At 43.2% G+C, this 287,357-nt stretch overlaps 5 protein-coding genes across 15 annotated transcripts; 3 read left to right on the forward strand and 2 right to left on the reverse strand.

Annotated features, from left to right (window-relative positions):
* Positions 1-16,460: 16,460 nt before the first annotated feature.
* Positions 16,461-17,855, reverse strand: FOXD1 (forkhead box D1). Its single transcript, XM_087742238.1, has one exon. The coding sequence runs from the start codon at positions 17,853-17,855 to the stop codon at positions 16,566-16,568; it is 1,290 nt and encodes a 429-aa protein (XP_087598364.1). The 3' UTR covers positions 16,461-16,565.
* A 10,126-nt stretch (positions 17,856-27,981) lies between these two features.
* On the forward strand, positions 27,982-35,161 carry BTF3 (basic transcription factor 3). 3 transcript variants are annotated; one of them, XM_087742090.1, is made up of 6 exons: positions 27,982-28,145; positions 28,468-28,536; positions 31,457-31,570; positions 31,761-31,962; positions 34,468-34,524; positions 35,071-35,161. In XM_087742090.1, the coding sequence occupies exons 1-6, from the start codon at positions 28,011-28,013 to the stop codon at positions 35,115-35,117; spliced, it is 624 nt and encodes a 207-aa protein (XP_087598216.1). In that variant the 5' UTR covers positions 27,982-28,010; the 3' UTR covers positions 35,118-35,161. The 3 variants fall into 3 exon arrangements, with proteins under 3 accessions (XP_087598216.1, XP_087598215.1, XP_087598214.1); XM_087742089.1 differs by having other exon boundaries at positions 27,999-28,156; XM_087742088.1 differs by lacking the exon at positions 35,071-35,161 and having other exon boundaries at positions 27,999-28,156; positions 34,468-34,592.
* Positions 35,162-43,843: 8,682 nt separating this feature from the next.
* Positions 43,844-57,825, reverse strand: ANKRA2 (ankyrin repeat family A member 2). Of its 5 annotated transcripts, none has more exons than XM_087742251.1 (9): positions 57,775-57,825; positions 56,596-56,993; positions 54,390-54,548; positions 52,907-52,972; positions 51,445-51,542; positions 51,141-51,266; positions 50,681-50,747; positions 50,509-50,589; positions 43,844-44,829 (listed from the first exon to the last, which is right to left on the reverse strand). In XM_087742251.1, the coding sequence occupies exons 2-9, from the start codon at positions 56,894-56,896 to the stop codon at positions 44,714-44,716; spliced, it is 1,014 nt and encodes a 337-aa protein (XP_087598377.1). In that variant the 5' UTR covers positions 56,897-56,993; positions 57,775-57,825; the 3' UTR covers positions 43,844-44,713. The 5 variants fall into 5 exon arrangements, with proteins under 5 accessions (XP_087598377.1, XP_087598379.1, XP_087598378.1 ...); XM_087742253.1 differs by lacking the exon at positions 57,775-57,825 and adding an exon at positions 57,464-57,766; XM_087742252.1 differs by lacking the exon at positions 57,775-57,825 and adding an exon at positions 57,460-57,766.
* A 92-nt stretch (positions 57,826-57,917) lies between these two features.
* UTP15 (UTP15 small subunit processome component) lies at positions 57,918-68,235 on the forward strand. Of its 2 annotated transcripts, none has more exons than XR_015700957.1 (12): positions 57,918-58,253; positions 58,789-58,881; positions 58,966-59,150; positions 60,297-60,475; positions 61,281-61,406; positions 62,027-62,162; positions 63,326-63,410; positions 65,712-65,861; positions 66,047-66,148; positions 66,352-66,485; positions 66,979-67,057; positions 67,569-67,658. XR_015700957.1 is itself a non-coding variant. In XM_087741692.1 (12 exons), exons 1-12 carry the CDS (start codon positions 58,164-58,166, stop codon positions 67,790-67,792), a joined length of 1,563 nt encoding a protein of 520 aa, XP_087597818.1. In that variant the 5' UTR covers positions 57,918-58,163; the 3' UTR covers positions 67,793-68,235. The 2 variants fall into 2 exon arrangements, 1 of the variants encoding a protein (XP_087597818.1); XM_087741692.1 differs by having other exon boundaries at positions 66,999-67,057; positions 67,569-68,235.
* A 6,406-nt stretch (positions 68,236-74,641) lies between these two features.
* On the forward strand, positions 74,642-203,527 carry ARHGEF28 (Rho guanine nucleotide exchange factor 28). Of its 4 annotated transcripts, none has more exons than XM_087742245.1 (37): positions 74,660-74,725; positions 81,944-82,023; positions 82,662-82,705; positions 105,035-105,182; positions 107,076-107,369; positions 118,307-118,490; positions 119,780-119,960; positions 123,337-123,409; positions 127,413-127,459; positions 128,995-129,055; positions 149,388-149,518; positions 151,965-152,266; positions 154,751-154,895; positions 156,221-156,332; positions 159,659-159,698; positions 160,284-160,407; positions 161,795-161,921; positions 162,301-162,356; positions 163,881-163,932; positions 164,500-164,647; positions 164,751-164,872; positions 165,786-165,926; positions 166,394-166,644; positions 167,566-167,688; positions 168,081-168,198; positions 169,082-169,336; positions 170,306-170,382; positions 171,124-171,302; positions 171,985-172,079; positions 172,939-173,121; positions 175,788-175,919; positions 176,648-176,733; positions 180,294-180,332; positions 180,417-180,464; positions 182,284-182,763; positions 185,767-186,061; positions 202,443-203,527. In XM_087742245.1, exons 3-37 carry the CDS (start codon positions 82,673-82,675, stop codon positions 202,601-202,603), a joined length of 5,043 nt encoding a protein of 1,680 aa, XP_087598371.1. In that variant the 5' UTR covers positions 74,660-74,725; positions 81,944-82,023; positions 82,662-82,672; the 3' UTR covers positions 202,604-203,527. The 4 variants fall into 4 exon arrangements, with proteins under 4 accessions (XP_087598372.1, XP_087598371.1, XP_087598373.1 ...); XM_087742247.1 differs by having other exon boundaries at positions 107,076-107,366; XM_087742246.1 differs by lacking the exon at positions 81,944-82,023 and having other exon boundaries at positions 74,642-74,725.
* The last annotated feature ends 83,830 nt before the right edge of the window (positions 203,528-287,357 follow it).

Below are 287,357 nucleotides of genomic sequence, written 5' to 3' on the forward strand. Positions count from 1 at the left end.
GCGGCACCCGCCCCCGCCGAGCCCCCCAGCACCCCGGGGGCACCCCGAATCCCCCGTGGCCCCGCACGCAAAGGCATCTTCACCGCTTTGGGCGGGTGTTTGCGGGACTTCGGTTTTAAGCTTCGCCCTTCCCGATGCAGAGCCTCGAACCCAACTGGAGGCTTGGAGCGTCGTGCGAGCCGCTAACCGAGGTAACAGCAAATAAAACTTTATGAGCCTATTCCTATAGCCCCACACAATGCAGGCTAATCAACGTCTCGTCTCTCGCTCGGGGATGAGCTGCGAGGCATGTGGCGCTCGGGCGAACTCTCCGCTGTTCTCTCATCATTTTTTTTCACGTTCTTTTGAAATGCTAGACACTTATTAAAGCATTTTTAAATAATCAAAATATTTGCTGATGAGTATTTATTTTGACAAGGGTTTTGGTTTGGCTTTCGACTTCCCGTTCAACTATATAGACTGCAGTATTAATTTACTATAAAACCGAATGTGGTTGAGATTAATTCTGCCTCGGCTCTGGGTTTCAGTCATTCGGGAGAAGCTTCTCTGGTAGATGAAATGAACGGTCACAAGCACATCTCTTTCCATTTTCCGGCGTGCTTCGCCATGTGTTCCTCAGCGCCAAAGGAAGCTGAGCTTCGCTCGAGAGGAGAAATGTCCCGCGAACAGATACATCCCCTCGTCGCGTCCAGAAAACGGGGACATCGGCGCGGTCCCGTGGTGTCCCCGTCCTTGCCATATTTAAAGCGCAGTGGCCAAGCGGGCGCTGGACGTCGAGGACCGGGAAAAGCCCTGGGCTGGGACGGGGGGTCCCGGCGGGCGCCCCTTCGCTCCCCGGGCACTCGGACCCCGGCGCGGGGAACGATCCCCCGCCTTGGGCAGTCACCGCCCAGCGAGTCTTTTGCTTTCCTCCAGGCCTGGGCGCTCGTTTCTGTTCTTTAAAGGGCTGTCGGCGGTAAGACCGCGAAGAAGGGGCCGGGGCCAGGAGAAGCCGCGATGGAACCGCAGCTGCCTGGGGAAACCTCTGCCCGCGTTCCCGCTGCCGGCCGGACCGGCTCCCGGCCGTCCTTCCAGGAATAAACAGATGCACTGCTTCCCGTGTTTCTTCTTCGCTAGCAGGAGGCAGTGGCAGTGGCCACCCTCATGGGTCTGCTGGCACCGGCTCACCGCCGGGCTGGGGCCGGGCTTCTCCCGGGGATGCCAGCGCCCTCCGAGCGAGCGAGCTCAGCACCGAAACAGCCTGCTTTGGGGTTTACTGCCCTTTCCTGACATCTGCAGTAGGTCACTTTCCCCTACAAAGCTTTTTTTTTAATATAACATTTTGACCATTTGGTTGGTTATTCGGGGGGGGTGGTGTGTTTGTTTGTTTGTTTGCTTGCTTTACAGCCTTGCACGTATTTTTCTCAGCGCACTTCTTTATTAATGATGAAGGAATTGGGCGGGACCTAAACGGTGCGCTAGCCTATATGCTGGCACTCCTTGCCGCTCACGCTGACCTGTATGATGGCAGATATTTTCCATCATCTTGAGAAGGGCGGTGGCTCATGCCTTAAGCTCACTGCTGACCACAGCCTTACCCGCCGGTACAACACGGTGACGCTCAACATCGAGTGTTTGTAGGCCGAGGTGTGAGGAGGGACGGTGTCAACTATTTCAGAACAGGATTTCCCTCCCAGTTTACTCTTGCGGGGCCAACACACAGATATTTAAAGGTTTTACTGGAAAAATAAATGTGTGTACGATGTAAAAAGTTTCCGGTACCGAACTGCGCCCCACTCTACTTTCCCCGTTGAAACCTTCCACAAAGTGTTATTTCCTTGGGGAGCGTCACGGGGCGCTATCCCTGGATTAGCACCGTCCCTTAGCGTGAGAAGCCCTTTTCCACCTCGGGCGTTTAATGCTCCGAGTTACCCTCGGAAAACAGTCCTGCTCTCCTCCAGGGGGAGAGGTGGTCTCCCCTCCACCACGCCATTGCTCCTGCCCCGAGCAGGCCGGCTCTGTCCCCACCAGCCGGGCACGGCGCCCCGGGGCGGGGGGACACCCGGTCGGTTCAAGCCATCAAAACCCTCTTTATCGCTTTAATGACCTACAGCCTATTTTCTTTCCCTGAAAGATCCAGCCAGAGCTATTGCGTTTGAAGCAGTCGCTGTACAGCCTGACCTCAGGCCAAGTGAGAGTCCTGCCAGAGGAAATTTAACAATGAGTTTCGAGGAAATGTGGATATTCTTCGCTGGAAATGTGCTCCTGGTCCGAAAGTCGGGCACCCCTCACCCGGCAGCTCTGCTCCCGGGCATCTCTGCTTCTTTTGGAGCCAGGCACTATCACTTTCACTTCGGTCAGCAATGCCAAATCCGGAAAATGAGGTGGCGCCTGCACCGGCTCATGCATAATCGCGATAGTTTAATGACGTCTGACTAGCAGACCCGTTGTTTCCGACAGCCCGGTCTTTTCGGAGACCAGAAGCGTGGCAGAGTTGCGTGAAGATACCAGGCCGGCTTTCCCGCGATTAAGGAAGCTCAGCCTCCTTCGAGCAGCCTGAGCCCCCGCCTGCCCGGGCGCCGCCGCAGCGGCGGCCGAGGGGGCTGCGTGGGCGGGAAAGGTCCCCGTCGCCCCAACCCGCACGGAGGGGACCAACACCCGGAGACGACGGCTTCTTCGTGCCGGGTGCCGGCTCGGGGGGACTCCCCGGAGGAGGGGGGGGGCCTGGCGCACCCCTCACGCCAGGGCGAGGGCGCTGTGGGCACGGCCGCCCCCGCGGGAAGGGCGAGGGGGAAGGGGCGCGAAGCTGCTCAGCACTGAGAGCAAGAATTCCGCGGTGGTGTCGGGAGGCTCCCTGCGAGGTTTGCGGGGAGCACCGATGTATTTCAGAGGGGAACTGGGGCGCCAGTGCCGGGCTGTCCCTCGCCGCCGTGCAGAGGGGCGAGGAGGGGGCCCCGGCGCCCGCGGAGAGGCGGTGGCGGCAGGGGTACCCGCACCCCTGGGCTTTTCTGCAGCCCGGCAGTAGCGAAACTTCGACTGGGAGCACCCGCGGGGTGACCGTCCCGCCGGGGCGCCCCGCTCCCTGGCGAGAGCGCCTGTTTGGAAAGCGGTGCGGGGGGGGGGGGGGGGCGGGGGGAAACAACAAAAAAACAAACCAACCCAAAACCCACCCGCAAGATCAGGATGTGAAACTAGGACTTCGCAAGAGGCAGGGCAGGCGGACATCACCGCCTGCCGCGCAGAGGCTGCGAGCCCACGCACCAGCCGGGGCCGCTGCCGTCCTCCCGGGCCTCCCCGCAGCCATCGTCCGCGGGGCTCCTACCTGCCGCCGGCTCCGCGGGCTCCCCACGGACGCTGCAGGCGGCCTCCGCCGCCCTCGGCATTGCCCGCCTCGGGCAGAGGGCCTCCGTGGGCCTCGCTCACTCGGCCGCCGTGGGGCAGGGCGGGCACGCGTGGCAGCAGGCGCTGCCGGCACCAGGCCCAGGAGCACTTGCCGCGGTTTCTGCATGTCTCGTAGGGCAAACGGCGTTAGAAAATAAAATTCCCCGGGCCAATAAATTCCCCCAGTGTGACACGGAGTAGGCTTCCCACTTTAGAAGCTCTCCCCGTGTAAAGAGGTATTTGGGTTGCCTCCGAAATAATAAATCCCAACAGCAGACAATAAAATTTACTATCACAGGAGTAACAGAAGCCTAAAATATTCCGAACATGTTCCTTGAACAAATAACATAATCCCTGGCACACTGGAACACATGGTTTGCTTCAAACATGTTTCATTTTGTCATCGCATTGAGTGTACAGTATTTCTCTTTGGGTGCAAGAGTGATTGATATCTTTGGAAGAATTGTTTGCAAGAACATGAAAGTTGCCAAAGCAAACACGTTGGAGGGAAGTGTGCAGAAGGGGGAGCAGAAGTATTTGGAGTAGATCTGGGTTTGGGGAGTTCATACAGAGGTGAGACAGCTAGAAGTAGAACAAATAAAAACATTCTGCACACTTCATCTAAATAAATTATATACAAAAATTGCCCTTTTGTAGCCGGCAACAGCACAGTTACCACGCTTCCCTCATGCCCCTATAGAATGTGGGCTGGAAGCCAACTTTCTTCAGCTAATGATTTGTAACTTTTGCTCCACTTGAATGAATCTATTAATATTTAGATCTCTCCAATTCTCCTCCATACGAGCTGTCAGCATTGTTAAACAAAATAATCTATTTACCTTCTGTTGTACGTGTCCAGCAGTGGCTTGCGTGGCTCGATGATGTACGTTAATAGGTTTTTCTTACGCTCCACTGCACCGGCCAAAGACAAAACTTCACATATTTTGATCTTACTTTTTAAAAAATAATGTTTGACAAAACTCATTAGATCGCGCAAACTTTGGGGTGTTAATTTAATAACTTCCATTCCTGAAGGACAAATATTTATTTTAATTCCCCTTTTATCTCTTTCTGCCATCAACATCTGGGGAAAGCCGTTGCTCTGGCTGGTTGAGATGGCCAGATCACAAGGGTACTTCGGCAGGAGACGGCGAGGAGTGCGTGTTTTTAGACACGTATTTCCGAGGCAAAAACCCTCGCTTGGGCAGATCTCCGTCCCTCCGAAACTCCCCTTAGTAAAGCCCCTGACCCCCCGCGCCCCGCTTTCACCCGCGGCAGCGGCCCCCGGGGCCCGGGAAGGGCCGTCCCCCAGCGGGGCGGGGGGGCGGGGGGCCCCTGCATCAACCCCCTGCCCAGTCACCTTCTGGCCTGCTTCAATCCCGAGCACCCGGTGGGAGGAAAAAAAAAAAAACCAAAAAACCAAAACCAAACACAGCTCCCTACATCCCGGGGAGAGCTGCTGCTTCCCCGGGGATGAAATTTCCCCGGCCACGGGGCGGCTGTGACTCTGCGCCCCCCCCGCGCGGGATTTTCACCGAGGACTGGATTTCAGAGAGGCTTAACCCATCTTTTCCTCCCGCTCTCAGCCTCCCCCGCCCCCAAAACATCCAACCCCCCTCCTCTTGCCTTCACGCCCAGCCCGGAGTGGAGATGGCACGACTGCACAAGGGACCCCCGGGGCAAGGCCACGGCCACGACTCGCAGAAGTAGAGGAGCAGATGGGTGCCGGGGCACAGGTTTCATCTAAACCTCTCAACCCGGAGCTCTGACCCTATGTTCATGCTGCTTGTAGAAATTCCCCATCTGGATTAAAAAAAAAAAAAAAAAAAAAAAAAAAAAAGAAAAATTCCCAGTGCTAACAAGGAAACTTGCCGTATAACGCCCACGAGGGAAACAATGTGAAACATGTAAAATGTAGACAAACAGCTCAGCCACCTGCTGATTGCGACGCACTACCAGGCACACAGCTGCAGCTGCCCCTGGGTCTGGACAGGGACCATCCTCAGCCCTCACTACTTGTTTTCCGAAAGAAAGAGGTCACCAGCACCAGGGCTTCCCCTGGGGCTCCAGAAATGCAGATACAAGCCCTGGGAATATCCTGCACTCTCTACATTTAAGAAAACTCTAAAACTGAGTAAAACTCGGCAAGCTCTCAAGTACCCCTCACGCTGTCCTTTGATCCTTGCAGGCCGGGCACCCTCTCCTCTCGGGCACCTCCGGAGCCGCGTTTCGTGGTGAAGGGCCCCAGAACCCGTCCGTGCTGGAGGGGTGCGAGCAAGGCACAGCCAATGAGCAGGGACAAGCGACAAGCCCGCCTTTTGGGAGGGGGTGGCCTCCCTCCTTACATCCTCAGCGGCCCGGCCCGGTAGCCGGGACAAAGTCTCCTGCTTGTCCCCCGGGGCCAACCCCCATCCCTGGCGCAGGGTGAGATCCTCCGGGAGCATTTAGTGGAGAGATGCGCTCTCTGCAGCCGAGCAGATCTGTCCTCTGAGCTGGGCTCGCTTTTGAAGGCGGAGGAGGGGGGGGGGAGAAGAAAGTAGATTCTCTGTCCCTAAGGGAAATATTTGATCGGTTTTATCCCTTGGACTCGTCCTGTTGAGTTCACTGGGATTAGGCGTGATACAGCGCGAGCAGCTCCCCGCCTGGCCGAGGGCAGAGGACAGCGTGCCCGGACGAGGGCGGCGGAGCCGGGACAGGCGGGGGCTGCCCCGCTTCCCACCTGCCTGCTCACCCGGGGCTGAGAGCCCGTCCTTCCCCCGCCGGCAACGCCACCTCATCGCCGGGGCAAAGAGTAGCACACCGAGCAGACCCTCCCAATTCTCTCCCGTTCCCTCCCCGGCCAGAGGGTCTCTGGAGAAAGCGACTCTGGAGCCTTGGAAGAAAAGGAAAGATGCCGCTTGGTTTTCCGTGCTTGCCGCTCCCGTAGGTCTTTCTCCCACGAGATCCCACCCGCCAGCGGCTCAGAGGGGCCTTTCTTGGGGGAAGGCCGGGAGAACGGGACGCAGATACTTTCCCCGGGCAGATACGACTGTTTCTCCGGAAGGGCCCATCGGGTCGTTCTGTAAAAAAAACAAATTAAAAAAACCAAAAATCCCACCCCGACTTTACCCCACTCTGTTGGCACGTGATGCGCTGCATTCACCAAAGACCCCGGTGAAATCCGCACCCTCAGCCCCCCCGCATCCCCCGACGGCACCGCAGCCCCCCCCCCCGCGCCGGCACAAGGCGGGTGCGGCCCCCCCGGGCGAGCACCGTCTTCGGCACCGGCTGTCGGGGGCTCGTCGCCTGCCAAGTCATGAGTGCGAGCTCTTTTCAAGCACTTTTGGTCATATCGAGCCCGTAAATTAAAGCATCTGGGTGTAGCAGGCTGGTGTTAATGAAGAGAACATTTTCCTCCTCCCTTGCCCCGTCAGCACCAGTCTTTTATTCGCGTTTACGAGGACAAAAATCCCTCTATCGTACGCGGCAGAAGCGGCGCCGCAGATTTACGAGGTGCTCAGACACGGCAGTGCCCCGCCGGGGCCGGCCCCCCCCGGAGCGGGGCGCCCCGAGGGCTGCCCGCGCCCCCGCCCGCACCCTGGGGGCCGTCCGGCGGGAAACGCGGGTCCGGACTGCTCCGGGGGATGCAAACGCATGTTTGGGTGTGCGGGGGTCTTCCCAGCTCTGAGCTGAAGGCAGAGGGCACCCCGGGGAGAGATTTCCAGCCGTCCTTCCCTCACCCCGCCCAGCGGCCCGTTGGAAACTGCCGCCCCTCCTGGGCTTCCCGCAGACAGCGTTTTGGGGGCAGGAGCCGCTCCCCCGCGGGTGACCTTTCCCCACCCGCCCTCCGCCCCTTTTTTACCCCGCCGGTGCTTTCCGACCCAGTCCGGCGCGGCAGAGCGCAGCGGGGCGGGCGGCGAGGCAAGGCGGAGCGCCGGGCTCCGCACCTGCGCACGCACCGCGGCCGCGGGGCCACTGGGCCGGGGGAGGAGGGCGACGGCCTTTTCCCCTTCCCCGAGCTCCCTCCTCGCTGGCAGCAGCCAGCGGAGAAGGAGCTGGGGAGCCCAATCCAGACACCCCACCCCCCCATCTCTTCCCCGGGGTCGGGAGCATCCTGGCCGCTGAGAAACCCCGAGGACGGAGAGCCTGGGCCTGAGCGGAAAAGCCGGGGCCCAAAATAACTTAACGCTTGGGGAGGAAGACTTCGGCCTAGCGCCATTTTTCTGCCCTCCGTTTTTATAGCTGCGTTATCTCTTTCTGTCTTTTTTTTTTTTTTTTTTTTTTTTTCCCTTTTCGAGGTGGGGGCGGGGTGGTGGTGGAGAGAAGTAATTCTGCTGAACAGAAAAGCCAGGCCCAGGAAGGAGTTTCTTTTGACTGATCAGGGTGATCTATCCAGGCCCTCTAATTAGAGAGGGATCCAGGGTGGCATTAGTTTCCAAACATTTTAATCGAGCTTTAAGCAGAGCTCTTTTCAATGGCAGGAGATAAATGTAGCAACTGTTACCGTCCCCCTGAATGGCCACCTCCCATGGCGGGCATTCAGCCTTCCTTTCACAAGCCCTAAGCAGTTTAGTCTATGGACCCAGCAACACTCCACATATCTTCTAATTAGTCTAATTAGAAAGGTGGATTGATAGATGCAAGGAAGACAGAGTTAAGTTAGGAAGATGCTCAATGCTGCCAATCTGCACCGGGGAGCAGCTTATTCTCTGTGGGAGGAAAAAGAAATAAAGGAAAAGAAAAAGAAAAAGAAAAAGAAAAAAAAAGATAAAGGAAAAAAAAAAAAGATAAAAGAGAGAAAGAAGGAGAATCCCGGAGCCTGACATGAAGGACAAGTCCCGAGGAGTCCGAGGTCTCTTAATTGAGAGGGATACACGACTGAGGTGCCTTTCCCGGCCGGGTTTTTCCCCGGTGGGTTTGGCTGTTTGCCGTCCCGGCCTGGAAGCGCTCCCCGCCGCACGGCACAGCCCCGGGATGGGCCGTGCCGTCGGGGCACCGCTCCGGGCACCGCTCCGGCCCCCGCCGGCTCGCCGCTGGGGCGCGGGGCCCCGCGATCACACACGCGTGGAGGGGAAGGAAAAGAAAGGGGAAGGCGCTGAGAAGCGGCTTGCTTCCCGGGTCCCCACCTCGGACCGCCGCGCCTCCCAGGCTGTCGTCAGGGAGCGGGGAGCCGGGACCCGCGGAGGCCCCAGCGAGGCCGCGTTTGTGCAAGGATGGGTGACAGGGGTCTGGTCGGGGCACAGGGGCAGGCGGGGGGCTGAGGAGGGTCTCCTCCCTACATTCTAGTCCACCGCCGCCTCCTCGCAGGGAGGAAAGTGCGGTGGGAAAAAGCGCGGGTGGCTTGAGGAAGGCTGAACCTTTAATTGGGCGATAAATGAGGGAGAGGAGCATGGGGCAGTGCGCGCAGGTGTAAAAACAGAGGAAAAGTCCGCCGGCCAGCACGGCAGGGCAGGGAACCCTCACCCCCTCCCCCGCTAATGTCACCCCTGGTAAGTCTGCTGCCCGCAGAGGGGACGGGGGGGGACCGGGGGGGGGGGTCAAGGCAGGGCCGGCGGATGGTGAGTCTCTCTGGGCCACGGGGAGGAACCGGGCCGCGCGTGGGGTCCCCTCCCCGCCACGGTGGTGCCAGTGTGTCCAGCGGTGGGCTTTCCCCTTCTCCCTCTTCCGCCAGGCCGGCACAAGAGCCCACAGGAGAAGCACGGTGGAGGGAAAGGCCCCCATCTCTCATTTCGGCACCCTGCGGCAACTGAGCCGCCACTCCTCTCCCCGCCCGGTCTCCTTGTTCCTTCCCCCCCTACCTGCCTTTCCCCGCACTTGCTCGCTCTCTGGCAGATTGGGATTACAGACCAAATTGTGAGCGATTTCAAATGCAATGCTTCCCTCGGGAAAAGCGGGGGGGGGGGGGGGGGCTGGAAATTAAGACCCAGCCTGTCAAAGTCCCTAGTCAAACTGCTGGCGAAAGGGGATTCGCAGACAAAAGGAAACAATGGAAGTCTCGTTAGATCATTTTTCTGGACATTGTTTATGGTCTGGAAGGGATCAATCGTTTCAAAATGTTACCAGTAAAAATGATCCTGTGTGGAATGCAGCTAATCCTTTTAGGTTCCTGTCAACTGTTTCCACTCAAGGAATCCGATTTTTCAAATCAAAGGTGCAGAACTCAATTGCCGAGGGTTTTATAGCACCGGCACCGGGCTCCCCGCCCCCCTCCCAGCGCCCCACGGTGTCTCCAAACACCCTGCGTGGGTGCCGAAGGCCGGGCGGGCCCTGGGCCACGGGCTGGCCGTGTCGGGGCGGGTTATCAGCCCAGGGCGCTTCCTCGACGGCAGCTCTGGTCTGCTCTGCCGGCGGGCGGCCGGCTGCCCAGCGCGGCAGAGGTAGGGCGGCAGCGTACCTGGGGCCGGGAGGAGGCACGGAGCGGCCGGGCTCCTCCAGCCGGGCTCCCCGCAGCGTCCCCGGCTCTGGCCCGGCGCGGCGGCGGCGATTTGCGCGGCTCCCCGGGCGAACCGCGCCGTCTCGCAGCCGCAGGCGCAGCAGCAGCTCCGGGGCTGGGTTCAAAAGCTCTTGTGGGAGCGCTGGGTTTGGCTTGCCCGTGTGTTAGCAAGTTGTTGCGGGCTTCCTCTGGGTGGGGAATGAGGCTGGAGGGGAAGGGAAGTCGGTTTAAAAGCAGAGACATCCACGTCGCTTGCCGGTAGCTCCGCGCCGGTGCGCGGGCCGGGGATCTGCCTCACGGGCGAACGGGCGGCAGCGGGGTCTCCCCCGAAAAAGGCGTCCCGATCGCGGAAAGGCAGATGTCTGAACACCCGGGGAAGAGCCATCGCGAGGGGAGTCGTGCTGAAAGCGATCTAAAGAGGTTAATTTCCAGAGAAGGGCCTCCCTTCGGCTTCTCGTACGGAAGCGGGAGGCAGCGGGGAGGAGGTCTGCGGTTTGGTGCTAGCGGGGCCGCCGGGCGCTTGCGGGACAGTACGGGGACACGCACTCGTGCGGGCTGCCCCACAGGCAGCGCCGTCTGCACGCAGAAAGAGAAGTCAAGGACTTCCAGGATGTTTGACAGAACCCACCGAGCTGCCCCAGGAGGGATTTTGTGCAATCAGAGGCAGGCTGGAATGAATAGTATAAATTATTTTCCACGGTCCGTAATTTCCGACCGCATCCACTTTTGGGCAAGGCAGTCACCTGACATACCTGTCCCTCCTCGCTCTGCGCTGGACAATTTTTTTTTTTTTTTTCACCAATAGTTCCTTTAATCGTGAACTATTGATCCAAAGAGACTGCCTTCCTTTATCCCTCCCATCGTGCGGCCGACAGGTGGAATTTCACTGTATACACGTATATTAGAAAACGATCAGTTTTGTCTAGTGGTTGCTGAATAAGCAGACGTGACAGTGTTTATTTTACAAAAAGAAAACCCGAGGAAGTCACCTCATTTATCTTGATTGTGTGTATTTAATGTTTTTCGTGTATACAGGTGTGCATGTGCTCTCCCGTAAGAAAAGCTGAGAAACAGACCTACGTCCACGGCGGTAGGAAGAGCCGTATTCCCGGGATTTACAAGGACTTTCCAAAGGGTGGTGGGCATTTGCCGGAGCGACCACCGCCATGCTAGAGCTGCGCGGCCACGGATCAGTGGCAGCGGTGGGTCCCGGGCACACAGGCCTGGACCTACACATGAGTTTCGATGCACGCAGATGGCTTTCTGTTGCACGGAGGGGAGAGAAATACCTTCGGATTAACCGTGGATAAGGCTTTCCCAGACTCCAACAACGAATTAATGCAACAACTGAAATCTCTATTTATCCTTTTGCTTCCAACATAAATTGTATAATTTATCATCTAAATATGGGGCCCCGCAGACTTCTGCATGCCGTTTTGCTCCATCAACGAAAGGGAAACTTAGAATCAATTCAACAGGTCTCTTGTGGTCTGGAGAAAGGACAAGTTTAATTATTTTGATTAAAAAAACCAACACAACTTTCCCTCTGAATTGAGCTCAGCGATATAATTTCTGAAATTGGCTAGACACTGCATTTAAAAAAAAAAAATTAAAAAGTCTTCTGTACAGTCCAGTCCATATTTTTTTCTACTTTCTGGGCACTCCGAGGCCTAGCCGGCAGGTCTCTCCTGGCCTCCCAGGCGCAGCCCGCAGCGGAGCCCCACTGCCCCTGGCCGCGGCAGCCCACCGAGCCGGAGACCTGCACTGAAGGCACATCTTCGTACGAAGCTCATCTTCCGCGGGGTTCCCGCGGTGATTCCCGCCGGGTGCTTCCCGCTCCTACGGGCGGGCTGGGCGCGGAGCACCGCCGCGGCCGCGGAGGCTCTGCCCCGCTGCGTGGCTGCACACAGCCCGCGGTGCCACCCACGCTGCTGCAGCCGGGCCGGCCGCGATTTTTCCCTCGGGGCTCCCTGCGGCCCCCCCAGACCCGCAGCCTTCGCCTCTCCTCTTTTGGGCCGCGCCGGGCACTGCGCGGCGAGGCGGGCCGGGCGGCGCGGAGGGGGCCGGAGGGGCCGCGGGGCCGGCAGCCCGCAGCACCCCCCCGGGCCGGGACCGACGGCGGGGCACGGCGCTCTTCTGCAGGAGAAAAAGAGGAACAAGGGGTTTACCGATTCGGGGCTCGCCTGCAGGTCACCGCGTCCCCCCCAAACCGATGGGCACCCATCTGCGCAGAGAGGCACGTTTGGTGTCGCGGCACAGATCCGAAAGCAGCTTGTTACCGTCGGGAGTGCCGTTTTCCTGCAGGCACGTAAACGCTTATGCAGGAATCGTTCCTCCGCGCCTCAGTCGTGCTTTGCAGCGCAGGAAGGGGCGGCGAGCGGAGAGCCCACGGCGGCCGCTCGACCTGGCTCTCACGGTGGGGATGCGGCGGGGAGTGGACTTGCGGAGAAGGGCGGAGAAGCCCTGCAGTCACCTGCGGCAGGTCACCGCGGGGTGCGGGCGAGGGCCGGCGGAGGCGGAGGGCGAGCGGACACCTACCTGCCCGGGAGGCGCCCGGCTGCGGCGGGCACACTGCGGCCGGTCCCCGCCGGTCCCCGGGTCCTGCCGGTGCCTGCGGCCCGGCGCGGCGCCGAGAGGGGAGCGGGCGACACTTCGCTGCGGAAGGGATGGGGGAGCCGCTGGTAACGAGCTGAAAAACGGATCTGCTTTGGTTAGCGAGTCCCAGCGCAGGGAGCCTTTGGCCATGATCATAATTTCCATGATTTCTGTCAAATACAATATTATCAGAGACTACTGAAATACTTACTGTAAGTAATGAGGGAAAGTATTACATACGGAGCGGAGCCTCCGGGCCGTGCCAAGGGACTATTAAGCCAGACCCGCTTTCCAACAGATCCCCCGCACAGGCCTCAGCCTCGGCGGGGGCGACCGTGCGCTCTGCCCTCGCCACCAGCGCCGCAAGAAAGGCAGCAGCTGGGAGCAGGTGAGGCCCTCGCCCCCCCCTTCACCCTCCGGACTCGGGGACGGGGCTGGCCCTGGGTACTTGAAACCAGGCTGCAAGGACGGGGAAGGGGGTGCACCAGCCGACACACCGCTGCCCCCAGGGGTGCCTCTCGCTGCACCAGAAGCATAAGCGGGGGCGAATGCACGGCCCGAAGGAGCTGCGGACGGGGAAGGTTTGGGAGGAGACCAGCTTCAGGGCCGGGGAGCCGCGCAGGGGCGCCCCGCGGCTCGGCCGGACCCCCGGGCGGCGCTGGCCGCCGCAGCCCAGGCCGGTGCCCGCAGGGCCGGCGCGGCGCCGGGCCCCTCTGCGCAAGGCGGGGGGAGCGCTGCGGCGGGAAGGGCGCAGTGTGCGGACGTGCGAACTAATCAGCTTGGAAACGGGGGAGGGAAGGGGGAACTTCTTTTATAGGGGATGTGGGAAGGGACCTAACACAGTCCTGCTTGAGAGAAACGTTATACAAGATGCTTGAAAAGAAATAATTAAAAGAAAAACTAATTAAAAATATATAAATCACCCAACAGAAACAAAGAAATATGTGGAAGGAAACGTTTCTGGATAGAGACACTGTGTGTGGCATAAAGAGCGATTGAATACATAAGGGCTTCATTAAATTCCCAATAGATAACATTTGGCTAAATCTATCCCTAGATTAAAACTCTGCATAATAGCACCATAAACTAAAAAGTTTCTTTTTGTGTGGTCCTTCTGGAGAAACCGATTGAAACGTTAGCCCCCTCATAGAGCAATCCCCTCCCAATTCAGCTCCAGTAATTCGTCTCTCGGCCCTACGGGGATATGATGAGAAAAGGAGACGGGTTAATGAATCCGCACTTCGTAGCTGGGAGGAGGAGAAGGAGGTGACACCATCCTGTTTGTCCCACCAGCTTGGTGTCTTTTAGGGCCCAGCCCATTTTGGAGGCATTTTTCGTCCGGGCTCCATCCTTGCGAGGACTACACGTCCCCTCTGTTCGCCTTGAAAGCCGGGGCGGGGGGTGGGGGGGCACGGCGGGACATTTGCATGCGAATGGGGCGCTGGGGCCCGGCGGTGCTGCGAGCCCATGGAAGGGCTGCGGGGCCGGCGCCTTTTCTGGCGGCACCTGCTCCGCCGCCGCCGCCGCCGCCGCCATCCACCGCGCAGCGCAGCGGCGCGGGGAACCGGGACCGCCGGGACCCGGGGCCGGGCGACGTCCCCGCGGACTCGGAGAAAACAAGCGAAGGGGTCTTCCCCCAGCACCACAGGCCCCTTCCCCAGCGCGTGAAAAAAAAAACCACAATAAAGCTGCACCACAGATTGCAATTTGCTCCTGCCAGCTTCCCTGCCAACTCCCAGGTGAAGGCCCTGTCCGCACAGGATGCAGACGACCGGCATAAAGTGAGGAAGGAGCAAGTGTCCGAGTAGTTTCCTTGCCACACACCTTTGAGCACAGCTTTCCTCCGAAGGGACCCGAGGCGGGGTCCGAGGGCGCCCGCCGCCCGCCGGGCCGGGCCGGCCTCCACGCAGGGGAGGTCGTCGGGCTCCCCAGGGTTTGCTGCGGGGAAGCCAAGAGAAACAAACACCGGGTCGCCAGAACCTGCTCTTCCCATCCAACCGCACGGGGACGGTGCCAGGACGCCCATGGCCTCAGGCCGCGGGCTGCTGCCCCAGCAGGCAGAAGCCGGACCGGCGGCCAGCAGCACCCCGCCCCGGGGAGCCTGCTACCGCCGTGCTCACGGCTACGGACGCCTTCTCCCCCGCAAAACCTTTCCCTGCTTGATTTCAGCCGCATCTCCGAGGGGCACCTAAGCCGAGCTCGGTACCCCACGCTGGAGCGGCCCGGCGGCCCGGCGTATCCTTCGGCCGGGCCCGGGGAAGGGGAGTTAATCGGTCCCCCATGAAAAGGATGCGCTCTCCCCGAAGCACACGTACGCAGTGCCTCTGGGATCTTTTCCCTTTAGTTTTGGAAATTAAATGGGACTCCACGTCCTTGTCCTCTAAGGGATCCGGGACACCCAAGGAGGCCCTCCAGTTGCGGACTGCAATTTGAGGCCAGCAGAGACCTTACGTCCAGTCTTTCTACTTATTGAAAACCATTATTTTAACCCTGCATTGCTACAAACAAACCAGAAAAGCATCCCTTTTCTATCCGCGAGAATACTTAAAGCCAAGGCGACGAGGTACTTCGATATGTAAAAGCACGTAACCACACAACTTTCCCTTCCTCACTCCAAAGAGCACTAAAAGGCATCCCTCCTTTTTTTTTTTTTTGTTTTTCTATTTTTTACAAAAATTCACACAATTTGTCCCTGAATCTACCACATTGTTATAAATACAGCCGTACTTGAAAAGCGCCTCCCTGATTTGAAAAAACGCGTGTTCCTAGCCCACAACAAGCAACCACACGCCTACTCTTAAAACCTGCGATTCTCTTTTCATGCCTAAGCTCCGAATATTCGAGGCGGGCTTTTTGGTTAAAAAATAATTCTAGTGTACGAAATAGATACCTATCGGCCTTGTGCGGGTTAAGACGAGAGATCAGAAAAGCTGCTTTCACAGTTTGTTTCGTACACTTACATATCCTTACTTCAATAGCTCGTGCACTTAATCAGCTCATCACACGAGGATATTCCAATGCTTATTTTATATTATACGTATTGAAAAGTAGAAACATATGTCCCTATTATCGTCACAGAAACTTAAGAGTCTAGGACAAATCTCTGAAGTTCAGTACGTGCCCCTTATTAGTAGTATTTTCCTTTGGGCCTCTTGGAAACCAAACTGTGATGCAGTTATGATTTAGAACACACCCAAAAGTACAAAAATAGTTTAAAACCAGCTTTTTAATCAATCCCCTTATTGGTGCCTTACAGAACTGGGCTTTCGTCCCGCGAGAGAGACCTATTTCTATTTATTCCCTCTTTTGTCCTTGCACTTTTTTTTTTTTTTTCTTTTCTTTCACTGTCTGCTAGGGTTAACAATGGTTTGACTGCAAAGATCATATTTTGATCTTCTTCTTCGTGGTCAAATCCAGACACAATAAATTTCAAGCTGTAAAATTCCTTGGCTATTGTGCTATTAATCCCGAAGAAAAAAATATCAATGTCCCAAAGAAGGGAGAAGTATTAAGGAGGGAAGGGTCCGAAGCCAATTGTTTGGCTGGGCTCCTTTGGTCTTTGGTTTTGCCTTTTTTTTTTTTTTTGAAAATTAAAAATTTTATTTTTGAAAATGTGTAAAAATTTTACATTAAAATGGTACAATAATACTTGCCAGTAATTTTTAACAATATTCCTTGTAAAGAATACGCATAAAGTACAAAATAAAAAACTCCGTAAGTCTATTATAATACAAAACACAGGTTAAAATAAGAAATGATAATCTTGACTTTCTTCTGTGTAAACATGTTAATCTTTTCTTTTCTTTTATAAAAGTACATGAGACAAGTGTACTAAAATGAAAAAGTATTGCTTTGCTGTCCTCCCTCAAGCCTTTTTTCTTTTCCTGTACATTACTGTTTTCAAGCTCCTAGACCTGAGAATCTCTGAACTTTAGCGGTTTAGAGACGTTATTTATCACCATTATTAATTTTTTTTTTTCTTTTTAGGGAGTAGCGAGTAACTTTCCCGTAGCGTGAACGCCTGCCCATGCAGCATCTAGGCCCGGCTTTGCGTAAACGCGGGTCCCGGGCGGCCCCCGAGCCCCAGCGCGCAATCCCCGTGCAAAGCCCGCAGCCCCTCCGGGCGGCGTCCGCCGGGCATCCGAGCGGCTGAGAAAGCAGATACCCGGGTCCTACCTTCGGAAAGACTCCCAAACCCTTAACAGTTAGAGATCCGGGCCGCGAAGCCGGGGGCGGCGGGCAGGGCGGCGGCGGGGGGCAGGCCGCCCCCGGCGCTCCCCAGCGAGCGGGCCAGCCCCGGCGCCGCGGCCGACTGCGAGGCGCAGCTGCTGCCCGCGCCGGGGCCGGGGCCGGGGCCCGGGCCCCCCCCGATGATGCTCTCGATGGAGAAGGGCGAGCGGGCCAGCGCCGCGCCGCTGCCGGGCTTGGCGGCGTGCAGCGAGGCCGCCAGCGCCGGGCCCAGCGGGTGCGCGTAGCCGAAGGGCGTCCGTGCCAGCTCCGCCGCCGGCAGCAAGGGGCCCGGCGGCGCGGCGGCGGCGGCGGGGGGCAGCGCCGCGCCGGGGGCGCCGCCGGGGGCGGCGGGGGGCTGGCGGGGCGGCGGGGAGGGGTGGTGGAAGGCGAAGAGGGCGGAGTGGGGGTGGTAGGGCTGGAGCTGGAGGCCGTAGCCGCAGCCGTAGGGTCCGTAGGCGCAGGGCGGCTGCTGCGGGGGCTGGGGCGGGGGCTGCGGGAGGAAGGCGGCGGGGTCCACGGCGCGCAGCAGCAGCTCGGGCGCCGGCAGCTGCTGCCGCTTGAAGCGCTTTCGGCGGCGCAGGAAGCTCCCGTTATCGAACATGTCGGCGGACTCGGGGTCCAGCGTCCAGTAGTTGCCCTTGCCCGGGTTGCCGGGCTCCCGGGGAATCTTGACGAAGCAGTCGTTGAGGGAGAGGTTGTGGCGGATGCTGTTCTGCCAGGCGGGGAACTTCTCCCGGTAGTAGGGGAAGCGCCCGCTGATGAACTCGCAGATCTCGCTCAGCGTCAGCCGCTTCTTGGGGCTCTGCAGGATGGCCATGGTGATGAGGGCGATGTAGGAGTAGGGCGGCTTCACCAGGCTGTTCTTGCCGCCGCCGCCCGCCCCGCCGCCGCCACCGCCGCCGCCGCCGCCGCCCGCCCCGCCGCCGCCCGCCGCCGCCTTCTGCGGGCCGCCCCGCGAGGGGGGCCGGGAGCCGCCGGCACCGTCCCCGCCGCCCGCCCCGCCGCCGCCGCCGCCGCCGCCGCCGCCGCCGCGCACGGGCGACCGCGGCAGCAGGGCGTCGTCGTGGAGGTCGCCCACATCCTCCTCGTCCTCTTCCTCCTCCTCCTCCTCCTCCTCGTCCTCGGCGTAGGAGCGGCGGCGGCGGCGGCGGGGCTGCGGCTCCTCGTCGTCCTCCTCGTCGTCCTCCTCGCCCACCACATCGATGTCGGTCTCCTCAGCCAGCGCCGACGCCCCGGACATCTCCGAGCTCAGGGTCATGGCGCGGCGGCGGGGCAGCGCATCGGTGGCGGCCGGCGCGGCGCGGCGGGCGGGCGGGCGCCCTCCCCGCCGCCGCCAGGCCCCCGCGCCGCTCCGCGGAGAGCCGCCCCGCCGCCGCCGCCGCCGCCGCCGCCGCCGCCGCCGCGGGCAGGCGGGCCGCTCCGAGCCGCGCCGGCCCCCAGCGCCGCGGGAGCGCTCCCGCCGCCCGCTCGGAGGCGGCGGCTGGTTTGGGTTTTGTTTCGGGGTATTTTTTGCTGCTTTTTGGGCTTCTCTCTCCCTCTCTCCTTTTTTCCCCCTCCCCCTGTTTTGGGGTCTTTTGGGGTTTTTTTTTTTGGTTGGGGTCGGGGTTTGGGGGGCGGGGGGGCTGTGCCGCCGCGCCGGGAAGTCGATTCCCCCTTCTTTCTCCTCACCTCAGCCCCCAGACATTAATGGATGCGGGGCAGGAGGGAGCGCGCCTAGTCCTGGGAGGAGAGGGGAGGAGGCTGGCGAGGAGGGAGGGCGGAGGGGGCGGCTTGCCAGGCCTTCGGAAAGACCGTGAAAAGGCTGGGGCCGAGTCCCAGAGAGGGCGGCCTTCTTCCCCGCCTTATAGCGAGGGGGCCATCACATGGCTCCCGGCGTCAGAGCGCGGCGGGGCGAGCGGCGGCCCCGGGCGGCGCCGTGCCGCCCCCCACCCCCGCGGGGCGCCCGGCCGCCCGCCCCGGCCCCCCGCCTTCGCCCCGCCAGGAGGGGCTCTGGGGGGCCGCGGAGCGACCGGGGCCGTCTTCAGTGGAAAAGGGGGGAAATAAAGACGCACCTCCCCCCCGCCGGGGGGAAAAAAAAAAGTGCAAGACTGTCCCAAAGTGCTGGAGCATCTTCCCAGGAGCCGTCCGGAGGGTGCCGGGAGCTCCGCGTCTGCCTGGGCTGCCCCCAGGGACGGGGTCCTGCTTCCCGTGGGAAGAAGGGAAAAAAAAAAATCAGGCCGGAGAGGGAGGTGGTGAGTTAATAAACTTCAGACTTCTGTCCGCGGGATGGTTTAGAAACATCTCTCCCCGCTCCTGCCCCTTCCCCCTCCAGAGTTTAATTTATTTAAGACTGAAATCAAATATCTCTCGATGTCGACCTCGCTAGCTCTCAAAGAACAGCCTCCAAAGCACTCCGCTAATCTCACAGTTTATTTGTAGGGCTATTGTTTTTAACGGGAGAGAGAAAGCTCCCTCCATTATGGGAAACACTAACAGACAATTAGCGTTACCTCTTTCGTATGCAAAGGAAAAAAATCACCGGCCTTTAAAATGCGAATTCTGCTCTCAGCGTAGGAGCAACACCCCCGAGAAAGCGACACAAAGGATTGCTTCCTAACTAAGTCCCACCGTTCCCAGTTTCAGGTGATACACGCGAGGACAGCAGAAGAGCGGGGACCCCCTTTATGCGAGGGCTGGCAAGGGAGGGAAAAAACAAACTTGGACATAAATGCAAACACCGTGTTCTTAAAAAGAAAAGCTTTGAAAATTCCTATTGCTCCCAGTTCTGGCAGAATAACCCACGATCAAGATCCGATTGGGATGGGAGGAGTGGGAGAGCATTTCGTGCTCCGGCAGAAATCGTCGTGAGAAGGGCGGACTGATGCCTAGCGTCCTTGCTGCTCAAATCTCGCTTCTCAAACAACTCAGACACACCATTTTCTTGAAATGCGTTTGCGGTATATTGTCCTAATCCAAGGCTTCAAGCCACCCAGTTCCATGGATTTACAGCACAATCCTTTCTACTATTTACAAATAATCCTATTTACACTTTGTTCACTACTAAGGTGCCTGCAGGAGAATACCACCAAAAGTTACAAAGGAGAAAAAAAAAAAAGAAGAAAAAAGAACACCCAAACACAGTAATTGACTACTATTTTTTCCTGTATAAAGATCGATAATGTCACTCGAGATTTACAGTTCGTAGGAAGTAAAATGCCTCTTTAAATTAGTTTTGGGGTCTTAGGGCACGTTACTAAACGGAGGGCAGGAAGAGGACTTTCCTTTACTCAGAGGTTGCTCCTCTTTACAAAGAGTTATTATTTTTTTACTTTCTACTCCCTTTTTGTTCCTTTTATTCTTGCTTTTCTCCTGGTACGTTTAAAACCGTCTTAAAAACAAAACCCATGCTCTTAAATAGGAAGAACGGTGGAGTTTAAAAATTTGGGGGGGGGAGAATGGCTGTAGCAGCAAAGCAGAACCAGAAGAGCCGGATCTGCTCGCGATCTTCTGCTAACACCCACGCAGGACGCACCGGTGTTTCACCGAGCGTGTGACACCGGTGGCTCCTCGGCAGCACCGGGTCCCCGGGAGCATCGCGGCCCCGGTGTGGCGGGAGGGCCCGGCCTGGGGCGCGGGTCCTCCGGGACGTGGCTGGTCGGGGTGGCCTCGGGGGGGGGTGGGGGCGGGACGGGACGGGACACACGACCCCCCCTGGCAGACCTGGGCAATACTGCAAGCACAAGTGGAGCTGGGGGGGGCGAGGGGCTTGCTTTCTGGGGGGCTACCGAGGCAGCCCCCAGCGCGGGCAGTTACGACCTGGCGTTACTGCAGCCCCTGGAGATCGCGGCTTGCCTTTGTGCATCTCCCGCCCCAGCCCGGCAGGTGCCTTCTCAAAAGGGCGAGAAAGGGAAGGAGGAAGGCGAGCAGCGGCGGCGCAGCCACGAGCGGCGTTTCCCCGGGTAGGACCCGCCGCCCCCGGGGCCGCGGGGTTGCCCCGTCCCCCGCCCCGCGGCCGGCCCCGCTCCGCGCCGCTCCGCTGCCGGCGGTGCTCTGCGCGGGCGGGGGATGCCACCTACCGGCGAGGAGCGCCGGGCCGAGGCGGGTCGGCCGGCTCCGGGACGCCGTGTGCCGCGGCAGGGTGCCCGGCATGGCCCCCCGCCCAAAGCAGCCTCCGGGAAGGGCAAGGGCAGGGGCAGGGGCAGGGCAGGACCCCCCCCCCCCCAGCCCGGGCCGGACTCCGGGAGCCTAAGGAAAAACAGCGTTTTGCGGGGACCGGAGGAACTCCCCCTCCATGGAAAGGCTGGAACCTCTCCGACCACCTTCCCACCGCCGCCCCCGGGCTCTGCCCCCGTCATGGGCCACACACCCGCCCGCGAAACGACCACCCCGGGCCCGGGACCTCGTGGTTTGTGGCTGTCGTCCGTGGTTTCCTGCCGGTTGTGAATGATGTAACACAACATGTAGCTAAAACATGAGCGGCACAGAAGTGAGATGTGAACTACAGGTATGCAGGTAGGGTTTACTTTTTTATTGCTCGGGCTTATTAATATTCATTAGGAATTTCAATTATACGTGCAATTACTGCATGCATATACAGAACACCCCGCATTTTATCGGTGTGGTGCACGTATCGATCAAAGCACTCTGGTAATCCATACAAACACTCCTGCTTTTCACCTGAGCCCATGGCCCTCCCCGGCAGCAAGGGTGGGCCCCTGGTGTCTACGGCTCTGCTCTGGCAGGGCAGCGGATGACAGGAGCTTCCCCCTGAGCCTCATCCCTCAGATCCAAACCTAAGAAGTGACTGAGTATTTTGGCAGCTCTCCGTGTCTGGAGCTGGCTGGAGAGCCCTAGAGAGCCAGGGGATCCTGGCTCAGATGGTGCCTCCAGGGACACCGGGCAGAAGCCAGACTGGGTGGACCCACCATCACCTCTTCTTGACAGGTTCTGTGGGACAGTGCTTCTCGGGAACCCCCCAGTGTCCCAGGCCTCACACCCATCCTACAGCTAGGGAGCCTGTGCCCCAGAACAGCACCCAGGAGCCCACGTTGGGACAGGGGATAGATGAGCCTACAGACCTTTCCTGGCCCTTCGTTCAAAATCAAAGAGCACCCTAGGCACAGTTTGGGACATTTTCATGCAGCCACACTGGCTGAGGTGCTCTGGGTTTTCCAGAGCTGACCCTGACCATGCAGAAGGATGCCAGAGCCTTCTCCAGCCCCACACAGGTCAGCTGCCTGGTGGCAGTGTGCATGCCTGGGTGATTGCTGAGTGTTTGACTAGGCGCAGCTTGTGGAAAGTGGGTAGGGCCTGGCCACCAGCTACACATGCTGGAGCTGAAGAGCCTGCCCTAGGCTTGCTGCACCTTGCAAGACTCCAACATCGAAGGCTGCACTTCTTTTGGCGTGGCCTTGTACATCTTCACACCCAGATCTGGGTGTTACCAGCAGAACCAGATGTTCTGTTATTGAAATAAAACCATTTCCTGAATACTTTACACTTTCTGTCAATGCAGTTCCTTTGGCCAAAAACTGGTCTGGATTCTGAGCTGCTTGTGTAATAGAAAGAAAAAATCCTCCAGCAATGACTGTGCAACAGGATGGTGGTGTCCATTGCACCAACAGCTGTGGCCTCCATTGCCCAATATCAGAGTGACCATTTTACCTCCACTTTTTTGTGGGTCTGTGTGACCAGGCCAAAAAGCAGTGCATTGGTGAGGGGTTGCAGCAGTCACCTGAGAAGCTGAAGAAGGCTGAAGGAAAATCTGTGGCTTCCTGCCATGGCTACTGCTGAAAAAGTTTGTCACCTTTGGAGATGACCCTACCCCCCACCCCCCATTGTCAAACTTTGTTTTTTTCTTCTTGACCAAGTTCATGGTTGTTTTTTTTCTTCTTTTTGTCTTTTTCCCCTTTGTTCTATAACTTTTGCAGGGCAGATAACATTTGCTGTGACAGGTGAAAGTCACTTCATTTAAGGCCCTTTTGGGCCTTTAATTTCTGTAAAATGTTCTTAGGACCCTTCTGCACTTCTCATCTAACAGAACCCAAGGAGAGTTTATACCAGGTTAGACCAAGACTTGTCTAGCAGCATAAGCTGACTTCAACATCAGCCAGTACCAGATGTTTAGGGAAGAATACAAGAACAGGACAAGTATGTAAAATTGATGCCTAGCTGCCAGAAATCTATGTTTCAGATTTTTTTTTTTTTTAAGCCAGAGATAACATCTGAATTTAGTAGCTTGTGATGGGATTTCTTCTGTGAATTTGCCCAGTCACTTTTTGAAATCATGTACCCTTACACCACTGAACATGTTCTGTGGTGAAACGTTCCCCAGCTCTAATCACGCATGGTGTGAAGCGCCTCTTTTTGTTTGCTTTAAGCCAGTCACCCGCTCATTTAATCTGATGCGCTCTCATTTTTGTACTAGAAGAGGCAAGCAATAACTGTTGTTAACCACACTCTCCCTGCTGTTCATGACTTTGTAGATTTTGTCACAATTTTTTTCATCGGTCAGCTCTTTTTCAGGCTGAGGCGTTCTGCTTCAGAATCACTGGATTAGCACAGAAGTAATTCTGTACCCCTGACAATCCTTGCCGTCCTCTCCACCTTTTCTCGTTCAGCTCAGGCTGATTATTATTGTAATAATCCTCCAGAACAGCACGAGATGCCTAAATTTGCTTTTCCAGTTTTCATTTCAACTTATTATTTCTACTCCTTTAAGCCAGTGCCTCTTCCCGATGCTAGTGGAGGGGAAGCTGATTGTCAAAATGGAGCACTGGCCGTCAGAGCTGATACAGCAGGGTACTCGTCACATGAACAAATCGTGTTTGTTCAGGTTACATTTGATTTCATGACTCCACTGACTACTGAAAACCTTTCTAATATTCTCCGCATAAGCCCCGAATTCTTCGTTGTAGACAAGCTCTGACAAATTAGGAGGGAGATCCTGTAATTAATGTCTCAGATATTTGAGATATTTTCTGTTTAATTCTCTGGTGATGCAAGTAAGCCCTGAAGGAATGAACCCGTTCATAAATGCAGTGAATATTGGCAGGTACGCTCTTTGTTCACTTAGAAATCCTTGGGGATAAGCTATACTGTGATCAAAGACAGAGAAGATTGATTTTTTTCCATCTAAAACTAAGTGGGTGGTGGGTTCTTGCCAGGGCTTGAGCAGAAATAACAGCTAGCTGCTGCAGGAGGAGGAAGGAGGAAGATCCTTGCCCTGTCCAGCCTCCCCACCTCTGGCCACCTGCGCTCACCACTTACCTCCTGCCTAGCACCAAGCTGGACCAGGAGGCCTAGAAAGCCAAGGGCAAAACCCAGAATGAATCGGACCTTCACAGCTGCCAAGGCATTAGTCAAAGGTGGCACATTGACAGCTACACACCTAAAGTCTGTCAAATTTAGTCCTGATTCATCCTGGGCTTAGTGTGCCATCCTCGGGTGGGCCTACGCTGATTATGGGTCATGTCTTAACAACATTTCTGACTTGTAACGAATTGTCTTAGCAGGGGTCAAAACATTTCTGTGATCATGGCTTAAATGATCCAGTTCTCTTGAATTCTGTGTATAGGATATCTACAGGAATAATCTGTTTGTTTAATCTCTTGACACCTCTGCATAAATTTAAGGTACCACCTTTTTCACACACAGCCAGGGAGGAATATGGTAACTTCTGACTTTTACCCATTCTCTCGCAAGATCTTCATTGTTAATGAAGACTAACACAAAAGCCTTTCTAGGCGAGCCTTTACCAGTCCAAGTAACATGAACTCCCAAGTATTTGGCAAAGCCTGTTTGAACCATGTTCAGTGAAGGCAGGGGATTCTTCATGTAGCACTTCTCCAACTACTCTCTGGCCGGCCTCTGTGGGGTGTTACAGAGAGAGGCATCCCACAGCTCATGAAAGGCTTGTGATGTGGCTTGAAGCCCAGCTATTTTGGGTTGCTGAGTTTAAGAGTTACAGGCATGGTGAGAAAAGGACACCGTTTGCTGAGGAGCGCTCTCTCTTACTTGACACTGAAGTCTATTATGGATTACTCCATACAACTCACCGGCACGTGCTACAACGTCGTAATATATGAGATGAAAACAGTACTGCACTTAAGTTCAATCTTCCTGGGCTCCCATTCAATGTTTACGTATTTAGTATCTCTTCAGAAGTTAAGAACTCTTCTGTGAGTCTTATGTCTAGACTTCCAGAGATGGTTTCTTTTCTATTCATATCTCTCACAGCACTTTTGCTCCTGTACCCTATAATGCCGCTACTTTCCTCCATTAAATTACTAACATATACGCATATTTTTCCAAATAACTTAGCGCTTTTCCTGTTATGTCCTGGAGCATTTACATTAGGAATGATAACGTTATTGTTCCCTGTGGTGCCCTGCTGATCTGCCATACACTTCTGCTTTCTTGAGTGCTGAATACGTCATTCTTTTAACAAACCTTTCCTGATGAGATTTTGAGTATCAGACAGATTTCCTTCACTGCCTGAAAATACATTGAATATGTGTTCTTTGTGGTCACTGGCAATCAAGACAAATATTACTTCACTTTAACCTGATCGCTTATGTTTATGACCTGTGATTCATTTCCTGAATACGATACTATCTTAACACCTCTTCTCAACATACTCTGGTATTACTTATGCAGCACTGACCATGTCTTTCAGGACAGCTTTTCCACTGGCGTTTTGACAGCAAACAGCATTCTTTTGCCTTTAAACTTCCGCATAATTTAGGAGACAATTTTCCCAAGTAACCATTTTAATGGTCTTTTTCCACTCCTATGATGCTTCTGTGCAGCTAATGAACTTCGCTTTAGCAATGTATACTCTTTGATGGTTTTGAGATCCTAACTTTCACTGTTTTCAGAACTGAAAAGATGTTTACTGAGCTCAGGCTCCATTTCAGTGCTTTGGATCTGTTTCATTTCTCAACAGAAGTTCTTCAGCTACAACTAAATCCAGGTTTAGGCTTATGTTTCCTATTATGCAATTACACAAAAAAGACTGGAGAAAGCAAGCCAATACTATTTTAGCATTCTAAAATACTTTTTCTCTGATGCAAAGTTTGTTTTTTGAAGATTTGCTGTTTGATCCAGGAAATGTAACTAAATCTTAGAGAGTCCCTTGAACTGCAGTTTTTGAACTGCTTCAGTTGATTCCTGATACAACTCAGTGATGTGGTTTTCAGCATAATTTGCCTTCGAAATCTCACATGAGGGAATATGATGAGATCATACCTCCAGCCCAGTTGATCCTAGGCTGACAGCTGGGATGGCGGCACTTTCTACAGCTTCTATCTTGGAATAATCTTTCTGTGACTCATTTTCACTTCAGTATTTCAGCTTATTAAAACATTTTGCACGTTTGTAATCATCAGTTGGCCTAGTAATTCTGAAATCTTTCTTACATATTGATGTCAGACTGTGATAAATATGAAGCAGAAGTATTTATTGCTTTTACTTTCAATAGCCCCCAGTGATTCAGTTTTTGGTTTTGTTTTTGTTTGTTTTTTTTTTCCATCTTGCCTCTATTCCCATTTGCTGCAGGTACATTGACAATTTCATCTTAGAATAAATTATAAGCTTTCTTTTTAGTTTAGAACAAACTCTGTCCTCCCCGAATTCCTCCCCAGATGCCCCCTTCCCCTGAACCTGTTCTGTTCCCTTCCTTCTAAGTTAGATACTGGGTTTGGTAGTTCAGATACAGTATACAGGCTTTTTTTTTTTTTTCCTTTTTCATTCTTTTCTGAGCAAACTGATTCACTGTTCCAATTTTACAGATAGGCTGGACCAAATTTCTGCAGGTCCCTCCGCCATCCTTTATAGCTGTTTGATCATCCTCTAATTTTCGACTGTGATGTTAGTCTGCTGGGAGGCACCGGCTGCTCTTCAGCAGCAGCTTTTGAATCTTCACCTCCCCGAGACCTTCTGTCACCACCAGATGGAGTAATTTCGGGTTTATAATTCATTTTCACTAATTACAAAAGTCTCAATTTTCACAGCGATCAAATTCGTCTGTACAAATTAACACTCAGCCAGAGTATAGTGAAAAGATATCATAAGGGCAAATAAAATTTACACACACACATGAAAAGTACTGCCTTGGCAAAGTCTTGGCTCCGGGAATTACTAATATGGGAGCGTTAACAATAATCAATAATGAAGCATAAATTAATAATTAACATAGCCTTACAGAAACAAGAACAAAGGGAATGGTTTATTGAGGATATTCCAGAGAAGAACAGGTTTAAAAGGCGTTAAAATACAGGATGAGATGCTAAGGTCAGTAGTATTTCTAGTGACGCCAGGAGGCCCATTGGGTTTGGTTGTGGTGATGATGGGGCAGGACCATGGAGCAACGTGGCTTCTCCTCTCCTGCGTCACTTGGGGAGCATGTGTGGCACTGATGGGAACGCCTGGCTTCTTCCCCCATAAATCTGCTCCTGCACCGTGCTGTGCAACACAGGTGCGGACCCTGCAAAGACTGGTTACCTTTCCGCGTGGTGAGAACGGCTGTTGGAGCCAGACGCGCCAGTTCCTGGTAACCGTGAGATCAGTCCTGCCAGGCTCCGCAGGGAGGGCAAGCGGAAACTCGTTAGTAAACCTGCAGAGGACTGAAATTGTAGACCATGAATCTAGAGATCTCTGCCCTGAGGAACACAGGCTGAGGAACGGGGTTCACAAATACTCAAATGCAGCGGCAACTGCTTGAGTTAGGGCCTTGGAGGTGTGCATTTGGTTCTCGGAACAGGATTCAGGTAACACAAAGACAGCCAGTATGGGAAAGGGGCACGTTAAGACCTCAGTGATGGAGGACACCGCTGCCTGCCGGGCTGTTCAGCCCTGGGAGAAGCAGGGCGCGCGGGCAGGGCGTGTTCCACGGCCGGCCGAAAGCAGCTGCGCCGGGCAGCCTGGTCACGTAAGGGAGGACGCAAAACCAACGCACAGAACACCCGAGATGGAAGGGCAGTAAAAGGAGGCAAGAACTGCCGCGCGGGTGGAGGTGACAGGCAGCCCCGCGGAGAAGAAAAAAGCCTCAGCGGCTGGGCCCTGCCAAGGGCGGCCGGGGGCAGGGGAGCTTCACCCCACAGCCACCCCGCGGGGCGGGCGGCGGGGGCAAGGGGGAGAGGCGCGGGGGGGGCCAGCTGGGAGAAGAAAAATCACGGCACGGGGAGGAGGAGGAGGCTTGCGGCACACGAGCAAGAACACACAACGCTGACGCGTGCTCGAGGAAGAAGAAAATGACACAGGTAGTGCCAGATAATCGGGGACGGGCCCGTCCGCGGCAGGGGACTGCGAGCGGCGGGGATGCGGGGAGGGAGGGGAAGGAGGCCGCGCCCCGCCCCGCCCCGCCCCGCCCCGCCCCGCCCCGCCCCGCCCCGCCGCGGCGGAGGGGCGCCCCTGCCGGCCCGGGCAGCGGCGCATGCGCTGTGCGGCGCGCGCTGCCTTCCTTCCGGCCGCCATCTCGCTCGCCTCCGCGTGCTGCTGCCGGTTGGGCGCCCCGCCCGCGGCCCTCGCCTTGCCCCCGCTTCGCTCCCGTTCCGGCGCCGCCGCTCCCGCCCCGGGAAGGTACGGACGGGGCGGCGGGGGGCGCTGGGAGGAGGTTCTTGCGCGGCTGGGGGCTGTGGATCGGTGGTGGTTGGGGGAAGGGAAGGCGGTTACGGGCTGGGCCTGAGGGGAGCCCGGCCTCGCCTCGCTTCCGCGGCCCTGCGCGCCCGCAGACCCCTTCCCGCCCCGGCGGCGGGGCTGGGGAGCTCCCATGCGGCGAAGGGCGTGCGGAGGTGTGCAGCGAGGGCCTTGCGCCCACCCGCTCTGCTGCCCGTCCCGCCGGCGGCTGCCGCCTGACCCGCCTTCCATGGGCGCTCTTGTTGCCTCCGCAGATGAAAGAAACAATCATGAACCAAGAAAAGCTCGCCAAGCTGCAGGCCCAAGTGCGCATCGGTGGCAAGGTAGGAGCCGCCTCCCCACCCTGCCCTGGGGACTGCGTGTGCTTCTGCACGCACACCAAACCTAGCACCAGGGGTCCCGAAAACTGGGATGGGGAGCAGCCCGAAGGACTCTCGGCTTGATTTGTCGTCAGGGGAGGCTGTGCTGCTGCAGGGATCTCTAGAGTCAGTTCGATAGAAGCAGTACATAGTAGCTGAACCTCCAGCATTTTCTGTTTGGATTTGTTATTATATTTTACTGCAGACCTGCAGCCTGTAGTCTTGTATCGGCTGTTTTAGAATGCACGTAGGATTTGATGTGAGTAGACCTTCCAGCAAGTGAGCTCGGGTATAGTTTTCGTAACAGATTGTAGAGGGTTACGTTCCAGACTCTTGTCACAAATCTTTAAGATGCCCATGGCTGTGTGTTTGCCTTTTAGGACAAAGCTGGAAATTCTGTACTTGTCATACTCTTGTAATTGTAGAGTAACATGCTCAGAAGACCTTCTTATTTTATTGCAACATCTGAATATATGTAGCTATGCGAGTACTTATAATCTAAAAATAAAAAAGTATGTTGAATATAGTCATATGCTAGTAGACATCTTAATTACAGTGTCAGTTTTCAGGCAAGAATTTGTTAGTGATTTTTTTATACCTGGGGATGCGTCCACACAATATTTTAGCATACAAACTATTCAACAGAACTCTTGCTGGCAGCGTTTCCAGGAGCTTTCATTTCTGTGTTGATTTTTTTTTTCCTTTAGGTGGAGATTTAGGTAGCCTTAACTCGGGGTTAATGTAGTAATGAACTGGCTTGGTGATTTTGCGTATTCTTTGCATGGGTTACTAGTTAAGCAGAGAACTGCTGTATTAGATTGATGATTGTGTGCATGTTAACAGCGCGTGTGTATTGACTATAGAGGCTTTTAATGTTTGTCACATGAGATCGTGCATTCAGATAACAGCTCTTGCAGCTCTCTGGTTCATACAGCTCTTTTCAAGACATTAAGCAAAGCTTAAAATATGCTCGTGATGCTGTCATTCAGTTTCAAAATTGGCTTGTGAAATACTCTGAATGCCTGAACTTGACGTTTTGAATTTGTTAGCTAACTGGAAATTATTACTGGGATTCTTTATGGCATTGCCGCCATATAAATTGAGATGGGTGTGGAGGGGGCAAAGGGGGAAGAGTCACTTCTCTTTGTGAGAAAAAGTTGCACATTGCCTCTGCTGGAAGATTTTTCGTGATGTTGCAATGCTGCAGATCTTACAAATAAGCTAAATATTATGCTTAGGTGGAGGACTACTGTAGTACTTTGTTAGGTGAAATTTGAGATTTTTGTGTAGAATATCGCTGCAGGTAAATGTCATGGCTCTTCTTCCAAACCTTTTAGAGGAGTGGCAGATGAGTCTGTAGTATTCCATTGGTGGCCTGCTTTACCCACTCCTCTTTAATATAGAGGTAAAGGGGTGTGAACAGCATGTCTCAGCATGATCACAATAGAATTTCATTAGTAAAAACCTGTAATCTTTAGAAGCTTAAATCTGTGGAGATGAAAGCAACAGCTGTTCGTTTAAATTAAACTCAAATTATCTGAAGCTGGATATCTATGTTTAATATGGGTAAAAAGGAAGTACATGTTCCTACATAGCCTTTGATTCAAAACATTATTTTTTGAAATTTATTGAGAGGTCTTTTGTCCAGAGAGACTTCATGTGTACCTTATGTAGCTCAATTTCTGAGTAGTCAGGGTACTAAAATAAAGCCAGTTCTATTATATTAGTAGTTTTCAAATTGCTCTGTGTGCTGACCTGACCGTAGCAGGGAATGAATATCAAGCTTTCGAGACAAATGACTAAACTTTTGAGCTGTAGTCTTCCAAGTGTTAGTTTCATGTGAATTTGTCATTAACATTCCTCATTGTTTGTAACTAGATTATATTAGACATGATTACTTGTTAGTGTCCAGCCAGTTTTCTAACTTCTACCAGTTAACTCAAAAGGTATGGCAGCCATTTATACAGCTGGGCAGCAACACATTCTTATTGCTAGCATGTGGCAGATGGGCAACTGGAGTAGGAGGACTTAGATTAGTAGTTACAGTGTGTCAAAAAGGAGCTTAGTTTCACCTGTTCCTGGACATTTTATGTCAGATTTCACTGAAGCCTTATGATTGTGCAAGGGAGTATAGAATGACACTTTCTGCTTTTTCGTAGGTATAGATATCTTCTAATATGGGACAACTATTTCCCTGGAGAAATCTAGAGCTCTGTGTCTGTAGGGGAACTTAACCTTTGCTTATTTTGCTTTCTAAACAGGGGGGGTCTGGAATAATACGTAGAAGTATTTTTTAAAAAACATGTTTATAAAATATTTTGGGAAAATAAGTGTTCTTCAAATATGTATGTGTAAGTCCATCAGATGTGAGATGTCTGTTTGGAATAAAAATTGAGCATTTAGAGTTTTCTCATATTCATTTGTTACTGTGTTGATAACTTTATGGCCTCTGACTATTATAAAAATTTGGCTGCAATTTAAGAGAGGTGATCTAAGGAAAAATGCATAAGCTTCAGAAATTACCTAAAACTCTGCTCATTCTTCAGTTTTATGCCTATGATAACAGATAAGGGTAAACTTGAAAATCTTCTTTTCTAAGATGCTGCAGGATCCCTATAAGAATTGTAGAATAAGTGTTCTCTGGTGCATTGCTTCCTGAAACCTTACACTTCTCACAGACATGCAAGCTTGCCTTGTAGCAATGGAAAGACTGCTGCAGTGCAGTTGGAGGGGTGGGGTTGTGTGCACTGTGACACAGAAGCAGAACTTTGTATGTTAAGTTGATTTGTAGATGGCTGCAGAGTAGTTATACGGCCCTCAGGATTAGAGTTTGTGAAGAACTACTTAAGTATTAATTTGTAACCATTTTTTTCCCCCCCTAAAGGGTACGGCCCGCAGAAAGAAGAAGGTTGTCCACAGAACAGCTACAGCAGATGACAAAAAACTTCAGTTTTCTTTGAAGAAACTGGGAGTCAACAATATTTCTGGAATTGAAGAGGTAATTGCTTCAAAGGGAAAAAATACTTTTCTATATAGAAATTTAAAATGTATCAAAATCAGTTTCTTGGTGAGTAACACCCTAAACTTGTCTGTAAATTATCAGTAGGTCTTTCTTTAAGAACTTCAGTTTCCTGTTAAATTGAAAAATTTTGCTTAACTGCTTCAAATACTGAATTTTTTTCTTGCAGGTAAATATGTTTACCAACCAAGGAACAGTCATTCACTTCAATAACCCTAAAGTTCAGGCATCTTTGGCTGCTAACACTTTCACTGTCACCGGCCATGCTGAGACAAAGCAGCTGACAGAAATGCTTCCTAGCATCTTAAATCAGCTCGGAGCTGACAGTCTGACCAGCCTGAGGAGATTGGCAGAAGCTCTACCCAAGCAACGTAAGTTGAAACTTGAATGCATTTCATGCTGGCAGCTGACATGAGACTTATTTGTATAGCAGCAGGGAAATTCAGTGCACTCTTGCTGTCTGCAAGCATATTATAAAATGCTTGTAAAGAAATGGAACTCTTAGATCTTATTTATAGCTCAAATCCAATGACGAGTATAACCAAATAAAGCAGAGGCACCTGTCAGTATATCCTGCAGCTGGTCTAGGACTGGAAAGCTGTAGCCAAACTTGATTTCATGGTAGTTTACTTGATGTGGCTACCGTATTTTTACATACCTCATTCATTAAAGCTAGGTAGATGAGTTACTCTTGAAGAGCTAGGTTTTAAAGATAAACTTTGAGTATGTCTGTTTTGACACTTTGAATGGAAAAATAAATAATGGGGAAAGAGACTTGAGGACAGACGTCTTGCAACTGCTTTTGTGCCTCACAGGTGTGGTGTAGGTATTTCTTGCACGGGCTTTTTGATAGTTAGGAGGGAATTACACAGGATTTGTAAGGAAGTATGTTATAGTTTCTGTGTGTGTAGAACAGTGTAGAGAACAGGACTGGCATGAGCATTGAGCTAGACACACCAACTTCCTATTCCATCCTTAAATTAGTAGAAGAACACGAACACTTGTTCTTCCTAAAACTGTGTGGGAAAAGTAGAGGAGGGACTTAAGTGTGTGATGTTTGGAAAAGGTTCTGCCGCTACAGGGTGAGAATTGGGAGTGAAAGATAGGCTTGTTGATGCTCGGAACATTCCTCATGTCCTGTATGTACGGTCTTCCGACTTCTCTGAAGTATCTTAAGCCCATTCCTTCCAAGGTACGGAACATCCTAAATACAGAGAAAATGGAACAAGCATATCATTGTGTCCAGTTTCTGGTAGTTCGGAACTTGATTGTTACTTTTTTTTTTCTTCCTGTGCTTTGCTACCAACAAGACAGCCTCTATTTCCATTCGTAAAGTTGATGATACTTCCCTCCTGTCAACTTCCTGCTGAAAAAAATCTTGCTAGAAGTAGTCTGCAGGAGGTGGGGTAAACTGCTTCTTTCCCCATGGAGCTCAGGTCCTTCCTTTCTAATGTCACCTCTGTGGTTTCCTTGTGGTAGTAGTAGGGCCTGAAAGAAAAAAAAACTTGCAGGATTTAAAATGATCCTCTAAGATCTCTCTTCTCATAACAAGGTGCGTATATTCTGGATAAGCTAAATTGTGCCGTTTTAATATTAGGGAAGCTTGTTTAAACTGCTTGCTTTGTATGACCTAGTAAATGGCTATTCCTTTCCACTTTGGGCGGATGCCAGAGTAGTTGCACAAAACTTTCCATTCAGCTTTGTCTGCTGGATTTGGAAGCCTGACATCGAAGAGTGAAGTGTCTGTGATGATTGCATTTGCAGGTGCTAAAGTAAACTTAGTCTGGTCTGGAGGATGAGAGAGAATGCAGACAATTTAGGAAGAAATAACATGGTTTGCTTTTAAAATGTCATATTTGACACTACAATGCACTTAAGCTGTAACAGCTTTCTGCTGTTAAAAAACAAAAGGAGGGTTAGCAGTGACCTTGTCCTAAGCCCTTTCAGACCAAAGTTTATGCGTTCATCTGTTTTGGTTCTCTATAAATCAGGGCACAGGTCTAGTATGAACCCATCTTTCCTCATGCTTTTCTTGAAATCTGAGAAGGATTAATTAGGATAAAACTGAGGTGATAGAGAGTACGAGACAGCTTATCCTTGGTAGTGCAGCCAAGAATAGCAGTAAAAGTAGTGACACAGGCATCCAGGGACCTGAGATATCTATTCTTAGCATTATACTGCCGCAGTTTTAGAGATGCTCATTGGTCTGCTACAGTGGAGATGGTTAAGTCTCACTAGCTCTAGCAAATACAATGGGAATGGTTAAGAAATTACTGAGTCAGGAGGGATGTGGACCAGAACACATGGTTACCTCAACGACCTAAGTGTAAAATTGTACATCCAGTTCCATATTCTTCTGACTTTGCCAGGGAACAATAGCATCTTTAAGCATCTCTAGTCATGTGTGTGCCTCCAGCCTCACAATTACACCTTAGTTTTCATTGAAGGCCCAGGATCATAAAAACCTTTCTTTTCCTTAGAACTTGCTGATGTAAAATACGAAAATCTCGAGAAACGCTGAGTAGTCAATAAACCACGCTGCTTTTAAGGGAAATTGGTAAAATCAGTCTCTGCACTTGTAGCTGAAAATGATTACTGTGCAAGGCACTCAATATACCTAGATACAAGATGGTGACTAGTAAACTGGTTTAGCATGCATCTTCTCATTTCCCAGCTGAGCTGTTTGAGCATTATCAGTAACAAAGGGAATGTGAACTTCCTTGGTTAGTTGAAGATTTTTATTCAGCAGAGGAACTGGATAACACATTGCAGTTTAGCTCAGACTGATAATGTTTTCAAAAAACACAAAGCAAAAGAACTAGTCAAGATGCCTATGGTGAACTTGACTGATGCTTTTGAACTACTTGCTCTTGCAGCTGTGGATGGAAAAGCACCACTTGCTACCGGTGAAGATGACGACGATGAAGTTCCAGGTAAGAACAAGCATGCAGTGGAGGAAAAGGAAGTGAATTTTGCTGAGAGATAACATGTGTAGCATAAGATTAGGCCAAGGATGGTAAGAGTTTTAACTCACTGTCACAGAATTTCTGTGGGCAGGTTATTTCGTTATTTTTGGACACCATGAGAGGCTTAGATGGACTGTTGGTTTGAGTTAGCATTTTTGTCCTGTGTAGAAGTAATAGCTATGGCTAAGATAGTTATTTAATATTCAGTAAGAAGGGTGGGAAGAAACTACTTTCTCACTTTGTCCAGTTGTGGGTATAGTGAAGTTAAATGCTCTTAGAATTGTGCTTTATAATGAACCATCTAAAACTTACTTGGTTGAGCAAGAAGAATTAACCATGAAGCTCTTATTTGGTCTGTATTTTATAAGCTGAAAGTTTTTTATGTTATAAGCACTTGATAAGAACTTTGGAAAAAAAAAAAATCAAAAAACCCAAAAAAACCAAACAAAAACCAAAACGTTTGGCAAAGCGAAAGTGGGTCAAACTTTAATTTCAACATTCTTCTTTTTCTAGATCTTGTTGAAAACTTCGATGAAGCTTCAAAGAATGAGGCAAACTGAACTAAGTGTCACTTTCTGAATAAAGTTAAAACTTGAAAAAGCTACATGGAGCTGCTATTTTATATTGTGACTGCTTTGATTTTATTTTTATTTCCTGATGAGATCTCAAGATCTGTGATATTTGGAAACTCCTTGAACCTGCAGCTCTTTAGTTACTGCTTGTACACAATATTATTTTTGTGGCCTGATTGAACAAACCTATGCTTTGAAATAAGTCAGATTGCTAATGAATCTCTGCCTAGACACAATTTTTGAGTAACTTGTATACAAGCAAAACCTCATCTTTGATGAACTTTGGCATACAATAAAAACATAAAATAAACTTTTTGGTGTGGCTTCTTGTCAGAAAAGCAGGGAAGAAAAAATGGCCATAAATATTAAACAATCATAAAAGGTCTTGCTTTTCTGCAGAGCATCTTCCTTTTGCTATGGTAGAAAACTGGCTTCTAAAAATTTTTTTCTGTGCATAATGGAGCATTTTAGACTTAATTAGTGAATTCCCAGTGTTTGCAGGTCAGAGCTACATAGGCTCTAAGTCACTTTGTAATCTGAACTTAAGAAATAGATCTGTGTTCTAGAAATAATTATTGGTGGTTTAATACAACATAAAATGTGCAGCTTGAGAGAGAACTTTGCTTGGCCTTGAAAAACAGTTGCAAGCTGTTGGCATCTTGAGGGAAATAGATACTAACGTTAAATTTTTATCTTCAGGGAGTGTTTAGTAGATATTTCCAGGGTGTACCTATTTAATGAGTCAAATAATACTTTCCCAGTATTTTGATTTTTACTTACCTGAAAATGTCAATTATGTGGGGGAATGAAGTATAGGAAGGGGAAAAATCCTTAATAGACTTGCTAATGGCTTTTAATGAAGTCTGTATTTAGCATCTTCAGCTCTATTAACTAATAATTATATTTGAATGTTTCAGGAATATGTTCTTTCTATTGCTTTTGTGTGTTCCAGAGAAAAAGTGAACTTGTTTTTTGGGCACAAGGAAGACTTTTCAAATTCTGGTCTGACCTTTGCATAGCTGGAGCTTCCAGGGGTGGGGGCTAAACTTCATGTTTGGGAGTCTTTGGTGTTAATGATAGATCAGATTGCTTCCATAACAGAAGCTAGGCTAGGATAGAAGAGCACTCAACTACCAGCCTTCTAAGGTTGTATCTAGAGCAAATACTTCTGGAAGTGGAAATTCATCCTGACTTGTGCAGGATAAAATTCAGGGTAAAACTTTGCTACAGCCATAACATAAAGTTCTCCTTGTGCCTGGGAAAAGGTGGGGCTGCGTCTGACTTGCCAAGCATGTTTGTCATGGTGTAACTCACTGCTGTTGGGAAACACCGGAGGAACTTGTTCAAGCTGCGCAGCTCCTGTGGTTTGAGGTAAGGCAGCAGCCTGATGTGAGCATGACATGGCTGAAGTCAGGTGCAAGAACTCATAGTAACAGTTTCAGTTTACTTGTCTCAGTTTGCAAGTACTTTATTAGTAAATTACACTTTTAGCATTGAATTAATTCAAATAAAAAAGCGCTTTCACTGAATTGCAGCAATAAAGTAGAAAAACTAAACTATGCAAACTTGGGTTTTGAAATGAGGGTGGTGACTTTAAGCTAATTGTCCTGTAAAAGGTGAAAACCAAATTCTACACAGTTGTTTACCATGCTTCCTGTGACTTGTCAAGTCAATAAATGCATGCTGATTTTTTTGAGAAATCAATAAATGTGTTGCCCGTTCTGTGATTCAAATATCTAAGTCCTCAGAAATACTTCCTTTAAGCCACAGTAGCCCTTGCTTGTGAAATGTTTCCTGCTGGTTTCTGTCTCATGAAGTGACTTAGTGTCTTGCTTAGATGATCTAGGCAGTGTTAGCCTTTTCCCCATGAACAGACTTACCCAGCGCTTAAAAAATAAGATCCTTGCTAAAACAGTATCTTTGAAATGCAAAATAATGCTAATCCTGCTTATCAGCAGCCATGTGACGTGTCTGTGGAAGTCTACTTGCTAGGTGTGCTCCCAATCAGGAAATACTGGCATATCTCTGCATCCCCAGACTGTGACTGAGGACCAAGATACGATCAAAATGTGTTCTTAATTACAGCAGATTCTAAATGGAAGTAGTTCTCTTGTTGGAATTTTATAGTAGTCTTCATGTCTAACACTTAAATGCTCAATCCTGGACTCAACGCTGTGATTATTTTCCCTTAGTAGTGAGCTTGGTTATGGTCTTCCTAGTCTGTCATTAACTGCTAGAAACTGAAAATACTTCTGTCGATGTTTCTCATTAGCTTGAACTTCTATGTTACCATACTGTAATTATGCCATTACGGATTCACATCTGTGGTCTTGCTTAAGGAAAATGGCTTCGTATCTCCATTCCAAATATCTTGGACAATGGAGAAACGAAACCAGATGCCTGCATTTCTATTGAAACAAAGGTTTGTTTGAGCTTTTTATTTTTAAAAAGCTAAGGGAATGTTCTGGTTCTGTCACATCAAGCTTTGTAACAGCTTGACTCCAATAAAGTAGTGGGTACTAGTGAGATTTTTTTTCATCGTTTTTGCAACAGATTTTTAGAAATATCTTCATAATTGTTGATCTCATGCTTTAAGGGCTTGCTCTGGTTTAAAACTAGTATATTCTAATAAAAAAATTAAAATCCTTTTGGAAGATGGTGAAACTATATTTTATTAAGCTCATGTGTGTGCATATATAAAAATAAAAAGCTCCCTACTATGGTTGTAAAAGAACATTGTTTTTAAAGCTCTAGAAGGCGTCTTAAGTTTATTACAGATTGGATTTTTTTTTTTAAAGTGTTGTGAGTTTGAGGTTGTGTCTCTTAGGAAATGTTCCCAGTGAGAATTTCTCATAATTAGTAGTGCCTATTTAACATACGTCCCCAAGGAAGATCACTTACTTGAGTTTGTTTAAAATGTTCACAGCTTAGTACCTCAGATACCAAATCAATATTCATGTATCTTATTTCGTTGATTTGCTGGGGGTATGAGGGAAGCTCATGTAGTTCCAACTTATTTCTGTGAAGTTTTATGCTAATGATGTGTTTTGTGTGTGGAAAATCATATAGACATTTCACCTTCCCTAACCTGCTGGAAATTTAAATGTCAGATTATGGTTCAGATAAAGTAACAAAAGACATTTCAGATTAAGAGAATAGCTTGTATTTGTTGTCAGAGGCAGTGGAAGACTTGAACCAAGATGTGACCCAGACAGTGGCTAGGAAAGAAGCTCGTGTGCGTGAGTGTTACAGGTGGTGGGAGGTGAGTGGGGGAGGCTAGCGTTTTTTTCAGGGGAGGTGGGGGGAATGCTTGAGAAGCCAGAACATGGAAGCTGGTTGATCATCCTGTTTGTGAGAATGGATTCGAACAAGTTATGAAGCTAGAGATTTAATATTCAGCACAGAAAGGAAGGCCTACAGGGAAGTGTGTGTTGATTACTAGATTACAGCTTGAAGTGACTGGCAAGATGGTGGTATATGTAAAGAAGAGAGACTTTAGGTATTTTAAAATATTAAGAAGTACTCAACATGTCTTGGGTTTACATAAATAATGTGCAATGTGGCTCCTGATTTTTATAAGCTATTCTTTGTTCCTTTTCAGATCTATAGTTTCAGCCACATCTAGCAATCTGTGAGAGCTGCTGAAAATGTTTTCCATTGGATGTGGTAGTTGAAAGATCCTGACCTATAACAGAGATCAGACACTGGGAGGAAGTCTTTTTTACAGAAAAGGAGCTGACAATGCAGCTGAGCCAACCTTCTGTAGCTAAGGGGAACAACAGTCTGTAGCATGAGGGAGTATCATGATTAGTTTGACTGTGAGTCAAACTCAATATCTTTAAAGATGGATAAAAAGTGGATGCATCAAGAAGCTCTGAGAACCAGGAGTATAACTATTTCTGTGTATTCTAATCCACTTCAAGCTGGGGTTTCCTGGTAGCATAAGCTACTTGCAGTCTCATAATGAAAGTCTTTCATTGCTCTGTTAATATTCTGCCTTCACTTCATGCATGGATTATTGTTAGAGAATAACGTTACTGAATAGAAGGAAGACAGCTTATGTAATACTGTTACTGTACTGTCTTGCTATAATCTGAGTTTTTTTGTGAGAAATAGATTTAACAGATGCAGCTTGTGTATTGCCTTTATATTGCAGTGAAGGTATCCTGGCAATGAAAAAGCCATTGTAACAACATTTGTGTAGTGCTGGGATTAATAATACTTTTACGGATGAGTTACAGCCCAACCTTTTCCATTACTAATGAATCTGAACAAATCATAGGTTAATTAATGTTGTAATGGTATAAGCACTAACCATTATTTTTATAGTGTATGTCTATTATTTCTTATGTAGGTGGAAGGCAGAATTCTAGGCCATCTTACTGCTATTGAGATCCTGGGCTGGTTGAAGGTCAGTTTGATCATGCAACACAGTGCTTTTGCTTTTGATATCCAATAACCAACATTTGCAACACTTTTCTCACACAGTCAGGGATTTGGTGTGCTATGCAGGATATTGGCAGGTAATGGTGGAAGTATCTGCTGCACTTGAAATCCCTATTCTACATTTCTGTTGTGTAGTGGTTTTTGGTTTGGTGTTTTTTTTTTGGGGGGTACTGGAAAAATGTAGATGTGGGTTGTGCCCTACTCTCCCAGTTTTTAGAAGACACCTGGAGTTGAGTTAAACAGCTCTTATTTTCTTTGGTTGGAGACTTTTACAGTTGTTTATGGAGCTGCAACTGAGTTAATAATGTCTAGTGGGCTTGTGCTGGAATCTCAGAAATTTCAGCCTTGTATACCTGAGCAGTCTCCTGCTTCACAACCACCTTATAACTTGGGACATATGTTTGCATGTCCTTATTATTGCTGGGTTTAAAATGTTGCAATAAGATTAAGCAAAATTTGAAGGTGTTGGAAGTATCTATTGAAACAGGAGGAACTCTGGGTTTAAGCCACAGTTCCAGGAACTGCGACCAGTCCTGCTGTACTTCCCTGTTATTTCCAGCAACCGCATCAGCCAATGGCAGAGGTGAGTGAGTATGGCTTGAGGGTCAGATCTTCTCTCATCAGTAGCATTTTGTGGGCTGCTGTTTTGCAATGAGTTCCTAATAAATAGGCACAAGTAAGACTGCCACCTTTAAGGACCCAGCCGAGATCCAGGAGGGCTTCTTGCACTTTTGTGACTGTGCAGAACAAAGATAATGTAAAGATGGTTGTGTGGGCCACAATCTATGCTAGATCTGTGACATTAGTATTTGACATTATCTGTGGCATTACACACCAGTTGAGTGTAACTGGCAGTCACAGTAGAATGATGTTAGTAATGCATGTGGTGATTAAGATCTTCCTTGTCTCTTCAGTATTGTTGCCTCTGCAAGACTAGCAGGGGTTAAAAGTGGCAATGCCTCATTACAGCCACTTACATGACCACTGTGGCTGTGATACATAGTGAGCAGACTTGAGTAGGTAGGAACCATTTTTACAATATTTATTATGATCAACTATGTTTTAAGGACTTCTGCATTTATGCTGATTTCTAACATTGCTTGGCTTCACCTATACAGGTCAGTCAGTCCACGTTTTGTTGTACTATGGTTGGGGGATTCATCTGCCTCTAGCAGGCATGAGTCTTATGTAAACATATGGTGAGAGACAGCTAAGCTACTGCCTCAAGGCTCCTGATCCTGTAAAAGTAATGTGAACATGAGTGCTTGTAGGATTCATACCTAAACTGAAAGTGAGATGAAGTGAAAAAATTGAACAGTTGTGGCAGCAGAGTGTCAGGCTTATTGACTTGAGGTGTCTGTTACAAGTTTTCGTCCCTAGGACAGTTGGCGTCCAAAGCAGCAGGGAGGAGTTAATGTGAAAATTTTTTTATTTCCCTTCTGGCTGCTTTGCACTACTTAGCGTTAGGAATCAGGAGATGGTGCAGTTCTTTCTGGTTTAGGGAAGTTCCTAAACAACGTGAAACCAGCATAGCCAGCTTATGCAGCTGGGCTTTGCCTTTCGCATAGGTTGGGGGCAGCATTTGGATAAACAATCCCCATGTACATCTGCAGAATTTCATGCTCCAGTAATTCCTACCCAGCAGTGATGATCCTTAAGATTTTTTTGGTGTGTTTTTTACTGTTTGTAGAAGCTGGAGTGGCCTACAGGTCTCAGGATTCACTGAGTCATCTTCTTCCACCAGCATATAAAATTCAGATTTGGTTTAGATGTGACCTCGTGCACGTATGCACTGGTGTCTAGGCTGACCTCTGTCAGGAACTGTAGACTAGATGGGTTGTCATTCTGCTGTAGTGTGTCAGCCCTCTCGCATTTGTAGAATAGACCCTCTACTCCCATTATGTTTGTTCCTCATATTTTAGCATTGTCCTATCTTAATTATTTGTACCTTGAAAATGAAGTGCTATTATTCTTTCAAAACCTGGAATTGTTTTTACTTTTGCTTTTTCAATTATGTACCATCTCTGTAGCTCTCAGGTTTCATCAGGAAATACAGTATATTTGACAGACAAACTATGTCAGCAGGCTGTAGGTTAAGTTCCAAGGCAGACTTGAGCCTTGAAGGATGCACCAGTATATTTTCTGGGAGGCTGTGGATCTTCTTGAAACCTTCACATTTGATGTGAGCAGAAAAGCCTAACGCTTCTAAACAAAGGCCTTTTTGGAGACAATGGCAATGTTGTTATGCCTGTGATCTTACCCTGTACTTGTGACAGACGTTATACCACAGATGCAGAATAGCTAGGCAAGCTGGTTTTGTAATTCATTTTCAGAAGCAACTGCATTTTGAGTCCTTTAGGTTATAACATCTAAGATTATCTAAGTGTAGCTGAATGGCTACAAATGGAGGGTGCAGGGATTTATAGGGTTTAGCCAGACCGTGCCCATTTTTCAACTGTGCTAGAAGCCTGGCTAAGTGCTGGCACATCAAGTGTGCCTGCAGATTGCACATCGCCCAGTGTCCTCTAGCTGACAATAATATAGAAAGGTTGAGTCAAGCCATTGGATGGTATGATAGGTCCTCCTGAAATACTTGCAAGTGATATATACTAGAATTTGTGTGAAAATTGTACTGTCCTGTAAGCTGTATTTTCTGTTTATGAAATAGAAATGCTGATGTCCTAGAAAAACTTGTAGGCTATGAAAAGCATGTCATGTGGCTGTATTTGCCATGTTTTGATTTCGGTGCTAAAAAAGGAGCACGTGCAGTTGGTTTACCTAATGGATCAAAACAATATTCCCCACAATGCAGGTCAGGATTTTTTTGCAGGGTGTTATTCAGAGATTACTTAGGTTTCTCCTTTCAGGAAAAGGATGAGCTGTACAGCACAGTCCCACAGCTGTAATCCACCTTCTTGCTGTGCCCAGTTTACATCTCCCTTTCTGGTGAGCTCTGTAACCCTCCCCACTGATTTCTGTGTGCATGGTTGGCTTCATCACTGCTCATCTGCTGAAGACTGACCATCATGCTTTACAGTCCTGTATGCCTGGAGAGTTGCTAGCTTAATTTGGTGACAAATCAACCTCAACAGAAAGATCTATTCAGACGTCATTCCTAGGACTAACCCCTAACAATATCTTTGATCTTTAAAGTTCCAAGTGACTGGATGCCTGATTCACCCAGTTATACATCCATTGTCAGACAGAGCAGTGTACTTCCTCGAAGTGTTGTGTGCTGCACAGCAGGAGGTGCATGCAAATGGAACTGCTATAACAATACTAATGATGATCATTCTAGTGACGGGCTGTGTCTGCACTCCAGTGATTTATACTGTTGTTGTAAAGGAGAAAAAGCCTGGTCCACAATGTTCAGGAAAAGCTCTGCTGGAATGCCCCTAACAATCAGCTTCCTAGCGAAAAATGCAGAACATATTTTCGTCTATCATCCCAGTAAATACACTTTCTCTTTTTTTCCTATACCTTCTCCTTTACGGTTTCATGAGAATATGGAGTTGCATCTGATCCATGCTAGGGATTACCTAGAGCTGTGAATGTGAACTGCTTAGGTGGAACAAGTTACCTAGAATTAGGATAAACTTTCATGGTTGCTCTACTTCTGATGCATTTTGTTCCAAGTACTGTTACAAAACAGTTGTGGAAAATTAGTAGTTCTGGCCTTAGTTTACAGCTGTCTCTTCAGGCTGTAAGTTAAGTAGCATCATCAGCGTTTAAAGAAGTGAGCTTCAAGGTTGCTTAAAGGTTACTGGAAGAACGTAGGACCAAGGCACAGTAAAACAAGGCTTTGGAAATCCAAAATCGGTGCATGCTGTAAGTAGAAGTTTGTCTATGTTGTTTCTCAGCCAAGTAAAAATAAGGTTCAGTGGCTGATTTCCATCTCCTTGGAGTTGAGTAATAGTATTTCTTTCTGCAGGAATACTGTTGGGATACAACTGCTGAATTCTCTGAAAAAAAGTGCCGCGGCAGAAACCTTGCATCATGGCCCTGGGAGAGATTTTGCTTCTGGTGCTACAGTGGGGAGCTGTGATTACCCTGCATGGATCTTGGAAAAGGCAGAGGGCAGAAGCCCTGTCTTCGATCCCTTGGCTCTGTGCTGTGGGCACCAGCTCCCAGTGTAGCATGAGTAGGATACTGATAAATATATTTTATATATATATTATAATATATATAATATTTATATTATTATATTTTTTTATATATTTTTTCTTTTATATATATATACACCAAGGAAAAACCCTCAGGAGGCTGAAGGGAGATGAGGCTCTACCGTGGGAAGTTCTGGGAGGAGGTTGCTGCTTTCTGTAACTGTCTCTGAAATACAAGTGGGGAATTGAAAGTCCAAGACAGATGAACAAAGAAGGTAACAGAGTGGAACTAGTAACAGCTCCAGGGAAAACCAGAACAGACAGGGAAGAGTGTTACAAAGTGCTCATCAAATTTACATGCAAATAGTAATTCTAGCATGGTACATGATTAACCCCTCACTTGACCGAATCCTGTCTGGATGAAAATGTATAGATTTAAAATTATGTTTCTGTCACCCAACACTGAGGGGACAGACAAGTTCTTTTAGGGATCCTTGGCAGAATGGTGATGGCGCTGAATTGTAATTACAATTTAAGCGTTATTTTCTTAATGGGAAATTATGATTAGTATAGTACAGAATTTATGATTAGAATGGCAGAGGATTTCTCCAAGCAGAATCAATGTAGTACAGTTAATAAGTAGCATAATACAGAATTTATGATACAACTTAACTTACAATTTCTAATCACCTAGATACTAACTAATGATTTTTAATCACCTGGACCCTCTGCAGATTGGGTTGGATCTTAACGCGTGGTTTGCTGTAACAAGATAACAATCATAATCTAGGCTCAAAATGATATAAAAGAATACAAGTCACTCCCTCAGTCCTCGGAGGAAGCAGACGATGGTGGAGGTGTCCCTGGCCACTGGGGGGGGTCCCGGTCTCACTGCCCAGCAGCAGCTCCGGTCCAAGTTCATCCTTGGGGCTTGTAACTGCTTGGTTTTCCAGACAGTGCTCTGGGTGCTGTTCCGCTTCCCTGTTCGGTGGCAGGGTCACCGACAGCTCCGGGCTGGCCGGGGGCCTGCGACCTTCAAGGCTGGCAAGGAAGGGAGTAATTGGCCTGGTGCCCAGGAACCTTGAGGCCAGTAGGGAAGGAAAGAAGAAATCTGTTCGGTTTGTCTGCTTGGTGCACAGGACCTTCAGGGCCTGAAAAGGAGGGGAAAGGGAACGAATGTGTGACCCGCTCGGTCCCAGAGAACAGCTGCTTGCCTTATAAAACAGTGCTAGTTATGCTAACCACGTCACCAGGGGTCAGGAGCAGGGGGTACTGGTCACAGTTCCTTTATGAACAGCTTTACAGACAGCATCTTAACTTCTTTTAATCAAATATTAATGACCTATTTATGGTTATTCTTCACTGTCTTCATTGGTTCAGTTTCTATCCCAGCCATTGCCTAACTGTGAGAAAGTAGAATTCCTTTGAGCAATTACAAAGTGAATGTGTAGAATTTTGTTTTCTCCTTGGTAGAATTATTTCACATCTAAGTTATTGCCCTCTATGAACAGAGCTGCTTGGTTCTTAAGCTTTGTTTTACCTTCCTGCCAGATAGATAAAGCCTGTCTGTCTTGCACTGTAAGGTTTCTAAGCTGTTTCAGCCAGTAGTAGCTGTAAGTGAATATTAGTTCTGACAAATGTACCCACTGCATTGCAGGCTAGGGTTCATTTGTTGTGTACTCCCTCTGTTAAATAGACCAGAACACCCTGCAAAGTCAAACATGAATGAATGAGACAAAGACTTTGTGCAGCTCTGAAGCATTTGACTGTTATTACTACATGAAACTCTGCTAGGCAATCTGCTTTGTGAGGCAGAGTTCATGATGTCTGTGATTACGTGCTGCACATTGAATTTGGCAAAAATAGTTTAGTTAATCAGGAAAAGCAACTTGTTTGCTAAAGCTCTGGAATACAGTATGATGTCATTCAAGTTCAAATGTAAAATATTTTCTTAACATTTCCATAAGAAATTAAATTGGCAAGAGCTTTTGGTAAAAGGTTTGGGAGTTAAGATTTTGACTGCAGAATTTTCAAACTCCTCTGGTCTTGGTGCATGCCATGGCAAGGAAACACTGCTGCCTTCAGACCCGTGGGTGTCATTCAAAGGTAACTCCTAGTGTCTTCTCCCCTGCCGTCAGAGGCTACAGAAATTGTTCACCAAAACAAAACCAGCAGGCTGACATTCCAAAACGCTTATCAATGCTGAATTGGGGGCTTTACAATTTTTACCACTATAAACAAAGAAAACTAAATACTGAGAAGTATTTACACCAAGAGAAACAAAAATTCATCGTTGTGCCTCAGAGAAACACAAAGTATGCAGAGTGAAGCATGCTGTTAATATTGCATAATCAACAGTTGTCTGTGCTTTCTTGACAGTGATTTTTTCCAGTGAGTAAAGCTTTTTCTTTGCATAGATTTCCGCCCCCCCCAGTTGCTAACTCTAAGTTTTCCTCGGGGTATCTGAATGATACCTTATGAAATACTGCTGGCTGTTCCCTGCAGGGCTGTCGCAAGAGCCACAGCAAACTTGAATTCCATGTTCATTGCTTTAGCAGCATAGTGTTATGCTATAGAAAGGGCTCCTAATGCAGGAAACAGCTTCTGAAAGATGACCATCTTCACCCTTGTACGCACTTTTGTGGGATGCATGGTGATGACTCTCTGACAATTGCTTGAAATTCTACAGCAAAAAGATGGAAGAAATTTTACATTTTGCTGTCTTTATCTACATTCTTCTATTTTTCTATCTTCCCGTATAATTCAAAAATGCATTTTCTAGTATACATTTCCAGGAAATAGTTAAGAATTAGTCAGTTTATTTCCTGTGTATTAACTCAATGCTGACTGAAGTTCAAGACAATACAAAGCAGCTACTGAATGTTCATCATTTAGAACGAGTACTTTCTTGTAACAGAAATAATACAGAAAAAGGAATTCTGTTCCTATGCATACTTATATAGCATGTCTATACACAAGATGTCTTAAAAATGAATCAGAAATGGCTCAGGTTATGATATTTCAAGCAAACACAGTTTGCATTTAGTTGCATTGTTTTTCAACAAACATGGAAGATCAACATTTGTTTTTACGAAGGCCATTAAATCTCAGTATTTCTAATATGCAACTTTACAGTAATTGCCACTTCATATAATTTTATTTTAAAATTACTTACAATAAGACATATTTTTCTAGATTTTGATTATGAAACAATTTCCTTCCCTTGCTTCCAAGGCTTGTCAGGTTTACTGTTTCTTTCATCTGATTTAATTGTGCATGATACAGTACAACTGGTGTAAACCCTACATAAATGTACAAGTGTCGGAGCCTGGGAGACAGATAATACTTAAATGCAGCAAGGATTTCACCAACACCTGCAAGATCAGTTACATTTTCTTGCTCCACCTCTCTTAAAGTTCATTCCATTTCAGATTGCAGCTTCATGAAAGAAATGGATCTCCAGACTGGCTCTCACATAAACAACCTGTCAGAGGTTAATTCTGACCTGATTTACACCTTTTATACCTCACAGATGTTTCAGTACAGAGTCAGAGAGAAATTTGGCCACAGATTCAAGTTTAATCCATGTAGGTTTGGATTTTTTTTTCATTTTCCCCTGTTGTATATTCAGTTACTTCGAAATAACAAAGTTAGCATTTTGAATTCATTATTTCTCTGGCTCTGACCCAAAGCACTCGGCTGGATTATTCCCTAGCCTTCCAGTACCTTTGGTCAGGATCACAGTGCATGGACTTTAGATAGTATTGATTTCCTTTGTGCGTGGAATGATTTTCAAATAGAAAAATGAAACATGGTAGACACTATAGTGGGAATACAGTAATTTACCTGGGTCCGCTCACGTCTTGCGAACTCTAGGTGGATAGTAAATTGGAGACTGGCCTCACTACCGGAGTACTGGGGAAAAAAACTGTGGATTAGGAGTGTATGTTTGTGAATAGATGCCAGACCTCTAGTGGACACAAAGGAGAAATGCTTATGGAAACACCTCAGCACCACACGGAGGATCCATATGTACTGTCAGGGGAAAAGCTTCTGAAAAGTCTCTTTCAAAAGCTTACCTATTATTTGTGTAAAGCCATCATATGTCTCATCACTCAGCGTAGTTTTGATTAAGTGCAGGGGCCCCAGAAAATCAGTTAACATTGTCTGATTTTTCAACTAATTTCAAAAGCGTAATTGCTCTTCTAACTAAACAGCTAAGCTGGGACATCCCTCGAAACTGGGGGACGAGAGGCTGGAGAGCAGCCTCACAGGAAGAGATCTGGGGGTTTGGGTTGAGGGCAAGTTGAATATGAGCCAAGGGTGTGCCAAAAGGGCCAACCATTGTCCTGGGGTGCCTCAAGCACAGCACAGCTGGCTGGTCGAGGGAGGTGACTGTCCCACTCTACACTGCACTGGTGCAGCCCCACCTCGAGTACTGTGTGCAGTTTTGGGCACCTCAATATAAGAAGGACATCAAACTATTAGAGTGTCCAGAGGAGGGTGACCAAGATGGTGAAAGGCCTCAAGGGCAACACTTAAGAGGAGCAGCTGAGGTCACTTGGTTTGCTCAGCTTGGGGAACAGAAGGCTGAGGGGTGACCTCATCACAGCCTACAACTTCCTCATGGGGGGCAGTGGAGGGGGAGGTGCTGATCTTTCTCTGGTGACAAGCAACAGGACACGAGGAGATGGGATGAAGCCATCAAGGGAAGTTCAGACTGGGCATTAGGAAAAGGTTCTTCACTGAGAGGGTGGTCGGTCACTGCAACAGGCTCCTCAGGGAAGTGGTCATGGCACCAAGCCTGTCAGAGTTCAAGGAGCACCTGGATGACAGTCTTAGTCATATGGTTTAGTTTTAGGTAGTCCTGTGAGGAGCAGGGAGTTGGACTTGATGATCCTTGTGGGACCCTTCCAACTTGAGATATTGTATGATCCTATTATCCAAAGGACCACAGTTCGGCTGAAGAAGGCTGGAATGCGGTAGGCTCTGGCTCCTCTTCCCGTATGGCTGATGTCTGCTTTCAGCCACTGCAGGGAGGATATTTAAGAGCTAGGAATTCTGCACAACTACGCTTTCTTATACCAGAGAAACTTCTACCTAGGACACTGGCCGAAATGTTTCAGGACTACAACAGGAAAGCAAAGGCAGGTGGAAAGAAATTGGGTAGGAATTAAACTGCCATCATCAAAGTCCTTGAGTTTATTACCAACTTAAAAATTGGACAAAACCAAAAACTGACACAGTAATATTAACCAGGGATCTTGAAAACAATCACACATGGTGCACATTTTGGTATTATTAACAGTAAAGACATCTATCTTCTATGGAGATACACCTCAATATCAAAACAAATTTCTTCCTGTGAATACATATCAATGATGTGATCAAGTAGGACACTTGGCACAGTACCACCCACTGCACTCAGTGTGAACATTTAGATGGTCAAAACTGGTTTTATTTACAAAGTTTTTCATGCACAACTGACTTTTTCTTCTAAAATTATATAAAATGTATTTAAGAAAAGGATGACATTGCATATTTCTATGAACAACAATGAAACCAGAAGGAGCATATTAAAAAGCCTAACTAAAAACAGCAAATAGTTGAACTGAGGTAAAGTTACAAAACAACCAACCCTTGTCACCAATTACAGGGCTAAAAAGCAGTTCAAATCTCCAAGCCAAGAACTGACACCCACAGACGAGACAACCATTATTCCTTGATATTTTGAAGTAGCCTTAATAAGTGAGACTCAATAACCTGTTGAACTAAAGCAGAGAAAAAAATCAGGTTAATCAGTGTTCAGTGTTTTTTCACATCTTTAGGGTTGTACTATTTTGTCCTGGCAGATGCTGGCTTGTCCTGTACAATCATTTAATAAAAACCAGACAGGAGTAAATTCACCCTGGGAAGAGAGTTTGCATCCCTTTAGAAAAGAAAAGCCTCACATAATGCAAAAACAATACATGCAGTAAGGCAGATGATGGTTTTTGGAGGTGATGATCTGTTTTCTGGTTTGACTAGCCAGATAGCATATGGAAGGAAATTTTTAAGCCTATAAATGGGAAGTAGGCAAAAATGTGTATTAGAAACTACTTCTGTGAACATCTGAAGAGATTGAACTCTTGAAGTAGTCCTACATCTAGACATCTGTGAAGTTACTGGCCCCCTGTAAGCACAGGACTCTGCCTGGAGAAGCTCCATGTGCAGTGCTGGGCTTATTTTTGGATTCAGTTCATTTCTGTAACAGCAGACATTTCACAGCTTTCAAAATGAAGGCAGCATGAGAGAAAGACAATGAAGAGTCCCTTCTTTGCCTCTGTTTTCTGGAACCGAGTAAGGTAGCCTAATTGACTGATCCTGGCACTATTACTGTCTGCCTCCAAGATAAACTAGAGCTAGAGCGAGTCTGACAGGCGAAGAAGGTTTTGCAAACTACATCACATGAATGGAGTACCAAGGTGAGGGGTTCAGGAAGGCTGCAGGCCTCTTATTGTCAAGAGCAATACACGCTCCTTTTTACAGGGTGGGGGAGCAGCTCAGCTTCCCTCGTCTGGATCATGGCTGCATCAGCCCTACACTCCATTATCTGTGTCCACAGATGCAGATCCAGGTCAGTGACATTTTCTTAACTAGGTACCTGGCTTTCTGAGACAGGGATGGAAGCTCCTACCCATTTTGGGCTGATACATTTAGGTGTATTAAAACTTTTAGGGCAGGGATCTTAGAGCTGCAAAACCTCTACTAGGCCATTGCAGCAGCCACATGAAAAAGGAGCAGTAAAAAAAAAAAAACAAACCCAAAGAATTTCCATTTGCAATACGCACCACTCCGATAGCCCAAGGCTACAGCCAAATCCATGGAATTATAGCCAGCATCTGTTTCGGTAGTTGGATCAGCACCGCTTTCTATGTAAAACAGGAAAAGAAACTCCTATTTCTGACAAGGAGAACTGATAGTACATTATTAATGATAATTCAGTTTGGACAGTCTGCTTACCGAGGAGAATTTTTACACATTTCACATGGTTCCCATGTACTGCATATAGTAGAGGTGTGCCTCCATTCTGCAAAAGCAGGAAAAAGCCTTAGACACTTAATGATTGAGCAGTCTGCAACTGTAATTCCTTAACACACCAGTATACTTCAATGTACCAGTAAGAGACTTCACAGGTTTTATAAAAATAAGGTTCTGTTTTGGTTCTTCACAGCTTCCATCTTTTTTTGTCTACTGTTTGGACTGTAAGCTCACACTTTTACAAGGACTCAGCCTTAGCCTTATTCTCTTTTTACCAAGAAGTCAGAACTAGTAGGGCAAACTTCTCTTATCCTATGAAGTTTTGAAACTCTCAGATGTTTCAGAAGTAGAAGAACAATTTTCAAACCCAAGCCAGGGCTGTGCCCTCTTTCAAATTTCTGACCAAAGCACCCTCTCACATAAATTCAAGCTAGAGTCTTACCCAGTCATATTCATTAACATCAACTCCACAGTCAAGCAGCATTTTGACAATATCTGTGTATCCTTTACTGCAAGCCAATGAGAGGGCACTTTCTCGCCCTTTCCCCAAAATCTGAGGATCTGCACCCTGAAATGATAATTATTAAAAAAAAAAAATCAAATTAACCACGCTTTTTTAAAATGTGAGGTTTTACACAGAACTCAACTTTAAAACATTTAAGTCTATAGCAGCGGTGACGAACTTAGAAAGGCAAATTGAACTAAAAAGTAAATAAATTTAAAATGAAGTGTGGTTTTTTCCTTACATTTTGGAGGAGAAATTCCACTACTGCTATCTGCCCATGAGCTGCAGCCCACATCAGAGGGGTAAATCCTTCTTCATCCTTATGATTGATTACATTTTCTGTTTAAAGAAAAATATGCAGCTTAGTAATCCCTTTCACTAATGCACTGTATGAGCTGGTGAAATATATTGACATATCCATGGTGAATGGACTGAGGTGTCCTACAAGTCATTCTCATATTAACTTTAAAAACAAAATTCTATCCCAAAGGTGGTGCAAATACCTTTGTCCAAGAAAGAAAAAAACATCCAACTGTCTACAGTAAAATTTAAGATTTGGGTTTATTTATTTTTTTAAGCTCTATAAATCAAGCTCTGTTTTTACTCAGAAATGTTACAACTTGTCTGTTATCTGGGCTTTATGTTTGGAAAGAAGAAAAGGGATGCTTGAATAATAAAGAGGTACATTCTATATTATTATTATACTGTAGAAAGTGTTTTTTTCAATAAAGTAAGCTACACAATCTTGTAAAGAATTAGCTTATAAAGCAATACAGATAGTATAACTCCATTCTCCCCAAAGTTCATGTAATTAATAGGGTGTTTTGTGGAAACAATTAAGGTCTACTTTAGTGCAGCTGGAAGAAGGAAAAAGAACTTTTTTTAACAATTGGCTGACTGAAATAGTTGAGTTGGAATTATTTTTTCAGATGTAAGTACTTAAAAAAATCCCATGCTTATCATAGCACCATAATTGCATTTTTAACTGTTACTGACACTCCAGAATCAATTTGCTTTCCATATATATGGCTCATTACAAAGTATATAGACTCAGCGACTCATTACCTACTTTCCAGTAAACATTTCAACAAAGATGCACTGAAAGCATGGCTGATTACTAATAATACAGTAAGAATATACTATTAACAGTACTCCATTCAATACGTTATGTAGAGTTGAAATTTTGCATATTATGGACACACAAATGTCACACTGAAGACTATCACACAACTCAGAAGGAGCAGTGCAATTATATTGCAGGTGTGAGCCGTGGCTTAAATTACTAACATATAGCTCTATATGTTGATTGCTTAAATAGAATTGGAAAGCCACCATTAATAGAAATGTGTTTTAAATTACAAAGATAATTTAAAAAAAATTAACTCTTCTGATAGGACTAACAGATTCTCCCTTCTCATTTCCATGAATTACCTATATAGCTGGGGAACAGGGGGAGGAAGGGATTTACCTACAACTCTGTTAATGCTAATGTTTAATTTAAAATCCAAATCATAGCAATGAGCGAATAGAAGACTGATGTGAAACAAAAGTCCACATCTGCAAAGAACAGTTACCTCAAATATCCTTCAATTTGTACCAGAATTGAGGATTTTTTTTTAAAATACAGCTTTGGGGAAAAAGTCAAGCACAACAGGGTATAAATGCCTCAAAGAAAAAAGGTAGGCATTTAATCTCCGTCTCACCTTGTTCAATACGCGTGGCCAGATACAACATTTCTCCCTGAGCAGCCAGCTGATGAACTGATAAAGCTGCAAAAAGGGAAGCAGAAGCATGTCTTACACACACCAGTTCTCATTCTGCTCTATTTGGAGCTAGGCATAACATGTCCATTGGCTTGAGCAGTACAGAACTTGGATTTGAGAGTGTAGATAGGTTTCATCTTATACTCTGAACTGGAATCACTGTCTTAAAAACGGAAAAGTTTCCAAAGAGTTTCATAGGCTTAGGTAATTTTTTTAACCAATGTATAAATCATACTACAAAGCAAAGATACTTCCTACACTGACTCTTCACAAGGCAACATGCTCTCTTCCGGCGGCTTGGTCAGCAACTCAAGATCACATTAAGAACATTCCTCAAATGAAAATAAGCATCTTTCGATAAATTAAGGCTGTGTAGTTTAAAAATGACATCTAAGAGATCACATGCTATCAGGAGACCTGTCATGCTGCTCAATAAAGCCTGTAGCATGACTCTCACTCACTACAATGTGGAATAGATCAGACATTAACTAAAACTATACACAACATGACATCTCCAGGGGAAGAAAAGGATTGTCTGGGGTTTTAAAAATCATTTTTAATAAAAAGTACCGAGCATTAAAAGCAGAATAATTCTTAAGAGATTATGATGAAAAAATCTCTGATCCCACAGTAAACTCTGCACAGGTGCATGGTTTTGATAATTACAACTTGGGAGCAGGTCTCAAAGGTGCTCAGGAGGGAATATATAATACATTACCCACATTATATAATAACAAAATTAGCTAATGGTTACATAATATGCAAATGTTAACTCTCCTCTTCCTATTCACTACATGAAAGTTTGATTTTTTTCCAGAAAGACTGCATGTTTTGTTCAGAGGCCTACGTTGCAGCTCCAGATTAATTTTTCCCATGCAAGCAGCCTTTTTTTTTTTTTTTAAACATTGGACTTATAATTTATAGAAGAAATAATTTATAGGCGAAGTAAATCACAGAGAATTAATTTATAAAGAAAATGCTTGACAATTAAGAATAACAAAACCCCATAAATAACACTGCCTTTCTTGACTTTCAAGATCCATGACAATCCTGAAGTTTGCTGTAGTCTGTAGCACTTACCAATCATCTAATTTTAATAGATTTTACAAGACGCACAAGTTCTGAAAGCAGATATATGAAGCACATTAACTTAAAGCTTAGAAAGGATCAGAAAAATATTTACCTATATTTTTTAAATCAAGGATTGGATCCTTTCTGGAAAATACGCTTCAGTCATGAATTCAGTACAGCAGATGGATTACTATTTTGTGGTTGGAACCACGTGAAATTAGACAAGACTATCTCAATGTTTTCTTCCTGTATTAAAGTTCATTACAACAGCAAGGAAAAAATTGGAAAAATCTGTCAAGCATCTAACATACAGTTCACAAAATCATCAACAGTAAGACAGAAAGATACTTACAGTTTACAAGCAGAGGCGTTGTAGAGACTTCGTTTCCCCTGTGTTTGTTAGTTAGGGTAGTTGATTGTTTTATTGGTGAGAAATGCTTAGTAGTTGATGGAGTATAAACGTGCCTTACTTGGATACCAGGGGAAGGAGAAGTGTGGATGTTGCATTCAGCTACATTGAACAGAGAAAACAGGATTTTAGTACTAGTAAGAGCATTAAAAGAAAGCCACAGATTCTAAGTCAAACCAGAAAGCACCAGTATCACAAGAGCTTTAAAACACAAGTTAAGGAAGCTTTGTGACATGTGCTTTTTCCACAGTGTATTGTGAGAGTTGAATAAAGGGCTGTATTAATTTCTGGCATAAAACAATGCTGCTACCCCACAGGTTCAGTATGGCGTAACATCACCCAGAGACAGGCTGGTGCCTAAATGAGGTAAGCCTTTGTCTGAACGTTCAACATGCCTGGGATGGATTTATCAGGTAGGATGGCTCCATTTAGCCCTTCATACCCTCACCAACACTCTCCAGTGCAATAATATGATGCAGCTCTGGTCAGCCACGTAGTCAGGTAACTGCTCAGCTCATCCCTTTGCCCACTCTCTAACCAGTCCACTGCATGAGTGGAGACGACCTTCACTCATTTTCTTCACCAGGACTTTTTCCACTCCTGCTGGATAAAATTCTAACTGCATTATGAATGCCTTACGAATACTCATCCAGCAGAAGAGAGATATTCCACACTAACTTACGTAAAATGCAACTGCAGGTGACCACCTGGAATTCAAGAAGTCACTCCGTGCTGTTGTGTTCATTTGTACTAACTTTTCTAGCTTTCTATTAGAATCTAGCACCATTTTATTACAAAATATGTATGTTATCTTGCCTTCTAACTCTCAAAGGTAAGTTTTGAGAAGCAGCTGAGAAGCCAAATAATTTTTAAGAAGCCAGCTGACTAAATACTGGAAAAACATATTGAACAATTAAACTCCATTATTGGCTAAATTGATTTGACACCAGTGTGCACTAATAATTAATGACTATAAGCTAATTAAGATGCACACTGAATTCACACCATAGAGAACTTCATGATCATAAACCCAAGCACAAATCTGGGGAGAGAACCAATTAAAAGTATAGGGTAACAGGATGAAAATGAAATTATGTTTTGTTTGCCAATCAAATAGCTACAGCTGACATGATCAAATTAATAGACCTACCAGGGATTTTTGACCTGCGGTCCTTGGATCCGCAGGACTACTTCTAAGGGTTCACAATGTTACCTAAGAAAAACCACCCTATCACTGATGGGTCTAAATTTGCCGTTCAGGTCTGCAGCTCCACTAGTAAGCACTTAGGGCCTGCAAATCAAAAAAGTTTGAAAATTACAATGGCTGAACTGCAGCCAAACAATACAAATCAGAAAAATCATCAAAATCCGCAATAGGTCTGTATTTGTTATAGGAAATGGGTCAAATTCAACTTCATGAAAAGATACATTATAACAGTCTGAAATATTACAGCGAGCGCTGGAAGCCACAATTGTTAAAGGGAAATAGATAGAAGTCCTAATTCTGTTGTCCATCGATATGTTCGGTCATGAAAAAGCATGGATCAGTTCTGATGAAGCTACCCAGCAATGGCTGGAGGTTAGCTGCAGGGATCCAGAATTGCAGCAACATTTCATTTCAAATACTGTGAAGCTGGAGCCAATCGCTACAACTACAGGCTTTGCACAGCTGTATTGATAAAACAAAGTCAACCGCATGACCTATGTTATTTTGCCATTGTGTTAGTGAAGATAAAACGTGCTGCAGAAAGCTACCGAAGTTGAAATGATCATATAGTGCTTTCAGTAGTGTTCTGTAAAGACACATACATTCAACAATGTGTAGAATGTTGTAGGACATGCTACAAAAAAAGAAGTAAGCTTGTTTTCATAATCAGCATCAGCTCTTATTAAATTACACTAGAAGCTTTTTGTGCCACTACTTTTTCAATTTAAAAAAAAAATTAAAATGTGATTTAAAAAATAATCTTAGGGGAAATTAATTTTACATTAATAATCCGTTAAGCACATAATAAAAATGTTAGGGGAACGAATCTTAGAAAACTATTACTGATTAAAAGGCAGAAGCTTTTTTTTTTTTAAAAAAAAACATAACAGCTTAACAGGATGACACAGTCCATACATAACAATTTGCACCAAAAAGTTCAACCTTTAAATAAGACAGATGCCACTTCAAGGTCAGAATTAACTTGGTCTTGGATGTTTTTACTGTCCTCCTCATTCAAAGATTTCACAAATCGCGAGCAGACGTTCATATCAAATCTATTGGGCAAAATGAATTTCATTCCCATGGCGACACTCTGAGCTGGGCCTTCCTCTGTGCTAGAGTCAAGCTGATGCTCCACTTTAATGTCTGGCATGGGTGGAAGGCTGTAGCTGGTGGGACATTCTTCTACAATTAACTGGGCCCCAGTATCTAAGTTTGTTGAAGATGCCATGGCCTCAGTCATGTAGAAGTCTTATGCAAACTGTTTCTTCATAGCTTCTAGCCAAGAGCAGTTCCGGCCAACCAGGCTGTATCTGAAGAGATCCGGATGTTTGATCAACCTGCAAGTGAACACATGTAACATAGGTTAACAACATTCTGGTGAAGTAATGCATAAAATACACCAAACTTGGCTTCATTTAAGCTTATGGCATTTGGTTTTGACAGTCAAAATCTTGGTGAAATATCAATCTTGTTGCTGCCACAAGTTATTGACCAAATCCTCCATTTAAATTTTATCACGTGGATATTTAAGCCAAATTCCATCATGATGCCAGTAGGAGTTTCATCTAAGTGATATTTTAGAATATCAGTGGGGTTGCAATAAAAAAACCGCCACAACCAACCACATTTACAGCAAGAGAGGAACCAGCTGTGAGGAGAAGATGACCTTATTGCCTAAAAGCATTAGGCTTGAAGGAAGAGTTAAAGTGACTTTATGTCCCTTCATGACTCTAAGTCTTTCCATAACCCAAGTGAAATAAACGCCTTCTACCGTACGCGTAGGGAAATGATAAATCCCCTTACAGACCGACGACAGCAAAACATCCCCGGGGCTCTCTGGCAGCCTAACGTCAGGCCAGGCCAGGCCAGGCCAGGCCAAGCCCGGCCCGGCCCGGCGGGCAGAACGGCCCGGCAGGCAGAGCGGCCTGGCGGCCCGCCAACCCCGGGCGCTCCTGGCGCTCTCCCCCCGCGCTGCCAGGCCGCCGGCCCCGGGACGAAAGGCCCGACGGCGAGCTGCGGCAGCGGCGGGCTCTCCGCGGGCGCTGCGGAGCAGCCGCCGCCCGGGAACCCCTCCCTCAGAGCGGGCCCGCGGCTCCGCTCCCGGCAGCCCCGCCTCACCTCGGCGCCGCCGTTTTGGCCGCTGACGGAAAGGCGGAAGTGACGCCCTACCACCCCGCCGGCGGTAGGGCGGAAGTGACGCTTGTCGCCGCGGTGGCGATTGGCTAGGATGAGTCGCCTGGTGATGACGTACTGCCCACACGTGCGCGTTGGCTCTCCTCGCGGCAGGCGCGGGGCTCGCCGTAGCGGCCGGGTCGGCGGGGCGCAGCGCGGCCCTCGCCCCTGAGGCGGTGCGGATCGGTGCGGCCCTCCCGGAGCTCCTCCCGCGGCGCCACCCGCCGGGCCGGGCACGCAGGCGGGAGCGCGACTCGGCGGCGGCGGCCGCCGCTCCGTGAGGAGGCGCCGCGCAGGCCTTCGCCTGGCCCGGCGGCCCCCGCTCCCGGTCAGCCATGGCCACCTACAAACCGGTGGTGGTTCAGGCGATCCCCAGGCTCGGGGAGAGGGTGACGCAGGACACGGTGTACTGGCGCGGCTACAAGGTAGGGGGCGGCCCCCTGCGGCGCGGGGGGCTGGGGGCAGCCGGCCGGCCCCTGCGGCCCCGTGGCTGGCGCCGGGCTGCGCTCCCGGCCGTGCTTTTTCTGCCGGCCCTTGCGGCTCTCGGTTAGAAGCGGTTCTTTAATATCGCCCTGGAACCTATTAAACGGCTTCCCAGGAATCGAGGCTGACTTGTGCCCCACATGGGCCCAGCAGACGTAGTTATTGCCCTAGAATACTTTTTTATACCTTTCGTGCGAGTAATCGAGGTATTTTTAAACTTGTGTGAGCGAATAAGTTTGTTTTTTCATCAGAACACATAATTAATGGGTCAGTTGTAACCCGTGAATTGGAAAAAATTGATAAGAGCAGAAGTAGCCTGGCAGAAGGGAAACTCAGTAGGATTGTATTTAAAAAAAAAAAACTTGGCTCTAAACGGAGTTTTGAGCTCTCTGTAGGAATAATAGGTTTTGTTTTGCTGTTTTCATTTTTGATGGTGTTCTTATGTGCATTTAATGATCTTTATTGTAATTGTTTTAGACGCCTGTCCAGATAAAGGAATTTGGTGCTGTAAATAAAATCGACTTCTCCCCGGTTCCTCCATATAACTATGCTGTCACAGCCTCCTCAAGGGTAAGTGGCTTTTCTGAGGTTTTTATGTTCTTGTCCTTCAGTTGGTATCATATGAGTGAACTTAACCTCTTCTTGTTTTGCTAGATCCACATTTATGGTCGTTACTCTCAGGAACCAATCAAAACGTTTTCTCGCTTCAAAGATGCTGCTTATTGTGCCACATACAGAGATGATGGCAATCTGCTTGTTGCTGGCAGCGAGGAAGGTAGCATTCGCCTCTTTGACATTAGTGGAAGAGCACCGCTGAGACAGTTTGATGGTCATACTAAGTAAGACAGTGTTGGCTTTTTTTTTCTTTGTGTGCATAAGCTTGTTTGGTGTATTTACATTTGTCTGCTTTGAATGTTGCTGAACATCTGAATGATACTGATCTATGTTGCTTACAAACGTAGGTTTTACTGAAAAGTAGATTTTAAAATTTAGTTCAGAATTGGAGTGACTTTTTTAAAAATTCTAAGTATGCATTGAGTACATGGAAGAATAAATACAGTTTCTAATTCAGGTAGGTGTCTGTTAATATGTTCTGTAGACGTAGTCTTGTGACTGCATATTGCTGATAAGCATGTTTTATTTGATGCTGGCAGGAAAAGAGTTCTAAAAAGTGGCTAAACAAAAACAGTGAAGAAATACACAGGGAAGAGCAGGAATCCCTTACAAAAAAACAAAACAGAAAAAGTGTGTGATGGTGGGGTGGGGTTGGGATGGGGAAGGAGTTCGAAGAGGAGTTCTGATGGACCGGTGAGGAGAAGACAATGGTAATACTTGGATTAAACAGATTGCTGTGCTATGGCAGACCAATGCGTGTTTTGTCTATCTAGAACAACAACAACAGACCCCCTTTCACAGGAAAGCACACAGGCAGACCTTGAGAGTGTTTCTATTTGAGGTCTGTAGTTGTATATTGGGTATTATCTTATGTCCTAACCACAGGATAGGTTAACGTAGGTTAACTGTAATAACATTTAGGGTATCTGTGTTTTCTGTCAAAGTAATTCTCTGTTGCGATGTTACAAGGATAATGCAGATTTAAATAGTGATTTTAAAGGACAAGAATAGTGTCCAAACCAGTCATACTTAAAACTCACTATTATACATTTTCTCTGAAGGACAGTGCTAGTACACAGACCTTTAAGTAACAAATGCAGAATTTACAGCTTTTGAATGAGCATCTAGTTGACCTGTAAAACCTTTAAGGCAAATCATGTCAGTGCTTAGGTAAGCATCTGTCAGCATGACCCTTTTCTGGCTGGAAATAGGAAAACTAAAGTGTTTTTAACCTCTAAAGTGGGGCTTTCTAATTTCCAACAGTAAATACTTTGCACTTTTAAGTTAGAGAGAATAATAAACTCTTCATACAGACGAACTGTTCTAGAAACAAGTATATATTTTAACTTTGGATATTCTTTGATTTCTAGAGCTGTTCATGTAGTGGGCTTCCTGTCTGATAAATACCGAATATTTTCTGGTGGTGATGATTATTCATCAAATCTGTGGGATATTCCGAGTGCTACAGAAATCGTCTCCTACAGTGAACATACTGACTATGTGAGATGTGGCTGTGCAAGTAAAGTGAATGCAGATGTCTTTATAACAGGTTTGATTTTCTTTTTTATATATGTTTCTTTCAGATTAAATGGAGGAAAAATGCAGGAAGATAGGTTTTGGTACAGTAGGATCTTGTTTATTATGTTTTAAACATGGAGGATCCGTCTTCCCACTCACTGCCTCCTTTGTTGTTTCCTTTTTAAGCTTGACACTGATGTTTGTAGGGAAACTCTGAGTGAACTAATTTTTAACATCTTTTTTCTTTAGCCTCTTAGGATTAATGGGACTGTTCTGACTGGCCTCTGAAAGTTTTAAGAAAATCTTGTGAATGTATCCTTTAGTTGGGATTGACTGAAGTGTTTTATCAGGTTTCCAGAGGACACAAGTTTCATTGTAGTTTGTACAGCCCCAAACTGGCAGACTCAAAAATGAAAGGTTGTGAGAGGAGTTATTTGAAACCGGTTGCTTTCGGTTTTCCAAGCACTAGCTTTCTATTAATCTGTGATAAATTGCTAGTGAAAAAAATAGTATTCCTTACTTCAGGTGGCACAAGAGACTAGGTTTCATCAGGTTGCCTGATACTTATTGTTATAAATACACTTGATTAATGGATGGGAAATAAAATTAAGACTTAAATTACTTTTAAGGCCTGACATGTTGCTAGGGCTAGAATTAGAAGACTTAAGTTGCCCGAAGGCTGTAAATTAACCAGGTTAAACCACAAGGTGTTCTAATGTATGGTTTAAAACTGTTGCCGTTTCGCAGGAGTTCCTTTAGATTGTAGGACATGGCTCTTTTAGTTCCTGAAATAATTGAAATGATGAAACTGAAGCTATTTATGGTGTTGTTTGCAGGTTCTTATGATCACACGGTGAAACTATTTGATGCACGAACAAAAAGTAGCGTCATGACAATAGAACATGGCCAGCCTGTGGAGAGTGTGCTTCTATTCCCTTCTGGTGGGCTTCTGGTATCTGCAGGTACTTCAATAAAATCAAATTTCTTTTCTGTGGCCCTAATTTGAGAAATATTCCGGCTGCTTCTTTCTTGCGTGGTGTTTTCATCTGGTAATGAAGTGGTAAGTGATGTAATGGTTGGACTTCTCAAAGATCTTTAGGAATCTGTGTTGATTTGGAGGGTGAAGGTAGGGGTCTTTTTGTCTCTGATTTGATTTTCTTGTAGTTGGTCCAAAAGAAAAAGATATTTTTTTAATGACAAGATACAGACTTTAATTAGCCCAGTGCTAAAGTGAAGGAGTGAACATACTTAAGAAGTTTTGAAAAGATGGGACTGTATCTTTCTTTTAGTGATGATGAGGCTTTTTAGTCTCTTCTTGCCATTGCATCAGAAGTGCTGTAACCCAGTGGTATCTAGATTATTTTACGTGAGGAGTATGTTGAATCATTCAGCTGTTCCTGCAGAATGGCCTGAAAAAGAGCAGGCTTGTAGTGTGTCTTGTCCCAGGAGATAGTCATAATGGATGGGGAGGGTGAGTAGGTGCAGAAAGCTGTGTTACGAAGGAGGCACTGTCTGAAAACTTCTCCAGAGAAGCATAAATGTGTATGTATGTCAAACTGTTTTGTGTGCTTCCTTCTCACAGGAGGTCGATACGTCAAAGTTTGGGATGTACTAAAAGGCGGACAATTGCTAGTTTCACTTAAAAATCACCATAAAACTGTAACTTGTTTATGCCTGAACAGCTCTGGACAAAGGTTATTGTCAGGATCCTTGGACAGGTTAGTATATTTTGTGGCTTTGTTGTTATTTAAATTCTTTAGGGCTTTTTTCCTTTGAAAATTGTTATACATCAGTGTGAATCTGTGCATGGTTTTTGGGCTTAAACACTTTTTAACTGTTAGAGATACAACTTGTTTGAAACATGTCTTGGGGCCAAGGTACATACTGTGATATACAATAACCTTTTCCTCTTATTAGCCTGAAAGTCAGTAAGGATTGCATGTGCCATTTGGGAATGCATGTGAGGAACTTCTGAATAAACATTCGTTTTTCTGAATCTCTAAATTGACATTTGCAGTCTCCGTCAAGTAATTATTCTTAACTTTAATACAGTTTAAATGACTGAAAGTGTATTAGTATTCACCTTTAGAGAGCCTGGTTTTTGTGTCTCTGTGCTGTTGCTTTTTGTACTCAAGGTGCACAGGTGAAATATGTCCTCCTTCCTTTTTTGTTTGCTTGTTTGGGTTGAGTTGATGAGTACTGGTACCCAATCTGTTGTCTCTGAGACATTAGGAATATGAAGTGGTCTAAAATGACAGTGGTCTGTTCTCTCCCTCCCTCCCTCCCTCCCTCCCTCCTGTACTTCATAGGCTTCTTCAGGCTTTATGATTACAAAGCATAAGCTGAAGGATCACACTAGCTGTGCAGCTATTTCTCATTCAGTGCTCACAACACTGAAGTTCATACTTGTTGTAAGATAATGTTTTGTTTTCCCATTTGTTAAATATTTCCTACCTTCAACCAAATAATTAAAAAGCAGCCGGATACAAGAATATCTATGGATTTATTTCCAGAAATTGTCAATAGATCTTGTATTTAAAATTTAAGAAGAAATTTGAAGAAACACTGTCTTAGTGTGTCCTAATAAGCATTGCTGAAGTCAGTCACTTCATCTGCCTTCAATTTCTTCTTCTGTCCTTGTCCCACTTTCATCTTTTTTGGGTAAGGGTAATCCTTTCTTGACTTTTGCATATCTTTTAACAGAACCTTTGTGTTGCAGCAGAGGTAATAACTAAGAAGCTCAGTGGTAGTCTGAAGAATGTTTTGTATAAATACTCGGTTTCCTTAAATGATCTATAGAAGTTGAGAGTGATGAAATTCCTGCAAGGTGTCTACAATAAGGCATTACTAACGAGGTTTTAATCATTACTCTTCTGTATAGGCATGTGAAGATTTACAGTACTACTTCCTACAAAGTAGTCCACAGCTTTAACTATGCAACATCCATCCTCAGTCTTGCGTTGTCGGTAAGTACATTAGAAGTCTTTCTAGGCAACGCAATTACTGATACCTTTTAAGTCACTGAAGTAATTAATTTTTGCTTTCATTGCTATTGGGTGTTTCAGAAGAATGCTCTACATGCAAAGTAGGATGAGTGTATTCCTCCTGAGTAAAAAATGAATTAAGAGGTTTTAAACAATACACTCAGGTACTAGATGTTACCTGATTAGGTCTGTACAAAATTGTGTGTTTATCAAGGACAGTATGTATCATAGGGAAAGTATTCAGTTTAGAAGGAAAGTCCTTTGACTTTAAAAAGATTGTGCTCATCTTTTGCCCTTCAGGAACCTAGTGAGTCCTCTTGTATGGCAGTGATAAAAGAAAAAAAGTACTTCATTTGTTGAAAAATTTAGAATAGGGTGAGCTTGTCTTAAAATTTGTTGGTGTCAGGTTGGTCTGAGGAAGAAGAGGAGGTGGCATGAGGTATGAGCATAAACAAACTTGTTTGCCAAGGCATGTGTCTTGTTGTCTTGGAAACAAAACAAAGAGTCTCATTTCTCTGAAACGTTTGAATTCCAATGGATAAGTGACCAGCTGGCCAGAAATTTGGAGGCTAGCACCACATTTTAAAACAATGCTGTTGTCATGTAGTCACTGTTTTATGCAGCTTTTGAAGGACATGTAAAAGGAGCTGTGAGGGATCTTTACTACCTTTGCTACTTTACTATTGTCCTGCTCTTCTGGAACCTAGGGAAAGATGTGTGTGGAGGGGGTGTCTTCCTTTCTTCATTTCCTGCCTTGTTGCCTAGGGAACTAGAGCTAAATAAATTTTGAATTATTTTGGCTGAGGTGAAGAGTTCAGAGCCAAAAAAACCTCATACCCTTTAAGCCGCTACAGCAGCCTGCAAAACATGCAATACCTGTAGTTTGCCATCTCTAGAGCTGCTTTTGAAACATCATCTTTTGTTTTCTATTGACTAAAACCCTTGAGTTTTAAATGGTCATGTGAGAACATAAGACTGGCTCTACTGGGTCAGACCAAAGGCTGGTCTAATGCCAGATGCTGCTTCCAACTATAGCTGTAAGTACATGTGTATGGAAAACTAAAAACAGGGCAAGTGTGTATGATAAGTTTCCTGATATTCTCCCAAACTCCAAACTCATTTTCAGATGAGAAATTAGCTCATCAGTGTAATTTTTCTGTAATTCAAAGAATTTCTCTTACATAAACCTGCTCACTTCCTCCTTGAGCTTGGACAAACTTTTAACCTTCACTAGATTCCTTTACAAGGAGCTCCACATTTCTGCTACTTGTGAAGAATTGACTCCTTGTGTTCCCATTTGAACCTTCATTAGCTTCACTTGATGCCCCTAAAGGAGACATTGACCAGCTGATACCCATCCATACCTGTCATAATTCTGTAGGCTTTTACCATATCCCTCCTCAATTGTCTTTTTTTTCCCATGCTGAAGAGCTCTGTCTCAAAGCAAGCCAATCTTTGATTTTCCTTGAGGGTTTTTGACTTTTTTATTCTGAATCTGCTACTGTTTTTTGAGACTGACTCACACAGGATTTAAGATGTGGGTGAACAACGGATTTATTCAGTGGCATAATGACTTTCTAGTTTTTATTTCTTCTGTAGTAACTCCTAAGGTTTTTTATTTGTTTGTTTTTTGGTTTTTGTTTTTCCTTAGCAGCAGTTGAGCATTCAGCTAATGTTTAATGTTTTCATAGAATTATCTGTTAATAGTAACAGGTCAGAACTCACTATCGTATATGTGAAGTCAGTGTTTTTCTCCAGTGCATCATTTAAAGTTAAAACCTTTAGCATCAAATACATGCAACCTTTGTTATGTAGGTGAAATTTATACCAGTGACTGGTATTTTGAACAACTTTCACTTGTTTCTCAAAATCCTGCTGTTCAATGATAGCTTTCTCATAGGTGGGTGTTCGTGTCTGCTGTATGGCATGTAATAGCCAAGGGCAGTTGTCCACCACTGAAAAAAAAAAAAAAAGTCATAGATTATACTTACAGAAGGATGTTAATTTGAGCTTTCTTCACTAGTCAGCCTGTAGTCTCTCTAGGTATTCGTTAAAGGTTTATTAGATGGATAATGTTGCTTACCATCATAGCCTTGAAGCTGTCCCTGTTTTGAACGAGGTATTTGACCATGGGACCTCATGGAGGTGCCTTCCAACTTAAGTTATTCTATGATACTGTGATTAGAGCCTTATCATGAAGCATAAAAATTTAAAAATCTGTACGGTAGAGCATGCTTCATCAAATAAAACACTAGGTTCCTAACTCCAATTTCTTCATTTTAGCCTGAAGATGAAACCATAGTCGTAGGCATGACCAATGGGGTGCTAAATGTTAAACACAGAAAACCTGAAGAAAGGAAAGAAAAGTCTCAAAAGAAGAGACAACCAGCATATAGAACCTATATGAAAGGAAGAACTTACATGCCAAAACAGGTATAGAGGGGTGAGAAAATGTATACTGAAGCACTCTTAAAATTTTTTTTTTTTTTTTTTGTGTCTGCTAAGTTGAAGAAAGGGAAGGGAGGGAAGATACAAAGACATATAAGCTTGTTCATGGTAATACGTCTAAGCCACTGTGTGTATGTCTGTCTTATTCTGAACTTGTCTTTCAATTCTAGGAAGATTTCTGTGTCAGTAAACCTGTAAAACGTGTTTTGAGGAAATACGACAAGCTGCTGAAGAGCTTTCAGTCTTCCAAGGCCCTTGATGCAGTACTGGAGGTAAGGGATTGGGTTTTGTCTCATCAGAGTTGTGTGCTGTGATCTGACGTGGATTTTTTCTACATGTCAAACTAATTTTATTTCAGTGTGTAACTAGGAAGGAATCAAACTTGGGTGGGTTCTGTTTTGGTTTTGCTGATATCAGCCCTGTTTTGTGTGTAGAGTTGTTGCTTTGGTACTAAACTTTTCTTATATATGTTCAGCCACCCATCAGGCTTTATACTCCTGAAGTTACGGTTGCAGTCATGCAGGAGCTGCATCGCAGAGGAACACTGAGGAGTGCACTTGCAGGCCGAGACGAGAAGCAAATTAATCTCCTTCTTACCTTTGTGGCAAGGTATTACTTTAACCTGAGTTCTTTCTGACTGTTTTGAGACCTGTATTTCTTAATAGCTTTTGCCACAGAGTCTGAACAGATCACGGGTGGAACACTGGTACTCTTGAAATCTCACATGCCTTCTGCTTTCTGATATCAAGGTCTGGGATTTCACTCATAGTACTGAGCTAGTTTACCTGTTAGTACAAAAAAATTTTGCTGATAGTGTGAGAGAGTATATTTTACTTTGCCAGACATTCTACCCTTAGTCTATTATTTTCTGTCTCCTCGATGAAACTAATGTTTACATGTACCTGAGGCTTTTGCCAGTCCTCCAACCCCCACTGCCTTCCCGAAAGGAGGAGGGTAAATACCAAATGTAGCTTTTTTTGAGTTGCATCTCTGACTGCTGTTCTGTGATGTCTCTTCATGAAAAAAAAAATTCTCTGTATGCCTGTATGAGAAAGTTGTTTGTTGGTGGGAGGAGTGCAGTTGGCAAAACCAATAAAATTAGGATGTGTTTTAATTTTGCAGGCGTGTGATTGAGCCTAGGTTTACTCCTGTACTGGTGACTGTTGCAGATATGATCACTGGTAAGTAGAACACAAAAAAGATTCTCAAAGCCATATAGCTAGCTTGGAAATACGGTTAAAAGTGCTGCATTTTTAAGAAACCAAACCGTTGTGGGTTTGTTTATAAGTATGAACTCAGTGTCAACAGGATGCTTCAGAAAGAGATATTGCCAGATAACTTTGACCACAGTCAGTGTCTGGTTTGCACCAGCTGCAGGAAGCTCCTCATGGTCTCTAAGTATCTCTGATACCTCATGTTTCTATAGTTACTTAGCACAAGTGACTTCCACTTCTCCAATGAGGTAAAAATAGTATTTGGGGTCATAAAAACTTCTGTTTCTGTTAGTTTGACTTACTGTTACTGTGAGTACGTACCAATGATTAACACTGTTTTCAGAACGCCGTTAAAGTTGTCATATTTGTCCACAATGTTGGACTAGTGCCAGACTCCTTAAATGCATCTTTAACTAGATAATATAATTTTCACATTTTTATAAATATGTGGATTCTTAAGTGACTTTTTTCTTTACAGACATTTATCAGCCTGTGGTTGGGCAGTCAGCGATTGTTGATAGACAATTCTTGAGACTTCAGGAAGCCATAGGAAAAGAGATTGACTATCAAGAGGAACTACTAGAAGTTTTGGGAATGATGGATACGCTCTTTGCTACTTTTACTAAGAAGAAAGCTACTTACCTAGAAGAGAACAAAAGTAATGGTCTTACAGAGACCATTGAAACAAGTACGAATAACTGACTGACAACCATCACAACAAATTGTCACAAAAATCATGTGGACTTGAAATATATGACCTGTTCTCCTGGTAACTTTTTATAATAGTGACTTCCAAAATAAGCCCCTCTATGCTGAAGTTCTGTCTTCCAAACTGTGTTTTTGAATAGGCTGAATTACTGAAGACAGAAAAAGAAGGACGTTTCCAGGATTTCCCATGAAATATTTTTCAAACAATTGAATTTTAAAGTTTTATTCCAAAGTTATGTAACTTTTAAAGAGTATTTTGTGCATCCAGTACTAAGTCATTATTTGATTTAGAGAGTCAACAATTTTGTTTTTATTTATCAGAAAATAATTGAGGTTTGTCTAATTTTAATGTGTCATTGTCCTTATTTAAGGTTAATATCCCATCTCACATACTTGGACACACGAATAAAACCACACATGCATTTGATAAAACTTGACGACATTGTGTTTTCTCTCCCTGCTTCATCTCCATTTCGGACTTCTGTGAATTCATAGGAAACAGCAAAATGACTCAAGAAAATAAGCATGTTATTTTTTTGTTTTGCTTTAGTTGTTTGTTTTGTTTAGTGCAATAGGAGAAATATGCTTACGTATATTGAAAAATTTGTTCATTTCATGCTTCTAAAGGGGAATCAAATTAAATTAATGTAGTGAGTAAGTAAACTGCACAGCAGTGCGAAAATCCTCAGTTAAGTGAAAGAACTCAATTTTTGTGCAATTCTATCACTTCCAATGTACAGTAGATGCAATTTGAGTCTACATTGTTATCAGTATGTAAGTACTGGGGTAATGGTTTATTTTAACTTCAAGCAGTGCTGGAGAAGGATCGTGTACTTTGGAAAGGTGGATGTGCCAAAGGCTGCTCAATGCATGTAGGATGACAGTAGGGTAGAACTTCGTCTTTAACCTGTTCTCTGTGACTTGCATTTTCCTCCAGGCCTGGAATTTATTTGAGATATAATAGGAATTTCCTGCAAAAGGAATTTCCTCAAGTGTTGCGGTGAAAGGTGGGTATCAGTGGTAAAAATAACTTGAAAAATTTTGCAAGTTCTACCTAAAATCTTAACAATCTTTGACTGAAAAGTGTAGAGCAGTATCTGGTCTGCCCTTAAATTAATATGTGAGCATTATATGTTCCTGGCTCTGGTGATTACTGGTTTTGAAGACTTAGGGTGATAATAGGTAATAATAAGGAGCATGCTCATGCAAACTTTAAACTTTTAGTTTTCTTGCTGCTTACTGTACTATTTTTATTTTATTTCTGCTAATAGACCTGAACTTACTTTTTTTTTGTTTGTTTTTGTTTTTAAAATCTGTGTTCTACTTTTAATTGTGTGACTTAATCAGGCAATATCTCTTAGGAGACTTCACATAAAATGGGGGGCGGGGGGGGGCGGCTCTTCCTGGAGCTTTCTTATTCCATGACCCTTCAGTAGTGCTTGGAGTTGAAGGTGGACATTTCTCTTGGCAGCCTAGTGTTCTGCTCAGAGAGTGGAGGGAAAGGATGGCTAGTAGATGAGCTCCCAAACCTCCACTATTTTGTGAATTATGATGCTGTTTCCCCAGCTGCAAAGGGAACTTAGGATCTGGTAGGTTGGTTGCATCACCACCTGAATTTACAAAAAGATGTTAAAGCTGCTCTTACGAAGAAACTGTTGCCTTCCATTACTTCTATTCTTCTATTCTATTCTACTTCTATTACTTCTGTTACTTCCATTTTTTTCTGCACTGTCTTTCGCTATCAAATGAAGTGAAAATATGTGATGATTAACTCTGGCTCTTGGAGATCTGGATTGATCAGGTATTGGGTTTCAGCTAATACTGCTGGCTTTCTCTGTACTTCTGCTAAAAAATAGTTTTGTCCCTTATTACATCTTAGACTTGTTCTTTTAGTTAAACTGTAGTTGAACTGGTTCCATTTAAAGACTTGGTGTTTGGTCATGGAAGGCTTCTGAAACTGAAACAGTTTTATTTATCAGACACAGTTGTTCTTAGATGGTTACAAAATTTACTACAGTCTTCTATGTAAATTAAAATAGCAGGGTATACTTTTCTCCTTCCTAAATGGAACACTTTCTCATTGTTTGCCATCATCATCTGCAACTTGTATAACAATGTCATAAAGTACATTTGCTTGCTCTCAAGTAATGCAGGGCTATTGAGTGACCATTTGAAAAGTGATTTCACAACTCCATGCTTGTTTCACTCTTTATAAAATAATCACTGCTCCCATCAGAGTGTTAACAGCATAGGAAATAAGACAGCTTGGATTAGGTTTTTGAAGTTAATTTGGTATAATAAATATATATATTAAATAAAGCTGTCTTGCCAAATAAGATAAAATGTGATATTGAATGCAAAATTTGTACTCAGTTTTTTAATTGCAGAAAATATTCATGTTCCTGAGTAGTTTTCGCACTGTGCATGGCTAACCTTTAGTGGAAGGGGCAGGGTGATACTCAGAAGTATATTCTTTGTGAAGACGCACTGGTAATGGCAGTTGCTAAAAGGGTGCTACACAAAGCTTAAAGAACTTGACAGAGAAAACAGTAAAATGTGAAGGGAATGAGCAATGCTGTGAAAGTGTAATATTGAAGTGACTAATAAAGCAAGCAATTTCTGATTGATTGATGGATTGATGTGGCAGGAAGTGCTGGGAAATAGATGGATATAAAAGAAGATGGAAATATTCTTGCTGTTTATGTACCAGGCAGAGTTCCCCCATGACTTAGTGCATGAGCCGTCACAAGAGAGTTGTTTCAATTCTATTACTGTTTCAAGGTATGTGCTTACTCCAGCCCTCCTCAAATGAAATAGGTTCCTACTTACGGAGTTGTCCCTTTTGTATAAGCACTGACGGAATTCTGGAGTTGAGACAACATAAACCAGTTCATGTGCTCGCAACAGTAAATGGAAACATTACACATCTAAAATCTGAGGTTTTGATACAGAATAGGTTTCTCGATGCTTTAGGATCATTTAACCTTCTGCCAAGGATTTCTGCTTTAGGTCTGAAGTCTCATGAGTTGACTAAGTGTGAAAGAGTGGGCTGTGTTAGGAAAAATTTTGAGCATGTTAAAGCAGGCTTGAGACATTCCTTACTTAAGAGAAAACAAGCAAACAAAGAAATAAAACGTACCCGTTTATAGATTAAAAAAAAAAAATTCTGACCCCACCCAGATGAAGCAACTTCCTTATATTGCAGAAGTCCAGCTGGATGGTAAATTTGGCATTACTATTGCCAGCAAATAGCCATCATTAGTCTTCAGACTCTTTCACATCCCTGCATTTAAAAGCAAACAGAAGGAGTTTGTAATGGCTCTAACAATGCTTGTGCAACACAAGCAAATCTTGCCAAATATTTGATTTTGATTTGCATGTGTACTTGAGCTCAGAGTTTGTGCGAAAGTTACAGTTGCAATACTGAGCTGAAACATTTTCAGGTTGCTCTAGATAACCACAGTCTACCTTTCACTAACGTTCAATGATTGGAGCCTGTAACCTAAACTACTGAAATCCTGCAAAACAAAGAAGTCAGAAGTTTTATGGGAAAACATCAGATTTTATAGGATACTGCAGTTTATAATGTAAAACACAAATTTGGTAGCTACAGAGCAAATTTTCAGCGAAGATCACACACTTCTTACACTTGGAAAAACAGGCAAAACTAAAGAACCCCCCCCATGTAGTTTTCAATACTTTTTCATTTACAAACCCCTTTAAAAATGAAGGAAAAGGCATATAGGAAATGTCAAAATGCTGCGTTGTAAAAAGATTTGAGCACAAGTTGTGATTTTAATCCTTATCTATGTAGCTATTTGTAGCTACAATGACATATTCGGATGGAAGATGACTTGAAGTGCTCATCATCTTTTTTTTTTTTTATTTTTTTTATCTCTTCAATGAGAGTTACTTTGCTTTCTGGAGCTTCCTGTACCACGACTTCTAACACCACCTTTGGTCTTCGGGAAAGATTATTTCAGCATTTTTCTTATTTTGGTAACCATTTATTAAGACTGGAAATTCAGAAGTAGACTTGGAGAAGTTTCTCCAAGCTGTGTCACTTGGGGGGCAGGGGGGGCTAGAAGAAGAGGAGTAGGAGGAGTAATAGTAAGTAAGTACTAAGTAAGTAGTAGTAATATTAGGAAGCTCAAGGAACCATTTCACTGCCTCTTTGCCTATGATGCTTTCCATTTTGTAACATTATTTTTTGCATGTGTGTGTTGAAAGCTAAGCATTCATCTAAACGTTTCAATTCTTATTAATTAAGGTAGTAGTTGGCAGATCACAGATTCTTTGCTTTAAACCGTATTTAATAACCAATGTATTCAAGCAGAAACCATTCTGTGCATCATGAAAAATGGGGTAAACTTTAGTCAGTGACACATAAGTCCTGGGCAACAGTCATTACTTTGTGAGGATGTTCTATGCGATCCAAAGACAGTCTCTAAAGCATATGTTGTTTCTTTTCCTTTGATATTTGAATGTGGTCTAGCAGAACTTACTTGTCATATTGCAACATACAAAAAGCTTACCTAAATCCTTGTTTGCGTGATGGAAATGCAAGAGGTGATTTCCTCTAGAATTGAGGTCTTAGTCAGAAACTTAGAGTAATGCTACACAGTGTTGGAAATTATGTAAATTAAATTACAATGCTTAACTAGCTATTTTTGTAACTCTTTCAATTAGGAAAATTTGGAATTGAAATCTTGAGGGTCTACAGCTGCTGCAGATGCACTTTAGCTTGTCTTCTTTTCTTGGATAATATGCAGCTGGATGGCTTGCTATATTCAGTGGTAAGTGAATACAGCAACTGAAGTAAAGAAATCCTTATCTATGCTTCCAGTAACGTATGCTGGGGCAGCATGTAAGGAAAGGTGCTCTAAGATGGTTGCAAGCCACCCCTAACCTGGTTGCATCCCATCAACCTTTATCTTCTATTTTTTCTCCTTTGGAAATTTAACTTTCCAAAGTCCTGATCACACTGTAGCCAGCGGGTGTATTACCTTTGCAATCTCAGAGTTGTGGACTTGTTCTGACAAGTATGACACAGAAAGTCCCTGCTTCCTTGTACTGTTGCATGGGTGTTTGTCTGTGATAAGCCACCCAAAGCAAACCAATGAAAACTTTCATATTTTAAAGATGGACACACACCATGTAAAGCCATGAAACTCTTGCTGAAATGAAAGGGGGTGATGCAGTTTTACTGGCTTCTTTCTCTCCTTCAGGGAGGTACCTGCATGACCTGTGCTCTGTTGCAGCAGTCTAATATACTTCTTTTTTTAAAAATGCCAGTGAAACTATCATGCGTTTAGATGGGTGAGGGTAAGTGAATTAGAGGGATTTAATTGCATTAGGGACATCTGGTAGGAAGACAACTGAGAAGCTTGAATTTTTGATTATGAAATGCGAGTCAGGTTGTGATCTTGTGCTCTTAACTAGGAGCTTTCAGTGTATTTACCAGCTTGGCTACAGATTTTCTGTTAGTGGAATATGCAACATGTAGGCCTCTGAATATCAGCTAAGGAAAATGCCAGTCTGAATTGTGTTCCTGTTTCCTATGTATGATTTTTTTAAACTATCAACACAGATTATTGAAGTTAATGTGTTTACTCTTCTCATTGTAAGTGGTTTTCAGTTTAAAAGTCAGGACCTGCAGTTATCCTTGTGGGTATGCAAAAAGAGTACAGGACGGAAAAGAGGTATGGTAATAGAGCATGCTTTCATCTCAGATAATACTCTTGGAGGACTTGGATAACATTTTTTTACTATTGGCTTAGCCAATTTTAAACCGGTAGCATTGCTCAATAAACTAGTACTTAGACCCTACTTAAGCTCTAACTCTGGACTGAGCAGGTCCAGCTCTCTTATGTTTTCTGTTCCTCTGGTTACCTTTATTCTCCTCTGTTTCCCAGATATTTGGGACACTAAGGAAATACACACCTTCATAGTGTTCCATCTACTGCTTCATGGTAAAACACTTAATTCTTTCACGCATTGCTTACAGTGCTTGGCTAAACTTTTTTCAACCCCACAGCTTTGTGCTAAAATGGTGCTGTTACAAAGAAAGTATGCTGTCCATCTACAGCAAACAAGCCATGAATTAAGTTACAGTGCAGCAAGAGGGAGCTTGGCAAGTCCCTACCCCCAATCTGGTACTCAACACCACATCTTCAGTGCTCTACTGCCCTCACTAGTGAAAGAGTTTGTCAGAATAGGCTTAGCGAGTCAACGTTATAAGATGATTTTAAGAATAGCTGAAGCTATGTATTGTGTAGCTGTAGCAGCTGAAAAGCCGCAATACGCTGTCGTCTGTCGGGATGAAAGTACTAATGCCGCACGAAACGTGCTGGGAGCGAGCGGGCGGCAGTGCGAGCAACCAGCCCCTCCGGTGGGCAGCGCCGCGCCGGGTGCTGCGGGCTCCGGAACCGCGGGCGGGGAGGGCTCCGGCTCCGGCCGCTGCGCGGGGTGCCGGGGGCTGCCCCCGCCCCGCCGGCCGGCTCGCACCCCGCCGCCTGCAGCCGCGCTCCGGCCGGGAGAGGGCAGCGCTCCCCTCCGAAAGGTGCTGGGGGCCGGTGTTTCCCCCCCCCGGGGCCGGGGGGCCGTCGGGGCCGCGCAGGGCTCCCCGCGGGGGTCCAGCCGTCCTTCCCGCCCGCCCCGTCGAGCAATCGCTGCCGGCGGGGACGGTCTGCCTCGGGGACCACTTCCCCGGGAGCCGGGCACCGGCCTCCCCCTGCCCGGGGCCATCGCAGCGCGCCTTTGTTCCGTCGCCCCGCGGGCTGCCGGGGCCCGGGGGCGGCGCATCCGCGGGGCCGGGCGCGCCCCGCCGGGCTCCCGCAGGCGCGGCCCCGGAGGCGGCTCGGCGGCGCTGCCTCCACCCCGGCGGCGCGGGCGGCGGCGGAGCCTGGCCCGGGACGCCCGGCGTAGGTAAGGCGGCCGCTGCCCTCGGGGCGGAGGGGGGAGCCCGACCCGCGGCACCTGCTGCCGGGCAGCCCCCGGCCCCGCGGGTCGGCTGGGCTGGGCTGGGGGCGGTGGGTTGCCCTTTCCCTTCTCCGGGGCGCGCCGGCAAGCCCCGGGGAGCGGCGGCGGCGGTCTGCCGGCTGAGACGCGGTGCTGGCCGCGCCGTGCGCGGTACGCCCCGGGGGGCTCCGCCCGTGTCCGGGGAAAACGTCTCCCGTGGGCTGGCAGTTACCGTCCGAAGTCCCGAAAGTGGGGAGAGGGAGGATTCCACACCCCCCCCCCTCCCCCGCCCGCTTTTTTTTTCTTGTTTGCTCATTATTTTGAAATAATAAAAACCGTGGTTTTTTCAGTTCTTGTCCCGAAGTGGACAAGGTATTTGGTTCTAATCATGAAAGTGCTTGCCTTTCTCAGCCGCAGCAAAAGAAGTTTTTAACTTATTTACTTCAACTTCTTTAACAACCGAAAAACGCAAAGGAAATGAAAACTTTTCGAACAGTAAAACTCTGAGAAACAACTTTCAAAGCAGTTCTTGGTAGCATTCTGTTGGGACACTGGTGGGTTCAGCTTAGAGCTGTGCAGGTTTTCAGCCTGCACAGTGATTCTTATATAGAAAAAAGGCTCTGATATCCTTCTTCGTTTTTATGGACTTACTCCTGCCTGTGTATTTGGTCCTATACAAAAGTGGACGTAGTTCTTGTCATAAGTCATTTTAAGGCACACAAATGCTGTACAAAGCCTCACAGACAATACAGGTTTTTTCTTATGCGGAGATAATTTGCTCTCTACCACCATTTCCTTGGTGGAAATAGGATTTCAGGAAGCATTTGAGTAAGAGAGATTTTTCCACATAGGTGAAAAATGATCTGTATTCTGTGACTTAAGTATGAAAAATTGACAGGACAAAACATGGTGAAAAGATTTGAGTACCTAAGTGCTTTTCTTTTTCCAAAGTAGTGTTTGAATATCGAGTGCAACAAAGAAAGTGATGATGTAGATGTATCTTAATAATAATCTACCAGGAAACTCATCTGGCCTTCTCAGTTCACTTGTAAATTAGACATTTCTGCCAGACATTTCTGCCAACATTTTGTTACGTAATATCAGGGAGGAGTATTCCTTTTCTCGATCTGAAACTGCTGCTGTTACTCAGGAGAAGTTCCCATTGTCTCCCCTGAGAATGGTTCCTTTGTGGGGCTGTTTCGGAAGGGTATGGTGTGTGAAAGGGCCCGACATTCTTTTGATCTGAATAACACATGGAACGAGAATTTGCACCAGGATATTGGAAGGGATAGCCTGTATCTGATATAGTGACTCAGAAGATCCCGTTCCAATTTTGGGCTTTGCCAGCCAAAAACCAGCTCTCTGCATGGCCACACACCAGTCAATAGGCACCTGTGCATCACAATTTCCCGTTTATGGATGGAGGGTGACGGAAACCTCAGAGCAGGAACATACGTTCTCTGTGCCTTCTACAAATAAGTCTTTTAGGTTCTAAGGTGCTACCTAGAACAGCAAGCAGAATTTGTGTCACCACACATGTTTGTGTCCAAGTGTTGAAGCTACAGACGTCTTCGTTGGCACCAGGAGTTTTCATATTTTTTGACTGGAGCAGTCCTACTTTTCTCTTCTGTATTACCTTGAATATTACGACACCTGTAGCATCTTCTCACCTCCTGTCTCAGGAATGTTTTTGGAATTTTCCTCAATGTTGTCTGCTGAAATTCTTAAAAAAATTGCAGAATTTTCAAAAATTGACAGGTTTTCCTGCTGACTAGTTGAGCTGTGTGAGTTGTGTCTTTCAGGCTCAGCATCATTAAGACAAGCGGGTTCCATTAAACTACATTGATAATTAGAAGAGGGCTGTGAGGTGGAATAGTTGCCCTTCTCAATGGAAGCTGCTTCTATGAATATCAGAATCATATCTAATGACTTTCGGTATTGAAAATTTGTTTCACGCTCTTAATGGCTGTAGAGTTTGTGGTGCCGTTCTAGCTGTTCATGAAAGTGGAATGCAAATTACAAAAGTGTCATTAAACACACAGTATATCCCCTGGCTTTCTTTGTTAATTGTAGCAGTTTGGTGGATGGCCAAGCCTGAGTGATGATGAAGTGTCACAGATAGCACTGGAGCATAGATTTGAATGCATTTGTAGAAGCCAAAGTTTCTGGGCCACTTCTTTGCTACCTTGTCAGTAAACTGTACAACTGTGCTGTACAGACTCTTAACAGAGCAGGCTTTTGCTCTGGTCTCATGGCTTCACAGTGCCCAAACTAGGGACTAGTAAATTCTAAAAGCCACTAAAAAATTCATCATTAGAAAGCTACCATCTCTGTCAAAATGGGCATTAGAGGGAGTAAGGGAGGTGAGACAGATGTCTGGCAATGGTATCAAACATTTTATTTTGTTTTAGTGACCTTATGTATACATTTGGTTTTATTTTTGTCTTTTGGTAATGGGTAACCCACATTAACATTTCTAAGGTTTCTAAAATCTAGAGGCCCATTTTATTTTTAGTTGAAACGAAAATGCTACACTAAGAATGTTAGTCAAGGAATGCATAATGAATACATTTTGCCAACCTCAGTAGCAGGCTTCTGTCTAAGAGACATTTTTCTAGAATGCTTTTGTGTTTTAAAATCCAGGTCTATTTTTAAAAGGTTAAAAAATGTGACCCTTTATTGGAGACTCTTTAAATATTTTCCCTGCTAAGGAGCACAAAATGGCTGTGGCTTTAACAAATTAAAGAAATACAATAGCCATGAATGGGATGATATTTTTTGGAGGAAGATTTAAGTTTCTTTTTGTCTCAAATTGTTGAAAAGAGAGCTATTTTAAAAGGCATTTAGCTTCATTTCTTCTGTTCACTTGCTTCAAGAGCAACTAATGTGTGGTGAAGTAATCAACACTAGTGCAAGCTGCTTCATTATAAATTTAATAGGCAAGGGTTTATTTTACCCCTCAGTTTGAATACAGTTAGAAGGCAGTAAACGAATGTGCTTGCGAAGCTGCTAACTGAAGTGTAAAACTCTGACTTTGGGAATGTAGTATTTATTATGTGTGTATTTTCAGCTTGCTACTTTTTTCCTTTTGTTTAGTTCTTCCAAGGTTTTTTAATTGGATCCAGAGCAAGGATCTGCATGTAAAAGAGCATTCTGTAGCACGTTAGACCTGATTGCTGCACAGCAATGTTGCTGCTTGGAAAGCTGTGAACAAGCCTTTAGGTATACATCCGTCATGTATCTCAGATGGAATCTGTAAATTCAAAAATACAGTTTGGTTCAGTTGCTGTGCTTGTTGAGAGGACGCAGTGTGATGAATACTATTAATGGTAACTGGCTGGTCTGTGAGCACCACACTGGAACCTCACTGTTTCAAGAGTATTAACATCTAAGAAATATAAACACAGTATGTACAATAATTTGTATCCATCTTAGAGGCTGTCCTGTGGGCTGAGGTAGCACCTACCTCCTACAGACTATTGCATGGTAAAGAATAATAAAACAGTGATAATGGTGACGTGTAACACAGTCATCCAGTGGAAGAGAGCTCAGTAGAAGACCTCTTAATATGTGTGTGCTGCTAGACATTTACAACGCACAAGACATTTTGCTTAAGATAAAGGTGTCAGATTTTAAAGTGTCACACACGATGCTCTGGGGATTCCTGCCTACCTTCCAGTGGCCTCTGGGTGAGACGCACCCTTGCTTTCCTGTTGCTGCAGTTGATCAGAAATAAAGATTTAATGTGCTCATCTTGGTGGTGGTAATAAGACTGTAATTCTCAGTGTTTTATAGACATGAGTTTCAATGTGACCATCACCAAAAAGAAATATAATTAAAAAAGGAAGAATTGAATTCCTGGGCACCTGTGAAGCATCACTGGGGGTTTATTTACATAGCTTGACAGTTTTGATGTTCAGTCAGTTGCTTTACCGTTTATGAAATGGCAGTAGTGGTCTGTGGTACAGAGGTGTGGGACTGTGGTCTGAAAGGAGAAGGTAGGGAGCAGGGTCCAAAGACCTTGTGTTTTGTTATCTTTGAACTGTCACATGGAAGAGAAATATGAAATGTATTTTATACCGCTGCTTATACTTTGCAGCAATTTGCAAGGCTTGCGCAAGCTGTGGTCTGGTGCTGCTTAATGAGACAGCAGAGCCCTGAGTTAAGCGAAATCCATGTGAGTGGCTGCTGGATCACAGAGCAGCATTAAAGCCAGAGTTCTCTGTGTGTTTCTCCCACATTTATATGCTTTATTAACAGGGAAGAAGAGAAACTAAAGTTATGAGTTGTAAGCCAGGTTGCTGTAGGATGAGGAAGTGTCCTTTTGTGTTTAGGAAAATGCTGATAGTACACAGTAGGTGCTAGGACAGCCAAATAGTAGTCACAGTGTTGGCTGAAGGGTCACCTTGTCAACCAGCAGAAATGCCTTTCTGCTGAGATTTAGATAATGCTTTCCTTTATCTAATTTCTTCGGTGTGTACAGCGTAAAAAAGTTTGATAACTGACTTCTTTTCCATTAAAGTACAGTTAAATCAATACCTGACCATTGGTTTACTTCCTTATTGTGGTCCTTCTAACATGTCTTGATAATTGGGGAAACCATGCTGTAAAATGACAAAATTTGTAATGTTGAAAGAAATTGGATATATGAGAGTCCTGTAATTGGCAACCAATTAATAAAATATTGGGTGACGAAAAGTGTTGGAGGGATTATTGAAATGCCTTGCATCTTTGATAAAACCCGAAATACTTGTTGATGTTCATCTCAATAACTTGAGCTGGTCAGGAGACTAGCAATAGCATTTGACACTAGGTTTAAAGGGAGATTGTACATTGAAAAAAATGTTAGTTAAATAAAGTTATTTTCAAGATTCTTTGTCCTTTTTTGTGTATTTACTTCTGCTTGACTGAAATGTATGCTGCAGTTTGCAGCATATCACAATAAATGCTTCCATTAAATTTAATGCTAAACTGGATGCTGAAAAGGGATTTTTATGTGTATAGATGAATCTTGCTACTGCTAACATTGGCGTGAGCTCAGTATTTGTGGGCAGTGACTGAAACTGGACCTGTTTGTCTGTTAGATGCCCGTCCTACTGGTTTCTGTGTCAGAGGCACAGATGTTAGAGGAAGAGATCAGGTGTTGCTCTGTGAAATGGTGTGTATCCATGGTGTCGGGCAGCTTGACCCTGCCCTTGCTGTGAGGAGTAGGACTGCTCCTCAGCACCCAAGAGCGGTTGTCTACATGGCACCTCTTGGGCACTGGGGTCCCTGCTTTCTGGGGACCTGAGCAGCTCTTTGCCGTACAGGGGAGGTGAGCAGTAGGGTACATGTGATATTGTCTCCTTCAGTCCCTTGCTCGGAAAGAGAGGTTGTGCAAGAGCTGCTCTGTAGCCAGAGCTGAGTATTTCCTCCCTACGTGTGCATCCTTTTCTTCTTCCTGCCCCTCCCAGCCACTTCCAGCAGCCAAGCTGAATTACTGTAAGCCCCAGATGGAGGAAAGACGTGAGACATTAGTGTAAAACTTTTTTTCTAAACAACCAGCACTCTTGAGAGTGTGAGAACAGCAGAAGAGGTCGCTTAGTGTTGTGTATTGACATTTATTGGTTCTTCTGCAGGAAGCAAGAAAAGTACCATTAGGTACACCTTTGTATCCAGGAAACGCCATTATAGGCTGGTTTGTCAAGGAAGCACACGTTGAAAGTACTGATCATATTTCAACATGGTTCAACATGGTTCATGGTTCACATGTCAGTGCTGTATGGAAAACAGTGGTTGCTTCAGATGAGCTAAATCTTCAGGTTATTTATCTGCTCAGAATGCATATTGAGCTAGGTACTTGGTATTTCTGAATGCACAAGCTCTGAGGGGATCCACAGTGTGACACAAGCAAAGGGTGAAGGGAACTGAAGTCGGGATGGCAGCATCTCTTCAATGAGTTGTGTTTGTATTATGCAATAGAAAAGAAGTTTATTGTACTGGTGGTGCAATGATAATCCCCCAAAGGAAGGGCTAAATTATGCCTTATTGTGCACACTTGCAGTAGAATAGTAGACTAGACTGGATACCTGTCTTTCTCATCCTTGCAGTGGAGGAAGATGTTGAGATATGTCTCTCGAGGCTCTGGAGGTCAAGATGGTCATGCGACAGAAATAACCAGAAGTAGGTCTCATTGTGTTGGCATGGCATAATGACTTGAATGTGCTCTCATTTTCTTGCAGAGGAGATGGTGGATTTTAGTTTGGATGTGTTCCTTTAAAGAGGGAGAACCGTTGCAGGTGAAGGGATTTCATGCAGCAGAATAGAGCAATGGTGTAAAACAGCTGGCTGGCATGTCTCTCATTTCGGCCAGCCATGAACTAATGCCCTGTATATACATAATCTGTGTGTGGCAGTAATTGTGAGTTGGTGACAGGTCTGGGATAGAAGTTAATGTGCTTCATCCATTCTGTAGGGTGACACTTGTGGCAAGCTCCACCTTAAAATACTCCTTGTGGAATTAATATTACAGTTTCTTATTTTCTCTTGTAACCCTGTTTTCTTCTGTACAAACAGGACCATGCTTCCCATGCTGCTCTTAAGGTTGGGTTCAGGATGCTATTGCTGGAAACTGCAGAGCTTGGTATTTGTCTGTCAAAGGGAGACTCTTTGGAGTCAGCTGCGGGATACCTCCTCCCTCTGCAGAAAATAAGGAACCCCTCTGTCTGAGTCTCACTGCTGACTAGGCTGGCTGGATTAGTGTTTGCCTTGATACCCTTTTCTTACAATATGAAAGGATTTTTTTTTCTTGGCTGAACATTTGTGGCCAGTGATTTTGTAAAGGGTTTTGCCTTCTGTTTTAAAATTATACTGAAGTCAAACTGCAAGAATATAGGTACTTTTGAGTGTAGATGAATTGACAGTCACCAAGAGATGAGTATTAACAAACTTGTGGTTTAGAAGGAGTGTGTGCTGGGGTGGTGAGTGGGTCATTTTTGGTTTTGATTGAAGCTGTGCATTTAATTTCTGCCGCTTGTAGGCAGGGAACTTCTCAAATCCTGTCTGACTCATAGCAGGCTGTACCTATGCATTAACAAGCAATGAGCTGCACAACTGTGTTGTTCTTGGAAACTGTTCAGCTGTAAAAACAAGGCCACATCTGAGCTGAGAAAGCCTCCTCTTAAGACAGACTTTCTTTTTTTGTAGCGTGTTTCAGCAAGTAGAAGACGACTTGTGCGTGGTTGTTGAGCCCACCTTGCTGTTTTAAAGATGTGGAGTTGCTTCTGGTATGTTTTTCTCATTTGACAGGAATAGTATTTTTGGAGTGCAAATTTTGAGGATGTAGTGAGTTAGAAATATAATAATAGAAATCAGCGTTGCTATGATGACTGTAATTATAGTAATTCCAGTGATGACTTATATCAGTAGCTTGCTCTTTAGGGTAGTTAAGGCGACCTGCCTTGGGAATATCTTCTATGAAGTTGCTAAAAGAACAGCACCAGACACTTGTCATATTGGTGTGGAGTAAAAGTTGCTACAACTACATCTCGAGGTCAAATTCCGTTTTTGCCTCTAGAGATAAGAAATGCTGCAAATCCCACTACTCTATTTGCTGGAACTACAAATGTCTCAGCGGCTGGGCTCAGCCTGACCTGTTTTGTGTACTGTGTCTATTGTGTTGAAAGCACACAGCATGTTAACTAAGACTAGCCACCCCTCCTCCAGCCTTACACAGGCATCATTACACCAGCGTTTCCTCATTCCGGGGAAATGTGGGGCAATTGGATAGGTGATAAGCTTAATATCCATTTTTTTCTCTAATTCTGGAAGACGTCAACTTAGTTTGCAGACATGAATGGGGTATAATGATATCAATGCCTCCTGATGGGTGTGTAATAATTCCACTGGTTTATTCTGTTTCTAGATGCTGTGACAATGGAGTTGAGCTGCGCTGAAGTACCTCTTTATGTAAGTTCTACAACACTAGGCTTCTGCTGGGAGAGTCGCTTTCTTTTGGATAACGGCTCATTCAAAAGCAAAGCATTGAAAAACCATTCTCTGGTGGTCTGAGACCGCAGGCTGTTTAATGTTGCTGTCTGATGCAGGCATGTGTGGGGATGATGATTTTCAGTACTGTGGCTCAGTTCTCCGAAGTAAGTTTAAAATTATTTCCCCTTTATGATCATTATTTTCTTCTCCTTCAGCGGTCTCAGTTGCAGTTTTCAAAAGCAGAATTACTGCCTGCGAAGAGACACCACTCACTCTCTCTTTCCCACAATACGGCTGTTTTTTCCCTATAAAATTCCAAATTACCATTCTCTCCACTTCCTCAAAGCAGGAAATTGTATGTTATGTCAAAAAATGAGTGAGTTGAAGTTTGTAATCAAATGGAATTTTTTCTGCAAAACCTGAAGTGATTGCTTAAAACAGGTGAACTCAGAGTTCAAAAACAGGAAGTAACAGGAGTGAGGACATGCATGAGATAAACTTAATTTACTTGGTGCCTTCAAGGGGATGTGAGTATGAGGATTAAAACTTGGGCAATCTAGTCACTATTATTAATAAACCACGGTTGTCTTTTTTGGCTTGTTCTGCCGTGGTTTGCAATGAGAATGGTAGTAGCAGGGGTACATGAATGTTGGTGTCTAGGAGGGTACTGGGAGAACACTGAATGGTTTTCAAAGGGGTGGTAAAAGGTGAAACAAAGACAGAAACAAAACTATTATCAGCTTACTGTGATAAGATGGGGATGGAAATGGAGGAGTACAAATAACCTGTACCCTGAGTTACTGAAGGAACATAGGATTGCTAATGCACCAGCGTGAGCTTTCATTGTATTTGTCATCTTGGGAGTGGGAACCTCAGGCTTGCACAAATTAGATGCAATATTTTTAAAGGTGGGGGTGGGGTGGGATTTGAGTCCTGATCCTGTGATGTTGGTTGTGTGGTGCAAGGTTTTAAAAACAAATTTTGACAGAAAGAAGAATCAAGGACATGGTGCCAATGGTTAAAATTCAACATGTTTTTATCATAGGTGGCTGTGTCAGACTGATACCTTCCTGCGATGAGATAACTGACCACTTAGAGAAGGGCAGTGCAGTGGACTTAATCCAAGTTGTTGAACATGAAACATTTGATACTGTGCCTCACAGGAAGTTCTTATGGAAGAGAAAGAAGGTGGAGATTAATATAAAGAGATAAGGATATACGGATACTGCAAGAACAGTTATTAGGGTAGGGAGAAAAATATTACAAGTGATACTCTTTAAGGATCATATTTAAGGCCAGTTCTGTTTAATATTTTGATTATAACCCTGAGAGCCATATGTAGGCTTGTGAAATCTGTGTAAATCTGTGGACATCATAATATTGGGAGACGTTGATTAGTACTGAGGAGAATTCAGTTATTACATGGGAAGATTGAATTTTCCTGCCTTTTATTTACTCCGGTTAATAAGAGCATGGTACAAAACTCTGCATTTGGGGACTAATAGTGATACATCTCTGATGAACTAGGGACTCATCAGGTGGAAGCAGAGAGGGCTTGAGGTGTATTAGTCACTTGTTGAAGGATGGATGTGAGAATGTGATATTAGTTGGGAACGTTTGCTCTAAGCTTTGCAGAAGCGAGAGCCTGTAGTGGACCTGAGCTTTGGTGACTTGCTGATTGTGGTCCACAGCCTCTCACCAACCCAGGTGGGTAAATCCTAGAGGGATCTCCTAACTTGCTAGAAACCCAATGAGAGTGGTTTGGATTGCTGTTAGGTGGTCACCAACTTGTTTTCTTGTGGGGGGAGCAGGTGGAGATGGTGTCTTTCCTCTGGGTCCCCAGTGCTACCAACCCTGAGGATAGTGGTGAAACATGGACTTCTAGAGACTTGCAGTGGGAGCACCTGGGGTGAGTTTCCCAGAAACTGGGACTGTGGTAATTTTTTAACAGCCTCCTATATTTTGTGTAGGGTGAGGTGTGAGTGTGTATGTGGGAACAAGGGTATGTAAAGCTTAGAGGGCTTCTGCAGGGAATGGAAAGGGGCTATGTGAGCACTTTAAAGTGACTGAGAAAGATTCAAGGTTGTCCCTCAACCCCCATCTAAAACTTGGGGAGGCCTTGGCAGACCTTATACTGATCATCTGAGGCTCTGGTGAGTTAGTGTCTGAAAGCATTGCAGCTTCACAATCTTGCCTGTGACAATATTGTTCCTAATCTGAGTGCGTCTGGGAAGATCAAAGAGGTCTGTCCATCTTGAAAAAGTCCTTGAATCAAGGCATTTCTTCTCTCTTAGTCAGATCCAATTACTTCATCAGTTCTGGAAACTCCTTCCAACTACTCCTGCTTTATTTGCTTGACTTTGCTGGAGAACACAATGAAATCAGCATTTAAATTAGATGTGAAAGTCCTTTCTGATTGTGCAGTTCTTTAGACAGTTTTCATTAAGCAGTTCTCTGGCTAGCTGAGCTTGTCTAAAATCTTCATCCATAAGCAGGGATAGAGAAAGCATCTCTTGGGAAGACTGAGGGAACATGACAAGTATTTGCACTGCAGTGAATTCAGGTATTTTTCTCATGTGTTCCAGTCCCTTTTAAAGGGCACAGTGGAACTACAAAATACCACGTCATTACAGTCGCATACTGTTCCCATGCAACTTTAAAAATGTCAGCATACGGTTATAACACATTCTTTTCCATCGACAAGTGGAAGTGGTCAAAAGGTAGGAAGTAATCCTTCTTTCCAGCCTCTGTGAAAGCATGTTTTTTTGTTCTTTGAGAGAAAGAGAGATTTACTGTATGCTGGGTCCAAAATTAGGATGCTTTTCACACTGTATTTAAACATGCTTAGCATCTATATCAAGTGGACTTTACACTCTTCTTTATTCCAAGAATGTCTGTCTGAGAGGCTTGTACTTCATGTCAGATTATCTGAGAATAACCGCAGTGCTGTGTTTATAATACACATTTGTAAAGATTATGCAAGGTACTTTGTGGACTTGCTGTATGTGAGCAGCTGTTACACAGCTGGAGGATGCATCCATACAGTGCTGTTTTTCGAATTGTCACACTTCGTCAGTTCTGAATTTCTTTGCAAATCTAAAATAGTATGCGTAATCTGGTCAGCCAAGTGATGGCTGTTTCTTCTTTGTTACATAAGCAGGAATGCATTCAGAAAGCTCAAGGACTTTGCTGGGTAATATAATTTTTGTGAAATATAATTTAAAAATACTCTATGAAATTACTGCATTTCAAAAATGCATTATTTTTATACTATTTTCTTTATATGTAATTTTTGTGGCAGCAATACGATTAAAATCTCATTACAATGCACATAAATGTCATGGTTTAAAAAATAAATGGTAACGAAACAGAAAATTAAATATTTGAAGCACATGCTTTTCACTTAATTTGAGGAGCCTGTTTCCGGCTTCTAGACAGCAAAATACTGTTAACCACATCATAAAATTACTCCTTATAAGCCAGTCTAATTTTCAGGATTGACTAGCCAAGGATAAACTACATCATACATGTTGTTTCTTCTTTCAGTGCTAATACTACATTGTTTAAGTATGTAGAACTTGAATTTAAATAGCTTTTGGCCTCCTAAATGATACTTTTTTAACTGATACAAATAAAATTACATTTATCCAGTTCTTTCTGTAAGGAGAGCAGCAAGCTGAGTCTTTTCATTTCATAGTGTACTAAACCCAAGTATACGGAATAAGACCATGCTGTCTTCAGGCAGCCACTGGTTTCATTGTAGATGGAAAAAAGACTATCTGTGACAGATAAAAAGCAAAGTATTGGATGAAACGCTTTTCAGATATTAAAGAATTCATGTATGGCAGTTGTTCCTCCTATTGAAGGCAGTTTCTAGTGTGGAAAAACAAATCTCTCATGGAAAATCCTTCCTTTTTATTTAATGGCAGGTGACTGTTTTTTGTTTGTTTTTTTTGTTTGTTTTAAAGAAATGTTATTGGTCACCAATGTTGATCTTTGACATTGGCAAAGAAATATCTTGCTGCCATGGGGCAAACATACCGTGGGAGTAGTCAGCTCTCAAGAGCAGAAAATAAGTGATCTGAGAAGTTTGTAAATTATTCTCTGCTGAGAGCCTGATGGATGTTTCCCGTGGGAGCAGCAGAGAGAAATAAAGAGATGCTGAGCCATGGAGGATATCCACAGCGATTCCCTGTAGACATCAGAGGGGCCTCAACTCCCAAGGAGATGATAGTGGAGGTTATGTGTCAATTCGGTCTTTCCGAAGGATTATTTGGACGTTAATTTTCTGGGAAGAGGCAGAAACATGGGCTCCCAGCTTCGAGACTCAAGATCTCCTGGAAAATAAAACTTCCACTTGGTTCTGTACTGTATGTTGCGTACTGTTCTTGAAATGCACTTTCCTAAGGTGTCACATGCTCCTGCCTACAACGACTGGTGTTGGCTAAAAGTGCTTGAGGTCAAAGCTTAATTAACTTCTCTTGTATTCTGCTACACCAAGTCTCTCTCTCTTAAGTGTCACTGCTGATTTGTTCTTGTTTGGGGTTGGGTTTTGTTTCTGACACTGTTAGAGCTTCTTTGGTGAAGCATAGGTGCCAAGGAGGAAGGGGTGCTTGTGTATTCACTGTTTAGTATTGATATACTGAAGTATTCCTACGAAGAGTGAGGGTTCAGCAGGTTTTCCTCTGCCTGGGCTGGGGAGGGCTGAGGGTAGGATGTAGCACCAGGCTGCTCGCAGCTGCAGAGTCTCCGAGTGCCTGGAGACTCTCTCGACCTTGGATAAGCTCGGCAATGGTCTTTGCCTGGGTTGGGTCTACAGAGTGCCAAGCGTGTGAAGTTTTCTAGGGTTTATTTTTGTCCAGCATGTTTCCTTTTAGTGGTCTTTACAGAGTTTGCGTGGTCATGCCTTTTCTTTGGTTGTCCGGCTATTTGTTTGTTTGGGTTGGTGATTTGTTCCGGGCAATGTGATATTGGCTTAATGCTGTCTATTTTAGCTAAGAGCCTGTGTTTTCCAACACTGTAATAGTGTCAGTGCCTGGTGATCTTTGTAGTGCACCATTCCTCACATAATGCTCTTCTATAGTCAGATGTTGTTTAACTTCATTTACAAAGAAGGTCTGAGGTAATGTAGGCACAGCAACATGCCTAAAATGTAAGAAAGGTGTGGTGAAACACACTTCTGTCCAGATTTCTCAGATCCTAACCTAGGATGCTAGTATAGGGCAGCATCCTTTCTCCATAACCTGTTTAGAAGTTAAATATGTCTGTATGAAGAACATTTTTGTGCATGGTAGTTCGCTTTGCCTTGATGGTAAGTGGAAACTGCTTCTAATGCAGCTTGCTCATGGTATGCCCCATCAGGGGAGGTGCATTCCATGGGATGCAGGTACATCCCATCTCATTTATGGTTTCAAAGAAAGGAGTGTAGGTGCTTTAGATGGAGACAGAGAGAGGGAGGTGCGAGTCTGCATTCACAGCTATCTCTCCTCTGAGAATAAATGGGAGCCAGAGGAACCATGTCTTGACCTTTGTCCCCTCATCCTGCAGTGAAGCAGGAGGTACCGAGGCCAAGGGCTGTTCCTGTGAGGGTTTGGAGCACTCGAGGCAGTGTGTCCTGAATTCATATGCTAGTTCATGTGCATGTGCAAACCTAGGCCTGGTTGACACCAGCATTTCCCTTCACCATTGCACTGCTGGAGCTCAGCCTCGGTAGCAGCAAAGGAGGAGGAGTGACTGCAGCCGGGTGCCTTCCAGGTGGACTTGCTCCGAGCAAGTTGAGATGACACCGTAGCTTCCCTGCTGCCTCCACATCAACTGCTGGCCCAAGAGGTTGACTCTCTTAAGAGAGAGTAGGAGTGCGAAATTGGAAGTTAAATGCTGGTGTGGGCAAGACAGTCTGGCAGCTTTTTTATCACATGCAATATACCTCTAGCCTCTCCCTACAAAGGCATGTCTGTATTACAACCTCAGTTAATTATCCCTTGGATCGATGCTGTTTTATTTCCTTGTGTCATTAAGTAACAATTTTGATGTTCTTTAGATCTTTTGTGACTTTTTCAAAGGATATACCCTCCCTCCAGGAGTTTTCGGGCAAACACCTGGGCTACAGCCAGATTCATTAGCATCTTCACTGTTTTCCTAATCTGTGATCTTGTGGTTTCTCAAGGATGAGCTGGCATAATTCCCTGGGACCCAGTTGAAAACACGACTGCTTATTCACAGGTACCTTGGCTGTAGAAGGTACTTGAGTAAGGATCAGAGAGGAGGAAGTGAAATAAGGGACATATTTAATACCCAAGGGGTGCAGACAACAACAGCAAATTCCTGGACTGATTTTTAAGGTTCTTCAAAGCAAAGCCTGCTGGACAGTTTAACTACCTGGATTTCCGTGGGTGAGAAACATGGTGAAACAGAATTAGTTCTCAAATGTTTTAGCTCACAAATAAGCTTATTTCATTATCCAGTAAAAAAAGACATAAGCCAGTAGGCAGGCACTGGCCAAGGAATGAAGCAAGGGAGCCCTGTCCCGCCAGCTGCCAGGGGCCATCCTGCCTTGCCCCATTGCTGGCTTTCATGCTCTCCCATTGAATTAGCCCTGGTACTGTTGTATCGTCTGCACACTTGACAGCAGTGACATGGAAGGGGAAAAATAATTACAGTTTCATAACGGACATTTGCATAAACTACTTCCAGGCCAATTTCAGAGTACACATGGCTGTTCTACAGCAGAGGAAATTAAAGACAAAAGTTTCAGATTAGGAGTGAAAGTCCTGTTGAAAAGATCAGAAAGCAAAGGGTGGTAAAAAGTTCAGTTTGAAAGGATGATTCTTAATGCATATCCAGGGATTGGATTAATTTGGTACTCTGTCAGCAACTTCTAGCTGTCGGGGCTGTTTTTACCTCAAAGGTGAGAGTTTTCCCGAGTGCTGTTTTGGTTAATGTTGCTCCAGGTGAAGACAATGGTAGCGTGCACTCTGATATTCACACAATCCTGAAGACTTCTGAAATTTTCAGTTCTGCAGTGAGGCCCATGCAAAAGGTGATTAAATAAACAGGGTTTTATTTTTACTCTAGCAGTATGTCTGGGAATAATTTGAGCACATCTGCTAGAAAATGTTCAGAGGTCCATAGGCAGAGGGACTCTGAAAACACTTGGTGAGAGAGTTAGAGTTGTAAATAATCTTGTTTGGCAGGAAGAAATTATCTTTTTTTTTTTTTTTTCCTAAAGTATGTTATTTGTATTCCTAGTTAGAGCTAGAGGGACAAATGAGCTAAATTGTTACCTTCTTCACAAATGCATGGGTTTCATGTGCATGGAAACTGGGAAACAGAATTAACAGAAATAATTCAACAGTGTTATTCTGTTTTCTAAACGATTGAAGCGAAGTTCAAACTGATATACGATTCCAGCATGCTTTTGCATGATATGAGCGCAAAGTGGCAATAGGACTTATATATTGATCCCAAAGGGAGTAGTTGATCATCTGCCCTGCCAAGCCGTGTGCCTTCCCAGTTTCTCCATGCTGAACTAAGAAGACTTGAGGTGGAAAGAGGGGTGGAAAGGGATAGAGTTTTCAATGTGGGATACAGCTTTTGGATTTTTTGCTCTTGCCGTGTGTTCAGTCTCTTCTAGCCAGCACGTCGTGGAAAGAAATCGGTTTTTAGCCCATCTTGCCCATCCTGTGCTTTCATGTTATTTGCTGTTGTGGTGTGGTTGGCCATATCCCGGGCCAGTCTGTGTGTTCAACCAGGCTGAAACCACTGTTTTGTTTAGCTGGTGATTTCAAAACACAAAAGAGAAATGTGGTTTAGAATGTAAATGTGTGTTGGGCTTCCAGCATGCAGTTGCTAATGCATCGAGCTGTGTTCGCTGGCCTGATCCAGCACTGGCTGGAGTCATGAGTGTTTTGTTGTTGACCTCTGAGGGAGCCTCATCAGGTCTGTCATGGGCGGCTTGCATGGAGGCACACAGAAGAGTGTGCACAGGCTGGCCTGTGTTTGGATGCATAGTTGCTGCGAGAATGAAACTAAGGAAATACATGTGAAAGAATGGGATTTATTTTAAAAGATATGAAGGAAAAGAGCAGGTACTTCAAAGCATGTCCATCAGCAGTCGGATCATTTTTTGCTCCCATGGTGTATTATTTTTCATCCATTTTTTGTTTTCCTGTTCAGTCCTTAGATTGGGTTTTTTCTGGGCATGGACTTCGTGCTTACATGTATTTGTGTAGTGTCTGCAACAGTAGAGCGCTGATGTCCCATAGGACATGAGAATAATAAGTAAACTGATTTATGTATTTTAAATCAAGTCAACTGAAAGAGGTAACTGTTTTTTTTAGTTAAGTTACATGTCAGAATCGATGTTAATTTTCTATTAATATGCCTTATTGCAGAAGTTTTCTGACCTGTGTATGTGAACAGCTCATTCCCAAGCTTCCTGATTCCTCTGCATGATTTTATGCAGCAACATAAATTATGTTGCCATTGACAGCAAAACACTGAATGATATTTTTAACGACAGACCAGCAAGAATGTTAATACATGTTTTGGCACTGTGTAATGCTTGAAAAAAGTTTGTTTTTTTTTTTTCTTCCTTTTTTTTTTTCCCCTTCATTCTTGTAAAAGGCATCCAGGCTGTTTTATTTCTATCCAGCAGTTCCAGAATTAGAAGATATCCCATTCTCCACAAGTATTGATTACTTTGCCATATGGGAGACTGAAAACTTTTCTCCACCTTACCTGTTGTCACAGTTTGATGGTGCACTAAACACAGCTTTAAGACCACTAGTGACAAGTTAAAGGAAACAGCAGCCATGTGATGCAAAGTGCTGATTTGCTATAAACTTGGTCTCTGCTTCAGATTGTTTAAAAACATTGATAGATTAATTCTGCACCAGCAGCCAGATCAGGTACTGCCTCTTTTCCTGCTGCTGACATACAGAAGACATAAAAAGCGCAAAGCTGGCATAAGGTCTGTATCGTGTGCTCTCACTAATTCAACAAAAATGAGATTGTGTGCCCAGGTCTGGCATGGGCCAGGTTAGTGTGGCCGGGTTGCTAACGGTGACGTGTAAATGGTCTTGCTGCCAGCTGTACCTTTAAATGAGAGGTGAGCGTTGCCATCCTGTGCTGAGGAAGAAATTAGTAGATGCCTTCATTCTGTTCATCTTTATGATTTGCAGTGTCACTGGGGGGTTTCTTGCTCTTGGCTGAATTCCTGCAGCCACCTACGTGTGATCAGATAAAGTGTCTGGGCTTCTGTGTTTGGCACTAGAATATATTTCTGAAATGTCTGGTTGTTCTGGTTGAAATGTCAAGTTATGCTGTATTTATGTGCCTTTTGATCTTCCATTATGATTTAATCCCTTCAGTACCCTGGTTGTTGCTTTGCCCAGCCGTCACCCTGTATACTAGTACAGCAGTGCAGCATGAAAGCTTTACGTGACACTTGCATCGCAGTGTTATGCTTTTTTGACCGCCTCCTTGCTGCATGCCATGCTGTTTGTGGCCTAAAATTGTGCCAGGCTTCCCTCACAGCCTTGGTGAACCATAAGTTCCTGCTGTGTTTGTGCTTGCCATCTTTTTGGCAATGGTGCTTTGCAGCAGGGATGAAAGCAATATGAGCTGGAAGAGCTGACAGAAGCTAAACAAAAAGCAAAGGGCTGGCTGAGAGGGTGCAACAGTAGAAACGGGACTGTGGAGGGCAATTTTTTGTGATAAGATGATGCTATAGAAAATAAGGACCTGGGAAGCGTCTGGGCATAATGGGTATGCATTGAATGAAATGCATCAATATGTCTAATATGTGTTTCTTTTTAAAGTGGATAACAATTAGAGGCAACTTAGCAGTGCAGAGCAGCATAGAGAGACATGATAGATCTACTAACCCTAGCCAGCAACTACGCACCACACGGCCGCTCGCTTACTCCCCCCTGGTGGGATGGGGGAGAGAATCAGAAGAATAAAAGTGAGAAAACTCATGGGTTGAGATAAGAACAGTGTAATAATTGAAATAAAATAAAGTATTATAATAATAATAATATACAAAGCAAGTGTGCACGATGCAATTGCTCACCACCTGCTGACCAATGCCCAGTCTGTCCCAAAGCAGCAGTCACTGCCCCCCAGTCAACTCCCCCAGTTTATATACTGAGCACGACGCCATGTGGTATGGAGTAGCCCTTTGGCCAGTCTGGGTCAGCTGTCCTGGCTGTGCCCCCTCCCAGCTTCTTCTTGTGCACCTGGCAGAGCATGGGAAGCTGAAAAGTCCTTGACCAGTGTAAGCACTGCTTAGCAACAACTAAAATATCGGTGTGTTACCAACATTATTCTCATACTAAATCCAAAACACAGCACTGTACCAGCTACTAGGAAGAAAATTAACTCTATATCTCAGCCGAAACAAGGGCACATATGTATGTCATTACCTGTTACTGGGTTACTTCTTTTTAGAGGAATTATATTTGGTTTTGAGGTAATAAGCAGTATTTTAGATGCTTGTTGTTTTGTTTTGTTTTTTTTTTTTTTAATTCCATTGGATTCTAATTCCTTTTCCTGGGGCCAAGTCTTGCAGTTCTCAACAAGAAACTTTTTCTTTTGCCTGTGTCTCTGAAGAGAGTGAGCGTGTGTTGAGGCTAGTGAGGAGACAGAAGGTGTAGCTTATTTTGAGGCATCAGCTTTGGGAAAATGCCAGTGTATGCAATTTCAGAACCTCCCAATACATCAAATGTACTTCAGTTTGCCACCACGGGAGGAGTATTGCAATAAGTTTGACTGAAAACCCACAAGGTTTAAGGCTGATGTCTGATTAAAACCCAACAAAATACAGCACAACCCTTCATCTTGCCTCCTCTTCAAAACAAGTAAAAATAAACGAGTTCCGAAGTCAGACAGGTTAGAGCTCAGCTTGTGCATGAAAACAGCTGTACAGAAACAGAGGCTGTGCTGAATTATTTAGTGGAGCCTTCTGGCGTGTTGCTGGCCATTTTGTATCACCCAGCTATCGTGTAATCAAGGCCAAAGGCTTGTTAGGCCCTTAGAAAAGCCAAAATAGTTCCAGGTGCGGGAGGTGGGAGAGGCCAGGCAGGGAATTGTTTGGGTGGTAAGAAGTTCCTGGTGCTGTGTGTTAGGTGACTGTGTGTGGGGTGCTTTCAGAACAGGGTGGACAAAACCAGCCTTTGAGGAATAACCTGGGCAGCGTTGATCCTGCCTTGAGGCAGGGGAGTCAGCTAGTTGACTTCTCAGGATCTCTTCCATCCTTCTTGTTCTTTTTTGCTTGGAGTGTACTTTTGCCATTGGTTTGGATGTTAACAGAATGTTTTTTATTTTCCAGTTTATTTGGGCTACTTAGCAGTCAAAAAGGTGGCAACAGCTTCTACCAACACGTATTTTTCCTTTTAAAAAGGCACCGCATCTAAACCAAAGTGGTGAACTTGCTGCTATTTCATATCGAAAGAGGGCAGCTTATCGGTCTTCATTAGGAAATTTCTGTGTTAGTCATTTTCTCTTCAAGGTTGTGCTGGGACATTGCTAAAAGTATCCTTCAGATTATATTCTGAGACACAAGTGGTCACTGAACCCTTTTTTCTCACTCTTTTGACAAGAACGGAGAGCTGCCTCAGCTGCTAGTTGTTGGGCTTCCCTTGTGCTGTCTCGGCCTGAGTGAACATGGGGGAGATGTTTCTTACTTGTGCCCAGAGGTGTCTGCGCATACGCTTCCTCTGCATTTCATAGAATGGTTTGGGTTGGAAGTGACCTTAAAGATCATTTGGTTTCAACCCCCCTGCCATGGGCAGAGACACCTTCCACTAGACCAGGTTGCTCAAAGCTCCATCAAACCTGGCCTTGAACACTTCCAGGGCTGGGGCATCCACAACTTCTCTGGACAACCTGTTCCAGTGCCTCACCACCCTCATAGTGAAGAACTTCTTCCTTATATCTAACCTACATCTACCCTCTTTCAGTTTAAAGCCTTTATTCCTTGTCCTATCACTATGCTCCCCTGTAAAAAGTCCCTCTCCAGCTTTGTTGTAGGGCCCCTTCAGGTACTGGAAGGCTGCTGTAAGGTCTCCCTGGAGCCTTCTCTTTTCCAGGCTGAACAATCCCAACTCTCTCAGCCTGTCCTCATAGGAGAGGTGCTCCAGCTCTCTGATCATCTTCATGGCCCTCCTCTGGACTTGCTCCAACAGGTCTGTGTCCTTCTTATGTTGGGGGCCCCAGAGCTGCATGCAGTACTCCAGGTGGAGTCTCACGAGAGCGGAGTAGAGGGGCAGAATCACCTCCCTCAACCTGCTGGCCATGCTTCTTTCGATGCAGCCCAGGATACGGTTGGCTTTCTGGGCTGCAAGCACACATTGCTGGGTCACGTTGAGTTTCTCATCAACCAACGCCCCCAGGTCCTTCTCCTCAGGGCTGCTCTGAATCCATTCTCCGCCCAGCCTGTATTTGTGCTTGGGATTGCCCTGACTAATGTGCAGGACCTTGCACTTGGCCGTGTTGAACTTCATGAGGTTTGCATGGGCGCACTTCTCAAGCTTGTCCAGGTCCCTCTGGGTGGCATCCCGTCCCTCAGGCGTGTCAGCTACACCACTCAGCTTGGTGTCATCTGCAAACTTGCTGAGGGTGCCCTCAATCCCACTGTCCATGTTGCTGACAAAGATGTTAAACAGTGCTGGTCCCAATACCGATTCCTGAGGAACACCACTCATCACTGATCTCCACTTGGACATCAAGCTGTGGACCGCAACTCTCTGAGTGTGACCACCCAGCCAATTCCTTATCCAGTGAGTGGGCCATCTGTCAAATCCATGTCTCTCCAAGTTAGAGACAAGGATGTCGCGTGGGACAGTGTCAAATGTGTTGCACAAGTCCAGGTAGATGATATCTGTTGCTCTTCCCTTATCCACCAACACTGTAACCCCGTTGTAGAAAGCCACCAAATTTGTCAGGCACGATTTGCCCTTAGTGAAGCCATGTTGGCTGTCACCAGTCACCTCCTTGTTTTCCATGTGCCTTAGCATAGTTTCCAGGAGAATCTGCCCCATGATCTTGCCAGACACAGAGGTGAGGCTGACTGGCCTGTAGTTCCCTAGGTCTTCCTTTTTTCCCTTTTTAAAAATGGGGGTTATATTTCCCCTTTTCCAGTCAGTGGGAACTTCACCAGACTGCCATGACTTCTCAAATACGATCAAATAGGAGCAACTTCATCCGCCAGTTCCCTTAGGACCCATGGATGCATCTCATCACACCCCATGCACTGGTGCACCTTCAAGTTCCTTAGATGGTCTGGAACCAGATCTTGTCCTGCAGTGGGTGGTTATTCATTCTCCTGGTCCTGCCTTTACATTCTGTGACTTGGGTGGTGTGGCTAGAGCACTTGCCGGTGAAGACTGAGGCAAAAAAGTGATTAAGTACCTCAGCTTTCTCCATATCCTGGGTAATCAGGTCTCCCATTTTCCTTCTGGAGAGGACTCACATTTTCCCTAGTCTTCCTTTTATCACTGACATACTTATAGAAGCTTTTTTTACTGCCCTTGACATCCCTGGCCAGATTTAATTCTATCAGGGCTTTAGCTTTCCTAACCTCATCCCTGGCTGCTCGGGCAATTTCTCTGTATTCCTCTCAGGCTATGTGTCCTTGCTTCCACCCTTTGTAGGCTTCCTTTTTGAGTTTCTCACAAAGCTGCCTTATGCTGAAGAAGTACCTACAAATACTTGGTGTGTAAAGCTGGTATTGTTTGGAGAATCTGCCGTGGTGCATTTCCCACATGCAGGCGGTGTCTTGTGCACAGGTGCGGAGGCTGAAGACCAGTGTTTTACCTGGTGCAAATGAGTGAGGTTCTCAGCATGCTGGAGTTTTGCAGTGTAAATCAGCAGAGGACTGGCTCTTCTGTATGTGCATATTTAATTTTTATAAAAATCTCTGTGTAGGCTTTTGGATAATGTGTAATACTAAATATGACTGTATCATCACATACCTTGTTTCCAGTCTGTACATGGAATTATGCTTGTTGTGTTACTCTGGATAGAAAAGAAATTAATTATACTTAGTTGCTTCTTCTCTTAAGTCATTCAATTGGGGAAAAACCCCCTATTTTCATTTAAGATGGTATTAGCTATACAGTTAGAAAGTTAATGCTTAGAGAGAAATGTTCAGTTTTTATCTCCTATTTTGTTTTTCAGCTTGTTACTCCTTTCCTTCCCTGGATGTAATTGCTGTTTCATTGCCTGTTTAACCTTGAATCCCATTGCATTCCATTAAAATAGGGCACATGCTTTCTTAAACACGTCCATGACAATGTTTACTGCAGTCTGTTGACAAGAACTGTCTGGTGGACTGTCTGGTGGACATTATAAAAATATCACTGAACATTAGAAAGGCATGTTTATAACTTTGACCTTGTTATTAATGATTTGAGTATGATTGTTTTGTGTTTATTTACAATTTCCCTACTGCTTTTTTAGCATCTTTTGTGTAGGATTGTTCATAGTTGCAGCAAAGATCATTAAAACTGTATGGCTGCTCAGGGAAAATATCTTGCCACTATTCTTGTCTAAGCACAAGTAAAATATGTTAAAACAATTCACCTTAAAATATACAGATTTTCTGAAGTGAGTCTTTTGAACAGTGAAGAAGTATTTATGTTAAATTGTAGTGGCTAGTGGCAGCTTACATAGTCCAAAAAAACCCCGTTATTACTAGCAATACTTCGGGATTCGCATTTACTTTGAGATGTTGGGACTTGCATTTTGGGAACAAATAAGCTATTTTTTTTACCCCTGCACATAGATATTTGTCTTAGAGCATGTAATTACAAATATGGGGTCTGTTTGTACCGTTGCATTTACAGATAATATCCTTGGAAACACTGGGTAAAACATTATTTCTCAAGCTATTATGTTGCTTATATAGTTTGGTTAAGACATTTTTAGCATACTCAGGAATGTATTATTTTTATGGTAAAAGGCTGTTGGGAAAATAGATTTATCCAGGCTGTGTATGCAAGGATAGGGACCAATTGTTGAAGTTTAAGTGTTAGCCAGCACAATGGCCTGGATCTGGAAGTCCACTAAAGGTCTTCTTGCGTTGCACCTGTTTTGCTGGGGCAGGTTGCTGGTGAAGAACATGATGTTACCTAAATGAATTCAAAGTGGAAGAAGCTTGGTTCAGGTTAAGGGCCAGTTATTTATTAAGGTGCGGGGTGACTTGCAGCAAAGTGGGGATAAGGCACGCTGGAAGTGCCACAGTCGCCCCTTTGACCTCTCCTGCCTGCCTGGATGCCGTTGTGCCTCAGCCGTGAGGGTTTGCTACCTCTCTTCCCCTCTTCTCCTCGTGAGGACCGTGCCCCAGGCCCTCGCTGGGATGCAGAAGAAGGTCAGAGTGCGGCTGGAGGTGGGAGCTCTTCTTCTGAGGCTGTGGGGAGTCTGGTTTTTGCTGCTCCCTGGCCGGGACATGGGGCTTGGGGGACCCTGCTGCTGTGTGCCCGACCCGGTCGGCTCTCCAGTGCCCTAGAGAAACCAAAGGAAAACATATATCTGAAAAACCTGTTTGGTTACATTGAAAAAGTGCATAGACCTATAAATCCTGTTAAAAACACAAACCTTCCTAATCTCCTCCTTTGTGCCAGTGCCAGGGCAGTGTTTTCACTGGTGATAAAAGGTATGCTTACCTTTGTGGATCCCAGAGAGGCCAAAGCTGCCAAACACTTGCTCAGCCACAGGTTTAATGTGTTTAGAGTTGGGTTGGTGTCTCTGTTAATGTCCCCGTAGTTGTAGCCTCCTCTTCCCAATCCTTCTGCATGCTTTTTTGTTTACTTCAAGGATTGCAATGGTAATCTTGGCTCTCATTAAATCAGTGGGAAAACTCCTCCTGGCTTCAATGGACCAAGGGTTTCTCCCATGGTCTTTTTCTGCTGTACAATTTCTGATATTGTTTTGCAGTCGGAGATGTTGATGTGGCTGCCTAAAGTTCTTTGCTGTTACAGGCCTGGATGGTGTTTGAGGGCTCTCCAGTTCCCATGTGTCCTTGTGGTGATTTGGTAGAGCTGAGGTACTTGTTTTGAGCCACTCAGGTGTAAATCTAAGTAAGATAATGGCTGGCTGGTCTCAGTAAGTGCCCTTTGACTTTAAAATTTGCTTCCTCTACTGTCCATCAGAATCAATACTGTGTGAACTTTAGGGCAAGGAACTTCCCCAGCATCTACTGGAGAAACCAGCTGTGACGAGGGGCTGTGTTTATTTGCCGAGATGGTAAAGTGGCACATCCTTCCCGCTGCTTTGATTAAATAGGGATTCAACTATCTGAGGTCCACATGGTCCTTGAGAAGCATGCTTAAGCATACCTACACATAGAAATAAGCCTGTAACTCCCTGTTACATTTTTCCAAGTTCATGAGGATATAAATAAGCTTGTTAGGGAGAAGAAGGAGTGGGAGAGAGGTTGAACTGTTGTTAGACAAATGAACTTGTGAAAATAGTGCCAAAGACACCTAGCAAGTGATGGATTGTCAGGAATCTGGCCCAGTGAAGTCTTCTGGGTCCACGCTCTCACAGCTGCCCTGCATTCAGGCCACTTGGCCAGTTTTCCAAAGATGAGGTGCCTGTGTGACTTATCTAATTTGGGTTTTGGTACCTAGAGGATAAGTGTTAAGCCTAAATTGGTTCTATATTTAGAAATGCAGAAGAAATACGCCAGCTGGGATGTGTTTCCAGCTTCAGTGTCTGGAACAAGCTCAGAACAAACATTGCTCGGTAGGATCACCGTGTCCCCATTTCAGGTAGTGTGTATATAATTTATTTCTGTTGGTTTTGCTCTTTTGTGAAGATATGTGAATTAGGGCTTAACTACCTACTTTTAAATGCTGATAACTATAATTTTAGCCTCTTTATGCTTTAGTGATGGGTCAGTGTCAGAGGTCTTTTGCAGACTTGAGGAGGTGCTTTGGTTGTGCCTTGCAGAGTGGGGTGGGCAGCAGTGGAGAAGTGCTTTTCCCAGATGTGGTGAGAGTGATGCTGAACAAGTGTTTTCTGTGAGTATGCATTTCTGGAAGTGCGTTTCACTGTTGTTTACTTACACTATTTAATTGTTCTAATAGTCTAGTGGATATATGTTTTCAGTGACAGCCTGGATTGAGCACCTGGGCTCTGCCAAGAAGAAGCTGTTTTACAAAAGAGGTAGCATCTCCCCAAAAGCTCTGGGAAAGCCTTATGAAGCAGAGAAGCATTGCTTTGGTGGAGGAATATGTTACTGAGTCTCATTGCAAGACCTAGCCCACTTCCCTCCTTCTTGTGTGCCTTGCTAGGAAAGGAGGAGGAGGATGGAGCTGGAATTCCTCCCACTTCTGTTGCTCTCCAAGCTCATTTGTCTGCAGAGGAAAAATCTGTTCAGGTAGTTCCTGCTGCAGCCTGCTCCCTGGGCTGGGCTGGCCTTGTCTGAGGGAGCCAGGAAATAAATGCCTCTGCAGGGAATGGGTATAATGGAAAGATAGAAATTATCCTTCAGATTTAAATTATCCCTCAGATTTAAGCTTTTCTTAAAGGGCTAATGTACGACTTCTGGGTTTTTGCCTGGGTGAACTACCTATGTGTGTGCAAAGAAGCTCATAGAGATCAAGTTCGTACAAGTTTCTGAAGTTCTATTGCACTTTTCTAACACTGAGCTTTAACAATTGCTACAAAAAAAACTCCAAAGTAGACTAGAATAGACTATTTCAGTTGGAGGGGGACCTATAACGATCATCTAGTCCAACTGCCTGACGAATTCAGGGCTGACCAAAAGTTAAAGCATGTTATTAAAGGCATTGTCCAAATGCCTCTTAAACACTGACAGGCTTGGGGCATCAACCACCCCTCTAGGAAGCCTGTTCCAGTGTTTGACCAAAGTAGTTGTGGCACTGAAATTTCGTTTTATTTACAATGTATGTATTTTTCAACATTTTCTATATTGGTCTTTCCAGGCTGTTCTTATACAGCCTGGTACACCCTAAGTTGTTTTTTGGTTTTTTGTTTTTTTTTTTTTTTCCTTCTAATAAAGTTATCTGCATCAGTCTCTTCCCCAGACCTTCACATGTCAAGTGCTGGGGTGTGTGATCCTTGCGAGAATTTTTTGGCCCACAGCTCTTCAATGTCTTGATCAAAGTTGTGGAAGAAATGTACAGTCGTTGCTAGTAAGGTTGGCAGCTCTCAATAAAACAGTGGATGGCCTGTGTGCAGAGCTGATAGCATGGTAAAGCCAATGCCCTTGAGTGATGTGCATTTAAATGCAGCTAAAGGCAACTACATCCAAAAAAGAGTGCAAAGAGCTCTTCAAAGAACTAAATAAGCTGGCAGACTTTTCCTTCATCTCCTCTTCCTCCTTGTCCGCCCTGAAAGGCTGCATTTTGGTCCGGCTCAGGAGCGGGATGAATCCTTCTGCCTTTTCCAGCTGCAGAGTCTGGAGGAGACTCACAACATGCATCACTTTCTCCAAGTATTTTTCTACCTAGTAGTTTCCCAGAATGGACTGCAGGTGATCTTTGTTTGAAGAAAAAAAAAATAGTTCAGTAACAAAGTTGGCTTCACACAGAGAAAATGAACAGCGTGCTAATTACAGTGCTGTCTCACTGCAGCTCGCTTCACAGCTGTGAAAAGGAATGGGAAAGCACCCCTGATGTGTGCATAGACATACATGAGGACACTTCTTGCAGCAGCAATAAAAGCATCCTCAGAGAGTTCAGTGGAATTCTTGTTTTCATGTGTGTAATGAACGAGCCTCTGCCAACAATTTTTGGAGGGAATTGCAAGTGGTCATAAGAGTGGAAAAGACTGGTCTGCCAAATAAACACATTTGTGCCAGCAGTGCAAATGGATTCTGGGTGCAGCCATCTTGATCAGTCACATCTGTTTGTGATATTGTCTAGCTGCATTACAGCATCTTTTTTTTATTAGTGCATATATATAAGGATTTAGATTATATGTACACTACATATGCAACATACTGTCTAATAATTATATTAACTGTACAATAACTATATTAAAATCTAAAAAAAATATTTTGCAAATGTAGGAAAGGAATTGATCAAACATAGCATGAGGTTATTCTTTATGGTTTCACTCTGTCCTATGAACTCCATTTCTTCAGCAGTGTATAGATCCCTAACGCTTTTATTGGAAGTGTTGCTTTACATTAAACCTAGCATTAAGTAGATGTAATTCTGCGCTAAGGGAGGACTGTGTTGGAGGAAGAGATGCTTAAATATATAGGTTTAAATGTAGTACTAGATATATTTAGAACAGCCATGGCGTTCCCTTTAACACCAATAATTTTTTTTTTTTCATGCCTTTTCCAAAGGGTGGCTAGCGTATCTTACCTTATAAAGATCAAGGCTTCTGTGGAGGCTAGTATTAAAGTGTGTCCAAAGTACAGTAAGTATGCCTTCCCAAATACAGGCTATGACAGGCTCTGCCGTGGGTAGGTCTGAAGCCAGGGTGAAGGCTGTAGCTCAGAGGAGAGGATGAGGTGGGCAGAAGGGCTGATATGTGGTGGAAGAGGACTTGTCCTGTGAGAGGGCAGGCGGCAGCGTGGCTGGCAGAGGACATGGCCGGATGGGACAAGCATTGTGCAAAGTAGTGGACGGACAGAAAGGGATGAAAGTGTAGGGGTGAACTCCATCAGTAGTAGGATGCAATTGTAAAAGATTTTCAGGTGGTGAGAAGGGGAGTTGACATAACTGCACCAAAGGTATCTCAGAGAGGAATATGTGAGAAGAAAAAAGATACTTTGAAGCCAGAGGAAAAGGCATTTGTGATGGGCTGAACAGCAAACTGATGCATGTTTTAGTAGTGGCAGTAGGGAAGAAGGTGATGGAATTGAGCAACATGAAACGAGAACGTCTGAAGACAGGATGGATGCGATGGCAAATGGCAAGTGCTGGAGATGACGATAGGAGCTTGTCCTCTGTGAAATAACTGTTTCTGATGCCAGGTGTGGTAACCATCCAGCATCAAAAAAGGTGCAGCTTAATATTCCTCTCTGAAAGTTACTTTCTCTGTTATCTTTGATTCTTCTCTAGTGATACAGTGTTTAACCCTCTTTTTGGATCATGTGGGATTTTTCCAAATGAATCACTTAATTGTTTGGCCAGATAAAAGCTAGCTGCCAATTTGCCTTCCTTCTGTAAAATATTTGCTTAAATTACCACCAGTTTCTTCTTCTGGAGGGTTGTAAGGAGTGGGTTATGAAAAACCTTTTTATCATACATGCATGAGCTTTCCACTCCATCTTTTCCCCTCTTGCTTTTTTCCTTCACCTATTATAAGACAAAGAGTTGTGAAATTCTCCCTCATGCCTGTACATTATGCAGTGTGATCGGTTTAAGATGTTCCTCTGTCCTTACTGAGTCTAAATTAACATTTTTAAAAAAGGAGCAGTATAATCCAATGGCTACAATTTGACCTTGATTTTTGTCTTTTTCAAGAGTAGGCTTATGAAAGGAGAAATATTGCCACAAAATATCTCCCTTGTTTTATGTAGTTAGTGCAAAGAAAATGTGAAAGCTGGCTGGCTGTGTAGTCCCTCAGCCTTAGGGGTCCAGAGGGTATAGAGGTGGTTTGGGAGTTGTGGCCGCAAGTGCCTGTGTGGAAGAAATTCTGCTGTGTTCCTGTCCACCAGGCTGCTGTCAGCTAAGTATCCACTGGAGCAGTCTGTGGAGTGTCCTCAGGGACTTACCCTGTTCCTAACTCCCCAAAATAGCCATCCGTAGTATTATCCAACAGACAACAAGGGCTATTCACAACTAACATAAAAAGATTTAAAAAAAAAAGGACGACAAATGATTATTATTAATATTTATTTATATAATATCTATATTTTATATTTATGTAATATTAATTTATATAATATTTAAATAATAATATTTAAATAATAATATTTAAATAATAATATTTAAATAATAATAATAATAATAATAAATAATAATAATAATAAAATTCTGAGTATAACAGTGCAAAACCCCCAAAGAGAAATAGGAGAAAACACTTGGCAGTTATAATAACACTTCAGGCTACTAAAAAGAGGTGCGTTACCAGTTTCTGGGGATGACAGGCATGTTTGCTCTCGATACCAGACTCCTAATGTTGTTTACATCTATCCTTACAGGAACAATCCTATCTAAGGAAGATTTTGTGCCTGAAACCAGCCTTTGCCTCTTCATCCGTAGTTCAATAGACCCGCCTGTATTTAAGAGGAAAACAAATGCAGGATTCGCATTGTTACGAGTGACGAGAAAGATGTCCTTGGGGAAGGCAGGCAAAGATGTGATGTCGTGGGGCCGGCAAGAGTCTCACTGCAGTAAAGTATATGTTTGCCATATAATGAACAGGGGAAGTAGCCGGATGCTTGTCAGGATGGTCAGGGGCATAACTGCAGTTTTCAGCCATGGAAATTTCTGTGCTACCGTGTTGTGCTTTGGTGCAGGTTTTTCCCAGGCTTGTTTATGGAGCTGGTGGAGTCAGTGCTGTGGTAACTGTTTTGCATAGAGGAAGGGCAGGCATCATTTGGAAGTGTGAACAGCTGAGATGTTCTTCTGCAGTGTGTTTTCCAGAAAACACCATTTCTGCCAGATGTTGGGGCAATTCCGTCTTGTTTAGAACAACTGTGGCAGCCAGGGACCATGGTGGAGCGTGCTGTCTTCCTCTTTGAGGAAATGCAACTTCATCTAAATTTCCTCCCTCAGACATGTCAGACATTTGTTATTGTTTGCTGCTTCTCAGATCCCTTTCCTGTTCTTTCTTAAAGCTATTGTATGACAGATTTTTCTTGGCTGGTTGCTTTCTATTTACTATAAAGAAACCCATGGGCAGATATCTGGGAACTAGTATTTTTTGAAACCAGCATAGTCAGTTGTAGAATTGCTTCAGTGCTTTTGTTTTGTAAACTGAGTCTAAGATCATGTCAAGCACTTTAGAATTTTTTAATTTTTTTAAGACAAAACATGCTTTTGTAAATAGCAAAATACTTGGGTTCATTGACTTGCTTGTTCTAGTGCATTTTAAATAAAAAGACAGTTGTATTTGTGTAGGTCAGGATGAAAGGAATTAATTGGAAGACATTATTTAAAAGGCAGGTTTTTAAATCACTTTTACTTGTGCAGGCATAAAACCAGTGTTATTTTCTAAGTGCCAGTAGAAAACTGCAGATTTCTCATTGGATCACAGCCTCTGTATAGGAGAATTGAAAAGCTTATAATAAACTTACATTTGAAGTATATATCGATGGGTTTGTTGGAGATGAGAAATTTACTGGATGTTTCTGAAAGTGCTTACATTTTTCAGGGACAGGTGACTATAAATGCAAAATTTGACAAAGACATTTACCTCCCAGAGGATGCCGAGTTTTACTTTGTTTATGATGGATCCCTGAAGAGGCACATAATGTTTGCTGAGCGAGTTAGTGTCAACACTCTTCGGTCCATTGTTCCAGGTGAGCGTTACCTCCTGTTCACGTTTTTCATCTCTTTGCTATGCCCCACCCCCATTTCAAAGCTGGGCACAACTGGACGATTTGTTATAACTCTGTTTTATGGCTCTGTAATAGAGGAAATGCAGGAATTGAATGATGTCCTTTAGGATCCAGGCTGAGTTTGACTGACCATAGGTGGTCCTGCCTTTTGTAGCAATCCACACCAGCACAGCATCAGGTGTAGACAGTGTTACTGGGCTTGCATAGTTGGGTGTGCATTAAAGTGCAATCTTCAGGGATGACATAATTTTTAATGTGAATTAATTCTATGCCACAACTGTTCACTTCTGGGCATCCTAACACCTACAGAAGTCATGTTTTTGTCTTAGCTTTCCCTGGGTGCAGTAGTCAGCCTGGCTTGCAAGACCCTCATGGTGGAGGTGTGTGATGCTTGGAGCTCTGCTGGAGCTGTACACAGTGCAGAGGTGTCAGGGAAACTGTGTCAGGGTGCCTCGCTGCAAACAGGGGATTTGAGTTGCCTCCCAGCCAGGTCTCTGCTTTGGCCTTGTGCCCCTCGTGGATGTAACATAAACACTGGTTGTCACCTTTATTGTGTGCTTTGTGGCCTTTTAATTTGTGTGAGTAGAGGGCTATAGACATGTTGTACCTGTGCAATAGGATCTGCTTGTTACTTGTTCTTGTGTTCTAAAGGGGATTTAGAGCTTGAAAATAACTGCTGAGTAAAAAAAGGGAAAGTTCGCTGCTGTTACATGGTGCCTTCTTTGATCCTGTAAATGGTAAATGATTGTCATGGGATACAACTGGAGAAAATGCAATGCTAGGCTTATTCCAGTTCCAGTGTAGCAAAGTCTCTTTTTCTTTTTTTTTTTTTTTTTTAAGAGGCCTGAAATGATACTGTTAAATGATTGCTTTGGGGCTATGAATAAAAACAGAAGGCAACAGGCAACATTTAATCCTCTGCCTGTTCCCAACAGAAGCCATGAACAGATGAAAATAAAGTGTGAGGTTAAAATATAGCCCTGCTGATGTTAGTGTTGTTTTGTAGTGGCCAAATTAAACATAAGGGAATGCAGAGCACTTTAAAAACAACTGCAGATGTGGTAAGTACATGCTTCCTTCTGCAGCTACTAGATTGCATATATACTTGTAGTTATTCAGGGATATGTTGGAAAATTTAGATTTGCACCCATAGTATGTCATGATCAGCTCTCCAGTGAGAGGTACAGCTTACACCTTTTTTAGATGTATAACATCCACCCTCACTGACATGGCAAAGGAGGAGGAGGAATGCATGAGGTGCTTAAGAGGTTTGAGAGACAAACTCCGTTGGACTTTGAGGGTCCCAGCTGTAAGTTAGCAAATTGATAAAAGCATTTAACCAAGTCTGCCAAAAGCATGAAGCATGCGTTAGTTAAAAGCTTCTGGGTTTTGGCCTACATGGAGACACTGGGTAGGTACAAAATGGGTGTTAATAAATAGATATATTACTCAGAGTTCCTGTTGCAGGCCACTCTGCCACTCTTTTCATGAGCATTTCATTATTCTTAATTCTTATCCAAAAACCTTCAGGCTTTTGATTTGTGGGATTTCATCCTGATGTGGTTACCTCTTCTTTCCATTGTGGTTAAAGAACCTTCACCTAGAAAGACTGGTTCTAGAATTAATTATGTCAGTATAATTGGGAGGACTGGCAGTTCATAGTCTAGTCGAATCCAAGTTCATCACCAGAAATGGTTGGTGGATGCGCTACGACAAATAGATATAATTAGAGGGAAAAATAAAATAATTCTGGATGAGTAGTCACAGCTTTTAGAGGCGGGGAGGAATGAGAAAAAAATAATGTGTTTTCTGACCATAGGTAATGCTGGTGATTAATTTAAATTATAATTACAGGCCATGGATGCCAAGAAGCAGTTTCTGTCTCTGTGTTAATGTACACAAGGGGATACTCACCTGTGGTCCTCGGCAGCTGTCCCGTCACTTACAGAGAGAATCTGTCTTGCAAGTTGTCTCGCTTTCTGGTCGATCACGCAGAATGTGTCACTGCCGCTAGTCACAAGATGTTGCTGGATAAGTTTGGGCTAAGGATAAAAGATCTGCAGTCCCTGGATAATGATTTGATGATGGCTGTTGCTCATGAAGAATTGCCATTGACCTGGAACGTCCTTGGAAACTGCTCAGAAGGTGGTAAGGTTTTATTTTAAGTTGGAAAGCTTTTAACGGTGGTTTGGTGCACGGTTCAGAGCAGAGTATTTCACCATTTTATTTCAGGTTCTCAACCTTTGTGCTTTATTTTGTGGTTAAGATGAAAAATTGTTCAAGTATGAGAGGGGTAGTCAGAAATTTGATTTGTGCCCAGAGGTTTAAAAAGGATAATAATGGTTATTGTAACTCAATCTCTCCAATTTTGTGCCTTGACTCACTGTGAATGCTGTTCTTTATATATAAATAGACTCTGCCTTTGCAAGATTAAAGAGCTGTCTGTTTAAAAAAAGCAAGAACTGTAGCAGTGAAGTATTGCCACCATGATTCCAACCAAGTGAGATATTTTAATTACGCAGACAAAAAGGAGACAGTCATAAAACAGAAGAATGCATTACTGTAGGCATTCTGATGTACAGAGTAAACAATTTTTATCACGGTTCTGTCAGTATTTATGCTTTATTTATGACTATGATAATTCTTTGGGGAGAGTATCATTAAACAAGTTTTGTGGCTTTTTTTTATTGTAGAGGAAGCGGGATGAAAATATACATGAAACTTTACATTAGGGTATGCTATTGAAAAATTTTGTAACAAAATCAGGTGAAATTTTCCTGGCTTCAGGTTTCATTGCAAACAGAAAACTGTAGTTAGGTTTTGCTGAAGAGTATAATTTTTTTTTGCAGACCCAGCTGATTTATAGCTGAGGTTGGAAACCGTGTTAAACTTGATGGCTTCACATGTTTTTCATTGAAAATTTGGTACTTTTGGCTGTTTTCCTTTTAGTACTTCCAATTGCTAAAAATTGGAGAACCGGCAGTTCCCATATGAGCCAAACTGAAAGAGAGATTCATGCAAGCTTTTGCAAAGTAAAAACACAGCACTTAGCTCGTTTCTTTGGGTGAAGGCTTTTTTCCTGTCTTAAATCTTTCTAATTCTTAATGACAGATAGCTTGAAATCTGCTACTGCGTTCCTCAGGAGAAGGATGGTTTTTATCTGTCTGTTGTAAACAGCTCTTTCAAGAGATGTAAAAATAAATAGCAGGTCTCATTCAAATATTGGCTAGACAGGAGAGAAAAAAAGAAGTGCCATTACTTGTTTCATTTTGGTGTGTAGTAAATATTTGTTCACATTACTCAACTGCTGGAACGGCTGTTGGATCTTAGCAATGAAGACCTTGATTCAAAGCCTGAAGAAATCAGCTATAGTTTTGTTCACAGACTAGGCTAGGCTTTTCATCAAAACCAGTTGAAGCCCCACCCAGAAGCATCAGCAGGATACCGGTGGTACTGATAGATGCTTGGGCAAAGTCACCTGGGTACCTGCTTGCTTGAAACATGGGTAAGTTTATGCTGGGTGTGTTGTGAGTCTGGAGGGTCGGAGATCAGCTCAGCTGGTACCACACTAAGCTCTGCCAGGGCAGCTGCTATCCAAATAGCAAAATTCTTTAATTTTTAGTTATGCTAATTGTTAATTTTAAGAAGTACTGCAACATTTGTATGGGAAAGAGTATGTTACCCTCATGAGACTTTTCCAGGACTCATATTTTTTTTGTTTCTGTGTCTTTTTCATAGTTTGTTCACTTTTCAGATTTAAATATTATACATAAACAGAATCTGAATACAGCGGAAAAGCAGGGACATGTGCTCCAGTCACTATACGAAGTCTCTGTGAATGTTTGAAATGTCAGACGTGCATGTCCTGGGCATGCTGTGCTAGCAGTTGCCTCATGGGCACTGTTCCACTGAAGAGGTGACATCTCCCTTTGTACCCCAGTCATTGCTCTTAAATGAAGCTGGGATCTTTCCCCTTGTTTCTGAATAAAACAAAACCTGATCCAAATTCCTGGGACCTGGTAGCAATGCTCACGCACAGTGAGGAGTTCTCAGTGCAGTCCTGCCTAGGCAGTGCTTACTGGCCACCCTTGTTGAGTGGGAGGCTCCTGAAAGCTTTCTGGACAGCTTTTTTTTCAGCCCAAGGGAGGTCAGTCATTCCCTTCGTCTCTCTCTGAGGTCCAGGCTTGGGCTGGGCCTGCCATCTATTTTGGTATCCTCTTAGCAGTTTGTACAATTTTTCTTTGGCTCCTTTATCCTTTCTCTCTCCTTTCTGAAAGTATAGTTTTGGTTCTTCTTACATCAAGGGTTGTCCCAGCACTGCATTTCTTGCCCATGCTCCAAAAGATCAAAATGGATGAGAAACAGGGAATTTATGAGGATTTAGAATGAGGATGAGACCTTCTTTCCCTGCCTGCTGTCTCTGCAACTCTTTGCCTTGACAGTCTCAGGATGTTCTTTTAGTATCGGTGTTGTGAAAGACATGGATGCTATCATCCATCACTAGTTAGGCCCTCATGCTTGTGAGATTCTGTCAGTTTTCAGAGCTGCTGGGCTATTTTTATTGGAAAAAAATTACTTTTTAGTGACACATCGCTGGGGAAAATTATTGCACCATCTGGTGGTTTTGGACCTCACTCATGAGGATTTAGAGACACACGGCTTGATGGAAAGATAGAAGAATAATTTATTCATAGGAGTTTTGCTATTCGGAAAAAGTGTTTGTATTCTCTTTATAAGGCATAAAAAGGATTGGATAAAGTGAGAGCCTGGATTGTCTGGGGAGCATTGCAAATAGTTCAGGAATTTAGTGCAGTTGCACAGGTCAGGACTTGTTAGCCACATTATTTAAAGTTCAACAAAAGAAACAAGAAAGCACGAACCTTTCGCTAATCCTCACTTTTAATAAGCGCCTGTGTGACAGCCATGTCAGGAGCTGCTCACTCACACAAACTGGTCAGATGTTTAGATCACCAGGCCCACAAACAGTTCGCTGCTAGAGGAAACTGGGAACCCAACAGAGCTGCTATGCTTCGACATGCATTTGTTGGTGGGTTTGAAGGAAGGGCAAGGAGGGATGGGGAGAATGGAGAGGGAGAAGGTGATTTTCTTGTTGATTGCACCTTCATAAAGGATATTTTCCTTCTGAAAATTGGATTATTCAATTTATGGAGATAGTCAGTATTAAATATTAAGCCAAATAACTTGTTAAAGCTGCTCAAAAAAAAAGAGACTCTTCCCACAGTTTTTCAGTTTACCAAAAAAAAAAAAAAAGAAGAAAGCAAGATGGAGTAGTTTTATCTGAATGAGAAAAATGCTTCTAGAGTAACCTTTCCTCTCTTAGTACCATCAGGTTAGGGCAGTCTTTTAGGACTGGCAGCCCCCAAGGACCATCAGACACAGGTTCAGCATCTTCACTGCAACTTTTTTGTCCTTGGCACACTCAGGCTTCCGTGCCTTGGCTGTCTGAGGAGGAGTGGGAGCACAGGAGTGTGGGCCTTGCGAGGAGTCCTCTGAGAGCATCTCAGTTTCTGGTTGTTTTAAGGGCATTGCTGGGAAGGTGAGTTAAGGCTGTCTGGGTGACCTAACTGTGCTGGTAATCAAAGAAGAACAGTTGCTGCCAGCTTTGCCACTACTTACAGTTATTTTCAAGAGGAAGAGTGCTCTTTTAGGTTTAATTCTATTAGTAGAAGCAATAAAATTACAGCCTGAGTTATGAAAATTAATTGTGGAACATAGGGAAGGGAACAGTGTCTATATTTGTTTAATTCCCTTTCATGAAGAAGGAGAATTTCTGTTTTATTTCATAAATCCTTCATAATTGTTTTCTAGGAATAGGTCTTGTGGAGTGAACTGAAGTGCCCAACCTTGCTGCTTTATAGTCTGGATTTGGGGAATACTCTTCCATTTTCTGTGGCATTTTTTACTTTATTGCCTTCTCCATGCCCTTTTCTTTGTAAATCCTGTTACTGTTTCCACTTGGTGCTAAACACATTCCTGCTAAGCTGCATCAGTTCAAACCTGGCTGATGCATGTCATATTTTTGGCCTAAATTAAAGAAAATTCTGTGTCTTTTCCTCAGTTGGAATTTTATATTTCTTTTTTTCTTGTGAAAGTAAAAGGAGAGGGGGGCAAAGTGCCTGTTCTCATTCATGGAATTAGGAAAACACTGGGAACAGCAGATAAATATTTCTAGGTGTGGTGAGATTTGTGAGGAGGGGTAATATTTTTTGGTCAGACAGTTGAGGGGGTTAGAGAAACGGACAAATTTCTGGTCCTGGAGGAGTTTGCCCCTTTGGAAACTGCACGGGGCAGAGGGAGGAGGATGCTAGCCTGGGCATCGGGAAGCAGAGGAGTGTCTTCCAGTGACTGCTGCTGACCAAGATACGTGTCGCATGAGGCAAGATATTGGCAAGCATGCTTCAGGCTGTGGGTGCCCAGCAAGTGTATGATCCTCATCTCCTGGTCAGTGGTAATAATTGGAGAGAGGAGATGTTTGAGATCCCTCTGACCATGAAGGGGCTTTTTGGGAAAAGCCCTGAGCACTTGGAGGAGATGGTGACATGCAGAGTGACAGTAGAGCAAGTACTCTAAAAGATACAAGAGATTAAATTTCCTATTTAAGGCAATATATAAGTAGTGGGCCTCAGGAGCCTGCTCTGCTGCTGGAGAGACCAGGTACGAAGCTGTGGTCTGACCCAGACCTCAGCCTTAGGTTGGCACTGGGCTGGAGAGCCATTCTCTGCTCCTGGCTGAGACGGTGGCCACGCCTGGTGGTGAGCACTCCAGTGGCATTCAATGAACAAGTGTCTTAGACCAAACAGCTCAAGGGAGTGTTTGGCTGCAGTACAAAAGAATGAGGAGTATCCCTCTGCTAACAGAAACCATCTCCTGTAGTGTTTTACATCTTTGTTGGGGTGACCCAAGCAGTGAAGTCAATTGAAACTTCACCTGATGGCAGAGGTGGTGGCATCATGCACAGCCTTTACCGCATGGGGCTGGTGGAAGGCAGCCTTCCCTAACCTTCCTGCTGCTAAAACTGCTGGGACAAGGCTCCTTAAAGTCCACCTTTGCAATGGAGCTTAACCTTCCCCTATCTCCTTTTCTTCTGCAGCATTGATGCCAGCCTCCGGGTGTTAGCTGATAAAGGTATGATGAATAGGGGAGCTAATTAAAGAAAAGGGGGATGTTCCAAATATTCGCTAAGTGGAAAAGGGAGATGCCACCGCAGCCCTTCCCTCAGATGGGCTGTCACGTACCTGACTTCGTGCATTGTGGCCACTGTCTATTCACAAAACCACTTGTGTGTGTTTTTGCAGCAGCAGGGTGCACTGAAGACAACTTTATAATCTCAAACCTAACAGAAAAATGACAAAGTTAACAGTAATGAGTAAGAGTACAAAGCCAGGAAAAACTGGAATTTGTCAGCCAGTTTTGATGTCTCCCCCTGCTTTTCAAGTCACAAGTCTTGAGGTTTTTAGTCTCCTTCCAGGAAATGAATGAGATTCATAGCCCAGAAAGGGCTTAGTAATTTATGTCAGAGAGAAATATTTGTTCTTAGTTTATTGTTTTGGACATAGGAAGGGATTCAGGTGCAAGGCAGAACAAAAGGATTTATTTAATGTTTAAAACAGACTGTTTGTCTTAGCTCTGTGTAACTCAGAGTGTTTTGGCTGGAGAATCAGGATGCGATGCAAAACAACGTCCCGATAGTGCATATCTTTTACAGCATGACCTGCCTTGGAGTAGCTGACCCCATGTGAATCAGCCAGCAGTGCGTCTTTCAAATCTTAGGAATTGTTGGTTATGTGTCTTGATGGAAAATGGTATTTTATACCATTTAAATATGAATAAGTTGAAGAAGTCCTGTGTTTTCATTTTTTCCTTATTTTCTTCCTGTTTGCCACAGAATGCAGTTGAATTAATTATGTTGTTTTTTCACAACGTGGGTTTTTTTATTTCTTGATGGTTTTATTTTTGTTGTTTTTTTGTTTGTTTGTTTTTCCCCCATTTTGCCACATTTGAAATCTTCCTCAAGGGAGGAGGAAAAGAAAGTGAAAAGTGTGGGAAAATGCCATTTGTTCTGTCACAGTGAGAAGCTCTAGGAGGAGGAGGTCAATGACGAGAACTGAAACTGGAAATTGTTCTCAAGAAGAAAAATACTAAAACCCAGTTGTTTCAGAACTTTACCTTTTTTTAGTGCAAATCTTTTCTTTTTAGTCAGGTCTATTTAAAAAGCTTATTATCAGTCATCATGTCTTTTGGGTTTTTTTTTGCTTTGATTTTGCTGATCCTGGAATAGAACCACAGCAGAATTTGGAGGTGGCCTGGTCCTACCCTCCACTTGGAGCATGGCTACCTTCAAAGTTGGATTGGGTTCCTCAGGGTCAAGTTTTGAGCACCTTGAAGGACAGACAGTTTGTAACCTCTCTGAGTGACCTGTCCCAGTGTTTGACCATCCTCGTGGTGAAAAATACTTTCCTTGTACTGAAAGAACACATTTACCTTTCCATTTATCCTCCCAACTTTACAATTTGTATTTCAGATTTTAGTATCATAAAGCTGTTAGTAACTGTTTTATGTCGTCAGGTTCTGCTCACTCCTGGGCAAGCCAGGAGTAGCCCAGCAAACACATAGTCTGTAGAGGTGAAGGATGGGGAGGAATGCAAGTGCTCTTTCTAGGTGCATCAGGGGTGAAAACAGCTGGTGGAGCTGCTGAGTGGTTCTGCTACCATGTGCATTCAAGCTAGCCATGAATAAATTTAGCTTAAGGTTAGATGAAGGTTCTCAGGTTGGGCAGATAAAAATTAGTTACTAGAATATTTGTGGTGAGATAATAGAAGTTATTATTGTAGATGGTGTTTTAAGACCACAAAGGTTAATTACCGTTTATTATTATTTTTAAAACTAGGTTCTTTTGTAGCAGAGTTACTCATTTAAGATTTGGCCGCCAGAAGATTTATCTGCCGCAGTGTCAGAGCGGAGAGAAGGCTATTGCTTGTTAGGGAAGGCTTCCTAAGGCCCCCTTTTCTGCTGAGCTTGCCTGCTCAGGCCTAATCTTACTGTGCCCAGAGCAAGTTTATCTAGCTTTTTTACAGCATTATAATATACATTGAAACCCAGTGGCCCCAGGCCAAAGTTTTAATCAGAGGATGGAGTTCAGAGTAAAGTTTGCATTTTGTTTCTGTGTTTTTAATCTGACGGTTGGGGTGTGGTTAGTAACTAATCAGATGCTTAGCATGCTTAATACTGGTTGATAATATTTGCATGTGTTTTAATTAGATGGACTTATGTGCTGGCTGCTTATTAACACTATAAATGGAAAAAATTATCTAATTGGAAGCATGCAAAGAACCCACTTTGATAACTAAAGTGTGACTTTAGCAGAATTTAAGTACTCCAAACCAAGGAACAATTCTGAAACCCTACTTTTTAATGAACATTTTAACCTGGAAATGCACAGTGTTTGTTCAGGGGCTATGTTTTGGACCACAGCATTTCCTGGGCATCTAAACTTGAACTCCCCAGTGTTGTATGCATAAACACGCCAGAAAAGGGAGTGCTGGTGCCTGGCATCCAGCTGCTCTCTGCTGAGGTCCAGACTGGTGGCATAGCCTTGAGTCTGCTAAAATCCTTGCGGGGATACTCTCTGAAGTACAGAAATAGCACTGGGGCCAGTGCAAAGCACAGATGATGTTATCCATCTCTATTAAGAAACACAGCTAGGGAAAGGGAAGGTACTGGAACACATTTCTGTACTGTGTCTGAGTGGTTAAGGCATTCTCTGACCAAGTGAGACACCCAGGCTTCCCAGCATCGTTTTGGGAAGCCTGAGCCCTGCTCGTTTAAATGTTCCTCGATAGAAGAAGGTCTCAGATTCAGGCAGACCAAGGTGCTTGATTGGGCTTTGAAGCTGCGGGTTGGAGTCAGATGCTTTGTGCCTCTGTACTCCCTATGGGCTGACTTTAGCCAGCCACTCACTCATTGTGTGGGTTTTGCTCTTGTGAGACCCCACCTGCAGTATGCATCCAGCTCTGGAATCCTCAGATTCCCTCAGAAGGGAGCTTATAAGAAAGATGGAGAAAGACTTTTTACCAGGGCCTGTAGCAACAGAACAAGGGGCAACAGTTTTAATCTGAAAGAGGGTATATTTAGATTGGATATAAGGAAGAAATTTTTTATGATTAAGGTGGTGGGACACTGCAACAGGTTGCCCAGAGAACCGGTGGATGTCCCATTACTGGAAGTGTTCAAAGTCAGGTGGGACGGGGCTTTGGGCAAGCTGATGTGGTGAAAGATGTCCCTGCCAATGGCAGGGGGGTTGGACTAGGTGATCTTTAAAGGTCCCTTCTGACTCAAGCCATTCTATGGTTCCATATCACCATTTAGCAAGGCAGTTCTGCAAATGCTTGAGTTGGATTCAGTGGACTTAGAGGTTGTGTGTACTTGAAAACTTTGAAACATATATGCCATCTCGCTTAACAGGTATGGAAACACTATAATTCATACCATTAATGATTAATGTTGGTAACTAAAATGCAGCAATGATCATTGTCTCCAAAGACTGAAATTAGAAATATTTTGCAGACCTTTGAGGAAAAAAACCCTATAGTTCACTACTTTCTTCTGTGGCCTAGGATCCTGCAGCAGATCCTGTGTCCAGCTGGACATGTTTTTGCCTACAATCTGAAATGGGGAGACCAAGAAACAGTTTTATTGCCCAAAACCTGCAGAGAAAAGAAGTGTTGCACTGGCAGGCTAGTGTACCAGATCACGTGTTGGCCAAGCACAAATAAGAGGGAAGTTTGAAGTGACATTTTATATGTGTGTTCTAGAAATACTTAGGTACATATTATGTATATGTTTAGTGATATTCTGGTTTAAAGAATCCCCCCTGCATCTTGTTAATGTGTCTGCTTCTGTTAGAACTGCAGTGAAATAAAGGTTTCAGATGCTACACAAAGGTTTGCTGGCTGTTTCAGTTCTAGAGTCTGTGTCCTAAAGCTCCCGTTTGATCTGATGCCTGGAATTTGTTTCATTTATTGAAGGAAGTTTGACCTGGTTTTCTGGGATTTGACTCTGTCTGAAAGTTTTGATTCCACATGAAACGGAAAGGTAAAAAGTCTTGGATGGGTTGCCGTCAAATATTCAGAGCAAAAGCTGATGACCAGTGGAGATCTTGGAGTAATTCTCCTTGTGGAACAGTAGAGCAAGCTTCTTAGGTTCCTTACCATTCTAGTTTTATGACATGGGGAGATACAGGGTTTTTTAATATGATAACACTTCAAGTCCAACATTTTCGAAGGAGGCTAATGATGTTGGGCCCCCAGTTCTGAGAGGGCATTCTAAAAGGTCCAGCTTTGCAGAAGGCAACTTTCCCATTAAGATGTCCAGAGAGGATGTACTCAGCTGAGACATGACAGCAGCCTTTAATTATGTGAAAGGAAGCTGCAAAAAGAAAGGAATGAAGTGTTTTTCATGCTTGTTTCGGATGGGACAAGAGGCAGCAGACTTATACTGAGAAAGGGTGAGCTAGGTTAGGCATTTCAAATCTTTGTAAGAGTGAGGGTAAAATTACCCCTTGTGTAGACTGTGTATGGAGGTTACGAAAACCTCTTGTCATTGGGAGGTTTTTAGAACAGATGAGACAAACATCTGTCAGGAGCAATTTAGGTTGAGCCAATCCTGCCTTAAGGAGTGGACTAGAGGTTTTTTTTGATGATTCTATAAAATAAATATTCCTGACACTTTCAGAGGGAGTACTTAAATTGAATAGGAGTCAGCCATGAGCCACTCTATTTGCAAGTAACTACATGATACCTTTGCTCAATGCATAAATGTTTCTGAAAAACATGTTTATTAGCTTTTTGGCTACATAACTGCTCTCTCTGCTGGGCGATTGCTTTCCATCAGGCAGTTTTATCTTGTAAATATTGATGCAGAGAGGAAATTTGACAGCAATTTGCTGTTGATTTTAGCTGTATTTTTTACACAAATGTGTGCATGTACCTACATATGCTTCAGGAGCTTCACCTTTCCTTTGCCACTGCAGTGTATAATTTTCAATAACATGTTCTGAACTGGTTGGGTAACACAGAAGAAAAAGTCCGTTGAATCAGGATGATAAATTTCAATGGAATTTCATAAATCACTGGAAATTTAATATATTTCAGCCAGTAGTTCTGAGATCTGTAGAGTAACTGCCCTTAAATACTTGGCCCTTGTGAAAGTACCCTTATATTTAACTTCATACCAAAATATCAGTGTAAGGAACAGGTTGAGTGGCACTTGAGCTTAATTTTATTTATTGCCTTTAAATTGTAGAGGCTTTGTGTTTGAGAATGTATGTAGACAGATAAAACCTTCTTTGAATAAAGGCCAGGGAAGGGCTTGAGTGGAGAATCAGCATGTAGTGACTAAGTCATCGTTGTGTACTCTTAGTTTAAGCCTCATACCGTTGAGCTTGATGATTATGTGCTAAAAAGTGTGGAGGAAGTATTGGCAGGTGAGGTCACCTTTCTGAAAAGACAGACGCAAGAATTATCCTGTATATTTTACCCACATGTGTGTTAGTTTATGGCTCGCTGTGCCGCTAAGGATCTCTTACCATGCTGATAAGCAGCCTGCCTTGAAAAATCACACCCTTTTTTTTCCTTTTCCTTTTTTTTTTTTTTAAATTTAGATACTTAGCCATGCTTCCAGATGTTTTGTGTTGCTGAGGCAATGCAAAGCAGCTGGAAAATTGCCTCTTAACTATCTTCTGCAGTATATTGGGGCATCTCTTGTGCTGAATGCTATACTATATACAAAGAAAGAGAGAAATACTGAGATTAGCTAATTCAAACTGTTTTCTTTGACTGCTGAAATTAGGTGGTATTTGAATATCCTAGTTTAGCTCCACAGATGCAATTAAGTATCAAACTATTTATTTCAGTGAAAGATGGATTCTGCCAAAGTACTTTTGTAGGTCTGAACCTGAGCTGTGATATTTCTATAGATTATAACAAGTTTCTTTTGATTCTTCCTAGCAAATAAAATGCTAGGTTTTTTTTACTGATGATTTTGTGTGTTTGCTGTGTTTTTTTCAGAGCCTAGACATAAAGAAACTCTTCTCCACCTTGTGATGAAATTGGGCTTGGTTAAGCTTTCTCAGTTCTTAGTAGCCCAGCCTGGAGGGTCATCAGCATTAGCATTACCTAATGAAGATGGAGCAACACCGTTAGATTTGGCTTTACAAAACGGGCACTCCAAACTTGTTGAGGTCTTCACAAAGTGAGTATAACGGTTTGCTGCTTCCTATGAAAAACTATCAGTTAGGGGATGTGCGGAGTACTGTTGCTTTTCTAAGAAGAGTTGCCTATTTTGTGTTGGTTTCTGTTGCTTTTTGCCATTATTACCATTTTAGGTGATAAACTTGTCTTTACAATTAAAAGTAGTTTATGATGTGCATCCTTTGCTACATTTGCATGTGAATTAATAGTCAGTTAAGTGACAGAGGACCAGCTGCACCATCAGGTACCTCTCCCAGCACTGTCACAGCTGAATCCCGATGCATTGCCAACAAGTAAAGACATTCCTTAAAATAGTTATAGAGAAATATTTAGATATGAACAGAATCATAGGACCTGACTTTCACAAAACCTCAGCAGACTTTGTGACCTCTGTAAAGCTCAGGTTTGAATGAAAAAGGGAGAGTCAGCAGCAAAGCCAGTACTGCAGCTAAGTCTCTGCTTTTGCAGGAGAGCTGCCACACTGACAAATGACTTAAAGGACAAGTGCTTTCTGGCACATTTCAGCTGTCTGGAGTTTCCTCTGTACAGACCTGAGGAGCTGTGTGGTGTGTGTGCGCACGTGTGTGTGTGTGTGTTTTGGGGTACCAAATGTTCAGCATCAGATGCCCCTTCTCACTGTTGGCTTTTCTTTGCAAATAGAAATATGCAAGAATTGGGTTACATTTTTATTTTAGTATGTGGCTCTTCTGATTCTGGCTCCATGCAGCATATAGTTTATGTGAGACTTAGCGGTACTGCAGTTCTAAAAAAAAATACTTACAACACTGGTACAGTACATTATGTTATGAAGGTCTCATTTGTTTGTAACATCCAAACAATGCTGTATTCCCTTGAGAATGGTTTTCACTGTTGTGGGATAACAAACCTGCTAGCTGCCACTCATGTCCTACTGCTATATATGGCAACATTAACAGGAAAAGGTACTATTGCTACTTTGCAGCAATAAGGAGAAGTAGGAATTGTCACGGCTTGTTCTTTCTGGCTTATTTTACTAGGGAGTAACCCTCTAGACCTGACATTGTTTTTTCCCTGCTGATGGCTAGAAGTAGCTGTGCGTTCTTAGGCCTGAATGGAGTCATTGGTAAATATCTGTTTGCCCAGCTGTGTTTTTGGTGGATGTTTCAGATTTTCTGCCTCCGGTTTTTGCAGTGGGTGCGTTGGGATCCTGATGGGCTATGCTGAAGGCAAGCAGGAAGCTCGCTCCGGTTGTGTTTTTGTTCCACCTGTGTGTGGAGCATCTGCTTTGGTTTAAAGAGCGTGTTGTTTCAGTTTCCAGGGCAGTCACTCGCTTGACATTTCACGAGCGGAAATCAGCGAGGGTGCTTGCGTGCAGTTTGTTCATTCATCAGGAGCTCTGACACTGACATTTAGCCACACTGCGCAGCACTTGCTGGAGTCAGACATTAAGCTCTTCAGAAAATACTTCTGGGACAGACCTCTTCTTTACCAGGTAGGTGCCTATCTAGGTCAGGGTGCTGTCACAGATTTTCTTCATTAATTTCCAGCTATAGACTCTTCAGGCTAGATTTTTTTTCTTGAGTAGCCTTTTAGTTTAAGCTGCCTGTGTCACTAACGGCCAGTGTAATTGCAGGATTACTGTTGTGTAAGTGTAGCACATTGTACATGTGAAGCTGGAGGATAAGAGAGGTTGAGAACTTTACATCCCCATCCTTTACATCCCAAGTTGCTTTTGAATCATTGTGGACTGTACAGTGAATATCTTTCCCTGAAATCTCTGTGTCTTAATTGCATTGCTATTGTATTCACTTTGGTACTTTGAAAAATTTATTTAGTTTCATTCTTTTGTCTGGGAGCCTTTATCAAGTGCCAACACTAGTCTATTATTTACAGCAGAAATACAGGGTCCAGACTTTTGCTGTAGAGTTTAGTTATGGTGTAGTGGGTCTTATTTTACTGTAAGGTGTCTGGAGAACTGCTGTGATATTCTTCAGGACACCTCTCAATTTCAGTAAAGTAAGGAGGAGAATACTCGAAAGCACAAATTCTTCAATAGCAATGCAGGTGGTCACTTATGTTTTAAGATTGAGACTGCATGACTATATAAAACTAGTGAACTAAAAACACTAAAAATAGGCTTTTCTCTTTTTCTGGTCTTAAAATTCAGCTTTTCTTTTCCATGTTTAACTTCAGGTTTCCTTATTTGTGTGCTGATTTTTCTTGAGTTATCTTTATTGATTTCTGCATTTTTTTTAACTTACAACACAATCCAATTGTTACGTTTAACACAAAAACTTGAGGTGTGATGTATTGTGTAGTCCTTATGTATAATCTCATGTAACTACACTGCCAAGAGTTTGATTTGTTCCAATACAAGGCAGTTATTCTGTGTGTTTGTAGCTGTTTGTTCTGTGTTCTGGTAGCTTGCAGAATACCTACAATTTGTGCGTGGCTTTTCCACAGAAACAATAGTAAACCCAATAGCAAAACCAAGACTGTAATGAAGAATGCATTGTTATTTATATCATTGGCTTTTTCTTGCACTCATCAAATCCTTGTTCTTCTTTCAGTCTTTGAAATGGAAAAAGAAAGTGTGGTATGTTTCATGTTTGCATGGCTCTCAGAGACAAAGACTCTTAAAGGCTGCAAAATTCTGTACTTGGTATTTCCAGGAAAAAGCCTAGTTCGCTTCACTTGCGGGTTTCCCTTTTGCTTATTCCTCTAGTTGCAGCAGTCTAGATCCTCTGTTGTGGGGACCCTGTTCCCCCCCTGCCCGGCATCAGTGTTGGACTACTTTTAATAAAGCAGAAATAAGCCAGAATAATTGGGAAGATCACATGGTTTAGTTAATTTCCTATACACCAGGTATCATCCTGAAGTGTATCTAGGGGCATGATCAAACTGTCATGTTTAGACTGTGTATTATGTCCAAAAGGTAAGGCAAAATTAATTTTCTTTCTGTTGCAAACAAGGACTTGCAGCCCTTAGTTGGATTGAAAGCATAAGGTGAGCATTAGAGATTCCATGATACATAGTCTTTTTAAAATAGAGGTAGAATTTATTTCTGTACTGGAATATTCAGCTCATCTACAGCAGACTAAGACTATACATCTAGTTTATTGTATCTTAAGACTGCATAAATGACCACATTGCTATTTTAGATGTGGGTCAGAAAGACATGGACTAAAGAGAAGGAGCTTGTCTCAGTTATGGTGGCATGCAGCATTGGATTTGTGTGTGTGAAATGGATGACTTAGGGAGCAGCACAAACTAATTTTGCATTTATGCATGCAAGGAAATCCCAATCTTTCTCAAGTATGTTCTTCAGTCTCTGGTCTGTGGGTTCTTTTAGTCCCTTGACTATTCCTTACAAGTCCAAAAGAGTAATGAAAAAGTTAAAACAAACAAGCTGTTGGTAAGATAGTTACCCATATGGGAGCCGTGCCTTCACTAGAAACCTTCAGGGACTCTGCAGTTCAAAGAGTGTAAACCCACAGGTTTTGTGGCTGTGCTAGGCAATACAGAAGAGAGATTTCTGAAGATGATGAGGAAGAGTGTGGAATTTCTTGAACTCTGTGCAACCTCCTTGGGGCAGAAATTGCTGTGGTGGTAGCAGCGCCTGTCAGTGAGGCTGCGTGGTTCATCATGCACCCCCAGCAGAGTCCTAAGCAGCGTGTAGGAATCATCCATTTGGCTATCTCAGTTGCTGGAGGCAGCACAGCCAGGGCAGGGGAGAGGTCCTCTACGAGAGGAAAAGAAATCTGGGGACTAGTGGACACATGTGAAATGGTGTCAGGGTAATAAAAAAAAAAAAAAAAAGGCCAAACCAGGATAATAATCCAAAATGATTAAGATAATTTATGATAATTTAAGTGATTTTGTTGCCTGGTGGTGGACAGATTTAGTAGTTTGCCACAGAGGAGTTGACTTATTTCTGACTGGTAGGTGTGAGAGTAGGAAAGTGTCTTGCACACCAACAGATGAGCAGAGAAAAATGCAACTAGACCCACCGAGGCGGGGGATATGGCTAGCTTGACAGCTGCATGGCTTTCAAATCAGTTTGGCTGCAATATTCAGCCCAGAGTCATTCCTTAATTTTTCTTTTATATTCAGGTTACCATGCCTTTTCTCTGTTTGCTGCTCTGGTAGATGGCAAATACACAGGTAACCTAACTAGAGGGAAAGACTAGAAGCAAGCAGAGTTGTAGATGAAACAATGCAAAAGGAGACGTTCTCTCCTCCATCCCCTTTGCTTATAATCTTTGAAGGTAATTGCTAAAATAAGGGACTGGATCTTAGCCCCCTCTTCCTTTTGAGCAGGAGTAATATCGTCAGTGTGTGTATCTGAGTGAGGGGTCAGCCTGGCCAGGGGCCGTGGATGTGGGGAGGGAGCAGCTCCTGCTGTCCATGCTGGGTTTACCATGTAGTCAGTGTTTAGTCCTGGTTTAGGCTCTTTAGATTTCATATCCATCAAAATTGCTCTCTTTATAGGGATGCCTTCAAGGTTAACTAGACATCTGAACAGAGCCATTGTGCAAAGCTGTTGTGCTGCTTTTCTTATAGAGAATGAGGTTATGAACAATGAAGTATGAATGTTAAATCTGATCCTTTAGATCCCTTGTGTATTGTAAGCAGGAGGTAATTCCTCTCTGAAGCTGAAAATATTTTATCGGTTTCCCTCTTGTGGAATTTCTATCAGTTTCCTCTGGAGGGTAACCGATAAAATACTCTGTGGAATCTCTGTCAGTCATTTTAGTATTGCTTATAACATATTTGTTTGCTAGTCTTTGATATTGTTTTTGAGTTTTCAGATAAATATCATGGACATCAAATACAGTTACTGTAATTTTGATTTTTTTTTTTAATAGAGTATTAATTCAAACCAAGTCGAGAAAGTGGAAGGTCCAAAAATGCCCTGCAGTACAACAAGCTCTGTAGAAGGTACAGTTTTTTATTTCATAATGTTGCAGTCTTTAAAAGCTCTGGAAAGTTGGCACAGATTCATACACTATTTATTTGTTCAAGAAGATCACATGGTTCATATGACATTGGAGACCTGTAAGTAGACAACAGTGGAATACAGTGGAATATGCAAGTCATACACTACGAGAGTTGTGTAAATCGTGATACTCCCTACAGTGCATCGGTTTTCCGATGTCAGACTGAAATTGTTCACAAAATATTGTGACATTTATAGCGGCTGGAAAAGCCTTAACTAATTTTATTGTAAGAGCCAGAAAAATGTCAGAAGGTTCCAGGAGAGGGCAGTGTTTAACTGAATGAATGCTCCAGCCTGCAAATTCCAGTAAAGCCAAATAACTCAAGTGAATAAAGATAGGAGCAGAGTAACGTTTTGTATGAATAATTTTGGCATCCAGCCCAGACTTCTTAATGTGGCAAAATTCTCATGTATTTCAGTTAGACATTCAATATTTTGGTGAGTGGTTTACCTTTGTAAGGATTGTGGGACTGTGCTTGCTGATGAGAACGCTCTTTCATTACCAAAATACCTGTGTACCTCAGAGCAAGCATTTCTTAGAGCTGAAAATAAAATCACAAAAAAAGGTCATTCTTCAGCATCAGAAGTATGACACTTTGGGTGTTTACATATGACTGTTAGGAATTAATTAAAAGTTTTAATCAGTTGGCCATTTGTTATGTGGCTGGTGCTGTATATTTGGATGAAACAACAAGCTGAAAACTGTGAGCTCTGCAAGAGGCTCGGCCTTGCTCAGTGTCTGTGCTGGAGGCAGCCCTACTGAGGGCAGCAGAAATGCGAGCACCTGCATAAATTGCCGAAAGGATCAGGACCAGACTGAGGGAAAGGAATGGGATTGCAATTCCAGGTGGCATCAGCTAGTAACTTTCAGTGAATGGATGAAATGGGGACACAGTCGTCATGTAGCTCATGTTTAAACATGTAGGCTGCCATTGTTAGTGCTGGAAACAGAGTTTTATACCCAGCTTCCCCAGCAGCATTCAGGCAACAAGTGTTCTGCCATTAGAAAGTAAATTTGCAGAGAAATGATAAGCAGTTGTTAGCAGTTGCAAACTATGCATCTGTTATTGTAAATGTAAGTGGCAATTTGCCATACAGGGTTTGTGAATGACTTTGGTGAGGCAATGTGCAAATGCATTGACTCTGGGTATTCATCTGAGTGCCATACTCTGACCAGCGTGATCTCTAAGCTGCTTCTCGGGGACAGAAAGTGAATGGCCTGGATTGGTAGCACTATACGTGGCAGTAGTTTGGGCAATACAACTTCTAGGTGATGATTACTGTGATAGTTTTCACTAAAAGTGGTTTTAATTCAGGCTGACTTGGGACAAGCAGATAACAAACATCAGTGGATATTGATTGCCCAGAGAGAGAATGACCAGTTCAGGACGTCTGGTCTCATTTTGGATTCTGGTTGTAAAGCTTCTCATCTTCTCCTTATGCCAAAGATATTGGCATAGATATTGGCATAAGCACATCTAACTATTTGTGTTTTCTAAGGAAGCTATACACTTTTGTGCCTTTATGCATCAGAGTTATGTTTTACCTGTTTTTTAAAAAAAACCCTCATTTCAGTTCAACAGCAAGAAAAGCATGCCATGTCTTGGTAGTATCCAGGACCTATACAAACAAATTGTAATAATCATGCTTGCAGTTGTCTACTTGTAGACATGAGGAGCCTGTAACTATTGTTAATACGCTGATGGGCAGCAAAGTTTTTTAATCATCTTGGGTTTTGATAATGTCATTGATGAATTGTCATAATGAAAATGCCATATTCGTATAAATGAGACTTTTTTTTTTTTTTGGCCTTTTTCACTAACCACCGCCAAATCCAGATACTGAAAAATCATGATCATTACTGGTGACTTGTAGCCTGTCTTACACTCTCCATTTGCCAGCATTCAGGAGACCAAAGGAACTTTTTTCAAGATTGAGTTAAAATTGTTGCTGCTAGAAGCAGAAATGATATGAAATGATTGACAGTACTTTTTACTACATTCTTAGTTGCATTCAGTGAACTCCTTTATAAAGTGGCTGCTAAGCTCAGGGCATTAATTTGGCACATTCCTGTCATGAAAGGATCCCCCTCAGATTTTAAAACTGCTGCCATTCCAAGAAGTAGTAACTACTCACTTCTGGGTGGGCCTAAAGGCAAGATCAACAGACCTCTAAAAGACAATGCTATCAGAAGCCCTGAGCTATTACCGACTAGAGGTTGCTATAGCAGTACGTTGCTTCTTGTGAAATGCAATCATACGAAAGCAGTGGGTCAGTGTAAGGTGATGCTACTAGCTTAGCAGTGAATCTCCCATAGCAACTTAATTAAATTCAAATACATGGAGTGATACATTATCCTGTGAGGATGCAGAACAGAATGAGAAATAGATGGGATTTTGGCTAATTCAGTAGTTTGTGCTTTTTTCTGTTTTCTGACCTTGAAATTCCATGCCCATGAGTTGACTGAATACCGTTATCTGGAGGATAAGCCATTTGCTTCTACAGAACATTAGGTACAGAACAAACAGCTTTTTATTTCTGAGAATTGTGGAACTGAATAATAATAATGCCAATTGCATGGCAATACTGCAAAAAATATCTTCCCACTGAAGCTTTGAAAGTAAGTTTCTGCAGTTACAGTTACAGAAGCAATAGTCTGTTCCTTCTAGCTGAAACGTGATGCCTGGGATGCTTTGATGGGACTAGTGATTTTGTGCTCTGTGATTGCACTCTGTTAGAATGCAAGGACTGCTGTGGAAGGTTAATTGAAGAAGGTGGATTAAGTAAAAATTAACGATCGAGATACTGATCAGCACGGACCCAGTCCTGACTCCTGTCAGCATCTGGGAGCACTGCTGAGGTCAGGGACAGCAGGCACACTGCTTGCAGTGGGCCCATAATTGCGTTCCAGAACTTCGTCTCACAGAGACCTGCAGGTTAGGGAGGGCCATTCTTGCTGAAGATTGTGCGTTTTATATAATAGGCAACTGTCTTCGAATTGTTTTTCCAAAGATATATTGATACAGCTCATTTTTAAAAAACTTGAGTATAGACTTTGTGCAATGCCAGGAAAGGACAGAGGTCCCAAAACCCCGCATTCCTCAAGGCAGTCCACCAAACCACTGTATACTGGCTGCTGAGTCATACTTAGCTTAACTGTTTGCTGGAGCTGGAAAATGGAGAGGGATTTGTGTATCTGAGAACAGATGTGAACCTTGAGTTGAAAGATTCAATATAAAATGAAACATATTTACCAATATAACTCTGGCTACATAATTATTATTATTTAGTAAAATATATTTACTAAATAATAATGTTTCTGGAAGCCTGGGTGATGCTGGTGTTCATTTGCATTCCTGTAGCCAGATTACTCCTCTTTGCTGTTTCCCAATAGTCCTTGAGGCTGTGTTTGGGCAAAAGGTGCAGAGTGTCGTCCTTGTTTTGCATGTGCTGCGTCCTTCCCCACAGCCATGGGAAGAAACCATAAAAAAAAAAAAAAAGAGTGACAGCAATGAAGTTATTTTTTGGGCGGTGAAAATGCAAGGTCTAATTTTGAAAAATGCATGAAACCCCTGCAAAAGAAAAGCAGAGCCCAGCTGCTCTGCAGAGTTGGTGTGAGGCACAGCGCTAGAACTGTTGATTTCCTGAGCATGTGGGGGTTAATCAGCAGCTGGCTGACAATCTCTGTGCTTGCCTAGCCTGAACATAACTGTGACAATAACTTAGCACTTGTTGTGCACCCAGCTTGCACACTTCTCACGGGAACGCCGCTGTGGGGACATGCATGGGCTGCCCATGTCCATTGTTCTGCCTCGTCTGCCTGTTTGCCTGCTCCCTGTGTTCCCCCCCCCGCATTCGAAAAAAGAGAGAGACCAGCAGCAGAAATCAAAGCAGACCCAAACTGAATTTGCTTGTTATTAAAGGCAGGAATCTTTGCTTTTACAGGTCCTGTGAACTTGGCATCTGATGAATTGTCTCAGCATGATATGAAGGTACAGATTTCTCCTTATACAAATACCTAAGCTTCATTTAGTTTGAGAAGCAACAACCTCTGCTTGTCTATCTGAGCACCTCTCAGAGCTAACAAATAAATAAGGTGGCTAATGCCTGCCAGACAACATTTCCTGCCTGTTCCTATCCTGCGGGAATAGTTATGTGTGTAGATGATTATTATTTGAAGGAACTTGTTATGTGGTTGTGGGCTGGAAAGCTGGGTTGGAGAAACAAGCTCTGCTTTTGGACCAGAGAGCTCTTGTGCTTACGGTGAACCTTAGTGCCTTCAGGGAGCTTGCAGCTCAGCTGCCAGTCTCGGGGGAGCACAGCCTGTCTGGCACAAGCTTCATCCTTGAGATGGCATGACTCATTACATCTGAGGAGTTGGTTTCTGAGAGAGACCTTGTGCGTAACTGTGAGTCTTTAACTGGACTTAAACGGAAAAATGCTTGATGTAAAAAATAGGACAGTTCCCATTGTCTTCTACATGGAGGTATCTAGCAGCTTTTGGGGGGACCAGTATATGTGAGAAGTCCCATTATGGTTAGTCAGTTGTATTTGATCCCTAGTCTTATATTCTGCTTTTTATTTTTACGTATCTGTTTACAAAACCAGAAAATCTTTGTCTCAGTGGTTTTTTTATCACCTTTCAAAGCAGGAGCTTGAGTATTAGCTCAGCTGGGTATGAAGCTAAAATAATGATTTAGGTTGAGAGAAACAAAATCTGGTAAAATCTGGCAAATCTGGTAAAGGTGGTATCTTCTCAATAGCAAATGACTATTTATTTTTTTGATAAAATTTGAATTTAGTGGAATGTTGTTGGACTGCCACTTTTCTTAGGTCATTATTATAAAACGGATAACCTCTTAAGGCTTTTTTTTTTAATTGCCAGCTGTGCAGAAGATCGACCATTTATTTGGGACTCACATATTGCTATTGTAATCTGTGTCATCTCAGAATTGTATCTCTGCAGCATGAACACATTTTGGAGTCTATGTTGAAAACATATGTTGGGGCAGGGTGCTGCAGATCACAAGTCTTGCTGGGGTGAAAAGGTTCTGGTGCCATATTGACTGTCTCTTGTTTTGATCTCGCAGAAAGGCCATAGTTGACTCTATAAAGAATGAACTGATCTATGATAGTTATAAAGGTGTGAACAGCTCAGGCATTAGAGAAGAAGGCATCTTAGAAATATATTGCTCTTACCTCCAAAACTGTATGTTGGCTAGTCAGGGCACAGTTAAACTTTGTATGAGAAGAACAGGCTGAAAACTGAAATTTGCATGGAAAGTAAGATATAGTTTGGTCTCTGCTTTGATTATGTTTAGAGTTGGAGTCCACAGGGTTCATGTGCATATCTTAGAGGCTGGGAGTGGCATGCCATATCTGTTGCATTTATTAAAATGGCTAAAATGAAGTGACTGCTCCTTGATAGTGTTTGAATTGAATTCTGAAAGCCTATAGCACAGCTTGCAACTAAGCACAAATGCAATTATTTGTCTTCAAAGATATAGCTCAAGTTTTCTGTTTCTAGCCTTTCCGAGACTCTGTGGTTCCATCTAAAGAAAATGAAGATCATGTCCTGTTGGGCATAGGTAAGAAATAATTAATCATTTTGACTTCTCAAAAGCTATTGATGTATACTGTGATGCCAAATACACACAATGCAGTTTCTTTAAAAGAGGTGAAGGTCATTGACATTGCAACCTAGCTTGGCAAAAGATCAATCAGTTATATCTATGTCAGAGAGGGAACCTCTTTCAAAGCATCTCTAGTGTAGATAGGTGGTGTATCCAACAGTATTACAATACCCTAGGATTTTTCAGCAGTATATGAATTGTTGTAGGAACAACAGTCTTGAAAATAATTTCTGATAGAGCTAACATATGTGACTGAAGATGAAATGAAGCATGTAGAAATGTTTAGATGCTGCAGTGCTGAGTGAGTTGTGGGGGTAGTAGGAGAATATAGCCAGTTGCAGAAGACAGTACATTCAGAGACTGAAATGCAAATGGGAAGGTGAGTATTTTCAAGTTTGAGGGAAGCTCCAAGAACAATGTGCAAACATGGGCTCATGCAAAGCACAGCAAGGCGGAAAAAGACAATGAGAAACTAAGCTCTCTCAGTGGAAGCTGCTGTGCTGGGCAGGGAGCACCAGGCTAGCATCACTTGCCTGTGGTCCAGTGCTGAGCTCAGAAAGAGCAGCCCAGATGGTGGCATTCAGACAGCCTATATGCAAACTTTGGTGGCTGCAAAATGAAGAGTCACTCTGTGTGTGTGGAAAGGGAAGGGATATACATGCATGAATGGGGACAGAGACACAGTTGTAAGATAAGAAGCTGGCAGATTATTTTAATAATATCTCATTAAAATCATCATCTAGTTATCAATTTTTCTAGTCATTGTTATGCCAGATGCCTGTATTTCAACCATTTAATCATGTTTGTCTCACTCTCCCATCCAAGGAATACGGGAGCTGCCTAAGGGAATGGGGAGCAGTAGCAAAAATATTAGCATTCACAGTGATCCTGACTTTAGTGCTTTTGAGCATAGGACAATGTAGCAGTTCTTGCCTTGCACAAAGATGCAATGCACATACGTGAGATGTTAGTGCCGGTATGATCAAATCTGTTTTGTCAAGCAAGACCAAAGTATTGGATTTTATCTCAGTGTAGGAGGGTGTGGAGCCATTGGGGAGTGATTATGGTTTGCTAATCTGAAGCCACATCTGCTCCAGTCTCTGCTCCAGTTATACCATCTGGAGGGAATATAAGGTAGCTTAAAAGCTGACAAAGTGGAAGTTCTCCACCCTGAAATTATAGATACTTCTTTTTCTTACCCCTGAAATGCCTTTTCCTTCTAAGGCATCATTTGCACAGCACTGCTTGTGACAGCTGAAACAGCAGCCAGGCCCTCTGGCTTCAGACCAGCTCAGTCTGCTATCTGATGCTTGGATGGCCAGCTGCAGCAGATCCTGAGTCTTCTGCAGGGAACAAGCAAGTGACTTTGGCCATGGTTCATACTTAGGACTGGTAGAGTGTAGATTCTTAGAGGAGTCTTTGGGTAAAAAAGAAATGGTGAATACAACTTGGAACAAGATTTAGGTGCTTAAAATTTGACTTCAATATATTTTCTTAGGGATCTTATGTATGTATAAAGTAAAATTACAAATATAGATATGAATGTGTAGATACACATATATCTGTACATATACACACGTATATAAATACCTTTTGTCCTAAGCACAGGCTCAGCTTATATTAGACTAAGAAAAATTCCCTGTTGTACCTCTTATCTGAAAAAGAACCAACCGTATGTCTCTTCCCTAAATTCTAATTACCTTGTAGTACATCTAAGGTGTTGACTTGTTTGTGAAGAAGCTGCAGTGGCATTGGTTCTGCTTGTTTTAGAAGTAAGTCACTGTAACTGAGAATTTAGTTGCCCTATGTAAGGACTGGAGCAGGGGCTTGCTGCCAGCTGCACCGTGGGCTCCTCTTGCCTGTCTCCCAGTTGCGTACTCAAGTTGGCTGAAATGCTGATAACATAGAGATCCGATGGGATTTTGCCATTGACCTCAGCAGGGCCTGGAGGGCTTCCAGTCAGCACCGTGTGTGAGATGTGATGGGGCTGAAGTGCAAGCTGGGGAGTGAGTGGGCTATCAGGTGTGCAATAAAAGGTGGAACTGGGGAGGGATGAAGAAGGCTGGAAATAGAGTTTGGTGACAACCAGAAATTTACAAGTTGAATTAAGCTGGTTTTATTGGTTTATTTGAACGTAAAAATCAATACATGTTCTAACCTGACTCATATAACCATATTGCTAAATATCCTAGTTTTATGATCCTGGATTGTTTTAAACTACTTTTTAAAAAATTGTTTGCTTGGCAGTGTTGTTAAATGGCGATGTTTTTGGCAGGAAAAGCACACAGTGGGGGATAAGGAGAGAAATGGAAATGGTTGTCAGTGGGGGAGAGGAAGAGGGAAAACAGCTAAGGGGGGGCTGAGTGAAGAAGAATGAATAGAAATGAGCAAACTCTGGAATCGCACTAGGAAGTTGGATGCGTAAATCAAAGAGGACTTCTAAGAGTGAGAATGTGAGTGCTCTTTGAATGGGTACAAATTCCCCCACTTCTGCTTCTCAGTTCTTTTTTCACATGGTTCTTGCTTTTAGAAACCTTTACCAAAAACCAGTCTCATCTTGGAATTGGGTTGGAAGGGACCTTTAAAGAAGTGGTGGCTCCTGGAAGGGCTGTGCTGTTCCTGCTCTCTGTTTTCTTCCCCAGCCTGCCCTTTCAAGCATATTGACTGTTCTGGCTCTTTCCCCACACCCAAAAAAGTTTTGGGAGTATCTTTGCAGGGGTGCTCGCAGTAGTTGGTAGGATGCTAAAAGGGTACCAACTCTCCTTGCTCCCTGTCTTTATCTTTGGGTTGGGACCTGGCTGCCTTAGGCACCATTTGAGTCTTGTAGTTAACTTCTGAGAATTGTAGTTCAATTTTTTGCGCAAGAGGCTTCTCTTCCTCCAAGATCGCTGGAGAGCCCCTGGGGTCCCACCCGTGCGAGTGTCAGGGTGGGGATGGGCCAATAAGAAGCCATGTGAACTGCAGACAATGGTTTTGGGGTTTGCCATATTCAAGAATTGAAGGAATAGGAATAAACTGTGGGGCACAACAGGATACTAGACCAGGCTGTACAGGGGGTTGTATGGAGACTCCTGTGTTCAGTGCTAGTCACACCTGCCAATTTTCTTCCTCCTCTCTCTGTCTCCCCTGGAAATTATTAGAGATCTGTTTTGTGTTTACGGGGGCGGGGAGGAGGGGAGACTTTCTTTTTTTTCATTGAAAGAAACACACTGGAAAGATTGAGAGACTAAAACAATATCCAGTTGGGGAGAGTGAATGAAAGAAACAAAATAGAAAAAAGGTTTTTTTTTTTCCCCTTTCAATATTAAGCATATGTATTATTGCCAAGCATTGTCATCCTCAGAGTCAGCAACCCTATACATTTTGGGAGAGAGTCTAGGAGGTGACAGCTGAATGCTGTTACTGTTGGGCATGTGACAGTGTTAGCTGGGCATGTGTTTTTAAACATTTATAATTCCTTCCTGTATTGCGTAGCTGGTTTGGAAAGAGGATGTTCACAAGGCCATTTATAAAGCTGCAAAAGTTTCTTTTTTCCAATAAGAAAAATCTAACCCCTAGTTTTTCTTCCAAGAAAATACAGCTTTTTTTTTTTTTTCCCCGTAAACTTCAGGAAGGCAGGATGATGATAATTCTTCAAAATATTTTCTCTGCTCTCCTAGCTACACTGCCAATGACCTAGTGGTGTCTGTCTAATCTATTCTGTTTGCTCTGCCTGCGGTGAAAAAGTTCTGCAAGCCATGTTTTGCACTTTGAGAGATAAAAATACTGATGCCAAATTTTTGGCAGTTCGCTGTATGTGACCAGGCAGCTACAAAACATTTTTCTTAGAGTCTGCCCTTTGATTTTCATAGCTCCGCAAAAATCCCAGTTTAACCACAGATCAATTTAAGGAACAGAACATAATGATCATCTCTGTGTAAACCAGTAGGGCTGTACTGTAATCTGCAGAAAAGTCTGGTTTCAATGTCATTGTTTTGTTCTTTTTTAATTAGATTTCCTTACCGTGGTTGGTAAGACTTAAAAAGGTGGGGTTTTTTAAGATAGAAAAAAGCAGGGTCCTGCTGTCTGGAGTCCCACCTTCGCACAGTTTTTGTTAGTTCTGTAAAATTATTAGTTTTTCTACTTATTGCAGTCACATCTTTCGCTCCTTTTATAGTGTTCATTTGCTTTTGGTTTTTGGTGGACAAAATGTTTGCATTTGGAAGTGTTTTGAGTCAAGTGTGCCTGTTTTTGACATTGGAACTACAGGAAATAATTTTACGGTTATTGATAGATAAAAGTGAAAGTTACCTGTTAAGCGTTGCCTATTTGAGACAGTTACAAGAGTCCTGTGATTAAGGCTATGCAGATCTTTTCTGTTTGTGGTCATTTTTATCTTTTCCTGTCAGCTTTCAATCCTATCTTTCCCTTATGTATGCTTTGAGAGAGGGTGAGTGATCCAGCCTTAGCATCTCAGTCCCGGAGCTGCAGACTTTTGCTTTAGTTTCTCACCTTAACAGATTTACAGTAGAACCTTGGGCACGTCACTTGTCTTTTCCCTGTGTCTCAGTTTTTCACCTGAAACAAGGAAGATGATAGAGAGTGAGATGAGAAAGAGGCACTGCATGGGTGATTGGAGATGTGCAAATACTCAGACTGGTTGTGCCGAAGAAGTTCTGGAAGGTCAGTTTGTGGTAAAGGAGGCTTTTTTGAAAACTCGTTTTTAGTCGAAAGGTAGGTGGTCTGTAGATGAAGAAAACTGCAGAGTTATTGCTGCAGCTGATGACTGCAGCAATTGCCCTCTGCCCTTTTTCGCGGCAGCTTTCGGAGATCTTTATGTTGCTGCTTCTAGTTTTGCAAAATGCATGGTTCCTTGCACCTTGCAGAAGAGAGGCTTAACTCAGGGTTGATCTGTCCAAGTCCTGCCAGAAACAGTCCTTAAAAAACATTGAAACACGGCAGTAGTTTATTTCAGTAGATAAAACATATTCCCATTTGTTTGGAGTATCTATAAACAACTAAATATTGAAGACTGCAGAATAGTTGAGAGCTACAGAAGATGTGGGAAGTAAAATCTTCCTGGGATGTAAGCCTGAACTGAGCTTAATTAAAAAGCCTTGGAGAAATCTGGAAGCAGCAGCATTAAGCACTAAAACAAGCTTGTTCTTGTTTCTTAGAGTTTCCTCCATTCTTAATTTTCTGAGACATTATAATTCAAGTTAACCTCAAAAGGAAGACAGAAAGAAAAATGAACAAGTTACAAACATGTGCTGTCTGGCTTCCCAGAACTTGTCCTCCTCCTCTGCTTAAAATCCACAACAAATTTTCTCAACAAAATAATCCTTCAAAAAGAGGCTCTTTTTTTCCTGATGTTTAAATAAGCTCTTTTGCCTGTCTTCTGCCCAGTCTCATTTCATGCTAACATAAATAAACAATCTGGAATATATCTAATGTCAAGTTACTCTTTAAATGTGAAATATAATCCAGAAATACATTGTGAAGAAAACAGTCATAGTCTTGAAAGTGCACACATGAACACATTTCTCAGCTTTCTTCCTCCTTGAGAGGCAGCCCTTCCCTTGAAGTCTTCCCTGAAACATGGAAAATTGGATTTTTAACAAGATGGGTCTTTGGTGAACTTTTTGGCGGCGCAGGCTGCCAGCGTAAGTGTAGACTGAACAACCAAGTCATTGGCGAAACTTCAGTAGGAGCGAGGTCCAAGTCAAACTTGGGTTTGCTTTCATGTGGCGCCATGTGTGCTCTCCGTGTTGCTGGGGCTCGCACAGGCCTCCCTGGAGCTGAAACCAGGAAGAGATTTTTATTGACTCTAGCCCTTAGTTCTCAAGCTTTTGCAAATAAACTCAAGGGAGCTTTTCATCAGGGCAGGGGACAAAAAGCAACCAGCTTTCCATCCACATTTGTACTGCATATCCCAGCGAGTCTTTTGATGTGAATAGATACTGGACAAGGAGAGCATTTAGGCAAATTATCCCTTTATGTACTTTGATGGAAGTGCTTAGTGGTTGTTTCAAGAGTCAGGGCATACCGACCCCGCTGTCACTTGAAAGTAGTATTAATGAGCTCGTTATCCTAAACTGAGCTTATCCTAAACGACATCAGGTGAATGGTGCAGTAAAAAAAGGAAAAAAAAAAAATCTGCAATCAGCCATGAATAAGACATCAGAAAGGTCTGAGTTGGAGGAATGCTGAGAAATCCTGACAGTGGGACAGTGAACTGGACAGTACAAAGAGTTTGGAACAAAGCCCGAGACAATGCAACGTGTGTGCCCACCAGCTCTTTGGAGCTACATTGAGTCAGGACTGGGCACAGGTCATGTTTTTGCCTCAGTTTTGTAAAAACTCTGAGCCCTTCTCCATCCCAATCTTGTGGGTGTTCTCCCAGGATCTTGCAGTACTGGTATAGTTTATGCAAAGCTGCTTCTCTTAAATTTTTAAAGGTACATTCCTCCTTTATCAAAGAAACAAGATTTAAGTACCACCACTTACAAACAGTTGCTTTTCAGAAGAGGTAAGTATTTCTAATAGCTCTTTGTTGGATAATGCATCATTCATTGAATATCACGAACATGATATTTTTCGTGTGATAGTGTTAGTCTCATTATAGGTGTTCTAGCTGTAGTTGTCACCCTGGTTTCAAGGAAAACATTAAAAGAACAGCCTTAAAAATTAATTTCATAATTCACATTGTAATTAGAAATATACCTGCAGGGGAATAGTAAGGAGTTAGGTATAAATTTAGATGGCACGGTCTCCTCTCAGTCTGGACAGTTTGCAGAAGCACTGTGATTCCATGTGCCCTGTCAGGGGTTGGCATAAGGATATATCCATGTGGAAGTAAATGCAGTGGAACATAAGAACACTTGGACTGGCAGTCTAGTTTAAAGCAATCCAGGAAACAGCACACACAAATTGATTCTGCTTCTCCTGCAGCCTGCCGTGACTGTGGAGTGTTTCAGTAAACTCAGGGGTCTGCGTAGAACAGCGTTTTTGGAGACGGGTAGGGTGGCCTGCCACTCTCAGCAGGGTGTCTGTGAAGGCAGCAGCTGTTCTGTGTTCATTTCCAGGCTAGCGTCCAAAAAACTACACAAATAAGTCAATGAAAAATTGACACAAATTTATGGTACTGTATTGTTATTTTGTATTTTCCATTAATATTTCTGGTATCTGGCTACACAGCATCTATAGTAGACACTTGTTACAGAAAAGAGGTCTCTAGTGTGGGTGGGTTTCATCATCAGCTGTTGGAGTGGAAGAGTGGAGAACACCTGCATGAGGGGAGGTGTGAGCGGGAGGTTTCGAGGCTGGGGGGGGTCAGGGCCTTTTCATCTCATGTCAGAACGTGCCTAGGTTTGATACCTGAATTCACCAAGGACAAGGCTTTTCTGGGAGAACAAAATCTGCTGCTTTAAACTGGTAGTGGGAGGAAGATGCGTTCCATGATGCTGAACGTTAGTGATATTTCACCCTATTGAAACCTGTGGCTTCATCAGGGTTGAAACGGTGGAAAGAAGGCATGTTTGCAATGGAAAATGTGCAGTGCAAGACACTCCGTGTTCCTCCTTCCCTTGCCCTGCTCCCTGCCCTTCCCAGCCCTGTCCCCCTGTGGGTGACGTGGGATGGGGAGCCTGCCACGGGGCGCTAGTGAAAGAGGTGGGATCCAGCAAATCCTGTCATATGTTGGGCAGCGATGATGGGCAGTGACTGCCTGCCTGGACCTTTTGGGATCCACTGCTGAACAGTTTAAATCCCAAACTGCTGTGTTACTTGTGAGAGGCCTCAACAGATCTCTGTTCACAAAATAAGGAAATAAACGGGCCAGTTCCCTAAACTGAATGCATGAATCACCCATCAAAAATTTGGCAGTAAGGAAGATCATAAAAACAAGTGGGGGAGGTCATCCACCAAGATCTTAAGGATCTGGGCTTGGTTCTGTGGTTTTCAATGATTGGTTCATCAGTGATTTGGGAAAGGGGGAAGGGGAGCATAGTGATGTGGCAAAGTTTTTCTGACTATTCCAGTATAAACTTTCATAAGAAAGACCCAGGTCTTTGGTAGAGAAGAAAGGTGGTAAAAATAATGTGTGTGACAAGGCATCTTATGAGACCTGTGAGGCTGTTGCTGACAGCAATCTGCACAGCCATTGCATCATTGTTGTGGGCAGGTGGGAAGAGTGTTAGAGGGTGCTTGGTGTGGGGGATCTGGTTGGTAGTGTTTTGCTTTTAGTTGCCTTTAATTCACATTTGCTGAGTTTTCAACATGATTGTTAAGTATAATGTAGGGTAATGCAGCTATTTTGTCCAGGTACGTTGGCTGATCCTCTCTGTGGGAAGATGTGCTCTAATTAATAAAAACAATGGAGTGAAGAAGGTAGGAAAGCCACGTGTGCCTGTGGGTCGCAGAGGCTGGTGGAGAAGATCACCTAGCCCTTTTTACACCATCCTTCCTTGTCAAAGCTTTCTCCGCAGCTTTGGGAAATGATTGCAGGCTCTACTGGTCCTGGGGCAGAACCAAGCTGTGGGGGAATCAGCTTCATCCCTAATGTCAGGGGAGACTCTGCCAAGAGCAAACCAGGCAGGGCATTTTTGGCAGAGCCACTGTTCAGGCTTTGTTCTCATCTCACCTGTGTCCAGCAGTGACCCCCTCCAGCCCTGTTTCTGGGGTTGGTAGCCCCGCTTTCCATCCCGTATACATCCCTTCTCCCTCTGGGGAGGGGGCACTGGGCCCAGAGGGGTTGTCATCTTCTGGTCTGCCCAAGAGAGAGAGCTGCCAGCCCATGGTTTAGCAGTGCATGGGGAGAGGGAGCCCACCCACTCGGTGCCGCGGGGCTGTCCTCTGAGTGCGGCGACGGGGAGGCGACAGTGCTGTTCCATGGAGACTGCGGATGCTGGTGACATTCCTCTGCTTCCTTCCATCTTGCCACGAGCTGCGGGAATGGTCAGACAATAGACAATAGACTGTAATATCTCTGAAAAATATTTATATCATACAGATGTGTTTTGGCAAGCATTGGGTGAAAGAATTTAAGGAATTATTTATCAAAAACATTAGCCTTAGGTAATGCACACAAAAAGCCCATTTGTTCTTTATCTTCACATCTATACCTTGGTATACATAATTGAAAACATTTTTTCGGTGGAAAGTAAGGTTAATATTTTCCAGCTAGAAAGCACCTTTTATCTCATAAGCTGCCAGCTGCATGCAAATGCCACCACTTTGGAAACAAAGAGTGGCAGGTGAAAAGTGGGTTGGATCATCCCACAAAAGTGCAAGAATGGGATGAAAAATATTTTTAGCCAAAGACTGTAAGGCAAAACCCTTCTTTGTGGCAAAAAGCAGCATGAGGTCTTTCACGTCTGCATAAAGGAGTTTTACAAACTAGAAAAACCTCATCTTTCACAAGGCCTGAACAGAGCAAATAACATGAGTGATATTCAATTAACCTTTCAGAAATAGGGGTGAAGGTTGATAATTTATCTGTGCTTTCAGACTGCCATTGACAAATTCCCATGCAAGATCCTATTCAAGGGAGAGTGCAGTAAGGGGCTGAAAAGCCTAAGAACTTGGCCAAAAAATAGAGGATAAGCAGGAGGAGTAAATGATCAGGTTTTTATCACAGCAGAAGTTTAGTAGCTGGATTCTCCGAGCGCTATGTAATAGGGCTGCTGTTGAAAAATTATTTAACAATCCTTAATTACTGATTTGTATTGGAAGGTTCTAAATGAATGCTGCTAGTGTAAGGGAGGGAACAGGCAATAACTGAGCAGTCAGTGAAAACATTTATGCATCGTACAGAGGTCATTCAGGAAAGTAAATGTCTCGGCATGTAAAGTATTTTAATGCCATTAAATACATCGGCTGCATTTCCGCATTGTGAGTGTTTTGTTTGGTTCCAGTTATTCCTCCCTGGACTAAACAGAAGTCCAGGAAGACCAATGCGAGTGAAAAAAGCCAGAATTAGTCAATTTAGAGAAAAGATGCAGAAATGGAGATATCACCAGAAGTAGGCAGAATTTACGGTTTCACATAAAGTAAAACAAAGGAATAATTGCTAAAATTGAAAGGTGAGACATTTTAAAGCCAGCGTAAAACATACAACTCTCTCTAAATGTAAACTGCTGTTCGCCCATGAAGCGCTGCCTCTTGTACATGTCTGAAATTAAGACTTTTACTCTGGTTGGCGTTAAATACCTCTGATGAGCGAGGGAGCACACTTGGGTAGGGAAAATTGCTGCATAGAGGGGAAATCTTTTGTGGCGGAGCAGTTGGGAAGACATTTCCTAAGTGAACAAGTTATCCAACAAATATGCTTCATCCTTTCCTTTTCTTTCAAACTGAGGCCACGATGGGAGGCAGGCGAGTGCCCTGGATGGTGTGCAGGTGGGAACGTGTATGTCAGTGCCTGCATTCCCGTATGCCCAGGGGATTTACCAGTGCAATTTGAACCTGACATTCCAGGGAGTGGAGATATTTTGAAGTGGATGCTTAAAGCATGGATTTATATCCTCTCTGTATTTTCAGTCATCCATTGTCTGTTGTAGTTCCCTGGGGCTGTTAATTATATATATAAATCAAACAAAGTCTATGGGAGTGTCTAATATTTAAAGTGAAAGTCTAAGGCTTCCAGTATCTGAGGCGAATTCTTTTCAGGCCTAACAAAGCTGGCAGAACTTCAGTTAAAGGAAGGGCAGAACAATGCTGTGTTTCAACTGTGTTTTGTGTAATTTGTGCACTTTGTGAAGAGCTTGTATAATAATTATTTTATCCCTGAAAACCTGATAGATATTTTTCTAATGGGTTTTGAATTAAATTTGCATTTGAATTGCATTATTTTCTTTCAACAAATACGTTGTTATCTCCAACTGAAACGTGGATTGAGGAATCACTTGAAACATAATACAGAAGTTGCGCTGCAGACCTCAGCAGCCTGAAAAATAATTGAAGTGAAGTAAGGAATGTTAACAAGCTCAAATGTCATCATCTTCCAAAAACTGACATTTAAGCTGATCCACATTCCCTCTCCTCCTTTATGTGGAATACAAAAACACATACATTGTGGAGTAACTAAAAGAAATGTTTGGTGGAGTTGGTTAAGAAACAGTGGACATGTTATTTTTGTATTAGCTCTTGTATGGCCACATTTGAGCCCGTTTAAAAAAAATGTAGTTTGTGTAGTGTAAAGATGTTGGGGGAAGGGATAATGAGTTCCTACTGAATGCTAATTGCCTACGAGTTGTTCAGGGAGACTGTATAAGAATGGAGGATTTGTTGTAAATTAGTCACTAGCTGTATTGTGCATTGCTGTGAGGTTAGACCAGAGCTGTAAAGGTGCCAGCTCTACAAAATCCTTATGATTCACTGTCTAACGTGGTGACTGTGTGAAGGAGAAAATACTATTCAGACTAAATATTATTGCAAAGAGAGCTCCTCTAATGACAGTGTAATCTTTCTTTATAACACTTAAGCTTTAAGCTCATTCGAGCTAGAAAGATGGGAGCAAAAGATTTTCAGTGGGGTATCACGGCTTTTCCAGCTGCAACATCCCAAGGTCTGCAAAATTGTAAACGTTGAGAGGAGGAGTATTGCTCTGCAGTAATATAGGTCCAGCAGATTGATTAGTGCTCTTAGCTTACTGTTAATCTTTGGCTTCTTTAATTCCAGCATTTTGCCTGTCCTTCATTTGAGAGTGCTTGTAAACCCCACTTTTAACATGGAAACAAGGCTTTGAAAAAGCTTGAAATAGTTTGTTTACTTTTGAGACATATTTTCTGATTCCTTACTTGGCTCCTATTGTTTTCATTTACATCAAAATGGAAAGGTGAGTTAATGATTCACTGGCACACAGTGACCTTTCAAATAGCTCTGGACCACGATGCAACAGCTCCACTCGAAGCTCTCATACTTTAACCTCCTTGCTTCTGCCTTATTATTTGCAGCCTGATCTGTCTACATGCCTGGACGCCTGAAGAGAGCAAACATTTACAGCTTCTCCCTCCCCTGTGTTTAGTGGGCAATTTGATCCTTCTTTGTCCATTCCTTTATTTTACATCACTCTTAGACTTGACTTGCTCTTGAGAACAACAAAGTGCAACTTTGGGAATCTGCTCTCTGTTTATTTAGCACAAAAATGGACTCAGACTCTGATTCACCTTTTAATTACTCTTGGCCTTCCTTACCTAAAATGAGGATTCGAAGAAGGGCATCCAAACCAGGTAGAAAAAGCTGTCTTCTTTTAAATGACTCTTGCTCTGCCTCCTTTTCATTGTCTGGTTGTGTGCAGGGGGCTATGAATAGCTTGCATGAGGTAGATTTTCTTTCCAGTGAAAGTCTACCTTACTGTTAGTTATGTAGATAGCTCACTTTTGTAGATAACAGTGTTGAAATTTGTTAAGTAAGAAGAAAGTGTTTTCTCCAAATTATGTACTGTTCTTTAAAATTGTTTTTATTTCTTTACTCTCTTAGGGCTTTTTTTTCCTTCTGGTTGCATGTGTAGCTCTCGCTGAGCAGCTCTGACACCCTGGGAGCTGCATGGCACGACAGCAGCTGCAGAAAGCTCTGCTGGTTACAGTTGTTTTTATTTAGGGAGAATTTGGTAATTCAAATTGCCTCAATGGCTAACAGGCTTTTTTTTTAAATTATGTACAAAAATCTTACCAGAATGAAGAAGGAAATCTTTTGCTTTCTGTAAAAGAAAGCAGAAGGATCAGTTACTCTCTTTGGTGGCAGGGTCAGTTACTGTCTTTCCACAGTTAGACATTGTCCTCCTTTGTGGAGAAGTCTTTGGGAGGTAAGCACTATAAATGTTGTCAGTATGATAAAGGGGGTTTTAAGGAGGTTGAAAGGCACTGACCAGCAAGTTTATGTTAGGAAGAATTATCATTGAAAGCTTTAATGAGGAAAGATAAATTTTTACTACATTTAAAAGCAAAGAAATGAAGAGAAAGAATGGCAAAAAATGTAATTTGTGCTTCCTTCCATAAAATTGCTTTTTTGTGTTTCAGAAAGGGAAAAAACAAACAAGAGAAGGAAGATCCATCAGTGTCATTAAAGTCAATGAGCCAGGAGAATCATGTTTACACAGACTGAGACTTTGACCTAGTTTTAGAGTGAAAAATGTGTACAGAATGCACATTTTATCTTCCAGAACACTTTCTGAATTTTTTACTTTTAATCGTGGGGAAATCCAGTATTTCCCAAGTGCATAGGAGTTTCTGCAATGTGTATGGATGTGCATGCAATTTGCAAAGAAGATGAAATGGGTTGCAAGTTGTATGGTGTGTGTTCTTTCCGTCTCTCATGAGGACTCGTTTTATCTGTAAATACTGTAGCTGCACACCCATCCTCCATGGCACTTTTGTTGTTATTTATTTGACCCTTAGACAGCTTTTTTTTTTTTCTTTTTTTTTAACACTTCACCTGTTGTAAAGCACTGTATACAGATCTGGTGTTTGCATGTTATAGTACTGCATCTCGTTTCCCATCCCTGTTAATAGTATACATATATATATACACAATATATATTAATAGTGTACCAACATATCTGGCTTGTATGCACAGCTGACCATATATGTGGGGTTGTTAGAGCAAGAAGGTGCTCTTGGGTGCATGTGCATGTTTCAGTGGTGAAGTCCAAGGGTTCACTTGTGCTTGAGGAATTGAAATCCTGGTGGCCCATGGGGTGGGAGAAGTGTCTCTGCAAGGTGACAGCAGGCTTGTGATCTATGTTTTTTTCTGGTAGTATCCGAACATGGCCAGTTGATCGTGGCACGCAGGTGTGGGGCATGTACCTCGCAGCTGCATTTCCCTCATGCAGGCATTCAGGTCTCAGTGAACAAGAGACCCGTAGTGCCCAATGGGAAGCTGTGTGGGATTCTTCCTCCCCACCCTGAGAGTCATGAAGTCGTTGTCGTGTACCTGTGCTGGCTGCTCCAACTGATCTGGGCAATGAAATGCCAGCCTCCTCCCTTCACCTCCAAACCAGCAGGCTGTTGGTTTCCTGATCTGGGGTTGCTCCCCCTGGGAGGCAGGGGAGATGTGCAGGCCTCCGGCAGGAAGGTCCAAAGCAGAAAGTCTCACACCGTGCTTTGCACCATACGTATCAGTGTTTTCAGATTTTAAGTTCCCTACATGCCCCAAGGTCAGCTTTTGCCCCTGCTCGGGGACCTCTGAGACTGGGTGGTGGAGTCCCTGCCCTCCCCTTGAACTCCTGGGGGCCAGCAGAGCCAGGCGCAGCCTGCGCACCTTTGGGGCCGTGCATTGCAGACTCCCTCCCTCCCGCTGGGGCTGTGTGTACATGGCATAATTAAAGGTTAATTACACTCAACAGAGAATGTGAACATGACTCTGTCTTAGTGATTGGGCTGGAGAGGGGGTCTAAGTTTTGTTCCTTGCTGCAAGACCCCTAATGGTATTTATTTTGTTATTTAATGTGAAATGGCCATAAGGCAGGTTTCTTCTCCCCTCCCCTTGCCTTGCAGAGTCCTACCTGTTCAGAGGCAGTGACTCTCAGAGCCCTTCTGGAGGCTTTAACAACCTTCAGAGGTGCTGAGAATATCTGTCTCTGACAAGTCTGTCCCACTGTGCTGGGAGGCGGGAGTTATGCGCTGAGCCCACTCGGGCAGAGGTGGGAATTGAAACCGAGCATCCCGTATCTAGGGAAAGTATTTTATCTGTTGTGCTGTTGTATAAAATGGGACACCAACTTATATCTGTTTGTATATTCATTTGTATAGCAGGTAAGGTGCCTGCTTCAAGGGGAGAGGTCTGGGGTGTGAATCCCATTTTGGAAAGGGACGCTTTCTCACATCCCACATCCCGTGACAAAGATCAAAGTCAATGATTGACAGGTGCCTTTATCCTCAGTGTTTCCTGGTGGCTACTTTAGAACCACATCTTGACATGATGATATGATTTCTAACATCCAGATGCCTGATCCTGTCCACGCAGTATATAGGAAATGCAGTACTTTGCTTTCTACTCCATAGATTTAGAACAGTTAAATATTCGTCTTTATGACAACAGCACTTCGAAGCCTACCTTGCTTTACCCTCCGTATAATGCTATTCTTATGTACTTGCTTAATTTTGCTGTCATGAGTAGTTGCGCTGTCTGAATGAAGCACTAAGACACTAGAATTAGGGATGCAGATCCCCCATTGAAACTGGTTGTATGGTCCACACCTACAGACATGCATGTCACTTTGGTTGGCCCCTCGCCAAGAACGTGTGGACTTCTTTCTCCAAATTCAGATAACCACTTCTGGATTTACAGGAGTATTTCTGTAGTCCTGCATGACCCATGCGCTTAGCTGTCTTCATGTTGTGGCTTAACCCCAACTGGCAACTAAGCACCACCCAGCTGCTCACTCACTCCCCCCTGGTGGGATGGGGGAGAGAATCGGAAGTGTAAAAGTGAGAAAACTCGTGGGTTGAGATAAGGACAGTTTAATAGGTAAAGCAAAAGCTGTGCACACTTCCTTCTTCTTCCCCTAGCTTCATGTGCCAAGCATGACATCATATGGTGTGGAATATCCCTTTGGCCAGTTGAGGTCAGCTGTCCTGGCTGTGTCCCCTCCCAACTTCTTGTGCACCCCCAGCCTACTCACTGGTGGGGTGGGGTGAGAAGCAGAAAAGGCCTTGACTCTATGTAAGCACTGCTCAGCAATAACAAAAACATCTCTATATTACCAACGCTGTTTCCAGCACAAATCCAAAGCATAGCCCCATAATAGCTACTATGAAGAAAATTAGTTCTATCCCAGCCACAACTAGCACGCTGCATTTTTCGCTGACTTCATAGTTGTGTTACTTCCAGTTATGCATTAACCCCTGCTCAGATTGCTGGGGGTAAATGTGATGAGCTGTCTGAAAACTATTCATTCTGTCTAGAGAAGGGAATTTGTAATTTGTTTCCTGGCTCTTGGCTTGGTCACGCTGATGTATTTCACTTCTCTTTTGCTGTGTGCTCACTCACAGAATGATACAAGTTTCGATTTTTGTGGAGAAACAGTGTTATGTTCTTGCCATTTTCCAACACAGTTCATTCAAGGCTATACATTTTCTTACGCCAACATAAAGCATGTTTTGAATTATTGCTATGATGATCATGTGGGTTTTTTTAAAGTTAAAGTATTTTTATAACCTTTTGTGCCTGGTAAAATGTGCAGCCTTTGCTGTATAACTTTAATGACAACATGGCAGAAGATGTAGAGAACTTGTGCCTAGTTATTAATTATTCAAGGTCTTTTCTTTTATCCATGTTTGGAGATTATCCTTCCCAGCACTGTGGCTTTTGTTCACCTACATCTAAATAACACATACATATTTCCTGGCTGTTTACCAGGCAGATGGCAGAGAGCCACAGGCTCTGCTAAAGGAGACATACCTTTATTTTCTTCTTTTTCTGTGGCCATGGCACAGTATGCATCCAGAGAGCATTCAGCTCTGGCAGGAAGATCAGCTTGGTGAGGTGTGCTTGCTGGGTTGTTTCAGTACCAGAGCAACTCAGCTGTGTCATATTAGGGTTATTTTTACCTTTGTAAGCATCATGAAGTCCATTATCAACACCTTTCAGAGCTAAAACTCTTTGGGACCCATTCACTCTCACAAGAAGTGCCAGTTTGCCCTGGCAGTCTTACCTGTCTTTCCATAAGCTGTGCTGAAGTTTTGCATCTGCAATGAGAGTAAGTATTTTGAATGGGTAGGGGAGATTTTTGAGACATTTTGTTTGAAAATGCATTTTGTTGATAATCCTCATCTTTCAGGCAAGGACAGCCTTGATGCATATTACTACTGGTACCCAGTGCAGTGAGCTATTACCTGCTGCCGTGTCAACCTGGGGGAAGGTCTGCTGATGGTCCCTGTAAGACTGAGATGACTTGTAGCCCAGCAAGGCAGGCTGGAGGCAATTAGCGGGGCTGTAGGAATGCAGTATGTGATGTGGACGTTTGTGATGGTTTTGTCACTTCTTAAACTATGCGGGTCTGTCCACTGGAAATAAGTTACTAGCACAGTCAATGTGTAATTAATAATGCTCTCCCCTGCATTCAGCAAAGTCTTGAAATACTTCTCTTCTTACAGAGTTAGTTTGATGGAGTTGTCCCTTCATGCATGTTTGAAACTGGGGAGCAGAGTTGGGAGTAGGGAGGTACAGTGGGGTCATACTGCAACACGAAGCCCAAAATAACCTGCTACCTTTTGTCTGTTCATTTAAAACCCCAATGAATATTTATTTAGACATCTCACCTTTAAGAACAGACTGACTGGAGCACCACCAGAAAAACACGTGGCATTTTGCAGTGATAATCAATATTTACAAATGGAAAGTACTGCAGATAACATATTCTGATATATCTTGTATTTGCAGCAGCTTTCTTCAGAATTTCTTACTTAGGTTGTTGCTCTCTTACAGAATTTTAAAATAATGTAAAATGTGGTATTAGAAGTTGCTATATAAATAAAAACGTGAAGTAATTGGGGTATTTTGTTGTTTCTGGCCTGGGATGTGTAATTTATAGCTCAGTCCATTAACTGTTTTTAGAGACCTCAGCAGTGGGGACTGTTGCTGAAGTCAAGAACCTGTCTCCACAGGCTCAGGTTTATGCCATGATTGAGGAATCCCTAAGGCCTGCGCTGGTTTTCAGGGGTGTGTATTGAACCTCCACAGCGTAGCACTGGAGCTGAATACCACCCTTGCCAGTTGTACCCAGTGGAGTTTATATACAAGAGGGAGCACATGCTGGGGAAGGTGATAAGCATACAAGAAGCAATGGAGGGCCTGACATTTTTTTTTCTTCCTGGTTGTTGGTTCAAGACCAGCCCTTGGAAAGCTTTACATACCACAAGAAAGTACTGCCAGTTTTACCAAATCACATTTCCATATGACTTTAGCTGCCAAAGTCTGATGAACTGCTGTAGAAAACAATGCTTTTATAGTATTTATAAACAAAGGCTTTGGGATCTTGGCAGACATAAGGAAATAGTTTGTAGCTTTAGCAGTTCTCAAGATGGCAGTCACTAAAATCATGTTAAAATTCTTGCAGGAGGGAGAGCAAAATGAGAACTGTAGGGATATTTTAATGGTATGAGATCCCACAAGGCCTGCCAGGACTGGAAACCAAATAATTCATAGTGTGCCATTTCTGAATGGGAATTTCCAGTTTTCTCTAGAGCTTACAGTTCTTGGGATTTATGAGGTAGCATCTTAAAGTTAAATAAAAGCTGTGGTGTGGCATTGCAGTTTTGGCAGTGGTCTGGGACTTCTTTTTTTCCCAAAGGAACAAATGCCCTAGACCTTGACAAGTGTAGTTTCTAATCCAGTGCTATTTCTTCTTTATAACTTTTCTTGCAATCTGATGGCCATAGGCATCTTGGATGGGGCTTTGAGCAACCTGATCTAGTGAAAGATGTCCCTGCCTACAGCAAGGGGGGCTGGACTGGGTGATCTTTAAAGTTCCCTTCCAACCCAAACCATGCTATATGATTCTGTGATCTTCCAAAAGCAGTTACATTGCTTTAGGAATATAATCTGGGGAAAGTCTTTAGTGGTACCTTTTCCTTTCCACCTGATACGATACTTTCTCTATCCCATCATTCTTATCCTAGTCTGTCTCAGTTCACTTCCAATCGCAATGCTTGACTTAAAGCATCTTAAAATAAGGAAAATTACATTACAACATTGATATTTTTTAGCCTGTTTTCACACAGTCTAGAACAAGACTAGGTTCCACTTTGTCAAATTTTCCTCCTTTTACAATCAGAAGATAATATGAGGCCTTGAATACCAGCTCAAATCCTGGATTGGTGCATGCTCTTCATACTTATAAGGCACTTTAAGAGAAGTGGGCCTGCAGGACGGACTGACAGTGTTTCTGTGGCACTTGGTTAGGTTTTCTGCTGCTCAAAGCTGTGAAATAAAGAGTCAGCCCATGCAGCTTTTTATAATATTTGCAGTCATGAAGACACTACTGAAAACTAAACTCTGAACTTCTGTTAATGATTTCTGGTGAAACTGATAATTTCTTATTTAGTACCAAAAGCAAATCAGATACAGTCTTCATCCCAAACATCTTGTTCATGGGTCAAATCTTGATTGATTTTGATTGCTGTCACCCTGTAAAGGCACTATCAGTGCTATATTGTTTATAGCCCTCTTACAATTTTGTTGCTGTCTTTTGTTTTAAGAACAGTAATCTGCTTTATTGGTTTAAGATTAGTGTTTATGTTGCTCCTAATAGGTAGAGTGCTTTAGGAGAGTCATTTGGCTGCAATTGAACAGTACTCCATTCATATAATGTATCAGATGTCAGGTATTTAATGTGTAGGCCAGAATCATGCATATTTCAGCCTAGCTCATTGTCCTGGTTTCAGCTGGGATAGAGTTAACGTTCTTCCTAGTAGCTGGCATAATGCTGTGTTTTGGATTTAGTATGAGAATAATGTTGATAACACACTGATGTTTTAGTTGTTGCTAACTAGTGCTTACACCAGTCAAAGACTTTTCAGCTTCCCATGCTCTGCCAGGTGCACAAGAAGCTGGGAGGGGGCACAGCCAGGACAGCTGACCCAGACTGACCAAAGGGCTATGCCATACCGTATGACGTCATGCTCAGTATATAACTGGGGTGAGTTGGCAGGGGGGAAGCGATCGCTGCTCAGGAAAGGGCTGGGCATCAGTCAGTGGGTGGTGAGCAATTGTGTCGTGTATCACTTGCTTTGTATATTATTGTATATTATTATTGTATTATATTATTATTATTACTACTACTACTACCATTCTATTTCATTTTACTTCAATTATTAAACTGTTCTTATCTCAACCCGCGAGTTTTCTGACTCTCACCTTTCCAATTCTCTCCCCCACCCCACTGGGGTAGGGGGGAGTGAGCGAGCAGCTGTGTGGTGCATAGTTGCTGGCTGGGGTTAAACCACGACACCCATAAATCTTGTCCTATGTACTTCTGCAACCACAGATCTCTACAGTGTTCTAGCTTAGGTGGAAAATAGAAGGTTTTGCTAACCATGATACAGGAACACTTATTTTTAAGTTATATACATGATTTTGTGGTACCTTTTGGAGTCTTGTCAACTGTAGTGTTCTTGGAACACGTAGCAAGTGTTAGACAACTACAAAATGGGCAGATTTTTAAGTGGCCACACAAATATTACTCAAATTGTAATCCTAAGATTTGATGTTTAATGTTTAACTTTACCATTTTTATGACAGTTGATATACATGAGAAGAAAATGGTTTGAGATTTAATGGCGTATTTTCCAAAATTTCTTTTTTCCAGAGCAGAGACACTCTACCCTTGATGTTCTCAGGAAACTCAAGGCTCCACCTACTTTCTTTGCTGCAACCAGACTTTCTGCCATGCTGAGTGGAAGTGATGAAGTATATGCAAACTGCATGGTAGTAGACCAAGTAAGCTTATGTTTGAACTTTTGGCAAATTTTTCATTGTCTTCTGTTAAAGTAACTAACCTGTGTGATAGTAGGATCTTCTGGATCTGTCAGCAGTGGTGTGTGGCCAATTAGTAAAGCTCTAAAATAAAAACAGTAATACCTTACTTTTCTCAGCTGTATTTTGTAACCCATTTATGAGGTCCCTTTTAACAGATTCAGTTGGTGATAGGAATTATTCTCCCTAGCCTTCAGGGAAAACTCTAAGGCAGCTTTTACTGTTTTTTCTACGTGTTTATGAGCTAGATGGTATTTGCTTCTTTCTGAGAAACATTTAACACAGTGTAACTTGCTCATGTGCACTTCGGATTTTCTGAATTCTGTGTATATTCACAAAAGAAACAAATGTGCTGATGCTTGCTAATTTCAGAAATTAATTATAAGCTCATAGCTAAGCTTACAGGCTCAACAAAAATGAGATACTGCTGAAAAGGTGAAGCTGATGTCCTACAGCTGGCACGGAGCATTCTGATACTGGAGATCCTGACTTAGTATTCAGGTTTCTGATTTATTTGTCACCAGCACTGGAGATGAGCCAGAGTGTCCAGACCAAATTATATTTTACATCACCATGTTGCACCTGAAATCTCTCCCCCACAGTCACACTCAGGTATCATAACTTGGGCAGGGGGGACTAGTCGAACTCTTGAGTATAGTGGTTGTGTGTAGTTAAACAGCCGCCAAATTCTGGTGGCATGTAGCTATGTTTCAGTGATGGTTGGAGTGATTTATTTATTTGTAACCTGCTATGGGCTCTCCCTGAGGTGAAAGTTGGAATATAGGAGTAAGAACTGATCAGATCATAATGTTAGAAGAAGGCTGAGATTTTGCAAGCGTGATTTTTTTTCCTTGTTTTTTTGTTTTTTCCATTCCTTGAAACACTTCCGCCACTGCATTCACTGCAGATCCAGTTCTTTGTGACAGCTGAGATGGAACTTTCAGGCAGAGGCCAGCGTGTTCAAAGTGCATCTGAGGTTACTGAGAGATGCATGAAGTAATGACCTAGGAGCGAGCAACTGGCAGGGGACTATATATGCAATCTCTGAACCCTTGATTTTAACAATATCCAGGTTGGAAGGACAGAGCTGCAGAAGTGCAGCTTTGTTACAGATGCAGATGTTACCTGAGTATATTGCTGGGGGGGTGTGTCCTTCAGCTTGGATTACTAACCTTTGCTCAATACATAGCCACGTTCAACTTTGTTAAATTGCTGATTGGGGCGAAATTCTCCCTTAAGCACCACGCAGCAGGAGCTGGAGCGGCTGCTAGAGGAGGACCCTCAGGTGCCGAGGAGAAGCGCTGCCCAGGCAGGAATAACTTTGAAGGGAGGAACAGCTGCGTGAGACCTGGGAGAAGCATTTTACCCTCGTGCATCTCATTTGCACAGTGCAACAGAAGTACTTCCAGACTTGCATGTGCCATATCTTTGAATGCAAATATGGACTGCTGTAAAAATGCCAGCAGTTCTTTCTGTCTTTTACTAGGAGAAATAGAATTACGATGGGGATGAAAACACATCTCAAGTGGGGCTGGAGAGGAGTCAGCAATCTGAAAGACCAGGGCTTTGGAGATGCTTGCAATCCTTCCTTTCTTCTTGCTTTTATACAGGTGCTTTTTGGAGGTTGAGTGTTTTCGCCGGCTGTGTGACTTTTCAATATTATTCAGCATCTAAATAGACAACAGCAGCATCTAACTAAAAGATGGACAATAAACTATATTTTAGTATCTTCTGCAGAGTCGACAGGAGAATTCAGTCTCTGTTGCATGAAGAATTATTTGTTACCAGGGTCTAAATCCTGATGCCTATACATGAGAAGACATAATTCCCAACTCCATTCCTGTCTTTGTGCAAAAGGAGGTGTGCTTCATGCCCATAATTGCTTAATGGCAAAAAATAAAGATTCCTTTCCCTTCCTCCCCTGGAGAACCTCTGTTCCAGGTCATGTATATTTATCTCAAAGCTTAGGAAATGGGTGCTGGAAAATTAAAAGTGCATGATGTGTAGGCTGATTTTTCCACATTAAATTGCACAATGTTTGAATTCTCCTCCATATGTCTCCCACACTAATGTATTATGCATATTTTTGCTTGACTCAAGGATATTTTTTAATAAAAGCTATAGATATATGAATTGATACATTTAACAAAAGGTATAAACGTGAGTGAGAAATCTATTAGACTTGCAAATACCAACTCATTGCTACTCTAATTACAGAAAAAAGTAATGCAACGTCTAGAATCTCTTAGCCGTATAACTTGCCTTCAATTCATGTGCTGTAAAAAGTAATAGGGGGGGAGAAAAAGGCAAAACATACAGCCATAAATAAAATGGTAGACTAATCTGGGCCTTGTTCCCTGACGATACATCTTGTTACTGCCTTATACCAGCATTCATTTTTTCTGTGCAGGCTGGAGATTTAAAGACTAACTACATTCATGGAGATGGTGTCAGCCGTGAAACATGTCTGAATCCCACCAGCTCAACCATGATGGCTAAGAGCTCTTCGTCTCCCTCCCTTGAGGAGAACGACCAATATATATATGTTCCAAATGAAGGAAATCAAAGGCCAATGAAAAATGGAGAAAATGCAGGTTTAAGACATACTGTCACACTTTCTGATCCATGTGGAGCAGATTCATACCTTCCATTCAAGACCCATGCATTTATTAAGGATCGGGGCCAACTTTATGCTGACATGAAAAAAAGAAGGTATGGAATTGACTTGATGATATGGCCAGAGTAAGGATTATTTATAATAACCTTTTATTTCAAAAGATGAAGCAGAATCTGGAGAAATAAATATTATTACGGAGGTAAAATCATTGTTTTCAATCACTGATATTTAAATTATCTTAATCATCTGTTTTCATAAAATAGTTATGAAGACATTTTTAACAAATAAAAGGTGTCCTTTAAGTAAATTAATTTTTAATGCAAATTTATACTTTTATACCTTTTTTTCTTGTATGTATTCTCAAAAAAAAAAAAAAAAGAGTCAGCCGTTCACTATAAGAGTTTCCATTGTGACATTTTTGTCAGAAACCAGAATTTCACCCTAGTTTTCCTCAGTTGTATTTTCCATTAAGAAAATAGTCCAAAATCTGTTGTACTCTCTGGGAATCTTTCCATTCTTTGCACTGGCCTGCAGAAGCACCAACTTATTCCTGATTACATATATTTTTTTTACCTCAAAAGACACAGTGCAGAATACAGCTCGCATTTCTGATAGGTTCAGACTGTTTTCTGCTCTTTTGCTGGTACACAAGGTTTGCTGCCAGCAGAGCCAGTTGTCTCAGGACCGTCCTCCAGATGGCTTTAGGTTATGCTGGGAACTGGTTGGCTTCAGGAATGCAGAGAGCTTTGAAGATGAAACTATAATTTTTGTTTTTAACAATTAGTGAATTTCCTTGATAAAAAGACTTTATTGCTTCTCTGGATAGAAGAGATGTGAAATCAGTTCCTTCTTGTACAGGAGGAAATTTGAATTTGTCTCCCACCTTTCAAGAGTGTTTGGACTAGTTGGAGGTAGGGCATCAGGTCTATATAAAAACCGTAAGGAAGCAGTAGTGTCTGTCCGTTATTGATTAAAGTGAACAATAACATTTTCTCTACCTTAATTTTTAGTTTCTTATGCAACTATAAAGTTCCACTAGGAGGAATCTTTTAACACAGATAATCCGACCAATATCAGACTAAGAGTTGTTCTTTCCTAACCCTTTTATTTTTGCTAGCTACAGGAATATCATGTAGATTACTATAAATAGTCTTCTGCCTTTCTGTCATAAACATTTTTCTCCTATACATTTCTGGATATTCCCACCGTTTTTAAGACCTAGGTCAGGTACCTATAATGAGCATTAAGAGTGTATATGAACTTTCAGAGAGATGCAATTGACCTTAATATGTCAACTGTAAGTGACCCAAATATTGCACATAAAATAAGACTATCAGTATGTAATTCCAGCAGCACCTTCCTTGAAGTATCTGGAGTGATATGGCAAGTTACTTAGCAGATCTTTAAACCAGCTTTTTATGTCAGAAAAATTCCCGGGGTAATTTACCCCAGTAAGATACGTATGCTTGTCTGATCACATAGACACGCATTCCTTTTCCAATTTTAAAATGTGACAGTAACTGATAATGCAGTTAAAGAACTTGTTCCTGAGATGTTACATGGGCTATTACTAGGAAACATTGCGAAAGACGGTCTCCAGAAGAGTAATAAGGAAGTAGTTTTGGATAGTATCAATAGATTTGCCCTTCGACAAAGTGAGTTGTAGCGGTGTGTGGAGGAATTGTTGTGCTTTTATTCCAGGTAGGAACTCTGGCTATTTAGAAATACCACACATAATTTAAAGTTTTATGTTGTGAGGCTGGAATGTTATTGCAAGCAGTCAACCGTTCCTTGCAGTTACTCTGATGAAGAGACCATGAACTTGCTCTTGCAGCTAACAGGACCCATCCTGGGAACTGGTACTGCTGAGAAACCTTACTGCACTCTCCTGCTCAGGAACCCTTGCCAATCAAATAGTCTCTAGGTGTTTGAAGTATTGATTTAACCAGAGATTTTTCAGTCTGTTTATAGTCCTATATGTTTTTAAGTTTATATCTTTTGAAATGAATTTCATAAACTGTCTCAGACCCTCCTTCATCTCTCTTGTTAGTTTTCCTTTCCATTCTCCATGAAGCCACAGATGTAGAAAAAAAGATGTTTGTGAATAGCCATGTCATATCTTTCAAATACACACATGCATAAAATTCCCATATATGCCGAGATATCTTAATAGTGAAATCTGCACTAGTTGTCTCAGTTCTTGTTATCATCTGTATAGAGAGGCAGGTACATGTGTGGAACAAAATATCTCATTTTAAGGGGTACACTGAATGTGGGTCTGAAAGTCATCCTCCAGAGGTGGCTGTGGTGGGAGTCTCTGTGATGGTGGGTGATACAAACATCTGTACTGCAGATCCAGAAGGTTGGGTCAGACGATTCCTGTACAGAGTGACTGAGTACCTTGACCAGGTGACTGCAAACCTGAGAGGGGACTTAGAGCGTGACTTACCTGACTTAATCATGGTGGTTTGGGTTGTCATTGATCAGAGCATACAGTGGTATCTTTGCTTGTTGCATTAAGGTTGAGATGGATTGTTAATAGAATTCATGGGAATTAAAGACTTTGTTGTCTGCTTCAGTTCAAGTCTCGATGACCTTGAAGTAGATGGTGGAAGTGAAGGTGTTTCGGACAGATCCCACGTTCACTGCCCTCCCCTCGGCTCTTCAGAGGCCATGGCTTGTAGCAGAGATGGATTAGACTTGTCTACCAGTCTGCACCCCAAGGTATTCGATACTATCTTGGTTTGTGTTGTTTTCCTTTTAAGTAAATCACTGAAAACATGTGAGAAACATCTGAATCTGAAGGGGAGAAATGAGTTCCCAGTTGACAGTGCTAGTCCCTCTGGAGAGCAGCCTGCACAGGGTTGTGGAGCTGGAGCTCCCTGGTTGTGGCCGACATCAGCAGCAGCCATGGGAAGGGTCAACCACAGATTGACTTCAGCTTTGAAAAAAGCATAATTTATCAGAAGCATTTCAAAGGAAATATTGCAGGCTTAGTGAATCAGCGTTTTCTAACCAAAATATATTTAGTGAGGAAATGTTTAACCAGCTGTAGTTATGTGAAAGGGTAACAACTTTGTAAAGTAGAAAAACAGCCTGCTGCCTGTTTTAAAACAATTTCCAGACTCAGGGAAATTCAGTTGGGTTTTGTGCATTGACCAGTGCAAATCTTTCTTCTTCATTATGGTTTTCTAAAGTATCCTGGATACATTGATTTTCATTTGACCATGGTGCCATTTCTGAGATCTTCAGGCACATACATAGAGTTATTTTTTGTTCATAGGGATTCTTTATATTTTTATTAGACAGACTTCTTGCCACTGTGAAACTTTATCTGACCTGTAGCAAATGATTACATGAAGGAAGAAAAAGAATCCAGCATAAACACTGAATTCTGTTAGGGCTACTTTTAAAAACAATAAGGTAAACAGTTTAGGAGTAGGCTCTGTTGAAATGTATATGATGTATCAAAAATCAGGGGGTTTCCTTTCAAGCCTTATTATTGACATATTTGGGGATTGGAAAATCTTTTCACGCACAGTAAAAAAAAAAAAAAAACACAGGAGAAAAGAGAAAGAAGCTAACTCCTTTCTTTGGAAACTCTGACATCAATAATTACCGAGGCAGGGTATTAGTCTACATGAAATGTTCTTGAGGTATTAAAGTACTAAGATTAATGACTCCCTTGGTAAAAGGAGGTAGCTTGGTCATCAGATATAATGGCCAACACCACTGTTTGGATAACGCTTGCCACCAAACTGGAGAAGAATGTAAGCTTTCTCTTAGTCTCTTAGTCTGACTTGCACCCACAAATTATTTCCTGTAATATACAAAGATTTGTCATGGTGGAAGTGTGACAGACTTTCTGAGAATTCAAATGAAGTCATCAAAAATTGCACTTCAACTCAAAGCTTTAATAAAGCGAAGAAAACGTACGTATGCATGTGGTCAGCTGTCTTTCTTTCAGAAATTGTCACTGATTTGTTTTGTTTCTGTTGCTGATGCACTTCAAAACAACACAAGTTGTAATTTGCTGCAATTTCTTGTAGGAATGCACAGTGTCGGGGACTCGGTCGCGCTCCTATTCCTGCTCCTCACCCACAGGCTTATTAGGAAGACCTAGCATTCCTCGGGACTTTGCAGTTGGAGATTCAAATGAAGGTCAGTGCTCTGGCTTTGCACCCACACAGCCTCATCCCATGCCTGCCTGCTTCAGGCCCAGTGCTGACGGCTTTACTCAGGCCTGTCCTGTACACAGACCTTGCCAATGCACGTGGAAAGCAGGGTTTGGTTGCCTTCGGGTATCCCTACCGTTGTCCCTTGCTCTTCTCCCCATCATGGTCTCCCCTGATACAGCAGCTGATCCTAGGGAGGGACTGGGAGAACATTAGTCAGAAAAAATAACGCAGGCAAAGGCAGTAATCTTGTTTTCGGAAGAAAACCCTCCCACTGGGTGCCTGGCAGAGATGGCGAGGAAGCTCAGGATGACACAGAAGAGGCATCAAAGAGGGCAGATGGCCCCAGCTTCCTGTAGATCCTGGGGAGTCTCTGAAACATGGATGGGCTGTTGTCATCTCCGCAGGCTGGGGAGCAAAACCCACCCTCTCCATCAAGTGGAGTCAGAGATGTCTCTGCAAGAAGCTTGTAATTTTTTACAAATTGTTTGTAACATGCTTTATTTCTAGACACATAGCTTTAGAAGCTATACACATAGCTTTTTAGAAGACAACCCACACTTTTCACAATGAGGGTATGCGTTATATTTGAAAACCGTGCAAAGTGTGCAATACATATACTGTGTTTTTCATATAGATCACATGACTTAAGAAACACTTGCATTTCAAGAGACTTGGGCTCTGCCCCTATAACCTTGTCCATTGCCATACTTCCAGCTTGTCTCTCCCTCCACTGTACCTTTAGCTTTCCACTAGTCCTGAGCAAGAGGCAGGACATGTGAGTTACAGTGAACCGGATGGGATGGACACCCAGAGAAGTTGTGGATACCCAGTCATTTGAAGTATTCAAGTTCAGGTTGGATGGGGCTTTGAGCAACCTGATTTAGTGAAAGATGTCCCTGCCCTTGGCGGGGGGGTTGGACTAGGCGATCTTTGAAGGTCCCTTCCAACCCAAACCATTCCGTGATTCTATGACACTGAGTTGTGGAAATGTTATTGTTAACTTTGAAACCAGTTAACAAATTCAAAAGCTGTTGGGAAGGTGAGATGGAGAAAACTGATGGGCATACATACAGTGACTGCAGACATCTTTTTTCCTTAAACCGTTTTAAGCAGTGCAGCAAATAACTTGTTTGTGGTTGCTCAAATTCACTGTAAGATTTCATGGCCCCTGGTAAGGAGGAGTATGTACTGCAGCCTGCAGCACGCAGCTGTGTTGTATTTTTCCCCATCACTTAATGTATTTGTAACCATTTGTATCCAACAGATGAGGTGAGAAGTCTTTGAGAGAACAAGGCAGAAGAAAAAGAGGGAAGTATGTCACAGAAGTAGAGGATGGCAGATCAGCAAGGCCCTGTGGCGTGTGCTTAAAGTTAAAACAGAATTCCTTTGACCTTGCCGCTAAAGGACTGTTGGTGTCGCAGCCTGTGAAGCTTCATCTAGGCACCTTTACCTGCTCTGACCTGATCTGGGCCTGGGCCCATGTCCTGTTCATTCTCTCTCCCCTTCCTCCTGCAACAGTCAGTGCTGGACCTTTACCTGTCTTGCGGACAAGGTGGAAATGTTTTCCTGTCCACCCTTGGGAAACAGGCTGTTCTGCAGCCTGTACCACAGTTGCGGTGTGCTGCTGGGAGGGCGGCTGGTGGTCTGCTGAGGTTCCCTGCCACTAGCACCACCTGCCTTGTCCCTTTCATGCCAGCATTTTGTGGGCACAGGAGCGTTGAACAGCATTTGGCAGCTGGCAGTGGTGATGACTGTGTGAGGCAGGCACAGCTGTGCTTGCTTTGAGCAGTTGCATCTGGGTATGGGACTAGTGCAAGAGCTTGGTCCAAGAAGCTGGGTCAGATAGTTCATCCTGATCTCTGTGGCCTGTAGCGGGATTGTGTCTGGGTCTGTGCAGGTGTCTGTGCCCTGAAAACCTGCCCCTTCCCCTCTGCCCAGCTACCCACACTTTGGACATCTCGCTCAGGATTTAGCTATGCAGGAGGAAGGCGCAGCTGACCTTGTACACTGCAATGAAATGTAAGCCAAAGCAGATGAATGCAGAATGGCAACAGGACAGCCTTTCTCACAGAGAGTATGAGAAAAAAGTGGGAAATCACCATCCAGTTCTGATGGAAGCTTTTCAGTATGCTCAGGTTTAAAACAACTATCTGCTTTTAATTGAGAAGGTATTACCAGGCTGTAACAGTAAAGGATTTGTCCCTGCTCTGTAGATGGTGTGCTCATGAACAATGGTCGATCCCTCCTTCAGGCTCTTTCACTCTCTAAGTCAGTGTCTCTGCTCCACCCTTGTAGTAAGTACCTCAATGCCAACCCCATGGCGCTGTTTTGCATGAGGCTGTCTTCATCTCCCATGGGTACATGGCCTTTGTTTCTTCTGAAGGCATCCTGCGGCACAGGTTGTGCCTGGCAACTAAGTGAGATGCCCTTTTAGTCTCGCTGCTTCTTTGGTAAATATTCTAGCTCTCACTAACCTGAAGTCTACGTTTGTCTGAAGACACACTGATTCAATGAAGCATGTTTAAGTTTGTATCTAACTTTAAAGAAGGCATAGTCGATGCTTTGACTCAGGCAGGTGTTTAAGTATCTTTCTGAACCATACCTGTGTTAGCTTTGCAAAAAATGTCTGCAAAACAGAATGGCTTCTAATTTGGAAATGGTAGAGTGGTCTCTGTTGGTTTTGGTGGGGTTTTTTTGTTGGTTTTTTTTTTTGTCCTTCCAAAACAACCCAACTGAATTATTTATCTTCTATTTTGCTCTTTAGACAGTTTGTTGAAAAGTACCTCCTTGAGTTCTCTCTATTGTTTCTAGGATGTAAACTTGTAACACATTACACAGCATGTGCATTACATAGACTAGTAGTATTCCTCTTTATGTAGAGGGATTTAAATTTTTTAATAGTATAGATAAAGCTGCATAAGATAGGTAATTGCAAATGTTAGAAGAAAGATATTTTATAACAAATTATGTAAAAAGCAAAATGAAGTGTGAATCATTCAAGTCTGGGTTGTTAAGAAAAAGAACAGAAATATTTTCTGTTATTCTTAAAAACAGACTGTTTGCAGAGACTGGCATTCACTGATATCTGTCTCAGTTCTGGCAGATTCTGTCAACTACACAAAGCTTAGTAGGCAGTGGTCTTACTCTAGGAAAAGCTGCTTCTAATGTATGTACGTTTTTGCTTTCCTAATTTTCAAATGACATTGCAAGCCCTTAATGACAAGCTTATGGCCTGGTGCAGGTCGTGCATTTCAAATAAACCTGATGACCTTGCAATCTGAGTGTCCGATAACTGTTCATGTCTTGCAGAGCGAGCGTACAGTCTGCCCGAGCAGTCCCGAGAGAAAAGGTATGGGTACTTGTCGCACCCGCATTTTGAGGCGCTGGGAGCAGGTCGGTGCAAGAATGCCATCTAGGGAGCAGAGTGGGGAAGAGGCCTCGGCACCCCTCGCAGCAGGGTTTTTAGCAGCGATTTAGGGGAGTCCTCCCTGCCCAAGGGATCTGTAAGCCCACACTTAAACCCTGTGCTGAGCTCAGCCAGGCTTGCTCTATGCTGTCCTCACCATGCACGTCCTGCAGTGAAGATTTGCTGTGCACTGCTGTGGGACATGCACGGTAGGGATGTGCTCCTGTTTGCTACAGGAGCTCCTGTCCACTGTAGGAATGTCCAAAACACTGCAATAAAAGCAAGGGGGCTTTTGATACCAACCATGATCTAGGCAAGCTTGTAATACGTTGCACATTCAGAGCATTCCATGGACTAGTGTTATTCCTTTTTATAAAGAGGGATTGCAGTCTTTTTAGTAACGTCGGCTAAACCCCCAATAAAACATATAATTGAAATGTTAGGTGAAACAAGCACCATCCAGATTCTACTCTGTTTTAAGGGACTGTTCCCACTGGAATGAGTTTTTTTCACTGGTCTCTGTTTTAGGATCCAGGAGGAGGAATGGAATAAATATATTGTACCCTCAAAAAATGAGTCTGAAAAATGTAAAGTGAGTCGGACTTTCAGCTTTCTGATGAACAGAATGACCAGCACACGGAATAAGTGCAAGGTAATTTGGGATTTATGTCTGTATTATTATATATAATTATGTCAGTATAATTAAATGAATTATAGGTGAGAATCTAGATTTTTATGCAAAGGCAAGTTCTTGTTTATTACAAAACCACATAAGTAATAGGAAGAAACTTCCATCTTTATGTTTTAATATTAAAACATATGCGACATACCCTGAAATGGCCTTCATATTAAAAACCAGCTTTCCTTTCAAACAATAGCCTTTGCTGAACCGTATCAAGTATTTCCCTTGTCATTTTTTTGATGTTATTAATAATCTCATTTGACGATTTAGCCAAAGTTTAAATGTGTGAATTGCCTTTAAGAAATAATTTTCTTTGTTAAATAAAATTAAGAGGTAAGGGGCTGTTCTTGCAATTACTCTCAATAAGTACATGAGTCTGTAACTTCTACATTGGCATGTAATGAGTTGAATTTGCCTTATTTGAAGTTAATGGGACTTGTTGCATGAGTAAGTACTGCTTAGTGTCAAAGGATCGCAGATTTGAGGCCTGCACAGTCAAACCTACATACTATGAAAGGTAGATCAGAACATTTGTGGTTTAACTTTGAGACATCTGAAATTTAGATTAACAGCATCAATTAGCAGCTTGAGAGATGGATTTGGCCTACAGGATCTTTCTGGCTGGCCTTCTCACAGTTTTGCAGGCTTTCTGGTATGCCCTCCTGTGCCCCAGGGTATCTGAACATAGGTGGATGTAAGGATGGTATCTTCACAAGTGACAGAACTGGCTGCAAACATATATGTCCGGTCCACCAGCCGTACATAATCCGGTCTCCTAAAGAATAACTGTCAGGGCTGCTCAGAGAAATGTATACTCACACCAACAGCAGTACTGTAAAAATAGGCAGAATTTATTAAATTCATTAACACTCATTAAAAATAGGTTATTTCTAATGGCTTTAAGATCTAAAGACAAGTCGCCTAATTTACATAACTGCAGCTTTAAATACAGAGGCATGAGTTTGCATGTAAGCCTCAGGGAGTTGTAGGCACTGGTATTTGTATGTGCAGCAAGGCAGTGACACTTCTTAAATTTTATTTTCTGGCCCTTTCCTTTTTGCAGCTTTATAAATTTATTTCTGCCAGTCTTCCTTGATGATGCTTGCTGGCATAATGATAATGCTTCCTTGATAATGCTAGCTGCCAGTGAAAGCAATGCCTGCGTCATTTTAGGACTTCAACAATGTTGGATGTAATAATATAGTATACTGTTACAAGTCCTCCAGGGAATAAATGTTTTAGAATAATTTGCTCTTAAAAGGGAATGTTTTAGTGTTTTTAAGATTGAATCGGTTTATCTTCTTTTCTAATGCCCCTTTTTTTTACTTTTTTCCTGCCTCTGCTCTTGGGGATGAAGACAAAAAATAAAGATACCAAAGATAAACTGAACAGGCACAATTTTACAAACGGGACCTTCTCAGGAGTTATTCCATGTATGGCCTGTGAAAAGGCCCTCCTAGGAAAGGAGTCACTGCAGTGCTCCCGTAAGTAGTTGCTGGCTTTTGTGTGTGACCTTACAGTATTCTGAATCCTGCTTTGGGATCCTGGTTCACTGTTTTGCTTCAGGAGGAAACCTTGCCTAGATTTGGTTGTACCTGGTTTATGTAATGAGCTAAGGTTCGCAAAGCAGCAGGAGGAGGGATGGCAGGTGACAGCTTCCGAAGGGACCATGGCCATCTCCTAGCCCTGGCACATTAGGCAAAAACTCCTTCCCAGCCAGGAGCTGTAACATCAAAGCATCCTAAAGGGCAGCTTTAGTAAGCGGACATGGAGGAGGGAAAAAAGTGAAGCCTCAGAGTAACATGTTCTGTGGGCTGGGGACCCTGTTGGGCGCTGGGCTTTGAAACGTGCCTTCTCTTTCAGATTGCAATGTGATTGTGCATAAGAGCTGCAAGGAGTGTGCTCCTGTGTGCACTAAGGTAACTTCCTATACCGCACTGTTCTTACTAGGCTGTATCTGCTTTCCAAAGGGTCTAGAAACATCATGAAGGAAAAAAGAAAGTACACAGAGCCCACCTGGACCCAGTGTCTCTATGCAAAGGGCTGCAAGGGTGTCAAATGACTAATGTGGGCAACAGAGCAAGCACTGAGCTTGAACAACAATTTTTAGAAGAGGGTCAAAAATATGTATAAAGACATATTAGTATTTTTGAAGAATTGCAAGGTGAAATTGTAAAATGGTGTGCCTGGAGGGATACAGAAAGGGATTAAAAATAAAGGCTCCTCAAAACCACAGATATCCCCTTGTGTAGGAAGGGGGGTCTCATATGTTCGGAATAATGAAAAGGAGAGATGGAAGGGACTTTGGGAGATGACCTAGTCCATCTCCTTACCCTCAGGCAGGCTGACTTCTAGGTAACAATTTGGGCAGGTGTTGGTCTGACCTGTTCTGGAAAATCTCTGGAGGAGGAGACTCCACAGCCTGCCTAGGCAGTCACTTCCAGTGTTCAGCTGCCACTGCAGACGGCAAAATCAGTGCTAGAGCTGATGGATACTGTCTCCTTTAAAGTAGGAACACAGACATGGTGAGGTTATCATGACAAAGAAGTTGCTTTCAAAAATAGATGTGTAAGGCTTCTGCCCTCACGGAACAAAATGGGACTGTAAAGAAGTGTGCCACAGCAGTACAGGTCTTTTTTCAAATTAGTGGAGCATGTTTTTCTGGTGTAGCTGGATTTTGCATCATGGTGCCTTGCAGGGAGAACATGTTTCTGTACAGACTCTTCGTGGTAAACAAGCCTTAAACTGGACATAAATCAGGTGGCTTTATTTATTTTGGTTATAGGTATTGCATTATAGCCTTGCACAAATTTCTGGGCAACTTTAGGGCATTAGGACAGCTGAACTGGTAGTTTTAATTACTGGGACTGGTGGGTTACCTGTTAAGAGGAGATGAGCCCCTACCACCCCTGACTCTTCTCAGCAAGAATGAGGTGCAGAAAATGTTCACTCACCCCACCTCAAGTGAAATACATGCCTAAGTACAGCAGACTTTGGCTACAGGTTTTGCAAAAATCCACTTTGGAATGGGGATCAATTCTGCTTCTGATACCCCAGCTTCCTCAGGTAGTGCCCTGCCACAAGTGCTTCAAGCTTATTTGAATATAAAGCCCTGAATGTGAACTCCTTTCTTACAGCCTTCACAGACAATATTCATATAGAGAAAGTAGAATGCTGTAACTCAGTGACTTGGTTTCGAATGAACAGTTTCAGTTTTGTGTTGTAGTACAAATAATACCATTCTACTCTGAATATTGTTATCTACCAATAACTAAAAAACTTGGATTTATTGGTTATTGGTTGAAATTAGGACCATAATTTAGAACCATTTTCTTGAAGCCCTTTCGTGTGATGATATATGGCAGTGAGTTACTGACTTGACTATTCAGTGTGTTATCAGCTATGATTTCATTGCAATTTCAGAAAATTCTTCTTTTTTTCAGAAATCCCAGGAAAGATACCATAATAAAAACAAACCCCAAGCTGCTGTAACAAGTAAGTTAGGAGGTGTAAACCTAGCACTTCTAAGTTAAGCCTTGGTTAAAAATCATGGGACTAACAACATGAACTTTACTACATCATTTGTGTGTTTCTATTTCTCATTTCAATATCTGTAAGAAAGTGTGTGAGTAGGAGTTCTTGAAGAAATGGCTGTTGAATTAACTCCTTCTCTACTAAAATGACTGGGAGTTTTACTACGTTTTGTTTTCAGTGAGAGTGAGAATCAAAAGTAGCCAGTTTGGTCTTGTGCTTTTGAGTATGTCATTTACCGTATGCACAAATATTTGGGTCTCCTATGTTCAGGTTGCAGTGCTAGAGCATGTATGATTTGAGATTGTTTTCTTATCAATAATATCCATGCCGGAGCTATTTCACTTTGCCTACAGGCTTATCTTTATGTTCCGTGAGAGAGCATCACAGTCTTGTACCATGGCCAGCAGACATTCTTGATACCCACTATAGGTCTATATGAACACCAGGTAGCGTTTCACAGTGTAACTGTGCTGTTGATGACATACTCTAATTGTTTGTCAAAATGCTGTGTTGTGCTTTGCCTCACAGATTCCCTGCCTGGGGATGTTTCACAGATGGTGCTCTCCCCAGTGCGTTCTTCCTCTTCTGTGCCTATCGGACTGTCTGCTGGAAGGAGGGAAGCCTCGCAACAGTCCCACTTCTTGTCCAAAAGTGTCCCCAGCGCCAGTTTTGAAAGGTAGAGGACAGCTGCTGGGGGACTATGCTAAATACCTCATTCAGCATTTCGAGGAAAATTCAAGCCATTAAATAAATGAGGGATTTTTTTTTTTCTGCTGTAGAAGATCTATGCCATTTTCTGAACAAGACTCTGAGACTAGCACCTGGAGGTCCAAGTCACGGTCTGAAGAGATGTTACAAGCATTAGGGACCTTTTCTTCAATGGATCCTTTTCCAATGGAAGGTGATAAGTATTGCATAGATGTTGTATTTTATAACCTGTATTGGAAAGTGCAAAATAGAAAAACTCCTTAGTTGATATAGGAAGCCACTTCATCTGCTAAAAGAAGAGCACCTATTTTTGATAATTACAATTGTGTCCGTCATAAAATGATACAATCAGACACATTAGTCTTAAAATATAACTTTTCCTTTCTTCCTTGTAACTAACTATTTGATAAATTTTAGAATATTTTTATAGGGTGTTAGCATTTTAAAATAACAGGGATAAATGTATTTGGCATCCTTGCAGAACTAGAACAGCAATATACTTTTCTTCTGCATTCATCTAATCGTCTCCATTGACAGTGTACATTGCAAAATGTAAACCTATATCACTTGTGTTTCCTCAGTGCCCCAAAATCTTACCTCCCACTGGTGAACTACCCTCCTAAAATGGCTACATATCCTTGTGAGGGGAATAGAAATAGGCTTTTTCTGTAGCTGTGAGACTGAATTTCAAAGCTGAAGGGCATTCACTCACAAAGGATGGTGCAGATATCTCTCACTAGACATCTGCAAAATGGCCAGTGTCCTTCCAACACCAAAGCTACTTTTGAAAATGTTGAATTTTATTTTTAAATTTTAAAAAGTTTCTTCAAGCAAAGAAGTATAAAAAGGATTTTATCTGAGAAAAGAAAGGTGGTTTTTTTTTTTCTCCTCCTCCGCTGTCACGTTGGCATTCCAACACTTTGGTAATGATATTAACATCTGGGAAACTTCTCTGTGTAAAGCCACTGCCAATGTTTGCAGAAGCCTTGTCTAAAGTTCATCCCTGTGATGGGTTCCCCCTACTATACGAATAGATCTGCATGTGCAAAGGGACTTCCCTTACTGTTCATATGCCTGGTGTTAATGAGATATACGTTTTGTCATAGACAATGTGGATTTGTCTCAGTGGACTGATCTCTGCAAAGATGTGCAAGAGTTTGAGGCAGAGTCCTGGAGTCTTGTTGTGGATCCAATGTTCTGTAGCAAGCAAGAAAAGGATGTTACCAAGCGGCAGGATGTCATTTTCGGTCAGTATTTCAAAGCTTCATGTAGGTTTAAAAACAATTTGGCGTAGAAAATAGAGAGGGAACCTACACGTTTTATGTCCAGGAGAATGAATGCTTCAACTCGGAATAATAAGAAGGTTCAAAGAACATTTTTGTCACAAATTACAATGTGTCCTAGAGCTAAGGAAATGGGTGACTACCAGAGACATGTCTACCCTGTTCACAGAACGGTTGAGGTTGGAAGGGACCTCATCCAATCCCCAGCTCAAGCAGTTGCAACCCCAGCTTGTTCAGCGGGCTACTGTTGAGAGAACTGTGCAAGAGCCAGATAAATTAAGTCTTCCTACTGACATAATCTATTAGGCTTGAGGCTCACACAGAAAAAAATTATTATGACTGTATATTTGAATGTTGCTGAAGTATATCTTAGAAGGTGTGCAAAATGTTCAGGTGATTACTATACTGTGCTGTTTTCTTTTATACTGCAGAGCTGATGCAAACAGAAGTGCATCACATCCATACCCTGTTCATTATGTCTGAAATATTCAGGAAAGGGATGAAGGAAGAACTGCAGCTGGACCATAGCACAGTGGACAGAATATTCCCCTGCTTAGATGAGCTACTGGAGATGCATAGGCAATTCTTCTGCAGAATGAAGGAGAGACGGCAGGAATCATGTGAGGCGGGGAGTGAACGTAATTTTGTCATTGGCAGAATTGGAGACATCCTTGTGCAGCAGGTAGAGGCATCAGCTCTGTTAATCCTTTATGTACTCAAGGTTCCCAAATTAAACAATTTATTGACTTTAAAACTTCTGTGAGCAAGAAGAGGGCTATGGTTGCCTCATGAAATTCGAAGACTGTGCCCTCCACATTATTGCATTGTGAAACAGCAATGAGAGAAAATCAGTACTGACAGGTAACTGTGGTGAACTTGGGATGAACTTCTACCTATATGGTACAAACAACGAGGAAAGTGATGAACTTTGTCCTGTTCACAGTACAAGACTGCTGCCATGATACCATGAACTGAAAAAAATGGAAGCAATGGATTAGGTTTTTTAATAGCTGAGCATAGGTGTGAAGAATTGACTGATGATGGAAAAGAAACTATCCGTTCATTTCCTGTAGTGATCTGGCATGGTGCATCTCGAGTTCCTGCTCACTAGAGAAGGGCTGGTCACAGCGCGTTTATGGTGGCCATGGAACAGCTAACTAACTGCTTTCTGGTCAGTTCCTTGCAATCAAGAGAGTGTGGTTTTTCACCTTCGGTCAGTCAGTTTTCACTCCATTGAAATAAAGAAGCTGAACTGTTATCTTGTCTGGAAGCAGTGTGGAGATCAGACAAAAGCAAATAAGCCTCAAAGGGATTGTGTTTGCAAAGAGGTGAAGGAAACACTGTTACACTAATTGTTCTAGCTGTTATTGGCAAGACTGTAGTGGAGGTTGCTTGTGCTCTCTCCAGCCTACGTTCCTCTTCTTGCTCCTAAAACCAGCTAGCCCATTTTCATTTTGTAGTGACAGGCCCTGTTAGTGAAACTCACAGAACTTGAGAAACAAGCAGCATAAAAGTTCCGTATTTGTACAAAATACATTCATTAAGGTATATGCTTTCCTGTTAGGTGCAATGTTGAGCACAATTCACTTAGTAATTTCTTCAGTTTTCAGAGGAAAATGCAACTAAAATGAAGAAAATATATGGAGAGTTTTGCAGCCATCAAAAAGAAGCTGTTAATCTCTTCAAAGAACTGCAACAAAACAAGAAGTTCCAGAATTTTATTAAAGTAAGTTTACATGGAAATGTGATCACTATTGACAAAATGCTCAGTAAAAAGATACGTAGCTTTTACTTAGATTTAGGATTGAAATTATATTCAGTAACTCACTTTTAATAGCTAACAAAAATGGCAAAGTTTTTTCCTCCTTAACCGGTGAACTGATAAATTACATTTTTCTTTCAAATTTTAGAAAGCTTTGGCATCCAGTGTGTATTACACACATGTTCCTGTTATAGTACACCTCATCCCTCAGGGCTGCAACTGTTCCTTGGGGATGGTTCAGATAACCCAGCATTTTGTTTTAGCTTGTTCGAACGCATTTAGATCATATTTCTTATTAGTCAATTGGTGGGTTAATATGCATTTACTACTTAAGGTATATATCTGTATCTGTGCAGCTGAGAAATAGTAACCTGTTGGTGCGACGCCGAGGAATCCCTGAGTGCATTTTGCTCGTCACCCAGCGAATCACCAAATACCCTGTTCTGGTTGAAAGGATATTGCAATACTCAAAAGGTGATTAAGAGATGAAGTGTTGCTTCATGTCTGGAATCCTAGTGTGTTTCTAACGTAAGGAATATGCACTGCTACAATATAACAAAAGATGAAATTCACTGCTCTGTAGAGAGCCGGGGCAATGTAAATATCTACTGTTCAGACAGATGTCACTTTAACAGGGGGTCTGGTGTATGTAGTCTTTGTCAAGGCTGGGCTGTGAAGATTTGCAGTACTCCAGCTGGGTAAGCCATAGAAGTCCAGAATAGCATACTTGTTTTAGGAAAAGATCTTGACTAGAGGATGTGAACTAATTCAGGCATTCATCTACACCTTCTTTGAAATTAATTCCAGTGGAGTCTCTTGTAAGTAGGGCTAGGCAAACGTTTTGTAAATTACTCTCCAGTTTTTCAAACAAAGCTCGAGTGACCTCTGGAATTTCGTAGAGCATTTTAGGAATACTAATAACTTACAGATATTGCTCCCCAAATGGGCAATAAATGAGCGTTGTCAAAAGTTGCATATCCAAATGGAAACCCTTTGTGCCTGCAATCCTGTTTCAACAGTTTTTTTTTACTTAGCCAGAAGAGCAATATACTATATGATTTACTTAGCCAGTGAATTTTTTTAAATGCTAACAGCTCATAAATATGTCAGAAACTATTCAGTGTGTTGTTTTGACTCATGAATAAATCTGAGGTACATGTCATCTTTTAATAGGCAAGTCAAGCAAAGGTAGATGCCTCTAATATTTCTAGTAAATTGATTGCCAAGTTCAACATAAAATGACATATTTATCAATTGAAGCTTTGCATCATGTTGGTTGTTCCCAGAAAGTAAGGAATGATATCTTCTCTTGAATATGCTGACTACTATCGTATTGTTTATTTTTCATTTCATACAGAAGGAACAGAAGAACATAAAGACCTGTGCAAAGCCCTTCGTCTAATTAAGGACATGATTGCAGCAGTAGATTTGAAAGTGAATGAATATGACAAAAAGCAAAAGCTTCTGGAAATTCTCAGTAGAACTGAAAACAAAACATATACAAAGCTGAAAAATGGCCATGTTTTTAGGAAGCAAGACTTGATGAGGAAAGAGAGGATACTTCTTCATGAAGGTTTAGTGTACTGGAAGACAGCGACTGGACGTTTCAAAGGTATTCCATCTGAGCAGTAAAGTCTTTTAACTCTTTATTTGCAAGTAACATTTGAAGATTGTTTGGTTTAAGAATGAAAATACTTTATTACGCTATATTGCAAACACGAATTTCTGAGGTAATGGTATTGAGAATATGCCACTGATTGCTAGAAGAGTAGTTCCAGAAGCTGCCATGGTTTGTGGGTAGTCTGTATATCTGGGTAAGAAGACAAGTTAACATACAAAGCCATCAGCTGCATTTCTTCTTCCAGTCCCCTCCTTTTAGTTCATTGGTTTGCAGTTTCATTCCATAACACAGGGTCTTGACTTGTACATTTATATTGTTGACAGTACTGGCCATTGAAAATAGTGCATGAAAAATCGCGTACTGTTCTTCAGTGGTACTGGGACATCTGCAATGGAAAAGAAAACCTGAAACCCCATTTGGCTGGAGCCTGATTTTCATGTGCAAGCCCAGAACTTGATTTTTGGTGTTAATCACCAAAGGGCTTGGGGTTTTTTTTGAGCTTACTAATATTTGCTGTACAACTTTATAAAGCTCTCTGTTCATCATTATTCCAAAAATACTTTTACCAGTGTAATACTGTGCTGTGAGTATATATTACAGCACACGCAAAACAAAATTTATGTAGGATAGTCTTTGCCAGGTTGCCGGTGGGTGGCCTGGGTAAGCTGTACTGACACTGGAGTGAGGATTTCTTCTTTTCCTGGGCCAGTGCTCCAGTACAGTGCTGCAGGAGGGTGGACAGCACGAAGTGTGGTCTTTCCTGGGAGACACAAAGCAATGGCTTGCTGTTATTTCATGCAGACCATAGGCTAATCCAGATATTTCCTGTTTAGTTTACTGTAGGATTCTGTGGGATATTTACCGACCAGGGCTTCTCCCTTTTTAAAGATAAAAGAAGAAATTAATTATAATTGTAATAACTTTAATTAAAAAACATTATTTTCCTTTTCTCATTTTAAGACACTTTAGCTCTGCTTCTAACAGATGTACTACTGTTCCTACAAGAAAAAGATCAAAAATACATCTTTGCAGCTGTTGTAAGTATATTATCAGATGCTTGAATATACATGCTGCTCTTTTATTTGTATATTTCTTGGAAATTAGGTTCTTTTCTATGTTATTCCCACATTTTTTTTTTTTCTAAAATCCTGGTAGTGTATTCAAAGCAGTAATATGCCAGTATATGGAAAATTAAGTTGATTTTCAAAATTAAATAATTTTTTTAGGAAGAAGGATGAAAATAACAATGATTTTTTTTTTTTTTTAGTATCATGCCTCATCTGATTATGAAGGCGGGAAGCAGAGCAGGCTCTTTCAATTATCTAAAATAAATTTTAACTTCTGGTTCTGTGAAACAAAACAGGAGAATAATTTTGACTGCAAATGTAGTAGTAAACACACACAAAATGTATGAAAGGTCATGGAGAGAAGTTCCCAAACTATATAAGTATAAACACTATATGAATACTGTGTCTCAGTATCACTGAGTCTCTGGGATTTACTTTTTAGCACATACTCAGTGCTTTACTTGTTCATAAATACTATAATGTATTTTAAAAAACAGTTTAAAAAGATGTCTGAATACTCAAAACTTGCAGGCTCTTACACCTGGTGAGAACGTACGTAGTCTGACTATGCCAGGACTAGAATTAGTCCAATTAATTGAAAAAATTTCTGAAAGTGTGATGTTTTATAAATTGTGCTCTTCTGAAAGTGTGATGTTTTATAAGAGATTTATAAGATTTATTGTTTGTATGTGCTGTGACTGTTTCCCCCAGGACCAGAAGCCTTCTGTTATCTGCCTTCAGAGGCTCATAGTAAGAGAAGTAGCCAACGAAGAAAGGGGGATGTTTCTGATTAGCGCTTCATCTGCAGGGCCTGAGATGTATGAGGTTCATACCAACTCCAAAGAGGAACGTAACAACTGGATGAGGCATATTCAAGATGCAGTGGAAAGGTAGAAGAAAAGGCTTTGGGTTTTCATCCTGGTAGTCCAAAGCAGATGGGAGATGGGTTGGATATTCGTGGCAGGGTGCTTTCTGTTCTGTGTTGCACTGGATCCATCCTGTGAGACTGGGTTTTCCTCTGAGCTCAGGATTCACATACCCCAAAATCTCCCCATCACTTCTGCCAAACTGCCTGTGTTCCTTTTGGTCTCCCACCGATTCGGCAGACCCTTCCCACTCCCCGTTAGGTGTCCTTACCAGCCATTGTAAGCTTCCCTCGCCTTTGCCTTTGGCACTGGATGCTTTCCAGAGTCCTGCAGGTGTCCATACAACGATTTTGGGGAAATCCCCAATCATGCCTGTTATCATGGTGTCAGCTCCTTAAGAATGGCAGGGAAAGCATTGCTCCTCATGGGGCCCAAGCTTATGCTTAGCACAGCAAACTTGCATGAGGGTCAGCCACCCATTTGCTGCATGATGCAGCCTTACCAGAAGTAAAACAAGTCCTTCAGTCTGGTTTGTGTCCAGTTACTGCTTTTTAAAGAAGGAGACAAATGGCATGGTTCTGAATTGTAGCAAAAGTTGGTGTTGATGTTCTGTTCTGCTTATTATGAACACAGCAGTGTACTGAAGATGAATACATGACATGCAGATTTTGCTTTATCCACTTTCATTTGTCTTTCCTCTTTGAAGTTGTCCAGAGGAAGAAGAAGACGGAAAAATGAGTGAATCTGATGAGGACAGACGTATTGCTGAGGCCAAAGCATCCAGAATTCAGAAATGTCAAGGTGTGGTACCTTTCCTGCCACTCTGAGAGCTCCTACATCCGGATAGTTCAGGATGAATAATGTGCTACTGGCTGGTGGGTTCAGAGTGGCTTGATAGACAGGGTCACAGTGAAGAAAGCTGGGGTGGTCTGATTGTATAATGTGAGTTTATTGAAAGAGAACCATTTTTTTCCAAACACTTTATATTTTTGCTACGTTACCGTGAGTACAAAAGAGAAAGAAAAATGGATGCTTTCAGAATAAACACTGAATTTCCCAGATTAGCATCAGGGCCAGATAGTTCCCTGTTTGTGGAAATACCTCAAATCTTCAGTAATTGTGCTTGTTTATGGCATTTCATCCTTTGCTGCTATTATTTTTATCTGAGAACGTAGCTGATAGGGATAAATTCTGCTGCTTTGATTCCCCTGCACGTAACTTCCACATCTTTCTACTGCTGCAAGGAGAGAAATTCCAGCAATGTACTTCCTGTAGAGACCCACAGGGAAGGGCATTCTCCACTGAGAGTAGGTGTTCTTCTTTGACATTGAGACACTGAATCAATGCATCTTATGGCTGCCTGAGCCAAGTGCTTTTCCAGCATTGATCATTGTGAGCGCAACAGGAGGTAACTGAGGGCCCCAGACTGCAGCCAAGGCCACCTCATCAGGGTGGAGCACTGGCCTGAGCCTCTGCCAGGGTCTGTGCCAGCTTTCATTAGGATGGACTATGGGATGAATTTGGTTCCTGGCTGCTTAAAAAAAGGCCTAGCTCAAGTCAGCAATGTCTATGTGGTGTAAGGATTAGAAGGGTGAATGGGAAACGTGCTTTCCCTGCAGGATAAAAATATATTAATACAGTGTTCAATTTTGGTTGACAGAATCACTGAGTAACCAGGACCAGCAGATCTGTAGTTATTTGGAAGAGAAGTTGCATATCTATGCAGAACTGGGAGATATGAGTGGGTTTGAGGATGTTCATGTAGAACCTCACCTCCTTATCAAACCTGATTCTGGAGAGACTCCACAGGCTGCTTCACTGCTGGCAGCAGCACTTAGAGAAGGTGAGTTTGCATGGGAAGAGTGGACGGGTGGCTCTTCACGTGGGCAGATATTTCAAGGTAACAAAGTACAGCCTTGTTGCCTTATGCTGCGATTCTGTCAAGTCTCAAGAACTGGCAGTGTCAAAACTTGGCAAAGGGCATTGAAGAGAAGTCTCTCAAGTTTATACTTGTCAGATGCGCAAGATGGTACCTACCAGATTGTAAGATAAGGGATATGTTTAGTGCATAACATCACATGTACATGGGTGGGACATGGTGTTAGGTTGCACCTGAGGATTTTTTCCTTAGCTGTCCTCCTTGCAGTATGGCTCTGTGAAGCACATCACAGGATGCAGTATGATATTGCATCTGGTCCCCAGCCTTCATCTACCTTGGTTGATTTGATGACAGAAAAAAATCATGTAGGGTCATATACAGACCAAACTGCAGATGATCTTGGCAGACCTGCCAAGAAACACCTGCCAGAATTGTTGTAGGAGCCATGTTTTTTCTGCCTACTACCTAACAGAGAGATGATAGCCTTGTGCTACCTACAGTGCTGTCCTCCAAAGGAAGGAAGGCAATGGTGTTTGTGGATACCTTGTCTAGCTGGGAGTTCAGCTAAACTCCTGCTAAACTCAGCTGAAAAGAGCCCTGGTAAACTGAGCCATATCCAGCCATATCCTCTTTGAGAAGGACTACAGGATTTTAGCATCACCTAGATTAAGCGCTGTGGGCTAATCACCACGTTTCAACCGATAAAGCAGTGAAAGTTGGTCTCCATCATCATTATGAAGTCAGAGAGCATTTTATTGATAAAGTTGATAAAACTTGGGTAGGGAATATAAGTCAATGATGCAATAGTAAATGTCATTTTAGCTAAAATGGCAGCCTATACTTACACATCTTATTCTGCCCACTTTTAATTTTCACTTTCTCTCATGCTAATGCTGATGTTGATGATGTCTTGGATTTCAGCACTCTTCAGCACCCTGTAAGGAATTTACAATTGCTTACACTGTAGGCAATTCGTGGGGATCATTTTCCAGAACAGAAATACTAAGTCTCTCAGCTAATAGCAAACTCTATAGGAATAAAGCATTGCTCACAGTAGAGAAGGATAGAATTATGGAGTGCTTAAGCAAATTGGATATACACAAATCCATGAGATGAGACAGGATAAATCCAAGGCTGCTCAGGGAACTGGCCAGTGTCATTGTGAGGCTGCTTTCTATAATCTCTGAAAGGTCACAGTGATAAGGAGAGGTTCCTGATGACCTGAAGAAGGCAAGCATCACACCCCTCTTCAAGAAGGAATATACAGGGAACTACAAAATAGTCAGCCTCACTGCTGTTTCTGAGGTGGTGATAGAGCAAATTCTCCTGGAAGCCATTTCCAAGAACATGAAGGACAAGAAGGTGATTGGGAACAGCCAGCATGGATTCAAACTGGGCAAATTGATTCTGACCAATCTGATGGGTTTTATGATGAGAGGAGAGCAGTGCATGTTGTTTACCTTGACATCTGCAAAGCTTTCAACACTGTCTGCGCTGGCTGTAGTATCCTTACAGCTGAATTGATAAGATGCGGACTGTGTAACTGGGTGGAAAATAGGCTGGACTGCTGGGCTGAAAGGATTGTGATCAGTGATACAATGTCCAACTAGCAACACATTATTAGGGGATTCCTTCAGAGATGGATCCTGAGACCAATATTGTTCAATATATTTATTAATGAAGTTAACCAAGGGATTGAGTACGCACTTAGCAAATTCATGGCTGTCACCAAATGAGGCGGGGTGATCAACGTGCTGGAGATAGCTCTACAGATTGGGAAAACGGGCTAAGAGAAATCTCTAGAAGTTTGACAAAAACAAGTGCAAAGTCCTGCATCTGGGATGGAGTAATCCCATGTGTTTGTACAGGTTGGACACTGACTAAATAGAAAATAGCTTTGCAAAAGTGGACCTGGGAGTCCTACTTGACAGCATGGTGACCATGAGGCAGCAATGTGGCCTTGTGGCAAAGGCGGCCAACCGCCTCCCAGACTGATGCATTAGGAGGAGAGTTGCCAGCAGGTTGAGGGAGGTGATCCTTCCTCTGCTCACCCCTGGTGAGTCCTACCTGGAATGCTGTAATGAGTGTTAGGCTCCCCTGGACAAGAGAGACATTGACAAACTGGAGCAAATATAGCGAAGGGCACCAAGATGACTAGAGGGCTGGAGCACATGACATCTGAGGAGAGGCTGAAGATAGTTCGTCTGTTCAGGCTTGAGAGAAGAAGGCTTGGTGGGATCTCATTGCTGTCCCCAGCTGCCTAACAGGAGGATGCAGAGACACCAGATTTTTCACAGAGGCACATGGTGGTAGGATGAGAGGCAACAGGTGCAAGCTGGAACACAGGCAGTTCCAATTAAATGAAAAGAAAAATTATATACTGTGAGGGTGGTCAGAAACAGGTTGCCCAGAGAGGCTGTGAAGTCCCCATCTTTGGAGATGTTAAAAGCTTGTCTGTGCAAAGCTCTGAGCAACCCAATTTAGTCTGACCAGCTTTGAGTAGGATGTTGGACTAGATGACGTCCGAAAGTCCCTTCTAACCTAAATTATTCTCGGATTCTGTGTCATTGATTTATGCATTAAGGAGCTATTTAAGGGGCCTCTGTAATTCTGCATGTTTTCCTCTCTAGTTGAAAGTCTTCATGTTGCTGTAATAACATCACAAGTGAGTGAAACAGACAGATCACCAGAGGAAATTATTGAGGAATTAAGTGTGAAGCACAGGTTTAGTGCCAATGAAATCTTAGAATCTGTTCCTGGTGGTGAGTAAAATTTGATGCTTTTACATATTCAGAGTGCTAAAATAATTGATACCGGCTTGTTTTTTTGGAAAGCTTTCTCAGTCTATGGCAGAATGAATAGAAAATAATGTAATAAAATTTGTCTTTGGGCAAATGCTCAGATAGTGTAAATTGTCATACAGCTTCATTGAAATAAATGGATGGTTTGCATCCACTGCACCTTTTCTGTAGCACATGCCTGCATTCAGCAATAATGAGTCAGATTTGCATATCTCCATATGCTTTCTCGTCATTGTTGCTCAGCTCCACAGCAAATCTATATTGCAGTATAGGCTATTTCCCAAATCAGCCAATTTTTGTCAGAAGGCCTGAAAACCAGGATTGACATTCCAATAATTTCAGCTGTAAAAGGTATATCATGGATTTCTTGCAGCAACAATGCAAGTAAACTCCTGTAAAAACCATTGCTGCAGAGCATTTTTAGTGATATGGCTATACTTGTCTCCAAACTTTCATAAGTGCAACACTACTAATTTTTAAGGTAGGAGAACTGGATTGTCCCACCTGTGCCATCCAGGCTTCCAAATTTGTTTTTCCCTAGCCTAGAATCCATTATGTAACTCCCAATTACGCAAATCTCTTTTCAGCATTCTGTGACTAGCTGTAAAAAAAGTGTGCCCTTTGTTTCTCTAGTCAGAATATGCTTTGATACCTTTCTCTTGGCATTTTATTGGGGCTTTATTTGTTAGATGCAGAAATAAAAGAAGCTGAAGAATCATCTGAAGTTGATCTCAGTGTTGAAAAGGAAGTGGCAGGTGCCGATCTAGAGGATAAGGTATTGTGATGGATTTTTCTTCCTATGTTGCACATAGCACTCTGAGCACTGGGAATGTAAATGCTGTCCAAATTTTCATGGGATATCTAAAGATTGTTCCAAAACAGAAAGCATGTTATAGGCACATTTCACCCAAATCCAGATAATTCAGTTTAATAGAGGTCACTGCAATTAGTAATGAATTTTAAAAAAGCAATCATAAACAATCCAAATACAGAACAATTTTCCTGCCAGGCTTACAGATCTGTGGGTTGCAGTAACAGCCACAATGTTTTTGTACCACATGTATGGGCCACTTAAGAGCCTGGTTCTCTGCTGTCATCATTCAATACAACCATCTCTATGGAGCTGACAATAGTATTTCCTCTACTCCTTCCTCCCATTCACAGGATGATGAAAGTCTTCTGCAATGACAGAGACCTCAGCTAATGCATTGGAAGAACTCTGTCCTGAGAACATAAAATAGGATGGATTGTCTTACACCAACTTGCTTCAGAATATTGCATTAAAACGAAACGGAGCAATTAGAGAACAGAAGAGAAACTGCCCATTTTTCAAAGTCCTATAACTCATAAGCAAATATGGGGGAAAAGCAGAATCAAAAGTCAGTTTTGGGAAAAATCAGGAATGGCAAATTTCATGTAGCAGCAGAGTGTTAAAGTAAGAGCAGTATGAATTACTGTGTGGAAATAAACTGAACTGTACTTGTGGAGTCCTTAGGTGGAGAAGCAGGAGCACAAAAGGAATAAAGGGGAGACACAAGAATAGAAGATACATGACTTGACATGGAAAGCAAAATTTGCTAGAAGAGGAGATACTTAGCATTAGCATACTGTCTTTGCATCAGATCTGAAAGAGGGCTTGTGCGCCTGAAACCTCGGCGGGTTTTTCTAGCTCTTTCTGGAAGACTCTTGCTAATACACTAATTAATCTCCCTATAACCTTGCCTCATGTTAGCTGTATGTCATCTTACTTAACAGTCTGCTGTGTTAGAAGTGAGTAGGAAGAAGAGCGTGTGTAGAAAAAAATGGGATGAAAACAAAAGTCTAAGTGAGGGACCACAGAAGCTAGGTGAGGGGAAGTGAAATAACCTAATGGAGGACAGAGAGGCTCAGATCGAGTCCATTAAAAGTTACACATGAAAACATTGCCACTGGGGTTATAGAGAAGACAGAGCCAGGCTTTTCTCAGAGGTGCACAGCAAAAGATCAGCATCCAAGATTACAAGTTGCACCAACAGAAATTTTGACTGTATATAAGGAAAAAAAACTCACCGTGAGGGTGATAAAGCAGGAACAGGTTGTCCAGAGGGGTTGTACAGTCTCCATCCTTGGAGGTTTCCCAGATCTGACTGGAGAAGGCCCTGATCAAACTCATCTAACTTTGAAGCTAGCCCTGCTTTGAGCTCCAGCTGGACTACAGGGATCTGCAGCAAACTCTTCCACTTTAACTTATCATTCTGGTCTGGCCTATTATTTGGGCAAGGGTCGTGTCACATCTTACCACATCAGAATCAGACTTAACCAGGAGGTGGCAGAACAAGCAAACAAAAGAGGCAAGGCAAGGGCTTGCAGGGGCAGAGGAGGTTCTCCTGCCTTCCTTCAGTGGCTGGGTGTGCGGTCCTGGGGTTGTGGGGTGGCAGCACCGGGCTCAGACGAGCTAGCCTGGGAAACCAAGAGCCAGAAAGACAGAATGAAAGCCCCCAGCTCAGGGGTTAAATGCTGACCAAGTGTCAGAAGGAAGATCGTTGCTTGTGCAATACGTGGGGTCCCAAGCTGGCAGCAGTGGGAGGTGCTCTCCATCTTGTCCCCCCTCCTCCTGCCTTGTAATCACATCTCTGTCTGAGGCACTGTGAACGCAGCCTACCCTGGGATCTGACCATCCTCATCTCCACTGCTGCTTATCACTCTGAACCAAGGTGCTAGACAAGAGTGGCAGGGAGGCGATGGTGACCCACAGCACAGGTTAAACTGCTGAATATATTGCTTTGGACCTAGCTGGACTTACAGGACTTGTGCTGAAGCTGTAGCGGTGCAGCTGCAACGCAGTTGTTGCCCTGGCTAGGTTGACTAAACCTGCCTTGGGCTCATTCCCCAGCACTCAAGTGGTGCTCTGGTGAGGAGACGACAGGCGCTTAAGCTGGCCACTTGCTGCCCCTGGACTGTGCCAAAGCCAGCTAAGCCTTCAATCCCCCTGTATGCCTCTTTTATTAAACTAAAAAGGGCTTCAGAAGCTGAAAGAAACCTCCCTCTCGTTCAGCATGCGGGCTCTCCTTTGTACACTCGCTCTTCCTCACCCTGCCAGCATCTCCTCCTCCTCTCTCTCCCTCGTGGCCCTGCTCTTCCTCCTTGCCTGCTGCTCATCTTGGCTGCCCAGTAAAGGGAAAGCGGAGCTCCCTTGTGTCAGTCCTTGTGCTGTGCAGAGGCATGCGTGCAAAGTCCTCTGCTTCTCACAGCAGAGCTGAGCAGTTACATGGCTTGTGGCTGCAGTGAGAAGTGGAGGAGGCAGTCAAGATGTGGAGAGGGAATGGAGGGAAGTACCGAAGGGGGGATAATGCGCGCGAGAGAGAGGAGTGGAGGAAGTGCCGCAGCTGGTGCTGCTTTTCCCCCTAGCTTGTCTGCGTTGAGCTGTGTTTTGGGGCCTGGCCTTTTTCATCTTCATTTTCAGTTATCGCAGCTAAATGGAGCAGCTGCTTTGCTCTCTGTGGTGGAAAATGAGACTCAGTAGAGAACTTATGAGAATCAGAGAGAGAGCAAATATTCCCCAAACCCTCCTCTGCTCCTCTGAAAAAAAAATGAGAAAAATCATACAGGAAGTCTTTTCAGCATAGCCTCAGAAGGGATCGTGTTTTATTTCTCCACCGTTTCACCTTATCTTTCTCAGAGGAGCTGTTTTTCATGCTGAAGGGATTATGGGTGGCTTCACCCCATAAATTTAGAAAGCTTCTTAGGAAAAGGGAGCAGGGCGGAAAGTGTGAAGTGGCTGAGCCTCTCTGCAGTGGACAATAGTAACCACGCTGGTGTGTTTTGCAGAGTATAGCGGGCATGCAGCCTTTGCTCAGCACCTCACAGCACATCCAAGGCATTTGCCGTAACCCAGTAACGTGACTTCTGCTAGCTTCTTGCTACATTAATATCTCTGTTTTTGAAGAGTGTTGTGCTGTTTCATCCTACTATAAGTAATCTAAACCCACTGTGCTGTATACACAGAAGTCTGGTTACTGTATTTCAAAACTGTCAAGTAAACAAAGAATGAATGGAAATGTCTTTTCTGGGTAGCATTAGTCACGAGAGGATTAAAATTGTGGATGAAATATTTTTGTTTTTACAGTTGTGCTTAGAATCTCTAGTGATTTCCACGGAAACTCCAGTGTTGATGAATTATTGGTCTTCGTAGGTTATTGCTTCTGTCTTTTTTCACATACCCACAAAAGATTTGATTCAGCACTGCATATATTAGTGATACGAATATCTCCACTAGTTTTAAAAAAAATAAATTACCTAGATGATACAATTCTAAAGTTAAAAACTACTTTTTAAAGCAACACGTGTTTATTTTAGGGAGGAAGTATGAGTTTCCCAGGATCTACAGGGACAGAGGTGAGTTTATTTAAACCCCAGACATAAATGTAGTATTTAGTTAAGTGGTCAAACCTTTGAAAATCCTTTTCTTTTATTTTCTAGATTGTACAAGCAATCCAGAACTTAACCCGTCTTTTGTACAGCATACAGGTGACTACTCCACTGCTAACTTTGTAGAGTAATTAGGCTTAATAATTTACTACTTAAGATTTGTTTTCATCTTGCCCTTCCTTTTAGACATTATGTCAGTGGATACCTATCTCTATTGACTGTTGTATAAATTGTCATATAATATATTTTTATTCAACATCAGTGGTAGGTTTGTTTTAAGAACTGAATAATACTTACTTGCTAGCAGATCAATCCCTCCCCCCCAAAAGGATGTGTGTACAGTCCAAAAATCTAGGGGGAAAGTAAAATGATGGCTCTAACTGAACTGATGTAATTTCATGTACAGATTTCTGAAATTATTGTTTGAAATATTGAGAAATTTTAGTATTTTGTTTAGAATATTCTCTTGGCTACTAGTAAACAGTGCCTCTGCCACTTAGGTAGCAAACTCAACCCGTTTTAGGCATTTCAATCTCAGTTAATTATTGTGTATATTCTGTAGGGCCTTAGTCTGAAGTTTTTGCCTCTTTAATGCTAAGTTTGAATGTTTTAACTTATTTTTTCTTATTTAGGTGAAGTTTTATAGTTTTATTTTAAAATGTTTCATTTGAGTATGTTTAATTTTTAGACCCTCTTGACATTAGCATATTCCATAATACTCCTGGAAACCTCGGGCTTAGAAGTTAACTGGATTGAAAGCAATGCAAAAGCAAAATAAAAAGCTTGTAATTCAGGCAAAATTTTTGAAAAATTGAAAAACAGATAACTTAACATGAAAGGGACAGTAAAGTAAGGCTTGGGATGATGCCTTAATTGTTCAGGTCATGAATTGGCAGTGTAGGTGCAGAGAAACAAGCAGAGGATCCTGTCCTTGCCCTGTTTACAAATCACTGGAACTGACCCAATACTGGAGGAAGAGCCAAGAAAAGTGGGAACTGCACATTGCGTAAAGTTAAAAACTCTCTCTGGGGTGGACGGCATGGAGTAACGGGGCTGTGGAAATTCTCTGGGAATGTCTGCTGAAGTAGATTCCCATGTCAGCTCTTGAAGATAGGCTGTGCAGTAAGTGCCTCAGCACATCTAGGGGTTTCTTGCTTTTCTTTCCTCTTAATCCCAGCTATTTATTTTTGTGTTATTGGAGGATGTCACAGTCTTTAATGCAAACAATATCACAACATCCTTGTGAAGGATGGAATATAGCACTCTCGGTTGTAAAATAAACTACTGAAACATCAAAACTGAAATCATAACTATACTGCAGATTTCTGCTAGCACAGATACTTCAGAGACATGTAGCAGTATGGTCCTGATGATATGGCTATGTTGGCAGGTGCCTGTAGGACTGATGTTACTAGCACTGCACTGTTGCAGGTTAGCAAGGAAAGCCTTAGGGTTGGAGTGAGCTGTACTGGAAACAGTACAGTTTTATCTGTATAAGCCCCATATGTGTTAGGAATACTTTGTTGAGTGTAGCATTCCCAATGCCTTAAAGCCCTCTTTAACCATGAAAAATCGTTTTTCCTTTGTGTTTTAACATCCTGTGACAGAACAGGACCCCAGCTGTAACTGAAGTGCATATGCTCAGATCTAACATAAACATATATAATAGTACTAAGTGTAAACCAGAAGCTGTGTTAAAAGTGCTCGCAATGGTTGAGTGGTTTTAGAAACATCTCTTGGTAAAGGCAGGAAAACAGAATTTTCTCTACTTGCATGAGGAGCAACCTCCCAAAAAGCATTAAGCGCTGATATTATGGGAAGTTGAAGCATTTTTACATAATGCCTCTATGTAAAAATACAGAAATGGATTAATGCTAATACTTAAACATTTGTTGTCTGATTTTATTGTGGTGTCTAGGCAGCACTAGCTATCCAGGACAGCCACAGAGAGCTCCATAGGCTACTCCTGCAAGAGAATGAGAAGACTGGTCGGGGCCTTGGTTCTCGGCTAAACCTCCTTCTGGAACAAGAAAAATACCGGAATCTGGAAAAACAAAGGGTGGAGCTGGCCAACATACACAAACTGAAGCAGCAGTTTCAGCAAGAGCAGCAGCGGTGGCTGCGTGAATGTGACCAGCGGCAGCGGGAGCAGGAGGCGAGGGAGGGCCAGCTGGGGCAGCGGGAGAGGGAATGCAGGTGCCAGGAGGAGCTGCTGGAGGGGAGCCGACAGGGACTGGCGCTGCAGCTGCAGGAGTACCAGCAGAGTCTAGAGAGGCTCCAAGAGGGCCAGAAAATGGTGGAGAGAGAAAGAGACAGTGTAAAAATGAAGAAGAAGCTCCTCTGGCACTGGAAGCACCGTCAAAAAAGTAGCCTGTTTTCACCCACAGGGAGCTATGAGGTGTGTGGTTCCCTTCTGTAATTATATCCCTGACTGCAGACCTAGAGAGACTTTCCTTTACGAATAGACTCGTACATCTGGGTTTTGTTCGTTGGTAATGTAACGAGTGAGCATGTGGGAAGCTGAGGTTCAGCCATATCCGAGGGCTTTGTTTGAACCTCAAGAAGTTTAACCAGGGGAAGTGCAAAGTCTTGCCCCTGGGAAGGAACAACCCCATGTATTAATACGTGCTGGGGGCCACCCAGGTGGAAAGTAGCTTTGCAGAAAAGGACCAGTGGGTCCTGGTGGACACCAGGTTGAACATAAGCCAACAGCGTGCCTTGGCCACAAAGAAGGCTGATGGTCTCCTGGGCTGCATTAGGCAACGTATTGCTAGTAGGTCAAGAGAGATGATCCTTTCCCTCTACTCTGGCCACATCTGGAGTACTGTGTCCAGTTCTGGCTCCCCAGTACAAGAGAGACATAGAGCTATGGGGGGAGGGTGGGAGAGGGATTGAAGGGGAGGATGGATGTCCAGTGAAGGGGCACAAAGATGTTTGAGGGATTGGGGCATCTTTCCTATGAGGAAAGGCTGAAACTGTTCAGCCTGGAGAAGAAAAGGCTCATGGGGGTTCTTATTAATGTATATAAATACCTAAATGGCGGGTGTAAAAAGGACGGAGCCAACCTCTTTTCTGTGGTGCCCAGTGACAGGACCAGAGGCAGTGGGCACAAACAGAAACACAGGAGGTTCCCTTTGAACATCAGGAAACACTTTTTTCCTGTGAGGGTGACTGAGCACTGTCACAGGTTGCCCAGGGAGCTTGTGGAGTCTCCATCCTTGGAGGTATTCAAAAGCCATCTGGACATGGACCTGGGCAACTTGCTCTGGGTGGCCCTGCTTGAGCACAGGGGTTGGACCAGGTGACCTCCAGAAGTCCCTTCCAATCTCAACCATTCTGTGATTTTAAGCTGGGTGCCCTACAGAAGCCAAACTCAGACTGATGGGTATTAAATTGAGGAGATGGAAATTGTAAGTGTGAGAATCTGTGTTTTATTCTGCTTTGCTGCTGTGTTTGCAAGATATATTGTGTCTCCTGTGTCTTGTAGGAAAGCTAAATTACTGTAATGCTTGAAGCATATAAAGCTTTTAGTGAGGTCTTTGGCTGCTGTCCTTGTTACTGGACAACGGCACTGTCTCCAGTGAGGAACAGTGGCTGCTCCAGGAGTGGGAAAAGGCAGGGCCCTGTGAATCCCATATGGCCCTGCTGTCCCGCTCCCCTGAAACAAGCAGCCCCTTAGGGGAAGAGATTGGTGGCTCCATCCCTGACAGTGTAATTCCTTGGAGATGGTCATTATTAGGGATGCAATTTAAAGTGGCTCTGAAGCTGCTTAAGCATTTAATACTAAAAATTATTAAGTTTTTGTTGAGGGTGAAGGATAGAGGCTGACTATGAACTCAGTTGTCGGGGTGCTCACCTGCCAGGTGGGACCTGGCCTCTAGTCCCTGCCTTGGTGGTTACGGTCTTGATTTCCATTACCACTCTCTAAAGCACCCGAAAATCAGAACATTTTGCCTGGCTTTTGCATATATTGAAAGCTCACTGACCCAAACAGCTTTTTTTTTTTTTCCCTCAGGTTTTTGTTTTCACAAGAAAATCTGTAGAGCCTTTCTTCAGGCCACAACCTCCCTAGTTTTTCAGCTGGCAACTGACCCATAATGGGCAGTGACCATTTGGTGTCTAAGCCTGTGCCTGCATGAGGGAATGAAGGATTGGCCTCTGACCTCCCCCTTTTCATCTGGCTTTTGTGAACACTGTGTGAACATGACTTATCCATATATACTTGCCCAGCCCAAACAACGAAGGCACTTCACACTAGTATAGCTTGTGGTTCAGTTTTGACTTGTTTGGCAGTTCTTACGAAGTGGATGATAAAACCAAAACTGAACTTGCCTGTCAGCTTTAATGGATGGGACTTCTGAAATCTTTTGAGGTGAGGAAGTTGAAGGACGATAGCCTGATGCAGGGATGCCCAGGATCACACAGACGGAGAGGCAGAATAATGAAATGCTGACTGTCAAAGAGTAGTCATTCTTAATCCAATATTTCATGTGTGAGACTACTTGTATTTTTATTTCAAGTAAACTAAATGGCTTTGGATGCATTCCAGGCCTTGGGATCGTCCTGTCCTGCATTTTCCATCACCTACGCCTTGCAGCAGCAGAGCTGGCTGAGTGGTTGCCAGTCAGCCAGTATTACCAGCCCAGCGTTTTTGCCATTACACTGAACGTAGCTAGTTTTGGATGGCCAAACATCGTAGTAACTCACACTGCTACTCCTGCTTTTTTGTGAGCGTGGCCTTAATAAACACCTGCAGGCAGGGAATCTTTGCAGGAGTTGCATTTTCAGCCCCTGGGAGCCATGGCCGCTTGCTGAATGCTGTTTGCCATCCCCAATGTGACTGCTGTAGTCCTGTTCTCTATGATTGCCTGTCTACGTGAGGTACAGTGTTATTTTTGGATTGCAGTATACACAGATTTACATATGCAAAGTGGCACCTCGTTGAGCCATGGGGCAAAATACTAACCCCTTGAAAGGAGTCAGCAGAGCTCAGTGCATCCCAGGTAGTGGCCCTTCGTTATTTGCTATTTCACAACTGTTACTGAGTTTTCCTGTGTTTTGAGGGGAGCTAGGGCAAAATGTACTAGGTTATTGCTGTTTATTCCTGAATGCCCATCCAATTTAACATGTTTTGAGGTTAGCTTCTGGGAAATTAGGTGACTATTTGCGATGAATCCCCATTCTGTCTGGCAGTTAATTTTATATATCCTGGTATAAGAATTCTTCAGGTCAATGCTCGTAGTCATATGGTCTAGTTTTAGGTAGTCCTGCAAGGAGCAGGGAGTTGGACTTGATGATCCTTATGGGTCCCTTCCAACTCAAGATATTCTGTGATTCTACGATTCTGGTGCTGGACAAAGGTGAAATTGCTGTTCTCTGTTTTTTTTTTTTCCTTCTGCAGATAATGGGACATAATCAGTCAGACAGCTTACATGGCGAAAATACATTCTACTTGAATGAAGCTGTAGTGTGTGTGTCTCTAAGCAGTCTCAACGGATCAGATTCTTCTCTCATTTATGAGGATGGTGTGTATGGGCTGAACATCTCAAATTCTGATATAGCAAGGACTAGTGAAAATCAAGTGGACCTCAAAATGGACACTTCTTGTCAGCCAACATTAACCAGTGCACTGTGGAAATCCACTTACCAGCAGATGTCTTTTTCCTGCAAAAGCAACAAGGATGCCTTTAATAATGGTAACTAACACTTTATTTAATTAACAAGTAGTATGGGCAGTTTGCCACCTCTCAGAATGAATAGTCCTAGGAAAGAAGACAGCTTGGTAGTGGTGGAAGCAATAGATTTTGCTAAAACAATTGCATGCCACTTTGCAAGCTTGTTGAGGGTAGGTGACAAAAAGAGCAGAACAGAAATAAAGAAAACTTCTGCAAAAAAACCACAAAACCCTTGTTTGTATCTGCATAACAGTACTCAGAGTGTTGTTCTCTCCAAATCCTTTCCCAATGCTTTTTTGACTTAGTTTTTTTTTGTGAACTGAAGTCATTCTTGCTCTTTCAAGTGCATTTTATTGGTTGTTTTAGAACACACGTGCATTACTTGCTGATTTCTAGTTAGAATAGCTTTTGATTTAACATCTTAAAATGATAATCAGTGGTCAAACACCCTCTTCTTTCTTCATTGAGAATGAAATGAAAATACCTTGAAAGACTCTGTAGTTGTGGAAAGAAAATCACATCACTTCTAAGGGATAATATAATCTTTGACAGTAAGTTTCTATGTTAGTAAAAAGAGCTCTTACTGAATTATCTTTCTTTACTCTTGTATTTTACCAGAATCCCCAAAGATACGTAGATTGCATGGCAGTTATTGATGGTGGCTACCAAAATGAGTGGAAGAGGCCACCTATCTGAGCGCTGCATTGCAGTGAAAACTCCATGAAGAACTTATAAACATGCTAATGAGAAACGCTAAACTATCGGTGTTTTATTTCTCATGTTGCACAGTGGTAGTTTTGATCTGACTTGGTGTCTTCATTCTTTCGTTATTGTGAGAGTTGTAGAGCAGCATGTAAAAACAAAACAGCTAAAAGTCTGAGAGGACAATGGTGCACTTCTGGTGTGAAAGGTTAAGTAATCTGGTGAGGTTTTCCTGCACAGTTGTGAAATTCAGGTGAGACATGGCAAGTCAACACTGCAACATTGCCCAAGCTCCCATTTTTCTGCAGCTGGCAGTGCAGGATGACTTCTGTCCTCACAGCAGCTGTGTGCAGGTCAGGTCACAGCAAAGACCAGTGGCCAGCAGGATCAGAAGTTGAAAACATACACAGGTACAATGGTTTTTAATTGTCTTAGGTCAAATCTTGAAGCTGTTCAACTGAAAAAGTCCTTGATTAAGGCACTTGCTCCTTAGTACTCTTTGTAATGTATCAAGCAGGCATCTACTACAGCCTTGCTAGTTCTTGGTACATGGATTGCCAAAATAGCATTTTATAATCAAAGGTAGGGCAGGCTAGTGTCGTCACCACAATCAGCAAACCAAGCTGATTAGTAAAAGAGATTAATATTTCTAAAAATGCCTACATAATTAGCCTGGTGAAACTTGTTCTAGTTTGACTGAAGTTGTCATTTTAGTAATAGGTTAGCTAAGCTAGTGCAAATTTGAAAAGGAACACATGTGGGTTTAAACCTCTAAAAAGTGGATTAGCTTGCACTGGCAAACATTCAGCTGCAAGCTAACCAGGATACTTTCTATTGAGCCCACATGAGAGTGTCTGGTTTAATTAAAATGGCTTGTACCAGTTTAATTGCACTGATTCTAAGATAAGCTGGTGGAGCTTCTGTACGTAAAGATGCCCTTTACCTACAATGGGCCAGCTTTGTCTTCAGCTGCTGTCACTGCATCTTGTGTAGACATTCTTATCTTGCCCTCATAACAGAGCACCAGTGCAGTCCCAGCAGCTTGGGTACCAGCACTGGCTATGAAGTCTGCCCAAGAGGTAGAGTAACAGGCTGGTATAAGTCTCTCTGGCTAAGGCAGGTCTGTAAAACCTGCAGTTACTGCCTTGACTGAGTCTCAGCGCGCCTTTGGCAAAGCAGCGCAGCAAACCCTTGCAGCATCCTGATGGTGCAGATGGTGCTGTGAAGCCCCCTGGCACGTTGCTAGAGCAGACAGGGCTCTAGCTCCAGAGGAATGTGCCACCACATTCCACAGTCGCATTTGTGATTCGGAGGGTGACAAGTATTTTGTGCTCTGATCGTGCGGTGCATGAGTCTGCACGATTCAGACTTGCTTCTGTCATGCATCAGGAGCCACTGTACGGGCAGTGGGGAATGAGAAGAATGATAAACTTCCCCCTGAAAGACAGATGGCATCTGAAGCCCCAGCAAATGGCTCTGCACAAGGAAATGAAGTACATCACTTGTTCCTAAACAATCTGAATCAAGCTGAGCAGTACAAACGTTTCATACAAGGAAGCTGATTTCCTTTTTCTTAGTATTTTTTAGTATTTTTTTGGCCATGCTTTTTCCCCAGAGAGTTTAGCAGAGTTTAAGAAGTTCTCTGACCTTGTGCCTCCATTTGCTGACACCTCTGCAGGATATAGTCAGTTCCGATCACTGTGAAGGAAAACCAACAGAGATGCAATGAGAGAAAGGCTAGAAAGAATTTGAAAGTTAGCTGAAACTTTTCATATTTTCATGTGGATGAATGTTTCATGACATTTTCCTGCGCATTTTTCAACCAGCTCTATGTATAAAGTCTCATAGTCATCTTTCAAAAGACATTCGTAAATAATAAGTCAGAATAGAACTAGGAAACAAATACTGAGTATGGTTTACTGGAAATAGCCACATACCGGATACATACATGACCAGATCTTGCATATAGTAAGTTTTATGTGTACACAAAAGGAATTCATTGGTTTTGATTAATATTCCTAGAATTATTAGGCATCCTGTAAGAAGTCTGGTCTGTCAAAAAAAACTTATATTATTTAATGAGAAGCACCACCTGAACACATTGTCAAGGAGTTAATCACGCTGCATTCTACTGTATGTTAAGTACTATGCAATTTGGCTCCATAAATATACTCAAATGGAAATGGCTACATTCCTCCCGTGCATAATTTTCCATTCATATTTTCTAAGGTAAGACATATGTCTCTTCACATAGCTAGCATCATGATTATATATCGTTGTTTTATGTGTATGGGAGGGAACTTTACTAAAGACCTTGGGGCAAGTTCCCACAAAGCTGAAACTGGCACAAGTACACTCACTAGAAAAGGTGTGTCAGTCAACAGGAGGAAAATATGATTGAAAGAAAAATGTGTTAATGCTTTACACCAATGTTTATGAAATTATCTGCATCAAAGAAGACAAGTACTTTGGCTAATTAGGAATCAGGGGAAATATAGGTTTTGTGTCAGACTAGACTGAGAATTGAATAAATTACTCTTGCATTTAATTGACGTCAGGTTAACTAGCCGAAGTAATGCCTAAGGATTTACCTATGGATTCACCTCTTTGATTTCAGGAATCAGTGCAATTTTAATTCTTTTAAGCTTTGAAGTGAACAGCATTGTTTGCCGGTGCTGCCTTTCATTTTTTTTTTAATTCAGATATTGTAGCTACAGGAATAGAGTTGAAAAGTGATAGATCTGGAAAACTGCACGGAAATTTGATTGTGGGAGGTTTTTTCCACCAGACATTTGCAGTGTTAGCATGAAGGATCTTTATGCATGATGTAGTGAAAAATACATTTTAAATCTTTATGGGCAACATCGAAAAACCTGTGGTCTCCATAAACAGCCAAATGCAAAACCAGTGAGCAAAAATAGGACTCTATTTGACTAATGTGATTTTAATCTTTTTTAAAGGACAGAAATTTGTACGTATATGCATATAAGCAAATGAGACAGTTTGATTTTGGCTAAATAATCCATTTATAGTGGTTTTCATCAAAGAAAGTGGTTTCTAGAGATGTAAAATATTTAATTTGCAATAGAAAAAGCAAAAACCCCAGAAAAAATGCGTAGTATCCTATTACTCGACTTTTTTCCTTATTCTTTATAAGAAATTCCCTTCTTATTCCTTAAGGCAGATTGTGCTAATGGTGATTGCTCTATTGAACCTGTTCTTAAAACTGTAGATCAGATTCATTTATTTTAGTTTCCCATTGGTAATTGAGAGAGGTTTAGAACAATGTGTTATTTTTTGGCTACCGTAACATCGGTTATGGCCTAATGACGCTGTATAAAAGTACCTGCATATGTTTGCATCAGGGAGGTTGAGGATGGTGCTGTGTGGGCCTGGCTCTTTTCTCATATTTGTGTAAGATGAATTTGTTACAGTCAGAAGAGGCATACAATGTAAAGCTGATGCAAGTGTGATAAAAACCAGGTGAAATATGCTTTGCACTACAGTGTTACAAAGCCATCTGAAGATGCACAAGCTGTTTCCCTGTGGTTCCAAGTCAGCACAGGATTTTGGCAAGAGGCAAAGCTGAGTAACTCAGGACCTTATTCAAATAAGCATAGCTACTGCTGCCAGTGCTGGAGGTAGTTAATGGGATCACATATTGAGGACTTGTTGAATAAGATCGCTTTCATCGCTTGGAACCTGATAATGACTAGCTCCCACAAAAAGTCATCACAGTTCTGCGTATGTGACCATTGTGAGTTAATTTCTGTACTATTGCTGCCATATGAACTCCTTCTGAGTACATCTGACCTGCTTGTCTTCTGAGCTGGAACGTCATTGTGCCCTGTACAGCACACACGTCTCCTGTTTAAACAGCATCCTTTGTAGCCAACGGTAGGCCAACCCCTTAGCACCTGCAGAATGGCATGTGAAGATGCTTTTCTGCCCATTTTGGGTTTTTCTGGTGTGTTTCACAATATTTTTAATAGTGCTGTTTTTTCACTGTTTGCCCTGCAGAGTGAGCAAATTCTTTCTATTGTTCTTTCACTTGAGAAGAGGGAAGGAAATCTTTTAAAAGTAAAGGATGATGTGACCGTGGAGCTCCCAGTTTGTCAGGGAGCTTCCTGAGCAGATGTGATATTTTGAGCTACCTTAAATGTTTTGTCTTTTTTAATTGAGTAGATGCCAAATTGAGAACATGCAATTAATTCCAAATTGCCCTTTCTGCTTTCAACATATCCCTTCTGCTCTTAGCATGGATGGTTGCATAGGTGAGCACAGAGCCCATTCAGTGGTCAATGTAAGTTATAATGAGAATAAAATGAAATGGAAAGATGTAAGAATATGAAGTGGAGTAGCATCAGCACCTGCATCTCTCAAGTTCAAAATCGCATCCATTTATTAGAACAAGTAGGATCTTACTTTTAACTCTGCAACAGATAACAGCAAATTTCCCTCATCTCCATAACTCAGAACACCAAGATTTGTGCTCTGCTGTAATACATCACTGTCTGTGGGATACTTGGTGGAAGTGAATCACAGGGGAAGTATTTTTTTCTCTTGGGAATAACACTGCCATTTGTTTAAAGCAGATGGCAAAAGGGATTAAATCACATGGCAGTGTGATACCAAAGTGAAAAATATGTTGTTATATGTCATCTGCTATTAGTATGTTTCAAGTAACACTTGCTTTCCAGCTCTGCAGCACTAGGGTTTTGTAGTTCTGTTACTAATTTTCTCATCTCAAAATACTTTTTCTCATTTCTGAACATAACCACAGTAGATGCAGCAGTATTACATAACCTTTTAATTAAGGCAGTTAATGATGTTCTGGTTTTATTTTGTATGCTAATGTAAGTACAGAATTTCCTTTGTAATGCCTGTCTGATTTTATTCTTTCTAATATCTTCTTATTTAGAGCTCATTCATTAGGAGGGAAGTTTAAAATAGCGCACATCTTTAAGGTGATGAATGGAGTGACGAGATTGTCCATCCCTGTCTTTTGAGGTACCACTGGTGTTGGTGTAAATCTGCACACTGTACTCAGGGTTCCATTGCCTGCAGACTTCTTAAACAACAACAGGATGATGGCCAAATCTTTCTCATTTTCCTCGTATTTATGTTTCCAGCAACTTCAGTGCCGTGGTTTTTGAAGTCAGTGGAATTACTGGCATCAATGAAACTGGAATGGTTTGGACCATATCTCTTACACGCACATTAATTCTTTGCTTAGGTAAGGTTGTTCCAATAGATACGGGTTTCAGGGAAGTAGAAGGAGAAAAAGGAGCACATTTTTAAGCCGAAGACCCTGGGTAGGGGGTCTTTTGCCAGACACCCGGTTTGTAGTGTAGCAGCTCCAGCTCAGAGTTGTGCGGAGCTGTGACTTTTGCAGCAAGTCTGCAGGGAAAGAGGTGATCTCTCAGGAAAAGCAGTCACAAAACAAGACTCTTGCTAATTGTTGTTTGATGTCAGGAACATACCTTGGGAGGTCCGTGTTTTCCTCAGGTAATGTGATCTCTGGGTGGAGACCTGGTTGCGTGCCCTGCTTTAGTACATTACAAATGTTTTGTATACGTTTTGTAATGGAGTTAGAGCCTGAAATAGATGCACAAGTATGAATAAATAATGCATCCTAATGTCTGGGAGAAGCTGTTTATGGATGATCAAATTTTGCAAGATACTGAGTATGCAAACACACCCTGTAAAATCTTGTAGCTGAATCACCAAGTGTATCTGTCTGGCTTATTTTGAAAAGTACAACCTCATTTTAATTATTTAGTATAATGCTTTACATATTCCAGGAAATGGCCTGTAGCATGTTGTGTAAAAGTAATGAAGTCTTATTAATATGAAACCTCCTCAGCAGCATCTGCTGTTAAATATTTATTGAGAAACTGGGGAAGACTGCCTGTCTATCTTTTACTGGCATTGATCACAGGAGCACCCGATTGCCTTCCACATAAATTATATTGGCCGTAGCTAAACTGCTAGAGGAGATTTCATGGAGCATCTTGTTCTGCCTCCCCAGATGCTACAGAAAACTTTGCTTTGGGTGTAAATTTTCGGTGGGGCAGTAGAGGGGAGAAGCCTTGGTGCTGGTATGGAAGTTGTTTTTAGTTTAATCAAATACGAAGACTTCCAGCAGTTACCTGCTGAGATTCCTTGAGTGTCCCTTGGAAGTTTGATCTAGAGCTGGAACATAAATGATACAAAAATAAATGTGATTTGGCTGTATTTGTTTTGGGTCTGCCATAGAAAAATCAAAGAAACCTGTGTGCCTTTAAAAGTCATTGAATATATTCTGTGTTAAAGAATACATGACAGATAGGGAAACTAGTATATTTGGCAAGGATGAAAGGAGAGGTTTTTTTTCCTTTTTCTAATTGAGGCTGAGAATTGCAGGATAGTTATTGCTGACAGCAAGAACTGCAGAGAAGCCGTCTCCTATGCAGAGGAACTTGCCATTACAGCACGGTGGCAACAGGAGGGGGATGAAGGTTGTAAGAAAGGCTTCTGCATTAAACACAGGCAGTTTTGAACTGAAGGTGAAAATTAATGCAGCAGGGTGTTTTAAAACATAGCATCACATTTTTTCTGCTGTGGGAAAGTGGCCCGCTCTCTGGAGTGGTGGGATGGTACTGGTGCAGAGCTGCAGCACAGGAAGCGAGGGGGTGGGAAGGCACCAGAGGGAGTCAGACTAAAGCAGAGCCAGGGTCTACAGAGGCGCAGCTGCGGGACTAGAGACAAAGAAAACTTGTAGTGAAGGCAAGGTAGAAGGAGGTGGTGATGAATTCAGGCTAAAGCATAAGACCACTGTTGGCCACAGTGGAAAGAAGTGGGAGCAGAAGAAAGGAAAGTGGATCCAAGTATGTTCCGTGCCGTCAAGGAAGCACTTGGCTGAAGGGATGAAGGCACATGCTTATTTGATCATTGTGCTTTTTTTCTGGTTTTGATGTACAGTTTTCCCATATTTTTTCCTGCATTAATCAATAAGCAGCAGCTTCTATTGAAGGGTAAGATTTGAAACAGGTGCTTTGCCTTAAGTTTTGCTTCTGCAGCAATTCTATATATTGGCTTAGTATTCCTCTGCCACTTTGAATTTTGAACTCGTCAGCTTTTATGAGTAGGAAGTAATGGATCTGGTCTGTTTTTGGGAGACTATCATATAAAACCAAGGTGCTTAGGAGGAGACTTGAGAGTATTTCATAAATGACCTTCCCCTTTCAGCTTTTGTAACAGAGTTGTGCCCTTCTGCTACTCAAGAAAATATTTGCCAAAGTCAAGAGCACACTCCTTTGTGTTGCACCTGAAAGACTGGCCAAAAGCTGGGGACAAGCCCAATTGTTTGCTAAGGACTTTGATTTAATGTTTATTTCAAAGCAAAATTGTAGTTTAAAAAAAACCAAACCAAACCCATCCATAAAATATGAAGCAAAGTTAATCAGCACAGTAGTGTCTGTCTGTGGTAACAGAGAGCTCAAGAGACTAGTTTTGATGTGTAAATGTCCCATTTGGTTTCAAAGGGAGTGAATTCATGTGCCAGAGACACTGTTTTCTCAGGGTTAATGCTAACTTTCCCTTTTCGGGAGGGAAGGAGAGGAAGCTCCACTGCCGTGTTTTACTTGCAGGGTGCAAATTGGGACAACGGGCAAGGGCGGTGTGGGGATGTTCTGGCTGGCAGCAGAAAGGGGGGCTGGGTTCATCATCTGCTGAGTCTTTGGAAATGCTGTTTGGGTCTGTAACCTCATGGGATTTCTGTTTCTCCAGCAAACATTCAAGCAGGAGTGTTGACGGAAGTTTGTTTTGACTTCAGCCTGCTGGCTGAATCTGTCTTCTGCAGATTACGGGGTAGGGGGAAACGTTGCAGCCTGCTTCAGATACACTTGCATTAGACACCCGAACAAAGAGGCCGTGTGAGTTTCCCCAATGCTTCCCCGCTGTTGTCAGCAGACAGATGAGTTGCCCCTGCCCCTGGAGAGGTGCCCTGTGCGGGCACGCTGCTGCGCTGGGTGGAGCAGTGGCCCTGTGCCAGCAGCTGGTCACGTTCCTTGTGATCCTTTGTAGGAAGGGTGTTCTTGGGGTTTTATGGTTATTTTCTCTTCATCATTTGAGTGCAGCTGTGTTTAATGAGCTGGAAAAGAAGTAGGTCAATAAAACATGTGTTCGTTGTTAGCAGAATACCTGTTGGACCATGTGTGTGTCTGTAATTGACCATCTAAAGCTTCAAAGCTTAGCACAAAGACAATTTAATAGGGAATTCATACCTAAATAAATTAATATTAAGCAAAAGCAGACAGCTGGCAGGCAGTATGCCCTGCCAAGGTGAGACTGTGGGTATTTAATGCACAGACAAGTTATGATTTCAAGTCAGACCTATTTTTAAGTCTCCCATTGATATGCATTAAAAAACAGCATGCCAAAAATAGTTTAGAAGCTGTGTGCTTTAAAGACACCACAACTGATAACATAGTCATGTAAGTAGGTTAAAATTTTAAATTATTTCAGCCGAGGAGCACACTACGAACTTGATGTTAAAGTATTGTCACTGGCAGTGTCTGAGCTTCGGATGTTTTTAAAATCTTTTCTTTGATAACGCCAGTGTTAGAAATAGTGTGTTTACTGGGTTTTAATAAAAGAAGAGATGGCTGTGTCATCACGTGACTCCAAAGCCTGAAGCTTTAAGCCAAGTATCAAATAAATGAGTTGGAACCATTATGGAGCTTTATGATAAAGCAGTTTTGGTGGAATAAAGGTAAATTTTGTTGTAGCCAAGAATTTGGTCCAAATTCTCTAGACCAAACTTTTATAAAGAATTACAAGGCAAAACCTGAAAACTGAATTGCATTATTTGACCTAAGCCAACAACTAAACAAAGAACAGAAACATGCAGAATAATGCTGTTTCCAGTATTTTTACCATATCAAAAACCCAAAGTACAGATGCGAAGAGTTATGTTGCAGACCCTATTCATCATAGACTTTGAATTCTTTCTGTTCTCTGCCTTGTAACAAAAAAAATGCACCAAAAGCTGATGAGACTAATTAATGTAGGATCTATTACGATCTAATTGCGCATCTGCTTTTTGTGAAAAGACCTTTTATTCATGAAGGTGCTTGCTTGCCTAAGAAATGCAGCTGCTGCTTTTTCATGGGGTTGGGCTGGTTAAAAGTAAATAGCAGCATTAAAATTCTGAGATTGATTTTCTGTCTTATTCAGTCAGCTGGGAAATGGATTAGGCTCCTCTTTCCTTGGTATCTTCAGGGTCAAAATATTTTTCCCGGTGTTTTTTGAGACCCGGTACCAAATTCAGTTCCTGCTGTGAAGTCAGATTTACTGAGGTGCGAAAGCCTGGTTTCTCGTTGGTGTTTGGGATCTCAAATCCCAGTGAAACTGCTGGGAATTGTCCTCAGATCCTCAAAGCTTTCAGAGGCCTTTTCCATACCAAGTGGTCTGAACCCACGTGGCAGCAGCGATGTCCTGGCGAGTTCCAGGGCGAAGGGCTGCGCTGCCCTGGCAGGTCCGGTGCTGCCAAGTGGTGTTCCCTTTCTGCCACCAACCATCAGCTCCATATACAACTGAACCCGCGGTATGGAAAATCCATTGCCAACTGGGAAAGTCTTAGTAGGCACTAAAAAAGGCAATCAAACCCGATCACCCGATCATAGTGCCTTTTGCCAGGAGGAAAGGGAGAGAGGCTGAGGTGCCTGGAGTTCCCTGGGGAATCGGCTGTCGCTAATGAATCTACATGGAAACCACTGGGAGCATCATTAGAGACAAAGAGGTGCCTTGGGATTTGCCGGTGGGGACTTTCAGTGGAGCTCATGGGAGTTAGGCTGCCGTTTGCTATTGAACTGTAATGGCAAATGAGAGCCTCTTACCCTTGAATTCCTTTGAATATCCCAGACCCCGTAGACTTAGCACTGGTTTTTAGGTGTCTGCTTGTGCTTTGCATTATGCATGAGTGCCAGTGGGGGGATTAAATACAGCAGCTCTGCCATTTCAAATAGGTTTGGCCTGAAGTTGATGTGTCAGCTGTCAGTCCAGATGAACTTAGTATAAAAAACTGGTACCAATTATTATAAATAAATGGTAAAACTAAAACCTAACTCTGCATATTGTTTTCAGAAGACTAATGGTTTTGAGAATCTTTAACATATTTTTTGCTAAAAGTGGCATAACTGTCTCTTCATTTAATGAAATTTTATTTTGTAAGGAGGGCCAATGTGTGACACAGATCTCTGAAAGTCACAGCAAATTAATTCAGTGTATATATGCAGTTTCTGCAAAATTCGTGTGCTGAGTTCTCCCCAATCCTCCCCTCCTTTTTTTCTTTTTTTTTTTTTTTTTTTGGTGTGTGTGTGGAAACAGCTGGGAAGGAAAAAACCCTGAGTATCCACCCTGGCCTGACCTCAGAGCTGACCCAGCTTTAAGCAGGAGTTTGAACCAGAGGCCTCCCAAGATCCCTTCCAACTTGAATTATCCTGTGATGCTGTGAAATTTAGGGTCAGAGCTGGAGGAGAAAAACAAGGCTTTCTACTAAAACCACAGAGGGTTTGTTTTTTTTTTTTTTTTTTTGCCTGGAGTGTTTCCTAGTGCCTTGATAATGTCTTCCTATCCTTCCCATAATCATCACTGTGGGCACTCCAGGCTTACCTGGAGAGCTCTGATCCTCGGGGGAGAGAGAGGAGGGGTGAAAGAGAAAATCCGTGGCATTTATTTGATGTGGAAGTGCTTACATCCTATGGCAAGAGACAGAAGGTGAGAATCAGTGTGACTAATGAGTTGTTTACTTGGCTTTTGTATCCCCCTTTCTTCCCCCGCCCCCGCGCACGGGCTGTGTTTGTTTTCATATGTATTGATCTCGGATTCCTGCAAATGTCATTGCTTTGTCCTTCACCTTCCGAGCAGTTTATGCGATGCCGCTAATCCTGTCTCTTCGTGCTACAGGAAGGGTAGGGTATGGTCCTTAGGGTGCGGAATGCCACTTTTTTTCTGTTTCCCGTACAACATTAGCACATTTTTAGCCAGGAGCTGTCGCTTCTCTGAGTTTGGACCCAGAACTCGTTTGGAGAGGTGAGGTCCCCTTAGAAACCCCGTGAAAGCTGTCCCCACATGCTGCAGGCCTGCAGTCTGCAGTTAATGTTGTATTTCAGTTGCCTAGAAAAGTATTTTTATTTTGGGGGGGAGGGTGTCTCTGCAGTTTCCCGATACCTTATGGTACTGGAGCTAAACTCATGGAGAATGGGGAAAAAAGTCGGATTTGCTTTTAATGTTGGATTTGGCAGTATGTGTCTGTGTGCATGAGACAATTTGTGATTTTTTCCAGAATTTGGTAGAAACAGCCTCTAACTCCTTTTGAGAAAATTGGTGTGGGAGACAGCAGGGAATGTCTGGGTTTTCTTTATTTAATAAAATGGTCTCGGTTGAGATAAAAAGGAGAAAAGCTCGATTTAATCATAGAATCATAGAATCGTTAAGGTTGGAAAAGACCCTTAAGATCATTGAGTCCAACCTTTAAGTGGTATTTTGTGCTGCGGTGTGGCACAGCTGGGCTGAACAGGCTACATGGCCCCAAAATGTAAGTGCTGTCACAGGTCACCTAATAGCTGGCCTGCAGCCTCAAGCACATCCCTCTTTGCTAGGGAGCTTGACCAGCCCAACATTGAAAGAGTGGATTTTTGTGGTCTGCTGTTCAGTTTTGTCTAGGGTATACATGGTGCAGCTGAGGATCTGGCTCTGGCTTTTTAGGAAAGAATTACCTGGAGTGTTGTAGGAGAAATAAATTTTGCATAACTGAGAAGCAGTTAAAGGGTGTTTCAGTTTGCACATAAACTGCAGGGGCTGGGATGCGGTGAGATACTGATAGCCCTTGGCCGCTGCAGAGGTTGTGAGGGAGCTGGGACCTGGGAGTCTCACAGAAGACCCTGTGGAAGGGTCTGAGATTAGCTTTGTTAAAGCTTTGGAAATCCGGAAATATTTTCTGCACTTCTATAAATATGAAGGAAAAATTGTGTTGCTTAGGTGTAAATGAGCAAGAGGAAGGCTGTGGCCAGGTACAGTCACCTTCGCTTGTCCTTTCTGTGCAAGGGGTGCAGGATGGAGGCAGTGGGCAGAGCCCAGCCCAGGCAAGAGGAGTGCAGGCAGGGGCAGTGGGAGCACTTCTGCTGGGTGCTGGTGATGTGGGTGCCGGTCTGGTGGGCGCGCTGTTGAGCTGAACACAGCCTGCCCGAGCATCGCTCAGCAGTTTGGAAGGGAGCAGAGGAAAGGATAAGTAAATTCTGAATTTAAAGAAAGGGAATAATACAAAACTCATTTTGTGGCTGATGTTGGCAGGTGAGTTACAGTCACAATGAAGGAGGCTCATAAAAGGCCGGTGGTCCTTATTTACCTGGATTTTGATCCATACCGAGTTATGACTGTCAGCTGTAGTGCAGCAGAGAACAGGCCTGGAGAGGGGCTGGGGAGGTTCCCGTGGGTGCCCCAGCTGCCTGGGGAGCACAGGAAAGCTTCCCGGCTGTCGCTTTCTGGTAGCAGCCCCCTTCGCCAGCCGTCCGCTGCCTTGCTGTTTACACAGATAATTGGCTTGGGTTTTGGGGTTTTTTTTTTGAGCATCCTCAGCTCTCAGAGTTCTTTAGTAGGCAGCGGCTGATGCTTTTGAGGCTGGTTCTGGAGGATTCTTCCCTGTTCTGGGAGAACATTTAAAGAGGAGGATTTCTCCCACTATTCTCCTGCTTGGGGCCAAGGGCAGTCCATTTCCCTGTGCTGCACCCGGGAGTTCGTGGGAGGCTTCTTGGCAGCTGTTGCTGCTCTGCATAACAAGAACCAGTGCTGGCTGGTGGATCAGTCTGCTCTCCCCACTCTCCCTTCACCTGAGGCTGTTATTACCAATTCTGGCAGTTCTTCCACCCTTCCCAAGCAGCTGCTCTTGGGGTGCATCGTGCTGCTGCCTGTGATACCAGCTGGTCTCCTGGCTCTGCTGCTTCCAGCATGGCACAGGGCAGGGAGACAGCAGGCACCCTCCCCGCCGGCAGGCTGAGTATGTCGTCCCAGGGACACATTGTGCTTTTATTAGGCAGAGCCTGTGTTTAGTGCCACTCAAAGTGCAGCCAAAACCAGCCGCTTCCCTCCTTGGTTGGATTAAGCACAACTCCAGCCCGAGAAGCCACTCGTTACCCCAGTGGCAGCTGGGCTCTCACCTACTGGGTGCTTTCCTGCTGTTCAGGTTTTCTGGATGCAACAGAATTTTCTTAAAAAAAGAAAAAAAAAAAAAAAAGAAGATACCAAAAAAGCAGCTAAACTAGCAATAAATCATTTATTTTGGTAGTGACAGAATCTGATTTGTTTTTCCAGCATGCTAAGAGTTTCCACTGCTCTGCTTAGAGTTGTAACAGATAATGAGAAATGGTTTGGAAACAGCTACTGTTTTAATAGGTGAAGCAATTACTGTTTAGTTTTGATGGTGGAAAATAACTGCGTGTACGGTGTTTCTTTTCTGGGTTTTTTCAAATTTGTAATTAGGCTTCTCCAATTATGTACTTCATAAACTTTGGAAACAGATCTTTCAAATAAGTGCTTACTGCCTGGTATTCTTATGCACATAACTTTGTTAAGGTGAATAGACTCACAGGACTTAAAAGGAATATTAATGTGGGCAAAATTACCCTGAAATATAAGTGTTTAGAGGTTGAGGACCTTTCACTGGTAGGGCTCTTTTTAATAAATAAACTGAAGTATCCAGTTTCCATAAAGAAAAGCAGACGTAGGATATTTCTGGTTTCTTCTGTTGCTGCAAATTGTCGTCTTTTTCTAATATAGCTATCAAAACCAAATAAATGCAAAAGTCATCTTTAACAAAGCAGGGCTGTTTGAGTAAGCTGGGGAGTCAGCTCCTGCTGTGTTATGTATTGCAAATAACTCACCTGCAATCAAGACTTTGGATTTTCACCAAGATGGAAACTTGATTCTTTAAATCCACTGTAAATCAGTAAAAGAAAGGGAATTTGGGATGAATTTTCTTAACATCCTGTGTCATCCCACTATGACTGAGCGCCTCTTGTCTATAAAAACCTTGTGCCTGCTGCCGACCCTGCAGTCTCAGCAGCAGGTATAACATACATGTGGCTTATGCTGGGAGCCAAAACCCCAAAGCCTGTTTGCTCCCCCCAGCTGTGTCAATATCAAAGATGAGAAGATGCTGAAGGCAGAGGCAGTGATACGATGTGTTCCCACATGCCCATCCATAATCATTTCCCACCACTCCATACTCCCCATGGCAGGGAGCAGCCAGGAGCCTAGCCTTTGCAGGGTGCCAGCAAGCTTGTTTTGCCTTAAACTCCTGCCTCAGTGAACAAGACTGGTGAAAGCCACATGAGTCAGGCGAATGCCAAATGTGGTCAGGTGTCATTTTAAATTGCCACACGTTAGAGTGACACAGTGTGTAAAAAAAAAAAAAAAAAAAAAAAAAAAGAGTATCTCCTTTATAATAGATTTTCATTGCGCATACATGTGAGAAGGGGTAGGGACCAGAGCAGGCATGGTATGTCTTTTTAGCTCTCTGCGTGAATGACCAAGGCTCAAAGGACCCCAGTGCTGGGTTTGCTTGCTTCTGGTGTTGCCCATGCTGTGTGTGTGGGGTCCCAAGCTCCCCTTCTTCCTGCAAAGTCCTTTTTGCAGAGGGAAGAATGAAAAGTTAACTCTCCTGATGTAATAGCAGAGGTTGGTCAGGCCAAGATTACAGTGAAAAGTATTGCAGCCTGTCCATTGCAGACTTTTCTCATCCCTAGGTTCAATGATACATGCTCCCTTGTTGCGCAGCTTGTTTTTATGGTAAAAACTGCTTTGCAGAAATAAAGATGTAGAAAACCCAACTACAAAGGCCTGAGGGCCTGAAGTGGTACAGAAAGCTGACTAGGGAGAAAACGCAACTGTGGTTATTTTTTTTTTTGTAAGTAGTGCACAGATCATCACAAAAGCCTTCAGAGCTTAATGCTGGAAAACAGGTACCTGATTCTCTGCGTTTGCAGGAGGAAATTGGAAAGATAACAAATGAAGATCCTGGTGAAAGAATTTCATAGTGTTTGGGTGCAAGTATTATCTCCATGTCACACCTAAAGGGTTGCGACAAGAATAGAGTAGGTAGTTTGTGCAAGCAAACACAGATAAACTTGGCAGAAAAAGCTGAATGGTTATACATCTGTTACAGACTGCAAGTGCCAGTCAAGGAGACTTCTATCTGGGTTCACTCAGTTGATTCTTTTTCATCCGTAAAGGGAAGGTTTGCAAGTAAGATTCTGTGTAATGATGGAAACTGCATTAATTTTACAACTGTGTTATTACTAATAAAGGTACTAATTACGTGCTGTATGTTTCCCTCCAGCCCAACTCTGACACCATTTATACCTTTCCCTTACTGTGTATCTGGTTAGTGAAATATGCGTATAAATTTCTTTTATTGTAAAAATAGTGACAGTGATCATCCCTTGGATGAGAGTGGACAGACTTGAACAGATTTCAGTGAATTTGGGTAAGGTACCTCTCACCAGGCTGTAGTGTAATTTGTAATACAGCAGTGTTTTCCTTTCTAGACAGATGCAGCAAACTAGAAAATGGTGTTAATGAAAAAGTCAGAGTTTGCTCTTTATGATGGCATGGGCATGGCAGAAGATGCATTGTCACATCCTTCTCTTGTGTGTTACAGATCTGAATGCGTCACAGACCCAGGGTCCCCAAACAAGCATTCCAAACCAGGGATCCATCCAGCCACCACAGGTAGATGCACTGCTGCTGAACCACCAGCCTGAGACCCCACAGGACGCAGAAAGTGGAGACAGAGTAGAGGAGAAGATTGTTTACCTCTGATGGCTCATTTTCTAATCTGAGTAGCACTTTGGAAATATAATTGTGTTTGCTTTTCTAAATGTCTGTAGTTGCTCTCCATATGACCAAATAGCTTTAAGGATAGTATTTAATATTCAACGCAAGATTTTCCCCATGATAAATGTAATGATTAAGTTATTTTGAAGCCTTTGTTTTATGATCTTTAATTTATGACATAATTTCAAATGCTTTGCAAGAAGCAATGGGTAGCAGGGGAGATGTAACATTTTGGAATTGTAAAGATGCCACCAAGAGCTGTGAAAGCTAGTGTTGATTTTCTCTTGAGTCCTCTTTTTAAAAGGGCAAGCTAAGAGAGATGGGCCTGCTATTTGAGATTTCAAAGTATGGATCAGTAATCTTCTAACAGTTGTGATATAACATGAGAAGACAGCAATGTAAGAATGATGGCTATAGTCTTCACTGAAATGTGCTATGTACCCTTAACTATTGGGTCATTTTCCTTATCCCCTGGCTCAGGAACTGCTCAGAAGAGGATGTTTTTTATGATCTCAACATAATTGCATAATTGTAAGTGTTTGTTCATGTCCCAAAGCTTATCATCATTTTGGTACTACTGCCAGTTTCTGTGTAGAGATGCTGTAAATCAATTTGTTATTGTATTATAACTGTACCTCATTTCAGTAAGTGCCCTTACGCATTAGAATTTACCAGATGAAGCCATCTCACTGGTCAAAAGAAAAGGAAGAGGAAAAATAGTAGGCTTTTAGTTAACTGAATCCTTCTGAAATTCTGCTGCTTTCCCATGTAGGAGCCAGCTAGCTTCCTGCTTTCAGGTTCATGGGATCATCTGTGCATTGGGCAGTAAGAAACCAAGACCCATTGTGTGCCTTTTGTCTTTCAGAAATATTTGTACACTTATGTCAAATTGAATAAAAGTTCTGTGCATTTCTGCAAAACTGTAACTTTGATTCATTGTGAGGTCCTCCAAAGAAGTTTGAAAACAGGAGGAAAAAAAAAAAAATCTCCTTGCCTGGTTTGCATGCTGCCCTGCTGCAGATGTGCCTGCCTTGGTCCACCCCAGCCAAAACTGTGCTCTGGGCACCTCAGCCGGCAAAACCAAGGGGATGTGCCTATTCAAGCAGGCGTGGGCAGCCCTCTGGACTGGCCAGGTGCTGCTTAGTGTGGCTGAGGGTATCGGCAGCGGTGCAGCAGGGATGTAGCTGCACAGCTCCTGGATCAGAAGTGCCTCATACCTGCCCAGCTCATGGGGCAGAGGAGCGCAGGATTGCCCCTGCCTGTTTGTCTGGATAAGCCCCAGCAGTCATATGGTTTTCATTTTACCCTAAGCCTTGTGTTGTGCAAAATCTCTTGCAGGGGGCAGAGTTTTAGATAGTAGACGTTTGTCAGCAAAGGTTTCCTGATGCGGAGGATTATCTTCCAGGGACTGGTGTACTATTGGGAATATTCAAAAGCAGAGCTTTCTGAGTTGCTTACTGGGCTACCAGACTAGCTGTTCAGTTGGATATCTTGGGCTAACAACTGATCAACTGACCTTGATGAGCAGGACCTGATTCCCAGCTGGTATTACTTGGTGTTCCAGTGTCATCAGGGAAAGACTGGGCCTGCAGATGTGTTTTCTGGTTTCTGTTTCCAGCCTTCAAGACTCCTCCTCGCCTGACAGCACTTCTTTAATATGTCTCCTTGTAAGAGAGAAAACCTTTTCAGAATTTCTGGAAATGTTTTACTTTCTTCACATTTCGCAGTTGGACTAAAATTAAAATGGGAATCCAACCTCTCTTAAGGGTCCTACAATAAGGACAGTCCACAACCTCTCTATTTTACCAGTTAGCAGGGTTGCCATCTGGACAGCTTTTTGGCAAATTTCTGAATAGCCAGACCAGCTTCTTGGGATGCAGTATGTCCCAGGATACGTGCATTGCCCAGGGACCAGTGGGAAACTGGGAAAAACTGAGTAGTTTTCTCCACGATTACTCTCTCTGCATTTTATTATGCTTTCACTGAACCATCTGGTACTGGTTACTGTCAAATCCAAGCTGCTGGATGGATAGCTGCTGTCCTAGCTTGGTGTGGGAATTCCCATGTAAGCGTCTTGCCACTGGGAGAGGAAGAGAGGATACTGCTTCTCTCATCAGTCTTAATTGAGGTGCTGGGAGTCGAAAAGTGGCTGGCCGGGACTTCAGCTGTTGTGCATATTCCTTGGGTCCCCTAACATCAGGCAGCATCTTATTTTGCTCACCTGTGCTTACAATAAAACTTCTGGCACTTGAGGAAAGCAAAGGCAGGAAACAGGTGGTCTCTAGATTTAGGTATTTTAATTGTATAAAATGTTTAAAGTATGGTTTCGGCAGGTGCTCTTTATAACAAGATGTATTATGCACCTGTGAACTCTGTCCATTATTTAGGCATTTCTTAATACTGAGCAGAATTTAAATACAGCCCCAGTGAGACTCACCCATTTTAGCAGGCTGCATTTTCAGTCATTGTCAGGCATATACTAATGATTTGTCTTCTTTTTTAATTAGAAAAATATAATCAGAAGTTCACCCCTTCACCTTTATTACATTATTTTGAAGTGGGCTTATTTGCAAGCCCTGTTGTTTTTATTTTTAACTCATCCTGTGTATTGTGTTTTCTTTTTGCCATGCTTCTCAAGGCATCTTGCCTCTGAAAGCTCAAAATCAGATTTAGTCATTCATTTCAGTGTTTAAATTAAAGGAGCAGTTGCCACACCACAAATCTCCACTGCACCAGGCTGGGCTTTCTCTTAGTTTTTTCTTTTTTTAACTTTCTTCCATCGTTTAACAAAAGGGGAATTTCTTTACTGTAATACCTATACTTGTCCATCATTTTCTCCTTAATGTTATTGTATCCTAGTAAAGCTCTCATATCTTAACAACTTTGAGAGATTTTTAAGGGAAACTTGCAACAAAGCTTTTTTCAGCAAATCTATAAAAACAGTAAAGAAGGAATTCATGAAGGGCTCAAGTTTACAGTGGGCTGGATCCAGAACCTTGGATTTATGCGTTCAGTCATTTACAGAATGAGGCCAGAAGAAAGCAAATGCTTCACCTGGCTGCTGTTTGAGTATTAAGGTAAACAACACAGCTGCATTTTTAAGAGATTTTTCACAAAGCTTGTCCGTGTAATTTTCAAATGACTAAATTATATACAGATTAGGCTCTCAGCAAAACTCCCCAAAGATTGTTTACTAAAGTGATTGAAAAAAAAATCTGTTAATGTTTGCCATGTAAAGAACATGAATCATTTTACTTAGAGTGCCCTGTGGGCTGCATTAATTTATATGCCACTCATTTAAGTTAAAAAAGCAAGTAAGATTTTTCACTACTCCTTAATCAAGTAGGTACAAATTCTGTAGTAATGTGCCATAATGCTGGTAAAATCATGTTCATGGTGGTGGTAATTCAGAGAAAAGCAAAGAGGCTGTGCTGTGGTAATGTGTACAACTTGCTCTGACTGAATTTTTAAAGCAAAGGAGAGTTGCAGATGAGGCAGTTTTCCTTATGCATTTGATGACAAATGGGGAAATAGTGTGACTGCTCGGATACCTTCTAATGAATATTCTGTTTGAAAAGAATTCCAACCCCAAATCCTTCCAATCCAAAGTCTTCACTGTGCCCAGTTTGTATTACAGAGGTAGAAACAGCATAGGTGGTGGGGCATTAGCATACTGTAACAGGTTGGATGTCTGCTCTTTCTTATGGAATTGCCGTCACTTTGTGACTTTTTTGCCAAGGTAAATGGATGTATTTGTTGTTTTCTCATCCTTAATAAAGATCTGTACGTAGAAGCACTGCAGAAGTAGCTGTGAATATTCGTGATAATCTTAGTCATAAGGACAGCTACTTGTTAACCTCCAAAAAGGTTTTTCTGTCTCGCTCCTTTTCAGGTTCTGAGATAAGACTATGAGGACAGCCTGAATTCAGTGGCTTAAATTTTGCAAAAAGGCTTCCTTTGGCAGGCTGATGTGAAACCAGAGCATTTAATTTCTTTAGTATAAAGGAAAAGCCTCAAAGGATAACCTTGCTGGCATTAATCTGAAGTGTTGTCATTAATACAGCCCTTTGCAAAAGTGCATCAGACAATAGGCTATTAGGCTTGTTGTATCAGGAGATCACCAAAGTCTAAGAGGATTGTGGAGGAACCTGCAAATGTTTTGTGGGCCATGGTGGTAAAACAGTCCAGGTATGTCATCTGGGAATGTCAGTGTTTTTCACTGACATGCAGAGCAGTGCAGGCAGCAGCTCTATCCAGGTCAGTAGTTGGCTCCCAAATTCCCAGAGAGCTATGTTTCCTATCCTGGGGATCAACTGTGCAGAAATTTCTTCCTCTTCTCCTTGCTCACTCAGTCTCAGGCTCAGATAAGGATGTTCCCACCCCTTACATGGAATGGCTCTGCCACAGGGAGGTCTGCAGCATCTGCCGAATTCTGAGGTTGGGTCTTGAAATATCCTGGGTGGACACCACAAGAAGAGAAAAGAAGCATGGAAAAGGCACTCTGGGTATAGAGAAGGCAGGAAGTCTCCCCTGCCATGGGATGTTTTCTAGGCTCCATCATGGAACAAGCTTTTTCATTCGGAGAAAAAAATCGGTAATTATCATACTACTTATTGTTTGTTAGACAGTTAATCTGAGAACTGGTTAGATGCCATATTTTTTAAATCCAGTGCCAGATGGAGCAAGGATCAGATATTTATGAAAGTGACAGTGAAGCATGCAAGTTGAAACACAGAATTTCTCCTATGGAGGCTGCTTAACAGACCCAAGGGAACTTTCTTATCAGCTTTCTATAAAACTGCCAAACCATGCCTAGAGGAGCTATGCAGAGGTGTGAACCTTTCATTAACTCAGGTTACCACTCCTAACAACAAAGCCCTGCACAGATGAACAATCCCATGAACTGAAGATGGTTTGTCAAGGCCAGCATTGAGTCCCCTGCCCTCCTATGCAAGTCAACCAACAGGACGCCTGCATTCTTTGGGTTCAACTCATTGAGGATGCTGAGGTCAAGCTGCAGACCTACTTGTGCTCCTCTTGAGTAGTACGAGAAACATGAGAAACTGGTGTAGGTCCTGGTTAAAGTAAATAATGCCTCACTTGAAATAAAAAATTTTCCTCTTTTCCTACATGCACACAGTTGTCCTAGCATTGCTGAATGAGTGCTACAACAAGCATTGTAGGTTAATTATAAACTCATCAAACCAAGCCCAATCCAGATACAAAGGCAGCCAAGAGGACAAAAACAGCTTTAATAGCGCTGACTGAGCATCTCCTACTTTCCATCAGTGGAGGGTAACCGTTCTCAACCTCTGGGACCTCTCTCCAGCTTTTGATGCTGTTGACTACGTTACTGATGTCCTGTATGTTTAAGGTGCAAGGTTTCAGAGTGAACACAAATTGTCAGTGAAAAGGAAAACATCAGAAGGAGTGAAATTGCCTCTCTGCTGACATTGCTTTCCTTTGCAGAGTCCCACATAACCACATGTGGTCTGATTTTAAATCTGTGTGCAGCCACTAGGTGAACTGACAAAGTGGCATGGACTTCATAAAATTATCTCTAAGTGCCTGATACTTGAGTGTGTCAAAACAGCTTGTACCTCAATGAAGGCTGGACAATGTCAATGCTGCAGGCAAAGGAAGGACTTTGAGGATCCAAAGCTAAGGTGTGACCTCCTTTGAAGCACACATCAAATAAGTCATTGACTTTGGGATCTTGCAGTGCTTCTAGATGCCCTATGGACAGAAAAAGCTTGAACACAGCTATATCCGTGAGTAAGATTCCCTTCCTTCTTCCAAATGGGTTGAAGACTCTGTCCCACCATGGAAATGATGTCCTGGCCTCAGCTGACCTTCATTTGATATCTGGACCACAGCCATGCAAAACACCTGGGCAGTAAGTCATGAGACTGTAGGAAATCTTGTTGCTGCTGTTGAATGCTGTGAAACACATCTTAAGCACATCAGACTACCTTCCAGTTGCTGCCCACGCTTTCTGTAGGAAGATTTATCAAGACAATTTGCTTTAGTTTTAAGTCCTCAGTAAACGTCTAAAGCTCCAGGCTAGAGGGCATGGTTGATATTTTTCTATGTCTGGCACAGCAGAATTTTTTACCATCAGGTGAAACTCAGGGGTATGGAGGCAAAGCTTGCTTGTGGCTGATCCATGGATGGGGAGTGAACTCCCTGAGAAACTACAGGTGCTCGCTAATTTCGCAGGTGAGCTACAAGGCATGTTCCTCCAGATGGCCCTTAACAGGAACAGCCGTTGTGGAAGGAAGGGTTCCAGCTCTGGGGCTGGTACATGGCTGTCAGCTTGATTGTGCTGGCAGCTTGGTAATCCAGAAAACCTAGCTGTGGGAGGACCAAGCCATTTGGTGCCACTGAAGCTGATGCCACAGGTTGTGCTGGGAGCTGGCTGCATGTTCAACCCTGCTTTGCCACACAGTGGAGTGGTGGGGTCCCGGGGGAGCCCATGCATTGGTCGAATCATCCCCCTGTCTGGCTCTCATCCCTGTGGTACCTATCTTGAGGTTGAATGGTTGTGTGCAGGTTGTGAAAGGTGGCTTACAACCCTGGGAAACCACTCGTGGCATGTAAAATGAATGCTGAGCGCTGAAGGGCATTTCACAATACGAAGTAATTATTGACAAAGGGTAGGGCTCATCAGCTGTTTTACTAGAAATCTTGGTTTGCACAGCAGAAACGGTTCCATTTCTAATTCTGATTCCAGCTGTTCTCATGTGATTTACAGCACAATTCTTCAAAGAGATCAGGATAACAACTTTCAAATATATCAGCATCACATGAGACCACCAAAAAGAGGAGAAGCAGTTTAATTATTTGTAAGGGGTTAGTCACTTCTGCTTGTCCTGCAGGCAGGACTGCATTGGAGTCTCATGAACTAAAAACCCTGGGAGATGGCTGGGACTTCAACATGCTTCTCGAGTATTCTGAACATGACTAACAACATGGTTTACAGACACCAAACTCAAAATATTCTTCCTTCTGGGAAACTGGGAGCTCGGAACATCTGGGCAACTGAAATTCCCCAAATGCAGTCCTTCCATCTATAATTTCAATTAAATGTAATTGAATTAGTGCTCACCACTTAATTTCCCGATTGCTTTCTGATAAGGAGAAACATTTCCCTAAATGTTACTCAGGTGTTTCCAACCTATTATTTCTGCAACTTCTGTCAGCAGTTCTGGGGTAATTACAGAGATGGGCCTGAACATAAAAGAGATCTGAAGGCCGTCAGATATTTGGAACATGCAGACCTGAATCCAAGCTTGAAAGACTCAGACAAAATGCTCCACTTCAACACAATGTTTTTCAAACTCAGATTATGAACCGTCAGACAAAGCAATAAGGACTCAAAAATGTGACTGGGGAAATAAACAGCAAAAGAAATAGTGGAAACCACTTCTTCTGTACAGTGTTCAGGAAGTTACTGATGAAAAAAATCCATATAGGCATTCTATGAAGTTACATTATTATAACAATAATTTGTTATTTTTTGATTGGGGGTTTTGTTAACTGGGGTTTAGTATATAATTAAATTACTGGGTAGCTCTAGTGCTGAAAGTAAAGCTGAATATGATGGACTGGGTTTAACATGATGCAAGAATTCACAGCCAAGTAGCAGGAAGGATTATCTCCATCCATGGAAAGGCTTTTCATGGACCGAGGATCCACACCTGGCAGAGGAGGAGTGTGACATTGCACTGTCTGATCCCGCTGGAGCTGCTAAATTCTCCTGGAGGTGCCAGGTCCTGCCTCTAGATCCATTGCTACACTGTGATTGCCCCCCAGCACAAAACCAGGATCTCTGGGCCCTTTCCAGCAGGCATCTGACCAGGGCTCTTCTCCCCAAGGGCAGATGTGTGAGCATGTGGGGAGCTGGCCCACAAGCCTGGCTCATGGTGGTGAGGATGGTTTCCCCATGCTGCCAGTGTCCCATCTGTGATAAAATGGGGATTTCTTCTGTATTGCAGAGTAGCTGTGCACTACACATATCACACAAGCAGCTTCTTGTATATTTGGTGCTCTTGTTACATTGCCATTTCGGCTACTGTTAAAAGGCATTTGACAAGGATATGAAGTAGTGCCTTCTGAAATGCAACATCTCTGTGAAAATTCAAAATTCATTTAAATTTTTACAAAGCAACAAGGGTCAAGTATGGTTATAACAACTAACAACATGTGTGTTGTTTAATCTTCAAAGCAAGTTTTACCTTTAGAGGTCCATAATTTACTCAGTAAATATTGTTCCTCTTACTTCAAAAGGAAGCAATAATTACATTATCCTTGGACTCAGATTAACATTTAATTTGTACATACCTTCAGAGCAACATAGTTGTCTGCATACAATAGCAAAATAATTCTTTTCAACTCTGTGTGTATGCTGTCAGTGTTTAAAGTTGTAATTTAATACCCAGAGGAAAGATATGGCAGTGTATGAGATGCAAACACGCAGAGGTTTTCCAAGCCAATGTGCCCTCCATCCACTTGTCACTGGTGCACAGTCATGGCCTGAAGCTGCCTGTTCCTGCCTCCTCCCCACCTGCTGTTATACCCAAGTCCCTTCTTGAGTCACTTGTCATGCTTTTTTTTTTTTTTTTTTTTTTTTAACATAGGGATAATCTGTGGGTTTACAGGATGATAACTGGCGGGTGTTATTCTGGCCCCATACAGCACCCTGCTCCAGCCCCACCAAGGGAACCTGGCCTGGGGTCACAGGGGTCCTCTGCTGGCCTTTTCCCACAGCCATCCCTGGGGAAGGGGCTTGCTGGGCATGTGTGAGGTGGAAAACAGCAGGGACAGCTCGTGCTTCCCTCTTTGAGGCTGGCCTAAGAGGTTGTATCCAAACAGCTTCCCAGTGCCTTGGTGGCTATGGGAGAGGCTGGGCTGGCAATGGGTTTCTCCTGGCCTTTGGCCATCAGGACTGCCTTCTCTGGGAGGCTAAGACGAGCTTTTCATTCCTGGGAAGCAGGGGGTCCTGCCACCTGGCTGGCAGACCAGCCTGACACCATTGTGGTGGAGACATCCAGCCCAGTGCCTCATTCAACATAGCTAGAGAGGGTGCAACTGAAAACCAAGAATGGGGGTCCCTTGCCCACCCAACAACTGAAATAAGCAGCTGTTCCATTAGCTGTAACAGCTTCTGTTACTCCAGCCTCCATTAAGATTTAAATAATGGGGATCATAGCTTGCCAAAACACGTGCTTGGAGCCTAAGCTGATAAGATAGCAGGACTAGAGATATAGGAAATATACCAAGGAAATACCTTTTTGTTATTGTTATTTCATAATTGCCTTATGATACAAGTTGCAGGCACAGCACTGCAAAATATTCCTATTCATTTTCTGAAGACCAAGAGTTTCTTTTAAACATAAAATAAGTGGTAATGGGATTCTTTCTAGGCTTTAAAAAAGAGTGTGTCTGCTTTAATGTGACTTAGCTTGAACACCATTATACATTTTAATGAGGTGATGCATGAGGAGGGGTCAAGGAGAGCAAGGACTCGTTCTGTTCCCATCAACACCGACACTACATTGCTAACACAGAAGTAAGTCTGTGGCCATAATTTGAATAAAATATGTAGCGTAAGATACTCTATTGAATATTCCAAGTCAGGGGAGTCTGTTGAGCATCGTTGCCATGGGGACCATATGAAGGTTGGATTAATTAAGGCCTGAGCAGATGCTGTGGAGTATGTAGTGTCATTTGTGCTTTCTGCTTGTAATTAACGTGCATGTGTAGGGGTGAGAAACAAGGGAAGGGAGAGATACCCACTTTAATTTGTGTGTGACAGCTTTTCAGGTAAAATGAATTATTGGTATATGAAAAGTGATGCCTCTACACATGCTAAAAACACAGATTAAAAAAGAAAGAAAAAAGAGACTATCAAAATCAACATCTAGCTGGGTCATCATGTTTCACATGAAAATGCTAGAATCAAAGACACAAGCTTCCCTCCTTGTTCCTACAAAATTCAGGAATTCAGAAGAGCCGGTTCACCTGTGAAATAGATTAAGATTAAAGAGTAGCATTTAATGTTAGCCTAGAAAGCTCAAACATATCATAGCTTTTGGACGCATTTATATGCATACATAAACTTATGCATGCAAAGAGAGAGGGGATAGCTTATACACATGCATGTGTATGTAAAATTTAGGCCTCCTTGCTGTTTTACTGAAGTCTGTTGCTGAGCTCAAAGGAAGCACTGAAACATCATTTCAAACCCCTTTCCTCTCCCTGTGCTCAATTAGCATTTGCTCTATTGCTATAGCAGGGCTTGAAGTCTTTAAGATGGTGTTAAATTCTTTCCTCTTTGCCTAATGGTGAGGGAGTAGTGCCCAGTTCTCTACTGGTGCTTCAGCATGTGCCCTGAGCTTCACAGGGAAGGTTTTTTTGGGACCACACATAGGAGCGGTACCCTCCAAAGAAGGAGGGGGACGTGGTGGCGGGCATCTGCTCTTCCGCCACTGTTCCTGTTCTCCCTGCACCTTCACATGGGGAGGTGGACAGTCCCAAATTTTCAAAGCCTCATCCAAAAGCAAGAGGGAGGAAAAAAAAATCATGAACTATCCCATGGAAAAAACATTGCCTGAACTTCGTCTTTTGAGCCTTTAGGAAGTGGGAATACAGTACTGCAGAGCAGCCGTGGTTGATTTGTGAATAACTGGTTGCATTGGGACTGCAGCTGCTTGAAAAAGAATTACAAAAAAGTGCTCACAGTGTTTTCTAAGAGTATTTCATTGAAAAGAAATCAGTTTCTCAGACCTGCACACATTTTCTACAGTAGAGGAAAAGTCTTCGCAGTGTTTCCAAGTGAAATTTTGCAAAAGCCCAACAGCTCCATGTTTTAAGAGGACAAGTGTCCAGCATTTCTTGATTAGAAAATGTGTTCCTACCACTCCTAGTAGTAAGACAAAATTAGGCATTTTTACCTAAAGACATAGAGCAAGGATATTAACTTGCTGAGAGATATTAAATAAAATATTTCTGTGGCACAATTATCATCCTGGATCCTACTTCTAAAAATTATTTTCTAAGCAGTTTTGGCAGAATTTTATACCCAAGTCTGCTGCTCATATAACAATCAGATACTTGAAATACTTATTTTTTTAGATAGAATTATTTGTAGTGTAAAACTCTCTGAATCATCTCTGTGTGTTGCGGCTGGTCCTATTCAATATCTTCATTGATTATCTGGATGAGGGGATTGAGTGCACCCTCAGGAAGTCTGCAGATGACACCAAGCTGGGTGGAAGTGTCCATCTGCTGGAGGGTAGAAAGGCCCTACAGAGGGACCTGGACAGGCTGGATCGTTGCGCCGGGGCCAACGGTACGAGATTCAACAAGGCTCCGTGCCGGCTCCTGCGCTTGGGTCACAACAACCCCAGGCAACGCTACAGGCTGGGGGAGGAGTGGCTGGAGAGCTGCCCGGCGGAAAAGGACCCGGGGGTGCTGGTTGACAGCCGCTTGAACACGAGCCAGCAGTGTGCTCAGGTGGCCAAGAGGGCCAACGGCATCCTGGCTTCTATCAGGAATAGCGTGGCCAGCAGGACCGGGCAGGTGATAGTGCCCCTGTACTCGGCACTGGGGAGGCCGCACCTCGAGTCCTGGGTTCAGTTTTGGGTCCCTCCCTACAAGAAGGACATCGAGGTGCTGGAGCGTGTCCAGAGAAGGACAACGAAGTTGATGAAGGGTCTGGAGCACAAGTCTTAGGAGGAGCGGCTGAGGGAGCTGGGCTTGTTTAGTCTGGAGAAGAGGAGGCTGAGGGGAGACCTTATGGCTCTCTACAGCCACCAGAAAGGAGGTCGTAGCGAGGCGGGGGGGCGGTCTCTTCTCCCCAGTAACAAGCGACAGGATGAGAGGAAAGGGCCTCAAGCTGCGCCAGGGGAAGTTTAGGTTGGATATTAGGAAAAACTTCTTCACCGAAAGGAGAGTCAGGCACTGGAACAGGCTGCCCAGGGAAGTGGTTGAGCCTCCATCCCCGGAGGTATTTAAAAGATGGGTAGATGTGGTGCTTGAGGACGTGGTTTAGTGGTGGACTTGGCAGTGCTAGGTTAATGGTTGGACTGAATGATCTTAAGGGTCTTTTCCAACCTTAACGATTCTATGATTCTATGATTCTTTGAAATAACAGCCAGTCTAATGAATGCTGAAGTATATCTCTTTCCCAGGTGCTCAATCCTCTCTTTCTCTGTCCAATTTGCCTGCTAAATCTGCTGCATTTTCCGCTCATTTCTTAATATTCAAGTATTATCTCAGATGCTCTGTTGGGAAATGTGGCTTCCTTAGGGTTATGGAAATAATTAGAAAAGATTACAGCCTGCTTTTTGAAGGAGTCTAGATTTATTTCTATTTTTCTTGTTGCTAATGAGAGGCTTGCTTGTTCTTACTTTGATTTAGAAAACTTTTTTGCAGAAAGAGAAGTACAATGTAATCCACAATGTGAAAAAATAAATCTTTGAGAGAAAGTTGAAAAATCAACAGAAATGGCTGAATGGTTTTGATCAAATGAACACGCTTAAATTAAATATAGATAACCTTTTAAATAGAAAGGACTGAAATAGACTGGAGGTACTGATTCAGCTACCATGTCACTAGGAAAAGTCAGAAATGAAATGAACCATGTAGCAGGAATGTCCCCAGATTTGTGATGAAATTCAGGTGAATTTAGTTCAAGTACATTTGCTCTTGTCTCTGGCCCAATTCTGAACCTTTAAGCAAATGAATCATGTACCATTTCTACAAGTACATGTAGGCTTGTCTCTTTAGACACATAGAACAGTTTCATCCAGAGTATACTTTCCTAATATACTACTCCAGACTTTCCTTATATAAATAGTTTCTGAACACATATATTTAGTTGCTGGCTACTTGATTTCAATGGCAATTTAGATGCTTTCTCAGTTTTAGGTAGATGCCCAAATACCATTTTGCCCCTGGTCCCTGCTCCTTGGCTCTTTGGTTTTGTGTGTTGTTGGCTGATCTTACACTTATTTGGCATCTTTTTCTGTCAAGAACTATTTTTTCCTTTTTGTTAGTAGTACACAGTGAAATATTGCTATGTTTTTACAATATTTACATGAAAGCCTTCCTACAATTCCTTATTAGATCACTTTCACATACCATTCTCCCTTCATGGCCTTCAAATTAATCTTTATTTTCCCTGAGGTCCTTAATTGTCAGTCTTCCTTAATGAAACAGTAACTGAATGATAACTCTTGAAATGATCTTTTGTATCTGAAGGTTCTTAGAATATGCCTACACCAACCAACACCATTAAGGGCCTTCCAGCTAGGTATAAATCAACTAGCCAGGGCACTAGACAAAATGTAGCTGTGACATCCTCAAGCCCCACATGTGCTGAACACCCTCACAGGAAGAATGACCTGTAGTGAGTGCCATGCAACTGCGTCTGAAGTGTTTGTGGTATTCAAGGTAACTTGCTGAAATAGAGCTTGGACATTGTTAAGGCATTTTGCATCTTCCATGTCAAAAAAGCCCAGGGATTTATCAGGAGTCATTTGGTGATAAAATTATTCAATGGGGCAGGGAGAGGCATTCATATTCTGTATTTATGTCTTAATTTCTTTCCCTAGCACTTATTACTGAATTTATGACTTGACTTCTTTAGCAAGGCTTTCCATATAGCTTCTCTTATCATTCCTGAAACCAAATTGGGCAGGGTATTTGTCAATAAAGATAAATCAAAGTCTTGCATCTGTGCTGGAGTAATGCTAGACAGCAGCAGAGGCTGGAATCTGGGGGATCCAGACCCAGGGACCTGGAGACCCAGAGAAGGAGTGGTGGGTCCCGGTGGACCAGTCAAGCTGAGTCAGCAGTGCACCTGTGCAATGGGGAAGGCAGAGCTACAAATTCAGCAGTGTTAGTAAAAGCATAGCCAGCAGGTTAAGGGAAGCAATTATTTCCCTCTATTGGGTACTTGTGAGGCTATTTCAAGGACAGCATGTCCATCTCGGGGATCCAGTACAACGCAGTTACTGAAAACTGGAGTCTGGGGGTCCAGAGGAGGATTGAGTGCATGCCATACAAGGAGAGTCTAAGGCAACCATGATGACTTAGTACATGGAAGAGAGAGCTGAGCTGGGATCTTACTGCTGCCTTCACCTGCCTAATGGGGGACATAGAGGAGATGGAGCCAGACTTCTCTCAGAGTTGCCCAGTGAAAAGACAGGAGGCAGCAGATGCGAAAATCTCTTCACCATGGTGGGGGGACACATGCTGAGACAGGTTGTGCAGAGAAGCTGTGGCATCTCCATCCTTGGATATTTTCAAAATCTATCTAGCCAAAACCCTGAACAACCTGACTTAACTTGGAGTTAGCTCTGCTTTGAGCAGGAGGTTGCACCAGCCACTTCTAGAGATCTCTTTCAACTTAAATTACTCTCTGATTTAGTAAGAATTACTATTAAAACTATCCTGTCCCATCCTGTCTACCAGCATATAAAAGCTTTATTGTCTGCATTGCTCCACTAGAGCCTTGGTGTTTCATTTGGGTTTTACTGCCTCCTTCATTCTGCTTCTGACTTAGAAGGTGTATAACAGATATTTACTGATGTGAACAGACAAATTTCTACTCTTATTTAAAATTCTGTAGTCTGCAATTACACAGTATTATTTTCTATCAATACAATTTTAGTGGTCACAGTTCTTTACCCTGGATTTTATTACACACTCACTGCTCTCTGTAGGGGACAATATGTAACTATGTTACCTTAAGTATAACACTGAAAAGCAGTTTTGTTTCTCTGGACTATTTGTTTTGTTTCACCTTCAATTTAGCTGATCTTGTGCAGGTGGTAGGTTCCGGAGATGGGCTGGAATATTTTTTCTTAAAATATTCTTGGACTGAAGAACACAAGCCTTGGCTTCACATGATGTCTAGAAATAATACCTAAGGCAACCGAAGATCTGAAACATGATAAACATCAGTCCACATTGTTTCAGTTGTTTGTCAAAGCTACAGAATAAAATATTAGCTAACATAGAATTTGCTGCTGAAAACCTGTGATGTTAATAGGTATTTTTGCACAGAAGCTATGATACATACTCCAAGCAATTTGTGTCTCTTTTTTATCATTTAAATCCTACTAATTATTTTTAAAACACAAAGGATTGAATTTCAAGTTCTTTCACTTGCACTGATGCGTAGTTTGAGGTTACATGGGGTTTTCTTTAAGCTTTTTAAGAAGCTAATTGAAATGAAGGAGAAGATTTGCATTGGCTTTAATGGGCCCAGGAGAGATGCCCTTGTGCACATTTGGACACACACATGTGTCCCTTTATTTACCAGGGACAGAATCACTAGCAGTGCAAAAGCCATTGCCAGACCACATGTCGTGTCACCCATGGGGCTGAGAGGGTAGGGGCATTTGGTCCTTCTTCCATTGACCTCAGTGGAGCTGCCTGGGACTGCTGCCTGCAGCCACGGCTTGGGGGAAAGGTGAGCATCTGCCTCCCAGGAGCAGTGCGGAGATCCCTATGTCCCATCCGGAGCACACAGAAGGGGATGGAATCATTATTTAATGACCAGGCAGGCAGATGTGAGGAATTTCTTTCTCAAGGAGGTTAAAGTGTTTGGCCACCACTGCTGGGACCAGTTCAGAAAGGCAGAGCCTGAGAGCTGGATCTAGCACCATGCAGCAAAAGGAATGCCATATCCTGCACACTGAGTGTTAAGAGAGCTTCTGGGGAGAAATTTTTCAGACTCCTCCTGCCACAGTGTGCACATTCTACACTGGGAGTTAGCACACAGGCATTGGGAGATGCTGCTAAGGGTCAGGGCATGTCAGCAAAGACTCCAGCATTTGGGTACTGCACTGTTTTTAGCTGATTATTTAAGGACAAGCTGTAGGAATGGATGCAGCTGATTAGTAAATAATAGCAGAGAGGAGATGATGAGCTTTCTGACAGACTGAGAGCAATTAGTAAAATTTCTTGGAAAATCAAATCACCTCTGATATTCCTTGGTATGAAGAGCAGGATGTCAGGGCTGGGGTGACCTGAGATGATGTATTGTTTTATATTTTCAATATGGTTTTTCTCATTAATCATGAAACTTGTTTTTTTTTTCAGCCTTGCTAAAGGAAAGAGCAAAGGCTAAGGGGGCAGGTCTGGTGTCTGTCACATCTGAGGATGATGTACCCATTTGTTCTGTTTCTTAAATGTCACTGCTTCATTTGATATTCTAATATCAGGATCTGAGTGACTTTCCCTGTTGACAGCCAGCCAAATGACAAACTTTAAAGATTCATGGGAGTCTGGCCAACATAGCTGCGTGCCTCTCCTCTCCAAGCCCAAGTGAACTAAAGATGTGCGAAAGAGAGAAAGATGGGAAACTGGTTTGGTGATGGGGTGTCATTCAACTGTCCATGTGATAGGGGGATACAAGAGACCTCATGGTTTCAGTCTTTCTGTGGCTGCAGAAGGGCAGGAAGGAAGGAGCCTGCCTCATTCCTGACTCATCCTGGCCATTCCTCATGTGACCCTTCTCCCACCACCAGTGCTTGCTGCCTGTGGGAAATAGGGGATATGATCAATCCACCTTCAGGTTGCAGGGTTACCTGGTTGTCCCACTGCAGAGCCAAACTGAGTGCAACTGTAGGAGCAAGGGAAGCTCATTTACATGTTATGGGTGGGAGTTGTGGAAGCACTGATTTACTAAACCAAGCAGTGACAAAGTTTTCGGCAGCACCCATGACCAGTCTCAGAGGTCTGGTCGTATTCATCATATAGCCATGCAGCCAACCCTTCCCAAGCACAGAGCCATTAGGAGGCCATGAATGCTGTATGCTAGAAAAGCAAGGGCCTGGGAAAGTTGTAATGGAGGTCCTGAGGCCAGCAAAAGGCTAACAGCCAGGGACTGTTCTAGATGGATTTCCCAAGACTCTCCTATCTGCCTGATCACAGCCAGGCTCTCTGGCATGCCAGAGTGCAGCAATTTTTCAGGAAGCACAGAGATAAGGTACACTCTGGGAAACAAAGAATTCAAAGTCCAGACTGCAGAAGTGCAGCTGTGTCCTTTCACAAAAACCAGGTGCATTTTACTTATATAGAGAGAATATGTATAAACAAACAAAAAAATCAGAAAAAAAGCAGGCTTGCAGCCAACACCAAGCCTCCTGTACATCCACCAGCTGCAAGGGTTTTAACCTGCTATTTGCAGAAGAGAGCTGATGCTTCTGACTATGTGTTCACCGCTCTGCTAATTCAGATCAGCATGGCACTGGGTCAGCTGGACCTGCTGGCAGAGAGGAGGCATGAAAATTCAGATGTATTGCTCTATCTATCTATCTATCTATCTATCTATCTATCTATCTATCTGTCTATGTCTAAACACATCTATATTCACTTGTCTGACCATATTTTACTCAGCAGCTGTGGGACCAGAGTCTTGATTATGCTGATGTAAGCTCATAACTCTATCTTTGACCTCAATAAGTTCATGCCCATCTACGTCTCTGGAGTTGAGAGTGAGATTTTTATCCCACTGATTAGCCACTTCTCAAGCTACATCCTGTCACCCCATGTGGAAGACATGAAATAGTAGACTAGTATCTCTGCCGTGTTGCTCTCCCTCAGTAGGATATCACTTGGGGAAATTATCTCAGGCTGCAGAAAAAAAATTAATGATAATTGTTTCTGTTTCAGCAGTTCTTAGTTTTGCTGCCTTTGAACCATGTCTGGAAACAAATACCTTTCTTCTTTATTTTCCTCTTGGGACTGTCAGTAGATCTGCTTTCAGGTGGTTTAATGAGAAACAAGCCTCTGTCAACAATGTTTAAGGCACATGATTAATTGCTTGAGTTGAGGGCTGCAGCATGCCTCCATCTAATACCTAGAAAAGCCGGAGTCAGGGGCAGGACTGTGCCCTTTCAGCAGTGGGGTTGTTCCTGGGCACAGAAAAAGCCCAAACATCCCCTCCTACACCACCCCAAGCTCTAATCTGTGACACTGCAAACAGGCAACTACTGCCTTGTTAGGGTCCCATCCCCACAATCTTCTTTTGCAGATTTGCCACCTGGACGTTTCTTTGCCTTGCAGACTTGGAGCCACATGGCTGCATATGGAATGCCGATGGGAGGGTGTGCCAGGTGCTTTGCAGCAGCCTAGCCACAAGGAGCTGAAAAGCAGCTTAAAAATCCTGTCTGCACAGAGAGGAGACGGGGTTCTTGGCTCTTCCAGCTCAGCTGAAAGGCAGGAGGGGCAGCTCAGATCAAGGGCTATAAGTCTACATGGGTTCAGGGATGAGCTGAGTAAGCTTGTGGCCCTTGATCACCAGGACGTGAGGCTGTGTTTCTGCTCAGGACTGGGACCCGTCAGCTGTGGGATCATTTCTGTTTGCTAAAGCAGGGCTTGGCACAGCCCTACAAACAAGTACCATGGCAACAAAGAAGCCTAGCGCTGGTTTTCCCTCCTCACCAGGATAACTTAAGAGACTAAAAAATTCTGGAAAATACTAACTGTAATTTGACTATCATAGGGACTTCAGCGCATCTCTTCTGCTACTCTTGCTTTGTTGATGCATGATTTTCTTGATATCCCTGAGGTGGAGGAGATCCTGTGAGAGCTGCAGGAAAGGTCCTCAATGATTCAGAGGCCTCTCTCCTCCAGGAATCAACTCCCCTCAATCCATAACAAAGATTTTCCACACACCAGGAGCCAAGTCAAAAGTGCTGGGATGTACTGGCAGGGCTAGAACATTTTCTGACCCATCTCCTCGCCGCATGTGTGCCTGCCCCTCACCTCAGCATTGTCTTTCCATATGGGTGAGCATTTTTTAAATCCATTTATCAGTTTTCCCCTGCTCATGACAACATGGCAAAATGGCTTACTGTTGGTATTCAATTGCTGGCCTAGAAAATGAATGGCCGGTTATGATGCTGCTGGTTTAAAACTGTGGCCTCAGATTGCCAGCAGAAATGTTACCACTCATTTCTATGGGGACCAAGTCTTTGCCATTGCCTGAAAGGGAGTGATAAAGCTTTGAGTTGGTCTGGTCGGCTCCTGGTTTTGCAAATCAGCTTCCAGCCCCTTAAGCCAGGCCAGGTTTGTTCCAGCCAGAGGAAGTAAGTGTCCCTCTCTGTGCTACTTTGAGAGCTGGGACTGAATCAGAGCAGCACTTTCCAAGCAACAGGAACTCCCAAATGAGGTGGATAGATTGAGAAAATGGTAATCCCCCTTGGAAAAATTGGAGAGAGACACGTTTAGGGCAAAAATCTCTGTTTAGTGCTCTGGGCATGGTTAAATCATTATAAGAGGCCAGGACATGAGTCTTTACTTTTACCATAACTCTGTTTAGTTTTCTTAGGGCCAGTCTGAAGTAATTTAGTCATTGTCACCACACATATTCTGCTTCAGGTAAAAAAAAGCAAGCAGTAAGTCTGCGAAGATTCGCTGTTATTCACATTTGATTACTGGATGGACAGCATAATATGGTGCTTAAAATGAATCATCTTGGCCAGCTTGAACTGGGGAAACGTACTGTAAAGGGGCTACTGAAAGGGCAACATTTTCTCTCTTGCCAGATCTGGCACTTACTACCGTGGAAAAACAGGGATTGTTATGAGGGAAATGCAAAGGCTGAGAGCTGGCATGAAGTAAGCAGGGGAAAAAAAACCCAAGCATTGGGTCTGAGGGAAAAGTGTGGCCAACACACTGTGTGTCTCAGATGTGCTGGATTAACTTACCCTAGTGTCTTATTGCATGGTACTTTAAAATTAGAAATTATATTGCAAATGCTACTGAAGCAGGCATTAAGTTGTTCAGAGCCAGCTATAGTGTTTGCTTCATTCACGGGACACTTATTAAGACTTAGGCCTGCAATAGTGATTTTTAGATATTTATATCATCTGGTTCATTCACATGGTTGTGTCATACAGAGTTATTTACACTTTTGGGAAGAGTGAGCTCTGGCTGTAAAACATGTCACATCAGGTCAGTGAGCTTTTTACATTAATTCTCTTCGTTCATTGCATATGGACTGCAGAAAACTCAGAAATCAAATCCATGAATATATATATTATTTCTGTATGAATTATATCCCCTGTAAATGCTATGGCATGCTTACAAAGCTTTGATTACTCATCCCACCCCAAGCTGAGAAACTGCTGATCCCCACAGAATAAAGGGAAGACTTTGAAGTCTACCAACATTGGCATGTCATAGAGTGAATGAACCTGAAAGAGAAGTGCAAGCCCTTACTTCTGATATAGTAGAAAGCTGGCAAGTTCCTACAGAATTTTACTCCCAGATGACATCAGTTTCTCTCTGGCAACTTGCAGCTTGTCTAGCACTGCAAGATAAATATAACCATGCCACACAGTGCTAGGACTGCACCCATCACCTCTGAGAGCGTCTTCCCATCTTCCCATTCTTAATTTGGGAAATCAGCAAACTGCAGAGCAGATGATGTATGAACCTGCAAGGGCAGATCTACAATCAGTGTGCATTGGCATATGTCCCATATAGTGGAGACAAAAGTTATGCTGATTTATGCCCTTTGAGACTCTAGCCCAAGGTAATGGCATGTTCTCTTCTGACTTCAATAGGAGCAGGAGCTGGTGTCGGGAGCGAGGCTTCCTTCTAATAGAGGAAAAACACAGCTGGAACATGAAGTCCAAGGGAGAGAAGCATCAAAAGCTGCCTCAACAGCAGTGGTTAGATTTAAACACTGTGTACACCTTTAATGTTCCTAAGAGCCAGGTTTCAGATGTGTAAGTGCATTTTTTGTCTGATGCCAAGAAAACAGATGTGAGAGTTATTTCCTAATAGCCACAGGCAGCATCACATGACTAATTCAGCATCTCCCAAAACTGGGTGCCTGCCTAGGCGTGTGATGGAAAGGTGGGAGGAAATCGTCTGGGTACGTACATTCCTTGCGGTAAGGCAAATTTAGCTCAGTAAAGCCCATGACTCACAAATACCAAGCACTCAAGATCTCATATTATAAAATCACAACACCTTGAAATCTGTTGATAAGCTTTTACAAAGCTTCTAATGTTTGGATGAAAAGGGAGCATTATAGGGCTCAGAAAGAAAATCTTTTGGTGGCCAATAGGTGTGTACCTTAGATGTTCTGTTTTGGGATTAAACCATAGCAAAATCCCTCTTATGGAGTAAGTGCATTCTGCCATTCTAACCCGTCTAAGTAGTAATGCTAAAAATAAGTAACCAGCCTCTCTCTGCATGTTATTCTTTGTTTTGTAATTGCCCTGAAACTGATGTGAGAGTATGTGATGGTACTGCCTGCTGGCACAGAGCTGCGTGAGGAGATCACACTCAGAACAAACTACCTCGTAGACCACTAAACTAAATCTTTTCATTTTAAGAAAATGTCTTAACACTAATGATGGAACTAGAACATCCTCCTCTGATTTCCTTGTAGTTTGTCATCCCCTAATTACCCAGCGAGGTACATCCTTAAGGGGATGCTCCTGGTGCCTCCTCAACTTTCTGTGATACCTGGTACAGCTCTGCTGTTGGCTGCCTTCTTGTTTCTCCCTACCTCTTATCTCTGAGTAGTCTTACCCAGGAACATAAGTTAAACCCTGTCAGCTCTGCAATGTTTCCTGAGCTACATCTTTGCTGAAGAACCACCTCCTTCAGTCCAAGCTAAAATTTTGGCTAGACCTCTTTAAAACTCCTTTTTTCCATGGTGTCCTGCAAAGATGTGACAGCTGCTAGGTTGCCAGTGGGCCACAACCAGTATATGTGATGTTGACCAACACTGTCTTCTTGTTACTCTGTACCCGGCACCTATTTCAATGTCTCTTGTCTCTTGTTTTTGTATTTGGCTTGCTAGGTCTTTGGGATAAGGCTTGTCTGTGTTAGCTGTGTCTACCAAATGGCTCTCGTTTTGGGTTTGCAGCTTGCAAGTGCTACAATAACACAAATAGCAAATAACCACAGAGTAATACTAACAATGCAGTTGAAGTATGTGTAACATCTAATTTGTATGTCAAACTCACACTGAGAAAGTTTGTTGATCTATATTTGTGTAAAAGACAAAGTACTTTTCACCGAAACTCATTCCTGAAAAGCGTAGTCTATACAGAGTGTTATATTATGCACACAGGCATGTGGGCAAAAATATCTCACCTTAATTCAAGAGTGAGGTTAAATGCTTTCCCTTTGCCTTTTTTCATTGTGCAATAAAAATGAGATATATAGTCACAGATCAAAAATACACCTGATGTGATCTGTCAGATCATGCTTTGTAAATATTTTTGGTCTCATAAAAAAAAAAAAAAATCCCATGCAAATAGCTGATAAAAAAGTTGCAGTGGCTTCAGTATTTTTCACTGATAATAGACTACAAATTCAGATTCCTGTAATAGAGTCTTTCAGTCAGCTAGCTGTTGAACTGTGTGTGGTGTAGAGCTATCTTCTTTTTTTTTTTTTTCTAATTTACCTTTTAGTTCTATCAGTTAAGCTATGTAAGTCCCACTTGAGAGGCAAATGAAAAAGGCAGTCTAAGAAATCCCACCCATGTCTGGAGTCTATGGCCTTTTAGGAAAAGATGCCAGGACTGTTGTGACAATTTGGGGAGCCCCTTTATACAGCTGGTGGATCCTGACAGGTACAATGAGATTTTTGCCCTGGGAACTGCTGTACTTGTCACTGCCTAAGTAAACTGCACAGACAGGCAAGCTGGGCCAGGTCTGCACCAAGCCAGAGGTGATGGCATGAACTCTGTCATCACCTACAGATGATGAAGGACTTGGGGATGATGCTTTTGCCAAAGCTGGGAGGAGGTGGCCCTTCCTGATGTCTGAAGGACTGGAGAAAATGAAAAATTACCAACCTCAAGACAAAGAGAGGCAAACTAAAAAAATATCACTGGGAGGGACACAGGGGAACCTAGGGACACAGGCAGCTGTGGGCTTGGTGACCATGCAAACTTAGCTTAGAGTATCATTCTAAGCTGGAGAAGCCAGACTCTGGTAGAGTCCAGGGATCTCTGATGAGAAGGTCACTGGTTGGGGGATTTTACACTTAAGGTATGTTATTTTTTCTAATGACATCTGATCTCTTGTGTTTTATCTTGTAAGGAAACACAACAGGTCTTTACACGGTCTCTGTAAAGGCTATTTATATCTGCATGTCTGCTTGCTCCTCTCTGTCCAAGGCTTCACAAAGGTATTTTGTAGGACAGAAGATTCAGCCTTTTGGGAGAGGATGTGCTTACACTCAAGAACCAGGACTGCACCTGAGGAACAGAGAATAGGAAAGGGGCTTCTGGGCAGATGTTGCACTGTGGTCATATGCCAGAGGCCCCAGGGTTAAAAGGCAGGTGCCTAGACATGAGCTAGACCCCAGGTGCAAGGAAACAGGGGTTGGATCTCCTAGTAGCTAAGTGATGAGCATTAGGGACATTTGGACAGATGTCATCACAGCTGCATCATTCCTTGCAAAGGAGTCATTACTAGTCTCATTTATAGAAGTGGCTACTTCAGGAGCATGCACAGCTACCTAATTTAAATAAGCAAACTAACATTTGAGACAATTGTAGCTGCTTGTGTTCTTGCCCTGCCACACCATTGCGTACCCAGAGGTAGATTAATGTGCACAAGTCGAGTGGTCACTTGTGAAGAAACAGACTGTGCTGCTGTTCAGCAGCTGTCATCAGTTAGTGGTATCTTGCAAGACAGGGGTGACCGAAAAGCAAAGCTTGTAAAAGGAGAGAGGTGAATGTGGAGTTAACATCCTCCATGACTCCCTTTCCTGGCCTTCCTCCTGCAGCCATCTCCTCAGAGCTGCTATGTCAGCATGGATGCTCTGCAAAGGACCATGAGGTGGTCTTCTATGTCCTTCCCAGCTCATAGCCCTCCACACCCTTCTCAGAGCACTGATGAGGGAGGCAGCTCTTCTGCAAAATAGCCAAATAGGTTTACTTAGATCCTGGTTAGTTTAGCTCCTTCTCTCTTAAGTCCCTTTTAAAATATGTTCATGGATGATAGAACAGTAACTCACACATGTTTGTTTTAATCCCTGATGGTCTAAAGACATAAGCAAGGCTTAGGAGAGATAATACAATGAGGCTGCCTTGTAGGAGACTTTCAAGTGAATAATAACTTTGATTAAACACAGAGATCATATCCCACTGGGTTTTACCAGTGAGTCTGTTTTAATCCTGAAAAGTAATAAATCTGTAGAGAAGCCTGTAAGTGTAACCAGTGCTGTTTGTTGTATCTTGGTCCAGAAGCACTTCATTCTTTTCAAAGAATGTCTTTATTTTGGATCAAAACTCAGAAGTTTCTTTTAAAAGTACTGCAGTGCCCTTGTTTAGGTAGCAGGGTTTTTTCATGCAGTGTGTTTCATCATTTCTGCTCTCATGTATCATTTTTCAAATCTTCCCTCATCAAATTACCACAGCTCTAGGGGTCCTGAAGAAATGAGAGTAATCGCTCACTGTAATTAAATGTTTCATATTTTATTAGACACTGCATGCAATATGCAGCATGGAGATCTCATATGAAGCCTGCCATATCTTTATGTATCTCTCTCATACACCTGATTCAATCAGTCAGGGCAAAGATTTATTTCCCTCACAACTTTCGTGTTGCAGAAATGATGTATTGTATTGTGTCAGGGAGGCTTTGTCATCCAAATCAGCAGCTGCCAAGAATGGCCTCACCTGCATCTGAGCATGAAGGGAAGGGAGACAACACAAACTCATGTTGTATTGGCAATGGCCAGCTCTTCATACCAAGACGGAGATCATAAAAAAGGACTGAGGAGAGGCCCACAAAAGTGCAGACCTTTGCAGTGCATCCTGGTATGGTCAGCAGTCCTCAGTCAAAACTTTGAACAGCTCTAAAAGGGAGTTTTGTTTCCTTGTCCAGGGCTCAGTTAGCCAGGCTAAACAATTAAAATTGTCCATGTAAGTCTCAGAAAGCTGTCAAGAAGTTAGGAGTTTGGCATTAAATTGTATCACTGGGAGGATTTTGTGGTCTCAGCTTTCAAAAGATGAGGTGTCATTAGTGAATTTATGGGGGTACTTCAGACAGCAATTTTCACTGTTGAAACATAAATTATTGACAAGCCTGAAAGAACTAGCTGAGAAATAAACTGAATAAGTGCCCACAACCAGCAACTCATAAAGAAAGGAGAGTGATGCTAGCCATAAATGCCTCATCTCCTGTGTTGGTCCTGAAGGACCTGCTCAGGAGTTGCTGGGAAGTGATGCTGTTGCTCCAGAGGGAATGAGGCTATTTCCCACATTTACTTATCTCTTTGGATGTGTTCTTTGATTTCCAGACCCATTTTTCTTTATCTCCTGTGTAGAAAATAAAAAAAGGAGAAACACTGTAAGAGCTATGTGAAATGTATTTATTGAAACCCTCATCTCCAGAGAGAGGTAAAGGAAACCATGCAAGCTGCCCTAAAAAGAAAAAAAGAATAATTTAATAAGTTGCAACAGAGCAGGAAGTTCAACAATAACAAAAAAAAGGGAGCCACACCTATAAAATTCAGAATGAAAACAAAGAAACCACATGAAATACCTATTCCAGCACAGAAGAAGAAATAAAAAGGGAAAGAACAACCGTAAAGGAGATATATTAAAAATGACCTTAAATATACTGTTGAATCTATTGGGACCTGTATTTTTAGACATCAGCACATTAAGCTCCAGATATTGCCTTGGAAACCTGATCTAGCATTGTGTACTCGGACAACCACGTCCACATCATTGCTCCTGAGGTCCAGTGTGTGTTAGCAAGAGGGTGAGCATTTTCTTCTTTGTGCACTGCCGAAGTTCTCAGTCCCTCTTTGCAGCACTGGAGACAGTCATCATTTAATTACAGTGGGCTGCTTGAGTTGCAGGTTGCCAGTATCATTAACAAGCTGGTTTCCCATGATACTAAATAGTGTAGTCCTGAGGACTGGGCTGAACTGGGAAGCAGGGAACCTGCCTGCTCTACCCAGGCATGCCCTTGGACTGTTGTGTGACTATGGGCACATTGTGACACCTCCTTAACAGGGTACGTGCTATTATTGTGCTATACATGAAACACACAGAGACATATATAAATATGTTTTTGTGTTTATATGTGTATATATATATATATGAATTCATGAAGTGTTGTATTTTTTGCCTTCTTGATGCTCAATGCAAGTCATATTAATGGAAAGCCAAATTGCACAGACCATTTTATTTTTTATTTTAAACTTAGTAGCTCTCTTGAGATGAGCAATACTCAGGAGACACCACGCAGCTACAGGACATCCCCTAGATATTGCAAATCTCGGCAGCCATCAGATCATGCCCTCCTGCAGCCCTGATCCACACTCCTGCCTGTGCTAGTGCTGGCTGGAGGGGATGCTGTGCTCCAGAGAGGTGGCACTGGGGCCCATCCATGCTGCTGTGCCTGGGCGCAGCAGGGAACAGAGCTCAGTTACCTCCATCGCTCACACCTTCATATGTTCTTCACCCAGAATGAGCCATTGAAAAGGTCTTTCCCAGGTAAGAAATCCCATTTCCAATGTCAGTTCCATAATCAGACAGGGCAAAAAATAATCAGTCATTTCACAGCTGAGGTGCGTACATGCCATTGTCACTGCCAGCAAATCCACCATGGGCAGAGATGGGGGTTGGTGTTGGGAAAGTTGCTGGCTCAGTGGGTGAATGTGAATGTGAATTTTAACAGTTCATCCTTTTTTGAAGCATTTGACAAAGACATTGTGGGCAGATGTCTTATTTGTGTGACAGGGTTTTAATAAAGTCTACAGCTTTGCAGCTGTCCTTCTCTGCTTTGCTGAGCAGGCTGAGACCCAGTCTGCATGTTGCTTTCTGTTGGACAAGCACCTAAACCCAGGATATTGTATTGGAAACCTGAGCTGCCTTATACAGCCACTCTGTATAATGCTTTCCAGAAGAGTAAAAGGGCAGCAATGGTGAGGCAGTACAAATAATATGATGAATACATGGGTATCTTTTTTCCTCTATGTTTGTATCACAACACACGCACAGACAAGTAACTGTGCTAAAGCACGTTATTAAGGTTGCTGTATCAATTAATCAAAATGTAGGACATCCCAGAATGAAGATTGCCTGTAGTCTCTTACCTCTGTTGCTTTCATACCTTATGCATCATGCACAGTTTCAAGACCACGTATTAATTTTCCCATATACCTATGCCTCATTAAGTGCACAGGGCAGATGAGTCCCCTTAGTGAGCAATTATTCAGTGTTTTATTCCATCCTTGCTATTTAATATGAGGCTTTATATCTTATTTATTACTCATCCCTATAAATCCTACTGTGAGGATGAAGTTATTAACTGCTTTATAGGCTTTTCTGTGGTACTTACCATTATGAAGCCTAAATGTTTCACAAACAATAATGAGTATGTCCTCCCACTAGCTCCGTAGGCTGATGGTGAGAGTTATCTCCATCTTAGAGCTGGCAAGTTGAAGCACAGAATGATTAGGATCAGAAGTATTCCCTGAGTTTAGACACTTATTTTTGAGTATATGGGATACTAGGCTATTTATAGCCAGACTTTTTATGGTTTTACTGGAAGAACATATGTTTCACCCTTGAGGTTGGTCTATCTTGCACACTGAGTGCTGTTGAAAAAAACAAATTGTGACTATGTACCTGAAGTTTCCACTATGCTATAGTTGCTGCTTAGGTGACAACAGGGTGTTCCTTACAGTCCACTGCTTTTGGGTTAGGGTTTTTTTTTGGTCCCATTAGGTGAAAGGTGAAATATTTTTGTAGCTAGTAGAGAACGCACAGTGAGCACTTCCAGCTTAGGGCTTAGACCCTGAGCTACTCATCCCATCTCCACTTTGGAGTAAGGGCTTTTTCCCCATACTGAAACTCCAGTCTCTCCCTTTGAGCTCCTCATGCCGACTCTGGCTTTTCTCAGGCTACCAATATTGCTGCAGTCTACAAATGTAGCCAAGAAAAAATACCTAAGCAAGAAAACCACTATTAAAAGGCAGCATTGGCATGAGAACAAATAATTACAAACTTCCCACAAGACATTTAGGCTGTAATTTAAAGGAAGATGCTTAAACATCACAGAAATATGCAGTGGCCTTCTACCCAGAGAATGGGCAGAGAAAGGTACTTTTAAGATGCAGGTGAGTGAGATCCCAAGTGCGAAAGCATATATGTGGTACCTCCAAGAGCTGGGGTCCCTTTCACTCCTATGGACACTTGTCCCTTTCTCCTGCCTCAGCTGAAGCAGGTTCCTTGATCTCATCAGTTCTCTTCTGTCCCAAGCAGGGTGAGGGGAGGTGCTGGGATGAGTGTAGCGCAGCTGGGTGGAGATTGGCTTTTTTGGCTTGTATCTAGTGTTGAGGGCTCTGAGTGCCTGGGCATGGCAAGCAAAAGGGAGAGCTTTTTTCCCCCTCCAGACTTGGTCACTCAGCTACTGAAGGGGGACGGACAGGGAGCCCAAGAGCTCTGCAGGTGTGCACACATCACCATGTGTGCAGGGCAGGTGTTGCTTAAATAGTCTTCAGGATTTCAGTTGATAAAAGCAAGGTGCCCACTCAGTAGGGGTGATTTTTTAAACTTACAAGCTGGACAAATTTGGGAACGATTTCACAGCATAGCAGAAGGCAGACGCATAGGGCAAAAGCAGTCTTATTCAGCTTGTCAAATCTTTCCCAAAGGTGACAGGACACCTCGAGATGCTCAGAGAAAAGGCCTCAAGAATATTTTTTTAACAAAGGCAAAGCAACATATCTTCCCTAGTTCTGTAATTTTAAGTACCTGAACTACAACTTTCTGCAACTTCAACAACTGCAGAAATCAATACTGCAGAAACCTGATGCAAATATCTGGCACACGTAAATGTAAGTCCAGGCAGTCAACATTTGGTCTATAAGGAACTGAAAACAGGGTCTTACAATGGGAAGTGTCTGGGGAACTTAAGGATGGTGGAGCTACCAGACCTACCTGTAATAGTTAATTTCACAGCTCTGAAGCATGTTGCAAGTGTTCTGTGTCTTTGCTGCATGTCCTGTCATGTTGTTACACACCAGGAAGCTCCCTCATTCCCTGTACAATCAAGACACTGAAATGGGGATACACACCTGCATTTCATTTTTGGGGTGTACTCTGGCTACTGGGGTTCACCAGCTGTGCACTGGATCGTACCTGTATGTGTACAGAAGGAAATGTGTTTGTCTGTATGCAGGTACATGCGAGCATGTGTGTGAAGGCATGCACATGTGAAAGGATGCTGGAGATATTTACCACATGACTGGTCTCACTTCGGAGCTATGACTGTGTCCTGGCATTTGACAACAAGTTTCAGAGCAGAGGGTTTTGCCCCAGAGCCCCAGTCACCAGTGAGGATGTGCCCCTTGCTGCTCAGGGCAACTCCTCCATGGTGCCCCCTATACCAAAGGTGGGGACAAGGCCTTGGGGTCCAGATATTTCCTCCAAGCAAGGAGGCATGGCATGGCCAAAGCAGCAATGCACTGTATGTGGCAGAGCCCGTCTCCACACCGGCTACTGTTCAGACAGTATGCCAAGGGATAGGGGCAGCTGGACCACATTTTGTCATCACAACCCATGCATCAGAGATGCAGAGATGTGGAAATCCCTCCTATGGGCTGCAGCAAAGAGAGGCAGGACAGTAGCATCATTCAAAGCGGTGTAGGATCACTGCCAAGCTGAAGACATGGGCTATGTACATCAGTGGCTGCTTGTTTGTCTGGCCACCAGGTGAAGGACGAGCCCCAGTGCCTGTTTGCATGGCCCCAGCTCTTGTTTGGGCCTACGGGGCAGGAGCAGCTGCTCTTCAGAGGTCTGGGGCAGGAGCTGTGGGGTCCAGCAGCCACAGCCCAGTGGGGCTGGGGAGCAGCTGGGCAGGCAGAGCATCACCATGTGAGTGAGATCCTGCAAGGCAGTGATGCCCCAGGCTTTCAGACACACTGTAGAAACCATCTGAAAGTGTGATCCCACCCTCAAATGACACACTTGCTGAGAGCCAAGTAGCAAGGACATTCACACAGGAAAGAAGATGTTTAATACTTTCTTCAGAGGGGTATGAACCCTCATTTCCCACATCTCAGGAGACTGTCCCAGGGATATCCCCACTCTAGGCTATAAGAAAACTGGTGTCACTTTCCTCTCCCCTGTGGCTGGTGCTGCTGCAAGGCAAAGAAACTGAGCTTCACCTGGTGAGTAAGAGAAGGGCCATGTGGTGACGACTCAGGGAAGGGAACATCCCAGCCTCTGTTGCCAGCACTGCTTCTATGTTTCATCAATGTCTGTTCAATGTAAAATGCAGGAATAATGCAAATTTTGCTTAATTTGTACTTAATTAAACTGCACCCCTAAATGCTTTTGCTGGATGTGGCTCTGAGTCATATTGCAGATTCTGAGCAGCTAGTGACTGGGACAGGAATCTTTGACAGTATCCTCTAAATGCCTTTTTAAGATAAAAATCAATTTTTTTCTACAAGCAGAGTAAATTACTGGGCTTTGTTCCTGGCACAGTGAATATAAAAATAGCCTGGCCATAGTCTCAATCTATAAACCTATAGCAAATGAGAAAAAGAATTGCTTTAAAGTAGATTTTTTATAAAGCATCTACTCAGGATGGCCTGAAATGAAAAGGAATTGCTTTATCTAATCTTGCCAGGAAAAGCATTTCAGCAGAGGAGTATGAAAGTGAATACTTGACCCTCCTTGGAGGCCAGTTTCCATACAGGGTCAGGGAGAAAGACAGCACCTGATGATGGCTAAAGATAAATCCAGGATAAAACATGGAGGCTGACTGAGAGTTCAGGCTTTGTGGTTTATACTTGAGCCTTATCACTGCTGAAAGAAAATTGAAGTGATTATATAGTACTTTGAACTTAATGGAAAGAAGAAAGATAGCGAATGGTTGATTACGTCTCTTCTTGAAGTCATTCAAGTACAGGCCATTGCCCATTAAACTGTTGCCAAGGCAGCATTAGCTGGCAGCTAGATAGCTCAGGATCCTCTCTCTAGCCTTCCCTCGTAAAGATTAACCATATCGTCTCACTTGCCTTCATCCTCAGAGCAGGACAGAACAAAAAACACTGCAGGAGGTTTCAGCGCTTCTCCTGGGGTCCTTCAGCCTGGGTCCAGAGCAGGCTGCAATGAAAACAGCAGGATGCTTGGGCTCCCATGGGGATGGGGCAACCTGATTCACAGGAACATAAGAACAACCCTCCTACCTTTCTGTAAAACAAGTTGCAAGCCGTAACTCCCCCAAAGTTCCTTAAGAGTAAAATTACTAAGAATTACTGTTTTTTTTAGGAGACTCTCACACAGCGTTGAGGCCTGACTCATGGTCATGAATGCTGCTGCTTTGCAGGATGTGGCACGTAAGGGAACAGCCAGGGACAGGTGTGTGCTGGGTGCCCTGAGGTGCTGCAGGAAGGCATTTGCCTGGGACCTGATGTGAGGACATGGCTAGGAACAAAGGTGGCAAATTTTAGCCACTACTAAGAATAAAAGAAGTTGTCTCACAAGTTATGTAGCCATCACTAATTCAGACCAAATGGGCTACAAACTTGCCTATGGTGGAACTTTAAAAGTCATAATGAAACTGTAGTAGAGTGGAGAGACAGCAGAAAGAGGACCAGGATTATAGTGACATTGTAACTCTGATCAAGTCACTGAACCTTCCTTTTGCAGATTCACCCTGCAGGGTCAGCTCAATGCATAATAATAGCACCTATTGTCAGCATTTTACATCACTGCAGAAAATGCTGCAGCTGTCCATGAGGTGTCCTCCATGGCTCTGCAGAAGGATTGTGTGTCCACAGAAAAATGTTGATTTGCTGGGAGAAAACAAAACTGAAGCTTTCGCTGGACTCCATGTTACTAAGAGCAAAAGTGCTCAGGGTCCAAATGATGGGAAATAGAATAACTTTGTGCTGAAGTAGGCAGAGCACTAGTGCTAAAACTGATGCCTAGACGTGTATCAGAGCTTATGCGCAGCAACACCAAAGATTTGAGCCTGTCAATCAGAAAGAAGTGTGAATGCACTCACTTTCACAGAAGGAACTAAAAAGTAGTTTTGATCTTGCTAACATTGGGTAGTACTGTTTGTAAAAGACTTGACCTGGAGCTGATCTACCAGTCAGCAATGTCCTCTTGTCCTGTTTCAAAAGGGCACAAAAGACACTTGCGCTACATTTCATTCTAAAAATAACTAAAATCAGGGAACTAGTGAGAACTATATTATTTTTTCACTGCAGAAATAGATCAAAAAGAGGGAGGTTGCTGGCCTGCATGTAGTTTAATTCCAGGTTTAACCACAGGAATCAGGCACTTTTATGTGAATCCAACCAACCAGGAAGATGCGGAAGAGGCAAAATTCCTCTTTATTCAAAAAAAGAAAAAACACTTCCAAGTGGTATATTCTTGGTCTGCTCCCACTAATACTGAGATAAATGGGAGTTTGTTTGGCGGAATAGAAAGAGTGTCTGAGAACTGTTTAGGTACACTAACACTCTCTTTGAAGGAAGTGCAATATAATTTTCTTTGCACATTTACAATGTGGCTAGGCTGTTGCATGTTTCTTACTGAATTCAATGAGTGGCATATGCTAAAACTTAGTTTCAGCATATGAGAACAGCCTACCCTTGCCTCTCTCACACCACCAGTGCCTCACAGTCATGTCCCCAGAAGGGCTCTAGCTCCTTCCTCTGCCCTCCACATCCCGCCTCCCCCCCCCCCCCCCAAGTCCTCCCTTCTCAACTCCTTGCTGCACCCCACCAGCAGACAGCTGGAGGGCTTGGCATTCAGGTGAGATGTGCTGACTGGTGGAGGAATTGGTGCCCTGAAAACTTGCCTTCACTGAAGAAATTGTTCTTCTCCTCTAAGTAGTTACTGATTTTAACAAAACAAGGAGTTAAGACTTTCTGTCCCTCTGTCAAACGTGATTGCAACTGACAGTGAGCCCAAAAGCTCAGAGGAAAGATGGCCCAAGAGAAAGGTAGTAAAATCTTGCTTTCTTAGAAGACTGGTGAAATAGGGATAAAAATGACCAGTTTGCCTGCTCTTCAGGTGCGAGCTATCAAATGCAGGCATACATCCTGATTTTTAGTTATGAAAAGATGTCAGTTCTTTAAAAAAGGTGGAAAAGAAATATATATGTGCATGTGTACGCATAAGCACATCATAGGAAAAAAACAGTGGAATAACTTCAAAACTGAGTTTAGACAGTGAAGACAAAGAACAAGCTTTCTGGAGGCAAGCTCAAACCAAAGTCCTAGTTAGAATCTTTTCTGGACTTTATGGAAAACATGATGCAGATCTAGATCCACATTCAAATGCCTTAATTCAGTAATGAACTCAGCGTAGCTCACAGAGTCAGACGTCCCTGATGTGTAGAAAACCTTACATTTCACCCCAGACAGTAGCTAAAAGTCACAGAATTAAAGCTGTGGCTCCTCTCTCATGATGACCTTCTTGGTCTTACAGTCACACTTCCACTTCCAGAAAACATTCACAGATCTTGACTTCTAGAAGCCAATACTTACTATCCCTTCTGAAAAAAATTAGGTGTTTGTGAAACTGTTGTGGCCCTGGGCCCTGTTCAGTTAAGCAACATGTCGTAAATACCAGAGGTGTTTCAGGGTGTTGTTCATGTAGCAAGAGCTTCATCTTGGCACAAGATCCAGAGGAGGCACAAAAGCTCTGTTGCTTAAAACAATCTTACAAGTATTGCAGGGTGAAAAGTTGAAGAAGGAGAGGTGAAGGATACTTCTTCTTCTCCAATGGCACCTTTGCAATGCCGCGTACATTTGTACCCACACAAAAAGGATTGTGGCTAATCTCTTCCCATCCTGGGTGTTGGGTCAGACTCCCCACAGTGTGAAACCTCTGAAGCTGGTACCAGAATTTCCACCTTAAGTGCTGCTGAGCCTTTGCTATTGCTTTGCCCTGTGAAGTGTTTTGAGGTGGGCCTTTTTCAATCAAACTCTGTAGTCAAAGGCTCTCTATTACCTTGGAAAATGCTCTCCAGAGCAGCCATGCTTCCCACCCTACCCCATCCCACCCCAGCCCAGTGGCAGCCTGCAGAGACTGCCTGTGGGTAGCTTGTACCAGAGGTGTGCGTAGGCAATGGACTAATTTGCTGGAGATGTTTGAGTGCAGGGGTGTCACGTGCCCAGGAGGCTGGTTTTAGCTGCACCTTCACCCAGGACTGCTGCATCTGCACTGTGTCTGGCACACCCTGGGGCAGCCGTGGCTGCCGTCTGGATGCAGAGTAGGCATAACCCCCCATAATGCTCCTTCTCAGCATTTTCCTTGTTAATGTACTTCAGCTCCTTCTAAACCATTGATGTGTCCAACGAGCTCAGTTATTTGGCAATAAGGAGTTAGCTTGGCTTACCTGTTTCTTTCTTTGTATTTGACTTATTCCCGGACCTGCAGGACTCTTTGTTTATCTACACATGCAGAGCCCTGTTACACAAATGCAAACAGGAAAATGAGTAGGTGTGTGGTAAGTGAACTCCTGCACCAAACTGGCATTTCCTAATTATTTTGTCAAGTAATTTCCCAATCAGAGGGTAATGAAAAGCAAAGCATTAAAGTTAATGAAAAAATTCAGGTTGAGAAATCAAGCCCTGAAACAGGAAAGATATTCCTGAAATGAACGTTGCCAACAGTAGAACAATGATAATCTCTGTGGTCTTGCTACATGTTGATGATAAACGCTTCTCACAGAAAGTTGAAAGATAAGTAGGACAGAATTATTTCTGCAGTGGGATCTCTGATTTGGGAGATTTCCTGGGATTTGAATGCTCTATTTCTTAATCTTAATGGTAGTTGTTTACTTTTATTTTTCTGCTGCTTTAAAGGAAGAAGGAGGGAAAGGAACATCTGAACTACTTGGCACTCATAACACATGTTCCATTGGCTTCATCTGATCACAAAGGTTACAAGCTCCACCAACTGCGCCAGGAGAGCTTGTAAATTTTCTAAGTTAAATGAAGAGATTAGGTTTGCTGAACATGCAAAAATCTATCATCTTTGCCAATGGAGCTATTAAATTCTTTGATCCACAGCTGTTTGGCCTGAAGTCTCTCACAGGCAAGCTGATCTTCATTCTCCATCCTGCCTTTGGCCAGGTACAATTCCCAAAAGCATCTGAACCCCAGAGGAGCCCAAGTCCCCGTGGCTGAGATCTTTGTGTGCTATGGTCTGCATAGTGGGATTTGTCCCACCTGGTGTTAGCTCTCAGACACAGGGTATGTCATCTAAGCTGGCTGTCCAGCTCTTCCTGTAACCAGCAGAGATACCTGTGAAGATAGCAGGCTGGTCTGCCTCGGTGTGGGATGAGCACACCAAGTAGGAGTGCTAAACCACTTGTCTCCTTTCACTGATCATAGGGGCACCTGGAGAACTTGCTTCCACTTGATGTCCCATGTTGATCAGGTGAGATGAATTCCACCCAAAGGGCTAACCCAGATAATGGACAGATAAGTCGGCCAGATGGGTACCCATTTCAACACCCGTGTGTGTCTGGGATTCACCAGCTGTGTGTCTTTACATGTAAGTCCTTTGAGGTACGTGATCCAAGCCTCATTTCACCACATGATCTTATGCATAAGGACATATGCATTTCTCTTCCAGGTCTCCTAAGGAATTATCATCTCTTTATAACAAAGATCACATGACAGGTTGCATTCCTGTCTCCAGGAAAGGGCAAACTGTTTACTTTAATTACTGTTTATTCCAATTTCTTACGGGAACAAGGCTCATGCTGTTTGCTTTGCCTGCCTGTCTTCCTCTCAGTCAAGCCCTCTTAATAAGCTGCATTCTCTCTTGCTTCCTCCCTCCATAGCCTCACAAATATTCAGTTTTCAGATACCCAGTGGCATGGCTTTAACATGAAGGATGGACTATCTCCATACCCCAGATGCACCTACAATTTATGGGTTAGGACCCTCTCTTATGAAACGCAGAAAAACACAGGTTTGAGCTTTCCAGGCTGAGGAGGGTACTCAGCCTACCTCACCCACTGCCTGAACAAGTACTTTAGACATTGAGCTATTACATCAAAAACTCCCTAAAAGTCTCCTTACCTCAGTTTCTTAGAATAAGAAAGCACTACCTTGGATCTAGCCCTTAATGTAGGATTTATGTCTTCTACCTTTAGTGCTTTATAAGACAGGCCTCTGGTTACCTGTACCCAGAGGGATGTTGTTGGTACCTAAATCCAGGTATGATGACAGATTTCAAAGCAACCTCTCTGATTACTGCATCCTTTTATCTTAAGGGTGTCTCTTCATCCCTTCCCAGGTGTGATAGGTGAGGAAGTGCAAACTCGATAGAAAACAGGAGATGCCTTACCAGAGAGGGAGATAGGCACCATCAGGTATACACCTTCCCTAAGGCTGGTACCACTCCAGAGATTTCTGAGGAAACTAGGACTAGAAGATGAGGCCTGATCCATAGGAAGCCATACGTGCAAAGATACACGTTTTTTGAACCCAAAATGCACATTGGGCTATACACTCTACTTAACCAAGGTGTCAGTATTTCAAGCACACTAGAGCCCTTGATTTGCTAAGCAAGTCAAACTCTCCCAGTTTCTTACCACAGAGTAGGGTTTTTCATCTTACCTCCTCCATATGAGTTTGTCTCTCCTGAATGTGGGTTACTGGTCTTGTTTTCGATATTCCAAGTAACACTGATTAGTGTGCTGTGCAAAGCTGTGAACACTTCCCTACGTCTACTGGAAGTACTTTCCCTAACAAAGTCTAGGATGGCATTTGCATTTTGTACAGCCGTATCACCATGGTGACTCATAGTAACTCCTGTAAGTGAATAAAAAGTTCCTCGTTCTTTCTCCTTTTCTGTCGCTTCCCCAGACTCCTGCAGAAATGCAGTAGTGAATCCCCTGGGTGAATCCCCAGACTACTGCAGAAATCCTCCTGTTAGATACTAAAGGCGTGATCTTGAAAAGGGTGTTAAATTTCACACTACTACTATTATTCCAGACTTGCAGGTTATCTGTTTCTACCTGTATCATGTTCAGATGTCTTTCTGTGCCAAGTTGTCTCCTGCAAGTGGCTAATGAGCAAATTTCATTAATACGCACCTACTTTTTCAACCATAGTCCTTGATGGCAACAGCTGAAAAGATCCAGGTTCCCTTAGGAAATGTTACAAGTTCTCCTTTAGCACAAGCTGTTGTCATCTCCCTTTAAAGCCGTTTCTTATTTTCTTGCTACAGATTATGTGCTTTTCCTTTTTTCCCCCTCCATTTTAACTAATGATTTCCCATATCACAAGTGCTTCTCTGATGCTCAGGCAGCTTTGCTCGGCTGCAATTACCTTCCTTAAAGCAATCAATCAGCTCTCTTGCAAGGAAAGGCGTTAGGCTGGCATGGTACCCTCCAGCTGGAAGGCCCAGGCTGTTTTCGTTCTTTGATTTTTCATTAATCATTACATCATTAATTATTCCTTTCCTTTAAAATTCACCACATACTCTTGCATACTATTACAATCAAGCTAACGTGCCTTTAGATGCAAGTTCACTTTCTTAATTACCCTTACTATATTTACTGTTCTCAAGTCATGTGGATCCCTCTCCTTTACAGATTGACAAAATTACTTGGAGTGGCTGCCAGGTCTCTGAGCATCCTGCGGTGAGGGATCTGGTCCCCGCTGGCTGAATGCATCCAGCTCTCAAAGTTTTGCTTCTCCCCTGAGGAGGTATTTTCAATTTCCTGACACTCATCCCGTATCTGTCCTCCTTTTCTCCAGATTTTAATGTTCTTACAGAAAACCAAAGCTGAGTTCCGTTTAGTGTTTTCACACACCTACGCCAGCTCTAATCCTCTCAGTATAAAAAAATCACTTATTTTCTCCTTTAAAATCTTTGTGTCTCCATAGCTAAATAACTTTTTACAATTTCCTTTTATTATTACTATTTAATTTCCTCTGCAAACTTCTAAGTCGGTTTGACTTTTGGCAATGTTTACCCCAGCCCTGTGCTTCCTGGCCTCCAAAATGAAGTTTTCTTTGCTGATTAGCTCTTTCATCCTTTCCAAATGGATGCTGTGCTGGACTTTCTAAGGTGGTTCTCCATCCACTTCAGTCTGTAGTCCCTTCCTGCAAGTTTTCCTCCTTTCCTTGTGAAGTGAATTCCAGAGAGCTCCTTGCAGGTTTTATTGAAAATAAATCATAGGTCTCCTTCAGCTGAAGTACCTTACAACTCTTTGTGCTGACTGGCTTCACTAATCAGTTCACCTTCTGAAATCTGTGCTTTCAAAACTGAAAATCTGACTTGTTTTCCTATATGCCTCCATTTCACCTAAAACAAATCAACTCAGTTTGGCTAATGGCTCAGTTTAGCTCTGAAATTAATGTTAGTCTTTCCACTGGCTGTAGAAACTTGGATCTGTCCTGTTTAAATGTTCTCCAGGGCTGAGGGTGTAAACACAGCATTATGGGCCATGGTTTCAGCTGGTTTAAATTGCTAAAGCTCTGCTGGACTCTGGCCAGCCAAGTGGAGTCTCCTTTGTCTAAGCAGCTGAAGTTTTCATCAAAGTATTTTGGAAGCAACTATAGTCTCTTAAATTACTAAGAAAAGAGACATTTTTGCCATCTTTCCACAGATGAAACTGCAATAAAATCTATGTTCTCACACTGTTTATGGTAGTCTCCAAATTAATTTACTATACCTGTCATAATATATTATCAATGCCTTCCATGTGCATTACCTCATTTGAGAGCCTCTTCTTGTTGTATATAGAAAATGGCAGGAAAAATTTAATGATGTGATACAAATAACCTTTGGATTGATTTAACTCTGCATGCCCAGACTCTCCCAGTCCTCCTACTTGCGGTGATTGCAAGTTAGCATTCAGACAGCGGCAGCAGTAATGAGAGAGGGAGAGACCAACGCCAACCTTCAAAATCTCCAGTGAGTTAAGCAGAGCAGGCTAGAAAGGGGCCAGAGGCTAATTATCATATCAAAGTTTGACTAAGTGGTAGCTCACTGAATTGGGCAGCAAGATTACATAGTCTGAGAGTGTTAGATCCTCATCGCTTCTTCCCCTCCATTACACTCTACCACATCCCTATCATCAGGCATGTCTAAAGACACACCAGAGGACAGAATAGGATGACAGAGAAGTCAAAAGGACCGTAGCACAAGTAAAATGTTCCAGTTACCTCCAAGGGCATTTTGTATATTAGGGTGAAATAATATATTTCTGTAAGGCTAAGGGTGAAGTTGGTCAACACAAACTAATAACAACAAAGCCCGTAATGGCTTTCTACCACTCACCACCCAACGTTAGTATTGCCTGATAGCGTGCTGTTACTCATTCAGTAATAATACAGCATTAGCTGGTCCTGATTAGCTGCTCATACTTGACATGCTTTGAAGTATTTGCATGGGTAGCTCCTCTGTACTGGGATTTAAACAAAGGGAGGCATGAATTCCAGCATTCAGCTTGTCCTTTCCTTCCTGCATCTCCCAACTTATACCTGCTCTAAAATACATAACAACCTTATCACGGGCTGCTCGGTTCATTGTAACAGGTAGGCTAAGAGAGCAAACATGGGTTTCAGTGATTACCTGCCCAGTACAGGAACACAAGTTGGCAAACATTAGCCTAAGAGCAAGCCACTTCGTTTTTGACAGGTATTATAGACTACTGAGGAAAGCAAACAAACCATCCCTCTTTCTATTTCTAAATCTCTGATTGACACAGTGCCCGCTTCAGACTGACTGCAAGCCTGACTGTTGGATGCTGTGCCAGGGAGAGGGGGAGTGCTCACACCTCTGACTGCTGCAGGGCAGGAGGAGGGAGCTGGAGGCAAAGGTGAGTCCCTCGAAGGCAGGGGCAGCCCTTTCAGTGGTGGATGCCTGCTCATGCTCTCTGCATGCTTCATGATAATGTCACTGTAGCCATGGATGAGCTGAGGCCAGGCTGAAGAGAAATACTTGAGTCCGAAAATGCATCCATTTTGCTTTTTTTCTTCCCTCCAAATCAGTTCTTTCTTAAGGTATTGAATCTGGCTCAATGTTAGGCTAGTGCAACTCAAACCACCTGGACCACTCCAACACCAAGCTAAACTCTCAGTGGTTGAGTAACCTGTCCATGCCCTCTTAGTGTACACTGTCTCCCTGAGGTACAGGTCACACATAGTTTTCTAAACATTGAAAACCCTCAGAATAGGTAGGAGTGTCACCAAAGCTCAAACACTTCTTGATCCTCTGTAGTTTATACTGCACTCATTTCTGACATGGATTGTAGATTATTATTAGCTTTAAAGAGCAAACACACAACAAACCTCACCCTCTTTTTCTCCCTTGTGTGCAAAACATTGTTTCCTCTTTGGAGGAAAAATCGAAGTCCCGGATGCGTGCACGCTAAGGCAAAAAGTCATTGTAGTTTATATTTGTGCTATACCAGTTGCTCTCTGTTGCTGTTGCTGTTGGTTTTTTTTCAGTGACGGCACAGACACCTACATAGCAAATTTTAGCCTGCTGATGTGGTCTTACTTTTCTCAGATGCATTCTGCAGACTCTGTAGAGGTATCCCACAGATGCCTTGGGGTTTTTGGGGTCCTTAGTGTAAAAAAGTACCCACTACACTATGCAGCAGCACAGAGCTGAGGCTTTGGTGCACTGTGGTTCTGGACACTGTTTTTGCAGCAATGTCAGAGAGCTGAATTCTAACCTCTTTGGGTGGGGGAAACCTTATTTAAAAGGTGAGAAGTCTATTGTAGTTGGAAGGTAAGGTTTTTTCCTTTCCTCACTGGGAGATGCTGTTGGAAAATGGAGAAAGTGATATCATTAGGGTTTATTGATAATTTAGGACAGTGGGAAAGTCTGACAAAATCTATTGCTTAATGTGTTGGGTTTATGAGCTTGGCTACACGAGGTATTTAGGGGACTGTTAGTGTGTAAAAGGTGAAACTGGGAATTTAAAAACCTAATAGATATTTCTACGCTTGTGTTGATCCTGTGCTTCTTCCCTGCTATGCCATGTTATAGTATGCATAGAGTTTAATCTGATGATCTGCTGCCGTTTAGCTTACTCCAGTTTGGAAAGGCCAGCAGAAGACACTGGAGCTGGTACTGTGCTGGCTGTCCCCCACCAAGTATCATGCATTTCCCCCACTGCTTTTCAGGAGAACAAATACATCAATTCTTCATTTTCCCACATTGGTGCCAGCTGTGGTGTCAGTGAAATACGCAGCTCTCAAGGGGAACAAGTGCATCTCACAGGCTGGAGGCTCACAAAGTGGTGATGGCTGGACAGTGCTACCCTGAAAGCTTTGGGGAAAGGTGAGAAAGTGCCACCAGCTTTGGGAGGCAGTGAGGCTATGGGGCCTGTCAGTGCTCTCAGCAGAGGCTGAGTGGAGGATGTAGCGAGTCTTGGCTAGCTCAGTCCTGTCATCTCCCGCCTGTGAGCAACTTCCCAACTGTTCTTTCCCCTCAAACGATTCCTTATACTGGGAGGTATCTTCTCACCCTGGGGTACAGGGTGCTTCTCTGTCTTTGTATGCCATGATGTGGGGTCTGGAAAGCTGCCTGCAAGCTCATCTGGTCACGATAGCAGTCTGAAACCTCACAATCAGTCTGTGATGTCCTTTATTGTCCTTTTCATATAGCTTGCTGTGTTGCTGTCATGCTGCTTTTTACATGAAAGGTGTCGGTGTGAATCTCGTTGTGGAATCTTCCAGCTGTCAGGCTCGATCTTGATTGTTGTCTCAAATTGATGTTCCAGTGCCTCATTTTAATCACCATCTATTGCTAGAGGATTTTTTTAAGAACAAACAAATATTTAGATGCAGACATTCACTCACTTGTAGAATAATTTATCTGATAAAGATTTGGCTTGATATTTTATGTCCTTCTTCCTCATGAGGAAGGGTATTATGACTCTGTAAAATTTGCCATGTGCCTACTCCCAATGTAGAAAACACAGCATCCGAAAGCAGTAAGAAATCAACCTTTCCTATCCATCTCCTTAATGGCCCTGTGTTTATTCATAGGTCTAAGATAAAGTGATAAAAATTTTCCCTTGGAAAGTGTTGGCTTTTTCAGCAGACCAATTTCTTTCAGCATTGTAAACGATATACATAGAAAGAAAATTGTGCACACTTTTTATTCTGCCGGTACCTGGAGGAGCTTCTAATCTTTCTTGCCATTACTAGTGCATGTGGGGTTGTTTTTTTTTTTAACAAGAACATAATAATGCTTGACCAGATCCACAGTTCCCAAGCTGGAAACTGCAATTCATGTCAGTGATGATTAAGCCCTTCTCACACTGTTGTCATGCATTTGTCCCTCCAGCTCACCACTAGAAATGAACGCTGAGCTCACAGCATTGAGGCCAGGTTTAAAATCTGACATCACAGTACTTTTTGCTGTGATTGGGCCTGGCTGGTTAATCCCACTGGTGCTAATGCAATGTCAGACACTGGAAAACGAAGGATTCACATATACTCACTGTTGTTAACAAGTCTTCAGTGGGATGTCAGCTATGGAAGGAGTGGAAGAACTCAGTCCTGGAGTGATTATTACTCTGCTGGACCAGTATGTGTGACTGCCTGAGAGCAGTTTACACTCACAGGGCCTTACAAAGATCTCACTCCCATGTAAATCTTGTCTGCTTTGAAGTCAAGGAAATTCCCTTAGCAGGGAACGAGTGTGAGATCAGAATTAAACACCAAAGAGTTGTGATCTTCCTACTGCTAAGAGGCAAGAGTAGGGATTTCATTTTTCAGAGGTTGCTGCTGTGCGAGCTGACATGTTTGCTTTGCATAATTATGCTTGACTACAGCCATACCCAGGGAAGGGAGTGGTGAAGTTCAATGCAGGCACACACATACAAAAGCCAAGGGCAGGCGCCTGCAGAATATTGATAACAGAATAATGCTGGTTGGCAGAAGAGTGAATGTGTAGAAGCAAATCTCTGAATCTCATTCACATGCACTTTGAAGGCCATTGGCACAGCGGGTTATGGAAATGCAAAGTATTGTTACTCTACGGCTCTCATTTCCTTCCTTCTGGGTTGTTCTTTCAGACCAAACACTGCACGTGTGCCAAAGTGTCTACATCAAGCAAAGAAATGCAGCATGAAGACATGGGTCACCTTTTCATATTTTATTCATACGTGTATTGCAAGAGAAAACGTGTTGCATGAGAGCACATGAGGGAAGATCAAAGCCACAGCAGCAAAGCCAGAGACTCAGCATGGAAAGGTCAGGACCAGTGCTGTCTGAACAGCCCATTTAAAAATGAGCAGCTCTAGCACGGTCAGAAACCTCCTTAGCCATCACCGAGTAGCTAAGCTTGAATCCTCTGCCACCCTGTTCCAGCACAGACAGCTCCTGGCATGTTTCCCTCTTTTATACCTGGTATGGGAGGCAGGAGCACTTCAGGCCAAGACAGCATATTTTCCAGACATTTTATAACTCTGCTCCAGGGATTCCCAGTTCCTGATTGCTCTTCTCCCTTTCCTTAGCTGTCCTGTCAAATTTGACAGCTGGGAGATTGCAGGGAAAGCTTTATTCTGCCTGCTCATATTTTTTTCTCATTTCTTCTCCCCAGAAACTCAAGAAAACTAAATGCTGAGCTCCTCTCCCTTTTCAGACAACCAGGGCCAATGCAAATATCAGGTAATGGCTTCCTCAGCTGGAGCTCCTCCATCTTGGCAGAGCTGCGGCTGCTCACTGATGTTCCCCTGCGGGTAGGGACCTCTCCATTCGCAGGATGCTGGTAAAGCTGTTAGGAGCACCACGTGCACCTCATTTTAACTCACCACAAATAGTTTTTCTGTCAACATGGGTAGTGGATATAGATTAGATCATCTTCTATATTGTTCTAGGGCTCTCTGGGGCTCCGGCCAAAATAGCCTGTTTCAAGAATCATTTGACCATAAAGAGCTTTTTAAATATCCTTTCTTTTCCCTGGGCTTTGCTGGGGGGCAGAGGCTGTCCTTTAAGCTGAAGCATCTGCTTCTGTGGCACTCTTTTCAGGAATTGAAGAGAATGGAGATCTTTATTTTATCCCAGTAGTGTCAGGTAGGATTGAGGTTATCTTGCTAAAATTGGCTCATTTTTTTCTGAATTATGCTCTAGAGCTCCTTATGTTTTCTCACTGGTAAACAAAACAGCTGTTCTGACCCCCACACTTGGCATCCTGCTGGGGTGGGTACATGCCATTGCCGCCCCTGGTCCAGCCCCAGGGAGGTGAGGAAGTCCTAGAACCTGCCGGGGCTGGGGGCTGTGCACAAAGGGCAGAAAACAGCCCTGCAGCTGCAGCTAGTCGTGAGGCTTCTGCCTTCCTCATTTTGCAGCTTTTATAGCCAGCAAGATGCAGTAAGTTGCATTGCTAAGAGTCAGTAGATATACTGAAGGGGCTGTAGGATGGTAACAACAGCATACGGCGTGAAAAACAAGACTGTTAAACATACTTGCAAGTGCCGTGGTGCATCAGTGTCACTCTGGCTTTGACATGGATGATGTTGCAAAGTGGGCATGTGCCTCAACAGCTGGGGTGAGTATCCCAGGGCAGGTCCCGGCAGCTCTGCTGCTGTCCTGCCACCTGCCAGAGGTAAGGACAGGCAGGGGGACAGCGGATCTTGGCATAGCCCACAACAGGGGTCTCACCCATTCGGGCTGGTTGTGTTTCTCTCCCAGCTGCATGCAGCATCTTTTATTGGGGAAAGAGCTGCTGGTACAGTGCTAAGGATCTCCCTTTATTTACTGGCCAAGGGCTTTGTTTCATAGAAGCCACAGGAAGAAAGCAACAGCTCGTGTTGAGAGAGGAACTGAACAAAAATGATGAGTTGTATTGAATTTGGCACTGGCTTGCAGGGTTTGTCAGGAGGAGGGATCACAGGGGTTGGCTGTGATTTTGTCTCATTTTCTTGAAGCATGGCACTGTGTAAATGATTGAAGGAGAAGGTATTGACTTACTCCTGTTGTCACCATCCTAAAATATTAGGTCAGTGAGAGGGCTCTCACTGCAATTTATGATCCCTCAAAAGAAGATCAAAATGTGATTAAAAAAACTCCAACAAATCAGAGGAAAGGGAAGACTAGCTGCTCGAGCAGCAGGCAGTCTCTTTGCACCCATCTCCCTCCTTACAGTCAGACAAATACCACAATCTGACTGTGGCTCCTAGGCAAACAGCACATTCATCTGCAGAACTCAGCTTTCGTTATGCAGGATCTTTGTACTTTTTTCAACTCAGAAAATTTGCTTGCTATGAGCCTAGTGATCTGACATGCTAGTGAGAGAGGTTTTGCTAAAGCAAAAGAGTTTATTTTGACCAAACTGAAGGTTGTCTGTGTCAGCCCATTCCCACCCAGCATTTTCATCCTCGCACATGCAGCCTTGATGGCAAGAGGAGAGTTTCAGAGTGTCCTGTTTCTCCCAGTCCATCCATTCGCATGGAAGTTCACAGGGTGTCTCGCAGCTACTTGTTTTTTTGACTTTGAAGAGCCTTTCTAGCTAGTACGAGTGATAATGACAACAACACTGGCACTTTCACAAATGGAATGACATCGAAAAAGTAAAATCCACTGTCCAAACTACTTGCAGTGAAATTGATTTCTTCCTAGAATTAAAACACAAGATGCTCTGCAGGCATGCAGATAAAGATGGCATTTTAATGATATCCACTATGATTTGCTGTAGAGCAAATGAACTCCTGTTCCTAATGACTCAGGTACAATTTTCAATTTTCAATTTTCACTTTGCACAGCCAGCGCCATGAGGGAGATCTGCTTCCTGTCCTGCAGAGATCCCAGGAAAGGTCCTCACACATCAGCAACAGAGCAGAGAGAATAAACCCAACCATGCTATTGCTTTGTGGCACTGGCTACGGCAGTTTGACATAGATTGTCTTTTCTTTGAACTCTTTCTGAATAAAATCAGATCCTTCTCCCAAACATGGCAGTCAAGTATCTTCAATACAAAACAGCACAAATTTCAGGACAGGGTCAAATCATATTATTGTGTGATTTTATAAAGATCAGTGGTTCCCAAAATTTCTGGACAAAGAATCAGGATTCCTCCAAGGTCACAAGACATTTTTATCATTAAAAGAGCTGTGGTTCTGTGGACCAGCTGGAGACCACTTGTGTTAACCCTACAGTACATAACAATCTTTGTCTCTACTTCCATAATTGAATAAGGGACAATATTTACCTGCTGTACTTATCTTGTGAGTATTGTAAAGATTCATTTATCCTCACATCATGCAGCACTTTGGAAACTGAATGAAATACTTGAGTACTACCCTTATTTTTTACACAAGACAGATTTGGACAATATTTTTAATGGTAGAGCTTAATATGTCATACAATGCAGAAGGTGAGTTGAGGTTCATGGAAAACTGTGCTGTTTCCTCGAAGGGTTCAGGACCTGAGAGTGGGAACTGTAGAAAAACAGAGTGAGGGAGTACAAATGGAGCAAGTACAGATCAAGTGTAATCTTTCTTTACAGACACTTTCTGCTGAGGAATACTGTAGGTATTGATTCCCCACCATTATTTCTAGCAGCACAGTTTATACTATTTTTTGAAACATTACTTGGATTGTAGAACACTTAGAGCAGCAAAGACCCTTGTGCTGTACCCAAGAACGCTGCGGAACCCAGCGGGTGCTGCAGAGCACAACGGGGTGCCTTCTCCTTGTTTTGACTCCCGAAGGACCACTGCCAGTCAAACACATCAGATTATGATAATTGTAATAGGATATGGCAGAAGTAGCAAATCCTGTAAAATAATTTCTATCAGGCTATTTTACTGGAACTCTTTTTCTAAATCTGCTATGTAGAGCTGAAGGTCATGAAATATCAATTTCTTTCCTTTAATTTGAAGATTTCAAAGGAAAAGTTATTGCAGTGATGCCAAGGTTGTAAATATCCCAGCATAAACTTTCCTAGAGAGGTTACAACATGTAGGGGAGACTTTGTTCCATAAGTAACGTGGCATCTCTCTCCCCCAGATAGGACACAGGGAAGGGGGCATAATTTGTCTTCTAAAGGTTGTAATCACAGTGAGACTGGGACCTAAAAATTTAACTCATGCTTGTCATTTTCCAACAATCAGCTAATCCTGTAGGGTCAGGATTGATTAACTTTTGCATATGTGTGCAGGAGAAAGTGAACAAGGGAAGAATTTTGTCCTTGCACTTACATCTGCAGGGCTGGCCACAGCTGAAGCTTTGGTATCCCCAAGGCCTGAGCACTGCTGGCCCTTGGTATGCTCTAAACACAAAAATCCATGCCACACCCCAGAATTTTTTGCATTGGCTGTAGGATGTGGTTAGTGGAAAAGGCAGCATATGAAAGATAGTTCAGAAGCTCATTTAATTCTGCATTAGTAATATCATTGCTCAATCCTGTGGGAGCGCTACAGATCCTGTGCAAGCTCCTATTTCTATGTAGGGACATGCCTTTAAGGGACACCACCAGTTTTTCATCAAAGGTTTCCATATTTGGATACAGTTATTCTGTTGAAGCCAGTATAAATAAGGTTCCAACCATTAGGTAGTATTACTAATGTACCTGGAAATTTTAACTTTAAATTGCTATCCTAAATTCTCATATGGGTGTCTAAGCGACCAGCCTGGGAAACTGCTGAGCAACGAGCAGCTCACATGGGATAACAGCAGATCACATGGGATGTGATCTGATCTGTGCTGTGAAATCAATTGCAGCCTTGCAGCTGCAGTACCATCTGGAAAACACACAAGGATAAACTACTAGCGGCTAGTAGTTTATTGCATTTTGCATCAGTATTTGGAGAAGTTCAGAAAGGTCATCTTCCTTGTGGTGATGGAAGTGACAATATTTCCATCTGGGGTGAGGGGATAGGGTCATGAGAAACAATGGCTCCTAAGTTGCATTGACATTTCCCTATCCCCAAAGTCAGGTGACTGATACTATTTAAAAGTCAACTTACAGGTCAGTAATGCCATGGTAATGCTTCAGGTACATGGAGAAGTGAGACATGGGTGTGTTTTCCTTTGTTCTATTAATAAACACGGAATAGCTTGAATTAAACATTTCCTCATACTGTGAGCAACACTGTGAAGAAGCTATGCTGCTGGCCAACCTTAAACATCAAAGTGAAGATGTCTTACCTTAATTGGCAGGTAAAACAGACAGCAGGTGACGAGATGTTGCCTGCTTTGAAGATAACGATTGAAAATCATAGCTCTTTGTGTCATGCCAACGCCCTTCGCTTTACCTCCTCATGACTCTGGTTGAGATGACAAAAGGGAAGGGCAGAAGCCTTCTGCTCTGACAGCTACATCTGAAGAGCATCCCATCCTCCTGCCTCAGGATGATGAGGAGAATGCTGTGTGGTTACTATTGGAACTACACAGAGGCAAGTTCATCTCTCCTGCCTTGGGCTTCAGGTTGCTCTAAAGGCATAAGCTGTTTGTTTCCCCAGGGAGGAGAAACACTGAGTACTTTTATGTTTTATGACAGGAGGCTATTCTATACTTTCTTATGAACACAGAGCTTCACCAAGAGGCAACTTTGATCAGTTAAACCCAGAGGGAGAGATTTTAAAAATCCCTGAACAAAGATGACACTCTACATGCAATTTTCCAAAGAATTAACTATTGATAATGAGTTATGAACATCACTAGCAGGATTAGCCATCAATTACAAGAGAAATAACTATTGATACAAAGTGAATTAACCATGGAAAGCCCATGCCCCTTATTTACTTTGGATTTAATTTATCTCACCTCCAAAAAATACAATCAAAATTCTTCCTACTCTTTGGGTATTTGATTTCAGCTTTCTGCAAGACTGTTATGAGCAGCAGGTAAATACTGCAGCTTCCAAGCAGGCTCACACACATCTGAACTATCATAATCCCTAAAGTGGACACGTTTCAAAGATTAGTAGAAGTTATCTTCAAAGGGTAAACAAGGAAAAAGACTGTCTTGAGGCACTGAATGGCACTTTTGCTGGAGTAGGAGTTTACTGCTCAAGATTGCTTTGAAAACCAACCCTTTATTTTTTAAATTCTAGCTATACTTTACAGAATAACTCAAAATGAAGGTCTTAGATTTGTGTTTTCAGGCATAGTTTGTTCCACAAGATGCACTTTTGCTGCAGAGTTATTAGCAGCAATTATTGTACAGGAATTTTGGCTGGACATGGTAACACTTTTCAGTTGCACACATGCCCTGCTAAGGATCTGATTCAGTCACGAGGACAGGGTAAACACTTGCATTAACACCAGTTCAAGTGAACTATCTTATACTCTTATACTCTTACCATAAGAACAAGGTAAGCATGTGAGAAGATATTCTGGTACCTTGTTACATAGAGTTTAACAGGAGAGCGGTACCTATGTCTATTTTAAAAACAGATCCTGCCCGCAACATATGGGGTACTTCTGAAAATATTCTCTGATCTTCACTTGCACAGACCCTCAGATCCTACATGCAGGCTTCTCATGTTAATGCCTTCTACAAACTCTGGTGTAGAGGTCAGGTTATAAATGCATGTCATTAATTTACTTGCACAGTGCAGCTAAATCTGCATCAGAGCCTGAAATGAGTGATGTAAGTGATCTCACTGTATCAAACCATGTAGGGAAATTTAAACAAAAGTTTTCCAAAATGAAAAATGTATATTTATTTTGCTTTTTAGTTTCCATTACAAATTTGTAATTTGTTAATGCTGTTTATTTTAACTGCTGACTGAGTCTTGAGGCTGAAATAGTCTTTGCAAGCCTGGAATAGTGAGAGCAGCAGCACAAACCTAATCCTGACAATGTCCAGTAGTTTATTTGATTTATACAAGCTATGTGGCATTTACAGCACATGTAAGAAGACGAGTCTTGCTCCGTGGTAACCTAAAGCTGCCTTTGACTTACAATGGATCTATGTGATCAGACCAAAGGTTGTTGTATAAAAAGTTACAGTGTAACTCATATTGAAACAAGCCAGAGATTAATGTTTCAAACACAGGAGGAAAAGACATAGCTGATTAAGACATTTAATGTCCATGTAATTATGGTTCTTGCCAGACTGAGATGTCCTAAAAGAGTATCTCCAGCGATACTTCTTGTCTGCTCACTTACTAGATTAACATGACTAAAAAGGAAAGAAAAGAAAAATAATAATAGAAACGACTTAGTGGTTCTTTTTATAAATCAGGACTGCACAAGAGCTTGCTTCATCTGGTAATACCAACCTACCTGAAAATGACAATGTGTGGCTGTCACCCTCATACAGCAGGTTTGGTTTTCAGTTTCAGTGAAATGCATCTTATGGTTTCTTATACAAAGTTGAGCCCAGGAGAATTACATATGACTGCTGTACCTGATGGCAGTCCTCTGGGGACTCTTTTACAATTAGATACATTTTCAAATTAACTCAAACAAAGAAATAAGGCAATTTGCTGATACTCTGCAGTGCCTTTCTTGAAATAAAGGGAACAGATGCCACCTTAGGGTCTGAGTTTTATTAATTGCTTTATAAAGTATGCTTTTCTTTTAAAAATACACTCTCTGCATTGGCCTGCTGACCCTGGGAATTCAAACCTTATTATTGCAGTTTAAACACTTGCCAGTGCTTAGACAGTTAACAAAGCCAAAGCCTCTCCCAGCTGAACACCAGATTCCCTGGGGAATCCGATCAGGCTACTTTATTCTGGTCTTTTAAAAAGTCAGGTCAAATAGCTGTTTGAATTGTAATGATCTCCATGTGAATTCTGGTTTTGATAGCAATTGCTGGTATCCTCTTAGCTTCCAAACAGACTTACTAATTGCTTATCTTCTGTCATGCAGTGCAATGTTGCTGCTGCTGCTGATCTTTCACTCACATCCAAGCTTTTAATTGGATAAACAAAATAAATATGATAACCATGAGCTGTGCTACTTTGGTGAAACTGATGCCTAGTCTGCTACGCTTACTAGAAATCTTAAGACCTGTGACTGGGTAGGCAGCTAAAAGGTGCTGTCTATATCCAGAAAGCTGCAGTTTGGAAAGACCCAGAAGGAGCTCTTGAGTCATTTCAGCTGCAAGTTCCCTAGGCATGGTGTGAAGAGCAATGTCACTAAAGGATCCCAATATGGCTATAGCAATCCTTAAAAGCTTCCCAACAGACAGGGGTGAGAAAGCTTTTCCTCCTTTTTTTTTTAGCATTTATTATTTGATTATTTTTTACGTCACTCCACCGTACCCTTTCAGACAGTCAGCAAGTAATGGAGGATGAACAGCAAGAGGGCATTCAGAGTCTGTCAGTTTTCACTCACTAGGTCAACCTTACAGCCTTGAAAACAGGAGTAATCTATTTAAGTCACTATGGTTATGCCTGCTCCCAGCAAGGTTAAATTTTGTTCACTTTTTAAAAATTATCTAGCTGTCTCTTGCAATATTTCCTTTAGCAGTTATCACCATAGTAACGTTGTGCTAGACAGGAGTCTAATCTTCTGCAAACAGTGAGAATAGCTGCCTTTCTTTACTCAAATATTCCGCAAATTAACTATAATTCCAGAACTGTAATAATAATAATAATTCCTTTTTAAAGGGTAAAAATAGATATACTTTTCTCTTTTTGCTTTTTCATTGTACTTTGTCTAAATTTTTTCTGAAATACCTATTCTGTTACCTCTTCAAAGGAGTATTTTCACTAGGCCAGTTTGGCTGACTTTTACGCCAAATCTTTAAAAACAATGATGATACATGTCTGCTTTAAATTAAGTAGTTCCTTACATACTTTACTGAAGCAGGTCCTAAATAAAATTGATCATGGTTAAAGACCTACTGGAGGAAAAGTGTGGGTGTGAAATTCTCCTCAGGTAGATTTTGTAGAAGTATAGCACAGTAAGCTGGAGAACAGCTATGCATCCCAAAGAGATCACTCCTCACCAGAAACTGGCACCTAAAGAGTTAGTTATTGGCCCTTACTGTACTGGGAACATTTATGCTACTGGGATGTTGGCTGTATTCACCTGCTTGGAAGGAAGGGTCCAGAGCATTCAATGGTTACTTTAAACAGCTGTACCCAGTTGCATAACAAGATTTGAAAGGCACTAACTTTACTTGCAATTAAACGCCTCATTTGAGGGGCAATGTTACCATTTTCCTTGATGTTCCAGAGACAACATCTAGCCAATGACATAGAGACTTACACTGAGACCATTGAGAATGTTGATAATAAATTCATCTAGGAATGTACACGCTGACTGTTTTCCTAACTCATGGTGCTGCTATACCTTACTTGGAGTGCACTCAGTGTAATTCAAGAAATGTGGAGACAGAGGGCAAAATATATTGTAACGCTCCGTTGTTTCATTTACAGTGACCTCATAGATGTTTAATGTGCTGAAGGGCCATAAAAGCAAAAGTCCCATACAGAAGCATATCTTGAAGGGCTTTCTAAGACCGCGTCAGTGTCTGTTAAATGTTATTTCTGCTGTCAGGGTACACCAGCACTGGCACTGAAAGGCCCCAAGTGCTACAGTCCCACCTCCCAGTGCAGTGCAGCCATACCGTACATGTCCTGTGATGGTCAGTAGGCACTGGCTGATGCTGGCCATTCCTTCAGCCTACACAGTTACACCTCCCCTTTCAGCCCTGGTGCTGGCAGACTGTGCTGTTCAGAAAACTCAGAGGTCCCTGCTTCACTGTAATACCTGACCTAAATATAAACAAGGTCATAATCTCAGCTTTTCAGCTGGGGCCACGGCATAGTCTGCATGCCCCTGTTTCCACCTACCAAAGGTCTGTAGCTCAGGATTCAGGGGTAGGAGGAGTGCGATGCATCCTGCCAGCCATCTGTGGTACAAGCTGTGCCTTGTCTCTTCTAGGGTTTTACACAAGTGTTTTACTTGTGCCACTGTTAAAAAAGAAAAAAAAAAAAAAAAAGAAAAAAATCAGAGAGAATTAAATAGTCCCCTGTCTTATTAACAGTGTACAAATGAATTTTGGCTTCCAAGTTAGCCAGTTTGGGAGCAGTAGAATAGTCTGGACATTCATTTTAGCAGTCACGGATTTCTTCCCTGAAGATTTTGTTCAAATTAAAGCAACTTCTCACCCAACCGTCTGTGCTGAATAATAGTGGCAGATGGAGAGAGGAAAATCTGGATTTTTCTGCTTTCAAGGAACCACAAAAGCTAACGAGGTAATGTTAATTGTTCTGTGGCTGTAACTGAAAGAGGTCTCTGCACAGCAAGTACATTGCTTCCTCTTTCTCAGGGGGGTGAAGAGAATAGTGTATGAAAGAAATGTAGCTGAGTCATTATGTTAGGGTATGATAAATAAGATATTCTTGTGCAAAATTATGTAGTGGGGTAGGAGGTAAGGAGCAATTTTACTTTTATTTGTTCCTGTTAGAATAGCTAGTAGCACTGTAAGTGCTGTTTGAGTTATGAAAATGGCTCACATTAAAAAAAAAAAAAAGTTTTTTTTTTCAGATTACATTAGTACATTTTAGGTCTTTTAAAAAGTAATTAAGACATCTTCTCAGAGTATCGGTGACATAAAATCCAGTTCTCTGCCCACTTTTCTCTTGGAGCAATTTATCTGTGCAGTGCAGTATTGTAGCCAAACACAGCAGTGAATGTTATTTTGTGACAAAAATCCTCATTTCAGTAACCATTTTGCTGTCCCTGCTTTTTATCATGGCTCTGTGAGATGCAGGCCTTTACTTTCTCTCAGGATTTGACAAAACTTGTGCTATGGTAAATAAGTAAGACTGATGGGTATGGGCAAAGTAACATTTCCTTCTACATTTCATCCTTTTCTGATCTCTTTGGGGGCATGGCATTTTATAATGAACGAAGCTTTCACCATTAATAAGCATTTTGTCTGTAGTTTCCTAAAGAGGCATTCACTAGATTAACAGAACAACAGTTACAAGCTAATAAAGGTCCTCTCAGCTCGACTTGAGAGAAGGACATGTTAATGCCCCCAGGCAAAATGCCATTGAAACCATAATGTCAGGACTGGTCACAAAGACTTTGACCTGTAATTGTGTCCAGAGAGTTCAAAAGCATGAGAGTTTCCAGGGCAGGAGAGTGGAGCAGATTTGCCAGAGAATTCACCGCCTGCAATTAGGGATGGGTTTTCAATAGAGAGAGCAGGTACCCACCAGCTCCTGATTGCTCTCAGTGGGAGCTTCTAAAAAGCCTCCCTCCAAATGCTTTGGTAAGCAGGCACTGAAGGTGAATTTTGGAGACCTGAGGCTTGACTGCCGTTCTCACGTGTGCCTGCAGTGGCCCCTCACAGCTCCCCAGGGGATACCAGGAAGCCAAATTAAAGATGAGAAAGAGTAGCTCCTTCCTCTCTGTGTGCAACCGCAAAGAATAATGGCCCAGTGTGTTTCGGTTTCCTCAGTGCTAAAGGTTATATGGGATTTCTTATCACCTGGGGATTTAAACCCTGAGGGTTAAGACCAACAGTTCCCATGGAATAAGCACTGACTGGAATTTGCATCCAAAATTCAAATCAAATTGAACGTTAGTAGTATTTTAGCATATATTAGGCTAATGATCCTGCAGTTCTTTACTCTATACAATAATTTCATCAGGAAAATGCAGCCAATTCCAGCATAAAATATGTCACTACAGCAATATTACAGCTGACTTTAGAAAGAAAACAGGCTTAAACACAAGGGCAGAAGGAAGGTGAAGAGAAACTGGTGCTCAGTTGTAGTGTAGCCTGAACACTTCTACTTGCATTGCAGGTACCACACAAAATGACTACAAGTAAACAGAACTTTTGTGCTACTTCTTGTGAAAGCTGACATATCCAAAAGCTGTCTTCACTAGCCCCATGCAGAGATAATGGTCCAATATAAACCTCAAGAGGAGACACCTATTAAACTACTTCTTGCAGTAAGAAACCTAATCCAACCAGGTCTGTATTTTGCCACTGTTCCTTTTAAGTGCTATTTATTTTTCTAAGTCTCTGCCCCTTTATCCATCTCTTTAAATTACAGTTGGTTCAGACACATTAAACTTCGCTTCTCCTATTTGTATTTTCTTTACCTTGCTAGTTGGACTCATGCTTTTTTGTTGAAGGAGAATTGAGTTGTTAAAACTCCAGATTTTCTTCCTGTGTAATTTGCAGCACTGAAGAAAGATCTGTTGAGTGGTTTCTTCATTGTGCTGCTTGCTGTCTCTGAGCTTGCCATGGATAAATCTGGACTCCCAGCAGCCAGCTCTGGTTGCGATATATTTTTGTCCCATTGCTGTGTATTTTTTGTGGCATGCAAGGCTGGAGCAATTGCAGTTCATCTCAACAGCAGCCTATTAGAGAAAGAGGCATTACAAATACAAATCATAGTTTGTGGGGTTTCCCATCTGTAATGTTTCCAAGACATGCCTTGAAAAATGTTGTTGTTCTCTCTTAGACTGACAGATACTACAGGCAACCACAGGCAACCACCTTCTGATAGGCTTTCAAGATTTTGGACAGTGTGGTGCCTGTTTTTCATTCATGCATTTGTTGATCAGAGTTGTGTCTCAGTAGCTACAGTTGGGTATTTAGAATTATGATCTACAGCTTAGCAATCCACTAAGAAGAGTGATAGAAAGGGAAGATGTGTGTATTAATATGAAAAAGTTACAGACATTTCTGAGTGCAGGATATTACAAAATTGCAGCAGAGTCAGTTCAAGGATTTGCATTTAACCAGCCGTGCCCTGGCTTGTCACAAAATCCTTTGTGTGGCTGTGAATTTTGAGGAAACAAAATGTTGAATATTGGTGATGATGCACACTGAAAAGCAAAGCCATAAATAAGAAGAAGTCTCATGTTTTCCAGTTCTGGCTTGGGAAGTGATAAGTGTGGTCATGCTCCAGCATGCTGCAGCACAGTCCACATGTAGAAGTCCTGACAATGAAAATGTTTGCATAAAACTTCATATTCATAAATATTCTAAGTGCAAATCCAAGCTTGGATGCAGGTTTCATTTTCCCTTTAGATTCTTTCCACTCTGAAATGCTCTGGAAGTTTTTATCCCCATCCTCTGCCCCTCCAGGCCCTGCCTCTAATGCACACAAACGACTTTCTTAGGATTTGCCAGTAATGAAAACGGACCATATTTTCTGTGGTATGCCAGATGGTGCTTGTGAAGACCAGACACGCAGGAGGTTCCTAATTAAAGCTTTAAACCTGGGGATGAGAAATGGCAGGCGCAGTTTGGTGGGTGCGCAGATAGTGGACACACAGGCAGGCTGCCTGAAGATCTTTTTGAGAGCACCCTCACACCCATCCTCAGGGAACTCATAATGACAAGAGGCAGTTAATTTAAAGCTAATTGAGAAATCTCTATCCAGTCTTCACACAATAAAACAAGGTGCCAGACCTCAGCTGGTGTTTGCACCCTGACAGGAAGAAAATGGCCAGAATGGGGCTGCAAAAGCTGCCACCTCGTTCTCACCCCAGGCAAACAAAGCACCCGAACTCTTGAATGTTTATCGTTTCAGCAGCACTTCAGCCCATAAATAAGAACCACCGAGGGGGAGTGCCGGTGGCTAGGAATAGAAATGAAGCCCATAGCTCCATAAAGGCTGTTTCTTCAGCAGTAAGACCTTGCAGAGCCAACGGTGTAAGTAAGCGCAGCGCTCCGAATGGGTGCCCACTGGGACAGGCTGATGCCAGCTCCCCTGTAGGTAGGGGGGACCCCTGGACCCCCTGTGTAGATAGACTATGTCTATTCCCTCATCTGCTGAAACCATTGGGTTTTATCCTGTCCCTGCTGCCCTCTGACAACTTTCCTAACTTTTCTATGGTAAACAATGCTTGATGTTTCAAGGCAGCAGAGTATGAGGAGGGATACTTGCACTAGCTTATAACACACAACTGCCATTAAATCCTGCAAAACCAATGTCAACCTCTCCACTGTAAAGCCAGTCCTTACACTGAGTGTTACCACAAGCAGCCGGAGAGGAGGAGATGCCAGCAGAAAGCACAATGTCTCTATAGCCACCAAGCACTCAGCTGGTTTTGGCTGCCCAGGCATTCCTCACAACTGCTGCTTTGCCTTGACCTTCATTGCTGACATCTGAGGCAGCACTTAGGACACTGAACAAGTTGGTCCTACTCTTCTACAACACTGCATTCTCAAGCACCAGGAGGGTTCTTGGTCCTCAGCCTCCCACCAGGGACCAGTTTATCTCTTCAGTTTGTACCAGTTGAGCCTCTGAAAATCCAGGTTCTCCATGAAAGTCCAGCTGGGACAGGTGGCAGGAATCAAAGGGAAAACAGCTCAGCAACTGGTGCCAAACCCTTACTCCCATAAGCCAAGATTATGAGCTCCAGGGGAACTCATTTTGGAGAAGGTTGTTTAGAGGCATGTAGGTCTTTGCTCATATCATAGTGTAGTTTAGGATCCCATATGGACATGCTATGTCTTTCCCAGGTCTCTGGTCTGTGAATTTCTTTCCTTGTTGGCCTTTCCTCCGTTCTTCCCAAAGTCACCAGCCCGCACCACTGTTTTGAACAAACTTTCATATTAGTTACAATAAAGTATTCTTAACAGACAGTAAATGTACTAGAAGAATTTCCATATCCTGATGAATTGCTAGTTTCTCAGTCCTGTATCCGAACACCAATTTGCTTAAAAGCCTCAACTTTCAGGGAGAGGTCGCCCATTGACTCCCAAACACATGGGCAAAATGTGAGGCAAAAGGGACTTCTGTCACAATTTTTGGAAGGCATGGCAAAATCTGAGCTATATCTCTGCCTTGAGCTACAGAGCAGTCACAACTGCTGGACCCTGGGTGTAGTTGAGCTAAATCACCAGCGCTTGCTATAGCAGAGAAATTGCTCTGTATCACTGCTTCCCCTGGCCTGACTGATGGTGTAGCTCCTTATTACATTAAAGTTGGTTTAAGAGATCCCCACCTTTTCCTGCCTCTGGCCGCTCATTCCGATCCCTAAATAACGCTTAGCCTCACTACCTGCTGGGCCAGTGATACCGTAGGACTACGCTCGATGCCAGGTCAGGGATTCAGGCTGAGCCTCGCAGCCCCCTTTTTGTTGGTTTGTTTTGGAAAACACAACATGAAGCAACACTTTCAGAGCAGGATTCTTCTCTTTCTGAGGAAGCCAAATGTTTCTGACTTGTGAGTGAGTCTCAGCTACTGCACACAGATAAAAGGACTGGAATTGCTTAAGCTCCATCTGCTTTCATTGGCTGCAGAGCTGACCCTCTGCTCCCACCGAAGTTATGGTCTGAACACCAAGTGTTTTATAAACTGTGAGGAGTAACCCAAGAAGTAGGTGAACGTACTCCCACCCTCATTTTCCCCAGACTCATTCTTTGGCTGATGCTGCAACATTATAGAATTATGGGTGTCCTATAAATACATATTACCACAGATACTCCTGCATAAGTGCACCGTAAAATATGCTATAGCAAATTGTAACATTTATGAAATTGAGTGAGAGAAGCAGTTTCATTTCTTGGAAGTTTGGAAATCCTTAAGAACATGATGGAGAGGATTTGCAATGCAAGTAGATTCATAAAATTCCTATTCTAACAGAGGAAAGTAAATTAGCCATGAAAGCAATATCACAGACCTGAAAAAGAGCCTGTCTCATCAGAGAGCTGTGGAAATGAACAGAAAACTAATCTGCAGGGTGCAGAAAGTGTGAGATTAATTCAGCAGAACAGGAGGATTTAATTAAAGACATATACAAACTAAATTGCAAAGCATGTATTATTCTGCTTTTGAAGAGCTTGGGAAAGACAGCCATTAGCAGAAGGTGGGAAAGAAGGCATGAGAGCTGGGGAATGGCAAGGACTGCCAGTCAGTGGCAATGCTGAGGGTTGATTGCTCCTCCAGGGAAGGCTGAGACAAGGTGGAGGCAATTTAGGGTGGAAAGGGCAACTGAGGTAAAGGAGCCTGTTCTTACCTGAATTTTACCTTTATCACTGTCCTTACAGGGCCAACCCAGCTCTCTCAAGGCTGAAGAAAAGAAGCCACAGGGGCAAGTAGCAGAAGGCAGCAGAATAGCATTTGGCTCCAAGAAGAGAAAAAGGTCAAGGGTTATATTTCTTAGTTATAGAAATGCAAGTTCATTGGTTTCAGCCCAGTCAAGAGCAGTATTTGTGCCCTACAATACAAGGAACTGATTTGTGCATTCAGAAAACCCAATAATTAGCTGTTAATTTTTCCTGGTCTGCTAGGATCTTGTTGTGCAGTGATTTGCAATCATGATTTTCTGGACACTAATGACTGCTGTGACAGCATTGCAATGACTTTCATACATGGAATATGCAGAGGGATCAATGCCTCATTTTGTGCAGTTTTACTAGCAATATTTTAAAATGCTAAATTCAGCAGACCTCCTTCCTTCCTAGAAGCTCAGCTGTTTCCTAAAAGGAACGGCACCTTCAACCCCTCCAGCTACAAGACCCAAAGCAAGCACCCTGCTGTTGAATGTTCCTCCAAATTTCCTATGAGGAAAGGGGCAGCATGTGCCAGCTGAGCTACATTTCAGGGTGCAGTCCTTCTTTCCCCCTGCCAGCTTTACTGGCTGTTTAGCAGCAGGAATGGCCCATAGGTCCTCACAATTGTGTCCCTTCCAGAGACCTGATGGGAGCTCGGTGAAGGACATTGCTGCCCATTCTTGTGTAGGAAGCAGTGTGTGGGCAGCCTGTTTGTGCAAAGGCTTTCCCACTTTGCAGTGAGTCACTAGCTAAGATTACTAATTCAGCTCAAATAGCCCTTCAGATGCCATTCTCTTTCAGGAAGAAAAGAACTATGTAGTTTCTTTCTTAGTGAGGAAAGAAAATGCGCGGTGGTAGCCAAGACAGAAATCTTTTTGGAGTGAAAAAAGATTTCTTGTTTTAGAAACAAAACCTCACAGCTATTTGTTTGAGCTCTGAAAAACAACCCACTCAGAACAGAGAGCAGAGCATATAAATGCAATATCAAGAACACAATGGCTATAGAAAATAAAATGTTGTATACCTGAGTCAAATTACTGAATGTGAATAAAGGACTGAATAGCTTACTGATGGGGAGGTTAGCTGTTTTTGTACTTTGTTGTTGGTTGGTTTTTGTTTTTTTTCCCCCTTCCACTCAGGAAGGCAAATTGGATTTCTGCACATTTTCATTTTCCAAGTGTGTTGGTCCCCAATAATCTTAGCTTACTCAATATGTAAAAGGTTTTGTTCCCAATCTGTTATGTTATCTTGCTGTCATTGCTTTCAGTTCAATAGATTCTATTTATTTAAGCCTGGCAGATCAAAATGGGCTGTGTTTTGTCTGGCTGCCAGAGTTCACCTTAAGCTGATGCTAATAGTGGTTGTAAAATTGATGTGTCTGTGTGTATGTGCATGAATGCAAATGAGATCAGGAAGAATAAATATACAGCTAGATCAAAAAATGCAGGATCTTTTTGAAAACAACTCAGAGGAAGCCAGAGGGAATTTATACTGATGATTAACAATTTGAGGAGATGGTGCTCCATGTGTCAAGCAGAGGAAATGTGGAAAGGGAGTAAAATTACAGTGTCAGTCTTTCTAAGTAGCTGGCACATATTGGAAAGGAAGAGAATTTATGCCAGCCCTGTGGGTATGATCTGCCCCAAAGGGCATCAGGAAATGCTGATTTCCTGCCGGGCAAGTCCCAGCTACTCTGCTTAGGGCTGGCATCATGCCCAAGGGCAAACAGCTTCTGCAGGGATGCAGGAGGAGGGAGGCAGCAGGCTGGGATGGAAATACCCACCAAACATTCACAGAAAAATCATGTTTTGGTGCTCTATTCATCCTTGCCCTCCTCCTCCTGCTCCTTCCCTTTCATTCTGTTTGTTATAGTCACCTCCAGCCTCAGGCTCATCTCACATCAAACAAAGTCCTGTTCCGAATGAGTTCAGTTTCAGCAGCTTCGTTGGCTTATGTGCTTGACAATGTTTGAATTTCCTGTCAGTATGGGTGCTGCCAGAAATTTTCTTTGGCTTTTTTTCTAAACTTGTAATTAAGACAGCACAGTGGTTCTTTGTAAAAAGGCTGCTTTCAAGATTCTGAGCAGAAGAACAATAGAAATGGTACAGATGGTGCCCTGCAGATTTTGGTTCTTGCAGTATTCTAGGAATTCAGGACTGTCTATACATGGTCCCTTTATATTTCCAGATGCTCTTGTGAAAAATTACACACAAGCAACAAATTATAATCCAGATAAATACAGATATAGGCTTACTTTTTGGTAAAACATTTTCTAACAGTGCAAAATGTTTTAATTTATTTTGGTGTGTTGCAGGTCAGAACTGAGTCCTTTCTGATCAGAAGACCTCACCTGAAATATCACACCTTGTGCTACTTTTTGTCTTCTGTGCTACTTTTTGTCTTGTAAAAAAAAAAAAGATTATTAAGAAGGTCAGCACAATGCAAAAACATCATTGATAAAATCTGCCACTTCCCATCATCAAGAAGATTAAAAAAATCCATTATGCTGTCCTTATGATGAGAAAAGAAAACCTGCCTGAGGTTGCACAGCAAAGCAGGTTCAGAGGGTATTCTGAAATGGCTGAAATAGATGGCTGGAGAGAGAAATTAGAGCACTAATGAATATCACAGTAAAAGTCTGTGACATAGGATGGAGTAACGTCCTAAAATAGCACTGGAAAACATTTCTGTTCCTCTTCAACATTAGGCAGCATTTGAATGAGATTTTGTGCAAGGTTTGTGTAGCTTAGAGCTCAGATCTGAATTGAGACTAGGGCCTAATCCTGTCAAAATTTCAAAATCTGTGTTGTCAGATTTCATCCCGAAATAAAAACGCCAGGGAAATTGTTGAATTTGTGAGAACTCTGCCATCTCAAGAAACAGAAAGCTTCTTATGCTTCTTTCCATTTTGGTCTGTATCTAAATGAGAGACATACAAAAAGATTAAACTGAAGCCACAAACTCAGGAATTTCTGACCCTGATCCAGGCATATTGTTGTAGGGGGAAACTGCATGGAAAGAGCATTTAAAACCTGGTATTTTAGATTTGCTTACTGAAGAAAGCTGACAGCTGTGAAGTTCAGAACCGCATCTGGATTTTGTCCAAATTAAACTTTTTCTGGCTGGTGTGGATCAGAACATTCTTTGAGATTAAAAGAGGTGTTTCTTTTCACAAAACACTATATGGCTACAAAAGTGCATATGTTTATGCATATAAAGAAACAATAATAACAGACATACAGACATTAATGGCATTTCACATAGGATATTAATTTCAGCCATAATTACTAGATAAATTAAACCTATTTCTTACACTTTCATAATATCACCCTTCCTTATACAGGAATTTAAAAAAATGTAACTCCTAGCTCAGGATAGAGCCTGTAACAGTGAACCAAACAAGAGTGCTGCCGGGTGCTGTGGAGAAGTGATTAGGGAGGAAGATCTCAAAAAATTAACACCAAGCTTCACGTGGCTACGCAAACATAAGCATTGAGCTGTGACACACAAGCCTATATTGCTGCTTATAAAGAAACTCCGGTGGTTTTAGACTTTATTTCCCTCAACTTTTGATGTAGGCAGAACAATAACCTCCACGCAGCTAGATAATTGCTTTCACCAAAAGCTCTGAGGGCAATGTCATCTCTTAGAGACGCTCAACTATTAGTTCATAGATGTTATCATAAAATTATGTTCCCTACAAGACACCCTTAAGGTTAATTTTGATGGCTGTCTTGTTGATTGGCTATTGAACTCCTCATTGTGCTGGTTTGCCAAGGTCTCAGCCTGACTCTATGCGGAGCACTTTTACCCTGGGCTAGCTGCCAATCTCCCCGACAAGGCACCTTGAAAAGGTCAGGGCTACCAAAGGCTGGCTGAGGGTGTACTGCCTTTAGCTCAACTGAAAAAGGACTTCATTAGGACAGAAATAATACGTTTGCTGACTTTCTTTTCATGAGGTAGTTATCTAACTGATGATGAGTAAATTCAGGAGACAGGCTGTCTGTTCTTACACCTTGTAGGGATTAACACTGAAATTTCGTAGCTTGACAAAAAAACAGCAAGCAAGGGAGCGAGAGGGCTGCTGGCAAGAGGAGGTGAAGGCGGAAAGAGTGTTCCCAGTCACTGGGCCCCATAACCAGACTTCTCCAAGGAGCAAAGTGCTTGTAGCTCCCTTTTTCTTCAATAGCAAGTGGCTCTGAAATGGAAAGGAAAGCACATGAACATGGTTTTCAATGTGTCAGGCACAGGGTACAACTACACTGTGAAAAGGAGGATGGTAGGACTGGTGCTGGGGAAGCCTGAGCAGGCAGGGAAAGCACTGGGGGAGCAGAGGGCAGCATGGCACAGTGCAAGCTCAGCTGTGCAGGGCTGGAGCTCACTAGCTCTGTCAGTCTGGAGTTCAAACAATAGGCCCTAATTTTTGGAAGGCTTTATCTGCTTGGGCCATTGCTGGGCTAATGGTCTCCTCATCTGAGCTGCTGTTGAAGCAAGAGCTCTAGCATCTCTGCTTCTGATGCAAGCATCTGCCCATGATCCCAGGCACAGCCTGGCCCTGGTATCCCAATGCCTGGCCTCTGCCTCCCTGCTGGAAAACACTGGCTTTCGATGCCTTGGCAGGCAGCATCTTGATATTGCCTCTGCACAGGGGTAGTTTTACCTCCTCCACACTAAACATCAATACTCAAGGGCAAATAGCAGAGCATTATGTCAAAATTTTTTTTGGCTTCAGGACCACACATCAACAAGATTAAGCTGTCCATTGAAAGTTATCCTATGCTTCATATCTCAGCTTTGTATAGTATCTGGGGTGTTTTCCACATTATAATTTCAAGCAGCTTCTTCACATAAAATTCCCATTCTAGCCATGGCATATCCTATCGTCAGGTTGCTTCACAGAAAACTCCTTATGACCCTCTGACTGTTAAAAACAGCGAAAATATTTATTTCTTTGTACATAGTCCATCAGCGCTCTGATTTCCATTACCACTATGGATTGGCTTTCACAATCTGCTGGAAGTTCCTGAATGAGCAGAAGACCACAGCCACCCTGAAAGCCAAACAGAAGCAGATGCCTACTTGATTATACATGCTGATGGCTGTCAGTAACGATTTGCCCATGGATTTACCTATTTAACTGAGGCACCTTGCAGGGTTGTTTGGGCCAGAAGGGTGGGTGCACAAGGCATCTGAGTGAGAGGCTGCAGGGAGACAGGGTGCAGGGGAGGTGCTGGGGGCTACTGCAGCAGGGGAAGGTGCATCACTCCAGACAGAGGGGATGTAGTAGAAGAGGATTTGCTCAGTGCCAGGAAGGAAACAAGGGCCGTGTGTGCCCGTGTGGGTGGGTGCAGGGGTGGAAGGGAACATGTCACACATATCCTGTGCCAGGAAGTAATTTCATTCTTTTCCTGGAGCAGCAAAATTCAATTTTTTCTGTGGTTCAGAGACACGTGTAATACAATTCAGTGACAGCAGGCTGAGAGTAAGGTCTAGCTATAACAGCAGGACAGCCAAGTGTCATCTTTCCTTTGTCAGCTCTACTGGTATGATGAAGACTTTTATGACACCTATTGGTCTCATTTTCAGGAAGGCAAGATGAGAGAGAGTTGGAAAGTTATTTTTGTAGCAATCCAAGCAAAAGGGAAAAGGACATCTCCTGCTTGGCTGCCCTGCCCTAGTATGCAGTGGTCATAATAAAAGGCATGGGGTTTCTATTCATCTCTGCGTTTCTAAACTTTGGCCTTCATTTCATTCTGTATGGAGAGTCCCCACAGCTCATTTTTCTCTTTACTATTGTGGCATTTTTTCCCTAAAATTAGAATATTAATTGAAATCTGAATTAGAATCTGATTGCAATCTAAGTTGAATAGGGAGTTGTGACTTTCCAGTTTTCCGCAATCATAAAATGACATGGCTGAGAGAGCTAAATCTAATTGTGTGGGGATTTTTTTTTTAAATCTCTTCCTGCTTCTTCACTTGCTTTTGTATTCTAATAAGCCCAAACTCAGGAGGTATTTCTAATGAAATAGCTAGAATTTCATGTCTGATTATGGATGCATATTTGTAAGAAGAAATAATCTGGGAAACAACTGGGGCTGGAGAAGCATTTCTAAATGATATGTATCTAATTTCTCCCAGCTGATAGCATTTTCAGCATTTCTTGGGTCTATTAGTTTTGTATTCAGTGCACAGCTTCAAACTCCAGTGGCCTGAGAGAATGCATTACTGTTCCTACAGCAGAGCAGTAAAAATGTCAGCAGTGGGCTTGATATTCAGTACTATAAAGGGTGCTTCGTGAGGAAGCCCCAGTGATACTACTTATTCCAGGCACCAGTTTGGTGAATCCTGCCTGGTTTTAAACACACATGTAGTCCTATTAATTTTATGGAGAAAAATGTGCTGGAGAAAATCCACAGAAAGGCCCTCAGTAGTGTAGAAGGACTCATTTTTAAGCAGCTGTTGTATTTTGTAAGGTGTGAAAGACAGTCACTTTACAAAGACTCCCTTACGTGTGCTTTCAGTTTTGTAGCCTGATCTGGACAGTGTGGTGTTGGTGACAAAGCTCCTCTTGATTTCATTGGTAGCAGATGACAGTTTAGGTCCTCATCTGAAGTTCTTAGGAAAAGGTTTTGTTGGCTTCAGCAGGTAGACCAAGACCGATCCTCCTTTGCTTTGGTCATTTAATTGAGGTGCCTATTTCAGGAGTTTGGTGGCTCTCAGTTCTCTCTTTGAGCAATAGCAAATGTGAGATGGACACCTCCGGAGGCTGCCTGAGCCTGCAGCTGAGATAAATACCTTTCCATCAATGGCTCTTTCTCTTGCCTGGGATGACTGGGCCACCTGTGTGCATTACTCAGGTGCCTTGGTTTGTGGGTACGGCTCAAGGCTGAATGTGGATCTCACATGGGAATCACCGGCTTCACTTGCTATTGAGTCAGTGAGAGCCCCAAGACTTTGGCAATTTAAAAGGGATGTACAGAGTCCTCCTGGAAGAAGCTATGCTTGATTTCTGAAGGGGGTACAATAAGGATTACTCAAACAGGTTCTTCATTAATTTTTGAGCTATAAGCTTGGGAAAAAAATTGCCATTGCCTAATGGCACATACAATATGCACATATATATATACAAAAATTGTCAGTTCCTTGCCATTTGTATGCAAATTTGCAGTACTTTTATTTCGCCACATTACAAAAAAATTATTAAAAATAGATCTGTATAAAAATATTCTTGGGGTGCTGTCTGCATCAGGTGAGAGTTTCAGTTCATGCAGATTACAAAGCCACAGAGCCACCTGCCAGCGGAGGTGGAGAGTACTGTCAGAGTTGTTTCTTTGCTGAGCAAGCCTGCTGGTGGTCACAGACTCTGTCCTGCCCCAGTTGCTGTTCCATAAGGCTCTAAATTGGCTGCTTTAGGCAAAGGTCACATTGTGGTATCAATTACTGGCTACTACCTGGAAAATTTAATTTCATGCCCTGCAGTGGGTCTGCTTTCTTCTCTACTATGATTGGCAACTGTTTCCCTGTTGGTAACTAGAATAGCTCATTTAATTGAAGTGATTAAAACCCAGAAGTTCACTGATTTGGAAGGGCAGCTTCAGTTTGCTGGCATAACCCAGAGAGCTCTTGCACAAATGCATTCGGATGAATAGAACAAAAGCTACTTCTTGCCCTTTACAAGGCCTCTTAAGAAACTGTATTGTTTATGATTTGTGTCACGTCAATCCATTCCTTGTCATCCAGTTGGTGTTTAGCTAATGCAGTAGGTATGTTTCCTGCAGGTTAACTGTACAAAATTAAGACCAGAGGAAATTAGTGAGCCTAATTTTAGATAATAAGACATCAAAGTCTTGTTAATGTTACTTATTTTTTAACCTAAACACTTTTGCTTGAAGATCAATTGTCAAATCTTTTCTGTGCTTTAGAAGCCTCTGAGGAGCTTCTTAAACAGCTGGTTTGCATTGTAACAGATCTTAGTGCTATTTCCAAGATCCAGAAAGCTAGGCTTTCATTTATTCTCAGAAATTGTTTCCTTCCCAAAGGATCTATTATGTAATTGATTTTAAAGTGGAACTACTAATCAAAGTAAAGGGGGATTTCTGCTTGAAAATTGTATATGTAATATAGGCAGCGACAGAGATTAAAAATAGGTGCACAGGAGTGAATCCAATCTTTCTCCATGTGCCTAGAAGATCTTGGTTTATGTTTTTCCTTATGTGTTTTGTTGAGATACGAGGAGCTTTTCCAGCTTCATGAGGAGAAAGGATTTGAAAGAAAATATCTGTGAAGAATATAAGGAATTATTAACTATTATTTAGGTGAAGAGAGGCTTATTTAAAAATAATTAGTGGTTACTATGACAATGGAGTTTTACTAGTCCGAGTACTCCAGGACTCTTACAGTTCAGATTAAAGACAGTTCACACAATCATAGCATGGTCAGTGGAGTGGCAGTTGGCAGTTTGCAGGTGCACTGCAGGGGCCTTCCTCAGAGGACATGTATTTTGGTATAACATGAAACAACTAAATATTATTTGAAAAGTGTTTATGCCAGGTACAAACACTTCTGTAGTGGCAGCAGAATCAGAAGCTTTTGATAAGGCAGCAAGTTGGAGTTTGGCTAACTAAAGGATACAGGGCACTGAGTTGTGGGACCCAGTGTTTCTTTACTAGCAGCCAAGAGGTTCTGCTTGTCTTTGAACTTAGATCAAATTGTCTAATCACTTCCCATGCACTTTTTAATCCTACTTGCCTGCAGTACTGTCAGAGTGGCCAGCATTGCACTACAGGTAAGGTTTACTAAGTAAGGGATACAACCCTACCCCAGGGACTTTACAATACAGAGATCATCACTAGAACTCTTTAAGAAGACCTGGGAGATCCAAACTAAAATTTCTTTTAAAAACATTTTCAGTACAAAATACCACAGAGAAAAGAATGAACAAGGAATCCAACTCTACACATTATCTCTTTTCTTAGAAGTGTACTGGTCTGAAGGGTAACCCAGTTGCTAGAACAGGATCCTGAAGCTCTCCAGTGGCATGTTGGAGGTTAGTGATGATAACCTTCCATTTCATAAGTCTGCATGCTTGCCCATGGTAAGTCTCCAGAGGAAGCAGTGACACCTAGGTCTGCAGAGTCCTTTGGATACTTGTTTTGGTGCCTACCCATATGGGGCTTAACTTTGGGCTTTTAGTTTTGTAAGCCTGGCCCAGAACCGCCACCTTCAGTAGGAGCCATGAAGCAGCTCCAAGATGAGAAATGATCAGAGGAGATCAAGTTTTACATTTCCTCCTCTGCCCGTAGGTTACAATGAGCAGGCCATACTGGCCATTTCCCAGCAAGGCTATGCTCTGCAAGTGGCCCTCTCCAGCCCTGCTTCCAGAGGTGGGGGATCCAGGCATGCATACTGTCAGCCTTCACATGGCAAAAGTTATGGAGCTTACTGTCTACTCAGGATCTTTCCAAGACACAAGATTTTAGGGAAGATGATCAAGCATTTTTACAACACTTGAGATAAAAACCAACAACTGTAAGTCAAGTGGTAATCTAAATGCTAATATGAAGGATGTATGTTTGTCCTTCGAAAGCAATGGGATTTTTCACATTTGAAAGTACATATACATGTATGGCAACCAAAATACATCTTTTGCCTTATTTGTTTTTTTAACTTCTTAATGAGATTGGAAATGTATCTGGCACACACCTGTTACAAATAGTTTTACTTAGGGTAATAAGTTAATATTGGCTACTAAAGTACCGAGTTGCCAGAGCCAGACTTTTCTGGTAGGAATGTAATGAGTTGCTAGTGGTTTGGCATTGCATTATCATAGGCAGCCTGGAAGAAATTTGCAGGTCTCAGAGAAACGCCATAGCTTTGGCCCCAAGAAGGTGAGGAAATTCTCCCTCCTCATTCCTTTTGGGGAGGCCACCCTTCTGTCACTTCCAGGAGTTAGTCTCATCCAGTAATGTTTGTCATTCATTTCTTGTTACTTTGCAGTCAGTGTGCAGCTGGAAGGTATCGGCTCTGGCAAAGCCAGAGCACTAGCACTCACAAAGCAAGTTGGCAATTTCACCACTGATGCTTGCTCACTTCAAAACTGTGAAGCATTCCTAGAGCTACCTAAACTGCACACTGCCAGTGTACAGTGACTGAGATACAATGCCTCAGAAAATAACAGGATGAATAACGATATAATTTAAGCACAATGCATTAAACTGCATTTATTTACTGTAGATGGTCAAAGAACAGAGATATAAAGCAGGTCTCAAAGTGTATTTAGCTTTTAAATCCTTGGTGCAGCATGTGCCACATCTCATCAAAGTTTTAAAGAAACAGAGGCTTTTCGTTTTCTCTGTAGGATGAAATGACTTAGACTTCCTGCAAAGTGTGGGCTGGTACTTTGGGAACACTCAGCTTCTCTAACATTTCATAAATGGCACCAAAGCAAATGCCTGCAAACCTGTGGGCACCTGCCAATCACTCCTCAATGTTTCTCCTCATCTTAACTTTTATGTCGATTAACAGGGAAACATCCAACAAAATTCTAGCAAGTGAGCCTTTTTGAAAGAATCCAAATGTGAACTATAAATTCAGTACTTTGCCACTATTGAGAATTTCTAGTATCATAAATCCAGCTTCACATCTGGAAATGGGCTCTTCAGAGTTCATTGGTTATTTGTCTAAGGAAAGGTCTCCAGTGGCACAGAGGGGATTTAGGTACTGGGTAGGAAGTAAGTACCCAATTCCCTTTTGGGTCTTTGAAAAGTTTTCCTATGGATGCCTCTGATGAAAAGCATTGGAATAGCAGGCCTTACTGCATGCACTCTGTTAGGATATTCTAGGCACTCCCCATATTTTTAACATCCTAAGAAGAATTTCAGGTGGAAAAGGAATTCTTGAATTGTGCATCCTAAATACTCAGAGAAGAACAAGGATTGTGCTCATTTCCAGGGGGAGGCAGTACAATACTTTAATAATATCTTTCAATTCTAGTCCTGTTCAGAGTCTCCTAACTCAAGAGCAGGTATTGACAGGCATCCTGTGGTTTTATTTTTTCCAGTCCTTCTTTTGCCCTGTCTTTCTGCCCCTTCTTTCTAGCTGAAAGTCAAGACCCACAGCTGGAGGAAATAAAATGGCTATATTGCAGTGCTTTAAAATTAGCATGGTTCAATTTCAGCTCAGAACTAATAGAGCTCTCTGCAGAAGGCATTGAAGCTCTTGCTCTGTGCATCTGTCTCTCTTATAATGGAAAGAACACAAGCAGCTGCCCTATTGAAAAAAATCAGAAAAACTCACTACCTACCTTTTCCCTGCACTCAGCAGCTAGTGTTTGTCCTATCTCAGTAATGAAAGGTGATTCCATCCCCTCAGCATCACATTATCAAGTAGCTTCAGGTTGTCCTTAACCACCTTATTATTTTTCCCTTTCAAAGTTTAGATTAAATGATTTAACAATGTCCATGTGATTTCCCTATAAAGACTGTGGAATTAGTGTCCATATGTTGTAAGTTAGGACGCACCAGAATGGGTAAGTTGAACATACTCGTTCCACTGCAGCAGTAACAACCACATCCCTTCCCTCCCCCCTTTTCCCTGCCCTTCGCCAAACCCTCTTCTCCAAAACCACATAACCATATGGCTGGGGTTATAAAACATCAAGGCCTCAGTCACAATAGCAGTCCCAATAAAAAAGCCAAGGTAGAAGCCTTCACAAGGCTTAACCTTCGTTTACAGCTGATCCCTGGAGTGTCTAGCTCTGCAGCTTTTAAACACTGCTCATATCCCCCATAAAAAATGTTTCCTATTTAAATAATAAAAGATTTACTACATGAACATCCTTCTCCCACACCCCTGGATTACACCTCTCCAGGGACAAAACACCAATTCGGCTGGGTAAAACACCTGCCTTATTAATACCGTTCATCAAGAAACAATGCTGAAGAGCCTGACAGCATGCAAAACCACGGCCCCTCTTTGTAGCCAAAAGAGTCCCTGTTGGGCCAAGCAGACTTCAGCGAGGAGGAACAGGTGCCTCTCCCCTGAAACGATGCCTTTCTGCCTTAAGACAGCACAAAAAGCCAGAGAGCTGCACTGCTCTAAGAGCCTGTATCCCCCCCCCCCGCTGTCCTGGTGCCAGCAATGCCAGCTGAAAGCATAGCCAGCTCCAAGGAGGTCCTGAGAGCTCTGTCTGATGGGGCAATATGGGCTCATCTTCCCAGCCCAGATGGTCTGGATTAAGGAGGCTCCTTAGCATCCTGCGAACACACTGCCATCTCCCCCAGGCAGGGCAGCAGCCTTCCTTGGGCAGGCCAGAGTGGCACTGCTGACTTACTCTGCTAAGGCCAGACCATATGTCTGGTCTGCACTAAGCCTGGCTAAGCACGTGCTGTGTCTGCGTTAGAGGGTGTTTCAGGCCAGCCAGCATTTTCCTCTGCCACAGTCTCCCTCTGTTACCATTACGCTGACGGAGTTAAATATTACAGTGCTTAAGACGCCCAGATGGTTTATATGGCACACATCCTTGTTCCAGGCTACCTGCAGAGAAAGGTGGACAGTTATATTTTCAAGGTGTTCTTTGTACCAGCTTGGGCTAGAAACGGATATTATATCCTAAACACTAATGAAAGTGAAAATTAGACCCTTGTGCACCTGAAGGAGCTGAAGTCCTGTGAAGGGCATTTACAGCACCTTTACTTTAATCCAGGTCTAAGCACAAAGAGGGACCTCCAAAAGTATCAGGAGGACTGTAGAAAATCTTTGGTTTTACATGTCAGCATGAAACTGTGTCTCTACTGAGGCTTACTGATTACTGCCTTAAAAGACTAGTTGTCCATTAAAATACATTTTAATGATCCAGTGCCTTTTTTCATTGCATCAACGATTATATTGTTCAGTCTACAAAATCCTCTGGAAATCTGTGACATGATTCAGTAAAAATCTAGCTGTAGTTGCAGACCTATTTTGAAAACTTCCAACAATGAAGCTCACCAATACAGCTATAATCTTCCTCCTCATTCCCTTTACTGTAGGCAGCTTCTGCTACTTCTGCACTGCAGTAGCATTTGCTGACATTTCCATGGGGATGTCATATATTAGGTAGCACTCCAGGCTTTGGTTAGCAATACCTGATACATCTTGAAGCAGTTAAATTCCTCATGCCATTTTGGAGTTAAAACCCTGTTTCATTTAAAAGCTGGACTCCTGGCTGGTAACTTGTCTGGAATAGTGGGTGGCAGGTCAGTGCAATTTGAAATGGCCAAGACAGAGTAGGAAACCATGAAAAATGGAGCAATTACACTGCAGGTCAAGGTTTGTTATAGGGTGGCATGGTTTCAATTTGGCACTGAAGCATGGCAACAAGGCTACTAGATATGTTCATGCATTTTTGTTATCTGCCATTTGCAAACAATATTTGAGGAGGGGGAAGGGGGGAAATGTAGGAGGCCAATACATCTATCTTGAAGGGCTAGCTGCTTACAAGGCCTTTTTTTTTTTTTTTTTTTAAAGGAAACCATTGTTAACTTAAAGTTTGGAATAAAAACATCCATATGAAACTGCGAATTGTGAGCTGCTGGCCAAACTCTAGATCAAAAGTGCTTGAATGGATTGATACAATTTTTTGAAAATAAAAAATGCACATCTGGCCTGAGAATCGGTCTGCCAAGTTTTAGCCTAATGAACTTTGAAATCAGCCTCCTACTAGCAATCCTCTAGACCCAGGTTTCTAGTAGAGTTGCTGGACAGTCATTAATAGCCAAAAGGCACTTGTATAACGACAATGTTCTGTGCTAGCACCTAATTGACAGACTCCTGATACAGTGTTGTTTCGTGCTAAAGAAACTGTTTTTAATTTGTCCCCCATCATTTATCAGCTGGCACATGAAGCCTGGATGTTAAAATTTTATCACATCAGAACAAGTTAATGTAGCCATAAGTCCAGCTGTGGAACATACATCAACAGCAATCTGTTTACACAGCACAGTTCTTCACATATTGTACCATTCCCTTTGCTTATGATGCAGACCAAAAATTGGTTGAAAACTTGAAAAAAAAATGTTGCTGAAGCTGGTGTTTGTTGGAAACACCCTTTTGTTCTGCACTTTCCTGATTGCCAGATGGGAGGAACTCTGACAGTCTGAAAGAAATAAAATATTCTTGCTATGCTCAGCCCAGAGAGCTGAGGCCCACAGAACCAGGTACTCATGAAGAAATAAGTATTTCCTGCCATGACTAAAGTGCAAAGCATATTAAATAAACCCATTTAAAAAATCCTTCACCATTTGAATCTGAAACTAGATTTCATGATGAGATGTAATGGCAGTCATGACAAAAGCAGGTTGGAAAAAACTGTTGACACTAGCTGACACTTGCAAAAGTCCAACCAGAAAGGGAGCATTTATATGCACAAAGTGTCTTTGCCAGCAAGCAGGTGAACATGTACTTGTCCAATAACCCTTTTGGCAAATGCCCCTTGTGTGGACCAGCAAAACTTCTTTGGAAAAATATACATTTATCTCAAAACCACTTATCTGAACTCTGGCAAACTTCAAGTGAGCAGGTAATTAAGCCTCAGCACCATTTGTTTTAGTGTGTTATCACCCCCAGAGGGGTGATAGCACACACAATCTCTATTATGAAATGATTTCTCTTATTGCTTCTCCACCATTATTAAGGCTGGAAATGTTTTCCTCCTGGCTCATTTCATACTAAAATTGTATATACTCTAGCTAAATGTTCCTGAATTTAGACAAGTTAATATTATCCTGATTCAGTTTAGACACCTAGTTTAAGAAAAGTTGACAAACACTTGAGACTCCCTCGATTGTACTTTCCAGATTTCCAGTGACGCTAAAGACCAGATCCCCTCAGTCAGATTCCCAGCTCAGGTGCAGATGTCTGTATCTGGAGACATCGTTATGGATGAATTGCATTCAAAGGATTCCCATGCACTGTCACTGGTACAGGATCCCCACAGTGCATGGTCTTTGTGTTGACAGGCAGGATCCACCTCTGATAAACAGACTTCTTGAGCACATCCACCCTTCTCAGAGCTCCAGCACTGTAGTAATAAATTCCCTCAGAGATTCCCACCTTACCCTCTATCGATTGACCCTATGTCTTAGGATATAAATGCTCACAGACAGAAGGATTGGGGAATGAGATAATCCTGTGTTCTCCTAGAAGCACTGTGCACTGAAATCATTGCACTTTGTTTCTGCAAACTATTTAGAGCTTCTTGATAGCATAACATGATGCTGAGTCTGTGCAACAGAGAAGCTGGGATGTAAGTACTATAAAGGAAGCTGAAGTACTGCATCTTGATATGCAAAATGCAGGCACACGATTCATGTTTTACAGTCACAGCCTTTGCAAAGTGCTGGGTGCCTACATGGATCACAGACCTTTACACTGGCACTACGGTATATTCTGGCTAGTGGCTTCGTGGCCAGATTGTGTTCAGGCGGTGCTTTCATCCAATGTGCTACCTTTTCATGAGAGAAAACAGAAAACAAATATCCAGACAGCAAATGCATATGGGTGGAAAAGGTGGGGGAAGGCATCCCTCTTTCTCAGTGTAGATAACACAGCAGGGAATGGCTCAGAGATGCTGTTTCTACTTTTTTAACCAAAAAGGAGAAAGAAAGAGAAAAGGAGTATTAGGAAAGGGGTCCAAAACCTGTTATGGTTATATTGGGTCCAAAACCTGTTATAGTTATACTGTCCTGACTACAGTAAAGAATTTATGATAGTGATTTCCAGATTTAAAAGGTTTACTCAGAACTGATTCAATTAAACAGATACTGTAACTTAAGCCAATGGCATTCTTCTATAAACCCCTTTTGTTAATTGATCTTTTTCTTTTCTGAAATGCTATTGCCCTGATTCAGAGTTTGTGCACCCCAGTGCTAACATCCACAGTTCAAAATTTATGCTCCTGCCTTTAAATCAGTTTTTAAATGAGCAACACAACTGATCTCCCTAGGCAGAGGCCTACGGGAATACATTTTCCAAATCTCTGTATGGGAGGTAGATGCACAAATCTTGTTTACAGGTAATGGGATTTGTGCTCTCTCTTTTACACACTATGGCAAACTATATTTTTGTTGAGGCAAAATAATTGAGTTTCATGATCAGCCGAAGTGACAGCAATGTAACAGCGGGCTATGGTCAGAATAATTCAAGCCCTTTACTTCTCTTTCCAGAGAATTATATTAAAAATAAAAATATTCCGCTCCTTTTATCAAAGTTATAAATTGTGTGGACACCAGACGACCAAATACATGTGAAAAGGAAAAAAAAATAAAATTAAAAGTTGTCCTAAAGAAAGAAAGAATATAGTCCTGCTGCAGGCATGTCCATCTTAGAATAGCTAACGTATTAGCATCATACAGCAGCATTTCCTCCTCTATATACTGGTGCTCACTGTGCTGAATGGTAATCTCTGTGCTTTGCTATCGCTTTGAGTATTGTTAACTGCAAGATACTCCTGGGCAAGACAGTGGGTGAAAATGGAAAACATCCTGCTCACGTCAGGTATAAAATCTTCCTTGTTCTATATGGATCTACAAGAATGGACTCGTTTCAGTATCAATCACTCAATAGATTTTACATTTAGAATACAGACATATACCTATAAATATTGCAACAGAAATCGCAGAAATCTGAATGGCCATATCTTGCTATATATTGCAGAGTATAACCTACCATGTCAATTGAGTCTGCACCCCACCATGCTCCCAGGTGTACCAAAAATCTGTGGAACTTCCTCAAAGAACTTACTGTTGCCCAACAGATAAGCGAGGCAGATCCTCTGTAGGTGCAGACTAGAGGGCAATGGAGAAATGATAATCTGAAAAACTGCCTACACAATTTTTCTAGGCATTATAAAAGAGAATAATAGCAAAATGAGGGCTGGCAAGAGTGGTTATCATTTTTGGAAACACTTATGAACAGCTGTAGCAAGCAGCAATAGCATATTCTTCAAGGGAAAACTGTTCCTATCTTTCAACAAATATTATATCTGAATGCATTGAAATCAAGCATCTGCAACAGCTGTGACCATCATTTTCCAACTAGTGCTGAACTAGTTCATGTCCACAGAGCACTGACCTGCTTAAAATCATCTCCATTTAAACTTCTAGTCAAAATGTCTCCTGAGAATGGAGACAACCAGTATATGCAAGAAGAGTCTTGAGTGATCTCTCACTCTTCCAGTGCTCACCTTCTCCCCCCCTCACTTGCAACTGGGTCATTCCCATCCCTTGCTATGTTGTATGTGATCCAGCCTGGAAGCCATCTATGGTCCAGACCTGCCCTTTTTAGTTATCTGTAAAGCGACATGCACACCTCTGGCTTTTTATCAAGAACAATTAGACAGTTGCATAAACTGACCATCTGGCATTTTAAAGAGTAGCAAGAGATTTAGAGTTGGAAGTATACCATTTGCTTTTAGGCAGCCCCCTGCCTGCACTGCTGCTGATATCAACCTTAAAATTTATGGTGACACTGTTTCACAGCAGAAGGCAGTTATCAATGGTTTCCAGGGCTTTAGGAGGAATTGTGCCAGCCTGCCTGGGAGACACAGACCTTCCTTAATGAACGTGTTGAGGCTCTCGGCTCCCCTGCTTCAGGGTTGACTCTACAGAGGTGTTGTCCATCCCTTGCTAGCAGTTTCCTGGTGTGGAGAGTAAGGAACTACACTTCCATCTCCCTGTTGCATCATTTTGGGAACCTGCCTAGTATGAGATGCATGTGTGAATGGTGGCTGCGGATGCAGCATGGATGGGAGCAAAGGGCACGTCTCAGCTTTCTCCTCTCTCACCTACAAAGCACGGTGTCATTCCTTCATGTTTCAAGTGTCTTTGAAAAAGCTGTTGAGATGGAAGTGTTTGCTACTCTGCAAGGATGCACATGGCACTGGAAATACCTGCTTCAGGAAATTCCACCTTGTGTCTATAAAATGAGCATCTCCCAAGATGAACTCCCCATAAATATCTGGAAAATGTCACCATCAACTTACAGTGAAGTCAAGAAATGAACCTTGGCTGACCTGCTTTTGTAGTTCCCTGTAATCCCTCACTTCCTGACAAAGCTGGGTGAATGGTCTGAGAAACCCATAGATCTCTCCGTAAATCATAAATCCACTGGGTTGTTGGTTTGGGGGATTTGAGGAACAGATTTCAGGAAGTAGTGAGGAATAATGATGCTCTGGGATGTTTCATCATTTTCCATCCGCAAAAGAGTTTACACATGTTGTCTGTGACTTCCCCAGTGGATTTGAATTTCCTCTTTGGAAGGAACTGACCTATCTCAATGTTTAATTTTTGAGTGATGTTAATCAAAATTGTATTTTAAATGATAGTGCTCCATAATGTGAGAATTGTCATATCTCCAATAAAGAAATAGGCTGTTCATACAAATAAAAGTCAGACCTGCTTAAGAAACAGTCCAGTAGATATATATTCTTGTCTGCAGCTTTATTATACCCTTTCATTTTGTCTTCTGACACATTCTTTTCTATACTTCCAAGCTGCAAATGGCTGGCCTGATTTAAAGCATGTGGGAAATCTAGAAAGATATACAAGGACGGACACGCTGTGACACTCTGCACACATTATAGTTGGAAATGTTCACACATTTAGCCCATGGTTACCTGCTGTTTGCAACCATCCCAGGGCTCCAGGTACTCTGGTTGTTAAAGAACTCAGCTAAACAGCTTTGAAGGTTTGTTAATATGCTATGGCACTTTCAGGCATGTATTTGATCAAAACGCAGACAGCAAGAATGTGAGAGTGTGTCTTTTCGAAAGATACCTAGTCAGGAAGAAAGGGATAGTGCAGAGAGTCTGAGGTAGCTTTAAATTAACTGGTTTGAAGCTGATAATAGCCTGGTCATGGAAACTCAGAGCTCAGTGCAGGCTAGTTTACCCTGCTAAAGAGCAATCAAGATGCATAATAATAATAATCTGAAATTGTATTCACCTTCCAAAAGGGTCTCTGAATTATTTGCATCTGATTCAGTATAATTTTGATCAATGGATGCTTTCTTACCATCTTCCAGAAAGCAGGGTCCAGCAGTGCAATGGCAATACTGGGGAAGGACTTCTCCCCTCAGCATTCACAGCTAATTAGAAAGGATCTGCTGCAACATTTCATCCCTGCGCCGAGGCAGGGTTATTTCTGAGGAACAGCAACTGAGTGGTCCTGCCAAAATCACACATCTGTGGTGCTAGAATTGTCTAGGGCCTCCTCTAGAGCTCAGGAGAGAGTAACACATACAATAAATGATGTGGAGAATAACAGATAGATGACAACTGACTACAGAAACACAAAGGGATGTGCTAAAGGAATATCTATCATGCTTCTCACTTAATGAGGTTATAACAAGAAGCAATGGATTTAAGATGCAGCTGGGAAAATCTGTCATTATTATTGGCCAGCATTTACAAAGCTCAATGGCTAATGCTAAGCTCCTAAATCTACTTTCAGGCATTTAGAGAAAAATTGTTCAGATTTTCAGAAGTGGTGAAAAGTTCCTTTTCCAGCCCTCCTTTTCTACTGCACCAAGCACAAATCAGCCTAATCGAAAAACTTTCAAAACCATCAAAACCTTCATCTCCTACAGACATTTCTCTCCTTTACACTGGTAATGTGCTTCTTGTTCTGTCAACGTTGTCTCATTAAAGGAACTTGAGTCCTTTTTAAACACCTGGGCCAAATCTTTTCTTGGATGGCTCCTGCTTGCTTCCACAGTCTCTCTGAAGCAGGAGCATTGGCACGTGGTGACATGACCGGGTCTGCTCTACCATTAAATTGCACTATGTGACACACTAAAACCAAGGGCTGTAAAACCCTCTCCTCTTTAAAGGCATATCCTATAACCGTGTGTGTACAATTAGTCTGTGCTGCCAGGTTGTTAGAAACACTAAGCAAATGCAGAGAAAAGTCAGATTTTGGACACAGCTGGGAGGTGAGTAAGATCCATGGGTGTATAAATTAAAAAGACATTCTGAGGTCAAACTGGTGTTTTTGTCTGATGTAAAAACTGCTGGGCACCCTTCGCTCCTGATCATAATGAGCAGGGAGGCCTATAAACGAAAAGCTGCTTTTTTTTTTGTGTGTGTGAAAGGTGGATGAATCTTGTCCTTAGGCTATGTCCTGTGGAGGTGACATGGCAGCCAGGCGGGTTGAACGTGAGAGAAATGCTTGAAACGTGAGGGAAAACCACTTCTTGACTGAAAGACGCCTCTTGACCCATTGATATATGGCCTGAATCTAGATTATAACACAGATGAAGAAGTTGGTACCACCATCTGGTAAAAGTGATGAGATTTACTCATAGCATAAGCTACAAGGGGGAGCTATTTGCAGAACTGGTAAGCAAGAGGGCACAACTTTCATCTGCTGGGATGGACAGTCCCACCCCTGGTATCACAAATGGCTTTTCTGTCCTTGTGGCCTCCGCTAACCCCAGGAAAGGTGCCCACTGCTGCTTTATGGCCTCTGGGTGAAGAGGCCAAGGACCTGTACCCTTGTGCTGCTCTCTTCAGTTGGCTCTGCCTCTACCTGAGAGGTCATAACCCTCATTTGAGGGCTAGGTGATGCTTAGGAAATGGCAAAGGCTGTTTCCCTTTCCTACACCCAGACCAAAATCCAAACCTGATGGCTCACTGCTGCCTGGGATGAGGGCTGCCCTGGGGAGGGAGGGAGCAGCTCTTGGGAAGGCCCTGCAGCATAGGGGATGGCTGCGGGCTGGGGTCTCAGGCAATAACCCATGGTGGGAGCGGGCTTGCACAGTCCTGGTGCTCACCAGGAAACCAGGCTAAAAAAAAAAGAAACATCCAACGACTCTCTCCTCTCCCCTCCAGTGTAAATCCAATTGTTTCTAATTTTTTCAGATGCCTGTGCCCAGTGCCTGTTCTTCCTTCCTACTGTTTTAAACAGGGCCTGTTGTTCTCCACAGCTGCTGGGCTGCTGGGGTTGGCAGGGAAGCGGCATCGTCCAGATGCAGCAGGAGGTGGAGGTCTTGGGGAGGTGACATGTCCTCTCCTCCCTTGATCCCCCTGCAGAGATGGCCCCACCGGTAGCACTCATCCTTCCTCCCAACAGTATGTGCATCCTCCCCCCTGCCTCTGCTCTCCTTTTTGGAGAGGAGCTGCAAGGGAGCACACCCTGTGCCCTGAGTCATACTTCACTGGCAGAGTGTTGTGTATGGGGAGAAAATGCTGGATATTGGGAGCTTGTGAGATTGGGGTTAAATTCCTTGTTCTTCTTCTCAAGAGACTCCGGGCCAGATAGCAACGGTCTGAAGGCTTTTATAAGCTTGAAGATACTCATCTATGCTGAGAAAAATGCCTGGCTAGGGACTTCTGGATAATCTCACCAGGAAACTATGAGCCACTTTAGGGGCTGAAATGCCTTTTTAAATGCCAGTCTTTAAGTCTCTGCTTCAGCTCCTTTTATGAGGACGATCGTAGCAGTGGTTGTAAAACCCTCAGATGCTCCGTAATGAGCGCCACATAAATGGAGAAGCATGGCTTTGTTCCCCTGCCTCACCCAGTGTAAGGAAGGTAGGAATGTGGTTGGTTTTTTTTTTTTAAATTTGGACATTTTGAGTTTCCTTTCTGTAAAAGGGCTGATTTGTATGAAGGACTGCAGGGTTATACCAAACAGAGCCAGAGCTAGGTCCCAGATACTGAACCTGTGGCTCTTCTGCAGACCCCATGCCCAAACAAGTGAAGCAAACAACGTGCAAGGTGTGTTGTCTCCACCCATCTGACCATCCACCACCTCTTCCAGAGCCAGGTAAAGGAGCCAGGTGCTCCCATGCCAGGAATTTCCCACCTCACCTATTGGGAATGTCTCCATAATCTGCTGACAAAAAACGCATCGTCTTCCTCCCTCTGTCCACACAGAGCGTAATGGCCTGCCTCTGCCAGCAGCTGCTGGCAGAAGCCAATGCTGATGATCAAGGCAATCAGCATGAGCTCAAACACTACATACCTAGCTGTGAGAAATCTGCATGTACTGCCCGGGTGCCTTGAACAATTCCTGACTTTTAGGTAATTTTCTTTGTGGTCCTGATGTTTAGCACCTACTATATGGGTAAAAGGAAAATCTTTGTGATGGTTGTGAAGTGTTGCAACGACTTTATGTAACAAAACAAATGTAAGAGCAATGTTGCTCATAGAATTAAACCATACTTTATTGTTTATAATCACGTTTTTATTAAAGGAACAAGCGCCTGGTTTTAGTATCCTATTCAGTCTAGCCTTTCATTTTACCAGCCTCAATAATCGATTTTAATAAGGGTGGTATAAAAAAGGAAAATTCTGTTTACAGAGATGATTATAGACACAGAAAAAAAGTTAGGAAAACATACACCTACTTTGGCCTTGAAGTATGAAAATGTACTATCTTAAGCAACATATTTACTACAAGCAGAAGAAGGACAAGCAAATGTTTATTGCTTCTATCAGCACTAATGCAGAGTCCCTTTGGTTATTTCTTTAATCCAAACAGCTTCCTGGTAGATCCAAGATGTGAGGCCTTTCTGTAATGACTTGGCAAGCGAAAGGGTCCAGAACTTCTCTGCAAACACAATTAAGTTGTCAAAGACAAGTCTCGTATTTGAATTAAAACTATAAATCTTTCATCTGCACCTACTCTACATCAAATAGCAGGAAAAGAGGCCCTCCCATCTAACAGTCTTAATTACCAGAGCACTGCAGCCTTTGAGCATGACAGAGCCAATGATAGCTGACCTTGTGCTCCAGCCCCAGAGTGGGATCAACATGATGAATGGGAATTCCTGCCTGAAATATCACAGCAAAAGGAACAGCCTCAGATGGCAAATTAAGTGCCTAACACACTGTTGGGCCTACACAAATATATAATAATGCCCTTTGCTTTGATCCACTTATACTGGAATAAGCAGTATGTTGAAGGCTTCAGTGTAAACACGTCAAGCTTTGCCTAGTAATGACCAGCCCTTGCCACCTCCTTTCCCACACAAATGCACAGTGGGGCGGTGGCTTTTCCCCTCTCGATGCCACTGCTAGTTCTGTTGTACTTGGAGTAGGAGAGATAGGTGCTGTTGGTTTGTTAGGTTTTTTTGCTAATAACCCCACGTAATTCCCCACGGCCCATAGTTGGCAAGGTAACTGTGGATCTCCAGGGAGAACAGGAGTTATGAGGCTTCATTTTCCTTTTCACAATACTCAGGTAACAGGCGAGTCAAATGTTGTGGCAGCTGGGTGTTCAGTTACCTTAAAGCAGCAGTTCCCACACTGTCTAGTGTGGGTGGTGAGCGGCCCTCGAGGTCCACAGTGGGGTTTTCTCTTCAATTTTGAATGTTTCAGCTCAAGGTTTATGAAGAAGAGCCATGGCAGTCCATGAGAAATGCTTACAGTAGTTTGTTGACCCAACACTTGGCAAATGAATGCCTCAAGGTGTCACATCTGGTGTGCTGATGCAACCTCTTTGTCCTTCTGAGACATTTCTGAAACTCTGTCTCTAATCATATATTGACTGCTAATGAACATTTCCTTCCTGACCTTATTTTTATTTTATATCTTAAGGCTTTTCAGTGTATTATTCCCTCCACTAATAGGTCTTGCTAGCTCAGTTATTAACTCTGTCATGCAGAAGATATCTTGCTGTTTGACTAGTAGTATCAGTTAAGAAGGAGGAGCTGCTTAGGCATGGTAGAAGAACCCATCTCAAGTATAAAATGTTTTAATTGAAAATAAATAGAAATGCCCCTTCCTTTTTTTCCTTTTTTCTGCAAAAACCCTTCACAGGAAAGGTATCATGAATTTGCACGTTTGGTATCACAAAGCTACAAAAATCTGCTTGTGGAAAAGTTATGTACCAAATGGTACATACATCTTCAGACAATATTTTCCAGAGCAAAGTCCACCATGTGAACACAAAAATTTCTTAGCACAGAAGACATTTGTGTAGGTAAACCAGCTACACTTTAATATTAAAATCTTATTGTATTAGGTTTCTATGATAAGTAGAATACACTATCTTGTATTATATAAAAATGTGTCTGTGTGTATATATATATGTATATATGTGCTTGTCTTTCGGTATTTATATTTGTTACATTTCACAAAGAAATAAGGCTGCATTTAGTCTTATGCATTGTAGTGACTATGCTTGCCACAACAGCATTTGAAATTCCCAGCAAAAGGACATGAAAGCAATAAGGAAAATAAAGAATATTAACGCTGGAGAAAAATTTTTTGAGGCATATTTTGAATCTGCAAGGCTGCCAGATTACATCCACAGGCATTACCCCCATGTCAAAAGGGAACTATTCAGCATAAGAGCAGATGGGAGTGAAAAAAAAAGGTGATGGTGAAGCCTGTGCTGTCAGATCTGCATCCTTCACATATTCCTCAGAAGGTGCTCTGTTCACCTGCTATGTGTTTAGGCAGTGGCAAGTAGGGGGTTGTGGGTTGCTCCAGAGCTGTCCTGGAGTGAGGCATCTCCTGATGGCTGCTGCATGTCTACAGCCAGAGGTTAAAAATGCTGGAGAGACTGTGAGATTCAAAGGATATAGCCAGACCTACTTGCTTTGAGGAAAAATGATGTGACTGCGTTTTAGGGTTATAGACAGATCAGGCTTTCCCCTCCAGTGCAATTAGTGGAGATGCTTCATTAGCTTGACAAGCAGAAGGGTGTGGTGGGAATGCAAAAACCCTGATGGGAACACAGCCTTCCTGAATGCCTGGGAGGCCTGCCACTGGCTTTATTACAGGCTGAATTTCACCCCATAAGCTTGTATTCTCTTGATACAGAACGTGAATAATAAGGATGGGAACAGAGTATACATAACCACATATTGCCAAAAAGGGACATAATCCTATTAAAAGAAATCCACTTCTGGCAGGAGAATAGTTGCTATGGAATTTAAAACAGGAAGTTGTGTAATTAACTGTACGTTTCAGAGCAATATTACACTAAATACAATAAAAATACAGCATGAAATAAGTGGCCCAGATCCTCAGGATATAAATAAGTAGAAACCCAATTTACTCTAATGCCCCAGTGGAACAAAGTATATTTATATTAACTCAAGTGATTGCTGTGTGCCCTACCCATGCGGCATTTGCAAGACATAAAACTTGCTCTGCTAGGCACAGCTTTGCTCTCATCTGTATTGTGAAGAATATTTTATATTTTGTCTTTCTATAGGCTTTCCCCAATGTTTAAGATTTAAGGGCTGAAACAGGAGAAGAAGAGTGACTCAACTTTGAAAGCAACTGGCAAAGAAATTTTTAGAGAGAATGAGCATGACTCTGAAACTGTAGAGCATAAACAGTCCTTTAGCATCCCTCAAACTCTCTGCATGGACGTATTTTTGCTTGCACTTCTTGTCCACTCTGTCTCTGTACACAGGTTAGCAGGGTCTACCTGTTGTGCATGGACATGGTCAACATTCAATTCGCATATATTAGATGATATTGCTTGAGTACACAAACAGTTACTAAATGGAAACTGAACTGCCTGGGGAGAACATCCCCAAATTTGTGTGCACTCAATTATGAAGAGGGTTGAGAGATCACAGTCAGCCCCAGTGGAGCTTTTGTGCAGCATATTTACCCAGGACTGCTTTGATGACAGGTGCATTTCTGGGGTTATGAATATGTATGTGTCTGTATTTGCAAATATTTGGAGCTGCCATGTATATAAATCGTCTTGCATTATGTACTTTTCATGAGGATGAAAGTGTTCTCCAACATAAAGGAAATTTCTCTCCCAACCGTAGCTCTGAGCTGTCTAATGTATTTTGCACACTATACAGA

Source organism: Nipponia nippon, unplaced genomic scaffold (assembly GCF_047370975.1).
Source record: "Nipponia nippon isolate SJK-2023a ecotype South Korea unplaced genomic scaffold, ASM4737097v1 scaffold_8, whole genome shotgun sequence".
NCBI classification, from domain to species: domain Eukaryota; kingdom Metazoa; phylum Chordata; class Aves; order Pelecaniformes; family Threskiornithidae; genus Nipponia; species Nipponia nippon.

Excerpts from the sequence above, each read along its gene's own strand:
- FOXD1 (XM_087742238.1), bottom strand. The coding sequence starts at position 17,855 with ATGACCCTGAGCTCGGAGATGTCCGGGGCGTCGGCGCTGGCTGAGGAG.
- BTF3 (XM_087742090.1), top strand. The coding sequence starts at position 28,011 with ATGCGCTGTGCGGCGCGCGCTGCCTTCCTTCCGGCCGCCATCTCGCTC. Across the intron at positions 28,146-28,467 it reads GTTCCGGCGCCGCCGCTCCC|ATGAAAGAAACAATCATGAA; the intron begins GCCCCGGGAAGG and ends TTGCCTCCGCAG. Across the intron at positions 31,963-34,467 it reads AGAAGCTCTACCCAAGCAAC|CTGTGGATGGAAAAGCACCA; the intron begins GTAAGTTGAAAC and ends TTGCTCTTGCAG.
- ANKRA2 (XM_087742251.1), bottom strand. The coding sequence starts at position 56,896 with ATGACTGAGGCCATGGCATCTTCAACAAACTTAGATACTGGGGCCCAG. Across the intron at positions 50,590-50,680 it reads ATGTGTAAAAATTCTCCTCG|AAAGCGGTGCTGATCCAACT; the intron begins GTAAGCAGACTG and ends TGTTTTACATAG. Across the intron at positions 44,830-50,508 it reads AGCCTTGGGCTATCGGAGTG|GCCCTGAAGGTCCTGTGCAC; the intron begins GTGCGTATTGCA and ends CCTCCTTTTCAG.
- UTP15 (XM_087741692.1), top strand. The coding sequence starts at position 58,164 with ATGGCCACCTACAAACCGGTGGTGGTTCAGGCGATCCCCAGGCTCGGG. Across the intron at positions 58,254-58,788 it reads TGTACTGGCGCGGCTACAAG|ACGCCTGTCCAGATAAAGGA; the intron begins GTAGGGGGCGGC and ends TAATTGTTTTAG. Across the intron at positions 61,407-62,026 it reads TGGGCTTCTGGTATCTGCAG|GAGGTCGATACGTCAAAGTT; the intron begins GTACTTCAATAA and ends TCCTTCTCACAG.
- ARHGEF28 (XM_087742246.1), top strand. The coding sequence starts at position 82,673 with ATGGAGTTGAGCTGCGCTGAAGTACCTCTTTAT. Across the intron at positions 166,645-167,565 it reads GAGACATCCTTGTGCAGCAG|TTTTCAGAGGAAAATGCAAC; the intron begins GTAGAGGCATCA and ends TAATTTCTTCAG. Across the intron at positions 169,337-170,305 it reads AGCGACTGGACGTTTCAAAG|ACACTTTAGCTCTGCTTCTA; the intron begins GTATTCCATCTG and ends TCTCATTTTAAG.